Source organism: Macaca nemestrina, chromosome 7, assembly GCF_043159975.1.
Source record: "Macaca nemestrina isolate mMacNem1 chromosome 7, mMacNem.hap1, whole genome shotgun sequence".
Lineage (NCBI taxonomy): Eukaryota > Metazoa > Chordata > Mammalia > Primates > Cercopithecidae > Macaca > Macaca nemestrina.
In genome coordinates this window covers 106,549,308-106,776,356 of record NC_092131.1, presented here as the reverse complement: position 1 = coordinate 106,776,356, position 227,049 = coordinate 106,549,308, and the positions used below count along the sequence as shown (strand labels likewise).

The window sequence follows — 227,049 nt, the reverse complement described above, 5'->3', positions numbered from 1 at the left end:
CAGATGGCAAGTGTCCCTAAGCTGATAACCTGATGAAGAGCTTTTGTGTTCCTTGGTTTTCTATCAGCTTTGTGAGGAAAAAAATACCACATAAAGAAGAGCAACTGAAGCAGGCATGAGAAGGAAACATGGCTTAAGATTGGGGGACTTGGGTTTATTAGGCTTTCATCTTCTAAAAATTTCCTAAGCTCCGTCGATAAGAATATTTTTAATATCAATCTAGCTAAAAAGTACCAATAGACCCCACAAGATACTGAGTTAGACATAGAAATAGAAGGATAATAAATAACTGGGTACAGTGGCTCATACCTGTAATCCCAGCACTTTGGGAGGCTGGGAAGGGCAGATCACGAGGTCCGGAGTTCGAGACCAGCCTGGCCAACATGGTGAAACCCTGTCTCTACTAAAAATACAAAAATTAGCTGGGCATGCTGGCGCATGACTGTAATCCCAGCTACTCAGGAGGCTGAGGCAGGAGAATCACTTGAACCCAGGAGGTGGAGGTTGCAATGAGCCGAGATCATGCCACTGCACTCCAGCCTGGGCGACGGAGCGAGACTCCATCTCAAAAAAAAAAAAAAAAAGAAGGGTAATAAATAAAATATGGAAAACTACACAACCAGAAAAATAAACAACTACCAGTACCCAAAACATGGCTAAATCTCATAGGATTATGTTGAATGAAAGAAGCCAGCCACAAACGTGCACATACTGTATGATTCCATTTATATGAACTTCAAGAACAGGCAAAATTAATCCATGATGACAGAGGTCAGTATTGTGGTTAACTTTGAGGAGAATAGCAACTGAGAAGGGGCAAGAGGGAGTCCTCTGTGGTGATGGAAGCATTCTGTATCTTGAACTGAATGGTGGTCACATGAGTGTGCACATACGTAAATAGTATGAAGTTGTAACCTAAGATATATGCACCTCACTGTATGTAAGATACTGTCTCAGTCCATTTGTGCTGCTGTAACAAAATATCTGAGACTAGGTAATGTGTAAAAAACAAAAATGTATTTCTCACAGTTCTGGTGGCTGGGAAGTCCAAGATCAAGGTGCCAGCAGGTTTGTAGTCTAGTGAGGGCTGCTCTCTGCTTTGAAGATGCACGTTGAATGCTGAGTCCTCCAGGGATGAGGAACACTGTGTCCTAACATGGTGGAAAGGACAGAAAAGCAAAAGAACAAAACCGAGCTAGGTAGCTCCCTCAAGCCCTTTTATAAGGTCACTATCCCATTCATGAGGGGGCTCCTACTTCATGACTTAGTCATCTCCTAAAGACCCCACCTCTTAATATTATCACATTGGGTCTTAAGTTCCAGCATGAATTTTGGAGGAGACACAATCATTCCAACCGTAGCAAATATACTTTACTAAAAAAGAAAAAAAAAAAAAAAAAGGAAAATCTTGTCTCTAAATATAATATTTTAAGAGTTTATGCCAAGTGCAGTGGCTCACGCCTGTAATCCTAGCACTTTGGGAGGCCAAGGTGGGTGAACAACTTGAGGTCAGGAGTTCAAAACCAGCCTGGCCAACATGGTGAAACACCCTCTCTACTAAAAATACAAAAAAATTAGCCAGGTGTGGTGGCAGATGCCTGTAATCCCAGCTACTCAGGAGGCTGAGGCAGGAGAATTGCTTGAAGCTGGGAGGTGAAGGTTGCAGTGAGCCAAGATCGTGCCACTGCACTCCAGCCTGGGTGACAGAGTGAGACTCCATCTAAAAAAAAAAAGAAAAAAGAAAAAAGAAAGAAAAGAAAAAAAAAAAAGATTTTATATATTTACAACCCAATTTTCTGCTTGCTTACATACATATTTGTGACCATGAGTGTCATTCTTAGCTGAGAAAAGTGTCAGTAAATCAAATTTTTTTCTCACATTATCTATTAATATCCTATTCAGATAAAACCAAATTTCTAACCTAGATTTTAGGTTAAGACAGAAACCCATAGTCGTTTGTTGCAATGTGAGAACGACAGAGAGAGATTAACTAGCAGAATCCAACTATAAAAATACATTTAAGGGTACAATTCTCTACTAATGACTCTCCCAGACAAATCATTACTTGGATAGCAAAAAATCAACTGAAAACGGAAGTGAGAAAAGTTTGAGTCCGTTTTGCAATGGATGGATGTTTCCAAGACTATTAAGTGAAGAGTGTTCAGAAACAAGGGGATAAATGGCATGCTAATTTGGGGTTGAATGGAGTAACGAGATGATCTTGGAAATATAAGAATCCTGCTTGATGGGGCTTGTCTACTTGCAATTCAATAAATCAATATACGTAAATTCAAAGAAACAAAGGACATGAGCACTCAGAACAAAATAACAGGAATAGGGCGAAGCGCAGTGGCTCACACCTGTAATCCCAGAGCTTTTGGAGGCTGAGGCGGGCGGATCACCTGAGGTCAGGAGTTTCTGACCAGCCTGGCCAAAGTGGTGAAACCCGGTCTCTACTAAAACTACAAAAATTAGCTGCGCGTGGTGGTGGGCGCCTATAGTACCAGCTACTTGGGAGGCTGAGGGAGGAGAATCGAACCCAGGAGGCGGAGGTTACAGTGAGCGGAGATCGCGCCACTGCACTGGATCCTGGGCGACAGAGGGAGACTCCACCTCAGAAAAAAAAAAAAAAAAAAAAAAAACTAACAGGAATAAATTTAGCAAAGAGGCACCAAAGTTGAGATAAGGCCCACTGTTCCCCGTCTGACACCTTTAATTCCTGAGTCATGGGGATCGTAAGCCAGGAACAGAGTCTTCTGACTGGAAGCTAAAACCAGCCTTTGGGTTGGGTTCGGAGAAACTTTCAGACTCAGGATGCGAAAGCCTATGTTGCATGGTCGGAAATATCCTGATTGCAAGGGCATTTTCAAAGACAATGGTGCTCGGGGAAAGAGAATGCTGTGGGTTTAAAAACAAACAAACAAAAAATAAATAAAAGATGGAAATAAGGAAGAAAAAGTGACCCGAGGGTAGGGTGACCATATGTTCGTTTGGTTTGCAAGGTACAGCTAAGGTTATGTCTGCTATCCCGGTGCAATTATTATGGTGCCCCCTTTCCCTCTCTGAAGTGTCTGGATTTGGATGATAAAGCATATGATCACGCTATTAAAGAGAGGAAATTAGCCAGAAGACCTATGTTTCGATTTCAAACAGTGTGGATTGATCCGCAGCCGCGCTGGTGCTGCTGCCCAGCCAAGCGGTGTGCACCACCTCTGCCTCGCCCTACCTCGCCCTGCCCGGGTCTCCAGGAAGGCTGGAGCGGAACCCTTGGCTCCTGCGCTGCTCTGGTGCCACCTTCAGGTTATGTGTGGCAATTGCTTCTCCCCAACGCACTACCTACTACCCCGCCTTCCCGGCCCCCTCCCCAACGGCCTTGGACTTGGCCAAAAGACATTCAGAGCACGCGAAGCTCCGGCCCGGGAGTGGGCTGGACCCGACAGTGAAGTCCACTTTACAAAATCTGAGGGGCCCAGCTTAAACCAACAAAGCCCAGCTCCTCCTCTTCCTACCCACTCCTGTCCTGTCTCATTTTGTAGACAGGAAACTGAAGCCTACTTCAGATTTTTCATTGGTACTATTATGAAGCATACAGCTGGAGCCTCCCAGTGCTATTCCCCACATCTCTGTCTTTCCCCTAACACATTAGGATAGTGGGGAAGCAAGAGGACTTAAGCGTACTAAGCTCCTACTCTGTACTGGCCACAGAGTGGGCACTTTTCTCTCCAGCCTTGCAATTGATGGGAAATAGGTGGTTATACAACTGGGATCCAGGATCAGAGTGGGCTAGTGACGTGCTCACAGTCTCTCAGCTGAGGCTGGAACCCAGGGGTCTTTGACTCTAAAGCTAGTGCTCTTTTTGGGTCTCCAGCTTGAGCAATAGTTGCAAAATACAAAGAGCACCATGAAAATCTAATACTGATCCATACAAGACTGTATTGCAACAGAAACATGGAGTGTCTTCGTAGGGGTGACGGGGAGTGGGGAGATTATCTGAATTCTATGTAATCTGGGAGCTCTCCAAAGAAAATGAATGAAGCATGACTGAGTGCAATTTGTCTGATAAACAAAATCTGTCAGAAGGTGGGGCCTTGTGGGTTCTGAGTGAAGATAAGAAACCATGGTGCTGGACATTTCCTAAGGTGTTCTTTATAAAATTGCTCAGGACCTCAGTGCCTCCACATTCTTCATGACCCTAGGCAACTTCCCTATCTGTCTTCATTCTACTGCCTGGCATCCTATCCATCAAACTGTTTTAGAGTTATGTCTAAATAAAATAAAAATCATGATGGGAGTCATTTACACCCTCGTGAGAGTCATCTGAGATTCCCTTTTCTTCTCAGACCTTTTAGCTGAAGTTAGTTATGAGAGAGGATGGGGAGGGGGAAAATGGTCGAGGGGAACACTCTTGGAGATTGCATTGTTTCTTGCCGACGCCCTGGCACAGTGTGAATATGTTAATCTAAATGGAGAACGCTATGCATGTTCCTCTCTATTCCCTTTGTCACCAATACCAATTCCCCAAGCAGAGCCCCGGGAGGGCTGGACTGAAGGACCTGAAGGTATTAGAAAATACTTGGCTTTGGATTTCAGGTCATGTTCTGCAGGTGACTTGCTGTGTAAGATCAGACAAGTCAGTTCACCTCTCTGGACTTCAGTGACCTTATCTGTAAAAGGGCTGGTCTGAACTAGATTATTAATTTTCTTTAGGTTTTGCAATTGTTTTTGTTTTAACATTATATTCAATTCCTCCCCCACCTTTATTAAAGTATAACTGACAAATAAAAATTGTGTACATTTACAGTGTTCAATGTGATGTTTTGATATATGCGTACATTGTGAAATGATTAAATCAAGTTAATTAACATTTTAATCCACTCACATACTCTTATTATTATTTTTGTGGTAAGAACATTTAAGATCTCTTTGCTTAGAATAGTGTTTACTAGAGGTAAGGAAGGGTAAGGGGGAGGGGGTAACCAAGGGTTGGCTAACAGGTTAACAGATACAAGAGTGTATGGCTGAGTGCAGCGGCTCATGTCTGTAATCCTAGCACTTTGGGAGGCTCACTTGAGCCCAGGAGTTTGAGACCAGGCTGGGCAACATAAGGAGATCCAATCTCTACAAAAAATTTAAAAATTAGGCCGGGCGCGGTGGCTCAAGCCTGTAATCCCAGCACTTTGGGAGGCCGAGACGGGCGGATCACGAGGTCAGGAGATCGAGACCATCCTGGCTAACACGGTGAAACCCCGTCTCTACTAAAAAATACAAAAAACTAGCCGGGCGCGGTGGCGGGCGCCTGTAGTCCCAGCTACTCGGGAGGCGGAGGCAGGAGAATGGCGTGAACCCGGGAGGCGGAGCTTGCAGTGAGCTGAGATCCGGCCACTGCACTCCAGCCTGGGCGGCAGAGCGAGACTCCGTCTCAAAAAAAAAAAAAAAAAAATTTAAAAATTAGCCAGGCATGGTGGTGCACGCCTGTGGTCCCAGCTACTTGGGCAGCTGAGGTGGAAGGATCGCTTGGGCCTGGGAGGTTAAGGCTACAGTGAGTTGTGATTGCATCACTGCATTCCAGCCTTGGAGACAGAGTGAGACCCTGTCTGGAGGAAAAACAAAAACAAAGAGTACAGCTAGATAGGAGGAATAGTTCTAGTGTCTTTAGCACTGTAGAGTGACTATAATTAATGACAATTTATTATATAGTTTTAAATAGCTAGAAGAATTTTGAATGCTACCAGAACAAATAAATGATAAACGTTTGAGGTGGTAGAGATGCTAATTATGATTTGATCATTACACATTGCATACATGTATAAAAATATTATACTGTGCCCTGTAAATATATACAATTATGTGTTGATTAAAAATAATAAAAGCAAGCCAGGCACAGTGGCTCATTCCTGTAATCCCAGCACTTTGGGAGGCTGACATGGGTGGATCACCATGTCAGGAGATGGAGACCATCCCGGCTAACATGGTGAAACCCCATCTCTACTAAAAATACAAAAAATTAGCCAAGTGTGGTGGCACAGGTCTGTAGTCCCAGCTACTCAGGAGGCTGAGGCAGGAGAATCACTTGAACCCGGGAGGCAGATGTTGCAGTGAGCTGAGATCATGCCACTGCACTCTAGCCTGGGTGACAGAGTGAGATTCCATCTCAAAAAATAAAATAAATAAATAAATAAATTAATTAATTAATTAAATAAAAATAGCTGGGCGCGGTGGCTCACGCCTATAATCCCAGCACTTTGGCAGGCTGAGGCAGGTGGATCATGATGTCAGGAGTTCAGGACCAGCCTGGTCAACATGGTGAAACCCCGTCTCTACTAAAAATATAAAAATTAGTCAGGCCTCCTGGTAGGTGCCTGTAATCCCAGCTACTTGGGAGACTGAGGCAGAGAACTGCTTGAACCCTGGAGGCAGAGGTTGCAGTGAGCCAAAGTTGTACTACTGCACTATAGCCTGGGTGACAGAGTGAGACTCCGTCTCTAATAATAATAATAATAATAATAGCAGCAAAAAAATCTACTTTCTTAGCAATTTTCAAGCATACATTAACTATAGTCATCATGCTGTACAACAGGTCTCCAGAACTTATAACATTATATTTAATTCTGAACAAAGTACTAGATACACGGAGTTAAGAACAAAATGGTATCTGGATCAAGAAATCCTCAGTAAAACAAGAAAAGAAGAAAAAAAGAACAAAATGATAATAAAAGGCTTATATCAAAAAGCATTTACTCTTCTCTTTCCTTTCTTGCCTTTGAGTACTAATTCCCAGACACCATCACTTTAAACCAATTTTGCTACTTCCTCTGGTATTTATCTTTTTTTTTTTTTTTTTTTTTGAGATGGAGATTCGCTCTTGCTGCCCAGGAGTGCGATGGCATGATCTCTGCTCATCACAACGTCCACCTCTGGGGTTCAAGTGATTCTCCTGCCTCAGCCTCCCGAGTAGCTGGGATTACAGGCATGCACCACCACGCCTGGCTAATTTTATATTTTTAATAGAGATGGGTTTTCTCCATGTTGGTCAGGCTCGTCTTGAACTCCCAACCTCAGGTGATCCACCCACCTTGGCCTCCCAAAGTGCTGGGATTACAGGTGTGAGCCACGATGTCTGGACTATCATCGTATTTCTAAAGAATGTTTATGTTGCTACTTCTTGATCTGTTTTCTTCAGTATCTGTCAATTCCTGGCATAGCACAGTATAGGGCTTACCTTCCTTATGAGGTCTCAATTTCCTTCCCTCCATTTCACCAATTTGACTGGATCACAATCTTATGAAATCAAAAGCATTTACATTCTTGTAGCTATCTAAATATTGTTCCCTAACCCAAGTTCTGCACTGAAATTGTTTCATTTCTTTCCTTATTTCCCCCAGAGTTAACAATTGCTTTAGACTTTTTTCCCTCATTTGCTTACTTATTTATTTTTAACAATTACCTACCAATTTTTTCAGATGCTTCAACCATTCTATCAAATGCCTAGTGGTAATTATCCAAAAACTAAGATACATTGGATACTCTATCAGCCCCATTATTTTCCTGGAGACTTCTCTCTCTCCCTTGCCCTCCATCCTTCTGCTCCAAACTGGACCTGGCTGTCAACCTGTGGCACAGCTGGCATCCTGGCATGTCTGGCATCCTGGCATGTCTCTGCACCATTGTGTGAATTTCCAGCTGCCTCTTCTGTGTGCATCTCCTGTTCCTTGGCCCCAGATCTGTTGCAGCACATCTTCCAGTGGCTTCCTGAGAAAGAGTGAATGGAAGCCAAGCTTTCTGACCCCACATATTTTAAAATGTCATTGTTCTACTCCAACTCCTGATTAATAGTTTGGCTGGAAATAATGCTCTAATTTAAATGTAACTTCTCCTCACATTGGGAAATGTTGTTCTATTATTTTCTAGTTCCTAGTGTTGTTGGGAAGAAGTCGGTGTCGTGTGGAGTCCTGGCTCTTTATATATGACCTCTTTTCTCTCTATAAGATTTCAGGATTTTCTCTCTATCCTTGGTTTTCTGGAATTTCCCAGTGATGTGCCTTGTTGTAGGTCTTTCTTCATTCACTATGCTGGTCAATTGGTAGACTCTTTTGAACTAAAAAATTATGTCCTTCTATTGTGGGAAGCCACCAGCAGGTTCATGTGAGCTGGATAATCTCATTCTTTTCTTCCAAGGACAGAGGTGTCAAGGCCCTGGGAACCTTATAAGTGGATGTGGGGAAAACGTGCCCTAGGTGAATCCAACAAAGCTGCAGCACCCACTAAGCTCATGTCCCAGGGCTAGGCTCTGCCTGAGGAGAATAGACATGGGTGAGACCCACTTCCTGCCAGTCCCACGGTGGGGCTCAGGACACACATGGTCCAGGAGGCCCCCAGTTCCGGGCTACATTTACATGCCCCTACCTGCATGCAGCATTCAGTGAGCCACAGGACAACTTAGGGGAAGGGGCAGCTCCAGAGAGTAGGACAGGAGGGAGGTAAATAATCATGGAGTGGGGAGTGGCCTTGTGGGGAAGGGGCAAAAGCAGCGTTGTGTATGCATGTGTGTGTGTGTGTGTGTGTGTGTGTGTGTGTGTGTACTGTGTATTGGGGGAAGTGGGGAGACAGTTGTAGTTTTGTCTGCCCCTTTTCTAGCCACTGCACCCCTTTTTTCATGAATAGTTTTCATGGACTGAATGTCTCTGTCTCCTCCAAATTCATATGTTGAAGCCCTAACCCTCTGTGTGGCTGCATTTGGAGATAAGGCCTCCCAGGAAGTCATTAAAGTTAAATGAGGTCCTAAGGGTGGGGCCCTGATTCAGTAGGATTAGTCTAAGATGAGACACCAGAGAGTGCACTCACTGTCTGCACAAATACAAAGAAGCGGTCACATGAGCACACAATATGGCAGCCACCTATGGGACAAGAGAAGAGGCTTCAGAATGTAACCTACCTTGCTGGCACTTTGGTCTTGGATTTCCCAGCCTCCAGAACTGTGAGAAATAAATGTTTGTGGTTTAAGCCACCCAGTCTGTGGTATTTTGGCATGGCATCCTGAACTGACTAATACATCTCCCCACCCTATTTCAACCACATGACACTAGAGGGCTTGGAAGTTCTAGTGTCCCAGCTACCCAGCCAATCCAGACCAGACCAAGCAGAAACTTTCTTCTGGAATTCTCTGAAAAGGAACGAATGCAGAGAGCCCCATCCTTTCTTGGGGGCAAAGCCAGGAAGATGGAAGCCTCATGCTGCCAACAGCCTCATTCCAACCTTGTGAAGAAAGTTTCTCTGAGAGCACAAAACTGATCTGCAGACTGAGGTGGAGACAGAGACAAGGGAAGGAGCCTGCAAATCCTGACAGCGCTGGTGACTCTGAGTCCAGGTATTCCTGAGGCCCAGCTGTTCCCTGCCCTGTGCGTGACTAACTTACTGACCAATGAACTTCCCTTCTTGCCTAAGCCAACTCGAATGAATTTTCCGTCACTTATACCCAAAGAGTCCTGACTACAATGGCAGGGCATGGCAGGGTTGGGCTCACTGGGGCAGAGGACAGTGTGGGTGTAATCAGCTGTGACAGGCACACAGGAAATGCAGTTATCACCTGGACTCCATGAGGTCTTCCTCCAGCCCCGACTGTGAGCAAGGCTAGGCTCATATGCTCAGTAGGTCAGAGTGAGGTATTTGGTCAGAAGTGCCATGCTCAGGGCCATCGTTCTATGGGCCAGACTCTTCAGCATCAAAGGCTTTGCCATCAGAGATAGTTTTAGTCATATCTTGGGTTCACTTTATCAATTGCTGTTCTCCCACTTTAAGGATCTTTACACTAGGCTGCCCCACGTGGGTGTTAGGAAGCCATAGGCATCCTGACCAGAAGCCCAGACCACAAAAAGGACTTCCGCCAGCCTGCCCCGGGTTCCAGAGGGCAGGACCGGGGGGTGGTGGGAGGAGCACAGCCTGGGCAGTCATGGCATGCCCACCACTCTTGATCTGTCTCTTGGAACTTTTCACCCCTCAAGTTTGGGCCCTGGTGGGGCACACATGGGAAAGACAATGAATGCCCATGTCTCCGACTAGTTTCCCCATGAGAAGTGGTTATTGCACCAAGCACCCTCCTCCATTAGAACTGGACGGACCAAGGGCCACTTTCCTAATGGATGGGTCTTCTTCATCCATCTCATGCTCCCAACAGAGCTCCCTCCCTCGGATGGGAATGTGCCATGCCAGGAGAGCCCTCTGGACCCAGCCTCCAGCCAAAGCCAGTCCCCCTGTCAAGCAGGCCCTAGAGTTACACTGGAGGGTGACAGGCCTCACCTGGAAATTTCTTGCTGAAAAGTATCAGTTTCCCACACAAGTACACCCTGGCAGTTTAATTCTAATTAAACCCAGAAGGAGACTGCTGCTTCAGTCTTGACTGCTTGAAAATTAGGCTGTGTAGAGCTTTTGTTTGCTGGAAATTGTGGAGTCAGACATTGTGCAGATTGACCCAGTAGCTACAGAAAGTACACACATAGGGCACCAAATGACCAGTGTGCACACACACACCTGCACACAGCAGAAAATCAAGAAATAAACTATTTTAATGTCAGCTGTCATGGAAGTTTTGTATCATTTCCCCAAAAAACACAAATTTTATTTTATGATTTAGTCTTTTTTTATTTAGAATTACTTAAGGAAAAGGAGACCTGAGTGCAGTGGCTCATACCTGTAATCCCAGCACTTTGGGAGGCGGAGGCAGGAGGATCACTTGAGCCCGGGAGTTTGAGACCAGCCTGGGCAATATGGTGAAAACCCATCTCTGTAAAAAATACAAAAATTAGCCAGATGTGGTAGCACGTGCCTGTGGTCCCAGCTACCCAGGAGACTGAGGTGGGAGGATTGCCTGAGCCCAGGAGGCAGAGATTGCAGTGAACTGAGATCACTTCACTGCACTACAGCCTGGGCGACAGAGTAAGATCCCATCTCAAAAAGAGAGAAAGGCAGACAGAAAAAGAAAGAGAAAAGAAAAGAAAAGAAAGAGGAGGGGAGGGGAGGAGAGGAATGGGATCCTGATATCTGGTATGGGGAAACTTAAGTGGATACATCTGAGAACTTCGAACCTCCAGTTTCCACGGAATGCTCTGGGCTAAAAGAAGTAGCCCCCTTTCCTTGCTAAGAGAAGGGCAGCTGTCCCTTGCCTGGACACTAGGCAAAGAGCCCCCAACAAGGCCTTACAGCAGGATGAAGTGTGTCATCATTGCTGCCCCACATTGACACCAGGCTATGGCCGCATCATGGCCCAAGGTCACAAGCACAATCTGCTCTGGGAGAATGATGTTTTTTCCAAAAATGTTGCAGGGGCTCCCTGGTAATTAAAAAAAAAAAATCCATACTTAAAAGCAACACACCAATAGAGGCAAGCAAACCATGTTTTTCATAAAACAACTATCAATGGTGATGGCACATGGATCTCCCCTTTCAGAACCCTGAGATTCTCAGGGCCGTTACCCTAAGGGCTTTCTGCAGACGAGGTAACTATCAGAATCACATGGAGAAGATCAGAGCCTGGAAGGACATTTGAGATTTTTTTATTTCAACCTTCTTCATTTACACAGAGACAAAACTGAAATTCAGAGAGTTCTGGTTTCTCAAGGCACACCACTAGTCAATAAACACAGAGCCAGAAGCTAGATCCAGCTCAGTGTTCTTTTAAAGCTTTAAAAATTCCTCTCTGCTAGTAAAGCTTACAGCCTGGCAAGAAAATAATATATACACACAAATACAGTTATAATGGTGAAAACTTGGAAACAATGTAAATGTCCAACAATACAGGCTTTAATTCTCTATAAAGTGAATATCAAATAGCCATAGAAAAGACATTAAACACCCAGAAGTGTTGCTAACTGAGCAAAAATACGCCATTTCAGGTCAGATGCAGTGGCTCACGCCTGTAATCCCAGCACTTGGAGGCTGAGGCAGACAGATCACTTGAGTCCAGGAGTTGGAGACCAGCCTGGCCAACACAGCAAAACTACATTGCAAGGTACATGGATGTGCTTTGGTCAAGGAATAGGCCGAGGCAGATAGCCAGGCCTGCATGGCTCGAGTTTGGTGTGCAAGCACACAGCTCCACTTGTAATATAACCTGTTTGTGTAAGTTCATACCTGGCTTTATGCCACTATTGTCTGTAAAAGGCATAACTACCCTGTTGACGTTGAGGATAAGAGATATGGCTCTTTGGGGCTTGGCTCAGCTTGGCTCAACATGGCTTGACATGATGAGCGCACTGGCACCCAGAGAAAGAGAGAGCCAAAGCTGTCCACTTTGCAGACAGATGGGAGGGAGCCAGGACACAGCTGGGCTTGCTCGTGCCCAGAGAGAGAAGGAGTTAAGCTGCTGACCCTGAAGGCAAGAGAGAGCCGTCTATGCAGCTGTGTGTGGGGGCAGCTGGCTCAAGATGCTGAGACAGGTGAACAATGTAAGAGTAAGATGCTAATAAGAGAGCTAGTGTAAGGAAGCTGTTAATGAGAGCTGCCGCTGAATAAAACTATCTTTCACCTGCGTATGTCCCCCCGGAGTGTTCTTTCTGCTCACCCACCCAATCCCCTCAGACTTCAGCATAGGCTGGACCTGGACCCTGGGATCTGACACACATAAAAATACAAAAATTAGCCAGTGTGGTGGCACATGCCTGTAATTCCAGCTACTAGGGTGGCTGAGGCACGATGATAGCTTGAACCCAGGAGGTAGAGGTTGCAGTGAGCCAAGATCATGCCACTGCATTCCAGCCTGTGCAACAGAGCATGACCCTGTCTCAAAATAAATAAAGTGAAAGACCATTTGTCCAGTATAAACTCCTTGAAAATATATACTCAAGCATAGAAAAGTCTAGAAATGTCATCAACGGTAATTTCAGGAAAGAATTCTAAGGTGACTTTTTTTGGTTATCTCCCTTTTTTTTTTTTTTTTTTTTGAGATAGTTCTTACTCTGTCACCCAGGCTGGAGGGCAGTGACGTGATCAGGGCTCACTGCAGCCTCGACCCCCCAGGCTTAAGCGATCCTCCCACCTCTGTCTCCTGAGTAGCTGGGACTACAGGCACATGCCACCACCCCTGGCTAATTTTTGTATTCTTGTATTTTTTGCAAAGATAGGGTTTTGCCATGTTTCCCAAGCTGGTCTCAAGCAATCTGCCCACCTCGGCCTCCCAGAGTGCTGGGATTACAAGTGTGAGCCACGTGTGCCAGGCCTACATTTTCTTTTCTATAATAGCCATGACCATGGGTTTCATGTACCAACTTTTTTTTTTTTAACAATTATATATACAGAGTATACTATGAAAAATGTTCAGAGAAAAAGAAGAATACAAAATTGTAAAAATCATATATAACTAGATTTTTTTTTTTTTTTTTTTTTTTTTTTTTTTTTTTTTTAAAGCAAGAAAGAAACTAAGTAGACTGTCCAGGAAGATGGTTACTTCCACTTTGTGTTTTTCTGCTGAACTCATTAGGAACTCTAAAAAGTTCCAGGAGTAGAATCGCAGGGTCAAAATATCCTGGCTTTAACTTCTGATTCAGAGAATCCTAACAACTTACACTGTCACCAGCAAGGTCTTTGACTACATGAGCAACTCTCACCTTAAAGCACTTCTCATCTGACATTAGCTGCTCGGCTTTCTGCGGATACCTTGACTCCAGAAGGCTTCTTGAGTTCTGTGTGTTCGGCTGGCCTCCGGTGGCCCCATTATTGTTTTCTGCCAGGTAAAGGTCAGTGTATCTGTATACACTGATCTATATACATCAGTGTATACAGATCTCATCACTCATGATATGCTGCAGCTGGAATCAAGCAAAGGCAAGTTGTTAGTGAACACGGAAAACATTTCTCCATTACACAGTCAATGTTCCTTTGACAGATCCAGTCACTCAACTCAAAAAAGGTTTTGGGTTTTTTTGGCTGGCAATTTTAGAAAATTCATCACAAAAACCACTGTATCATTTTTGGAGAATAATCAAGCTAAGATTTTCAACCATATCAGTGATTCATTGTAAAACTTTCATATCTATTTAAAATAAAAACCATAGAGAACTCAGGTTAATGTACTGTTTATTTAAAATTCTAAGGATCTTTAAATAATTTTCCATAAGTAATATATATATATATATATTTTTTTTTTGAGGCGGAGTCTCGCTCTGTCGCCCAGGCTGGAGTGCAGTGGCCGGATCTCAGCTCACTGCAAGCTCCGCCTCCCGGGTTTACGCCATTCTCCTGCCTCAGCCTGCCCAGTAGCTGGGACTACAGGCGCCCGCCACCTCGCCCGGCTAGTTTTTTTTTTTTGTATTTTTTTAGTAGAGACGGGGTTTCACCATGTTAGCCAGGATGGTCTCCATCTCCTGACCTCGTGATCCACCCGCCTCAGCCTCCCAAAGTGCTGGGATTACAGGCTTGAGCCACTGCGCCCGGCATAGGTAATATTTTTATAGCATTTTAAAATCATTTCGAATTTGCTTTCATACATATTCTCTCTCATTTGATCCTCATAACTGCCCTGGGAAGCAGGTTGGAGAGAGTTGAGGCCTGTTAGGAGACAGATTTACACAATGCATAAGAAAGCTCACTGTGAGCCACGTGAGGAGGGGACACTTGGAGAATCATGAATGCAATATCTATGTCTATATTCCCAGCCCAACTACAAAGCCTGAAACTCATTAGATATTTAAGAAATAGCTGCTGAATTATTGCCCACGGGCGCTCAGCTGAAGAAGCAGGGTTGGGACTAACAGTCAAGCTTCCTGACTCCTAACCCAATACTTCTCCAAACACACCACTTATTTTTCTATATCTGATGGAAAGTACTGTGCTTAAGTTGTGCATAATGTTAACTCACTTTTAATACAGGGCAATCATGATTGACCATATGTAGTTTTCGTGACAATCTTAGGAAACTAATGACTAGAAAGTTGAACTTTTCAGAGTTCCCATTCTCATGTCATATGCTATTTCTATTTTGAAATAAAAATCCTTCCAAATGAAACTTTATCCATCAAAATGACAGAGAAGTGAAAAATAGATAAAAGAAGAAAGCAAAATGTTAATTTCAATATCAGCCAGGCATGGTGGCTTATGCCTGTAATCCCAGCACTTTGGGAGGCTGAGGTGGGCGGATCACGAGGTCAGGAGATCGAGACCTCCTGGCTAACACAGTGAAACCTCAACTCTACTAAAAATACAAAAAGTTAGCTGGGTGTGGTGGCAGGCACCTGTAGTCCCAGCTACTTGGGAGGCTGAGGCAGGAGAATGGCATGAACCCGGAAGGCGGAGCTTGCAGTGAGCTGAGATCGCACCACTGCACTCCAGCCTCAGCGACAGAGTGAGACTCCATCTCAAAAAAAGAAAAAAAAAATTCAATATCAATTTGTCTATTTTACTTTAAAATTATAACCACCAAGCCATTCTATTTTTAGGGAGCTACATTCTCTGTGAAGTGTTAGAAACTGTGATAACTATTTATTCTTAACTTTAAGTCCTAAATGACCAGTATGTGTATTAGTAGATAACTGGACACAGAGCAAGGTCAGAAGGGTGACTGAGTGTGGCAGAAAGGGCAGTATCTCCAGCAACCACAGATGGATAAATGACAATGAGTCCAGATAATGGATCTGATGCAATCATTCAAATAATGCTTATGAATACTCGATAACATAGGGAAAAGCTTCAGATACAGTGTTGCAGAGAGAAAAAGGCAAGGTGGAAAAAATATATGGAAAACATGACTTCAATCATGCATACAGATGCTTCCACTTTATACTTCTTTTTTTTTTTGAGACAGGGTCTCACTCTGTCACCCAGGCGGAGTGCAGTGGCATCATGATCTCGGCTCACTGCAGCCTTGTCTTCCTGGGCTTAAGCAAGCTTCCCCCTCAGCCTCCTGAGTAGCTAGGACTACAGGCATGTGCCACCACACCCAGCTAATTTTTTGTATTTTTAGTAGAGATGGGGTTTTGCCGTGTTGCTCAGCCTGGTCTCAAACTCCTGAGTTCAAGTAATCAGCCTTCCTCGGCCTCCTAAAGTGCTGGGATTACAGGCATGAGTCACCGCCTCTACTTCATACTTTCTTGTTGAAGTAGACTGTATTACTGATGCCCCCCCACCACACCCTGTTTTTGGATATCCGGCCCCTCCTCGAGTCTCTGGAAAGGGCAGCACTACACATCCAGGGACAACTATGGAACTCCCACCCCCACTGCTAGGCAGATCAGATTCTCTATCCTCTCATTGGAAATGACCCAGAGAGTGTTCGATAGATGTTTTGCAGAGGAACATCTGTATGGAAAGGTCCAGTAACACTGGGACCAGGGCTACTGCCAGGGCAAGCCAAAGCCTGAGAGGCTGGAGGAGCCTGGAGCACGTGCCAAATGTCCATCGGCAGAGCAAAGCACAAGCATGGAGCACAGGTCCAGAGAAAGGCATGCAGGAGAGAAAAATAACCTCCCAGCCCAGTCCTTCCATGGTGTGATCATATGTTGAGTTCTGTATTTAGACGTCTGTGAGATTGCCTATTGTATTCTTAATACAAATCCCTCTTAAGCCAGCCAGAATAGGCTAAGATAAATGTAATTTTACTTGGCTGGAGTGCAGTGGCGCAATCACGGCTCACTGTAGCTTCAACTTCTTGGGCTCAGGTAATCCTCCCACTTCAGCCTCCCAAGTAGTTGGGACTACAGTCATGAGCCACCACACCCAGCTAATTTTTTGTATTTACCTCATAAAAATATTATATTTTTCAGAAGAAATCTTACATATTATACATTGAAAATCACTGAATGCTTTTTCTTCATCTTTTTTTCTGTGAATGTATAGGTGTTTGAGTCTCTTGTATTTTTTCTTTTACACAGGATATGGGCTTTTTGAAAACTATTTCATTATCTTCATCATCATTATTCATTACAGCCACTTCAGATTTTCCTCTCTCCAAAAATGTTGATGTGCAAACTGGTGTGAGGCCCTGGGTATCCGCAGTCTTCTCAGGAGGGTCAGGAGTGCCTAAAACTTCTTCTTCTTCTTACATAAAACCTGGCCTTTTGTAGACATCCGAAGATTTGTTTTTGAAATACTTTCCATTTTCTGTAAAATCAAAGGAGGAAAATCATAATGAATTCCTTTTCAAGCTAGTTCTTCCTGAGTAATCTTTCTTTCTTTTAAATCGCCCCTCCATCTGCAGCTTTTGTGTAAGTGCCGATTCTGATTATATGCTTCACTGATGGATATGATGGCTGCTTAAATGGAATATCCCAGTCTTTAAAGAGTTCTTTCTGACTTCCTCAGGTGGCATAAAATGACACTCCGAGAGTCTTTCACCAAACAGGTAGTTGTTCAACATTTCAGCAACTATCTTGGCAATATCCTCAGACTCCACTCCACACTTGCATAGCCTTTGCTATTTCCAGTCCTTTTCTTTCTGGATAGTCTGAACCTTGTAACAGTGCCACACTGGGAGAAATAGAATAGGATCTGGGTTTCGTTCAGTAGGTTAGGTAGGTGGTGCACATACACTACTTCAGGAATAAGTTGTTCTTGTTTGTTTTCCCAGGTTATCTGCTTGTGAACCTGTGCCATGTCTTTTTGAAACTTGGCATCTTCCTGCAGGTTCAGTGACAGGATTGGCCCAGCCAGGTTGGAAAAGGCCACCATGCCAAAAGTAGTGACACCAACTCCATGTAGTGCTCCCAGAAACACTCATTTTCTTGTATTTTTAATACAAGCAGGGTTTCACCACATTGCCCAGGCTGGTCTTGAGCAATCTGCCTGACCTGACTCCCAAAGCACTGGGATTATAGGCATGAGCCACAGCACCCACCCTTGACTTTGAAATATATGTTGTACATCCAGTCAGCAGTGAACTCTGGGGAAACACCAAAGATGAGGACAATGAGAGAAGACATACCTCCAATTAAAGGAGTAAAGAAGAGATGCTTGAACTTATGTTTTAAAACGTTACTGCAGGCTAGACACAGTGGCTCATGCCTGAGTCACAGCACTGTGGAAGGCTAAAGTGGGTGAACCGCTTGAGCCTAGAAGTTTGAGACCACCCTGGGTGACATGGCAAAACCCCATCTGTACAAAAAATACAATAAATTAGCCAGGCGCAGTGGTGCCTGTGGTCCAAGCTACTCATGAGGTGGGAGGTTAAGGCTGCAGTGAGCTGAGATCCACCACTCCACTCCAGCCTGGGCGACAGAGTGACACCCTGTCTAAAAAAACAAAAATAATAATAATTCACTGTTTTGGGGTTTGGGGTTTTCTGGATGAAACCTCTGTTTCCACTTAAAAAAAAAAGGTGGAGACAGTATGTATTACTGATTCAAAATCATAACCAGATGCTTAGAGTAAATAATTGTACCTATTGTTTCAAAAACCAACCTCAGGATTATTAAAAGTTAGTTTTATTGGATTTTTTTTTAAAGCTGAATGATTCACTTAGGTTTGTCACTTCCAAGCCCATGTTTTACTACTTTGTAACCTATTTGGAAGGAAAACTGCAGCTAAGATTATGATCCAGCCTGAGATGAGAAGTTTCACACAAATACACCACAGTATACCCCCCACCACAGTATGACAACACAGCGACCCAACCTTAGGCAAATGGTACCACTGCCAGCAAATGCATTTTTTTCTTTATTTCTTCTAAAAGCAGCAAATGCATTTAATGTTTTATTGAGATTCTCAACAACTGCCATTTGGTTTGTATAGCAAATTGTTTACAAAGTAACATTTTTCCATTTTTGATATTTTCATGAACATTATGTTCTTCAGTTTTAAAGCCCTGTCTCTCTCCCAAAGAAAGATTAATAACTACCAAATAACAATTATTTAGGAAAATAACAACAACAACAACAACAAAACAGCTTTTAACCACTTCTGGAACATGGGTAAGGGTCCAAAGTCAAGACCTTCTGGGCCCAATGGAGGTGCTAGGCTGCCTCAGGACACCATCAGCACTTCCCCATCCACAGCATCCTCAACAACTGGGAGCCATGCATGGACCCTGGGGGGCTTTCTGTTCCACGAGCTCCCCTCTCTTTTTCCTCTCCACCCTTGCTGTTGGGCCTCCCCTCCAAATCTGCCTAACAAAGGCAGCAGGGTCTTTAATACTGTTCAGCTTTGTAAATGGAGATAGGATACTCTAGAAAACCGAGAGATTCCCTGGTCCAGTCTGGGGAGATTGCTTGCTCAATCTATCGCGACCCTCTCACACAGACCCCCTTAGAGTTGTAAGCCCTTAAAAGGGACAGGAATTGCTCACTCAGGGAACTTGGCTTTTCAGAGGCAAGTCTGCCGAAGCTCCCAGCTGAATAAAGCTCCTTCCTTCTTTAATCCAGTGTCTGAGGAGTTTTGTCTGCTGCTAGTCCTGCTACATTTCTTGGTTCCCTGACTGGGAAGCAAGGTGATTGGTGAACTGTCGAGGCAGCCCCTTAGGTGACTTAGGCCTGCCCTGTGGAGCACCTCTGTGGGGGACTTCAACCGGCCTGAATAAGGCAGATCCAAAGAGGGCTGCCAGGTAGGCAATTGACCCAGAAGGATGCCTCGCCAGAGCAGCATGTGACAGGCCCCTGCAGAGGATCAACATAGTGGCTGAACACTGGGAAGGAACTGGCACTTGGAGTCCAGACATCTGAAACTTGGTAAAACTTGCCCACTTCTTTTGAGTGGAAGTGTGACCTGATCACCCACAGCATGCCTGTACCGGCACTTTGGTTTTTGTTTTTGACTTGACTTGGATTGCTTGATACTTTGGTTTTGACCTGGCTTGGATTTGTTGATACTCTGATTTTGGTTTTAAGCCTGGTTTGGTGTAAACTGTAAAATTGTGTGTGTTCCCTTTTTGCCCATTCTTTATTTTGTGGTGTGCGTGTGGTGTGAGTGTGGTGTTTTGTCTCAAGGAAGCATGGGTCAGGCACAAAGTAAACCCACCCCACTAGGAACTATATTGAAAAATTTCAAGAAAGGATTTAAGGGAGATTATGGTGTTACTATGACACCAGGAAAATTTAGAACTTTGTATGAAATAGACTGGCCAGCATTAGACATGGGTTGGCCATCAGAAGGAAGCCTGGACAGGTCCCTTGTTTCAAAGGTATAGCACAGGTAACCTGTAAGCCAGGAAGCCAGACCAGTTCCCATACATAGACACTTGGTTACAGCTGCTTTTAGATGCCCCCAACAGTGGTTGAGAGATCAGCAGCAAAAGCAGCTGGAAGAGGCAAAGAAAGACCAGCAGAGAGAGAGAGAGAGAGAGAGAGAGAGAGAGGAAAAGAGGTAAAGAGAGAGAGTAAGAGACAGAGAGACAAAGAGGGAGTCAAGGAGAGAGAGAGGGAGAAAGAGAGAGAGGCATAGAGAGAGGAAGAGACAGAGGCAAAAGGAAAGTCAGAGACAGAGACAGAAAGTCAAAGAGAGAAAGAAAGAGAGAAAGAGAGAGATATACAAGTAGTTAAAAAAAAGTGTACCCTATTCCTTTAAAAGTCAAGGTAAATTTAAAACCTATAATTGATAATTAAAGGTATTCTCTGTTACCCTATAACACTCCAATACCACTTTGTTGTCAGTGTAAATAAGGGCATACCCTGAAAGCACTGAGGCCACTGATAACCCATAGCCTTCCTGTCAAAAAATCCTTAACCCAGTATCCTGCAGATGGCCCAAATGCATTCAATGTGTAGCAGCAACTGCTTTGCTAACAGAAGAAAATAGAAAAATAAGTTTTAGAGGAAACCTCATTGTGAGCACACCTCACAAGTTCAGAAGAAACCTAAGTTAAAAAAAAAAAAAAGGCAAAAATGTAGCTTACTAACTTAAAAATCTTAAGGTATAGGGCTATTCTGTTAAAAAAACAAAACAAACAAACAAAAAAACATGATTTAACATTAACCACTGAAAATTCCCTTAACCCCACAGGTTTCCTAACAGGGGATCTAAATCTTAATTACCATACAAAGGTCCAACCAGACCTAGGGGGAACTCCCTTCAACACAGGATGATAGATGGTTCCTCCTGGGTAATTGCAGGAAAAAAAAAAAAAAAAAAAAAAAAGCCATCTATACAAATTCTAAGTTAGTTTGGACTAAACAAAGTCTTATTAATAGTAAAGGAAAACTGAAATCCCAAACTTACAAGACTTTCAACAAAGGTAAAGTTTGCTAAAAGTTAACAGTGTAACATGTATTATAGTAACTTCTAATCTTGTGGCCTTAGACAGTCTAGTCCACAGACATAAAGGAAGTTCACTTTGGAAAAGAGTGGGTATCATCTTTGAAAAAAAAAAAAGGAAAAAAAAGGGTGCAGAATTTATGTAGAAAGAATATTATATGGTAAATTCTTGTCCTGAAATAAATTAACTGGTTTTTTAAAGAAAGAAATGTTTATAGTAAGTCAGAAAGTTCAGACATGTCAAAGAATTGTCTGCAAAAGTCATGAAAAAAGAATTTATGCAAGAAATGTTGTATAATTTAAAAGTAATTAGGCCTCCTGAATGTAAAACTATTGAAAAAACAGTTTATGTGCAAGATGTTTAAGGAAAGTAAAATATACTTCTGGTAAAAGGATTATAAGGAGGCATAAGAATGTGGATTTTACCTACATTAAAAGGTTAAAAATTTTTTTGTTTTGAAGGTCTAGGTATGTTTTAAAATGTTAGTGGTAAAGAAAATTCTGCGTGTAAACATATTAGCTAAAGTTAGGGGCATCATCCAGTTTTTCTGTGAACTGGACCTTAAAGTAAAAACACAACGGGTTTTTCTTAAGGCACTAACCTGTTCTTTAACAAAAATTATAAAAGGTTAAAAAGAGTCTATAAAAATCTTACCTTATGGTCAGACATTAAAAATTGAATAAATATGTCTACTAAGTTTTATTAAAATTAAGTTTAACATTAATAACACACTAATATAAAGGTGAAATTTAGCTCATCGGGTATAAAAATCATACAGAAAGCATTGCCAAATATAAAATGGTATTTGGCTTTCTCTGCTCTAAAAACTAACAAAAATAAGTACTAAACGAAATTCCTCAGTAAGAAGGCACCAAGGACTATAAAGTCCACTGCTGATGCCCCCACATTTAAAACAAAAGGTCAATTTCTTAAAAATTATATACTTGGTTTATCTTCCACTTTCCTTTCCCTCAAAACTAAAAGTCTTTTAGGACATATACCGCATCTAAAATTTCGGTAAACCAGCACCAGCCTGAAGATCATGTTCTCATCAAAGGGTGGAAAGAAGGACAACTCAAGCCAGCCTGAGAAGGACCCTACCTTGTGCTCCTAACCACCGAGACTGCTGTTCATACAGCAAAGGGATGGACTCATCACACCTGAGTCAAGAAAGCACCACCCCCTCTAGAGTCGTGGGCCATAGCCCCAGGGGAAAACCCTACCAAACTAAAGCTAAGAAAAATTTAACTCTTTTATTTATTCTATTACTGTTTCCTCTTTCCTCGCTCTATTGCTGACCATCTAGTTATTAACATAACCAAGTCAATTTCACCCCAAACTATTGCATTTAATGCTTGCCTTGTTATATAACCTGTAGGGACTGACCAAGTCAAAGACAGCTCTCTAATTCAGAAAAGTACTTCTGTCCCTCCTGACTCTCCTCAGACTAGGCATTAGTAAATTAGGACCATTTAATCTGAGGACATTTTGATAAAGACCCCAGTGTCAGCCAGGAGTCTTGCTCATCCTCAAAGTAGAGCTTTTATTCTGTAGTTGGTCCAATGTTCTGTGACCACTAAAGAGCAAGGATGGACTGCCCCAACTGGTTTTTGTAATTTCCTAAAACCATACGTTCATTTTACTAGAGTATCATAGTTGTTAAAGGCTTAAAACAAACCTTGACAATTAAGACAGGATATCAAGATGTAAATGCCTGGTTGGAATGGATCAAATATTCCTTCTGCATGTTAAATGAAAGCAATTGTTATGCTTGTGTGCACGGCAGCCCAGAGGCCCAGATTATCCCCTTTCCACTAAGGTGGTCCTTCAGTCGACCAGGCATGGACTGCATGGTAGCTCTTTTCCAGGATTCTACAGCCTGGAGTAATAAGTTGTGCTAATCTCCCTCTCTGCTATATCCCAAAGTACGACACCCTGCGGGTCAGCCCCTGAGGGCCATCCAGCTTCTGTCTCCCAACACTAAGTTTACTTCATGTCTGTCAAGACAGGAAGGAAATTTAGTGTTTCTTGGAGACCTGAAGGGATGCAGTGAGCTTAAGAATTTTCAAGAGCTTACCAATAAGTCAGCCCTTGTTCATCCCTGAGCGGATGTGTGGTGGTATTGTGGTGGACCTTTACTGGACACTGCCAAATAATTGGAATGGCACTTGTGCTTTAGTCCAATTGGCTATCCCTTTCACCCTGGCATTCCGTCAACCAGAGGGAGGGCAGGTATTAGAAGAAGGATGGATCTGGTTATTGGATGGAAGAATAGCTGTGTCACAACTGCTAGGAGCTGCAGTCATACTGGCTGTGCATGAGACCACCCACCTAGGCCAAGAGTTACTTGAAAAATTAAGCTGGTACTTCTACATCTTGTGTCTGTCAGCCCTTGCCAAAACAGTGGCACAGCAGTGTGTCATCTCCCAGCAGCACAATGCTAGGCAAGGTCCAACTGTCCTGCCTGGCATACAGGCTTATATAACAGCCCCCTTTGAAGATCTCCAAGTAGACTTCACCCAGATGCCCAAACGTGGAGATCTCATCCCTAGATTTGGACAGCTCTTATGAATTGGTTCAGACAATGGGCTGATGTTTGTGGCTGACTTGTTACAGAGGACAGCAAAGGTGATCAGGTGTAGATCAAGGATTAGAACATAGCCCCCTTGCAGCCACAATGAAAAGGACCCCAGACCATTGTCTTGACCACTCCCACAGCTGTAAAAGTAAAAGGAATCCCAGCCTGGATCCACCACAGCTGCATGAAACCCACAGCACCTGAGACCTAGGAGGTGAGACCAAGCCCAAACAATCCCTGCAAAGTGACTCTGAAGAAGATGATAAGCCCTGCTCCAGTCACACCCAGAAGCTGACTGGTCCATGCATGGCCAAAGCACGAGGATACTCACCATGGGACTTATTTTCCTTAAATTTTGGACTTGTACAGTAGGGACTTCAACTGACCTTCCTCAAACTAAGGACTGTTCCCAGTGTATACATCAGGTCACTAAGGTAGGGCAAAAAGTTAAAATTTTCTTTTTCTTCTACAGTTATTATAAATGTGCTGGAACTCTAAAAGGGACTTGTTTGTATAATGCCACCCAGTACAAGGTATGTAGCCCAGGAAGTGACCAGCCTGATGTGTGTTATAACCTATCTGAGCCCCCCATGGTCACAGTTTTTAACATAAAATTAAAAACAGTCATCTGGTGGGGTCTAGGCCATAGTAAAAAGAATCCATTTAGTAAATTCTCAAAGTTGCAAACTGTGTGGACCTACCCAGAGTCCCACCAGGACTGGACAGCCCCCACTGGATTATACTGAATATGCAGGCATAGAGTTTATGCCAAATTACCCTACCAGTAGGCAGGTAGTTGTGTTACTGGCACTATTAAACCATCCTTCTTCCTACTGCCCATAAAAACAGGTGAACTCCTGGGCTTCCCTATCTATGCTTCCTGCAAACAAACACAAACAAACAAACAAACAAAAAAAGCTATAGGTAATCGGAAAGACAATAGATGGTCCCCTAAAAAAATCATACAATACTATGGGCCTGCTACTTGGGCACAAGACAGCTCGAGGGGACACCAGACCCCCATTTACATGCTTAACCAAATCATACAGTTACAAGTTGTCTTAGAGGCTGGGTGCAGTGGCTCACACCTGTAATCCCAGCACTTTTGGGAGGCTGAGACAGGTGGATCACGAGGTCAGGAGATTGAGACCATTCTGGCTGACACCATGAAACCCTGTCTCTACTAAAAACACACAAAAAAAATAGCCAGGTGTGGTGGTGGGCACCTGTGGTACCAGCTCCTTAGGAGGCTGAGGCAGGAGAATGGCATGAACCCAGGAGGTGGAGGTTGCAGTGAACTGAGATGTGCCAGTGCACTCCAGCCTGGGTGACAGAGTGAGACTCCATCTCAAAAAAAAAAAAAAAAAAAAAAAAAGACAAAAGAAAAAAGAAAAAAAGGGAAATAATCACTAATAAAACCGGCAGAACCTTGACTATTCTGGCCTGCCAAGAAACTAAGATGAGAAATGCTATCTATCAAAACAGATTGGCTCTCAACTACTTGCTAGCACTGAGGGAGGGGTCTGTAGGAAATTCAACCTTACCAATTCCTGTCTACACATAGATGTTCAAGGGCAAGTAGTTGAAGACATAAAGATATGACAAAATTGGTACCTGTGCCCATGCAAGTGTGGCATGGATTTAATCCTGGGGCCATGTTTAGAAAATGATTTCTGGTGCTAGGAGGATTTAAAACTCTTATAATAGAAATTATAATAGTAATAGGAACCCGCTTACTACTCCCTTGTTTGCTACCTGTACTCCTTCAAATGATAAAAACCTTCATCACTACTTTAGTTCACCAAAATGCTTCAGCAAAAGTGTACTATACAAATCACTATCGATTTGTCCTACTAGAAGACATAGGTAGTGAGGATAAAAGTGAGAACTCTCACTAATGAGTGAAGTTCTCAAAGGGGGGAATAAGGGAGGAGACCACCTCTCATATTGTCTTATGCCCAATTTCTGCCTCCAAAGAAAGAAGTGAAAACTAAAAGGCAGAAATGAAATCCACAGGCAGATAGCCCAGCATGTGCCCTGGGCCTGATAGTTAAAAATCAACCCCTCACCAAACTGCTTGTGTTATCTATAGATTCCAGACATTGTATGGAAAAGCATTGTGAAAATCCCTGTCCTGTTCTGTTCCATTCCAATTACTGGTGCATGCAGTCCCTGGTCATGTACCCCTTGCTTGCTCAATCAATTATGACCCTCTCACACAGACGCCGTTAGAGTTGTAAACCCTTAAAACGGACAGGCAGTGCTCATTTGGGCAGCTCAGCTTTTGAGATGCAAGTCTGCCGAAGCTCCCAGCTGAATAAAGCTCCTTCCTTCTTTAACCCAGCGCCTGAGGAGTTTTGTCTGTGGCTCGTCCAGCTACAATATGTCATGAACCAACCTCAAAAACATTAGCTAAGTAAAAAAGCCAGACACAAGACCACATGCTGTATAATTCCATTGACTTGAAATGTCCAAAAAAGGCAAATTTATAGAGACAGAAATGGGCTGATTTACCTCAAGAGGCAGGGATTCAAGCTCTCTAGACTACATGTGATACATACATGAGAAAAAATAAGGAAAAGAAAAGAAATTTAAATATAAATAAATGAAAATAATATGTCTCCCTGATTATAAAGAAAATCACATTCTTTTTGTAATAATTTGGAAGACAAATATGAAGAAAAGTCTCTAATTTTGCCACTCAAAACATTCTGGTTTGTTGCTTTTTATACTTTTTCATGCATATAAACATTTTAAAAAGTAGAATTGTTATATAGTCTTTTGTCACTATGGCAGCAAATCTATCTTTGGCATCATTTTTAATAGATTGATGTATATTAACTTAATCATTGCCACCCCAGAAGTAAATTTTCTTACATATATTTTTTAATGGATTCGAGCAAGCATTTTTGGAATGAATTCAAAGAAGTAGAATTTCTGGAGGAAAATAACATAAAACAGTTTTAGGGTTTTTAATAGAAATTTAAAAATTATCCTGCAGAAAAATTGGTTCAGTTTATACTCCCAACAACAGTGGCAGAGCTGCAGTTTCCCCCTTCCATTTGTCCTCTTTGCTGGTCTGTAAGCAGAAAATATCACTGTTTTCATCACATTTATTTGGTTTCTAATGCTTTTGAATCTTTTTTTTTTTTTTTTTTTTTTTTTTTTTGAGATGGAGTCTTGCTCTGTCATCCAGGCTGGAGTGCAGTGACATGATCTCAGATCACTGCAACGTCTGCCTCCTGGGTTCAAGCTATTCTCCTGTCTCAGCCTCTCGAGCAGCTAGGATTACAGGTATCCACCACCATGCCTGGGTAATATTTGTATTTTTAGTGGAGACAGGGTTTCACCATGTTGGCCAGGCTGGTCTCACATTCCTGACCACAGGTGATCCTCCTGCCTTGGCCTCCCAAAGTTTTGGGATTATAGGCATGAGCCACTGTACCCAGCCTGCACAGCTAACTTGTAATGAGACCACCTTAGACAAGTTACTTACTGTCTCTGAGCCTCCATGTTCTCATCCATGAAATGGGTTTAATCACCCAGATTTGTTGAGATAATTAAAAGAGAGAATATCTGCAATGCAACAGCACCATGCTAACACAGTTGACTCATCAGTTTCAGTGCTGGTCTGTCCTCTCTCACCTCTGATTGCGAGGCCCCTTGCTGTCCTTTTGCCACCACCAGCAGTGTGTTCCCCCAGGAGACTGCCATCAGTTGCAGGTTTCTTTTCTCTGTTTGGTACGTCCCTTTCCCAGGCACCCAAGCAAGGGCCACTCATTATGATACAGAGCTCTGACTTTAAGCTTTGAGTCCCCAGGTGTGACTTATGGCCAGTTCTTGTCTGATCTGTGCCCCACTTTCTCATGTCCAAAATGAGAAGACAGCCAGTTCTCTCCAATGCCTTTCCTATGGCTTTAAGAGGAGGTATGTACTTCTCACTTGGAGGAGGGGCTGGCAAAACCACTTGAATTTTAATTTGAATCGAGGCATCTTGGCAGAGGTTGTAAAATGTCCTCTCATGGTTCAAAGAAGAGGATAATGCCCTGCCTGCTCCTGGTATCCCTTTCAGAGGTTAAAGGCCTTTCCATTATTTTGTGACACTAAAGATCCTGAGCTGCTGCCTGCCTTTTCCCAGCTTCGTAAAAGCATCTTAATTAAGGCCAATTTCAGAAGGCACTAGATGGTCTTCAGTTTTGTTTCCACAGCTATTTCACATGGATCACAGCCAATTACCTGCTTTTGTAATTTGGTCTCCATTTCATTTATCTAACAATTTGGAGTTTGTAGGTTTTCTTGGAGAAAGAAATCTTCAGTCATTTGTGTATGCAGGTGGAGTGGTGGTTTTGGAGGGGGAATCATTTCAGGCAATGAAGCAGAATCTGCTCCATGTCAACAATGCAACCATGGAGGGGAGCTCAGTGGCCAGCATAAAATGAGTTATGGCCACCCCAAAGCTGGCAGTGCTGTAGTTTGCTTGTGAAGCACTTTGGGGAGATGCAAGAGGAGGTTCACAGAAGATAAGGAGGATGCGTTCTCCTCCATGGAAGCCGTCACCACCAGTGTGAGTAGCAGCTGAAAGGACAGAGAGGAAGAGAGAGGCCTGCAATCCCAGAAAGAAAAACATCCATGAGTGGAGCTGCATATTGTGAGTTGGATTCAGCTCATTGAATCAGCAGATCCTGGGATTCCTGTGATGACAAGAGTGCCTGGTTTATATCAGAGACACAAAGGAAGGGATGCCTCAAAGGTAATGAGAAAGACACTGGACTAGAGCTCAGAAAATGTGAATAAATTTTGTCTCCTGTGTGACTTTGCATAATTCACCTCCTTACTGTGTTTCTCCATCTGTACAAGCAGACAGTTGGACTAGATTAAGGGATGCCAATAGGATTCAAATCATGGACTGGGACCAAGTGGCTGCTTGGAAATCTGTGTAGAAAGGATTCTGAGGTAGACCAGGCTTGTGAGGGAAACATCCTGCTATTGATTAGCAATGTCTGCCATGAGCATGGGTTTGGGGACTAGAGGCAAGTGTGCCAAGAATTTGCTATCTCTGGACAAGATAATCTCTATAGTTACTTTCAGCTCTAAAACATATATTGTGACCCCATGACATAAACAGACCTGAACAAAACCTTGTTAAATCAACATCTGATAACAAATCTGAACCAGAATAAGTCAATTATCACATTTATTATGGATCAATCATATTAAAAATTAGAAATTTTGAGCTGCCAACTTGCAACCAAATTGTCACTTGTATTATTTAATAAATTAGTATTTTGTTGAATTTTTTTTAAAAAAATCATAGCTTTCTGAAGGGACAAGCTTCTCTTTGTTTCTCTTGGGTGGAGAAATATGACTAAATGTGACTAAAATTGCCAGATGGGAATCTTCCTGGTTCAGTTTTCTATGTGTACCTTCTATCTGCAGTAATTTAAAGAAGGGTTCTTTAAGTCAGGACTTCATGAAAATGACAAAAGGAAAATGTCAGGAGAGATGTTTACATCCTTACTGTAAATTTTAAAACAGTTTATAATTTCCTACAGGTAATTTTGAGGTTGAATATCTTTCCCTTCAAGTGTAGATAATTGGATCGATCTTATCCCTGGTTCATGACACACTCTCCCATTGGTAAAATGCAGGAGCATTTTAATATGTCTGTTTATTTTAAAAATACAATAAGCACTATTTTTAAAGGAAACTCACTATGGAAAATTAGTTAGGACCTTGACAACTTGCAGCTGGTGACACACCACTGTCCCATGTTCCCAACTCCCTATTACTTCCCCCTACCACAGGGAATCACTTTCCTGAATCTCACATTCTTAGTTCCCTTAAGTTCCTTTTTTCTTTTCAAAATCGTGGTAAAATACACATGGCATGCAATTTCCCATCACTACCACTGTTAAGTGTGCAGTTCAGTACTAAGTGTATTCACACTTCTGTGATTTGTCTCCAAGAACTCTTTTCTTTTCTTTTCTTTTTTCTTTTTTTTTGAGGCAGAGTCTAGCTCTGTCACCCAGGCTGGAGTGCAGTGGCCAGATCTCAGCTCACTGCAAGCTCCGCCTCCCGGGTTTACGCCATTCTCCTGCCTCAGCCTCCCAAGTAGCTGGGACTACAGGTGCCCGCCACTTTGCCCGGCTAGTTTTTTGTATTTTTTAGTAGAGACGGGGTTTCACCGTGTTAGCCAGGATGGTCTCCATCTCCTGACCTCGTGATCCGCCCATCTCGGCCTCCCAAAGTGCTGGGATTACGGGCTTGAGCCACTGCTCCTGGCCTCCAAGAACTCTTTCCATCTTGCAAAACTCAAACTCTACACCCATTTATAACTCCCTGTTTTCCCCTCCTTCCAAGATGCTGGCAACCACCATTTTACTTTCTATTTCTGAGTTTGACTACTCTAAATATCTCCTACAAGCAGAATCATACAGTATTTGTCTTGTTGCGCTGGTTTATTTCACTTAGCATAATGTCTTCAAGGTTCACCCATGTTGTACCGTGTGTCTTTTGGCTATTGTGAATAATGCTGCCATGAAATGTGTGTACAGATGTCTCTCTTCCCCTAGAGATACAGTTTTTTATTTTATCTTTATACAATCTTCCCCTAGAGGTACAGTTTTTTATTTTATCTTTATATAATCTTAAAGTATATATACACATTATGTGTTTAAATTTTACTTATTTACTTTTTTTTTTTCTTTAGAGACAAGGTCTCATTCTGTTGCCCAGGTTGGAGTGCAGTGGTGCAGTCATGGCTCACTGTAACCTTGAGCACCTAGACTCAAGAGATCCTCCCACCTCAGCCTCATGAGTAGCTGGGACTAAATGCCTGCACCACCATACCCAGTTAATTTTTCTAGCTTTTGTAGAGACAGAGTTTTGCTGTGTCGCCTAGGCTGGTCTTGAATTCCTGGCCTCAAGCAATCCTCCTGCCTTGGCCTCCCAAAGTGCTGGGATTACAGGCATGAGCCAACATGCCCACATTTTCTTTTCCAAGTTATATAAAGTATGCTGTATGTATCCTTCTGGAACTTGCTTTTTTCACTTAATATTATATTGCTAAGATTCATCTTTATTGTTGTTTATAGCTGGCATTCATTCTTTTTGAATGCTTGTGACATCATCAGAAGATAGAGATCCTGGGATCTCTTAAGAACTGCTGCTGGGAGTATACACTGGTATGACCACTTTGGAAAACAGTTTGGCTCCATCTCATAAGGTTGAATATTCACACTCCTCCCAGCCCAGCAATTCTACTCTACATCCAAGAGAAATTCTTGCCTATATAAAACAGGGGATGTGGACAATGAATGTTCCTAACAGCTCTGTTCAAAATAGCAAAAACCTATTTCCCATGAACTGGAGAGTGAGTGACTAAATTGTGGTTTTTATTCCCTTTGATTTCCTGTAGTCTTATGATGCAAGTGGCTTTCCCATGGCTAGCTTGGGGAGGGAGATACTCTTGGCAATTGAGTCTGTGGTAGCAGTCCTGCTTAGCCCTAGGGCAACAGGTGCTGCCCAAAACAAGAGTAAATAGAATAAAGTGCCCCATTGAGGCAATGCGCTGGGTCCCTTGAGGTACAGGTTTTTACCTGTAGGAAATAGCCATCATACAAATCAGTCTTTTCAAATGCTTCTGTGACTGGGCTGAGTCCAAAGGACACTCTCTCCCAAAACATTACAAAGCTTATTGGGGCTACCATTTATCAAGCATTTATCATGTGCCTGATCATGTACTAGTGTACTAATTAAATGCATTATTTCATTTATTTATTTATTTATTTATTTATTTATTTTCTGACTCATTCATTTATTTGAGATAGGGTCTCTCTCTGTTGCCTGGGCTGGAATGCAGTGGTGCAATCATGGCTCACTGCAGCCTCAAACTCTTGGGCTGAAGTGGTCTCACCTCAGCCTCCCTAGTAGCTGGGACTACAGGCATAAACAATTAAGTCCAGCTAATTTTTTAAAATACATTTTTGGGCTGGGTGCGGTGGCTCATGCCTGTAATCCCAGCACTTTGGGAGGCTGAGGCGGGTGGATCATGAAGTCAGGATATCGAGATCATCCTGGCTAACATGGTGAAACCCTGTCTCTACTAAAAATGCAAAAAATTAGCCAGGTGTGGTGGCGGGCACCTGTAGTCCCAGTTATTCCAGAGGCTGAGGCAGGAGAATGGCATGAACCCGAAAGGCAGAGCTTGCAGTGAGCTGAGATCATGCCACTGTACTCCATCCTGGGCAACAGAGTGAGACTCTATCTCAAAAAAAAACCAAAAAAAATTTTCCTAGAAATGAGGTCTGGCTTTGTTGCTCAGGCTAGTCTCAAACTCCTGGCCTCAAGCGATCCTCCCCCTTCAGCCTCATTATTTCATTTAATCTTCACCATCACCCTATAGGAGTGCCTGGGGGAAGGTGCTCCACACAGTAGCAATGTAGCAACCTCCACTCATAGTGACAGTGAGACTCAGTGTAGTCAAGCAACTTCTCAAAGGCCACACAGCTGGAGGGTGGCTGAGCCAGGATGAAGACCTGGACTCTAAAGCTGGTGCGCCAGTAAATGAGAAAAATCTCTTGAGCGTTCAGGGTAGCTTCCTCCCAAGAAATCTTTCTCCAAAGGTTCTAAAAACAATGACAGACCCATCTTTCATAAAACAGACAAAACTAGCAGCCCCTTCATTTTAGAGTGGGGGGTAAAGGTCAGCTAAGCTCCAGGGCATCCCATTTTAATCCTACATATTTATAAGGCAACTGCCAGCACAGCACCCCAAACCTAAAGAACCCTGCATAGCTGTCTCTGTGGGGCAGGGCGTGTCCATGGATGTAAACAGTTTCCAGTGTGTCCTTATGGGCCAGTGGCATCACCCTCAGTCACATGTTAAAGGGCAGCTAGGCCTGGCCTGCTGGGCACCATCATGAGAATCTACTGAGCTTTCAACTAGTTTATCTGTTGTTTGCAGTGAAAGATGCCCTGACAAGAAGTAGTGTGGGTGGGAAAAGTTCTGATTTGAGGTCCCCTGATCCAGGCATGATCTCCTTCCCCAGTCGCAGGAATCAGGGGACTCCATCTGTAAACACAGGCTCAAGCCATGCCCCCCAGCTCCCTCTTTCAACCAGATGCCACCCTCTGCTTCTCTTCCATAGACAGCCTAGAGGTGCCAGCAGTCCCTTAGGATCTGTGCCCTCGGGCCTGGCTTAATTTTTTCCTTTCCAAAGAGCCATCTGTAGGGCCAGAGACGGGCAAAGCCTGACTCATCACTGGATGCCAGTTCCTTTGCCTGACTTTCAGTGATTCCTACCTTACCCTGGGTTTTTATGTTTCTTGTCTCAACACTATCATTTCTCATTCCTCCACAAGTTGAATTGCTCACTCCAGCCAATTGAAGTATGCTCTTCTTGACACAGTTAGCTCTAGGCACATGGTTGGTGCTAAAAAGAAAAAAAAAAGAGCATTATGTCAATTTCATTGATTAACAAAAGTGATGGCTCCACTGCAAAGTAAAGTTGATACTGCCTGGGCCTCTGAGTTCAACAGCCTTTTAGACAAATGGCTCTGAGCTAAAACATGAGCATACACACATATGTATCTGTCTCGATCTGATGAAATAATCTGGATACTTGGTTGTTATCCTTGAGCATTTTCCTGCCTCATTAATATATGTGTAGCCAGCACAATAATAATCATAGCTAATAAGGGCTAAAGCTGAGGACTTTCCTGAGCCAGATAGTAGCTTTTCACATAGACTCTCATTGAATAATTTGTTTTTCAGATCAAGAAACTGAGACTTACTATCACATTTGGGATTAAGTTAAAAAAAAAAAAAAAAAGAAAGAAACTGAGGCTTAAAGCTGTCAAGTATTTCAAAGCCAGCAAGTGGCTCAATCGGAACTTGAACCCAGGCAGTCTAGCCCTGGGATCCTGTGCCCTTACCCAATATCCAGTGTTGGCTACACAAAACTAATGAGTACATGTTTTCAACTATAGGTTAAGTGAGTGACATATTTTTCACTATATTTTATGTAGGTGACTTTCAGTTTGGGGGTATTCTACTTACACAATCTATTGAGCTGGATATTAACTGAGAACAAACAGAAACTAATGAACTCTGAAAAACATAAAACATGAGCCACATGATGTCACTGCAAACATGATGTCACTGCAAAAGACAAAACAGCACATAGCCTTCTTGTGAGTGTATTTTGCTTACAGTCCATGAGGACTGAACTCAGCCTGAACTCAGCAGTGCTGTTCCCTTGGGAGACAGACACATACATACATACACACACACACACACACACGTTAGTGGTTTTGTGCCCCCCACCCCGCACCCCCAACACACACACACGCACACACGAGTTGGTGGTTGTGCTGCCCGGAGCCTCCAGTCCGCCAGTGCCAGAAACGGACCAGATGGGTCCAGCAGTGCTGAGTCAAGGCTAGGAGGGGGCAGCCAGAAGCGCACTCATGCTCCAGACTCTTGCACCTGCGGAAATGGGTGGGCACTGGGAGCGCGGGGGTAAGGAGTGAGAGGGAAGGGGGTAAGGTGGGGGCAGCCCTTTCCCAGGCGGTAGAGGGGGCGGTGGTGCTGTTGCCCTTTTAAGCTGCGGCTTGACAGGAGCCGCGCCTCCTGTCGGTGGAGTCGGTTACAAGGGGAGCAGCCGCCCAGGCCTCCACACAGCTCCCCGCAGAGGCCTCGGTGCCCCTTACCATTTTCCAGCCGTGCTCCGACTACAGTGGAGGCAGTGGGGAGAGGCAGAGCGGCCAGAGCTCCGCCGGGCTGTCCTGCCGGGTGGTCGTGGCCATGACAGGGGCTCCGGATCGGCTCACCTTCCGCGCCCCTCCCGCCGGAAATGAGGGTAAGATGTCCCTGTCAGGGTTCAAGGCCAAGCTGAAGTTGCTACCCTCTATCTTCCACAAGAACCAGGAGCCGCGGCAGCTCACGCTCCACTGCAACGTCATGATGAGGCGCCCAGCCGCGGCCTCGCGGGTCAGGGCGAGGGCGGAGAGGAGGCTCCTGGAGTCCCGGGACAAAGGGGAGCCTGCCCCGGAGAGGCCCCGGTTCCCCGGGCTGGGCCTACACACCCCTTTCTCCTGCGACTGGCCTGGCCCAGATCGCGGGGACTGCGGGAGGCTTGGGTAGGAGGAGGCTGAGGGTGCGTCTCTCTGGCTCCTTGCGCGGGGCTGGCTTGGGGACTGCTGGCACCTCTCGCCCTGGTGGCCGCTTCCCGAGGTGGGAGCCCGCGTCTCCCGCAGCCCTTTCGGGGCCCGTGGTCGCCCTCAGTCAGCCGACCTGCTCCGGAACCGCGACGGGGCATGACAGGTTGGCTCCGGCTGTTGTTTGAGCCCAGGCGGGGAAGGGGAAAGGCCTTTAAGATTTTCGGTTTTTTGGCCCGGGCGCAGTGCTCATTCCTGTAATCCCAGCACTTTGGAAGGTTGAGGCGGGTGGATCACCTGAGGTCAGGAGTTCTAGACCAGCCAGGCCAACATGGTAAAACCCTGTCTCTACTAAAAATACAAAAATTAACCGGCATGATGGGAAGCACTTGTTGAGATGGAGTCTCACTCTGTCGCCCAGGCTGCAGTGCAGTGGGGCGATCTTGGCTTACTGCAGCCTCTGTCCCTTGACAGTCCATGGCTTCAAGCGATTCTGCTGCCTCAGCCTCCCGAGTAGCTGGGATTACAGGCGCCCGCCACCACGCCTGGCTAACTTTTGTGTTGTTTAGTAGAGACAGGGTTTCACCATGTTGGCCAGGCTGGTCTCGAACTCCTGACCTCAAATGACCCACCTCTGCCCCCCAAAGTTCTGGGATTACAGGCCTGAGCCACCGCGCCCGGACCCCAAAGGCCCTTAAGTTTAAAGGCCTCATTCCTCAGTCAGGTTTTCCTTGTTCTCTCGTGTTCAGCCAATCGTTTTTAAGTTTGTGTTTAAGGAGAAACTAACAATGAAAAGGGACTTGTTGAGGGAGAAAAAGTTGGAATGCAGCCTCTGGTGCTGTTTGAGCGATCCCTGTCCCCGGGCCGCCGCTATGTTCTGGAAAGGCGAATTGTACCGTGGATGCGGCAGGTTAACAGTCCTGTACAGGCGCTCTGCCCGCTTTTCCTTTCAGGCTTCTGTATCAGCTATTTTTCCCCTGTAGAATGTGCCCCTGACAGCCACCCACTAACCCTACCCAATTTGTCTTTACATGTCTGACCACCAAGGCTCTTCTGGGTCATATTTTGTTCATGCTGATATATCACCTTCCTCCCCTCTTTAGTCCTTACTATTTTTGCTTTGGTCATGTTATGCTGTATTCTGTAAGCCTTTTTACTTTTTTTTAAATGGTGGCAGGGGAGAATATTTTATAATTATACTTTGTGCTTTTCATCTTCCACTGAATAAATGCTTGGTAAATATTTGTTTTATTAAGTGTGTGATTCTATTGTCACTACATTGTGCTTGAACAAAAATCTTAACTGCCTTGTAAGTTAACTGCTAAGAATGTGTCAAAAGTGCAGAGATAACATCAAGAACTCGTCATGGATAGTACAAAAAGGTCTCTAAGGGCTTGATAGAAGTCTGTAAATTGACTTCATACGAAAGAGAGTGTAAGAAGTGAAAATGTAAAGCATGACTGGAGAGCCAGGGCATCAAGCCAGCTGGCTTTATCAAGCCAGCATCCCTCTCCCCAGATCCTTTGTAACAGTGTTATGTAATCTTTTCTAGAAGATCGTTCTGAAAGATAATGCCAACTTGGAACCTAGGAAACCATCTAGTGGGTTTCTGCAGGTTCGGTGGTTCAAATCCTCATCAGCACCTTTGTTTTCTCTGCCTTAGTTTGCTTACAATGATGTTCTCAGTAGCTATAATTGCTGTCTGTCTTTGAATACTTAAGCATTTTTTTTAGATGACAGGGATATATGTGCATTTTTATTTTATCAAGAGATAGAATTTTTACTCTGCTTTTGTGGGCTCTGGTTAGCTTATTGGTTGTTTAGTTGTAAAATGATTAGGGAAAACCGTGTGTGTGTGTGTGTGTGTGTGTGTGTGTGTGTGTGTGTGTGTGTATTTTAAGTTTCTTTTGTTGTCAGAGGACTTAGAATTTTATTTTATATGGTAATTCTGACAATTTACTTTATTCTCCACCCCACATTTATTGAACAACAAAGTATGAAAGTAATGTGTCCCATAACCAGCCTTCAGAAGAATTACAGCTGCTGTACATCTGAAATTCTTTTTTTTTTTTTTAATTTTGAGATGGAGTCTCACTCTATCACCCAGGCTGCAGTGCGGTGGCGCGATCTCGGCTCACTGGAACCTCTGCTGCCCAGGTTTAAGCAATTCTCCTGCCTCAGCCTCCCGAGTAGCTGGGATTACAGGCACCTGCCACCGCACCCAGCTAATTTTTGTAGTTTTAGTAGAGACCCCATGTTGGCCAGGCTGGTCTTGAACTCCTGACTTCGTGATCTGCCTGCCTTGGCCTCCTAAAGTGCTGGGATTACAGGCGTGAGCTACCGAGCCCGACTGAACTTTCAAGAAGAAGTTTGTGCTTCAGTTTTCAAAACATTATGATATCAAAAGATAGCTGTGCCGCACATTTGGAAAGATACAGAAACTGAACATACTGGCAGGCAGTTTTGCCTACTGGTGCTTGAGATAGAGCCACACCTTGGTCTCAGTGGATTTGTGGAGAAAAATAGATACAGAAAGTTATTTCTAAATAAGACCAAAAAATTCTTTTCTTAAGCAGTGACAGGTAAAGAGGTTGTCTTGGCTAACCTTGAATTGTGTTGCCCTTGATTGAGACAGTTGTATGGTGGGGATGGTAGTGGTGATAACCTGTTTAAAATTTGTCTGCTTATAGTAACCTTTGTGGTAACTGTCACAGACAACTTCATCCTCACAGGCCTTAAAATTACTCTAAAACTAATAGAATGGAGGAGAAACAAAGTACCTGAATAATTAGATGTGTAGATAATTGTTCTGTGTTTTCATAACCGGTGAAAAAGAACAGTGTTAGAAACCCTTAAACATTCCATGTAAGGAACACTGCCTGAATTTATATTGCGATTTTTGAGCATCATTCACTGTTTAAAAACAGGCATATTGTAGGTCATATTTTAAAGACAAATAGAAAACTTATCTTTTCAAGATGGATATAAAGTTTAACTTTATCAAAATTACAAAATGTAAAGCATATTATTGAAAAATATTAATGCATAGGTTTAAATATTAGTCATCATTTTAGATGTCTTTCTTAAATATTAAACTGAACAAACATTGAACATGTTTGTGCTCAAGGTTAAATTTGCTGGGGTGATGGATATTTTATAATATGGATAACAAAAACTTCTTATTTTAAGAAGTTTAGAAAATTTTTAGGCAAAACTAGAAAATCATACCTATAATTCTACCACTCAGAATGTGCCACCATAAGAATTTTGTATTTTTCCAGTCCTCTGCTCATCTCTTTTCTCCTGTGCTTGTATGTGTTCCCTCTCCCTTACAAAATCAGATTTTTTTTTTGTAATCTGCTTTTTCACTCAATAATATTGTAGATCCATGTCAGAAGTTACTCCTCTACAGTGCCTTCAGTTATTGTGTGCTTTGTGTTGGATGACTGTACCGTCTAGTCATTGTGTTTCCTGGTACTGAATACATAGGGGTGAGTGTGTGTGTGTGTGTGTGTGTGTGTGTGTGTATTTTTTTTTCTACCTTAACTAATGTTTGGACATCCATAGGTAGAGCTAAATCCTTGAAACCTTCCAAGTGAGGCTTTCAGTTCTCATTGCTGAATTAGTTTCTAGACATGGAGCAAATTATATTGTATGGAAAATTTGTTTTTTGAGATAAAGTCTCGCTCTTGTCACCCAGGCTGGAGTGCAGTGGCATGATCTTGGCTCACTACAACCACTGCCTCCCAGATTCAAGTGATTCTCCTGCCTCAGCCTCCCGAGTAGCAGGGATTACAGGAACCTGCCACCATGCCTGGCTAATTTTTGTATTTTTAGTAGAGATGGGGTTTCATTATGTTGGCCGGGCTGGTCTGGAGCTCCTGACCTTGGGTGATCCACTCACCTTGGCCTCCCAAAGTGCTGGGATTACAGGCATGAGCCACCACACCCGGCCTTTTTTTCTTCTAGGTACCAGCTTTTACTTATCAGATTGGTAAAAATACTAGAAAGTGTGCAATGAAATGGGCATTCTCACAGTCGTGGCAGAAAGTATAATTATCTTTGACTTTCCAGAAAGCAGTTTGGCTTTCTAGAAACTTGCCTAACCTCTTCCCATTTAGGCAAGATGAATTCTGACTACCCCAAGGTGGCCCATCTTGTCCCTGTGGTTCCATATCTCCCAGAAAGAGAGGTCTAGTCTCAGGGAAAACTCAGATTTGCTTGGCTTAGCCCACCTGACAGCTAATCACTGGAAATGGGGTGGGCTGGTAGACTCCTTTGGTCAGGTTTTGTGTCAAGAGAAGGATGTGGAAAGACGGGAGAGAGGTAGCAAAACTGGCCTCAATTGAACTAAATAAGTTAACGTAGAATGGCAAAGGAATGTTTTTCCAAGGAAGAAATTCAAGGGAAGGAAGAAAGTGGAGGGGAAGACAGCAGTTCTCAAAGTTTTGGGGTCAGGATACCTTTACACTCTTAAAAATATATTGAGGGCCCAAGGAGCTTTTGTGTATGTAGGTGATATCTACTGGTATTTATCACTAGAAATTAAATCAGAAATATTCAAAATATTCTTTAAAGGTTCACCAAATATTGTTATAAATGCTTTTATGAAAAGAAAATTTCTAAACCCAAAGTAGTACAATCTTAATCTTTTGCAAATTTCTTTGGTGTTTGGTATGTCATTTGTGTCTGCATTCAATTTATTGTGTGATATTTGCTTGAAAAAAATTTGAACAAAGGCCAATGTCATACAGATAGCCATTTTAGATCATTGTGGATATTTCTTTTTCTTTTTCTTTTTTTTGAGATGGGGTTTTGCTCTGTTGCCCAGGCTGGAATGCAGTGGTATGGTCATGGATCACTGGAGCCTCAGTCTCTGGGGACTCAGGTGATCCTCCCACCTTAGCCTCCACAGTAGTTGGGACTACAGGTGTGTGCTACCACACCTAGCTACTTTTTTGTATTTTTCATAGAGACAGGGTTTTGCCATGTTGCCTTGACTTCTTTTTTGATACTCCATCAAAACTTGATTTTTCTTGAACTTTGGATTTTTTACCCTTGCATGATATTATAACATCATGCATTGGTCACTTCAAAAATAATCATTCACTGAGATCTTCTATATGTTGATATACTTGATTATATGGTATCAAAATTCATTCATCAATATCACCATCAGTCTCATCAGAATACTTTTGGAAAGCGATGGTAGACATCAGTTTTCTAAAATTCTAATTTTTTGTTCAAAAGCTTGAGTTTTATTATTAGCAATTTTATTGTTGAATTTTATTATGGCCTGTCTGTTGTTTTCCTTGAAATAACAGAATCTCCTTTTTTGAGAAAATGTCTCCAAAACCCAAGCTGAAATAACATTTTTTGTCAGTCATCCTTTGAAGTAAAAATGATATTCCATTTAAGTGGTTAATTCACTTCATGACTTGATCACCCAAGGGTTTTTTCTCAGGTAGTCTGTACGAATGCTCATGTGTACTTCCCATTTCATCACATAAAATATTAAAAAGATATATTCAAGGATTAAGATGTAAAATTTTCACTGCTTCATCATAGACATTCTTTTTATTTTTGAGACAGGGTCTTGTTCTGTCACCCAGGCTGAAGTGCAGTAGCATGATCACAGCTCACTGTAGCCTCAATCTTTTGGGCTTAATCAATCCTCCTGCCTCAGCCTGCCAAGTAGCTGGGACTAGAAGCATGCAACCACAATGTCCACCTAATTTTTGTATTTTTAGTAGAGATGGGGTTTCACCATGTTGGTCAGGCTGGTCTCAAACTCTTGACCTCAGGTGATCTGCCCGTCTTGGCCTCCCAAAGTGCTGGGATTACAGGCGTGAGTCACTGTGCCTGGCCCACCGTTCCTTTTTAAACCTTTAAACATTTCCTGTGCATAGTAGTCATACCATGACTACTAGTAGTTTGGTGTTACTTCCTTTATTTGTGCTAAAGTACCAGCATTTTAACCCACCATTGTATCTGTCCCCTTACAGCAAATGTCACCATGTTAGTATTCCTGTCAAAATAGTTTGGACCTGGGGGTCTGAGGGCCACACTTTGGGAACTATTGAAATAGGTACTTAAACCTACGATATGTCATATCTTTTAATCTACAAGATTTTTAAAAACTTGATTTCAGTTAATGTTTTTGTAGTTTCTAAAATATGATTTTGACGGGTTTCAGTCCAGAGCAACAACATGTATTTTGTTTTGCTTATGCTCAAGTTTACCAGACAAATACTAACCTAATAGAATGAGGTCCTAAATCTAGTTGCAGTTTCTTTAGCCAAAAAAACAAAAACAAAAAACAAAAAAAACACAAAACTAAAAATGTAGAAATGGTTCATGTGGTGTATTCCCAATGTATGCTGAAGAATTTGAAGAAGAAAATGCAATAGTCCAAAAGTGGTGTTCTTTAAGAATAGGATTGGGCCAGGCATGGTGGTTCACACCTGTAATCCCAGCACTTTGGGAGGCCAAGGCAGGCAGATCACGAGATCAGGAGATCAAGACCACCTTGGCTAACATGGTGAAACCCCATCTCTACTAAAAACACAAAAAATTAGCCAGGCGTGGTGGCGGGCACCTATAGTCCCAGCTACTCCAGAGGCTGATGCAGGAGAATGGTGCAAAGCCGGGAGGCAGAGCTTGCAGTGAGCCAAGATCATGCCACTGCATCCAGCCTGGGTGACAGAGCAAGACTCCATCTAAAAAAAAAAAAAAAAAAAAAAAAAAGGGATTAATTCTAAGAGTTTATTTTAGCCTGCAAAGATATTTGGGACACTGTAAGAGAGGAATGAGAAGAATGAAAATAGTTGAAGAGATATGCTGTTAATGATGTCCTCTTTCAATACAACTTGTTTTTCTTTTCTTTTCTTTATTTTTCTTTCTTTCTTTTTTTTTTGAGATGAAGTCTTGCTCTGTCACTAGGCTGGAGTGCAGTGGCACATCTCAGCTCACTGAAACCTCTGCCTCCCAGGTGGAAGTGACTCACCTGTCTCAGCCTCCTGAGTAGCTGGGACTACAGGCACATGCCACCATGCCTGGCTAATTGATTTTATTTTAGTGGAGACGGGGTTTCACCATGTTGGCCAGGATGGTCTCTATCTCCTGACCTTGTGATCCACCTACCTCGGCCTCCCAAAGTGCCAGGATTACAGGCATGAGCCTCCGTGACCAGCCAACTTGTTTTTCTGGTTTTCCATGGTTTTCATCGTTTTCTGGTTTTCATGGTTTTCCATGACCTGAAACTAGTTCTTCTGAAGCTAATATATAATAATAATGGCTTTTCCCCAATTTGTAATAGAAAGCAGGACAACATAACAGAATAAATGTCTATTAGTGGGTGAAAGCACATAATACTTAGTTCATGTTTAGTTCATTAGCTTTTTAAAAAAATCACATGTAATTGTGTTCTGAAAATATATGTATAGTAATGGCATTTATTGGTATTACTTGGTTCGTGTGATAGAATAAAATGTTAGAATTTTATGGTGTTTGAATTAGTTATCTATTGTTCTGTAACAAATTTAGTGGCTTAAAACAACAAACCTTATCTCACAGTTTCTGTGGGTCAGGATTCTGTGCAGTTTACCTTGGGTTCACTGGCTTGGCCTCTCACCAGGCAGTGAATGTGTTGGTGGCAGCTGTGATCATCCCAAGGCAGGATAGGGAGAAAATCCGTCTCCAAGCTTGCATTGGCAGGATTCATCTCAGGCTGTTGGACTGTGCCTCCGTTTCTAGATGGCTATCAGTCAGAGGCCTTTTACAATACCTTGCCATGTGGGCCTCTCCATAGGGCACCTCATCACATGGCAACTGGCTTCCATCAGAGGGAGCAATGGAGAGAGCAGGAGAAGGGTGGCCAAGGCAGGCATCATAGTCTCCATGTAGCCTCACCTCAGAAGTGATGTTATTACTTTTGCTGTATTCTCTTTGTTAGAAGTGAGTCACTAGGTCCAGGGGTGGGAATTTTACAAGGGTGTGAATGGCAGGAGGTGACAGTGATCAGGGCCATTTAGAGGCTGCCTACCAGTGTTGAAGAAAATTGTTGACTTCTATGAGCTGTAGCAGCAGACAGTGCTATGCAAGGAGAATGGCTGTCTTAGAAGTCCAGCTCCTCACATGGGTTTTAATGTGTTGCCTCTTCCCCCACACATTTTGTTTAAATCCATGGTCATCTTGCCATTTAGTGGTGTGGTTTAATTTTATATTTGGGTTAGTCTGTAAATGTTAACAGGAATCCTGTTCATTTTCTTCACCGATATGGTTTGTGGACTCTGATGAGCCAAATCTGACATCAGTTCTGGAATGTCTAGAAGATACTAAGAACAACAATTCTGTGAGGAAAGAAGCCAAGCTATTTTCTCTTTTCCTCATGAATATTATATTTAGAAATTAAATGTTAAGAGATAATACGATTAAAAAAACCATGATTAAAGACTATAATCTTAGAGGAATTGAAGTCTGGGTATTTTAAGCCCTCCAAATCTTACTTACTATCTGGATTCTCTTTATTATTTCCCACATGTATAACCTCAGTTTAGATTAGGAATTCAGGATCTCTTTTTCCCTGAATTCGAAACATTAAGCCAAGCAAACATTTTGAGTAGAGGCCACTAGCCAAGGTGGGAAGTAGAAAAAAGACCAAGGTGGAAGTGAAGGAGAGATGGGGAGAATGACACCAGAACTAGTGGGAGGGAATTGCCTTTTCTTTCAAGGGTCTGTAAGTCTGCAGTAAAAGTCAAAGATATTCAAATAGAAAGTTTTGTTTTTGTTTTTAGTATATAAAGAAATATAACTTTCCATGTTGGAAAAATTTTAAAAACCTTTTTTTAAAATCTAAAACTCATAAGCAACTTCATAATTCTCATAATTACTAAGAAAATTAGTAAAGTACAGAAAAGAAAAAAGAAAAAATTCAAGTCTCCCATAATTTCTCTACCTAATATAACCACTATTGACAGTTGACATCATGGCCATTTTCTACCAGTATATATTTTTTCTTTGCTAGTAAAATACATAACCCTTACACATATGTTTCCATAGTTGAGGTCATATTCTCTAAAGTTTTTTTAATATATATATATATATATTTTTTCAAGATGGAGTCTTGCTCTGTTGCCAAGGCTGGAGTGCAGTGGTGCAATCTGGACTCACTGCAAGCTCCACCTCCTGGGTTCACACCATTCTCCTGCCTCAGCCTCCCCAGTAGCTGGGACTGCAGGTGCCCACCACCATACCCGGCTAATTTTTTGTATTTTTTAATAGAGATGGGGTTTCACCATGTTAGCCAGGATGGTCTCGACCTCCTGACCTCGTGATCTGCCCGCCTCGGCCTCCCAAAGTGCTGGGATCATAGGCTGAGCCACTGCACCCGGCCCTTTTATATTCTTTTAAGAAGTATTTACTGTATTTTCCCATGATGTCATAGTCTTTATAGAAAAATAACAATCATTATTTTCAGTTGAAGTGATTGTTTACCTAAAAATATCCAAAGGAACTAACTGAAAAAAACAATATTTAAGATTACTGGTTAAAAGCTCTTTTATATAAAAATCATTAGCCTTCCCCAATGTTGGCTATAATCACTTAGAAGATATAGTGATGAAGTATTTTTTCATGTATTTCAGCAAAAATTAAATATCTAGGAATAAACTTAGATGTGCAGGACTTTTATCAAGGACATGACAAAATTTTGCTGAGTGGAATGAAAGATTTGCATTCTATGTTCCTGGATGAGCAGATTTCATGTTATAAATATGTTAGTTATCAACATGTCTTCATATTAATTTATAAATGTAATTTCTGCTGGGCACAGTGGCTCATACCTGTAATCCCGAAAGTTTGGGAAGCTGAGGTGAGTAGATGACAATTAGCTGGGTGTCCGTGGCACACACCTGTAGTTCCAACTACTCCTGAGGTTGAGGCAGGAGGATCACTTGAGCCTGGAAGGCAGAGGTTGCAGTGAGCCGAGATCATGCCTCTGAACTCCAGCCTACATGACAGAGTGAGATCCTGTCTCAAAAAAAAAAAAAAAAAGTGTGTGTGTATATATATTTTTTATATTTTATATCTATTCATATATATATATTGTGTGTGTGTATATATATACACACACACAATTTACAAATTCCAGCAGATTTATTTTTGGCACTTGACAAAATGACTCTAAAGTTTGTTTAGAAGAGTAAATAATAAAAAATAATAAAGTATAGACTCTTTCAATCAGATATTAAATAAAATATTGTAGACTAGCCCTGGGCCAGACAGATAAAGGCAATGGAAGTTTAGAACCAGAGTCATGCAAATGAGAATTTAGTGTAAGGAAAAGGTGGTATTTTAACTTAACAGTGAAAGGATAGATTATTCTGTAAATAGTTTTATGAGAACTGACCATCTGAGGAAGTTTGAGTCTTAACTCCAATTTTTGTCAAAATAAGTTATAGTTGGTTTAAACACATCTATACTTAAAAATTAGAACAGAAGAACATCAGTTTGAAGATATTTTAAGAGTTAAGCCTGAGGCTGGGCACAGTGGTTCATGCCTGTAATCCCAGCACTTTGCAAGGCCAAGGTGGAAGGATTGCTTGAGTCCAGGAGTTTGAGATCAGCCTGAGCAATATAGCAAGACTCTCTCTCTCTCTCTCTCTATATATATATATCTATATATAGAGAGAGATAGATAGATAGATATACATATAAATATACATATACAAAACAAAAAAAAGGTTAAGTTTTGTATGGAGAGCCATAAAGATGAGATGTAAAAATTAAAGGCTTGATGGACACATGTTTACATTTCCAGCAAGGGGGTTGATGGGAAAGAATGATAGACATAGCTCCATTACTGCTACCTAGTTTTAGGGAGTTGCTTCTGAACATCTAAAGATAACAGTTTTATAATAGCAGAAATGAGTTATTTTTCAGTGTCTAAAACATTACATAACATACATATATACATACTTACATAAACATGTTCGTAAAATTAATGAAGTTGGGTATAAAATTGGGCCTAGTGTTTAAAAAAGTAAATATATTTACATGAAGGAGAAAACAACTCACTGCCCACTCTTACAGCCTCTGCCAGTTTACCGTAGCATAGTTTCTTAAGAGAATAAGCTATATGTCTTCACCTTTTTTCACTGAGCTCATTATAATGTGGATTCTGCCTTCATCATTGTGCTAAAATTTATCTCCTAGTTGCCAAATCCAGTGGCTCCCCTCTTAGTCCCCAAATTGACCCCTCTGCAGTATTTTGATACTGTTGATTGTTCCCTTGTTGAAACATTCCTCCATTCTTAATATCCGCCAATAAAGAGCTGGTTAAATAAAAATTATAGTGTACAGTTTTATAATAGAATATTCTGTTGTAGAACAAAAAAATGCAGCCAGTCTTTCCATAAGAACATGTACAAACTTCTAATATATATTAGGTAAAAAAAGTGAGGCATAAAATATTGTGTATAATCTGACACCTTTAGTATACAGTGTAAAAAAATCTATGTCTGTGCTTGTTTATACTTACTTTTTTCTCCCCTGGTGGATACGGGAAACTGAATAGTAGAACACAATTAAAAAAAACTGTGTGGCTTCTGTGCCAGGACCTGTGATAATTGGGTATAAAAGATAAAAAAAAAAAAAAAAAAAAGCATGTCCATGTCCTCTGGGAAGGGACATGATAATCGAATGGGACTTCTATCGGATTCTTTTCTCCTGTTTTGATCTTATCACCCTGCCTTGGTCTCCTCCGATCTCTTCTTCATTGGCCTACTTCTTTCTTCTCTTTCCATCCTGTGTTTTCTCTGAGTAATCTTTGACTCCCATTACTTAAGTCATGACCTGTGTTCCAGGGATTCCTAAATCTGTATTCATCTCCAGAGTTTCAAGCCCATATATCTGTCTGTATATCATATATGTTAGGGAATCTCACTTGGAGTAACATTGGTGTTCAAAATGATGATATTTAAATTTTCGTGTATCCGCTTCCTAGCACTCTATCAGCCCTATCATGTGTTCCATCAATAATTCTCCTTGTAACTGCGAGTGGGACAAAATGAAATAATCAAACTAGTCACCCATGCCTAAACCTGGGAACTGTCGTAGCATTCTTTTATATACTACTGCTCTCTGACTGCCCCCCTCCCCCCGAAACTAGTAAATTTCTAAGACCTGTCCTTCTGAATATCTCTTACTATTTTCCCTGTGATCTCACTTTCTTCCTCCCATCCCTCAAATGCTTTTGTGTTTGTGTGGTGGGGGAAGAGAGTAAAATTGAAATTCATGGAAAATGTACTACCCTGTCTGTCTTTTTCTTCTTTTCTTCCTTCCTTCCTTCCTTTCCCTTCCTCCCTCCCTCCCTCCCTCCCTCCCTCCCTCCCTCCCTCCCTCCCTCCCTCCCTTCCTTCCTTCCTTCCTTCCTTCCTTCCTTCCTTCCTTCCTTCCTTCCTTCCTTCCTTCCTTCCTTCCTTCCTTCCTTCTTCTTTCTTTCGATGAACTCTCACTCTTGTCCCCCAGGCTGCAGTGCAATGGTGCAATTTTGCCTTACTGCAACCTCCACCTCCCAGGTTCAAGCAATTCTCCTGGCTCAGCCTCCTGAGTAGCTGGGATTACAGGCACCTGTCACCATACCCAGCTAATTTTTGTATTTTTAGTAGAGATGGGATTTCACCATGTTGGTCAGGCTGGTCTCAGCTCCTGACCTCAGATGATGTGCCTGCCTCGGCCTCCCAAATTGCTGGGATTACAGGTGTGAGTCACCGTGCCCAGCCACTACCCTGTCTTTCTTGTTGCTTGGTATGACTCCACTACCCTGCTGCCTCTCTCCCCCTGCAGCGGGATAATTTAGGAATCAGAGAGACTGAGGGGTTGAGGAGGATATATATTATTATTTAGGTGCCCTGGCCCAGTCAGATTAACATCTAAAGGACTGAGCCCTGAACAAAGAGTCAGGTTACCTTTTAAGCATTTTGTGGGGTGGGGGAGATCTATGCAGGGGGAAGCATATTACAGAAGCAAGCAACAAAGATAGTTTTTCAATTGAGACATACATTACATTATTTCTTACTTTTCAAGGAAAAACATGTTTTACAACTTGAGTTTATCTGTCTAGTGACCTTGCAGCTGCACAGCTAGAGAAACAGGGTCTTCACAATGCCTGGGAAAGGAGGAGAGATAAGGCTCACTAGCCTCAGAAAAACAGGCAGTTAATTTTTAAAGTACTCCACCTCTTTTTCTTTCTTAGGGGGAATTCAGTTTTGCCTTTTTTTTTTTTTTTTTTTAATTTTTTTTTTTTTTTACATTCAACTGAGTTTTTGCTTACACATTCTTTAATTTCTTTTAATTCTTGTTTCACCCCAGCCCTCCTGTAGCCCCTTCTGTGCTAGAGGTCAGAGTGTCCAGGTCTGTGTCCAGATCGCCCTGCCTCATCTTCATTATGCACAAAGCAGAGCACATTGGGTGCATAACAAATCCACACTGGGGCTTGGCTTCCTTTTAAGCATGAGGATTTTTGGTGGATCCTAATTTATGGTTCAACCTTCCTGTTTCCACCTTCTTCATTGTTCACTTTGGGAAGGCTTATTCTTTGCTTCGTTAACCCATTCTAATCCTGTGTCTTCTTTCTTTGTCCTGTGTGAACCTGCTTCTTTCTCTTTATCTCTCTTCTTGGTCAGAGATACCCAGAAAATTGTTCCTGACCAAGTGAAGTGAATTGCCTTATTAGATCCCATTTGAGTCACCTTATACATTGAAAAACATTTTAAACAATGAAAACCATACTTGTGCACATAGTTTACCTTGCTTACTTCCTTAAAGTAAATGTGCTTACAATACAATTTGGACTTAAACATGGAAATTTAGTTATTCTTTGCAGTTTCCTAGTGAATTATTATTTTTTAGACAGACACTTAAGAGCCTACTAAATATCAAATGTTTTACAGTTTTCATTTAATCTTTATCATTCTGGGAAAGTTTTCATTTCTTTGTTTTACAGATCAGTAGACTCAAACTCAGGGAATTAGATGTGATATCCAAGGTCATCTAGATTTCCAGGCTCTGTCTGTTGGATTACATTTGCTTTTGTACTTTTAACTGACTATCACTGGAATATATAATTTTATAATCCATGTGTAACAACACTGCCTGTGTGTGGTTTTTTTTCTTTTTCTTTTTGGTAGCCTCATTAATGTATTAAGGTTCTCTTGTTTGAAGTTGTAAGTTTCTAGGAAAACAAGGTAGCAATGAGAAATTGGACAATATCTGGAACTTCCTAGGATCCTCTGCCTTTATTGTTGTCATTCTGCCAGGTATCAATAGTAGTGATTATATCCCAAGCCATAGTAACTTTCTTAAACTAGAGCCTCCTGAAAATATTTTAAAGAGGTTTTTTGTTTTTTTTTTTTAAATCTGTAAGTGGTAGGTGAGTAATAACAAACTTTTTTATTTCCTACTGGGTTGATTACAGTAGTCATAACATTATTGATGTCTTCTAAGGGCTCTTTAACATAACGCTTATTTGCTGAAATGTGTTTTGTAGCTTCATCAGCAATTGAAGTGCTGGATATGCGGACTCCGCAGATTAGATAACCTTCCTAAGCACCTGGATGTTGAGATGCCAGATCAACCACTACCCATAGGTCAGGTAAAGTAAAAATTCTGTAGTGTTCAAGAGTGAAAATAAATTGTCTAAAAAAAAGTCAAAGTAGGATGATTTTTTAAAATTATTCAACTTATTTAGAAGTTTGTTTTTCTGTTCCTATTGAATTGTTTTGTTTGTTCTGTTTTAGATACTAAAAACAACCTTTTCATTCTTTGGAGCTGCTAGCATTTAGTATGACAGGTAAAAAATTGCCCTTTTCCCTAACACCAGCTTTTTGTTGTTAATATTCCTGGTGTCCATAAATGTTCTTGCTTCTTTCATTGTTTGTCTTTGTTCATTGAATTACCTTCACCTAGAAATGCCATCTCCTTAAGTCTGTCTATGCTTCTTAAGGACTCGCCCAAATGTTATCTCCTGCAAGCAACAGAAATCTCCACTAGCTCACCACTACCCCTAACTTCTTCCTGGATTTATCTATTTAGGTATCAGTTATTGACTTTTTAGTATAATACATGAGAATTTGGTTCTTATACCACTCACTTTCCCTTCCTCAAATATTATCTTTAGTCATATAAGTTATCACTAATTATGATTAGGACTTTATAAAGCCAAGTTTTCTAGAATATTTAGGATAGGATATTTGTTTTCTTGGTGCTGCTTTTTGTTTTGCTGTGTCTTCCTCATAATAGTAATTTTTAAATAAAAAAATTCTGTTGTAGCCTTTTCTGTGAGATCTCCTTCTCTTCCAAAGCCTTTGGCTCCTCTGTGCCCATTTTGGCAGATTGTTCTTTGGGTTGGCTGTGCAGATGTCACCTTGAGGTTTTTCTCATCTGCTCCCCTAGAGTAGATCCATAGTTTCCTGGATCCCATGTCATCTTTCTTGGCTTTCCCTTTGTCATTTTACCTGACTATGTCCTCAAGTAAAACCCAAAGGAAGCATGGGGTGGTATATTTTCTGATCTCTAGCTTCTGAAAAAATACAATCCAGTGTTTGGGTTTTGGAGCCAGTCTGAGACAGGTTTGAATCTTGGTTCTACTGCTTATTAGCTGTATGCCCTTGGGCTGATTCCCTAATTGCTCTATGCATCAATTTTCCATTTGCAAAATGGGGGAACCAGTGATAGTATTAGTACCTATGTTTCTAGGGAGCTATGATGATTAAATGAGTTGGTACATGTAAACCATTTAGAATAGTGCCTGGTGCATAGCACATCCCCATCACTATTCTCTTTTGTCATAGTCTACCCTCACACTTGATGTATAGTTTGGTTGATTATGTATTTCTAGGTTGAGGATAATTTTACCTTAGAATTTCAAAGTCTGTGCTGTTGTCTTCTAAGCAGTCGTGGTGGTGGAACCTCATGTCATCCTGAGTTTCACTCATTTATGCATGACTTTCTGGAAGCTTTTAGGAGTTTGTCTTTTTCTTGGTGAGCTGAAATAGCACAACATTGTACTTAATGTGGGTCTTTTTTCATTCATTGTACTGGGTACACTGAATGGACAGGCCTATGGATAGACTCTTTCAAAGTTGGAATCTTGAATCTTGTCATATTTTTGTTAACTTTCTCCTTTCCATTTTGTTTGTTCATTTTGAAGTGTCTGTTAATTGGATTTTAGTCCTTTTGTCTTGAGTCATGTATCTCACGTTATTTCTAATTTTTTTTAAATTTTAAGTTCTGGAATATTTTTATCTTTTGACTTTTAGGAAATTTTATTTGGACAGTCATAACTTTAAGTTTTGTTTTGGTTATTTATTGTTGGTTAACCAATTTTCCCAAAACTTAATGGCATAAAACTACACATTTGTCTGTCACTACCGTATGGGTTAACTTGGGCTAACTGGACAGTTTTTCTGCTGGTCTCATTTGGCATCTCTCACTGTGCAGTTAGATGGTGTCAGGGACTGGTCATCTGGATGCTCAGCTGCAGTGGAGTGTCTGAGATGGCTTCTTCACCCACAGGTCTGCTGTCTTGGTGTTTCTTCATGTGGCCTTCCTCTCTGCATAGTATCTCATCCTCTCGGGCCTCTTCTTGTGGCTTCTGTTTCTCCAAGAGGATAGTCAGTACTTGTTTTGGCTTCCAGAAGCACAGAAGCGGAGCTGCCAGGTGTTCTTAAGACTTAGACCTGGAACAGGTCCAGTGTCATTTCTACCAAATTCTCTAGGTTAAAGTGAGTCTTGGGGCCAACCCAGATTCACTGTGGGATGGGCCTGTTCAAAGATATGATGACAGGAGGTGTGGCTCATTGGGGACCAACTCCCAAGGTGAACCCTGAGTTCTAAGAACTTTTTCTTCTCTGATTATTCCTTATTCATATTCTATTTTTGTTTTATTCATATAATACATTCACAAGTGTCTTTATGAAGTGATTTTGATACTCTTTTGTTTTCTCTCTAGCATCTCTTTGTTCTTTAATACTTTTTTTTCTTAGTTTATTTTGGTCTTATTTTTCTTTTTAAAGCCTTTCCTTAAATATCTATTCTATGTTGCTTATCATTTGTAGTCTTTTTTTTTTTTTTTTTTTTTGAGACAGAGTGTCACTCTTGTTGCCCAGGATGGAGTGCAATGGCGTGATCTTGGCTCACTGCAAACTTTGCCTCATGGGTTCAAGCAATTCTCCTGCCTCAGCCTCCTGATTAGCTGGGATTACAGGCATGTGCCACTACGCCCAGCTAATTTTTGTATTTTTAGTGGAGAAGGGGTTTCTCCATGTTAGTCAGGCTGGTTTTGAATTCCTGATCTCAGGTGATCTGCCCACCTTGGCCTCCCAAAGTGCTGGGATTAAAGGCACGAGCCACCATGCCCAGCCTGTATTCCTTTTTGTAATTCCATTCTTGTTCATTCATATTTGGGAGAGGTACTAAAAGACTGAGAGGCTGGGTGTGGTGGCTCACACCTACAATCTCAGTGCTTTGGGAGACTGATGTGGAGGATCACTTGAGCCCAGGAGCTCAAGACTAGTTTGGGCAACATAGTGAGACCCTATCTTTACAAAAAATAAATAAATAAAATAGCCAGGTGTGGTGACACCCACCTGTAGTCCCAGCTATTTGGGAGGCTGAGGCAGAAGGATCGCTTGAGCCTGGGATGTTGAGGCTGAAGTGAGGTGTGATCATCCCACTGCATTCCTGCATTCCAGCCTGGGTGAAAGAGCAAGGCCCTGCCTCAATAAATAAATAAATAAAATAAATACAAATAAAAAATAAAAATAAAAATCGATTAGGAGTTCTTCATGGCCAATACTTGGCAACTGATGGCTTTTAGGGGGAATATATGCTGATTCCTGATTGTTATCCTCTACCCCTCTATCTTATCTCCCAGTGCAATCATAAATGATGGCTGGAACTACTCCATTCTTCTGGAGGTGAAATCTACATTCTCTTGTCTGAGGTAGATAAGTTTGCTTGGGTTCTGCTTAAGCAGATGGGGGAGAGCAGTGTGTTTCAGGGCCTGGAAAATGTGTTCTCTATATAGGCTTTTTGTTAATCTCTGTTTTCAGTCTTGCCTATCAGTCCCACCCTTGGGGATACCTGGTGTCTGAGTCTAGAACTTTTCCAGGTTGCTGTGGGACAAATTAGCCTACTTGTAATTGGTATCCCTCTGACCTCCACTTTTGTTTGCTTTGCTCTATTAATTAACCATTTTCCATTTACTGTCATTGTCTAATGGAGGTGAATTATCTTCTGTTGGTAACCCCATTCCTTTTTTTTGTAATTGTGTGTTTATATAATGTTTCTTCACTGTATTTCTAGTGGAGCCTCAGGGCAAAGAGCAGATGGTAAAAATATGTGTTCAGTGTTCAGTTTTTTTCTATAAGACATATGCAACTTGTGTTTTCCACTGAATATCACATGAACTTAATGCATATAGAGCTACCTTGTTTTTCATGATTGTGCCTACAATTCCATGGAGAAATATAATTTGTGAATTACCTGATGAAATTTTCCCAATTTTGAATCATCCTTGCATTCCTATAATAAACACTGTTAGAACGGCTATGGTAATATTCTATTTTTTACTTCTGTATTAAATAAGATTAAAGTTTTGTTTGTTTCCTTTAAGGCTCTTATTGCATTCCAGTATCAAGGGTATGCAGGGCTAACTTGGGAAGCTTTACATCTTTTTTTCTAACACCTAGGATGTAAATCTAGTTTACACAGTAATTTTCAACTGCAGGAATATTTTGCCTCCCATGGGACGTTTGGAAATATCTGGAGACATTTTTGTGGTCACAACTGGCCATGGTCGGGAGGTCTTATTGGCATTCTGTGGGTAGAGGGGATGTTACTAAATGTCCCACAACACACCAGGAGAACCCTCCACAAAGAATTGTCTGGCCCAATATATCAATATTGCTGAGGCTGACAAACCCTGGTTTAAATAAATGTCCAATTTGGAGGATGAGTCTGTCTTTTTCCTTCTTGTGTATTGGTCTCCTGATTTTCCATTTCTTCAGTTAGTTTTCATAACTGTAGATTCTTAAAAGAAATGAGCACTTCTTCCACACTTCAAAGGTGTTGTAAAGATGTGTAAAGTTTTCACTTTTTACATCATACTAACATGTGGCTATATGCCCTTTTCCCTTCAAAGTTTTCTTTATCTTGATCACTTATCAGAGGCATGATTGTTTTATTATCTTAGTCTTTTGAAAGAATCCTCCTTTAGTTTTATTTTTTAAATTTAGTGGGTTTCTTTTCACATTTTCCTTATGTCTTAATTATTTCCCCTTTTTCTTTATTTTACTTTTTCTAGTTTAGTGGATCAATGTAATTTAAATTGCTTTTTAAACAAACATGTAAGAGTATACATTTTCTTTGGGTGCTGTTTGACTTTATTACACAAGTTTTAAAATCTATTTTCTAAACAGTTTGTATTTTCTAAGTCATTTTATTGTGTCCTATGTTCTCATTGCTCTTACTATTAAAACTTTTTATTAGCCGGGCACGGTGACTCATGCTTGTAATCCCAGCACTTTGGGAGGCCAAGGCAGGCAGATCACCTGAGGTCAGGAGTTCGAGACCAGTCTGACCAACAGGGAGAGAGCCCATCTCTGCTAAAGATACAAAAATTAGCTGGGTGTGGTGGCACATGCCTACAAATCCAGCTACTCAGGAGGCTGGGGCAGGAGAACTGCTTGAATCCGGGAGACAGGTTGCAGTGAGCTGAGATCGTGCCACTGCACTCAAGCCTGGGCAGTAAGAGCAAAACTCTGCCCCCACCCCCCCAAAAAAAAACCTTTTTATTGTGAGATATGACATGTATTGAAACTATGTAAAACATAAGCTTATTGTAACATATAGTTAGAGTGAGTACTTGGGAACCAACACCTAGCCAACACTGAGGTGAAGAAGAAAAGGCACACTGCCTGCACTACAGAAAACTTAAGTTTCTCTAGTGTTATCGCTCACATATGCATCCTTGAACAATACAGTGTAGTGTTGCCTATTGTTTAAACTTTTGAAAATCATGCTATATGTATTTTTTCATACCTTTGTTGTTCTCAATATTGTGTGTGAAATTTGTTCCTATTGTGCGTAGCTATCGTTCTTTTGCTTTGCTGTATTTACTCCATTGTTTGAATACACCATACCATTTATCCCCTTGGCTAGATAGACATGTGGGTTGTTTCCAGTGTTATTAGGAACAGCGAATGCTGCTGTGATCATTGTTGTCTATATTTCATGGTACCCCTGTGCCAGCATTTTTCTGGGGCACATACTTAGGAGTTGGATGATTGAGGCATGAGGATCAATTTCTTCTTTTACCCAAGAGTTATCTAGAAAAAAAAATTTAAAAAGCATTTTCAGGTGGCTTTTGAGTTATTTTTAGTGCATCAGTATGGTCAGAGAATATGGCAAGTGACCTTTCAGCTATATAGCAATCATTTACACTTCACTATTGGTGTTACTGTTGTCTTTGCTTATTGCTACTTCTTGTATTATGTCTCCTGCTCCCTGCCCCTCAAGTATATCCCTGAATAATATCCTGGGTTTTTTTCCCCCTAGAAAGGGTTTGTGGGGATGTGTATGGAGTGTGTTCCATGAACTTACTGTCTGCTATCATTTGTTCAACAAATATCTGACTCTGTATAAAGTACTCCATCCATATCAGTGTGGAGAATCTGGAGGCAAACATACACAGATAGGCTTCCTGTCTTGAGGGAGTTAGATATAGAATTCTGAGGTCATGATTGAGTTTCTTTCCAGGTCTTTACACTTTTATGTTCTGATATTTATTGTTATAGATGAAAACTCTGATGCCTATCTGATTCGCAGTTCTTTCTGATAGTTAGTATGATTTTCTGTGTAACTGTAAAGTGTGTGGGTTTTCCTTTTTTTTTTTTTTTTGAGATGGAGTCTCCTTCTGTCACCCAGGCTGGAGTGCAGTGGTGCGATCTTGGCTCACAGCAACCTCTACCTCTCACATTCAAGTGATACTCCTGCCTCAGCCTCCTGAGTAGCTGGGGCTACAGGCATGTGCCACCATGCCTGGCTAATTTTTTGTACTTTTAGTAGAGACAGGGTTTTACCACATTAACCAGGATGGTCTCGATCTCCTGACCTCATGATCCACCCACCTCAACCTCTCAAAGTGCTGGGATTACAGACATGAGTCACCTTAAATGCTTTGCTGAGTCAAGTCCATTGTGCTCTGGCCCTTCTACAAGTGTTTTTTTTTTTTTCATTTTTTGATTTGGGGGTCTTATTTTTACCTCCTAGAATTGTCTTTTACATAGTAATCTGTTTTGTATTTTGTGGATACAGTATCTTCTCAATTACTGCTAAAGATTCCAATTAGATTTTAAAATTCTGTTTATTTCCTGCATTAGCAGTGCTTCAGGTCATTTGTGCTTCTTTGACTTGGCACTTTCCTTGCAGGTTGATAATTTTCTTCAACTCTCTGATGATACATGGTTATCTGTTCATTTATACATGAGGTATACCTTTGATCAGTATGAGTAGTTATGAGTGTCTTCAGAATTGTCACTCTTTTCTGCTGTTACCTCCCCCTCCTGGTTTGCAGACCTGTGCTCTTCCTGTGGCATGAGGATGGGGAGGTGCTGGCTGGTGAGCTTTCCAGATTTTGAGCAAAAATGAAGAGGCAGAGTCTGTTATAAGATTTTGCTGCTGCATTGAGTTATATTAAAAAACATTCTGTCTTTTCTCTCTGGTTTTGACAGTCATAGTAAGAGACCTTCAAGATAGGCTTCCTATTAGCGGAGTGATCCTTACCAACTATAGTTGGGACAAGTATGATGAAGAATGTTTGATTCTTCAAACAAAAGTGGTCCCTCCATTATTTGGATTGGGTTTATGGCTTTCTCGAGCTCAGCAGTCTGATTCCATCTGCTTTGTATCTTCCAGCATGTCCTTACAGTTTTGGTTCACTAAGGGTATTCTTTTTGTATTCTTGTTTTGCTGCTGCTACAGCGAACTTACTCTCTTTTATAAAATTCTGTCATTTCAGCGGGGTTTTAGAAATAGGACCAGGTCACATCTCGAAATGAAATAAATCTTAGGATTTCACAGCCCTAACTCACTTTTTGTTTTGATTAAATTACTTCCCCTTTTTGAGGGGGTGGGGACTCAGCTTTCTCATGTGTAGAATGAAGGCTAGTAACTGGGCTAGTGGTGACAGACCCAGATGCATGTGAGAATCACCTCAGAGAGTTTTGCAAAACAGATTCTTTGGATAGGCTTTGAAATTAGCATTTCAAAAATGCTCTTTCAACCATTGATGCAACCAAACTCTTTGGGATTTTGAGGCTACGTATATATTCTTTAGATACCCAGAATAATTGAATTTGTAATATAATAATTTAGGGAAGTGAAAAGGGGGTGGATTACATTTTGGAAGCTGCTGCTTAGATACTGCTGACAGTTTTGTTGGTCTTGATTTCTGGATCCTAGTTTCTTGATCTTTTACATATTCTGGGTTCTAACCTGAACTGGCCTTTATGGTTGAAGATGCATTTATATACTGTGTCCTGACCAGGAAGCTTGTCTTTTGAACTTTGCCCTAACTGGCTATGAAGGCCCTTCCTAAAAATTCATTACATTCATTTCTGAACTTGATAATTGTAATTTGTGTTAATTGGTAAATTGTGTCTTGTAGAGAGATATTTGATAGTAAATTACATGTTTTTTAAAAGAAAATTTCCTTTATAGTGAGGTGGTAATCATTTCATAATTCTTAGTTTTGGGAAGTGTCTATTATAAGTAACATGTCTGACCTCTTAAAATGTAAGGAAATTGAATTTATGTAATGATTCAGGCTTTTCAAAGTTAAAAAGGTAGCTGTTTTGAGGAATTGATAGTTTGGGACATTTGTTTTAAACAAAATAAGCCTTTGATCTTATGCACATAGCCATACAAGTAAAATGTTTTCTTATTTTAAATTAGATTATGTTTTAAAATTTTTTTCAGTTTTGCTTTATGTTTGATTGATTGCTTTCCTTTATTCCTAAGACATCCATTAAGTTGAATTGTTCAAAATTGTTTCATTTTTAAAAGCTGAGAACTGTTGTTTGTCAAATCAAAGTTGGATTTTAAAATGCACATTTTAATTTTAATAAGCTCTCTGGTAGTGGAACTGCAGTGACAGATGGTTGGGAGTTTGTTCCTAAAGCTATTACACCAGTCTTCTAATGTGCATACTTGTTCTGTGTAACCCTGGCAGATTTTTTCTCTATTTCAGAATGGGACAACAGAAGAAGTGACTTCAAAAGAAGAGGAAGAAGAAGAGATGGCTGAAGTAGGCATTTTATGTAAGAATAATATTTTGGCCAGGTGAGGTGGCTCATGCCCGTAACCCCAGCATTATGGGAGGCCAAGGTGGTTGGATCACCTGAGGTCAGGAGTTTGAGACCAGCCTGGCCAACATGGCGAAACTCTGCCTCTACTAAAAGTACAAAAAATAGCTGGGCATGGTGGTAGGCACCTGTAATTTCAGCTACTCAGGAGGCTGAGGCAGGAGAATTGCTTGAACCCAGGAGGTGGAGGTTACAGTTAGCCAAGATCATGCCATTGCACTCCTGTCTGGGTGACAAGAGTGAGACTCTGTCTCAAAAAAAAAAAAAAAATCATAAATATCTTCAGTTTTGAACATTTGAGTCATTCTCTAATCTTCTTTATAAATAAATATTAATGTAGAATAATTGAAAGCACATCGTATTTGGAATGGAATGTAACTTATAAATTTTAGCTTTACCTCTAACTCATGATATGCCTTTGAGCAAATTGTTTTATCTGAATTCTTGGATTTGATTTTCTGGTAAACAAAAGCTCTTAACTTTTAGCACTAAAATTATATTTAATACTAATCAGTACTTAACCTGTATTTGGTTATTTTTTGGAAGAGAAACTACTGAGTTTAAAAAATTTTATGTTTGCATAAAAGGAGAATTTGAGAATATTTAAGGGACCACTTGCCAGAAGTAGTGAAACTGTCTCTTGTTGAAAAATCATTCAAAGAAATTTGTCTTAATCTGTTTTATAGTGTTGTAGCAGAATAACAGAGAGTGAGTAATTTATAAAGAACAGTCATTTATTTTCTGACAGTTCTGGTCTGGGAAATCCAAGATGAAAATATCAACATTTGGTGTCTCAGGGCCTTTTCATTGCATCCTCACATGGTAGCAGGAAGAAGGGCAAGAGAGCAATCTAGTCCAACGTGTGAGGCCTCATTCATAAGGGCCTTAATCCCATGAAGGAGGAAGGAGCCCTCTTGGCCTAATCATTCTTAAAAGACCTACCTCTTAATATCATCACATTGGCAACACTTGAATTTTGGAGGGAATACGTTCATACAGTAGCAAATTTAGTAGAGCAAATTCCAAAGACATTGAGCCTAGGCCAGTTGTCAGTCATGGGTATAATTTTAGATGTTTTTAGGCTCTGAAGCTTTTCATTTAAACTTAAACTTTGGAACAAAGATCTTCTATGTCTCTGCATTGACCAAATAGAATGTATGTGAATTCCATGGTCTTGATTGTTTTAAAAGATTTTTTTCTGTTTGGGATCTTATAATTAATTTAGGCTTTCATTTTCTTGGTTTGGAAATTTTTAATGTAAAATATACATTAGAGGGATTCAGAACTAAAAAAGTAGTGTTGTAGCCTTGTTTTTGTTTGTTTTTTGATACAGGGTTTACTGTCACCCAGGCTGGAGTGCAGTAGCATGGTCACGGTTCACTGTAACCTTGAACTCCTGGGTTCAAGCAATCCTCCTGAGTAACTGGGACTACAGGCCTGTGCCCCATGTCCAGCTAATTTTTTTTATTTTTATTTTTTGTAGCATTTGAGTCTCGCTCTGTTGCCCAGGCTGGTCTTGAACTCCTGGCCTCAGGTGATCCACCACCTCAACTTCCCAAAGTGCTGGGATTACAGGTGTGTGCCACTGTGACTGGCTGTAGGCTTGTTTTATGAGTCTGGGAGTAAAATACTTCTTAAAATTGTCCAATTAGAATGAGAGTCTGTATAATGTTTTTATGCAGTTTAGCTTAGGTGGAATAAGCTGCATGTAAACATTAAATATTTTCCATGGGTCAGGCAGCCATTGTACTAAAGTTCATGAACCCTTTCATTTTCCCTTCACAACATGAAAAACAAGGGACTGCAACTTTGAGGGAAATCTAGAAAGGCAGGAGACTGGACTTTGGAGGTGTCAGATTAGGACAGGTGAAAAGCAGATATTCTAGGCTCCTAAAATAACATGGGAACAAGCCCAGAATGACTTTGGACATGGTGTGTTTTGGTGCATTGGATGCTTTTGTTTTGAGAAAGAAGTTTGATGTGTTGAAGTCATGGAATGCAAGATTTTCCAGAAAAGGCAGATGGATAGAATCTTGAATTTGAGATAGGCATGTTTCTATTTGGTGTGTGTGTTGATAAGAAGGCCTTAAGCGGGGAATCGTGTGCTGAGAATATTGTTTTAGAAAGATACGTTGTTGGGATGTGCTGATTAATACTGAGGTAGAGAAGTTTTGTGGATGGGAACATGACCGAAGTTGAAGGTACAGGAGGAAATATAGGCCAAAGGCATTTGTGAGCATTGTGGGGAAAAACAAGTGTAGGATGGAAGATCAGGGCTGAAAGGTGTATACAGGCAGAAGGGAGCTCCATGAAGTACAGAGTCATGGGCAGAGGTTGAGTGAAGGTAGTCAGTAATCTGATCTAGAAATCAGTTAGTTAGCTGGCTTGGAAAAAAAAATCGAGATAAATATAAACTACTCCTTTAGAGATTTTGGCAGTTGAAGTGGAAAAATAAGGTAATTGAAAAAAGTTAGGATTTAAACAATTCTGCATATATTTGTATATGTGTAAGAACAGATAGTATGGGAAGGGAGGGAGCAGAATAATGTGAATTAAGATGTTGTTCTGTGGGGTGTTATTCAAATTCCTTTAAAATTATTATTAGTTTTTGAGATAGGGTTGCTGTCACCCAGGCTGGAGTGCAGTTGGCATGATCATAGCTTACTGCAGCCTCAAACTCCTGGGCCCAGATGATCCTTCTTTTTCAGCCTCCTGAGCACCTGAGATCAAATTCTTTTTCTAATTTATTTTTAAGTTATTAACATCAATAGATGCTTACTACATAAAACCATAAACTTGGAAATTAGGGGAAAGCACCAAATGTCTCCAGAGATAACAACTAAAATTAATTGAAATTAACCTTTCAATATAAGTTCTTCTGGTCTTTTTCTGTGCTTATTTCAGCATAATTGAAATTCTTTCTATTCCTATGTGTATTCCATTTTTCATTTCAAAGTTTTTCAAAACAGGAGAAATTATGCTGTGTTGGTATTTCAGTGGCCTTTTAATAGTTAAAGGAATTGAGTTAACTGTTTTACTATTATTGCACATGCAGATTTTGTTTGTTTTTGTGGTTGCAAGGTTGAAATAGTTATCCTTATGCCTAAATTTGTGTTTACATCTTAGACTGGTTTCTTGGAATACAACTCTAGAAGTCAAGTTTCTGGAACAAACTATGAACAGTTAAGGTTCTTGACATCTGCTGCTAAACTGTTTCAAAGGTTCCTCTTAAGAGGAGATTTAAAAGATGGCTTGGCCAGGCGTGGTGTCTCACGTTGGTAATTCCAGCACTTTGGGAGGCTGAGGTGGACAGATCACTTGACATCAGAAGTTTGAGACCAGCCTGGCCAACATGGTGAAGCCCTGTCTCTACTAAAAATACAAAGAAATTAGCTGGGCTTGGTGGTGTACATCTGTAATCCCAGCTACTCAGGAGACTGAGACATGAGAATCACCTGAACCTGGGAGGCAGAGGTTGCAGTGAGCAGAGATTGCCCCACTATACTCCCACCTGGGTGACAGAATGAGCCTCTATCTTAAAAAAAATAAAATAAAATAAATAAAGAAGTCAATAAATAAATGATGGCTTATTTCATAATAGTTGTGACTTTGTAAAGATTTAAATCTGCTTTACCCAGAGTCTAGCTATTAAATAAAATACAGGATATAAAAGGTGAGAGCCTCTTGAATGGAATGTGGGGCTTTTTCTCTCTCCCCATAGGATAGATATATTCTGTTTATTGTCCACCCTTGAGTCAAGAATAATTTAACTTTTGCATAAGAAACTGCTGAAGAAAAATAGGTTGAATAAGCTAACATTTTTCTTTTTTTTGCAGGATATAGAAGAACTTAGATCACTATGAGATGAAAGAAGAGCCTATTAGTGGGAAAAAGTTGGAGGATGAAGGAATTGAAAAAGAAAATTGGGCAATATTAGAGAAAATTAGGAAGACTGAAAGGCAAGACCATTTAAATGTGTAAGTGTGTATCAATATCTGGCGCCTGGACTTTTTGGTCAAGTAATTATAGTTAACACCAGGCAATTCATGAACATGCTGATCTCAGCTGCTCTCCTTCTCCATTCCTGCTTTAGTGGTGGATTCAGTCATTTGTTTACTGGTTTTGAGACAGGATCTTGCTCTGTCATCTGGGCTAGAATGCGGTGGCACAATCATAGTTCACTGTAGCCTTGGTCTCCCAGGCTCCAGTGGTGCTCCTGCCTCCAGTGGTCCTCCTGCCTCAGCCTCCCAAGTGCCTCAGACTATAGACATGTGGCACCGCACCAGGCTAAACTTTTTGATTTTTAGTAGAGATGAGGTCTCACTATGTTGACCATGCTGGTCTTGAACACCTGAGTTCAACCATTCCTGCTACCTTGGCCTGACTAAGTGCTGGGATTACAGACATGAGCCACCATGCCCAGCCACACTCATATGCTTTGCTGCCCAAAGTTATCTTTCTCGTCTATGAATACCCACTTTTTACCCTGTTCATCTGCTCTTCACATCCTGAACCACCTGCTGATCCCTGTATATGCTCCTTTCCACCTGTCTATGCTGTTTTCTCTGCTGAGAAAACCTTCTGTGGCATCTGTATATTCAAATTCATTCTCTCCTACAAAACACAACTCAAATTATTTCTCCTTCATGAAGCTGACTTTGGTCCATCCTGCTCGGACTGAACCAAAAGTAATGTTTCTCTTTTGACTTAAAATCTCTTTTAGGTGAAGCAGCAGGATGGGAAAGGAACACTGAGTTTGGAGACAGACACACATATGGTTTCACTTTGCTCAACTCTAAAATATGATAGACAATACGTATCTTTTGGATGATTGCTATGAAAAATAAATTAAAATGATGCATGTATATACATAAAATGCTTAGACAGAGTAGGGAAGCATCAAATGATTGTCTGAACACTTACTGCTTCCTGCCTTGTACTAGAGCTATTTACCAACTCCACAATATCCAAGGACCAGTTACTTTGTCTTGGGCACAGGTTCTCCACAACAGGGAATGAATTGTTAGCCAAATAGATGCCAAATGTTGAAATCAGATAGATAACTCTCCCTCCTTAAATCTTATTTATATATTAATTTAATTGGTAATTTTTCATACAGCAAAGAAATTTAGCCAATCCCCCATATCTTGATTATTTAAAAAACTAAGATTGTAGCATTTGAATTAATGTTACTGTGCTTTCTGTGTCTTGTGATCAATTCCAGTTTGAGTTATTTAAAAACAAGTATAAATTATTGAACACTTTTGTATGACCGATACTATGCTAAATACTTTATACTTTATAGATCTTTTCATTTATTCATCATAGCCACTGTGTGAAATAGGTGCTCTTTATATTTTAGAGATAGGAAAAAGTTCTCATGTTTTATAGATATGAAATGAGTTCATGATTACATAGCTAGGAGTAATATTTTTATAAATTTGATTTTTTTCTCCTTCAAAGTCTAGTGTAGTCTTTAAAACCTTTAGTTTCACATGACCAAAAAGTAGTTCCATTTCTATTTAGTCTTAAGATAAGATATTGATATGTTTTCATCTTTAAAGAAGTCTCTGCACTGAAAAACTGAAACCAGTTGCATGTAGGCACACATGGTTCTCAGTGTCTTAATATGTGAACTAGACCATCTGTGTAATATTCTTGCTTGTAGTCTTATGAATGAAGCCTATTTTAGTTAATAATGTGTCACCTTGAGTGTCTTCTAGTATTTTCAAAAATTTCTGGGGTTTGGAATAGACTCATACTGAATTCTATGCTATCGTGGAGTCCATGGTGGTCTGAATATGTTGGCTAGACTTTTTTAGGTGATAAGTAAAGGAAATGAACCAGACTTGTGTCTGGTTTTATATTCTCTTGAAACTTCATAATGCTTCATTTAATTGGACTTTTTTTTTTTAACTTCTAAAATTGTTGAGTGGTGATCCATTTTTATTGTAATCTTTTTCTTTTTTCTTTTTCTTTTGAGATGGAGTCTCACTCTGTGACCCAGACCAGAGTGCAGTGGCACCATCTCAGCTCACTATGACCACCACCTCCCATTTTCAAGTGATTATCTTGCCTCAGCTTCCTGAGTAGCTGGGACTACAGGCACATGCAACTATGCCTGGCCAACTTTTGTATTTTTTTAGTAGAGATGAGGTTTCATCCTGACAGCCAAGCTGGTTTCAAACTCTTGGCCTCACTTTATCCACGCTCCTCAGCCTCCCAAAGTGCTGTGATTACAGGTGTGAGCCCCCTGCCTGGCTACTGTAATCTTTTAGAGCAGGTTGAAATACCTTAAATCTTCAAATTAGTTGGTTCAGTAGACCCTGATAAACAGTGGCTTTTGTGTTTCAGGCTGCAGTGTCTGGGTCAGTGCAAGCTTCAGATAGACTTATGGAAGAGCTCAGGGACATATACAGATCACAGAGTTATAAGACAGGTAAGGATCTCTAAATCCCTGCTCTTCTGATTGTTCTTTTGTTCTTTTCCATTGTCAGATTATAAATGTCATTTCTTAAAACTGGACAGAAATGGAAATGTTTACTAATTTTATTTTCTGAAACTCAAACACAATCAAGTTCCAAAAGATGTAGGGGGTAAGATAGGATGAGTTTGCTTGTTTTTGGATTTAAAGAAATTGTTTTTATAGGTCCATTGGAATATTTTGTCATCTTCCTGATAGAGTGAACATTTACATGATTTTTATCTTCTGGCAAAAAGCTTGAGCAATATTGCTTGATAAGTAAATAAGTTTAATACATTTCATTATACAGGGAATGATTGCCAAGTTGATTTTTATTTTTTCCCCCAGTTTTGAAAGCAACATAATCAACTCTTATTGTGGAGGTAGTTATGTTATTACTTTAAAAATATGCAGGTGGAGTACACCTGTAGTCCCAGCTACCAGGGGTGGTGGGAGGCTGAGGCAGGAAGATCTTTTGAGCTTGGAGAAGTCAAGGCTGCAATGAGCTGTGATTGCACCATTATATTCCAGCCTGGGTGACAGAGTGAGACACCATGTCTCATAAAACAAACAAAAAAAGAGGGAGTGGGGGGTGGGATACATATTGGATGTGTATATATAGGACAGTTGTAGAAAAATACTGATTTTTTAGTGATTTAACTTTTGACAGTTCTGTCCATGGCAAATTTTTCTACTTGAACACCTTGGCTAATAATACAAGTTTAAGAAAGCATATTAAACTTTTTTTTGAATTCTTGAGAAAATTATATACATGTGATTATTTTCCTTTAGAATGACTACAAACTCTGAACCCTCTTATTAGATTAGATTTAGGCTATTATGATCTCTTTGGGACATTTATTCTAAAGGAGCTGGAAGCTATAGTGGCCTCTATTTTTCCCAGGGATATAGAGAAGCTTAAGATCTCCTCTTTCTGGAACTTACCCTGGGTGCTCAATTTTAACTTTCTGATTGGTTCATTTTTGAGTTAGTAAAAATAATAATAATAATATTTTTGTTTGAATTGCAAACAAATTTTCTTTGCACAGTGATCTTCAGATCTTTTTATTTATTTATTTATTTATTTATTTATTTATTTATTTATTTTGAGACGGAGTCTCGCTCTGTCGCCCAGCCCAGGCTGGAGTGCAGTGGCGCGATCTCGGCTCACTGCAAGCTCCGCCTCCCGGGTTCACGCCATTCTCCTGCCTCAGCCTCCCGAGTAGCTGGGACTACAGGCGCCCACAGCCGCGCCGGCTAATTTTTTGTATTTTTAGTAGAGACGGGGTTTCACCGTGGTCTCGATCTCCTGACCTTGTGATCCGCCCGCCTCGGCCTCCCAAAGTGCTGGGATTACAGGCGTGAGCCACCGCGCCCGGCCGATCTTCAGATCTTAAAAGAAAAACAAGGGATAGGAGACATTTTGCTTATCTTTTAAGGTAAGAAAATTGTTGTGAGACTCTATATCCTTCTAATGGGTGTATATTTGTACAAGTGTTTGGAAAACAGTTTGGTAAAGTGGAAGATACTCATACCCTATGGTTCAGGAATGTCGTGGATATATACTCCACAAGAACGAGTACGTAGGTGCCGGGAGACACAGGAATGTTCAGAGCAGCATTGTTTGTAATAGCCACAAACAGAAAATAACCCAAATGTTCATTCCAGTAAAATGGAGAATTGTGGTATTCATAAAATGGCTTACAGCTATGTGGGACAAGATGGGCGAATCTTGAACACTATGTTAAGCAAAAGAGACCAGACCCCCAAAACCTAATTTGTACAATTCCCTCTATATAGAGTTCAAAAATAGGCAAAACTCATGTTGGTTAGGGCATACATTCTTAGTGGAGGCAATATCGCCTGTAGTGGAGTAAAAACTGGTTCCTTCGAGTGAAAGAAAATCTTACCTATTATCATGGTCTGCTGCCCTCCAAAGGGCCATAGAACGTAAATGAAAAGAAAACTGAGAAACACTTATTTATGGATTCATACTTGGGCAGTAAAACTATCAAGAAAAAAGAGGTGATTACACACAGGGTAGGTTAAGGAGTCCATCTAGGTGGGAGGTAGGGAGGTGTGAACTGAAAGATACATCTATGGGCTTCTTGGATCCTGGCTCTAATATCTTTCTGGAGCAGGCTGGTGGTTACATGGGCACATAATTTAGAGTAACTTGTTAAGGTCTACCTTAAGGTATATTTTGTGTACTTTTCTGAATGTGTTATATTTAATAAAGTATTTTTAAGATACCTAAAATAAAGATTACAAAAGAATAACAATGGAATCTAGAAAAAATGTTAATGATCTAATATGGAATCTAGATAAAATGTAATGGTTTAAAATCTATGGCTGTATGAGGTATTTTGATGAAAAAAACAAAGACCTAAAAGAATACTTTGTTGTACTTACTCTAAGGATGGTAGTAGTTTTCTAAAAGCTTCTTACTTAGCTTTTCTGTGTGTATATTTTTGCTTGGGGATATATCTTATGATTGAACTTTCTAGAAATGATCCTAATGTCAGTATTTTCTCTGACTTTTGTTATCGTAGAAACTGTTGTGGTTGTCAACTGGATTGTCTTCCTAAAGTATAAATCTAGTATATATTGACTGAAGTTGCTAATGGTTACTTCTTTACGGATTCATATGGGTGAACAAATGAAGCATGCAGGCCTACAACAAAAACCAAAACACCACAAAAAACAGGAAGATACCATTTTTTAAAAAAACCCATTAAATCATATGAACATGTGCCCAATGCCAAACTTAAGAAATAGAACCTTTGGTTGGGCATGGTGGCTCATCCCTGTAATCCCAGCATTTTGTGACACTGAGGCAGGTGGATCACCTGAGGATAAGAGTTTGAGACCAGTCTGGCCAACATGGTGAAACCCTGTCTCTACTAAAAATACAAAAATTAGCTGGGCGTGGTGGCAGGTGCCTGTAGTCCCAGCTACTTGGGAGGCTGAGGTGGGAGAATCACTTGAACCCAGGAGGCAGAGGTTACAGTCAGCCAAGATCATGCCATTGCACTCCAGCCTGGGTGACAAGAGTGAAACTTCATCTCAAAAACAAAATAAAACAGAAATAGAACCTTATCAGTACCTGTAGCACCCTGTGTTCCCCTCCCTTGTCATGTCCTCTTTGGGAGGTATCTTGAAGGGAATATGAAATCTTGGTCAGGAAACTGGAGGATTCATGACTGCAGGTGGTGTTTTCATTATTTTTTCCTGCTCTAGTTAGAACTTTAGGGAGGGGATGATCTGGGGGGTAAATGACTGAAATGCTATTGGATTTGTGTTTGTGGCCCATGGCTGATACCAGAAAGAAGGGCCTTTTCTAGGGTTGGAGTATTTTTTAAAAGGCCTGGGAAGAATGTGATTGCCTTGAGCTAACTGACCTTCTGAAGAGGACCTTAAACTGAATTGCCAAGTTATTAGTAACAGGATTCACAGACTTTGGAGAATAGCAGGTATGACTCAGAAAGATTTACAGGAAAGAGCCAGAACAATATATATTTATGGCCTCTGATGTCCACAGTGACAACTTGAGAGTCATGAATAATAAGCAAAATGGAACTTGAGATAAAGCATAACACAAAGATGGGAGTGAGGGCAGGAGGGAATGCAACCTGGTCAGCAACTTGACAAATCCAACTTGCTGTACTTTTAAGGAAGTCATTTTCTGATGTTACAGGCAACATCAGAGTTACTGAATTGAATTCTGAGGTGGTACTTTAAGAAGGATCTACTTAGACAAGGATAGGTTCATTTAGAGAATAATAGCCAGGATTGGGAAGAGATTCTTTTCCATGTCCTAGGATAGCTGATGAAATTGTGGATTTGGAGAGGAAAGGATGGGGGTTCAGGTTCATGATAGCTTGTCTTTAGCTATTTGAAAAAGTATGTATATGGAAGCATTAGTTTTTATTTTTATTTGTTTTTGGTAAAGACAGGGCATAAAACTAGAACTAATAAGTCAAATTACAAAGGGGTGATTTTCAACTCAATATAAGGAAGTGACTTGTAACTATTTAGACCCATCTGGTGATGTAGTCTTTGAAAAATAGAATGTTCTTCATCCTTAAGAATAACTTAGAAGGCTGAGATGTTAAATGGGAAATCAGATAACTTCATGAGATCCTTGTAGAGCCTGAGAGTCTGGTTCAGAGTTAACATATACTAAGGTAACTCAAACTTCATTTTACCAGTCACCCTCAACCTTTATTTTCCCCTCCCTGAAGAACGCTTTTGATTTCTGTAAAATCTTGATTCCTGAGTTCCAGGGTACAGAGTTTGTGGAATAGAGTCCCCATGGTTTGATGTAGAGGATCCTCTTTCTCCTGTCTGAAAATATCCTTTAGTATTTCCTTTAGTGTGAGTCTGTAGATGGAGAAAATCCTTACTTTTTATTTCATTATTGAAGAATATATTCATTGAGTTTAAGTTTCTAGATTGGCAGTTTCCTTCTTTCAGCACCTTGAAGATATCATTCTTTTATGCTAGCTTCCATTGTTTGTCTTTAACTGTTTATGGTGGTTAAATCTTGTGAAGTCTTTGATCGGTTTTGGCAAATTCTCCACAACCATATCTTCAGCTCTTGCTTCTGTCTCATTCTTTTTTTTTCTTCCAGGGCTCTAGGTATGTGATACACTTTTCAATATATTGTCTTTTATTTTTTTCAATTTTCTACCTTTTTGTCTTTCTGCCTTTTTTGAATTTACTGAATCTGTCTTCTGCTAAGTTACTGCTGTGGTTAAACTTATCCATTAAGTTATTACTTTCAGTTTTGGTAGTTCTAAATTGCAGAATTTCATATGGTTGATTTTCATAATTTGCATTTCTCTGCCAGGTTTTCAGTCTTGTCCTGTCTTTCCTTGCTCATGTTCAGCAGAGTTATTTTGAAGTGTGTCTGGTAACTCTGTTATCTCGATCCCTTGTGGTTTTGTGTCTGTTGTTTGCTTCTCTTATTTTCTGTTAGCTTGTCTTTAAGTCTCATGTGGCTTTTTATTTTTAGTGATAGACATTATATATTAAAAATTGTAGAGCTAATTTGAAGCCTTGGATGATATTCTTCTCCAGAGAGGATTTACATTTGCCCCTGCCAGGGGCTTGGAAATTAGCGACCCAGGATTGTCTCATCCAATCAGGGATTGAGATGATTAAAGCTGGCCATCATTCCCTGTCAGGGCAATTTGCAGTTTGTTCTTCAGGTCCCAACCTGAGGAGTGGGAGAGTTAGCAGGGCCTCTCCTCGGTGGACGCTGAGCTCCAATGTTTATCTCCCTGTGAGCTCTGTGAGGCTGTGAGTTCTAGCTCAGCTTATTAACCTCTTCTTCTCTGCTGTCATTGGAAGAAAACCCAAGGGGGAAAAAAGAAGACTCTGTTCTCTGGTATTCCCTTTTCTCAGCCCCTGTAATCATTACATTTTGTCCACTTTTCTATTCTCAGTGGGAAGACTGATCTAAGTTACCTAGACTGTCATCGTTGGAATGGTTCCTTTATATAGTTCTATTGAAGTGGAACCCCTTCATATGTTCCATAAGTTTACCATAACACTGTTCTGTTTGGGCCTGATTTTCACTTCATTTTTATTTGCTTTGGTTTTCATTTCTGTTCCTACTAATTTTACCTTTATGACTTTCACCCATTATCTGATAATAAATGTACATATTCTTTTATAGATTCTTTGAAAATCTTCCAAAGAGTATATAGCATTAAGGATGTTCTTCAAATTAATTAAACTTGCTAATTTGCTTTTTAGGCTAACTTTCCATTTGATCCTCCATTTGTTTGAGTGGTGTTAACTGTTCTTTCAGGAGCATACATTTAAGTGATTACTTTAATTTTTTTTTTTTTTTTTTTTAGTTAAAAAAATTTTTTTATAGGATTAAGTCTCACTATGTTGCTCTGGCTGTTCTTGAACTCCTGGGTTCAAGTGATCCTCCCACCTTGCCCTCCCAAAGTGCTGGGATGACAGGCATGAGCAGCTGTGCCTGGCCTACATTTTTTTTTAATACAGTGTGCACCAGAATCATTTGGAGAGCTAGTCCCAGGGTTTCTGATTCAGTAGGTCTGTGGTGTTGCCTGAGCATTTACATTTTTAAGAAGTTCCCAGGTGAAGCTGATACTGTTGTTCTGGGGCCCATATCCGAAACCATTGGTTATAAATCATTATGTTGTTGATAGGTAGAGATTTTAGTGATATATGTGTATACACACACACACATATATATTTACACATACACACACACACATATATACACATTTTAATCATAAAAACCAAAGGTTTTTCAAACGTAAATTGTGACTGAAGGTTTAGAGAATGTTACGATTACAGAGTGGTCCCCACATGCCTGTGATCCTAATTAGTACTTCTAGGAATAATCATGGGAAGTCTCATGGACCTGTGGAGCTGGCTAATTACTTCTAGAGGTGATAGTTGCAGTGTAGTAGAATCAAATGGTAATTGTCATGCAGTTTTACTGAAATTTGTATTGCTTCTTTTTTGTGATTGAAAGTCTTACAGAAGTGGGGAAAAGATCACGGTTTGCTAGGTTAGTTGTGAAATGTTCTGTAGACCCTGAAAGTATGAGCAATTTAAAATAATGAGGATTTTCAAACACTCAGCTGACTAATTCCATTATGTGACATAATCCACATTATGGTGATTAAAATCTAAATATCTCCAGCCCTTACTTTGATCATTTCTATGGTTGAGATAGTAATAGTTGCATTTAGGGTAAAAATATGAGTGACTACTTCTGACTTCAGAACTTTCTCCAGAAGAGCTTTGTTGCTACAGTTATTTTTACTTGTATTTGATGTACATGCTTATGTATGTGTTTTGGGGGCTAAGATCCTGTTAAGAATCATTATTCTGTATAATCAAAATACATATTAACTGTGGTGTTGGTACTATAGAATACTTATCTGGACATGATATCCACCGGTAAAAGAGAAAAAAAACTGTGGGTTTAAAAAAAAAAACCTTAGTATTACGTATGGATGTGCCAAGCTCATTTTGAGTTTCCCCACACAGTAAATGAATATTGGTTTTATTATTTAATTAATTAATTTTATTGAGACAGGGTCTTGCTGTGTTGCCCCAGGCTGGAGTGAGTGGTGCAATCACAGCTCACTGCAACCTCTGCCTTCCGGGCTCAAATCATCCTCCCACCTCAGCCTCCTGAGTAGCTGGAACCACAGGTGTATGCCACCAGGCCAAGCTAATTTTTGTATTTTTGATAGAGACAGGGTTTCACCATGTTGCTTGTGTTGGTCTCGAACTCCTAGACTGAAGCGATCCACCCCACTCAGACTCAAAAAGTATTAAGACTATGGGTCTGAGCCACTTTGCCCAGCCCAATATTGTTTGTTAAAATTTTTTATTTATTTACTTATCTTTTGCTTTTGTTTTTCTGTTTTAATTTTTAGATTTCTATTTTTTTCAATATTGTGTTTTAAGGGTTTACTTACCTGAGGCCTGCAGCCTAATCTTTGCCATATCTCCCCAAGTGTTCTGTGAGTGCTAATATAGTGGTATGTTCATAGATATTTGTTTTGTGGGGATTGCAAGGATTTGGGGAAGCCAGGTTCAAAGTGTCTTTTACCAAAGGACTTCTTGGAAGCCTTAATGCCATTTTCTGTTTTTCTCAAATTTGTTAATTAGTGTTCCTGACAGCATCTCAGAGGACGATGCCCTCTGGCTTACTCTCTAGGAAATGCTGCTCTGTTGGAAATCTGGAGTTCTGAGTGATTCCCATGTGTTTTCTGCTGCAGAGCAGGACATGCTGAAGTGATTCCTTCATGAGCAGATGTTAGAGGCCTCCTTTTGACAGCTTGTTACAAAATTGATCACAAATATACTATTAGGTGAGTGTAAGTCCCCGGTTGGGTGTGAAGCAGAGTTGTTTAGAATTGTGTACTGTTTTATTTTGTTACCTTTAAATCTTCTCTGGGCTGTTTTGGTTTCAGCAGTAAAATTGCTATAAAAAGTACTTCTCTTGGCATAAAACCTCATGGTCAGTTTTGGAAGTTCAGTGTTAGGTAACCCAGCCAAATACTTACATATACAAAATAAACACAAGACTGAAAAATAGCAAATGTTTACCCTTTGTGTCTCTTACTCACCATACCAGCCTTTTACTAGCCACCAAGCCATAGTTCTTTTGTTTTTCATAGTTGAATGTTAAAATGTAAGGGCTTTTTAATGAAGCCCTTACTGATTGGGGAGAAAAGACATTAGCATTGTGCTTTAGTTTTATGCACTGGTTTATAAAATTGTGTATGTTGCCTCAATATTCCCATAAGCACAGGAAAGGAAAATGGGTCATTTTTTTGTTCAGAATCTTACTTGAGGAAAAAAAAAAATGATCAAGGAAAAGATTTGGATAAAAATCTGCAAATTCAGGATGTATGAAAAATTCAAATGTATGAAAACATTTGAAAATGTGATTATACAATGGACCAGTATAGCTTTTCAACATTTTGTTGTAAGAATCCCAAGAATGTAAGTGTATGATCTTAGTATACCACCTAGAATCGAGACAAATACATGAAGTTATGAGTCATGCCATTTTCAGTTTTAAAATCTCTCACATAGTTTCTTCAGTGATTCTTTTTTGCAACAGTGTGTTATGATCCTCATTATTTGGATAAATAATTTGAATAATAAGTCAGCTTGTGACCTACCCAAATAAATCTTGATTCCTAATAAAGTGTTTTTCATTATACCAAATGCCAGCTATATAAGAGGAGATTAAAAGTACTAAGAACTCTAAGTACCCTATTGATTATCATATGCTACCCATAGGTCAGGCACGGTGGCACACACCTGTAATCTCAGCACTTTGGGAGGCCGAGGGGGATGGATCACTTGAGGTCAGGAGTTCCAGACCAGGCTTACCAAGATGGTGAAACCTCATCTCTACCAAAAATACAAAAAAATTGCCAGATATGGTGGTGCGTACTGGTAGTCTCAGCTACTCAGGAGGTTGAGGCAGGAGAATCGCTTGAACTTGGGGGGCAGAGGTTGCAGTAAGCTGAGATTGCACCACTGCACTCCAGCCTTGGTGGCAAAGATAAACTCCATCTGAACAAAAAAGAAAAAGAAAAGCTAAGCATGGACTTAATTTCTCTGAGGTTTAAAGCTGCAAAGAGTTGCTCTTCATGAAGTAGGTGGGATCTCAGTTGGGCAGTGAAATGTGAGTGGGGTTTGGTCAGTTGGTGGAGGTTGCAGGAAGATTATTTACATAGGTGAAAAGTAAACACAATCAGGTATCTAGGAAAGAGAATGAGAGATTCAGAGTACACGAGACCAGTTTGAGCTATAACACAAGGAGGGTAGGATTCATGTAGAAGAGTTGTAGGAAATATTGCCGATGTAATATTTTGTACTGAAACATTTCTGTGAATTGGTGACAGATTTTTTTTTTCTAGTAAGTAAACTATTACCCCTGGATATTCATCTTGCTATGTAACTGGCTGAGAAACAGGGGAGTAACAGTAAAGAAACTGTTTTAGAATAAATCTGGTGACAGCGGAAGAGAATATGAGACACACTGTGCTCACAGAGCCTAGAAGAGTGTGACAGTAGTTGAGGGCCATGCCGTCATCTTAGAGTGAAGTGAGGAGAACCTACGTTGGTTTGGTAGTCCTGGGAGTGGAAGGAGGAATGACATGTGAAAGCTCATTGGAGGCAGAATCAAAATGGCTCGGTCTTCATAGTCAACTATTAAGTGAGGAGGAGGAGTTATTGGCTGACTTAGGAAGAAGTAAAAAATGTGAAATACCAACAAAACACCAAGCTTGCAATTTTAGTCAGGGTAAAGCTTAACCGTTGTGTGATTCTAGATAGATTATTGAGCAGTTTTGTTCCATTTATTTTATATCCCGTATCTTTGAGCTATGATCCTATTTGTTTATTTCTTGACATACCCAAACATTTTTGAAATGATTGTGATACAGTTTTTATATGATAAGTCTCACCCTTTGAAGTGTACATTTCAGTAGTTTTTTAGCATATTCAGTTTATGCAGCCATTACCACTACCTAATTTCAGAACCTTTTCTTCTCTCCAGAAAGAAACCCTGTACCCATTAGCAGTCACTCCCTATACACATTTCCCCCACCATTGATCCTGGCAATGTCTGATCTAAATAGAATCATACAAAATGTGACATTTTGTGACTGACTTTTCTTTAAAGTGATTATAAAGCAAATGCCTGAAGAGGCTAAGCTTAGGAGAGTGTTTGCTGTGCAACTTTGACAACCAATTTTTTTTTAAGTTGAAAATATTACTGTGTCTGTATATGTGACATATTATCCTTAGATGACCCTTGCTTCAATTATTCAAATTTTTTTCCCTAGTATTCTTGAACTGTCTCAATATTCAGTAGGATCCCTTTGGAGACAAAGAGCAGTAAGAATTTGGAACACATATTGACAAAATGAATGTAATTTAATACAATAGTAGAGTCAACCACTTTTAGGTGTTGATGCTGCTGAAAGTATGTATTAAGGAAAAGTTTACTTATCTTACTTTTTGTGAAGGTACTAGAACTACTTCTGTCTTCTGTTTAGATTTCAACAAACACTTGCATACCTATTATGTGGTTGTACAAATGTACTTTCTTTTGACCTGAAAATGCAAAAACTTCTTTTCTTCCCACTATCTGAGACTCTGCAACTTTAAAGCAAGAGTGGGGTACTTTAAAGGAAAGGTGGTGATGGTTGGATAATGGGTAACAATGTCTACCATATGCTTCCTTTTGCCAAAACAAGTTCCTGTCTACCATCAGCATTTCCAAAATTTGAAGATTAAGTGTTGTGTTAACTCATTAACTAATGAATAGACTTTGAGCAGTTGTGGAATCAAAATCTCAGTGAGTACCTGGATGTTCTAATTCTGTTAAATCAATGAGTACACATTATGTGCAATATCCTCTTAGTCCAGTGGCAGATTTAAGGAGTGAGAGATCAATTTCTATGTTTCAGAAATCAAATACACAAAGAATAAAAATTTTTAATCCCATGATTCTTTACCTGAGTTTAGTTTTTTGGAGAGTTTTTCTTTTAGATTTTCTTTCCTTTCCATTAAACTTTCACTTTGAAAGGTCCCAGGGTTTGGTCAAAGCAAGTGGGAAAGCCACTTGCTTGGATTCTCCAGGGCAAAGGAGTTAAAGAGGACTTCTTTCCCTCATTTTGTTATTGAATAATGTCATGATAACAATTATTAAGCTGAATGGTCTACAGTAGAAGTTTTTAGATGCCTTCTCTGCAAAACAATTTGGTTTAGTCAATGCAAGGATGCCTTTGGTTAGCTGAAATGGAAGATATGCAGGCTAGAGTGGTCTTGACAAGTCTTCTGGGGGGAAATACAGCATTTGGAAGGGTAGGAAGCAAAAGGAATCTTAGGCAAGGGAAAGGTGTGGCCAGAGCCCCAGAGGAGAGAACAGTTTGTGGTGGACTTGGTGTCCACGTAGATCCAATCAGTGTCTTAGCTTTTGTGTTTTCAAAATTACCACAGTTTTTGTTCTAAAACTATCATTCCTTTGATTTTATTTTAGGCATGCTATCTGTGTATTTTGAAATTTAAAATAACATTAAGGGAGAAATGAAATGATTTTGTTTGAGAAAGAGTTAAAAGGTTAAAACATCTTGATCTAAATAATTTTCTTTTCTTTTCTTTCTTTTTTTTTTTTTGAGACAGAGTCTCGCTTTGTCGCCCAGGCTACAGTGCAGTGGCACAATCTCAGCTCACTGCAAGCTCCGCCTCCCGGGTTCACGCCATTCTTCTGCCTCAGCCTCCCAAGTAGCTGGGACTACAGGCGCCTGCCACCTCACCTGGCTAGTTTTTTGTACTTTTTAGTAGAAACGGGGTTTCACCATGTTAGCCAGGATGGTCTTGATCTCCTGACCTTGTGATCCACCCGTCTCGGCCTCCCAAAGTGCTGGGATTACAGGCTTGAGCCACTGCGCCTGGCCAATAATTTTCTAATGGGAGATTTGGTACATCCCCAGAAGTTGTCTTTGGTTCAGAGAACAGTCTTCAGGCTTAGAAAGGACTTGAGGAGTCCCACAGAGGAGCCACATGCTGTGAACCATTTGATTCTCACAACAGAATGGATAAAAATAATTTGAACCATGAAACCATGCAGATGTTCATATTTTGGATAGGGTAAGGTCAGTGCCATTGTCAGAGGAAAAACCCTTGGCCATCACAGGATGGGAGAGAAAGTTTCCGTCGTAAAGAATACTCATTGAAGGAAACGGGTTCTTCTGCCCTTATTCTTTGGATTATTTAGGGCCAAGTTCTTAGTTTTTGACATCATCAAAATTTCAAAGTATTCTGTTCTAGGAGCCATTTCAAACAATTAACTAGAATTTCAGAGGAATTACATGAGAGTAATACCATTAGAATTTTTAAATTATCCATAGTCCTATATCCTTAACAAGTATGTTCATGCTTGCATATTCTCTTCTTATCTTTACTTTGTGCGTACTTTCTTAATAATGGCACATAGAAATTGTTTAAGCATGAATAACTCTCAAGATAATTTTATATGTTTCCTTTTTTCTTTTTAAGGTATATATTGGGTGAAGGAGCATTATGTATGGAACCTCTCACAAAACAGGTGATTATTTTCTTATAATACTCAATTTTCACACGCAATAGAGTGTTTTGATTATGTAAGTTAGATGGTAAGTAGAAGGTTCTCTTAAAGACATTTTAGTGGGTTTTTTGTTGTTGCTGTTGTTTTTTCTTCATAGCTCCTACTTTCAAGAATGAAAAAGGTATCCCAGCACTTTGGGAGGCCAAGGTGGATGGATCACGAGGTCAGGAGATCGAGACCATCCTGGCTAACACGGTGAAACCGCGTCTCTACTAAAAAAATAGAAAAAAAATTAGCTGGGCGTGATGGCAGACTCCTGTAGTCCCAGTAGTAGAGTCAACCACTTTTAGGCAGCCCCCCGTACTTGGGAGGCTGAGGCAGGAGAGTGGCATGAACCTGGGAGACAGAGCTTGCAGTGAGCTGAGATGGTACCACTGCACTCCAGCCTGGGCAACTGAGTGAGACTCCATCTCAAAATAAATAAATAAATAAATAAATAAAATAAAAAACATAAACCAGTAAAATGACATTGTACTTGGTGCTGAATCTATGCTAGGATAGGCATTAAGAGTGACCTTTATTTAAGGTTCTAATTTGCTCATGTTGGGCACTTAGAACATCGGTTTGTTGTTTTTTGTGAGATTCTGGAAATGTTCCAATTTTACTGTTTCCCCTTGACTCCAGACTTTGTAACACTGGTCTGCTGCTGTTAAGTTATATGCCATTTTATTAGGGCTTCTCAAGTGGGAATCAGGAATGCTGCTGTGTTCTAGAGATGTTTTGTTCTTCCTGTAGGGCTGAAGCAGTGCCTACTCCATAGAATCAGTCATCATGCAAATAAATGCCACCTGAGTCAAAGGCAAAGCCAACGTGCAGCTTGGAGCAAAGAAGGTACTTCTATTAAGAATTTTACATAAACCGTAAGATACATTTTATATTACTTTGTGAGCCTACTTCCTGTCTTAATTCTTTCTGAGAGAATTCATTTCATTTTCATTTGGTTTGTTTTCTTTTTGTTACAAAGATGATCTATAGAAAATATAGAAGTATAAGAAAATTAAAGATACTGACTAATAATCACTTAATGATTTAGTATCTGATTGTTTAGTCTTTGTTATATTTACTGTAGACAAACATGTCTACAGTTGTAAATTTATTATTGGTATGTATACCCTAGTAAAAGTTATATGTACTTTGAAGTTTTGCAAAGTTCATGTTATAGAATTAATTCCTGATGAACTTTTATGTGCTAGACACTAGTCTTTTTATTTATTTATTTTTACTTTTTTTCCCCTCTGTGCCTATGCTTACCAAGTCTTTTTATTTTTTACTTCTCACTAGCTCTTTCAATCCTCTTAATAACTTAAAAAGAGGGTATTATTAATATCTGCATTTTATGGATGAGGCAACTGAAGGCAGGTAACTTGTCCAAGGTCACAGGTGGCAGAGCAAGGATTGGAATGAGACAGCCTGACTGCCCTAGGCCCTACCAAAAGGAGCTGAGAGCAAGCCATGGGGCAGAAGGATGTTGGTCAGGCTGGTTTTCTGTTTAGTTAACATGAAATGCAGGCTGTAACCTTAATTCTAGGACATTACAGAGAAAGCCTTCCAAAGCCAGAGGTTTTCTTTTTACCATGACCATGACTTTTTAGCAAAAATATGATTTTGTTTAAAGGCAACATGGTGTTCTAAGAAGCTTCCACTCACACTCTTGTGGAGGGAATGGTAGTTGAACTAAATAGTGAAATGCTGCAGCACATGGCCTTTAGGCAGCTTCTGACCTATTTCTATGGTCAGGAAAGACACCTATCTTTCCCTGCTGCCCACAGCCTCCAGCTATTCACCTTCAGAATTTCCTAGTCTGTGATCACATTCCAATGAGGGATCTGTTTTGTTTTTTCCAGGGTAGCAGAAAGTGAGTCACCACCTGTACTAAACAGTCTAGTCTTCTGTGTATAAATGAGCAAGGTTGGGGAGCCAAATTTGAGAACCTTGTGTAATCCTGAGATTCTCCAAGAGAATCCAAGAGAATGTCAGGATTATGCATGGTGGTAAAGTGGTCTCATGTTAGTTGTATCCACAGCTCTCATCAGAAGCAGACACAGATATTTTTTGTAGGAAAGCATCTCTAACTTAAGCCTGTAGGATTCCCGAAGATTAAAAGCAGGCAATTATGAATTCAGTCAAATCATAGCATTCAAGTAGTCTCAACCCAACATATTTGAGAATTGTCAGAAACAATGAATAATATGTTTCCCAAAGACTGTAGGTTTTGGAATTATCAGATACAGAACACAGACTTCAAATATTAGAATGGTGAGAAAATAGTTACATGTGAAACCTAATATAGAAGAAAGATGGACTCATAAAATTGAGCAACCAGTAAGACCACCAGGAATGATGAGGAGGACCTGAAAAGAAAATGGATGAAATAGAACTTACAGAAATAAAATATATAGCTGAGTATGGTGGCTCACACCTGTAATCCCAGCACTCTTTGGGAGGCTGAGGTGGGAGGATGGTGTGAGCCCAGGAGTTGGAGACAAGCCTGGGCAACATGGTGAGAACTCATTTCTATAAAAAATACCCCACCACCACCAAAAAAAAAAAAAAAAAAAAAAAAAAGCTGGGTATGGGGCATGTGCCTATAGTTCTAGCTAGTCAGGAGGCTGAGGTGGGAGGATCATTTGAGCGCAGGAGGCCAAGGCTACAGGTACATGCCACTGCAGTCCAGCCTGGGTGACAGACTGAGACTCCATCTCAGAATGAAATGACATAAAGAAATAAAAAATGTAATTGTTGAAATAAACTCAGTGGATGGATTAGACATCAGAAGAAAGAATTAATTGGTTAGACAATTACCTCCCAAAAGTAAGTCAGTATGTTACACAGAGAGACATGAGGATAGATGACAGGGCAGAAGTTGGTGGGGTTGTGCAGGGAGGGAGATCAGAATGAGGTCTAAAATATGTCTTAGTGGAATCCCAGGAGGAGATACTAAAATTATATTAGAAAGTGAGAGAAATAGAAGTTCTAAAGGTGATAGAAGGAAGTCCACATCAATCAGTCACAACAAATGTAAATGGACTAAAGTTACCAGTTAGACAGATAGAACTAATAAAACACTATCCAGCTGTTTTAATCCATCATATTTAAAATATGAGGATATGGGAAGATTGAAAGATTTTATAAAGGAGAGTGATAAAGATATGCCAGTATATATTAATCAAAAACAAGTGATGGAGCTTCAGTATCAAACAAAAAAGGATTTTAGAACAGAAAGTGTTAGTAAGGACTTGATGCTAAAAGACTGTTAATTAGGAGGATGTAGCAATTTTCATATTTTATGTACCTGTCAAAATAGCCTCAAAATACAGAAGAAAAACTGATAAAACCACAGGGAGAAACTGACAAGTCTGCCATTGTATTTGGAGATTTCACCATACCCTGCTTACCATAAGTAAGTTACACAGAATGCCCACATGTAGATTTGAATAACCACTGAATAAACATGGTGTAATGGGCAAATATAGACCTTTGTACCCAATAATTAGATGTTCTATATTATTATCAAGCATATGTGGACTGTGGGAGAAATATTAATTGTATATTTATAAAGCAAATCAGAAGATTTAAAAACTATTGGTACCATCCACACCATATAATTTATAATTTAAATATGAAGCAATTAATGTTAGAAGGCAATAATAAAGAGATTAACAAAAAGCTACATGAATTTGGAAATTAAACACCCTTGTAATTCATGGTTTAAAAAACTCAGTGTAGTTTTAGAATGCTTAGAATTGAACCATAGTTAAAATACAAAACTTCTATCTATTCCTCTCTCTCTCTCCCTCCCACTTCCTTTCTGGAACATTCAAGAAGCTAATCTTTTTCAATGAAGAACACCCCAAATACTGAAAAGTAGAAAAAGTACAGATGGCATTCTTTGATCTTAGTTAAATCTATAAGTTAGTAACAAAACCAGAAAACAAATGCTGATTTGTGGAATTTTTAAATTCATGCAAGTAACCCTTGGATCAAGAAGGATTTGAAATTAAAACTGCCAAATATGCAGAGAATAGCAATAATGCGATCGTTACTGATTAGAGACTAGAGGAGAGCTCAGATGAATGTTCATTGCCTTAAAATCCTTATGTCATTAAGAAAATAATGAAAATGAATGAAGCCTCTAACTCATTCTTAGAAAGGACAATCAAAAAACCTGATGGAAAGCACAATGGGGAAATTATTAAAGACATAAAGTAGAAATCAGTGAGTTAGAAGAATAGAAAGGGCTAAATCCCCAGTACAGTAAAGCCTCTGCAGAAACATTTCTTTAAACTGGGCTTTGAGTACTTTGCTACTGATAATTAGAATAGAAAAAGCCAACATTCTTATTTTCTCCTCATGTTTTGGGTGGCGGGCAGTAGGGTTTGGAAGTGACTCCTTCACAATCACTTGGAAGCTTCGGGGTATATGTACTTTCTCTATACAGTTTTTTCTAAATCTTTTGGTTTTGTCCTTTGTGTGAAAATATGGACTGATTAAAAAACACTTTTTCATTAATGTTAAGAAAGCATGTTACTACACATTTTATATCTTAGGTTTTTAACAGCATTATGGCAGATGTTTACTATTTTAAAGAGTTCTTAGAAGTTCAAAAAACTACCCCGTAAAAAATGGTAGAAGTGGCCAGGCATAGTGGCTCATGCTTGTAATCCCAGCACTTTGGGAGGCTGAGTTCAGTGGATCACCTGAGGTCAGTAGTTTGAGACCAGCCTAGGCAACATGGTGAAACCCCATCTCTACTAAAAATAGAAAAAATTAGCTGGGCGTGGTAGCAGGCACCTGTAATCCCAGCTTCTGAGGAGGCTGAGGCATGAAAATCATTTGAACCAGGGAGGTGGAAGTCACGGTGAGCCAGGATCATGTCATCGCACTCCAGCCTGGGCAACAGAGTGAGACTCGGTCTCAAAAAGGAAAAAACCTCAATAAGCTTGTTAAGCAAATGGAAAACAACACTTACCTGTAATTAGAAGTTAACCAGAAGCTTTCAAAAATGTATTAGTTGACAAGGAAATCAAGAAAAAGAGGAAAATTATATATGTGATCCTTAATAGTAAAATATATCAAAACTAAGGTACAATTAGAAATAGAGGCATTTTCTAAATTAAATTCAAGGCTGCCAGATTAGAAGGACAACATCAATATGATACAATCTCTTTTCCATTAATGTTAAAAACTTCTACTATACTGACCTATAAATTTGTCCCACTGATGAAATAGAATCTGAAAATTGGGATATAGATACTGTGGGAAGAATGATAACATTGAACTTAATTATAGCAACAGTCTAGTCTCTGGACCAGGTCCAAGAAAACAAAACAGAAGCATACTCAACTAGGATTAACAAGTCATTTAGCAAGGGGTGAGAAGGCCTATTGTAATTGAGTAGTTCGGAAACTTATCCACACCCAAATTTTTCAGATATTCTGATTTGTTAGGCCTGAGCCAAGGCCCCATTCTTATATTTTTGCTTGTTAACTTGCTATAGGTAATTCTGATATATACAAAGACTAAGAACAGTTCCTTGAACATAGTGACAATTTCTATCTGGAATAGTCCAAATCCCAATTACCCTGATTCCTACACCAACAGTTCCCAAACTGGTGTACTACAAAGCCTTGTGAAAGCTCCTTGAAAAAAAAAATACACAATCATGGCCATATAAATTCACTGTTCTGAGAAGTCCTGTTGAATTTACCAAGCATTTCCCAAATTTATTTATTAATTTGTTACCTCTATTACATATATTTACTACATTTTTAACTTAGTAACTATTAATAACCCCAAACATAGAAACAATGCCCCAAGGATGTTCTGTGATGTTACTATTATTCTGTTGGAAATGTGCAGAAGAGTTATAAAATATACTCCATTTATTTATTTATTTATTTATTTATTTATTTAATGTTATTTATTTATTTATTTATTTATTTGAGATGGAGTCTTGTTCTGTCACCCAGGCTGGAATGCAGTGGGATAATCTTGGCTCCCTGCAACCTCCACATCCCAGGTTCAGGTGATTCTCCTGCCTCAGCCTCCTGAGGAGCTGGGACTACAGGTATGTGCCACCATGACTGGCTAATTTTTTGTAGTTTTAGTAGAGACAAAGTTTTACCATGTAGGCTGGTCTCGAACTCTTGACCTGAAGTGATCCAGCCACCTCAGGCCCCCAAAGTGCTAGGATTACAGGCATGAGCTGCCATGCCCAGCCTTCCATAAGCATTTAAAGTCACTTCCAAAGGCACAATCAACAGACTTGCCAAAATTCAGAGGCAATATCTCTAGAGTCAGACCTGCCTTCAAATTCCAACTCCCCTCAACCCAAAGCCAATCAATTGTCCTACCAGAATAACATCAAATAGCAATTAGCATGTGGTCCTTGACTTCTTCAGATCAGCTCTACAAAGACATATACTATTAACAGTGGAAATATTGTGAACTCAAATCTTTAACAGATAACATTAATCAAAAGCATTCTCATGGGAAAATTATAATATATAAAATATGTTCCTCACCAACCAAAGCCTCTATAAAATTTCAGACTGATCTAATGACAATTTAACTTATTTTTTAAATGCATAATTATGTCAAATAAATGCCACTACAAAGGCCTGAATATAGTCTCTGAGTCTAAGGTCCTCCCCATCTCCTCCATTTCACATTTAATTGTACACATATTTGAGAGAACATCACTCATTATTTGTTTGCGGAGTATTATCAGATATTATCTGATATTTTGGATATTATCAAAAGTAATTGATTGGAAGTCAATGGCACTATTTATACTAAAGAGTAGGATCCTCATTAGTAGATAGAGGCACATAGAAGTATAGTCATATTACATCTACGAAGTGTCAATATCAGGCAGCGGCTTCAAAGCCAAGGTGGTGGTTGGATGCAAAGCCAAAGTAGTGGTTGGAATTTTAATTGGCAAGGGAGGCAGATAGAGAGAAATGTAGATTCAATAATAATGTGAAGTCCGTGAAAGCCTGTGGCTATAAATAATGTTGAGCCATAGAGTCCATCAGAGATAGTAAAGGGGGCCTGGAAATATTCAGAGACTTGTAGAAGGGTAAAGTAAATACCTAAGGTAGTTGTGATGGATAGTGCTTGAAGTATTTGCTGTTGACTACCTTCTGTCAGGCTGTGTACAACCTAGAAAGTTTCTTGAGGGCAAGAATCAAGTCTTTTACAGCTTCTAGCATGCCTCTGTGTACCCAACAGGTCATCAATAAATAATTTGTTACCCTACTTTGTCATAAAATATAGGACATACTTAGCTGTACAGCATGATGTGATTTGATCACACCCAGTCTATGAGTGGAGAATAATAGCACTGAATCCATTTAAAAACAACACTCCCTATTCTCTTTTCACCTTCATAGTATATTCGTTTGGTTTCTAGTAATGTTGGCTCTATCCATATGTTTTTAGATAATAGTACAACTTTTGTTGTGTCTAAGTAAAATTATACCAGGAATTTCATCGGGGAAAAGTTAATGCACTGCTCTTAGTTTTGATTAAGATTTTAGATGTTTGAAAATATAAATTCAGATATTGGACAATAAGAGTTTTATTTTGGAGGCTGGAGGAGATTGAAGTGTTGAGGTAAGACTGATAGGCTCCTTTGGCTACTTGTGTATGGGGTTGGGGAGAATATACAAGTTTACCAAAACTTGTAAATTCTCACAGTGCTTAGTTTTGTGACTGTACAAAAACTAGAATTGTTTTTCCTAGGTCTCAGTGGAGAAATGTAAGCTGTGAGTTTAGCATCCTGTTTACTGTGTTTTGGCCAGGGTTTTGCAGGCTTTTGTGGAGAAAATTATATTGCTTTCCTTATCCTGTTTGTAACATATTTGTATATCAATATGCTTCCTTGATTTTTACTATGGTAAAATTCTATCTTGCATATGGAGAAATAAGTCTATTAGAGTGAATTAAAAGAAATCTTTACTGTGAGGTGGCAGCCTTGTCTAATGGGCCGTATGTTTAAGCCTAACGTTAATACATCACACTAGAGCCCAGCGTAGTGGCGTGTGCCTGTAATTCCAGCCACTTGGGAGGCTGGGGCAGGAGGATTGCTTGAACCTAGGAGTTTCAGACCAGCCTGGGCTATATAATGAGACCCCATCTCAGTCAATCAACCCATCAATCATTTACACTAAAAAGACCAAGATCTTTCTTCCTCTTTTAGAATGTTTTTTCCCAGACATTCTAACAAATGTCTGGGTGACATTTCATTGTCTAAAACAATGAAAAGGGTTTACGACAGAGTTACAGCAGTTATCAGAGAAAAATCCTGGACAAATTGCAAGTCTATACCAGTTGTAAATTGTTCTGACTGCAGTTAAAATCCAATGTTATTTTTGTACAGTCTTTTTGGGTGTATCTGTGTTTAATAATAACTTGTTTGCAAATTTAGAGGACTGTAGCTATGATTTCTTCTTAGAGACCTTGACCCTGGGGACTTACAGTTTAATGGAAGAGAGAACTAGAAACCAAGAATTCAACGCAGAGAATGAGGTTCTGCAGTACAAGGTGTATACAAGGTGCAGAGAAGTGCTGGGGCACCATGTTCTGACCTCATCTTCTACTGCTCTAGACTTCCCAAGTTCCAGTTCCTGAACTTACCTGTTTTTTTCCACCATCTGGACCTCTCTCTGTAGGCACCATTCTCTCTCTTTGCAAACCTTTCCCACACCTTATGTGTCTGGTGAAGTTCTGTTTCTTCAAATGCTTCTTAAAGGCTGCCTGTAGCTCATCCAAATAATTGTCTTGTCTACATCCCTGTTCTTTCTTTATAAATAATTACAGTCAATTCTTATTATTTGCAGTAGTGATATTCTATAAAGTTACCTGGAACACTGAATTAGTCAAATACTGAGCCCTTGTTTCCAGGGTAAATATGTACATACATAAATATCTCACATAGGTTATAATCTTAATTCCTAAAAACAACTCAGCCTGGTAGATTGAATTTTTTCTTTCCAAAAGAATAAGGGAAGTACAGAAGTGTTAAGTGATTTGCCTGAGGCTGCTCCACTAACAGGTGCCAGAGACAAGATTCAGACCCCATCCAGTTGGCCCCAGAGCCACAGCTTCTTGCACCACACTGCACTGCCCTCTACTGTCTCTGTCCTCGGGTCATCTTTGTATGAGAGCTGAAACAAGAAGACCGAGGGTCACCTTATTTGACCTTAGCTTGGGACATGTGCAAGGAGTGACAGAGTTTTCACTACATCCATGAATCACCTTGAAAGCTCCACAGGTATTAATTTGGGGATTACAAAGACATTTTAGCAAGTAAGCAAATTTGCAAATGTGGGATCCACAAATAGTGAGGGTCAACTGTATTTGTAAGCGACTGCTAGGGTCTGTTTCATGGTAATCCCTTCCCGCAAGAGTGTGGAATGTTTCTTTAGCTTCTTTGATAGTTTATTTATTTATTAAGTACTTACTATATACCAGACTCTGCTTTAATTTGTGGTGAACAAGCTAGAGATTAAGTCCTGCCCTGTGTATTTTATATTAGAGTAAGAAAGACAGATAGCTAAGTCTGGAGCTCAGGGGTGAGGCTCAGGTTGGAATTAGAGATTCACTTGACCGAGGTGAAATCTGGTGTGCCCCCTCCTACTTCACATCCACAGACATACTTCCAGAACATTTCTGTTCTGTTGTTGTGTATAAAGTCATCCTTTTGAGCCTCTCTCCATTGATGCATGTCAACCTCTACTTGTCTTTTGTTGATTTTGAGGCCACTTACCTATGTAACTGACAGGATATTGAAGAAGAATCATACCAACCTGGTTCTGCTACCTAACAGCTGAGTTACATTGGTCAAGCTCTTGGACTTCTGAGCCTGTTTCCTAATTTCAAAAGTAGTGATGTGATGTGTTAGGCCCTGGTGGGTTGCAAGGAAGATAGTGTGGTTATTTGTTCTTATGGCTGTTTTCCATATTGGACCATGAGCTCTGTGAGGGCAGGGTCTACAGTTTCATATTTCTATGCTAGGCACTCAGTTCAGTGACTGATACACAGTAATAGAGGCACAAATGTTTCAAGAGTTGAGGAATTGTTAACTCTTACTGAAAGAATAGGAAGATATAAAGGCTTCTCAGAGAAGGTATTATTTAAGCATTTTTTTTTCTTTTTGAGATAAAGTCTCACTCTGTCACCCAAGATGGAGTGCAATGGTGTGATCTCAGCTCCCTGCAACTTCTGCCTCTGAGGTTCAAGCGATTCTTCTGCCTCAGTCTACTGAGTAGCTGGGATTACAGGCATCAGCCACCATACCCAGCTATTTTTTGTATTTTTAGTAAAGACGAGGTTTCACCATGTTGGCCAGGCTAGTCTCAAACTATTGACCTCAGTGTTGTGCCCACCTTGGCCTCCCAAAGTGCTGGGATTACAGGCATGAGCCACCACGCCCAGCCTATTTAAGATGACTCTTTAAGGGTGAGTAGAAATTTTTCCAGGTGAATAAAACCTTGAGATATTATTCCAAGCAGAGACCAGTAGGTGCAAAGACACAGGGATATAGAAATGCTGAAGTTTACCAGACACTGCTAGATTAAAAAACAAAAAGGAAACTTTCAAAATCAAAAATTAAAATTAAAAATCATCTAAAATAGACCGAGAGTGGTGGCTCATGCCTGTAATTCCAGCACTTTGGCAAGCTGAGGCAGGCGGATCATGAGGTCAGGATATCAAGACCATCCTGGCTAACAAGGTGAAACCCTGTCTCTACTAAAAATACCAAAAAAAAAAAAAAAAAAAATTAGCTGACTGTGGTGGTGGATGCCTGTAGTCCCAGCTACTGGAGAGGCTGAGGCAGAAGAATGGCATAAACCTGGGAGGCGGAGCTTGCAGTGAGCCGACATCATGCCACTGAACTCCAACCTGGGCAACAGAGCAAGACTCCATCTCAAAACAAACAAAAAATATCACCTAAAATAAAACCTATGAATGGGCTTGACCAGAGGTCACATCGCAATTGAGTTAACTATGACTGTAGACACTCAGTAATAGATGGAAATTTTAGGGAAAAAACATAACATTCTCAGGTTGTTGGCAGATTATCTGGAACAATTTACAAATATGGACATTGAATTCTGGGAATAATTACACTGTAGTGATATTTCCTTCTCTGTGTATGAAGCATGTACGTGTTGCACACTTTTCAAGGTGCTGAAAATCAGACTCTTCTCGAGGAGCTCATGAGCAATCAAGGGAGATGGATGGGTGAGCAACTGATTATCATGTGACAAGTGAGGTAACAGAGATATGACTAAGATGCTATCTAAACAAGAAGAAAGGAATTATTCGTAATATATGGAGTGCTGGGGAAAGATTTCTCAAATGAAGCCAGCCGAGTGTGATGGCTCCCACTTGTAATACTGGCACTTTAGGAGGTGGAAGTGGGAGGATCCAGGAGGATCTAGGAGGTCAAGGCCAGCCTGGTCAACAGAGGAAGACCCTGCCTGTCTCTCTACTTGAAAAAAAAAATAAATTTTTTAAAATGAAGTGATATTTGAGCACTCTGGAGCACCATACAAATATCGGACAGACTGAAGGAATGTATCCGGCTTAATTTAACATTTTTTGAAATTTTATATTGCAAAAATAGTACATATTCACTGTTTTGAAACTAGAAAGATTGATAGGCAAGGAAGGCTGTCTACGAAGCACTCCATAGATCCACCATACTGAGACAATGCTTAATGCTTTGATGGATTTATTGTACGCTTTCTATGCATAAGTATGTATTATATACATACACGTGCATGGTTAAATAGAAATGTTTCTTCTTGGTGTGCTGTTTATCCATTTATTGTTATGAAGTAAATCCCCAAAGAGCACATTTGCTTTGCCCAAGGGAGTCTTTGGCTACATACTGCTGTATATAGTGAAAACTAAAAAAGGGGCTAACTTTTCAGCCATATGACCTTATGGTGATTCAAATAGAGGCTTCATCAAAGGCAGATTCAGAAATGAACTTGGTGTGTGTGGGTGGTTATGCTTGGCATTGTTTGTAATAGTATGATATGGATGACTTCAGTGTCCACCAACAGGAAACTGGTTAAGTAAACTGTGGTACATCCAAACAATGAATACTGTGCAGTTGTAAAGAAGAATGAGAAAGACCTATGTACTCATGCAAAAGAACACATATATTGTGTGTGTTTTTAAAAAGGAACAAAGAATGGTATAGTATGTATTGTATGCTACTGTTTGTGTTGCTAGAAAAGAGTAGAATAAGAATATAAATGTGCATTTGCAAAGATAAATTCTGAAATGACATATAAGAAACCAATTAAAAGTGTTTGGCTGTGGAAGGAGAATAAGACTGTGAATGGGATTTTGCCACATACTTTTATAGATATATTAAAATTTTCTGAACTATGTATTTGTACACATGACCCTTTTAGAAATAAGTGAATGAAGGAATAAGGAATGAAGTAGGATTATGACAAAGAGATAAGAACAAAGGATCTAAGGGGCTGCCCATCTTTTTGGTACCCAGTGAATATTAATACATAACAATAGCAGCAAAAATTGGAAGAGTGGCCCTAGGAGGGTAGGGAGTCAGCCTTTCCTTTGTCTTTTCCTCAATTTCATACATAAAAAAACACCTGAGAACAATAAAACAATTTGAAACAAAAATGTCTCCAGATCTCTCTTTTTTTTTTTTTTTTTTTTTTTTTTTTTTTTGAGACGGAGTCTCGCTCTGTCGCCCAGACTGGAGTGCAGTGGCCGGATCTCAGCTCACTGCAAGCTCCGCCTCCCGGGTTTACGCTATTCTCCTGCCTCAGCCTCCCGAGTAGCTGGGACTACAGGCGCCAGCCACCTCGCCCGGCTAGTTTTTTGTATTTTTTAGTAGAGACGGGGTTTCACCGTGTTAGCCAGGATGGTCTCGATCTCCTGACCTCGTGATCCGCCCGTCTCGGCCTCCCAAAGTGCTGGGATTACAGGCTTGAGCCAGAGGATGGGGCAGCTTTATATAGTGCACTTCCCAACAATGGGCTGATTTACCTCAAGAGGCAGGGATTCCAGCCTACATGGGATACGTACAGGAGAAAAAATAAGAAAAAGAAAAGAGATTTAAATACAAATACATGCAAATAACAATTCTCCCTGATTATAAAGGAAATCATTCTTTTTGTAATAATTTGGATGACAAATATTAGGAAAAATCTTTAATTTGTCACTCAGAGCATTCTGGTTTGTTGCTTTTTATATGTTTTTATGCATATAAACCTTTTAAAAAGTAGAATCGTAATATATAGTCTTTTGTCACTTAGTATATTTTGAGTATATTTCTGTGGCAGTAAATATATCCTGGCATCATCATTTTTAATAGCTGGGTGTATATTAAGTTAACCATTGCCACCCCAGAGGTGAATTTTTTTTTTTTTTTTTTTTTGACACGGAGTCTCACTCTGTCGCCCAGGCTGGAGTGCACTGGTCGGATCTCAGCTCACTGCAAGCTCCGCCTCTCAGGTTTATGCCATTCTCCTGCCTCAGCCTCCCGAGTAGCTGGGATTACAGACGCCCGCCACCTCACCCGGCGAGCTTTTTGTATTTTTTAGTAGAGACGGGGTTTCACCGTGTTAGCCAGGATGGTCTCAATCTCCTGACCTTGTGATCCGCCCCTTTCGGCCTCCCAAAGTGCTGGGATTACAGGCTTGAGCCACCGCGCCTGGTCGAATTTTCTTATATATACATTTTAATGGACTCGAGCAAGCATTTTTGGACTGAATTCACAGAAATAGAATTTCTGGAGGAAAATAATTTTTAGGGTTTTTCATTGAAATTTTCAAATTATCCTCCAGGAAAAGTGACCCAGGTTATACTCCCACTAACAAGGACAGAGCTCCAGGTTCCCCCTTCCATTTATCATCTTTCCTGCCTTTATACAGAAAATCTCACTGTTTTCATGACAATTTTTTGATTTCTAGTGCTTTTGAATCTTTCTGTATGCCATTGGCCATTTTTATTCTTGTGAGAAGTGCCAGTTTCTCCATTGCCCATTATTAGTTGAAATTCATTTGTTTTTCTTTTCTTAATAATTTTAAAGATTTCTTTATAGACTAAGGATACAAACCTTTTATCTGTCATTGAGGTTACAAAAACTTTCTCCCATTAAGTAATTTGTCATTTCATTTTTTCTTCCTTTATTTCCCTTCCCTTTTGTTTCCTCTCCTTTCTTTTCCTTCTCTCTCTTTCTTTTTTCTTTCTTTCTTTCTTTCTTTCTTTCTTTCTTTCTTTCTTTCTTTCTTTCTTCCTTCCTTCCTTCCTTCCTTCCTTCCTTCCTTCCTTCCTTTCTTCCTTCCTTCCTTCCTTCCTTCCTTCCTTTCTTTCTTTCTTTCTTTCTTTCTTTCTTTCTTTCTTTCTTTCTTTCTTTCTTTCTTTCTTTCTTTCTTTCTTTCTTTCTTTCCTTTCCTCTGTCTTTCTCTTTCTTTCTTTCCCTGTCTCTCTCTTTCATCCTTTCCTTTCTTTCTCTTTCTTTGTTCCCTCTCTCCCTCCCTCCCTTCCTCCTTCCTTCCTCCCTTCTTTTCTTCTATCTTTCATTTCTTTCTTTCTTTCACTAGCCAAGCTCCAAAGCCACTTTTCACTTAATTTTTATCCTGCCAAATTTGAAAGCCTTTTAACTGAGGGATTTCAGTGTAAACAGGAGCAGGAGAAAATGTAATTATCTTTTTTTTTTTTTTTTTTTTTTTTGAGACGGAGTCTCGCTCTGTCGCCCAGGCTGGAGTGCAGTGGCGCGATCTCGGCTCACTGCAAGCTCCGCCTCCCGGGTTCACGCCATTCTCCTGCCTCAGCCTCCCGAGTAGCTGGGACTACAGGTACCCACAACCGCGCCCGGCTAATTTTTTGTATTTTTAGTAGAGACGGGGTTTCACCGTGGTCTTGATCTCCTGACCTTGTGATCCGCCCGCCTCGGCCTCCCAAAGTGCTGGGATTACAGGCGTGAGCCACCGCGCCCGGCCGAAAATGTAATTATCTAAGTTTCGCTCTGTCACCCAGGCTGGAGTGCAGTGCCATAATCATAGCTACTGCAGCCTCGAACTCCTGCGCTCAAGCAATTTTCCCACCTCAGCCTGCAAAGTAGCTAGGACTACAGCTGTGTGCCACCACGCCCAGCTAATTTTTAAAATTTTTTGTGGAGACGTGAATTCGCTATGCTGCCCAGGTTAATCTTGAACTCCTGACTTCAAGTAATCCTCCCACCTTAGTTTGCCAAAGTGCTGGGATTACAGGCATGAACTACTGCTCCTAGTCGAGAGTTTAGTTTTGATTGCTAGTGGCGTTCTTGGTATCTTTTCATATTTGAGGCTTTGGGGCTAAAGCTGAAGTATTGCGCTCACCATCCGAGGTTTACAGGACTTTTGTTTCAATGTTGAACAGGTGGAACTGTTTAGTCCTGCATCTTTGCAGGTATACAAAATGTGCCTACCAGGAATCTGCTTTATATCCATGGAAAGCAAGAAATAATACAGTAAAACTTTGCCTGGCTACAGGCTTTGAAAGAATGGCGTATTCTGGTTTAATTCTATTAAATTGGAAGTATGAAGGTGAAAAAAACTCAAATTTCCTGTTGAATGCAATTTGGAAATATAGCCAGTGATTCCACTTTTCTTCTCTAGTAAGGTTGGACATTCCAATCTACTTGGTGTTTTAAGATAGAACTGCTAGTGTGCCTGAGTCTCACATTGTGAAGATACATTTTTCAAACTTGAGGTGTAAGAGGACGTAAATGGTTTTGTATGAGATCAGGCTGGATGAGAACTGACACTTGTAAATATATATTTTAGACTAAATCTCTGATTGCCACTTGTTTTCTAATTGAACTCATAAAAATAAAACACGTTGGATAGAGGGTGGGAGTAGGAAGGAGATTTATGTCTTTTAATTGCATGTCATTTTTGTATAACAAGGCAGAACATATAGTATCCCTGGCTTGGACCTACAGAAGGAAACATATTTTTCTGCCTGCCGTATGCCAGAGGTTCTTGAACACCTGGAGGGACTACTGCAGCACAGACTGCTGAGCCCTACTCCAGAGTTTCCGATTCACCAGGCTCAGGGTGGGACCTGAGAATGTGCACTTATAAAAAGATCTCAGGTGCTGCTGGTGCTGCTAGTCCATAGACTACATTTTGAAAACCACTCTTGTCTATTAATTGTAAACTGTAGAATTCTAGAAAAAAACTTAGTTTGGTCTGGGATAAGAAGCACACAGGTTATGGAGAAAATCATGAAAGATTCAACCCTTGATCTCAGCCTAGTGTGGAATTCAGGTAACAAGCAGTACACAGTGACATAATTCTCGGTTTTCATGATTGCAAATCATAGCCAAGTATCAAGGGAGAAATTCAGTTTCATTTGCAAGGCTTAGAGAGGTCAGGTGATCTAGAATACTGGGACTTGTATTTCTCTTAAACAAGTAGAGAGTTTTAAGTGCTTATTAAATTGAAAGCTTTGTGTTCTTCCTTATTTTGTGTTTTATTTTATTTCTTTTGAGATGGAGTCTTGCTCTGTTGCCCAGGCTGAAGTGCAGGGGCATGAGCTTGGCTCACTGCAACCTCCGTCTCCTGGGTTCAGGTAATTCTCCTGCCTCAGCCGACCAAATAGCTGGGATTACAGGCACCCACCACCACGCCTGGCTAGTTTTTGTATTTTTAGTACAGACAGGGTTTCATCATGTTGGCCATGTTGGTCTTGAACTCCTGACCTCAGGCGATCCACCCACCTCAGCCTCCCAAAGTGATGGCATTACAGGTGTGAACCACCGCACCTGGCCCAAAAGCTTTGTGTTTTTAAAGATATTAGACATGTTTATCATTAAAAAAAAAAATCTTCATAATGTAGGAGAATAAGAGAAATGTTCTTCCAAAAAAGAGAGATCATTGTGATTATTTTGTCTTATTGGAATGTTGGATACTATAGTCTACTTCCTTAATCATCAAGCATGCTATGAATTTCCCATTTTTATAGGATCTGTATCTCAGTTAAGGTGATACTGGTAATTCTTATACTCCATTTGAAGATGAAAAATATAGTCCAAAATCATAGACTTTGCATAGAAGCTGGATAATGAAGACAGCTCTGAAGGAACGCATAGATGCACACACACAGACACACATATATATAAAGTATACACATGTATACATTTTTAAGTTTATTTTTTACAGTTTTAAAGCTTTTAAAGCTAAAGCCAGACCCTTGCCTCTCCCAGAGTGGGTGGCCCCTCCCCTCCTTCTGAGTAGAGCGGAGAGAGCAGTTGAATGGGCAGCTTTCCTTGTGATGCCACAGGTCCCTCTGGACACCCTGCCGCCTGGCCATGCTTCCTTTCCCTTTCATCTTTCTCACTGACCAATGGGCTTGGAGCATTAAGGCCACGCCCCTCTTCTGAGTTCTAGTGGGGCCCTGGTTACGCCTCCTCTGGCTCAGTTGCACAGCGGCCTGGTAGGTGACTGGAGGCATTCAGCCGTGCTCACTGGGATTTCGCTGATGTGACCCCAACCCCGCCTCCCTCCGCACCCCAGGATGTCAGAAAAAACACGACAGGGAAAATTCACCACAGCCAAGAAAAAGGTAAAATGCACCAGGTCATAGCCCCCAACCCAACCACAGATCCTCTCCGATGACAAGACCATTGCCAGAGCCCATACTATTCCTCAGGCATACTGGAATGGGACCCCCAACACCAGCGACTCTGGGCTCCCCCCCACCAAATTCTTGTCAGTCAGCCCCACCCCTTCAGCAAGCAGCCCAATCCCTGCCCTTGCCGATCTTTACCCCAGGGTGACTTTGGGCGGGTGACTCCTGGGGCTCCCCACTCCACACTTGGCCCTCACCTCCTGCTGCCCCAAGCCTGACCTTCCTGGGCTCTTCGGGCTTGCGTCTCCCAGGAACTGGGTACTCCATCCCCAGACCCCACCGTTGCCAGTCGTCCTTGGGTGACTTTAGGCTGGTGATTCCTGGGGCTCCCTACTGCGGACTCTGCCCTCCCCTCCTGCTGCCCCAAGCTCCACCTCCCTGGGCTCCTTGGGCTGGTGTCTCCAAGGACCTGGGTTGATCCCTGTGTTTCCCTCCCGCATCATGGAGTGGTGACTCAGGCATCATGCTGATGTGGTCCCCTCCCCTGGGTGGAATGGAATGTAGTGATGTCACAGTCCCCCTAGGAACTGCCATTGCTGCTACAAGACCAGCCATTGATCTTACAACCCAGTCCCATAAATTTTCTCACCCCATTTCTGGATCCTCTGGTCACAGCACAAATTTCCAGTTGGAAGGGGAATGGGGACTATGGGACCCAGGAGCAGGAGGTTTCAGGCCGCCTTACTCCCTTCACAGAGACATTGACAGTGGGAAAAGCCTGCACTTCCCCTGTGTGCTCAAAACCTTGACAGTATCTCTGGGTGGCCATGGGAGAACGGGTTTGGTTTGGTTTTCTCCCAGGCTTCTACTTTGCAGAGAGACTTTAACATTCTTTTCTGAGTTCTCCACGGTTCTGGGACCAGACCGCCCTTCAGTCAGTGGTCTCTGAAGTGAGATTTGCTCATCTTCAGTGGAATAGATCTTGGGAAGCTGAACTAGATAGCTTGACTCTTCCTCATATCATCTCAACCTGGGGTACTTTGAGTGCCACAGGATGAATGTGGGACATCTTTCTGAAGCATCAGTTTCCCTTGATTCTCTTCAGATCAAACATTAATGTCCTTAGGGATGACAGTCACATAGGTTTCTAAGCATATACCAGACTTCTCTCTGAAATCAGGCTTGGGTTGTCCTCTTTCTGAAAAATTCCCAGATTTAACAGAAAAGCTGCCTTCTGCCATGAGGACACATTGACATGAAAGTGTGAGAGGTACTGGTGCACTTCTTCACACTAACGGACATGTGAGGATGTATGACTCTAAACCACATGGCATACAGTTCCTGCCTGCTTCATGTTTACTGTTCTAACTCCGCCCCTGGTTTTGGTCCCTGGCAGCTGCTGATTCATGGCAAAACCCCAGAGCTTGGAGTCAGAAGACGGAGCTTAAGTTCCAGTATTAACTATTTCTTTTGTTTTTTTGGTTTTTTTCTAGCCATGATATCAATCCCTCTCAGTCACTAAAGGATTGTGACAACACCTTGTACAGTTGGTGGTGGCATTAAATCAGATAGTGTAGAAGAGTATTTGGTCAAAACTGTGAAGGAGGGTGTGGCTGTAGGGGCTGATAGTTCTCATGAGTGTCACTGCTCTTCTTTCCCACAGTTAAAAGAATATTGGCAGAGGAAGAGCCCTGGCGTTCCAGCAGGAGCTAACAGGAAAAAGAAAATCAATGGCAGTAGCCCTGACACCGCCGCTTCTGGTGGTTACCGCTCACCTGGGGATGTGAGTCTTGGCTGGCCAGGCTCCTGGGGACAGGGGACCCAAGGGGCAGTAGAGGAGAATTGTTAAGATTGTGGATGGACTGTTGGGTACTGGTTAAGAATTCTGGGTTTGAATCCTGCCTCTCCATCTGCTAATGATTGATTAGGGATTCATTAAGATATGATTTAGGGCAAGTTGCTTGAGATCTTCGGGTCTCTCTTTTCAAATCTGTATAATAGAGATGAGATTTTTAAACATCTATTTGTGAGGTTTAAATGAGATTTGTTATTGCTGTTTTTCTGAGACTCCTTAGTACATGGCCTGCTGTAAACACCCAGGACACCCACGAAATGGTCATTGCTGTTTGATTTTTCTCATTCCCAGTCTCAAGGGGAAGCCAGGCCAATAAGAAGAGTTACTTGCCATCAGGCTGTCTCTTTAGGAGTCACTGAAAGGGCCCCAGGGTGGGATGGTGGGGAGATAAAAACCATGAGAGAAGTTGGCACAAAGGAGTTATGGGACAACTGGTCCAAGATAGGCAGAAAAGAAATGTTTGTCAGTTGATGGGGAAGAAAGGAAGTCAGAGGGCTTAGACACTGAGGGGGACAGAACATCTCCATGTGCACTCTCATCTCTTGTAGTCAGCAACAGGTGTCTACGGGGAGGGCCCTGTGTCATCTACTAACCTGAAAGATCTGCAGGTAAGAGGCCCTGGGCCGAGGTTCAGTGACCCTGCAGGCCAGCCCTCCAACCTCCTCCCACAGCAGGGGCTGTTTGCCCCTCTCCCAGCTGAGACAGCCCAGACACACCCCTCCCCAGCCCTAATGACTGTTCTCTCTACCCCTCCCCGCAAACCTCCTCCAACTCCTCCTCTCTGCATGCACCTCAGAGCCAGTACCAAGAACTAGCAGGAACCCCGGACTCAAAGCTCCGCAATAATCAGTCAACCCAGTGAAAACATCCATTCACTGGGAAGAGTCCAGTGGCGTCCTCTGATTCCACGCTGCCAAACCTGGACTCGTTTCCCCTTGAGGCCCTGAAGAAAGGGTCTAGGGGCCCCTGGTGCCAAGGGTAAATGGGGAGCTGGGGCACCCAGGCCTCACCTGGATGGACCCCAGAGCACAGACCGTGCAGCATGGCTCTTCTGCACTGCCCTCTTTGCTGACTCTCTCTTCTCCAGACACCCCTGCTCGACTCCTTGCCACACATGCCCTGGGGTTGTTGCCTCTCAGGGAAGCACTAGCCTGGCTGTTTGTCAGGGGCCTGTATTTCTGCCCTGACTCAGTCCCTAATTTGCTTTTTGAGTCTGGACAAGCCTTCTCTCCTCCTTGGGCTCCTGTTTCTGGACGAGGTAGAGAGTGTCAAAGGTCTCTGTTCGCTCTGGGAGTCCGAGATTTAAAGGCCCCTAGAATGGAAACCTCAGGGCCAAGGGCTCCTGTCTGTCCTTTTCTGTCTTCTATCTCTGCTGTGAAGAACCATACCTGGCCTGTAGGTGCTCAGCAGATGTTTGTTGAATGAACGCACCTTTCTAAATCACAAGCTGGCAGAACGGGGGGGCCTTTCTCAAACTCTGTCTCTAGAGGTTAAGCCCCTATCACCAGGGCCCTTTCGCCCTGTGCTTTGGGCAGGTTCACACATTGAAGGAGGAGAAGAAGCGTGAGATACATCGGGTACAGAAGCTTGGGAGGAGCTTGTTCAAACTCAAACACCAGAGGGGTAAGATGGGTCTGGCATGACCTGGGAGCAGGACCGGCATCAGAGGGCTGTGGGGGTGGCTTAGAATGCCCCAGGGAGGTGGGTGGATCGAAGGGCTTTGAGGCAGAGGGAGAGAGGTCTGTGCCAGGAGACTGCAAGCCTTGTCATCTGCTTGAGCCTTGGTGTCCCCATCAGCAAAGAGGGAGGAGTGCCCATTGTCAGCCACCCACAGTGCTCTCCATTGAAAGTGGCTTGGAAGATTAGCTACCATCTGGGTGCGAGGAATCCTTAGCAGTGAGGCCAAGTTTGGGAAGCCTGACAGGAGGAGCTCTGCACCAATGGGAGGATTTTTTTTTTTTTTTTTTTTTTGAGAATCCAGAGACCCTTATTGTCTGCTTCCTTTCTCAGCTGAACCCCAGGCCCCAGATTCCCCAGGAGGGCCCTCTGAGGTGGAGCAGCTACAAGATGAGACCAAACACCTAAGGAAGGAGCTGGAGAGTCTGGGAAGACAGCTCCAGGCCGAGGTGGAAAACAATCAGATGTTGAGTCTCCTGAACAGGAGACAGGAGGAGAGGCTACGTGAGCAGGAGGAGAGGATACATGAGCAGGAGGAGAGGCTATCTGGGCAGAAGGAGAGGATACGTGAGCACGAGGAGAGGATACGGGAGCAGGCGTGGCTGCCAGAGCAGGAGAGGCTGTTGGAGCAGGTGGAGAAGCTATTGGAACAGGAGAGGTGGCAGGAGGAACAGGAGAGGCTGCTGGACCAGGGGAGGCTGCTGGACCAGGTGGAGGAACTGTTGGAACAGGAGAGGTTGCGGGAGCGGGATGAGAGACTGCGGGAGCAGGAGAGGCTGCTGGAGCAGGTGGAGAAGCTTTTGGAACGGGACAGGCAACAGGAGGAGCAGAAGAGGCTGCTGGAGGAGGAGCAGCTGCTGGACCAAGTGGAGGAGCTGCTGGAACAGGAGAGGCTGAGGGAGCAGGATCAGAGGCTGTGGGAGCAGGAGACACTGCGGGAGCTGGAGAGGCTGCGGGAGCTGGAGAGGATGCTGGAGCTGGGGTGGGAAGCCCTCTACGAGCAGCAGGCGGAGCCACACAGTAGCTTCGAGGAGCCGGTGGGTTGCCCCACCTGGGGAGCCTGCCCTCTTCCCTAGCCCTCCAGGCCTTTGTTTCCCCACCTGTAAAATGGGGCATTGTAGCCCTCACATGAAATGGTACTTCTAAAGGCACCTGTGAGCCAGAGCCCTGCTCTGATGGCTGTGGGAGAGAGGGGATGATTTTTCTAACCTGCCTCCACCCTTCCCGGTGCCATGGCAGGCAGACACCAAGTTCTGCGGTCTTCAGCTATAGCGGGTGGCCAATGATTGCTTCTCTCTGTCCAGAACAATGAGAACAAGAGCGCACTGCAGTTGGAGCCTCAAGTAAAGGAGCTGAAGACGCTGGGCGAGCTGAAAGACACGGTAACCTCTGACCCATCCAAGAAGGGCTGGGAGGCGGGCACCAGCCTCTGGGGAAGGGAGGCGCCAGGCCAGAGGCAGCTGCAACCTGGGGGCAGGTGACCCCAGCACTCTCCAGGGCAGTGCTATTACTGTTTCTTGCATCTTTCCCTCTGACTTTTAGAGGTGGGGAGCCCTGGGCTCCCCCCAGGTCTGGATATCATCATCCCAGCTAGAGGCATGGAGCCCCCCAGTCACAGGGGAAGAGACAGTGGTATAAGAGGCTCCTTATGTCGGGTGTGGTGGCTGACGCCTGTAGTCCCACCACTTTGGGAGGCTGAGGCAGGAGAATCACTTGAGGTCAGGAGTTTGAGACCAGCCTGGCTGACACGGCAAAACCTCATCTCTACTAAAATTTCAAAAAAAATAATTACCTAGGCCTGGTGGTGCATGCCTGTCATCCCAGCTACTCAGGAGGCTGAGGCACGAGAATCATTTGAGCCTGGGAGGTAGAGGTTGCAGTGAGCTCAGATCGCACTACTGGACTCCAGCCTGGGACACAGAGTGACACTGTCTCAAAACAAAACAAAATGCAAAAACCAAAAAGACTCCTTAGACTCAAACTGGTTTCCAGACTCGGTTCTACTGGTTATCATTCAACTACTTTGTATTTCTAAGTCTCTGTTTCTTTAACTTCAAAAGGAAGTTAGCGTTTTCCTTGCAGAGGTGCTGAGGATTAAATGAGATAATACGTGGAAACATTAGGCATGTAGTACACTTAGCAGATGCTGGTTGGCTCCCCCTGTTTTCCACTAGTCTGTGGTCTACAGTTTAAATGATAGGGAAAAGCGTGTGAGATTTGACGCTGGGGAAGGATGCATTGGGTTCCAGGCAAGGGAGGCAGGCTCTGAGGCCTGGAGCAAGGGACCAGGGGCCTGGGCAGGCCACAGAGCACCACAGTGCCCTTGCTGCCCTATTCATGGGCCAGGAATCTGGAAGCCAGCTAGTAAACGCCCTCATGCCCAGGATCATCCTGCAGGTGGAGCTGAAGAGCCAAGAGGCTCAGAGTCTGCAGCAGCAGGGAGACCAGTACCTGTGTCAGCTGCAGCAGTATGTGGTCGCTTAGCAGCAGCTGACCTCTGAGGAGGAGGTGCTGCACAGGCAGTTACTGTTGCAGACCCAGCTCCTGGACCAGCTGCAGCAGCAGGAAGCTCAAGGCAAAGTGGTAGCTAAGATGGCCCACCAAAAGTTGCAGGAGACCCCGGGGAGGGAGCTGCTGAGGACAGGGCCCCGAGAGGGAAAACCTGGCAACCTCCGTGCCTTCTCACCCTCTTTCCTGGCCTCTTAGGAGCACCTGGAAGCTACCAGCCAGCAGAAACAGCAGCTAAAGCCAGGTTGAGCCTCATGGCTCTCCCTGGGAAGGTACGGGAGACCACTCGGAGGAAGAGGCGAGAGCCCCAAGAGGAAAGGGGGACTGTTAGCAGCATAGGATTGAGGAGTTGGAAGACACCTTTAACACAGCTGGTCATTATGCCGACCGGGTGTCCGCGCTAAGTTCGGTATCAATATGGTGACCTCCTGGGAGCAGGAGGCCATCAGGTTGCCTAAGGACAGGAGAATTGGCCCAGGTCAGAAAGGGACCAGGTCAGGACTCCGGCACCAATCGGTAGTGGGACTGTTCCTGGCAATATAGCAAGATCTTGGTTCTTAAAAGTAATAATACAGAATAGCTCATTCCCCTCTGGGAATGGGCTGGCTCAGGGCTACACAGTGAAGGTGGGGGCAGAGGTGGGCCCCCACTTCCCTTGTTGGGTTGTCTGAGGACCCCTCTGGCCACCCCCTAGAGGAGATGGAGGAGGACATCTGGACAGTGAGGAGGAGGAGGCACCTCAGCCCATGCAGGACATCCCAGAGGACCGGGAGAGCCAGGAGGTCAGGTGAGCCTGACCTTCCCTGCCCCTACTTTGTCACCTTCCTTGCTGGTCCCTCCCAGATCCCCTTATGTTCTTGGTTTCCCTGCCTTCTGATTTCTGTGGACTTTCACTCCTTCTGGGAGCCAGTGGTCAAACACCATTTCACTGTGACCAACAGGTGCACACTCTGAGCCCCAAGGGAAGGGGCTGTGCTCCACCTCCCTGCCCCGGTTGTTCTGTGTATGTCCCTACAAGAATACTCACCTCTTGCCTTCAGGTGGCATTTTTCAACGACGCTGGAGCCAATGCCCAGGAATAGCAAAGGGTGTGCTGCCAGCCCCTGGCTCACTCAGTGGCTTTATCCCAGAGGACCCCAGGGACTGGGGGTGAGTCTGTGTGTGGGGAGACCCACCGAGCCCTGCAGGGGGCCATGAATGGTGTGGGTGGGGCAAAGCAGGTGGTTCTTGAGATGTGACCCCATTATTTTGGCTTCACAGCGACTTTATGGAGGAGAAGGTGGACCTGAAGGAGCATGTGGAGAAACTAGAGCTTCGATTCATCCACCTCTTGGGACAGACACCATAAGTGAGCGGGAGGCCAGGGTATGGCAGGGGGAGCTGCAGGGCCGTCAGAGGGGCCCCAGCCTCTGAGTTGTGTCCTCCCACAGGAAAGTACACCAGCCAGGGGGCCGTGCCAAAGATGTGGCACTTGGAGAGGAGGACATCATCAGGCTGGCCCAGGACCAGGAGATGCAAGTAGGGTGTGGAACATCTCTGCGGGGGTGGGGGTGGGGGTGAACTTGGGCGCCAACACCAGCATGACAGCTAAGCACCCCTCCCTCCAGGTGAACCTGCTGGAGCTGCAGGGACAGGTGTTGTGGCTTGTGGGCGACCACAATGAGGGGCACGACAAATTCCTGACCACTGTCCAGAGCCCTGCTGATCAGGCCGCTCTAGGAGCCCCAATCCCCCAGGAGCTTGGGTGTGCTGACAAGCAGGGTGGTGGGTAGAGCGCTCAGGCGGGGTGGGCGGGCAGGAGCAGGGGAGGCTCGCACTGACCTCAGATCCCCTCCTCCCTCTGTCTGAAGATCTTCGTGGCTGAGCCTCACTGACAGCGTGGAGCCTGCACCAGGAGAGGCCAGAGAGGGTTCTCCCCACCACAACCCCACGGCACAGCAGATCGTGCAGCTGCTTCCTCTAACGCAGGACTCTCCAGGAGCACCGAGGCTTGGGCAGCAACCCCTGCATGCCATTCTTTTCACCGTGCCGAGATCAGGCAGATAAACATCACCATCATCTAAGAGCTGGTCAAGAAATTTAAAAACAAACAAACAAAAAAAGTTTAGGGGTTAATCTCCTACACAATTCATTTACTTCATTTGAATGTTAGAGCCACTCATGTTTATTTGTGTTTCTAACTTAAATTTATTTGTAGAAAGTTAAAGGAGAGTGGGTCTTTCCCTCATGTTCACTCTGTATTTTGACAGTTCAAATCACTTCACTTTTATCTGACACATATAAATGACTAGGAATGACCTTCAGATAGTGTTTAGCATCTGTAACCTATCTGACAATAATGTGTTCATCAGGGACCTCTGGATTAAATCACATACCGGCATATTTAAGCTGAATGTCAGTCTGAATAATAAAAGTGCTATATTAACTGAAATACCACTCTTTGTGTAGGAATTTTGTCATATGTTTAAGAAAAAGCTAAAAAGAATGGAAATTCTATGACAATAACTGTAGTCTTTCTTCAAAATGCATGCAGTTGTTTGCAATACCTCATTCAGCCAAGTACTTGTTCTCTTCCTCATTCAGTATAAGGCAGCTTTCAATTTGCTTAGAAGGTGACATTAGAAGGTTAGAGTTCAGCAGAAACAGAATTTTAAAATGTGAGTTCAAACTGAATAAATGTGAATTTCTGTAGGAAGTAAAGAATCAAAATATCAATTTAAAGACTGCAATATATCATAATTATTTTTAAACTATTTGATTAAACCTGATAGGTTTCCCTGAAATGAAAAAAATCAGTTCTAAAACCAAAGCTGAGTTTTATACAACATGAAAATGTAAATCAGCCCTATCCATAATACTTTCTCTAAAACTTTATCTTACAGTCACTCTCAAATAACTATTCAAAAACATAACTGCTATAATAATATCTTGAAATAAGTTAAAACATTTCAAAATATGAACACTGTAGTGTAAAACCAAGAATCTAGGGGAAGGAAAAGTAGAGAAAGAAATGCCAATTCCAGTCCAAAGCTTTATTTGCCAAGTTTTCTTAGAATGACTTTTACCAACTTATGATTTCTTGTAAACAGAATGTATAATGGAAATAATGACTTTTGTCTAAAGTGGCATTATTGACTTCTGTGATGCTACTATAATGTAATAAATTATGAAATTGTTGCAAGGTGCTGTTTTTGCCTTAAAATTTTGTGTGTCTTGAAAACTATAGTATTAAAGGTATTGAGACTGTGCAAATGTTGGGCACGCTTGTCATGAGATAATCGGTTTTTATTCTCACAAAATTGTAACTATGTAAGTGTGTTTATTAAAAGAACATAAACTAAAAAAGTTACAGGAATTAAAAGTTGTGGGATGGAAAAGTTATGGGATAAAAAATATGGTGGAAAAATTGTGGTAAAAAGTCCAAAAAAAGTAAAAAAAAAAAGTTGCCTGAAAAGTTTTTTAAAAAAGTTATGAGGAAGAAGTTACGGGAAAAAGTCATGGGATAAAAATAAATAAAAGCAGGCCCCTGTCAGCATGAGCCTGGAGAAGTGAGTCTGGAGTCTTCACCCCCACCATGTCCCTACAACGCCTTCCCAGTCACCTTTTTACCATTAGGTAGCAACACAAGACCCCTGTCTAATGAAGAGAGAAAAACAGACCCTTTACCACCTTGACCACGGCTGAGTCCTTACATTTCTGGATGATGATGTTTGTTATTTAAGAGCCAGAGGTTGATGGAGTTGGTTTGTTTGGAGGAGGTGTGATGGCCTCCTTACTCTCACCGAGGCAACTTTTCTCACGGGGTGCTCCCATCATCTAACTCAGAGAGGCATCTGAGGCGGGACAGTGGAGCTAACTGTAGACCAGGCGAGGGCACGGGCTGCTAGGGGTGACCCGCCCTTCCCCCTTGTACATACTGTATCTGTGTAACATTCTGTATGTATCGTACCTAGTGGAGGTTGCAGCTGTCATATGAGGAAGAGGTTCTGATAGTTATTTGCAGCTGGGAAACTTATTTATTGCTAGCATAGGAGCGAGGAAGGAGGTGGGGATGGAGTCATGGCTCTCTGGTGATGGGACTCCTGTTTTCTTTGCTTTTTATTTGGGAATAAATGGATTTAGCCATACTGCTCAGCCTGGTATGTTCCCGTTTCCCTCAGTGGGTCCTGCAGTTTGTCCCGTTGAAAGAGAAGCCCCAGAGCGTCTGAGCATGCCCAGTTGGGCTGTTGGGAATCTTCCAGGCCTGTTGCCTGTATGCTGCCCTGTAACACCTGGTGGATTTCACGGGGACTGCCATGGTGCCTAATGGGCACAGTGCAGCCCTGACGGCCAACAGGTTCAGAAGACTGATCTAGCTGTGGCCGGGAAGACAACAACAGCACCCGAGGGCACTGACTTTCACCCACCCCAGGTGTCTTCCATTCTGTCCCCCTGCCTCCCTCTCCTGTCTGCACCCGGTGGCCTGTCTGTCCCTCCAGAGTGCAGGCTGCCCCGCAGGCTCCCTCCAGGTTGAGTTCACGGCCCTGCCTCCTAGTGGCCAGAGCTGGCATCACAGGATAAGAACCAGCTACGCTCCAGGGACTTTCTAGGAAAAGTGTCCCTTGGAAGGGGTGTGACCTTTTCACCGCTCCCAAAAGCACCCTAAAAATGGCTTGGACTTTTCCCTCCCCTGAGCTCCACAGAAAACAGAGCCAGCAGAGGACACATTCTCTGTCATCCAGAAATGGGTTGGATTCTCAGCCGAGGGACAGCAGGACTGGTAGAGACTGTCAGTCCACAGAGCTGCCTGCACAGCACCCCCATGCTTGCCCAGAAGGTGAGAAGGATGGCGGGGACTGGTTGTCCACAGGCCGGGCATGACAGGGAGGCTCCCTGGAGGTGGTGCCCTTTCGAGGGGCAATGTCAGGAGACAGCTTCCTCTTGCTGGGCCACAAGTCTCCGCAAGGACAGCACGAGGACTGATTCCCAGTGCTAGAGGTGAGGCAGTCGGCCACGTGTGTGTGTGTGTGTGTGTGTGTGTGTGTGTGTGTGTGTGTGTGTGTGTGTATTTATAGCTATTTATAGAACAGGGCAGGGGCATACCACAGAGGGGGCACAAGTTTTCAGCAACGGTCACAGCTGGATGTGGCAGCTCACCACTACAACAGACTAAGTCACAGATGAAGGGGGCTGGCTTTGGGGCTGCGGGAGCCACTGTCAAGTCACAGGACACCCACCCAGGCAGGCTTGGAAAGGGAAATCTCTGAGAAGAGGAGGGATCTGTTCAGAGGTCGAAGGGGGACCTGGGGCTCTCAGGACGGGATGGACTTGCCTGACCCAATCAGCTGGCATTGGAGAGAGCACAGAGAGAAAACAGGTTAGAGAAAAGCCAGAGCTGGTGAGGCAAGTACAGAGCATGGGTGCACCGTAGCAGCTGCGAGAGGGCCGGGAAGGGGAGAGTGTAAGTGTGGGCATGGCAAGGTTCCTGGAAAAGAGAGGCTGGAAGGGAAAGGGGAGGAAGATGGAGGGAGAAGCCAGAGCTTCATAGGTAGTGCCCGGGGGCTGCGGCGGCCCTCCCCACCCCACAAACGCTGACCTCTCTCATAGCACCCAGGCAGTCCACCCACAGTTCAGACCAATGCCAGCCCCCAGGACTTCCCTCTTCCCTGGTCACCGTCTTCCAACCCACTGGCCCAGGGCCACCTCTTGCTTGGGGAGCGCCACCCTACAGCCACCACTCCTCATAGAGAAGGAATACTGCTTGAAACAAAATAGTGAAGCTATAAGGGGATGGCTGGCTGGAGTGAGCACCAGAGGCCCCTCTGGGTGGGCAGAAAGCTCAGGGTTCTCTGAAGGACCCTGGGGAAGGCTGGGAGGGCAGGTAGCCGGATGCCACTGGCCGTACAGTTATAAGCCCAAAAGGGGAGCCTCAACTGGTAGGCAGGGGGCTGCAGGTTGCATAGGTGAGGCTGGGCCCTTTATGATGGGAAAAGCAGAAGAGGGAGAGTCCATGGCAGGACAGGCAGGTGGGCTCGCTAGGCAGGATTTGGCTGGGCCAGCAGGCACTGTGGTCTCCTTGGCTGAATAGCACAGGAGACCCCTAGGAGCAACAGGCCAAGGTGAGTGAGCCTGCTGGTCGGCGGTAGTGCTTCAGCGGGGGCCAGGGACCCTGTCTTCAGTCCACATGAGCAGCTATGATGGTACCTGGGAGGGAGGGAAGGGGGCTGTGTGTCCTTGCCCGGTCTGTGAAGTGTGTTGTGGGATGACCGTGTGTATGGGACTCTCAAGCTTTTATCCTCGATCACCACTGGATTGCTGACAGTTGGAGGATGTGGGACCCTAACTATCACCCTTAATCTGCAGTGGATTTGGCTCTCAGCACTCCCAGGCTGGGAGCTGGATACCTGCCCTGGCAGCATGACCCAGACTGCATGACAGGGACAGCGTGCCCAGGATGATGTGCCTAGACCTCTGACCGCCTCAGATTCCAGCCCCACACACAACCCCCTCCAAGCTCCCAGCCCCTACACCATAAACCACGAGCTCTGTGTCCTCTCTGATGGCTCCACATCTGCCAGCTTGGGCATGGAGCCTGTTCTAAGAGCCCCCAGGCTCAGCCATGGAGGCCTTGAGCAGTGGCACTGTACCTACCAAGGCTGACGCTCCTCAGGGAACACCGATAGTGATTCTGAAAGACAGCATCAAATCACATGGCAGGTCACATGCATGGTGGGGCAGCCTGAGGGTGGGGGACACACACGCACACGCCGGAGTGTGCACACACATGCTGTGAGGCCCCACTGCCTGCATGCACACACTAACACGTATGCCCACAAAAAACACGCATACGCTGCCTTCCCCGCCCAGCACCCTGATTGGCCGGCATGTGCCACAAGGATCTGGGACATGCAGCCACTCGGCACACTGAAGCACATGCGCGGGCAGAGTCACAACACAGATGCTCACCCGCACACAGAGGCATTTCCACCAGCTCCCTGCACACTCGTGCCTGGTGTGCTCAGAGGACCACCCACGCTGCTCATGGAGACAGGGCTTGCTCACCAATGTCCAGCTGTCATTTCTCCACCTAAGAGCCTTCCATGGCTCCCTACTGCCTACAGCATTGAACCCCAACAAGTCACACTCTTCAGACTTTGAAGGTTCTCCACCCTATGCCCCACCTTCCCCACAGAGCTCTTCCTCATTCTGTCTCTGTTCCCTGCTTTGGCCAGGGGCTATCCTCGATACGACCCACACTACACCTCTGCCCATGGCAGCTTTTTACCCAGTTATCCTCCAATTCCTCACCACATAAGCCTATCTCAGTCATGCCCCGGACTGCACTGAAGCCAGCCTGCCTTGAAGAAGCTCTCCCAGACTGCCCTTTTCCCCAAGGTAAGGTCATGATTTGTCAAATGCTTAGCGGGTGTTAGCAAGACTGGAGTCGGAGCAGGCATCAAACCTTACATCCCACATGTCACACCTCACCACAGACCTGGGTGCCAAATAGCCTGAAGAATCTGAACTCACGATGGCAGTTAGCAAAGTGCTCCTACGGCTGCATCTGCAGTTAACATAGCATCCCTATGGCCACTGCCTCCCTGGATCTCCACAGCCATCCTAGGAGAAAGGCAGAACATCATCATTTGATAGAAGGGATACTGGAGCTCTGGGAGGAAAAGAGACTTGCCTAAAGCCCCAGGATGATGCAGCAAATCTGGACTCTCACAGACAGCCCAGAGCTGCCAGCATTCCCTTAGGATCTGTGCCCTCGGGTCTGACTTAATTTTTTCCTCTCCAAAGAGCCATCTGTAGGGCCAGAGGCTGGCAAAGCCTGACTCATCACTGGATGCCAGTTCCTTTGCCTGACTTTCAGTGATTCCTACCTTACCCTGGGTTTTGTGTTTCTTGTCTCAACACTATCATTTCTCATTCCTCCACAGGTTGAACTGCTCGCTGCAGCCACCTGAAGCATGCTCTTCTTGACACAGTTAGCTCTAGGCACATGGTTGGTGCTTAAAAGAAAAAAAGAAAAGAAAGAGCGTTATGTCAATTTCACTGATTAACAAAACTGATGGCTCCACTGCAAAGCAAAGTTGATACTGCCTGGGCCTCTGAGTTCAAGAGGGTTTTAGACAAATGGCTCTGAGCTAAAACATGAGCATGCACGCATACGCATCTGTCTCGGTCTGATGAGATAATCTGGGTTGTTATCCTTAAGCATTTTCCTGCCTCATTAATGCATGTGTAGCCAGCACAACAATAATGTGCTAATAATGGCTAAAGCTGAGGGCTTTCCTGGGCCAGGCAGTGGCTTTAAAAACTTTAAAGTGGCCTTTAAAACTTTAACCCCTAAAGCTGAGGACTTTCCTGAGCCAGATAGTGGCTGTAAAAACTATAAAGTTTTCACATAGACTCTCATTGAATAATTTCTGTTTTTCAGATCAAGAAACTGAGACTTACTATCACATTTGGGATTAAGTTTAAAAAAAAATTAACAAATTGAGGCTTAAAGTTGTCAAGCATTTCAAAGCCAGCAAGTGGCTAAATCAGAACTTGAACCCAGGAAGTCTAGCGCTGGGATCCTGTGCCCTTACCCAGTATCCAGTGTTGGCTACACAAAACTAATGAGTACATGTTTTCAACTATACTTTAAGTGGGTGACATATTTTTCACTATATTTTATGTAGGTGACTTTCAGTTTGGGAGTATTCTACTTACACAACCTATTGAGCTGGATATTAACTGAGAACAAACAGAAACTAATGAACTCTGAAAAACATAAAAGGTGAGCAACATGACGTCACTGCAAAAGACAAAACAGCCCATAGTCTTTTGGTGACTATTTTGCTTACAGTCCATGAGTTAATACTCAAGCTGAACTCAACAGTGCTGTTCCCTTGGGAGACAGACAGACAGACAGACACACACACACACACACACACACACACACACACACTTGGTGGTTTTGTGCCCCGCCCCCCCTCAACACACACCTGAGTTTCTGGTTGTGCTGCCCAGCGCCTCCAGTCCGTGAGTGTGAGGAACGGACCACATGGGTCCAGCAGTGCTGGGTCAAGGCGAGGAGGGGGCAGCCGGAAGTGCGCACATGCTCTGGGCTTGTTGCACCAGCCGAAATGGGTGCGCACGGGGCGGATGGGGATGAGGGGATGAAGGATGAGGGGTGAGAGGGACAGGGTGGGATGGGGACAGACTTTCCCAGGCGGCAACATCATTTGATAGAAGGGATACTGAGGCTCTGGGAGGGAAAGGGACTTGCCTAAAGCCCCAGGGTGAAGAAGCATCTCTGGACTCCCAGTCCAGTGCTCTTGCCCAATACTCTGCTGCTTGCCTTTACCCATGTAACTTGGTCATCAGCACGTCATAGGGCAAGCCTCAATCCCTACTTCATTTTTGTATATGGGCGTTGGACCCACAGCCCCACTCTCCAGCCATTTGGACACAAAAACAGATGCTATTGTTCTTCCTTAGAGAACGTGGCCAGTGGAAACAGGGCACACTGGAAATCAGAGTGAATGTCCTTGAAAGAGGGTCATGGGTCAACAAGGCCAAGCCAAAGGTTGCAGTAGAACGCTCTTCCTTAGAAATCTTCGGGAGTGAAGTAGGATTCGGTCACTCTCATCCCTGCCCCTGCAGCTGCCACTACCCCATTAGTTTAGACAGGGTCCAGGGCAGAGTGGGGGGCAGGGTGTGGAGAAAATATCAGATTGCCTGTGGCCCCCAGGCTCCTTCCCCAGCTGCTTCTGTCCTAGCCCAGGCCTGGGTGCCATTCTCACACTCTCACACTCGTGTGCTCACCCATATACACATCACACACCTTGTTGGTCACACAGTCACAGCCTGGTCTCTGCTCCTGTGGCGCAGTGGTCAGACACCCCCTGGGATGGCTCAAAGGTGTCAGGACTTGGAAGTGGGGACATCAGGGTAGATGAAGGAAATCCACACACCCAGAGCATCTCCGGGTTCAGACTCTCAGACCTGAGGTAGGCTCCCCAGGGGCTGGGAGAGGAGTTGGACGGAATGGAGGATGGAGGACAAGGAGAAGATAGGAAGAGGAATGCAACGTGTGGGCGGCTGCCCAGAGTGAAAATAGAGGGAAGTGCTACGCAAGTGCTGGAAAGAAGGCAGCAGGTGGGACGAGCCCCTCAGCCCCCTCCTCAAAAACGACCAACTCCGGGACTCAGCGCTCCCTGGGGGGCAGGCTCCGCCAGCCCTCGGCCACATGTGGCTCAGGCGTCCACGGTCCCACTGCCTTGGATGGAAACGGCCAGTTCTGGCGGCCAGGTCTAATGCTCTGGATTCCAGTCCCAATCCGCATTCAGCCCTTACTCACCTGGCGATCCCGGGTGGGGCACGAGAGCACTTGGCGGGTAGGGCTGAAGGGATCAGGGGAAGCCTCTGGCCTGGAGGGTACGGAGGATGCTTCCCCAAGGGCGGACCCAGTAGGAGGAAGCCCAGGAGCCAGGCCCCACGACCCAGGCCAGGCTGGGGACATAGCCAGGGATGGGCATCCTGGGACTGGACTTGGGCGACCTGCTGGCCACAGGGAGCAAGGCAGAGAGGAGAAATGGGCGGCTCCCTGAGGCCCCGCCCCAGCCCGGTGCCGGCCACGCCCATGCAGGGAAGCTCCTCCCTGCCGCGCCCCGAGGCGGTCCCCGGAGCTTAAGCCCCGCCCTCAGCGGGACAACATTCCAGCTCCACCCTGCCCCGCAGCCAGTTCTCCTTGGCAAGCTCCGCAACTCACTCCAGGTGGGAGCCACCCCTGTGAGGGGGTACGCCACTGCCCCCGGGCACTCCTCCCAGCAGCCCGGGCTGGGGGACTTTTGGGGACCGTGGGCGCTGGCCCTGGTACCTGCGTTCGTCCGGGATGCTCTACACCTGCAGCCAGGAGTCGTCCACAGGCAGGGGCTTGGACATGCTGACGGTGGTTGTGTTGATGTCCCGGATGATGCTGAGCCCCTCCTTCAGCACGTGGTGCATGCGCAGCATCTCCTCGCGCCGCGACTGTGCCTGCTCTGCCAACTCCTCCATCAGTGTGTTCTGGTCCTCACACGAGCACACACTGGCCAGTGGCTCCGAGATGAGAACTCCGTGGTCTGAGAGTGGGCAAACAGGTAAGAAGGTTGGGACCTGATGCCTGTGCCGCCCTGACTGCCTTCCTGGGCCCTGCTGGGACTGTGCGCTGGACTTGGAGCCCCTTGGCGTATGGCTTTTCAGACGGGCTTCTACACCGCTTCGACTGAAAGATCCACCGCCCCACCGCCTTTTCTCACTCAGGTGGTGACACCGAGGTCCAGAAGCAAGGACACCTGTCCAATGTCACAGATCTGAGAATGGACTCAGGACCTATCATGCCAACAGGACACCTATCTACTGTTTTGTTTGTTTGCTTTTTGGCGCGGGGAATGGGGCAGTGATAGGGTCTCGCACTGTCACCAGGCTGGAGTACAGTGATCACTGCTCACTGCAGCCTCAACCTCCTGGGCTCTAAGTGATCCTCCAAAGTCAGCCTCTCAAGTAGCTAGGAATACAGTCACGTGCCAACACCAAGCCCAGCTATTTTTAAAAGTTTTGTGTACAGACAAGGTCTCACTATGCTGCCGAGGCTGGTCTTGAACTCCTGGGCTCAAGTGATCCTCCCACCTCCACCTCCAGGAGTGGGAGTTGGAGCTGATGCCTGGATACGGGAGTTCTGTGGGTGGGAGTGAAACAAAACACAGGGTCCTGAGCTCTGGGGAACAAGCAGTGTCCTCTGGTGAAGGAAATCCTGGACTGGCAGGCAGAAGTTGTGCCTCTTACAGGCCGTGTGCTCTGAATACAGTTACCTGCCCTCCACGAGCTTCAGTTTCCTTATCTGAAAAATGGGGACACCTGACCCCTTCCCTGACCAGTTCAGTGTTGTGGGACACGGCTTCTGTCAAGACAATACCGAGTCCTGCCCTCCTCCCTGAGTGGGCCAGGTAGCCCTTGTAGCCTCTTCCTGGCTTTCCTGGGTGGCACTGCCACCCTGGTCCCTTGGTGCCTATTCAATCTAGTCCTTCCTATTGCTGGGGCACGGGGAAGCTCTGAGTAACATGGGACTATAGGGTGTGAGAGGGTTGCTGATGGTCTGGGCCCCGTCCCTTCCTCATTCCTGGGCATTCTTGACAAAAGCTTCCAGCACTGAGGGTACAGCAGCAGCTGTAGACAACAGCCTGATGAGTATCTCATTGTGGGGAGGGGGCCACAGCAGAAGTGCAGATCCAGGGAAATACAGAACCCAGGCCTGAGAGGTGCTGATGTGACAGACCCAAGAAACCTCAGCTTTGCACTTGCTGAATGCCATCTGCACCTCTCAGGAGGGAGAGTGCCAGGCTCAGGAGGTCCTTGCCCAAACAAGGGAACTTGGAAAGGGGCACAGGGGTGGGCTATGCCATTTTCAAGGGCTGACAGGGGACCCCTCTGGAGGTACTTGGGGCAGTACCACATGCCGTGGCTCCTGATAGTCAGCTCTGCGCCCCACAAGACCGCTCCCTACCCAGAACTCACTGTGATCAAGTGCTAGCTCCAGATGCCCACGCAGCCTCCTGGTGGGGGCATCAGGTGTGCTGCCTGCCCAGGACGGCCCACAAGAGTCTGGCCCGCTCTGCCCTGCTATGGAACAACTCCTGCTCTGCCTTTGGGGAGATGTTTTCATTTAAGCGATGACTGGGCTGGCCCCGATGGCAGAGTTACCACAGAGTCTGCCGCTACCCATGGCTGACAGCTCTAGTTCTTCTCTGAAGCCGCCAGGACAGATGAACAGCGGCTTCACCCTCTTGGCCAACTCAGCTGCCTTTCATCAGCTCATCTGCTCCTAGGATTGACTCTGCCTCTGGCTGGCACCTAATCTGAGCCCCAGGCTCACACCTCTGCCCACAGGCCCAGCAGCTGGATCCTCCACCAAGCACTGCCCCTCACCAGCTACTGGGGTGCCACTAGTGCCCCCACATGGTGCCCTCTCACCAGACCCTCAGGTCCAGCTGTAGCTTCTTTGTGGAAGCCACACCTCAAGACTCCAGCCCTGCTCTAGGGCCCTGTATCCCCAACTTCCTGCATCCTTCTCCCTCCTTCTGGAAACAAGAACTTGCCCTGCCAGCCTGGTGGCTCCTGGAGGGCAGGACACCAGGGCCTGGACCATGGCAGGCCAGGGAGTGTCTGCTGCCAGCGATGCTGGAGCTGGTGCCCATGTCCACATGATGTCCACAGCACAGCGGCCACCTGAGACTGGGGGCATCTGAGTGGTGGCTGCAGAGTGGGGCCCCTACTTCTGCCTGAGCGTAGTTCACCAGGTCTTCCCCTGTGCTGTCATGCTGGGCATGGAAGAACCCACCCAGTTGGGGGCCCAGTACCACACCATAGAGCAGGAGCTGGGGATCGGTGCCTGACTGGAGCTGCCTCTGAGGCTCTGGCTGCTAAGTGGCTGGACAGACCCTTCCAGAAAGGGGTCGGCCTTTGAGATCCAGGCCCGGGCCTGTGGCTGCAGAGAGACAGCGTGACCCTGGCATGCCACCCTCAGCTCTGCCCTGGCTCCCGGCACCCAAGAACGCCCACAATCAGCACACCCACCAGGGCAGACAGTCAGTGTCCGGCTGCCCTGCAGCAAGAGGAGCACTTGCTTCTGGGCTGTCACTCAGAATAAGTGTCTGGAGGAAGTGTGCTCGCCATCAGAGAGGCCAAAGTGGATGCCTCCGTCCAGGACTCCTGGGGACAGGGGCATTGGGTCCAGCTGGCCTGAGCTGGCTCCTCACCTCAGGGCACCCCTGTGGGCAGCAGGAGCCTGGGGCCCGGCCTTCGGCACCCACCTCTATGTGGGAACAGCATGAGCCTGCCGTCCAGCTGGGCCAGCGTGAAGCTGTGCAGCTCTGTGCCCGGCACTGCCCACGGGACTACCTGCCCGTTGCTGGGCTGCTCAATGGTGTAGACCATGTCCTTGGGCCCAGAGTAACTGTCTGTGCTCCTCAGAGCCTCTGTAGGGATGGGCACAGTGGCACCCTCGCACATCTGGGGACACAGGCCTGTGAAGGTTCTGTCCTGCCACACTCACCCACCCCTTCCTCCCCAGCCCTGGGCTGCCACCAGAGCTCCAACACCGCTGCAGCTCAGGTCCTCAGGTGGCATCAAGGCTGGTGCTGCTCTGACTCCCCTACACAAAGGGCCCTCCCCACATTCACCTTCCCTATCACCCCAGGGAAGGCCACCCTCCAGGCCCAGCCTCCCTGCTGTCCATCTGCCCTAGTCCTGAGTGTCCCTCAAGACCATTGTGTCTCCCCTATCCAGGAAGGCCCCAGTTCTTACCCTCACCAAGTTCTCACCCCCAGAAACGCCGAACGCTGACCAACGGTGCTCCTTAATCAGTCTCGCTGGTGGGGCAGGGGTCTCCCTTCAGACCCTCCATGTATGCCTGGCAGGGGCTGGGCACAGGTGGGAATGGTGATTTAGAAATGGGCCCTCCTTCCAGCTGAGGGAGGGGTGGGAGGTGCAGAGAGTTGGGGGCTGATGGTTGACGCTGTCCCGTAGCACAGAAGCAGTGCTGGGATGGGCTTCCAGAGCAGTTACGGGCCCTCCTCGTGTTGGGCAAGGGGACCCCTTTCCAGGCCTCCCACTTGCAAGCAGAGCAGGCGCCTGTTCCTGAGGTCCTGGTACCAGTCTTGCTGGGTCAATTACTTGTGGGCAGTGCTACAGGGGGACTCACATGCCCGGAAAACAGCCCTCTGGCATTCCTGGGCTTCCTCCCCCAGCCCCAGGGAGTCCTCAGGCCAAACCTTGGCAGGAGGGGCCATAGTGTGGGAAGCAGGGCCCCATCTCTGGGCTCCCAGAGCAAACACGGGTGGATGCCACCTGGTGGCCACGCTGCCACACAGTCGTCCCGCCCTGTGGTTCCAGGGCGCTGTGTCCCACTCTTCTGTGGCCTCCACACCACGAGGCCACCCCCTACAGGCACATCCTAGACCACCAAGTCCCCCCAGTGCCCCATGTCAGAGACAGCCCAAGTCAGCCCTCTTGTGGAACCTTCAATGGCTCTTGCTGACTGGGGAAGACGCCCTCCAGAAGTTGGCATTCAAGGCCCTGCCATGTGGGCTTAGCAAAGCCATGCCCTTTCTGTTCCACCAGAACTACTTCTGCAACCATGGAGAAGTTCCATCCCATCTCTGGGCCTCAACTTCCACCTCTGTCAAATGGGGGTCCTGCTCCGCTATGGCACAAGGGCAGGAGTTTGGGGAGTCAAGCTGTGGCTTTCACTTGCTGGGGTGAAGGTGGGAAGCTTAACGGTCCCGCCCTGATGCCTGCCCTTAAGAGCTGGTAAGTGATTCTATCAGGTGTTCTGGTCCTAAGCCACAGGAGAAGGAACAGCAGAGCCACCCATGGCTGCTCAGAAGTCCGCCTACCATATTGCAAACGTCCAATAACAAAACCTCCCACCGGTGTTCTATTTCAGCACAATCTCACATCTCTCCCTCCAACAACTGCGTGAGGCACACGGTAGTGGCCCCATTTTGCAGAGGAGGAAACTGAGGCTCAGAGAGGGGGAGATCTGTGCCGGGAAGTAGGGGATGCTGGCCTCTTTCTCAAAGCAGACATGGGGGATGATCCCAGCAATACGCTCACCTGCAGGCCTGAGTTTGTGGTGAGGTCGGAGGGTTGGTCATTGACAGGCAGGATGGTGACAGTGAAGGCCACAGGATGGCTCTCGCGGTCCATCTCAGAGGCACTAGCCATCAGGACAAAACTATTTGCCGGTCTCTCACTCCTGTCATGCACGTACTGGATCAGCTGCTCTTCCTCCTAGGGGCAGGCCTAGGGCTAGCAAGCCCCAGCAGCACCCTTCATGCCCTGCCTTTGGGTGCAGGAGGAGACTGACTCTTTTAGGGCTTCAGGTTCCATTGGTGGAAAATGGGGATCATAAGTTCTGGCTCCCAGAGGAGTTGTGAGGAATAAAGGAGATATAGTATTTATTTTATTTTGTTTTATTTTATTTTTGAGACAGAGTCTCACTGTGTTGCCTAGGCTGGAGTGCAGTGGTGTGATCTCGGCTCACTGCAACCTCTGCCTCCCACATTCAAGCAATTCTCCTGCCTCAGCCTCCTGAGTAGCTGGAACTACAGGTACCTGCCACCACACCCAGCTAATTTTTTGTATTTTTAGTAGAGAGAGGGTTTCACCCTGTTAGCCAGGATGGTCTTGATCTCCCAACCTCGTGATCCACCCGCCTCGGCCTCCCAAAGTGCTGGGATTACAGGCATGAGCCACCATGCCCAGTCCGAGATGCAGTATTTAAAGCATAGGTGCTTCTGAAATGTGATTCCCCATCTCCTCTCTGTGTATAACCCCCCCACTGGGAGTCCCCGGGGCTCCCTCAACTTTGCCCCCAGAGCTGGGCTGCAGCCCCTGGGCCTCTCTCAAAGCCGTACCTCTCTCCAGCAGAAGGTGCTGAGGGTCCTGGCTTGAGGCCCGTTCTCTTTCTGCAGGGCCCTATGCCAGGGTGGCCCCAGCACCTGCAGGCCAAGGCCCGGCAGAGTGAGGAAGTAGGGCCTGGCAACGTGGAGCAGTGGAGGGGCCAGGGTACGGCTGCTACCCTCAGCGATGCTGAAGTTTTGTGACCCAGTGCAGATGACAGCAGGCAGCACCTCCAGCTCCACATGACGTCCTTGAGGGAAGCACCCAGGCCAAGGCCACATCCAGCAAGAAGGCATTGCTTCAGGCGTCAGGGCGGGAGTCCAGGTACAGGATCCTGTCTGTGTCCACCACCTCTTGGGAGAAGCTCTGCATGGGGTCCAGGCTGGGTGGCTCATCTGCCAAGACACCACGCAAAACCATCACCAGGTGCCAGCACTCAGCGGGCTCTTCGCTGAGAAAACCATGTCTGCCGGCGGCACTGCCTCCTGGGCTGCCTGGTTAACAGAGGTCACGAGGACTCACAAGGGAACACAGATGGGTCTCAGAGGGGTCTCAGGGGGCCCACTGTGGCCCTAAGCAGCCAGAACAGCTTGATCTTGCTCCACTTATTTCCCCAGATACCACTGCTCATTTAGTCACACAAACACACACGTGGGTTCACACACACAGCAGCCAGACATGCAGCTGTTCACATTTTTTGTTTTTTGAGACAGGGTCTCACTGTCACCCAGGCTGGAGTGCAGTGATGTGATCACAGCTCCCTGCAGCCTCAACCTCCTAGGCTCAAGGGCTCCCACCTCAGCCTCCCAGGTAGCTGGGACCACAGGCATGAGCCACCATGTCCGGCTAATTTTTAAATTTTTTGTGTCAAGACGGGGTTTCACTGGGTTGCCCCGGCTGCTGGACACATGTTATACCCACCCCACACACGGTTACACGGGGTTGGTCACACAGCTTGAGATGCACTCCCTCGGGGAGGTGCATAATCACATGTCCCCAGACTCAGTGACACAGACACACGAGTTCATCAGACACTGACGCAGTCGCACATGTCCACATGCGCGTGTGCACACGCACACACACAGGCCCCCCTGCTCAGGATCTGTTCAGGCCTGTGGCTGGTTTACCAGCAGCATCCTCCCCAACTCCCTGCAATTACCACCCAGGACCATCAGAGGGCGCCCCGCCCCACCCTACCCCTCCTAGAAGCACAGGTGCCTCCAACACAGGCCCTACAGAGCTCATGCCCCAAAGGCCACATGGGCTCCCTCACCTGATGGGCCATCCACAAGAGGCTAAACCACCCAAACTCACATTCCTGTTCTGTGCCTTTGCCCGGAATGTTCCTTTTGCCTGGAATACCACTCCCCATTCTCTGCTCCCAATGGCCTGTGCTCTTCAGAGCCCGGCCCAAACATGGCCTCCTCCCATGAGGCCTTCCTGATGCCAGATCTGCTGGCTTGCCATGGGCCCCAAGCTCCAGACATGCAGACCAGAAGGGTCCCCGAAATGAGCAGTGTAGGAGAATAAGGCTGAGAGCAGGCAAGAACTGGCCTGAGGTTACAGGGCATGTCAGTGAGCTCGCTGGAGGGCCCGTGGCTGCTCTGTGGGGTTCCTGGGTGGGCAGAAGCCCTTGACAGACCCTCCTAGTCCTGGGCTCCGAGAAGAGAGCGGGATACATGGGGGTCTGAGGTGCAGCGGCCTGTCTCCACAGCCAGCCATCCCCAAAGTTCAGGACCCGTGATGCCCTCCCAGGGAACTGACTGCAATGCAGATTCTCGGGCTCCACTTCAGAGATTCTGCAGGCCTGGGTGGGGTGCAGGAATCTGCATGCTCAGCCACGCCATGGACACGAGTGGACACAACCTCTAGAGGCACACACAACTCCCAGGAGGATGGGTGTACAGCAGGCTTTTCAGAAACTCTTGGGAACACAACATACACGGGAGCACATCTGAGGCACGTGCACACATGCAACCTGGGACCACCACAGCCACAGCCCAAGTCACGTGTACCTGGCATGAAGGCTGGGAGGAAGGCCCTCTACCTGGTCCACACCCCTGCTCACCACCTCCAGCTCCTCACCTCCAGCTGGTCCCTTCTGATCTCAGCTGCCTCTCTCCGGAAGATGTACATCTTCTTGCACCAGGCCAGCTTCAGTGGGGCCAGTGGGCCCTCTAGGGCAACGGTCACTTGCAAGGTGGCATCCGTGTGCACTGGCCCCACAATCATTGAGATGGCCAGGGTGTTGCGGAGCCTGAGGCTGCCATTGTGGCCGTTGAGAACGGCCTGAACCAGCAGGCCCTGCTGGGAGAGGGCTGTGGCTGGCTGAGTGGCCCAGAGCAACTGTCTTCAGCGAGGGACATCTGTGACATGGTAGTGGACCTCATCCCCGCTGTGGATGTCAAGGTTGGCGTCCAGGTGGAGCTTGGCCATGTTGATGGTACCCTGGCCTCCTTGAGGGATCATGAGGCCGGAACCACTGGCCACAGAGGTAGGGCTCCGAGGCCTGCACTTCCAGCAGAGTGATGGTTTGGTGCTGCCCATCAGACACCTGCAGCTGGATCCAGCTGTGGTCAGCCCGGGTGCACGAACAGGACTCACCTCTTCCTGAGGTCCCTCCTGGATGAAGCAGTAGATGGGCTGCATGGGCTCATCCACAGCCATGATACTGCCAAAGAGGAGGTCCTTGCAGGTCAGCACCAGCTGGGCATCAGCAAAGCCTGAATCAGCACTGCTAAAGGCCACATCGTCTGTAGTGAGTAGCCACCACCTACCCCGGGCCATATGGAAGATGCGGCTGATGGTCTGCATAGGGTCGTGGTCATTCTAGATGGCTAGATGGCCACTAGGAAGACACCCCGTACCTCCTCCCAGGCCATGTTACCACTGCCTTCATCCTGGCGGGTACCAACAAATGGGATATCATCTTCTGTGATCTTGGAGTCATCATGCTCGTAGACCAGCCAATCATGCAACAGGTCTCCATTGGTGAAGGATGTCACCACAGTGGTCTTGTCCTGTGTCCCACGCCAAGTCAACCTCCCATGGCTGGGCCGCTCCATGACCTCACAGAGGTACCTGGCACTGTTGAGACTCTTAACAAAGAGCTGGTCAGCAGAGAGGACACCCTCAGGCACCATGAGGACACTGGTGAGGACAGGCACGTCTGCGTCACCACCAATATGGATGGAAAAGGTACAGAGCAGAGAGAAATATGGTGGAGCTGTGACACAGAAACAGAAGGTGTCCTAGACTGCCCCCGAGGCACATGCCGTGGCCCCGCAGGTCACCCGGCCAGCCTGGGTGAAGCCCTGACTGCCTGACAGCCTCGTGCCCTGTATTGAAGGCTGCCGTTCCTGGGAGCCTGAACCACCTCATAGTGGAAGGTTGGGAGGCTTGGGCCTGCCTCCTCAAGGGTGGCCTCCAGGAGGTCAGTACGCATGAGGGCATGGGCACCCGAGCCGTCACTGACACCTCTAGCATCAGCTGGTCAGAGGTGTCCTCAGGGCCATCGTGGATGAAGTAGGCCTTGCGGTTCACCACGTCCAGGAGGGCAAACATTTTTCATACCTGGGCACCCAGGATGTCCAGCTTGAGCTTACCGTAATGTGCTCCTCAGGTCATGCTGAACAACACCTGGGATTTGTGCCCCTCAGCCTCCATCAGGGCCAGTGTGGGCTCCACGTGCTGCCACTCAAGCCAGGCTGTGCCACCCTCAGCCACCACCAGTGGGCTGATAGCAGCTGGGTGAAATTGGCAAAGACAGGAGGCAGCCCTGGTCCGGGCACACATGGCTCAGCTAGCCCCATGGCCAGCCAAGCCTCAGGGGCCAAGGTGGAGAAAGATTCATAATGGCTATAAGCATCGTCCTCATACTCCTCCACCTCCTCCATCCTGCAGCCAGCCGCCATGCTGCGCGTCAACAAGGCTTCCTGCAGCCCCCGCCTCTGGCCATTGACACTGAAGTCTTCCATGCAGCCAGCCCAGCAGGGAGGCCTTGGTGGCCCCTCGGGTCAGGCCTGGGCAGTGTTCCTGGAGGTGACAAGAGGCCTCTGCAACCAGCCCCCCAAGAAGGAGACTGCCACGTGGCTCCAGGTAGCCGGGGGCTCCTCAGTTCAAAGTACACGTGGGGGTACTGGTCCATGGAGATTTCCAGTTGGTGAGTGTAGATGTGGACACTGACCTTGTGGGGCTGCCCATCAGCCACAGGCACACTGCTGAGGAGCAATGCAGTACCCTGGCCCTTCTCGACCGTGGCCCACAGGTGGCCCTCAAATATGTCCACATGGATGAAGTCCCCATGCCGGTCCTCTGCCTGGAAGGCCAAAGGTGCCTGCCGGCTCTGTGTGGTGAGTGTCAACTCCAGGGTTCCTTCATCCTGAGTGCCCCAGACAGGGAAGGCAGCCAGAGAGTGGGACACAGAGAAGCCCAGGGCCACGCTGTCACTGGCGGAAAACTCTTCAGCACAGCCCTCATGCACGTTGGGGGTCAGAGGCCGGAGGAGGCTGCAGCCATTGAGGGTGGCTGTATGGAAGCAACTCCTCAGGGGATGGCTGGTTCCCCTCAGGTAGGTCAGGCCAAGGCTCCCAGTGCTCCCAACAGAGTCCACAGGGGACCTCTAGGGGGCTCCCAGGACTGCAGAGGAGGCATTCAGAAACACATTGACTGAAGATGTGGACCGGCCCTCTGAGACAGTCAGCACCGTAGTGTGGGTCACGAAGTCACTCAGCAGCATTTCTGCTGGGGTCTGCAGCCTCAGCTCCTCCTGGCCCAGGACAAGTCTGACCTGAGGAGAGATGGGGAATGGGAGATGGGGGGCAGTACTTTGAATCATCATTTCTCTTATAAAACACACAGTGGGTTCCCCACAGTTGGGGCCCCAGAGTGGAAAACCTAGGACAAGGGTCTCTGGTGCCACTCCTCTTGCCTTCCTGCCATCTCTTTATTCATCCTCCAAACACTCACCAAAAGAAACTCTGGGCCAGGCCTGGATGGGCTCTGGGGACCCTGATGTGAATCAGATGTAGTCGTTGCCCACAAGGAACTGACATATAGCAAGATGCTCTTCTAGAAATCCAACCTGTATTTTTAAATTCTCCTCCTCTTTCCTTGAGTGAGAGCTGACAGAAATGTTGTCTTGGAATCTAGATTTCACCCCTGGAAAAATGGGTAACTGAGAATCCCTTGAACAGTTCCCCTAAGTTTGGCAAAGTTTCTTGAGGTCACTGAAGGAAGCCAGGCTAACTGTTCAGGGATAGGAAGCCCAGGCAGATGCTCTGTATTCTGAAAAAAAAAGCTCCCTGACCTGTGGTGGAGGGAGATCTTGGGGAGGGATCAAGGACATAGTTCTGTCACCATGACATTGACACCAGAAATGGCTCTGATGTGGTACTCCCAGATGCTAGAATAGGTGGCAGCAGAGTATGGGAACTGCAGAACCACAGCACTAAGAACCATGATGTCAGAGTCCTGGTATGGTACATCTCTGTAGGGGTTTGGCATCATTGTACCCACAGAGCTCAACCGCCATCAGTGCCAGACTGCATCACATCAGTGTTCAACAGTGACAACTTGTGGCAGTGAGCAGCAATGACAGCAGCAGACTGACCAAGCCCTAGTCCTCTTCCCACTGGGGTGTGGAAGGAGATGGCTGCCCCAATTTTTTTTTCTTTCTGAAATAGAGATGGGGTCTCATTGTGTGGCTCAAGCCAGTCTGGAACTCCTAGGCTCAAGTGATCTACCTACCCTGGCCTGCCAAAGTGGTGGGATTATAGGCATGAGCCACTGCACCCAGCCTGCCCCAAATTTGGACTAAGACCCTGGGTTCTTAAACTCTTCATGGTATGGGGGAAGACTCAAGGAGGAGCCACAAGACTCCTTGATAATAAAGCTTGTGGTGTCTTGAAGGATGAAATGGAAAAATGAAGCTGAGGCAGTACTGGTGCTGTTACTGCCGTGGACAGTAGTGCTGCAGAGAAATTGGTGCAGTGCCACAGGGATGCACAGGGGTCATGGGGGCTCAGGAGGGGGCCTCGCCCAGGAGGAAGAGATGCTCACACTGAAACTTCAAGGAAAGGCTAGAGTTGGGCAGGTGCAGGGAATGTGTGAGGCACACACCTGGCAGAAGGAGTGTGGTGACCAAAGGCCTGGCAGCAAGTGACCATAAGATGGCCAGGAACTGAAAGCAGTTCAGTGCAGTCAGAGCACAAATGGCCAGGGAGTGCTTGTGGTGGGAAACATGGTTGGAGGGAGCTGGTGAGCAGAGCCAGTTCATGAAGGATTTACCATTTCTGGGCTGCTCCCCATTCCACAGTGAATAACTTGAGACCCCAAGATAAAAGTGACTTATACAAGGTCACATAGCCAGCTGGGGTTCAAAGCTAGAGAAGGAATCTTGCCCCCATCCCAGGGGGACATCACTCACCTGCAGGCATCCAGAGTAGAGCTGCAGCAGGAGGTGGTCAGCTGGGCCTGCTGCCAGGAGAAGGGAGGGCTTCAGGTTGGGACGTGCAGAACTGCAGCTGTAGGTCTGTGTCAGTCAGAGCCATGGCCACAGGCGATTCTCACCAAACAAGGAAGCTGTGTGAGAGAGGGAGCTGTGGTTAAGGTTCAGACTCTTGCCTGGAGGAGGCGAGGTGCCGCAGAGAAGGACGGGTGGGTTGCAGAAAGGGGTCCATGCTGTTGCACCCTCATGGTTCTGCTTTTAGCACTGCCCAGATCCCAGCATTTCCTTGGTCCTGACACCAGAAGGCACAGCCTCACTTTGTGTTCAGCCCAGACCTTGACTTTGCAGGAGGTCAGACCTCGAAATTTCCAGAAACTCAGGTGTCCTCCTTGGAGGATCCTGGAGCCAGAGGCCTCTGCCAGCTCTGACTCACCTCCCCTGGGCCCCAGAGGAGTCTCCCTCCCAGGTCTGGCTCCCTGACCCAGCCCAAAGGGAAACATCACTGGCCTGATCACCTGGCTTGGTGGCTCAGCCCCAAGGAATGGAGTTTCTGGAGAATCACCCCCAGTCCAGACTGATTCCTGCTGATATTCCTTCTCCTAAGTGCCCTTGTGCTTGGGCTCCTGTGCAGCACCTGCTGTGCCATGCCCCACCTCCATGGGTTGGCTGGGGCCATGGTTGGGATCTGGGGGTGATACCAGTGTGGCCCACCTATCCCCGCTTCTCTCTCAGGCCATTCTTCCAGCTGCCATTGAGGGTCGGGGATGGGAGCTTATTGGCCTGAGTTTGCCAAGAAGTAAAGGCTCTGAGGCCAGATGGGAACCATATGTATTGTCAAACCAAAGTGGGTCCACACTTCCTCCATTACCCCTGCTATTTCTCTCTGCTTGAGAGCTATTCATAGTCGTCCCACTTATGACCTTTGAGGAGGAATGAGGGGTTAGGGGTTCTGTCTCTTTTACCTTGAATCCCACCAAGAGCCCTTGATAAATTCAGAGGTGGGACCCAAATCTGAGCTTATGACCTATTTAGTAGACTCAGCAGCAGCCTGCTCCTCTGTTTGTTACTTTCCCCCACAATATAACCTGGTCCTCAAAGCAACTTGTAGTCTCAGGGGAAAAAGGAGAGGGAATCACAGTAAAAATTTTAGAAGAAACAGAAATTAGATGTAAAAACTGCTCAGCTAAAGTTGAATTTCTGTTAATTCCAGAGGGAGGAACTAATCTATTAGGAAGTGACTTAATATTAAAATTAGGTATAGGATTATGTGTTGGCTCAGAAGGATTCTACACTTCATTAAACCTGCTCATCACTGCAGACGAAACATACATTCATCCTGATGTTTGGGCAAGGGAAGGGAATTGGGGAAAACTCTGAATTCCCCCTATACATACGAAGTTTAAAACCCCTGGAGAAACAGTAAGAAGAAAGCAATATCCTATTCCTTTAGAAGGCAGAACAGGCCCAAAACCTGTCATTGAAAAGCCTCATCAAGGATGGGCTCCTTGAACCCTGTATGTTCCCTTATAACACCCCAATACTGCCTGTGAAGAAACCAGGTAGGTCATATCGACTAGCACAAGACCTCTGGGCCATCAACCAGACAGTCCAGACTACCCACTCTGTTGTTCCTAATCCTTAAACCATTCTCAGTAAAATTCCACATGAACATCAATGGTTCACAGTAATAGATTTAAAAGATGCCTTTTGAGCATGCTCCTTGGCTGAGGACAGCTGAGACATTTTTGCTTTCGAATAGGAAGATCCCCATTCTGGATGAGAGCAACAGAATCAATAGACAGTTCTACCCCAAGGCTCCACAGATCCCCCTAATCTCTTTGGTCAAATTCTAGAACAAGTGTTAGAACAAGTTTATATCCCAAAATGTATATGTCTGCTCCAGTACGTAGATGACCTATTAATATCTGGTTAGGCTGTAGAAAAGGTATCTGCTTTCTCCATCCATATCCTTAACCATTTGCAAGGAGAGGGGCTATGGGTTTCAAAGGGAAAGCTTCAATTTGTAGACCCTAAAGTTAAATACCTAGGATACTTAATAAATAAGGGCAAATGAAGGATAGGGCCTGCTGAGAGTTGAAGGGATTGTATCCATACCTTTGTCTAAGACTAAACAAGAACTCAGAAAATTCCTAGGGATAGTTGGATATTGCTGTTTATGGTTTGACTCATATGCCCTAGTTACAAAGCCTCTCTACCTAAAACCTACCCAAGAAAAACCTGACCCTCGCCTGTGGACTTCTGAAGAAATCCACCAGGTTGAGGAACTAAAACATCTGCTTGTAACTCACCCTGTTTTAGCTTTGCCTTCCCTAGATAAGTCATTTCACCTTTCTGTTAACAAAAATAAGGGCATAGCTTTAGGGGTCCTTACGCAAGAACACGGAGGTCACCAGCATGGCTTTCCTATTAAAAGTTTTAGATCCAGTAACCTGTGGATGGCCTGAATGTTTCAATCCATTGCAGCTACCACCTTGTGAACTGAAGAAAGCAGAAAACTAACCTTTGGGGGAAAGTTAGTTGTAAGCACACCCCATCAGGTTAGAACGATCTTAAATCAAAAGGCAAGAAGCTGGCTTATTGACTTAAGAATTTTAAACTATGAAACTACCCTGTTAGAAAGAGATGATTTAACACTAACACTGATAATTGACTTAACCCAGTGGTTTCCTGACTGGAGATCCAAATCTAAAGAGACTTGAGCAGGTTCGTTTAGATTTAATTGATTATCATACAAAAGTTAGGCCTGATTTAAGAGAAACCCCTTACAAAACGGGGCAGCACCTATTTATAGATGGCTCTTCCCAAGTAATTGAAGGAAAAAGGCATAATACATACTCAGTAGTCGATGGGGAGGCACTTGAAGAAGTAGAGTCAGGAAGACTGCCCAATAATTGGTCTGCCCAAACATGAATTGTTTGCATTAAATCAAGCCTTAAAGCACTTGCAAAACCAAGAAGGGACTATTTATACTGATTCCAAGTACACCTTTGGGGTAGCTCACACCTTCGGAAAAATTTGGACTGAACGAGGTCTTATTAATAGCAAAGGTGAAGACCTGGTCCACAAAGAATTAATCACCCAAGTATTAGATAACCTCCAGCTGCCAGAAGAAATAGCTATTGTCCATGCTCCAGGACATCAGAAATGTGTTTCTTTTCAAAGCGGAAGGAATAACCTAGCAGATCAAATAGCCAAACAAGCTGCCGTTTCCTCTGAAAACACGTTTTTCACTTAGCCCCTTGCCTTCCTCCCCCAACTGCAGTCCCCATCTTTTCTCCTTTTGAAAAGGAAAAATTAATAAAAAGAGGAGGCAAAGAAAATTCAGAAGGGAAATGGGTGTCACCAGACCAAAGAGAAATGTTATCCAAACCCCTCATGAGGGAAATTCTCTCTCATCTGCATCAACGGACTCATTAGGGACCTCAAGCTACATGTGATGCAGTCCTCGGGGTCTACAGATGTATAGGAATTTATACTCTGGAAAGGCAAGTTACAGATAGTTGCCTAGTATGTAAGAAGACTAATAAGCAGACCCTCAGAAAACCATCTGTTGGAGGGAGAAATCCAGGATTAAGGCTGTTCCAAAGTGTCCAGATTGATTACACCGAAATGCCCCCAATAGGTCACTTAAAATATTTACTAGTGATAGATCACCTTACTCATTGGGTAGAAGCTTGAGTGCAACTGCTAATAATGTAGTCAAGACATTCGCTGAAAATATTATACCAAGGTTTGGATTAATAGAATATGATAATTCAGACAATGGGACTCACTTCACTGCACATGTTGTTAAGAAACTAGCCCAAGTTCTAGATATAACATGGGACTACCATAACCCCTGGCACCGACCTTCATCAGCAAGAGTAGAAAGAATGAATCAGACTCTGAAAAACCACCTAACCAAATTAGTCCTAGACTCGGTTGCCATGGACTAAATGCCTCCCCATGGCCTTGTGAAGATTCTGAACTTCCCCTTGGAAAGATGTCAGCTTATCTTCTTATGAAATGCTGTCTGGGTTACCTTATCTACACTCCACTGCTGACATACCTTGTTCAAAACAAAAGATCTGTTTCTCAAGAACGATATACTTGGTCTATCCTCCACTTTCTCATTCCTTAGGACTAAAGGCCTCTTGGCGCAGATACCACGTCGTGAATTTCCAGTTCACCACCACCAGCCTAGAGAGAGAACACATTTTCATCCAAGGTTAGAAATAAGGGAAGCTCAAGCCCACCTGGGAGGGACCTTCTCTAGTGCTTCTAATGACCGAGACAGCCATCTGCACTACTGAAAAAGAATGGACTCATCATACCTGAGTCAAGAGCACCACCCACTCCAGAATCATGGACAGCTATTTCAGGGCCAACTCCAACCAAGTTAAAGCTAAAACAGGTTTGATCCTCTTATGCTGTATTTCTTTTCCCCTTCTATTGCTAGTATTCTCATTATTAATGTAACTAGGTCGAGCTCACCCCAAACTATCACCTTTGATGCTTGCCTTGTTATAACCTGTGGAGATCTCCAAAGTTAAAAGCAACTCTCGGCCTCAGAGAAGTACCTCTGTCCCTTTCAGACAAAAGGCTCCCCCTTCATGACTCTTGTTCCTTAAGAAATGCAGGAAAACAGGCCTGCCACAGCTAGAATGATATTACGTGGACAACTGAACATCGGGACTGGACCTTGTCAACAGGCATGTCCCTAAAACCATACATTTACTTTGTTAAAGGAAACATCCTCCGTCCCCCGACTGCCAGTATAACCAATCTAATCCAGTGCAGATTTCTATGCTTATCCCCACTTCTGCTGACCCTAAACCTACTTTAAGTCACGTATACAGCATGGGAGCCAAAATAGCAGGGACACATCTTATAGAACCCTTTGAAATGTATTTCATTACTTCCTCACCTCCTCCGCCTTCTTCTACACTCTCTCCCAACGAAATTGCTGTTCTTCCTTCAACCAAGGATAAAACCAACATAGCCACTGTAGAAGTTAAAGATTTAAAACAAACCATAGCAATTGAGACAGGGTACCAAGATGCGACTGCTTGGTTAGAATGGATTAAATATTCCATCAGCACTCTAAACAGAAGTGATTGTTATGCTTGTGAGCCCGGTATGGATGGTCTTCCAGCTGACCAGGCATGAGCTGTATGGTAGCTCTTTTCCAAGATGCCACAGCCTGGGGTAATGAATCCTGCTGCGCTCTCTCTCTGCTATTGCCTAAAGTCCAACACCCTGCGGGTCAGCCCCTGAGGGCCATCCAGCTTCCATCTCCTAATGCCAATTTTACCTCATGTCTCTCACGACAAGGGGAAAACTTGACATTTCATGGAAACCTAAAGGGATGCAGTGAACTTAAACCCTTCCAAGAGCTTACCAGTCAGTCTGCCCTTGTTCATATTCGAGCAGATGTATGGTGGTATTGCGGTGGACCCTTACTGGACACTCTGCCAAGAAACTGGGGCAGTACTTGTGCTCTAGCCCAACTGGCCATCCCTTTCACCCTAGCATTCCATCAACACAATAGAAGAGAAAATCAGAAGAAGTGTCCCTCATGGGTCCTTGGACCCCCACATTTATATAGATGCTTCTGGAGTTCCACAAAGGGTACCACATAAATTTAAGGCCTGAAATCAAATAGCTGCTATTTTGGTGGTCAACTGTAAACAAAAATGTAGAGCAGATAAACTACATTTATTACAACCAACAAAAGTTTGTTAACTACACAAGAGATGCCATTAAGGGAATAGCCGACCAATTAGGTCCCACTAGCCAAATAGTCTGGGAAAATAGGATAGCCCTAAATATGATGCTAGCAGAAAAAGTGGGGTCTGTGTCATGTTTGGAGTTCAATGTTGTACTTTTATTCCTAATAACACAGCCCCTGACGGAACAGTAACAAAAGCTTTGCAGGGCCTAACCTCCTTATCCAATGAGTTAGCAAGGAATTCTGGAATAAATGATCCCTTTACAAGTTTAAAGGAGAAATGATTTGGAAAATGGAAAGGATTAATGTCCTCAATATTTACTTCTCTTCCAATCATTATAGGTGTGCTTATTCTTGTTGGATGCTGTATCATACCATACATTCACGGACTACTGCAAAGGGTCATAGAGACACAACTTACCAAAACCTCTCTTAGCTCTCCTCCACCCTATTCAGATAAGCTTTTCCTTCTAGAAACCCAAGCAGAACAGCAAAGCAAAGGCATGCTAAAAAGGCTGAGATGGAAGAATTATACAAATTAAGACAGGGGAATCGTTAGGTATAGTGAGTTCCTCTTCCAAGGTTTAACTTGTTCAACTTCCTTGTTCTTTGTTCCTAAGAATAATTTCCCTGTACCTTCTCACCCCTACTTACCAGCTTAGTTACCTGCCTTGTAAACTACTCCTCCTGCCAGTCCCAACCTGTAACTCACATTCCCCCTCCCTTCCTTATTAGGGAAAATATTCGCAACAGTCAGTCGGGTCAGCATAGACTGTGCGGTCCGACCCCAGCCCATGGGGGAAAGACACAGAGGTAGGGACTGCGTTAGGGATAAAAACCCCTGCTCTGCCCTGTTTGGTGTGCTCTGTGATCATGACTAACGCAAGCAGCACTCTTTTGCAGAAGCAAATTGTCTTGCTGAGAAAACTTTTTGGCCTGAGTGCTGGTTCTTCCTCACAGCACCCATCATTTGTTTCTAACAATCTCACGAAAAGCAGCCTAGAAAGCAGCCATTTATGCAGAAAGAGTAATAATTTATGCTCAAAAAGTCGTATAAAAGATGAAGTTTCATTTGTTTACCAGCTAATTTACTTTCTAGGAGACATTTTTCATTCCCTACCAGTGATTCCCTACAAAGAGTTCCCAGATGCCAAGAAGTCCATAAAAGGGGTAATGGAATTGCCAAATTATGTTAAATACTTCAAAAGGACTCAAAGCCGTGTACTGGCTCCCAATAAGCCTGCACAGATTATTAGAACACGCTGCTTTGCATTTTGGTGTGATTGGAACCGGTAACTAGATGGCAATCAGGTCTGTTACTGAAGATAGAAAAACTATACTTAAGTTTGTATAACAATCTTTCATAACATGGCTTCACAGAAAAGAAGTATAAAAAGGATTCCTTGAGGTTGAAAAATAGTGCTCTTTTCCCTTCATTAACTAAGATTAGGACAAATTTATAAAACAGGAAAAAGAAAACAGCACAAATCCCTTGGCAAACAGAGTAAAACATCTACTCTGTTTTGCTTTTTTTCCCTCTTTACACTCTCTTTCATAGGAAGTCAATTTACAGATTTCCATCAAGCCCTTAGAGACCTTTTGGTACTATCTATGACACGTTCTTGATGTTATCTCTGCACTTTTGACAAATTCTTAGCAGTTAACTTACAAGGCAGTTAAGATTTTTGTTCAAGCACAATATAACTAGAATAGGGTCATATACTCAATAAAACAAATATTTACCAAGCATTTATTGAGTGGAAGATAAAAAGCACAAAGCATAATTATAAAAGATTCTCCCCTGACACCATAAAAAAATTAAACAGGCTTACAGAATACAGAAAACATGACCAAAGCAAAAACAGTAAGGACTAAAGAGGGGAGGAAGGGGAAATATCAACATGAACTGAATATGACCCAGAAGAGCCTTCATGGATGATCAGACATGTAAAGACAAACTGGGTAGGGTTAATGGGTGGAGGTCAGGGGCACATTCTATAGGGGAACAGCAGCTAATACAGAAGCCTGAAAGGAAAAACGGGCAGAGCACCTGTACAGGACTCTTCAGGAACTAGCACGCAAATGTGTGAAAAACAACTTAGTGAGGTACCGTTCACTCAAACATTAGAGAAACTGCATAAAAATGCTTCTTGGTAAGCATGAAGAAGGCAGGGCCTGGCTTGTAGAAGAACTCAATAAACATCTGAACTGTCTAAAGAGGAAAAATTAATGAATAGGCCAAACTCACTCCTTTCTTTTTTTTAACAGCTACAACTTTAGAGAATTACAAATCACAAACCCACTAGACAGGTCCTGGCATTTGAAATCCAACCCCATTTTTCCCTTGATCTTTCCCTTCTGAGCCAATGGTATCAACATGAACAAAACATCTTGATTTGATCAAACACTCATGCATGGTTAAAAGAGTCTTTACCTTCAAGATAAACAAACAGAAATATTTACAGATGAAGTGATCTGTACGGAATCTGCTTCAAAATAATCCCAAGTGAAGTATAAATGAAATAAGATTTGCCAAAAGTTTATCATTGTTGAGGCTGGCTACAGTACATAGTCAACTTTTGTTGAGGCCAGGCATGGTGGCTCACACCTGTAATCCCAACACTTTGTGAAGTGGAGGCTGAAAGATCACTTAGCCCGGGAGTTTGAGACCAGCCTGGGAAACATAGGGAGACAATGTCTCTTAAAGAAAAAGAAAAAAAAAAAAATTAGCTACTCATGATGGTGAATGCTACTTCGGAGGCTGAAGTAAAAGGATCACTTGAGTCTGGGAGGTCAAGGCTGCACTAAGCTGTGATTGTGCCACCGCACTTCAGCCTGGACAAAACAAAAACAAAAACAAACAAACAAAACAGATGTAACATACTATAACTGTCAGACCATTTGCTGCAACTTGGGCTGCAGTTTTCTTCTCTAAACCCAAAAGAACTTCTGACCAGGTAAATCTAGTCCTTTTTTCTTTTTTAATGAAAAATCTACTTTATAAAGTACCTTCCCTTATCAGTGAGAAAGAAAAGGAAAATATAAAAGAGCTGAGTCACATTTGGAGTTAATAAAGGTTTGTAGTTCTTCAAACAAGAACCCTTGCTGTGAATTCTAAAAGTAAATAATAGACATGCTGAAAAAAGATTTCATTTTAAGAAAGATTCTGCATCAAACCCTTTTACAAAAATAGTATACACAACCCACTAAAAATCCTGTTCCAAAACACTGCTTGGTCTAAATTCACAGTTTCATTAATAAAAATGAGCACAATAAAACAGTACTCTATGCCCCCATCTCACCCCAACAATTATCTTCAAATGATGTCCAGATTTCTGTACATGATTTGCCAATCCTACCTAGGTCTTAAAAAAAATCTCAGCTTTAGAGGAAAATCACTGGTTAATTAAAATGTCATTTAGGGTTGTATTTGTTTTCTATGAAGGGATAATAATGGGATATTTTATTTTCATTTATTACTAAAACAACACCTTTCATTATTAGAAATATACTCCCATTTCAAGATATGTTTCAAAGCAAATTATATTCTTCAACTAGCCACTTTCATAGGTGTTTTGAATGCAATATTTTATTATAAAGCCTTGGCTGGCCTCCAGAAAATAAACACCAAGATGGGTTTATTTTCAAAAGACAGGACATTCTTTTCAGCCTTCAAAATGTTTTCATCAAAAATTACTATGTATCATACAAATAATATGCTCACTGTAAACATTTAAACGATTCAAAGATAAAGTAGAAAGTCAGTCTCCACCTACCTGCCCTCTAAGATGTCACTACTTATGCTTAACATATTTTATTTTTAAAAAGGAGGGGAAACCACATCATAACTACTTTAAAAGGCCTTTACAACTTCTTTGTAATTACACATACACACACATACACACAGACACACACACACACAGTGGGGAAGGATGGGGGGGTGGGGGAAGGAGGGACAGACAGACACATACACTTCAATGTAAGACTTATTATAAAACATACAAAAAAGGTGAGAAAACAGAGATGGGTGGGAGATGGTCCTGCAATTTCAATATCCAAAGTCAAAACAACTTATTAGGAGATAATTTAGAATGTCTTCTTGTCAACCCTATTTGAGGAAAATACTGATTTGATGAAAGGTTACAGACTGACATCAAAAAGGAGCTGCCTTTTGAAGGTCAATCAATCCTTTGGTTTTAGGAAAAACTAAAATGTTACAAAACACTGACAGTAAAACATATAGAGAACTCAAACTGATCTACTGCACTTATCCTCTCCTTCCCAATTATCCTTTATCACTAATTTTCCCAAACTACTATTCTATGAGTTTCCCATTGCTGTTACAACAAATTATCACAAACTCAGTGTCTTAAGACAACACAAACTTACTATCATATTATCATTTCTGGAAGTCAGAAGTCCGAAATGACTTTCACTTGTTTAAAAATCAAGGTGCCAGCAGGGCTGTGTTCCTCCTAGAGTCTCTGTGTGGAGAAAGTGTTCTTTTGCCATTTCCAGCTTCTAGAGCTGCATTCCGTGGCTCATGGGCTCCTTCCTCCATGTTCTAAGCCAGCAGTGTAGCATCTTCGAATCTCTGACTCTGACCACTGACTCTCCTGATACTCCCTCTCACTCATGAGAACCCCTGTAATTACACTGGGACACTCAGATATTTCAGAATAACCTCCCATCTTAAGATCTTTAATTTAATCAAGTATGAAAAGTTCCTTTTGCCATGTAAGGTAAATAGTCACAGGTTCTAGGGACTAAGAAGTGAATAAATTTGGGGGAACCATCCTTCCGCATAACACAACTACTTATTTACAACAGTTCCCTAATTAAAAACCTTTAATAACCAAAACCAGACAAAGACATCACAGGAAAACTATAGAACACATCTCTATGTATAGACACAAAAGTCCTCAAAATACTTTCAAAACAAATCCAACAACATATAAAAAAGATTGTGCAGCAGAATCAAATGATACTTATCTCAGGAATGCCAGGTTGGCTTAACATTAAAAATTCAACCAAGGTAGCCTGGCAACACAGCAAGAACTTATCTCTAAAAAGAAAACTAGGCCAGGCACGATGGCTCATACTGTAATCCCAGCACTTTGGGAGGCCAAGGAGGAAGGATCACTTGAGCCCAGCCTGGGCAGCATAGTGAGATCTCATCTCTACAAAAAAGGAAAGGAAATAGCTGGGCATGGGTGCACATGCCTGTGGTTCCAGCTACCCAGGAAGCTGAGGTAGGAAGATCACTTGAGCCTAGGAGATCGCAGCTACAGGGAATCATGGAATACTCTGTCTCAATAAATACATAAATAAATAGCCAGGCATGGTGGTGCACACCTGTAGTCCTGGCTGCTCAGGAGGCTGAGGTGGGATGATCCCTTAAGCCCAGGAGTTCCACGATGCTGTGAGCTATGATCATGTCACTGCACTCCAGCCTGGGTGACAGATCAAGGCCCCAATCTCTTTAAATAAATAAAAACTATTTAATTCAGTCAATGTAATATATCACACTAATGAAACAAACAAACAAAAAAACCCACATGGCCATCTCAACACAGAAAGATCACCTGACAAAATCCAACATGTTTTCATCATAAAAACATTCAAAGTAGGAATAGAAGGGAATGTCCTCATCTAACAAAAGGTACCTGTGAAAAACCCACACCTAACAACATCACACTTAATGGTGAAAACTTGGATGCTTTCTCTTTAAGATCAGTAACAAGACAAGGATGTTTGCGCTCACCACTGCTATTCAATGTTGTACCAGAGATTATTCCCAGGGCAATTAGGCAAGAAAAAGAAATAAAAGGCATCCAGATTGGAAGGGAAGAAAACGATCTCCGATTACTTCATCCTGTACATAGAAAATCCTAAGGCATCCACTTAAGAGCCGTTGCCAAACAAACAAGCCAGATTGTAGTTTATAATTGACCTGTGAAACAAGGCTATAATTTCAGATATCAGTATGCAAAAATCAATAGTATTTCTATATATAATCAATGAACAATCAAAAACTGAACAATATAACAAAACTAACAATCGTATCAAAATGAATAAAATCACAAGCAACAAATTTCAAGAAAGTACTAAGTTTATACAGTGAAAACTACAAAACACTGTTGAAAGAAATCAAAGACAACCTAAATGAAAGGAATTGAATTCAGAGTCCAGAAAAATTTCCTCACATTTATGATCAATTTCAACAAGGATGCCCAAGACAATTCAATGGGGGAAAGAATAGTCTTTTCAACAAACAGTGCTGGAACAACTACAGATCCACATGCAAAAGAAAAAAGTTGGACTCTTCCCTTACAAAATACACAAAACTGAACTCTCACATTACATACCTCAATGTAAGAGCTAAACCTATAAAATTCCTAGATGAAAACCTAGGAGTAAATCTCTGTGACTTTGGGTTAGGCAAAGAATTCTTCTTAAGATATGCAAAAAAAAAAAAAAAAAAAAAAAAAAAAAACCAAGCAACAACAGAACATTATCAAAACTGAAAATTTTTGCTTGAAATGATACCATCAAGAAAGTGAAACGACAACCCACAGAATGAGAGATAATTTTTGCAAATCATGTATCTATCTGATAAGGGACCTGTAGTCAGAATATACAAAGAACCCTTACAATTCAATAAGGCAACCCAATTTAAAAATGGGCAAAGGATCTGAATAGGCATTTCTCCAAAGATACAGAAAAATGGCCAATAAGCACATAAAAAGATGCTCAAAATCATTCACCATTGGGAAATGCAATCAAAACCACAGTGAGGTATCACCTCATGCCCATTAGGGTGCCTATACATCAGAAAGTCAGAAAACTTGTGTTGGCAAGCACATGGAAACACTGAAGTCCTTATACACTGCTGGTAGGAATGTAAAATGGTGCAGCCACTGTGGAAAACAGTTTTCCAATTTCTCAAAATGTTAAACACGGTTATCATACACCCAAGCAATTCCACTCTTAGGTATATGCCCAAGAGAAATGAAAACATGTGTCTTCACCAGAACTTGCTGTTCACAGCAGCATTATGTATAATAGACCAAAAGTGGAAACAACTCAATTGCCCATCAACTGGTAAATGGATAAGTAAAATGTGATATATCCAGGCATTGAACTGTCATTCATTAATAAAAAGAACAAGGTACTGATCCATGCTCTAACATGGGTGAATCTTGAAAACATTATGCTAAATTAAAGAAGCCAGTCACAAAAGGCCATGTATTGCATGATTTTATATATACATGAACTTTATATATATATATATAAACTTTCCAGAATAGGTATGTCAATAAAGACAGGAAATATATAAGTGGTTGCCACAGGCTGAGAGGAGCAAGGAATGGTGAGTGACTGTTAATGGGTATGGCACTTTTTTCGGGGGGTGATGAAAATGTTCTGGTCAGACAATGGCGACTGCAAAACTGTATACACACAAAAAATCAAAGAATCACACACTTTTAAAGGGAGAATTTAGCTCGTTGTGGTGGCATGCACCTGTACTCCCAGTTACTCGGGAGGCTAAAGCAGGACTGCTTGAGCCCAGGACTTCAAGGCTGCAGCGAGCTATGATCACTGCAGCGAGCTGTGATTGCTCCACTGCACTCCAATGAGGATGACAGCGCGAGACCCATTTCCTCAAAATAATAATAATAATAATAATCATCCAAGGTACTCAGTTCACATGCAGACCCACTGGTAAACATAAATTATCTCTAAGTAGTCTAGAAAGAAAATGAGCACATAAGACATCTTCTAAAAACACATATATTTCTTTACATGTTACATTTAACATAAAAATCAGCCATGCAGAAGTTATATGAACATTTTATGTTGGAAAGGTAAATGACTATTATTAATATAGCATGGTTAAGTATATTTATGTATTTATGTATAAATGCATAAAAGGAAAAGCATCCTTAAACACCATCAATGGCTCCTAGGTGGTCACAAAACAAAACCCTCACACCTTTGTCTTCCTTCACAATTGAGCTTTATCCATCTTTTCAGGCATATCTCCCATCATTACCTGACACAAACTTGGGTGGGCCAGAGTTTCCACTGACCATCCCCCCACTATTCATCCAACACTATGTTCACTGCCTCCCATTCCTGACCATTTACCTTTTATCTTCAACTAATTCTGGGGACGTTGTGTCCAACTAAATGATCCATATTCTTCAAGGCCAGTATCAAGTCCTATTACAAATATATTTACTCACCCTCTCCAGAGCATAGCAACCCAGCAACTACTGGCCTCTCATAGCCCTAACCATCCACAACCCGAAGCTGGCTTCTCATCAAACGGGCACTTTTCATCACCCAAATTCAACTAATTCACTCTTACCATAATAAAGAATAGTCACCTACAGCCTACCTTTTCCAGCCTTGATTCAATCATTCATCAATTTTATCTTTAAAGTCCCTCACTTTAGGGAGATGATATATCAGCTTTCACCCAGAGTCTAAAGAAAACAGTACTCTTGCCAATGACATAGTGCCATCTAGTTGCAACAAAAGGTAAATCACAGTGGCAATAGGAGGATCTCTACATTACTTTTACAGGAATGCACTGCAGGTAAAAAATAAGAAGCTACAGTATTGTTTTGCAGGACAATTTGTTTCATATGTGTATACTATCGCCCTGACTAAATTAACTCTCAAGTCTTACAGGTATTATTTGTTTTCAGTTCCATGCACAGATTAGCCATTTAGTATTTACTAAATCAAACTCAATTTCTGAAGTCTTACACAAATATATTCATGCATATATGGTTAAAATTTTCCTTGAGAATCTATCACGTGAGAGTGTGGCTTATTATAACAAGTAAACAGAACAGATAAATACAAAATGAAAAGAAATCTCATGATTTACTCACATATAAGGGAGCTTGTTGTGGATTAAGTTTCATGACCCAGGACACTGAAACAGAAATGGAATAAATGAGAATAAAATGAAAAGTTGTCATCAAAAATATATAAGCCACTGAAAGTCCTAGGTGTCAAGCATAGCTCTATGAGTACAATCCCATCCCTGAGATTACCCTATGCCCAGCTGTATATTTATACACTAAAAGATTTAGGAAGGAAGCAGGGTCAGGGATTGATCCCAGACTCAATCTTTTCAAGTGAGGAAGAAAGATTTTCCGATTGAAAAATAAAGACAAAAGGCTTCACTGTCACAGAAGTTTCAACAACCAATAGGATATTTAAAACAGTTATCAAAGCAAAACCATTGTATGTTCATGTATGTTTTTACCTAGTCCCTCAAACTCACAAAATGCTGTTTACTCAGGGACTCCTTCCAGTCTTACTAGGGAGCCTGGAAAGTGAGGCGAGGATTGCAAGGGCCACCAGAAATCTCTTCCTCAATTCCCTTCTCTGAGAAGGGAGGCTACAGCTTGCCTCTCTAACCACTAAGAGGCATGACCCTCCTCAAACTTAATAGCTGGATTCCCTGATTGTTATTTTCACCAAATGAATTCTCATAAAAATCTCATTAAGATTTAGAGAAGGCTTCCAGGGTTGAATTCCTGAACATTGAGAATAGCATATTCTTAAAAGTTTAACTTGGAGATTGGACCAGGACTTCATCTAGGCTATAAATGCTCAGCATGGTAGGCCCTTTACCAAACACTGAATTTGAGTATAAAGTGATCTCATCCTCTTAAGAGTCAGAGAAACAGAACCAAGTGACTTCACTATAATTTGATCTGAGGAAGTTTCTTACTCACAACAGGTAAACAAAGGCACTACTAACCAGCAATATAAACAACAGTATAAACTTTCATACATGCAAAAAAAAGACAAAATCCCAAACTTCATGTTCTAACATATCACAAAAGCCTCACTAACAATAAATTGAAATGACCAAATGTTTGGACTGAAAAGCAATGCCTTGGTAGCCTAGCTATGCCTAACTCAAATAACAGAATCCTCTCGATATTAAAATCCTCACAGATCTGCCACAGATCAAGCTGTGTATGTCTCAGATCAAGACTTTGCCAAAAAGCAGTTAGCACACGCTTAAGAGGGAAAAAATCTACATCAGCCTCCTAAATGCAATCACCTCCACACCAGTTGCAGGCCCCAAGCTTCAATGTGTTCTGCTGGACAACGCAGTAGAAAGCTGACAAGCAGGTGGCTTTCCCACACTGACTGAACCACCTCCATGCTCATGCCCATTCATTCTCTGGTCCACCCCATGCGCTATAGCAGACCTCCTGCTCAGGGTACTCTTTCCTTCCTGACTGCCTTCACTTAATGACTTTGTAACTTTAGGTGTAAAAATTATCTGCAGAAATCCACACTGAAAACCAATCTTGCGAAAGGCAGCAATAACCAACCAACATTTTTACAAGAAGAACAGTCAATTTCAAGCCCATCAGATTCAAATAGCAAGCATGGATGAAAATGAAAGATTGAAAGGCTTGAGGACCTTCTCAATGTATTAAATATCCATTTAATTTACAATTAAGCTCACTGTGCTCACTGGGCTTTTAACCAGCTTTCCAGGTCCTGCTCAGACTTGCCTAGGACATGGGAATGAAAGAACCTATAAATGTATGGACCGATCTACCTTAACTAACTTATCAAGTGTTCCTGCATCAAGCAGGAGAAATATCAGCAAAATTGATACAGGAATTAATACCTTGTTAATCCATAAAAATTAAATGAGCAGTATCCAAACTTGTGGCTTCCCTGGGCCTCACTGAAAGAAGAACTGTCTTGCATCACACATAAAATACACTAACACTAATAATAGCTGCTAAGCTTTAAAAAAATTACAAAAAAAGAAAATCTCATAATTTTTTATTTGTTTGTTTTGAGATGGAGTCTCACTCTGTCACCTAGGCTAGAGCGCAGTGGCATGATCTTGGCTCACTGCAACCTCTGCCTGCTGGGTTCAAGTGATTCTCCTGCCTCAGCCTCCCGAGTAGCTGGGATTATAGGCCCGTGCCACCACGCCCAGTTAATTTTTGTATTTTTAGTAAAGACAGGGTTTCACCATGTTGGCCAGGCTGGTCTCAAACTCCTGACCTCAGGTGATCCATCCGCCTCAACCTCCTAAAGTGCTGGGATCACAGGCGTGAGCCACCATGCAAGAAAGGACTGATGTCATCTGAACTGTTTGGAATTATAAACTCCTCTAAACATTTTTCAAAGCCAGAACTCATCAGAATTGTTCTGATACATGGATTAAAGGAGGGATGACAAAGTATCTGTCCCCCACACTGGTCAAAGGGACAGGTCATTGTTATGCTGGCAACACAGGCTGCTGAAAAGAATGTATCTGTCAAAAGGAATCAAAGTAATGACCCCAGAAAGCTCCAGAAACAGACTGGTAAATTCAGGTTGCTTTTAGACTTCCACAATGCTGACACACAAGGGGAAAGACAAAACTAACATTTACAGAGAATTATATTTTATATTACATTTAATCCCCATTAAAAAGATACTATTTCCGCTACTTCACCACTGAAAAAACTGATCTTTCAAAGGTTAAATTATTTAACACCAAGGTCAAAGGGTAAGTTGGAGAGATGAGATTCAAACCCAGTCTAACGTTAAAACATGTTTCCCGCCCCCATCATAAGAGGCTCTCTTGCTAATGACCTCGAATCTAAAAACTGACTTGCCCTACACCTCCAGCCCCATCCTACAAACTCTCCCTGATGTTGTTAATTCAGCTGCCATTGTGCACCCACAATGTGCCAGACACCATGCTCCTCAAAATTCTGTAGGTACAGAAGGAATAGACAAAAATCACTACCTTCATAGATATTATTCTAGGGGTAACACAGGTAAATAAAACATTAAAATAAATAGTTTTCACATAGTAACAAATTCTATAGAGAAAAATAAAACAGAAGAAGGAATAGCAAATGAGGGAGATGCCATTCTAAACATGGTGCTGAGGGAAGGCCTCCCTGAGAAAGATATCATTTACCCCAAAAATACAAAAGCAAGTAACAGAAAAAACAGGTAAAAGGTGTTCTAGACACTTAAACCTGCCACAACATTGAGAACTCAGGGTTCTGATGCAAAACCTCACTGCATATAATGCATTAACTTATTTTATACATTTAAAGAAACTCTACTTAAGAACCATTTTCTAAAGGAAGGAGCATATTACAGGAAGGAAGTTTTCAGTCAGAGTAAACACACTTAAAAACTAAATCTATTGAAAGACCAAGACCCACTGAAAGTCTTTGCTTTGTCAGATTTTTGACTAAAAGGAAAATTAAAGAAACACACCATGCCCATCCAACGATTTCACCAAGGAATTTTAAGAGAGAAAATCCTACTTCTTTCTCACCCAGTAGCCCCGTCTCTACTAAAAAATACAAAAAACTAGCCGGGCGAGGTGGCGGGCGCCTGTGGTCCCAGCTACTCCGGAGGCTGAGGCAGGAGAATGGCGTAAACCCGGGAGGCAGAGCTTGCAGTGAGCTGAGATCCGGCCACTGCACTCCAGCCTGGGCGACAGAGCCAGACTCAGTCTCAAAAAAAAAAAAAAAAAAGAAATGACTGAGAAAGTTCACAAGTTCACTGGGGCTGCTTTCATGTAACACAGGGACAACACACGACAGAGACAGTGGAACCCTACAGGTTGCCTAGTATTTGAAAGACTGTGAAGAGGAGGAAATGTCAAAATTCAAAGTCTTAAATGATGTGGTTTTAAGTATGTTCATCAATTTCACCACTCAGGAGTAAAGCCAGCTATAGTTGTAAGGAATCAGAAATATGAGGGGTGTGAAATAAGCAGAAGCACACTAGTTAAGGACTTGTATTCTTCCCACATTTTCCACTTTATTTTATAATGCTGAGAAAAAAACACATTTAATAGTTTTCTGCTGTATAAAAGAGACACATTCACTTTATGTCAAAATAAGAGTCACTCGATTTTAATACAACTATCTCAATTTATAAATTAACATTCTCCCCCACTGCCCACACATAGTAAGTCTTTTACAGTGTTGATTAGAAAAGCAAAAGTTGCTGCTACAATTCTCTTCCTGCATTTTAATATAAACAATCATCAGTCTTTTCTTCATAGAGTGCAGTGTGGACACCATCAGAATGTACCAGCGCTGGGTATGCAAAGTTCACAAAGATTAGCAATAGCAAAAGTTTGGAGATTTTTGAAATGTATGCTGCCTGCAAAGAACTATGTAAAAACTCAATCTCTATAGGGGACCACACAGAAACTCAAGCATGAAGTTACATGGCTGTGTGATTGGTTGGGAAAAAACAGAAAGCACTTCCACCAACCCATATGTCTGAGCAAATGACTGCAAAACCTTGGAAGCTACAAAACAGTTTATATACCTAAAATTGGTGTCCACAGCAGTGGTCAGCAAAGTGCCTGTGAAGCACAAATGGGTAAATATTTTAGGCTCTGCAGGTCATATGGTTTCTGTCAAACAATATGTAAATGAATGGGTATGGCTGTGTTTCAATAAAACTTTATTTATAAAAAGAGGCAGCAAGTTACACCCAGTCAGCAAGCTATAATGTATCAACCCCTGGTCTAACACTAACCAAATACCTCTTAATAAGCCAAAGAAACAGTGTGTCCTCTTAGGCCAGAAGCATTGGCTCACACCTATAATCCCAGCATTTTGGGAGGCCGAGGCGGGGAGATCACCTGAGATCAGGAGTTTGAGACCATCCTGGCCAACATGGTGAAACCCTGTTTCTCCTAAAAACACAAAAATTAGCCGAGCTTGGTGGCGGGCACCTGTAATCCCAGCTGCTGGGGAGGCTGAAGCGTGAGAATCGCTTAAACCCAGGAGGCAGAGGTTGCAGTGAGCCGAGATTACGCCATTGCACTCCAGCCTGGGCAATGAGAGAAACTCCGTCTCCAAAAAAAAAAAAAAAAAAAAAAGGAAATAAAAGTATACAAAGTGAAAATGAAGAAATTAAACTGCCCTTATTTGCCAGTGACATTACTGTCTATGCACAAAATTCCAAAAATTTACAAAAAAGCTTCTAGCACTAAAAATGAGTTTAGCAAGGTTGTAGAATCCAAGGTCAGCATATAACATAAAATGATCTTCCTATAGCCTAGCAACGACCAACTGGAAATTGAGAAGTATCATTCACAACAGCACCACAACACATGAAATACATGTATGAGATTACAAAACACATGCAAGATCCAATTGCTAAAAACTACAAAACACTGATGAAAAATCTAAGAAGGTCTAAATAAATAGATACACCATGTTCATGGCTCATTATTAAAATGTCAATTGCCTCCTAACTGATTTCCAGCTTCAATGCAACACCAATCAAAAACCCCAGCAGGCTGGGCATGGTGGCTCATGCCTGTAATCCCTACACTTTGCGAGGCCATGGTGGGAGGATCGCTTCATCCTGGGAGTTTTGAGACCAGCCTGGGCAACATAGAGAGATCCTGTCTCTACAAAAACAAAAAAATTAGCCAGGCATGGTGGTATATGCATATGATCCCAGCTACTTGGGAGGCTGAGGTGGGATAATTGCTTGGGTCAAGGCTGCAGTGAGCAGTGATCCTGCCACTGCGTTTCAGCCTGGGCAACTGAGTGGGACCCTATCTTTTTTTTTGAGATGAGGTCTTGCTCTGTCGACCAGGCTGGAGTGAAGTGGTACAATCTCAGCTCACTGCAACCTCCATCTCCCAGGTTCAAGCGATCCTCCTGCCTCAGCCTCCCAAGTAGCTCGGATTACAGGTGCCCGCCACCATGCCCAGCTAATTTTTCTATTTTTAGTAGAGACAGGGTTTTGCCATGTTGGCCAGGCTGGTCTTGAACTCCTGAACTCAAGTGACCCACCCACCTCGGCCTCCCAAAGTGCTGGGATTACAGGCATGAGCCACCATGCCAGGCTATGAAACAAACTTTCTTCCACCCATGGCTTTCTCCTCTCTCCCCATTTACAGCAGTAAGACAGCCTAACCTGGGAAAGACAGAGAGAGAGGAAAGCTACTTCCAAATGGATGCCCGTCCCCATCAGTAAAAACCAAGTCTATTCAAGTGCTAGATGTCAACTTTAAAAGAAGGAAACATCAAAAGTCCAAGTTTCGGCTGGGCGCAGTGGCTCACACCTGTAATCCCTGCACATTGGGAGGCCGAGGCGGGTAGATTACGAGGTCAGGAGTTCGAGGCCAGCCTGGCCAATATGGTGAAACCCCGTTTCTACTAAAAATACAAAAATTAGCCAGGCATGGTGGCGCATGCCTGTAGTCCCAACTACTCGGGAGAGGCAGAAGATTCGCTTGAACAAGGGAGGCGGAGGTTGCAGTGAGCCAAGATCGCACCACTGCACTCCAGCCTGAGTGACAGAGCAAGACTCCATCTCAAAAAAAAAAAAAAAAAAAAAACCAAGTGTCTTCGCCTAGCTTTGTCAGGAATGTTTTTACCCTCAATCTGTGTGACCAAATACAATTTGCAAAGGTTTACCTTCTATCTATAAGTTTGATCAAATATAATTTTTAAAGGTTTATTATAATCTCTTCATAAGAAAACTACTGGAAAAATGGAATAAAATATACAGAAATGTCCTTAACAGGTAAATATTTATTTTTCTTTTTTTTATTATCATACTTTAAGTTCTGGGGTTCATGTGCAGAACGTGCAGGTTTGTTGCATAGGTACACACACGCCATGGTGGCTTGCTGCACCCATTAACTAATCATCTACATTAGATATTTCTCCTAATGCTATCCCTCCCCTAGCCCCACACCCCGCAACAGGCCCCAGTGTGTGATGCTTCGCCGCCTATGTCCATGTGTTCTCATTGCTCAACTCCCACTACAGGTAAATATTTCTAGAATGTATCTACTCCATAGGGTACTGTAAGTATTCTAAACTGTGCTGGTATAGCTGCTTTAAATCACTGTTTTCTTCTGTAAATGGTGGCAGGTTTAAAGTGTTATCTTGAAGGGGAAGTGAGTGATTTGCTCTTGTCTCTAAACTGAACTAACACTGTTAACACCCAGTCCAGTTCTACCTTAAACAAGTCTGAGAAATACAGACATAAACTGTACTTGCTATTTGTCAAGACTAAGGTAAAATAAGGAAAGCTGGAACTAACTCATATCCTCTTACGACTGATGTACTGAAAACAATCCATCTCTCACCATTTCCTAAATACCATAGTCACAGAGAGCTCTACCCCACCAAGCACTCTGCGAGTCCCACTCTCAAAGGAAGACTCACAGGTGACTGAGAAGATAAACTCGCTATTGTTTCCATTATCCTTCAGTTTATCTGGCACCTTTGAAGAAATGCATTTGGATAAGACTCAGGAGTCTCAGGGCCCTTTCTTTATGAAAGAATTAGCTAAGCCCGTATACTCAGAAGCAATAGACTTAAGAATGCTTAAGTCACATAAAAACGTATCAAAATTATTATCATGACAGCTACCAGGAAATAGCTACCTATCCCATGTTAGATACTGCAGTTAAGTACCTCACATAGTTTCACTGATTTCTAAGAACACTGCAAAGCATGTTACTAACCCTTACAGAGTAGGAAACTGAAGCTCTGAGAGGCTATGCAACTGGTCAATGGAAATGTGGGGATATGAACTCTACCTAGCTCCAAAGGGTGTACTTTTTTCTAAAATTTCTAATTTTTTTCCAATTTCACAATGGAGGGAGAGTTGTCACTACAATTTGAATAATTTCACCAGTTGGGTGGGGTGGCTCACGCCTGTAATTCCAACACTGTGGGAGACTGAGGTGGGAGGATGGCTTGGGTCCCAGGTAGACAACTGGGAAACAGTGAGATTCCGACTCTAAAAAAATAATAATTTCACCAAAAGTGGGTGGGGGGTGGTGGATTTCTAAATCTGAATCTCTTGTTGAAATCCTTAGAGCACTAGTTAAGCCCCACTTCTTTTCAAAAAATAACTGACAGATTTAATAAAAGGTTAGAAATCCTTTTAAAGTAAATTTCATCACAGATCTGCAAGTGAATTGTCATTTTGGACAAGTGCCCAGAGTTAGTGGCTCTCTCCTGTGCACACTAGCTACCACTAGGCAGTAAAAATAATTTACCCAATTCAAACACATACTGTGCCTGCGCTATGTTAAGACTACTGGCAAAGAGGGTACAAAGCTAAGTAAGGTCTATCACAGCACTCAAGGAGTTAAGGACTAGAGGAGGAGTCCATTTATAGTACAGTATGTGTGCAGTTACCATTTAGTCAAGGCAAACGAAGTGTGAGAAATCCTAAAACAATAGTACCTACAGGGTAACATGCCATCACAGCCCAGAGAAGGAAAGCAACTGGTGCACTCATCACATTATGTTGTCAGCAGTACTTGCTTACATTGTGTCCCTCCCTGACAATCCTTTCCAACCTCTGTCAACCAACCTCCTTCCCCACAATCACACACACACAACCACACAACCAGGAAGGGAAGCCATCGAGCTAGTATTGTGAATCCTAAAAGTGGCTCTGTAGTTTAAAAGTGCAACGCCTGTGCCTGAAGAAAATTTGTCTTTAGCTTCATCAGGTGAAGAAAATTGGTTTTATAACACAAGGCCCACCAAACCAGAAAAGCCCAGGAACACTTCTCCAAATGACCCACTTAGCATGAGAAATCACTCGGAGCAAACTGACACACAGTATTTCTCAAATTTTTCTTTTTCACTTAGCAGAAGGTAAAGGAATACAACTGAAGTTAACAGTAAATGACACTCTGGCCATTTTGTTCCACTATGAATGACAGACATTTAAGCTAGTTCCATCTGGGGAACTGAAACAGAATCATGTTCATATCATAAGCCACACGAACCAAATTCAGTGGAATATGTGCCCCCTCAACTGGACCAAACTTGTACTTAATGCAGCCTGCAAATCCCCAAGAGTCCACGACGGAATACAAGAACAGTAACGATGATTTATCTCAACTGATCTTAGCTCCTTCACAAACTTGCCAATAACCACCTTTCAAGAACTTCACCGTTTGTCCTCATCTGGGCAATCCAATGGTTTAGAAAAACTGAATCAATTGCTTCTTCGAAAAATAAAACAATGCACGGGGTGGCGGGGAGTAGTAACAAAAAAAAAGGCACACTGGTTTTTACTCTACTGAAGCAATAAACTCTCCAACTAACTTCATTAATGAGTGTCAGGAAAGAATGAACACCAAAATACCGCTCAATTCAACTTTCATCGTGAATTCCTGAGTTCACAGTAGGATAATTAAATGTGACCGTATTACTCTGCTACAATAACTATTTCCAAAACAAAACAAACCTATCTACCCCCTTTCTTGTAGAAAGGGTGGGGGGGTGGGGGAGAAAGAAAGGAAGGAAGGAAGGAAAAGAAAAGAAAGGAAAAGAAAAGAAAAGGTCTTTCCTTTTTTTCAACTTCACATACTTCTTGGCTTTGCAAAAAAAAAAAAAAAAAAAAATTAGTTTCAAAGTACAGCTGCAAGTTGGACCGGCTGCACGGGTCCCAGAGCGCTTGGGGATCGCACAGGTCTCCTGGGCCGCTCAACTTGGAGCGGGGCGGTTTCACCCGGACCGCGCCCCCGAGAAGCGGCGAAGAGGTCACAGCAGGCGGGCTCCGCCGGACAGGTTTACCGTCCGCATCGGCCCCGGGGAGCCGCTCCCTCGCGCCCGCAGCACATGTTCGTGGCGCCGACTCCACACCACGGCCGCCCGCCCCAGTGGAGGAGTAAGTCTGCCCCAGCGGCGCCAACCTGGGTATCCCAGGCAGGGGTTCGGGGCCATCCGTGGCCAGGCGCGCCCCCCACCCAGAAAGCGACGTTTTCTCTTTTCTCTCTTCTAAATTTTGTTATTTAGAGTCTAAATTTTATTATTTTTATTACTTAGTCTTCTAAACAAATTTTAGAGTTGTTTTGTCAAGTGCCAAAAATAAATCTGCTGGAATTTGTACTGAAATTTGTAAATATATATATATACAAATTGTATATAAATTTGTATATAAATTGTGTGTGTGTGTGTATGTGTGCATATATATATATATACACACACACACACAGATACACTTTTTTTCTTTTTTTTTTTGAGACAGAGTCTCACTCTGTCATGTAGGCTGGTGTTCAGAGGCATGATCTCAGCTCCCTGCAACCTCTGCCTCCCAGGCTGAAGTGATCCTCAGCCTCATGAGTAGTTGGAACTACAGGTGTGTGCCACAGACACGCAGCTAATTGTCATCTACCTGCCTCAGCTTCCCAAACTTTTGGGATGACAGGTATGAGCCACTGTGCCCAGCAGAAATTATATTTATAAATTAATATGAAGACAAGCTGATAACATATTTATAACATGAGATCTGCTCATCCAGGAACATAGAATGCAAATCTTTCATTCCACTCAGCAAAATTTTGTCATGTCCTTGATAAAAGTCCTGCACATCTAAGTTTATTCCTAGATATTTAATTTTTGCTGAAATACCTGAAAAACTACTTCATCACTATATCTCCTATTTGGGACAGACATTTGGGAAGGCTATTGATTTTTATATAGAAGAGCTTTTAACCAGTAATCTTAATTGTCTTTTTCGGTTGTTTCCTTTGGATATTCTTAAACAATCATGTCAAATGAAAATAATGATTGTTATTTTTATATAAAGACTATGACATCATGGGAAAATACAGTAAATACTTTTTAAAAGAATATAAAAGGTGGGGCGTGGTGGCTCAAGCCTGTAATCCCAGCACTTTGGGAGGCCGAGACGGGCGGATCGCGAGGTCAGGAGATCGAGACCATCCTGGCTAACACGGTGAAACCCCGTCTCTACTAGAAAATACAAAAAACTAGCCGGGAGAGGTGGCGGGCGCCTGTAGTCCCAGCTACTCAGGAGGCTGAGGCAAGAGAATGGCGTAAACCCGGGAGCCGGAGCTTGCAGTGAGCTGAGATCCGGCCAGTGCACTCCAGCCTGGGCGACAGAGAGAGACTCCCTCTCAAAACAAAGAAACAAACAAACAAACAAAAAGAATATAAAAGGGCCAGGTGCAGTGGCTCACGCCTGTAATCCCAGCACTTTGGGAGGCTGAGGTGGGCAGATCACGAGGCCAGGAGATTGAGACCATCCTGGCTAACACGGTGAAATGCCGTCTCTACTAAAAAATACAAAAAAATAGCTGGGTATGGTGGCAGATGCCTGTAGTCCCAGATATTGGGGAGGCTGAGGCAGGAGAATGGTGTGAATCCATGAGGGAGAGCTTGTAGTGAGCCGAGATCATGCCACTGCACTCCAGCCTGGGCTACAGATTGAGACTTCATCTCAAAAAAAAAAAAAATATATATATATATATGTAAATATATATATATGAATATATATATATAAAACATAAAACTATAGAGAATATGACCTCAACTATAGAGAATATGATCTCAACTATTTAAATATATGTATCACGGTTGTATATTTTACTAGCAAAGAAAAATACATACTGGTAGAAAGTGGCCATCATGTCAACTGTCAATAGTGGTTATATTAGGTAGAGAAATTATGGGAGACTTTAATTTGTTTCTTTTTTCTTTTCTGAACTTTACGAATTTTCTCAACAATGGTTGCTTATGAGTTTTATAATAAAAAAAGTTTAAAAATTTTTCCAACATGGAAAGTTATATTTCTTTATGTACTAAAAACGAAAACAAAACTTCCTATTTGAATACCTTTGACTTTTACTGCAGACTTACAGACCCTTGAAAGAAAAGGCAATTCCCTCCCACTAGTTCTGGTGTCATTCTCCCATCTCTGCCTTCACTTCCACCTTGGTCTTTTTTCTACTTCCCACCTTGGCTAGTGGTCACTACCCAAAATGCTTGCTTGGCTTAATGGTTAGAATTCAGGGAAAAAGAGATCCTGAATTCCTAATCTAAACTAAGGTTATACATGTGGGAAATAATAAAGAGAATCCAGGTAGTAAGTAAAATTTGAAGGACTTAAAATACCCAGACTTTAATTCCTCTAAGACTATAGTCATTACCCATGTTTTTTTTTTTTTATCATATTATCTCTTAACATTTAATTTCTAAATATGATGTTTATGAGGAAAAGAGAAAATAACTTGGCTTCTTTCCTCACCGAATTGTTGTTCTTAGTATCTTCTAGACATTCCAGAACTGATGTCAGATTTGGCTCAACAGAGTCCACAAATCATATTGGTGAAGAAGATGAATAGGATTCCTGTTTAGCACAGAGACACCTGTGTTAAACGTTTACATACAGACTAACCCAAATATGCAATTAAGCCACACCACTAAGTGGCAAGATGACCATGGATTTAAACAAAATGTATCAGGGGGAAAAGGCAACACATTAAAACCCATATGAGGCACCGGACTTCTAAGACAGCCATTCTCCTTGCATAGCACTCTCTGCTGCTACAGATCATAGAAGTCAACAATTTTCTTCAACACTGGTAGGCAGCCTCTAAATGGGCCCGATCACGCTCACCTCCTGCCATTCACACCTTTGTAAAATTCCCACCCCTGGACCTTGTGACTCACTTCTACCAAGGAGTATAAAGCAAAAGTAATAACATCACTTCTGAGGTGAGGCTACAAGGAGACTATGATGCCTGCCTTGGTCACGCTTCTCCTGCTCTCTCCATTGCTCCCTCTGATGGAAGCCAGTTGCCATGTGATGAGGTCCCTATGGAGAGGCCCACATGGCAAGGTATTGTAAAAGGCCTCTGACCGATAGCCATCTAGATATGGAGGCCCAGTCCAACAGCCTCTGAGATGAATCCTGCCAATGTGAGCTTGGAGATGGATTCTCTCCCTATCCTGCCTTGGGATGATCACAGCCGCCACCAACACCACTGCCTGGTGAGAGGCCAAACCAGTGAACCCAAGGTAAACAGGACAGAATCCTGACCCACAGAAACAGATAATGTGTGTTGTTTTAAGCTGCTAAATTCATTACACAGCAATAGATAACTAATTCAAACACCATAAAATTCTAACATTTTATTCTATCACACGAACCAAGTAATACCAATAAATGCCATTACTATACATATATTTTTGGGACATAATTACATGTGTTTTTTTGGATTTATTTTTATTGACAAGGTTTATAAGAACAAATTAAATATTTAAAATCAAAGGCCAATTATTAGGTCTCATTTAGTTGCTTATTTTGTTCACTTCTATTTACCTTTCCCTAGTGTATGAGTAACTATCAAGAAACAAGTCAAATCTGTGAAAATACCTGTTAACATTCAACATATATTTTTATATATTTCTGTTCTATGATGCAAACATAGTTTTCAACACTTAATTGGTACATCAAATGTGTCATTCTGTCATAAGCAGCATGTTTTAAAATTCAGATTTAATAAACTGATTTAAGACAGTAAATTTGAAAGACAAAATCAGTCTCATTTGGGAGTGGTCTATTATGTTGATCATCTAGAATCAACACTGATTAGCCAAACTTTAAAAGCCAAGAGCCCCAATTCCAGAGAAACATTAAATTTCTTTAATGTAAAAGTATATTATTTTTGAGACACACCTTGTCAGAGATATCCACAATTGCCTGCACATTATATTCTGGCATTATAATCTGGTACTTTAATCATAATCATGAAGGTGGCTAGGTTTCCAGTAAATATCAGCATTTTATATAGGCAAGTCCTTAATAGAAAATGTACCTACAGACACTTTTACAGAGTTAATACTAAAATTACAAATTGATGACACTATCGAAGCAAAGCAGGATAACTGTCTGTTCCTTCAGTGTGCTATCACTGAATTGACTTTCACTGCTCCATCATACTGTCTGGCTGAACACTGACATTCCATAGTCTACAACTGTAAAGATACCTACCTATGTGAGTTTAAAAAGTGATCTGCACAAAAGAAATAAAAAAAACTTTATATACAACAAATTGTTTTTTAAAAATACAAAAATAACAACTGTCACTCTTGTCATGCTGAGAATCTGACATATATACACAAGCAGGAGAAAAGTTCCAATTCAGTCAACTGGACAACTGTAGCTTGTATATTTTTAATATGATGGAAACTCTGCTGCTGAATTTTCATACTGCCAGAGATGTGTATTCAAAATATTTCATATACTAAATACTGCAATCTCTGTGTGTATAAATCCCAGTCATAATAGTTTTTGTTCTACTTGATTAAAAGTATGCCTTAAGCTAGCTAATATTAAGTGCACTAAAAACCACAACAGTTCAAGAATCTATGACGTTATATAAAGAAACCCAAAATGTACAAAATACAACTATAAAAGCAAGGAACAATTAATACCATGCAAGATTTTAAACTAAAAGTGGCATAGAAATGCAATTTAAAATAGCAAACTCAAATTCACATAACACTCAAGATAAAAAGGTCAGCAGTAAGTTCTAACGTTGCCTAACAAGGATTTAGAAAAGGAAATACATTCTCTTTGCTGGTATAATGGTATAAATCAGATCTTCAAATCTATGGGAATGAGTCATCTTCTCTGACCTCTATCTCAAGAAATTAGCTCTTTTACAGTTGTTTTTATGAAATCTTTTCTTTCAGTTTAATCATAAGTAGGATAATTTTCATAGACCTTTTTGCAAACCTGTTTCATTGTGACTTGGCTTCCAAGTTAGCACTGGCCAGTAATTTCTTTATTGTTTCCTTTAATTCTTCATCTGTAGGGGGTTTCTTCAACTTTTCAATTAAAGGTTCATCATCTGAACTCTCCTCAGACTCACTTTCTTTTTTGCAACTGTTTTGATTCTTCTTGGTGGTGCTGCTATCTGCTTTATTAACATTGGCACTTTTCACAGATTTTTTACTTTTAGAAGTAGTTTTCTGTTTAGGTTTTTCTCTTTTGGCTGTCTTTTTTTGGTGGCTCCCCTTCACTTTTCTTATCTTCATCATCTGAAGACACTTCTTTGTTTTTCTTTTCATCTTCATCACTACTAGATTCATCTGACAGAATTCCATGACATTTGGTTAGCTTAGCCTTCCTTGCCATTCCAGAACTGTTCCATTCCTTTTTATTGCCTTTGCTAGAAGTTGTTTAAGATTTTGGCAATGGTTTGCCAGAAGGCTTTGGATGCATTAAGAAATTCAAGATCCTCTTCACTAGTTCACTATTTACATCTGATCTTTCCAAATCAAGAACCTCACAGATGCTCTGTAACACGGCATTTCTAAATTTTTTCAACATTTCTTCCTTCGTTTTATATTGGACACTTCCTTTTTCAAACGGAAAGCCACAGAACTGACCCACATTCTTGTTTAATGAGGACACAGTGCCTGGCCTGTTGTAAAGCAGTTTGTGTAGATTTCTAAGTTCATCGGTTTTCTTCTTACTTAGAAAAAAATGTATCCTCTCAATTTCACAAAGTTTCTGCCCCTTTCCTTGTGCAATTGTAAATGGCTCTCTCTGTAAGGAAGGGACTTGTATTGTCAACCTCTCTACTGTTTTCTTCTCCCTCTTGCCTTCCACGATGCGAGTCTTTTCTTTTTCCTCCTCCCCGTCGTCGTCGTCGTCGTCGTCCTCGTCCTCTTCCTTCTCACTCTCCTCTCTGGGACTGGGCATTTGGGGTTCTTTCTCAGTCGTGGGCTGGGCGGGGCTTCCCTCTCCCTCCGCAGCAGGGGCCGAGGCGGACATGATGTGAACCGCGGATCCCGGTTGATACTGTATAATCAAATGTTTCAACATATAGAAGATCTCGGTGAACCATTATTTTCAAAGTGACCAAGGCATGATGTTATCATATCATGCAAGGGTAAAAGATCCAAAGTTCAAGAAAAAATCAAGTTTTGATGGAGTATCAAAAAAGAAGCCAAGGCAACATGGCAAAACCCTGTCTCTACAAAAAATACAAAAAATTAGCTAGGTGTGGTAGTACATACCTGTAGTCTCAACTACTCTGGAGGCTGAGGTGGGAGGTTCACCCGAGTCCCTAGAGACTGAGGCTCCAGTAAGCTGTGATCATACCACTGCATTCCAGCCTAGGCAATGGAGCAAGACCCCATCTCATAAAAAAGAAAAAAAGAAAGAAATATCCACAATGATCTAAAATGGCCATCTGTATGAGATTGGCCTTTCTTCACATTTTTTCAAGCAAATATCACACAATAAATGGAATGCAGATGCAAATGACAAATCAAACATCAAAGAAATTTGCAAAAGATTTTAGATTGTACTACTTTGGGTTTAGAAATTTTCTTTTCATAAAAGCATTTATAACAATATTTGGTGAGCTGTTAAAGAATATTTTAAATATTTCTGATTTAATTTCTAGTGATAAATACCAATAGATATAACCTACATGCACAAAAGCTCCTTGGGCCATCAATACATTTTTACGAGTGTGAAGGAATCCTGACCCCAAAACTTTGAGAACTGCTACCTTCCCCTCCACTTTCTTCCTTCCCTAGAATTTCTTCCTTGGAAGAAACATTCCTTTGCCATTCTACATTAATTTACTTAGTTCCACTGAGGCCAGTTTTGCTACCTCTCTCCCATCTTTCCACATCCCTCTCTTGACACAAAACCTGACCAAAGGAGTCTACCAGCCCACCCCATTTCCAGTGATTAGCTGTCAGGTGGGCTAAGCCAAGCAAATCTGGGTTTTCTCTGAGACTAGTCCTCTCTTTCTGGGAGATATGGAACCACAGGGACAAGATAGGCAACTGAGGGGTGGTCAGAATTCATCTTGCCTAAATGAGAAGAGGTTAGGCAAGTTTCTAGAATGCCAGACTGCTTTCTAGAAAGTCAAAGATAACTATACTTTCTGCCATGACTGTGAGAATGCCCATTTCAATGCACACTTTCTAACATTTTTACCAATCTGATATATAACAGCTGGTACCTAGAAGAAAAAAAGGCCGGGTGGGGTGGTTCATTCCTGAATCCCAGCACTTTGGGAGGCCAAGGTGAGTGGATCACCTGAGGTCAGGAGTTCCAGACCAGCCTGGCCAACATGGTGAAACCTCATCTATACTAAAATTACAACAATTATCTGGGCATGGTGGCAGGCACCTGTAATCCCAGTTACTCAGGAGGCTGAGGCAGGAGAATCACTTGAACCTGGGAGGTGCAGGTTGTAGTGAGTCAAGATCATGCCTTTGCACTCCAGCCTGGGTGACAAGAGTGAGACTTCATCTCAAAAAAAATTTTTTCCATACAATATAATTTGTTCCATCTCTAGAAAATGAATCAGCAATGAGAAATGAAAGCCACCTCTTGGAAGGTTTCAAGGATTTAGCTCTACCTATTGATGTCCAAAGCATTAGTTAAGGTAGAAAACACACACACACACACACACACACACTCACTCACTTACTTACCCCTATGTATTCAGTACCAGGAAACATGAATGACTAGATGGTATAGTCATCCAACACAACCACAGAATAACTGAAGGCACTATGTAGAGGAGTAACTTATGACATGGATCTACAATATTGTGGAGTGAAAAAGCAGATTACAAAAACAAAATCTGATTTTGTAAGGGAGAGGGAACACATACGAGCACAGGAGAAAAGAGATGAGCAGAGGACTGGAAAGATACAAAATTCTCATGGTGGTACCTTCTGAGTGGTAGAATTATCGGTATGATTTTCTAGTTTTGCCTAAAATTTTTCTAAACTTCTTAAAATAAGTTTTTGTTATGCATATTATAAAACATCCATCACCCCAGGAAACTTCACCTTGAGCACAAACTCTACAATATGTTCAATGTTTGTTCAGTTTAATATTTAAGAGATGATCTTTTTGGAAAGACATCTAAAATGATGACCTATATTTGAACCTATGCATTAATATTTTTCAAGAATATGCTTTACATTTTGTAATTTTGATAAGGTTAAGCTTTATAACCATCTTGAAAAGATAAGTGTTCTATTTGTCTTTAAAATATGACCTACAATATGCCAGTTTTTAAACAGTAAATGATGCTCAAAAATCGCAATATAAATTCAGGCAGTGTTCCTTACATGGAGTGTTTAAGTGATTCTAACACTGTTCTTTTTCACCGGTTATGAAAACACAGAACAATTACTTAAGCATCTAAGTATTCAGGTCTTTTGTTTCTCCTCCATTCTATTAGTTTTATAGTAATTGTAAGGCCTGTGAGGATGAAGTTGTCTGTGACAGCTACCACAAAGCTTACTATAAGCAGACAAATTTCAAACAGGTTTATCACCACTACCATCCCCACCATACAACTGTCTCAATCAAGGGCAACACAATTCAAGGTTAGCAAGGCAAACTCTTTACTTGTCACTGCTTAAGAAAGGATTTTTTGGTCTTATTTAGAAATAACTTTCTGTATCTATTTTTCTCCACAAATCCACTGAGACCAACGTGTGGCTCTATCTCAAGCACCAACAAGCAAAACTGCCTGCCAGTATGTTCATTTTCTGTATCTTTCTAAATGTAGGGCATGGCTATCTTTTGATATCATAATTTTTTGAAAATGGATGCAGAAACTTCTTCTTGAAAGTTCAGCCGGGTGCAGTAGCTCATGTCTGTAATCCCAGCACTTTGGGAGGCTGAGGCAGGCAGATCACGAAGTCAGGAGTTCAAGACCAGCCTGGCCAACATGGTGAAACCTGTCTCTACTAATACTACAAAAATTAGCCAGGTGCGGTAGGAGGTGCCTGTAATCCCAGCTATTCAGGAGGCTGAGGCAGGAAAATCACTTGAGCCTGGCTGGCAGAGGTTCCAGTGAGTGAAGGATCGTACCACTGCACTCCAGCCTGGCTGATAGAGTGACACTCTGTCCCCACTAAAAAAAAAAAAAATTCAGATATACAGCTGTTGTAATTCTTCTGAAGGCTGGTTATGGGACACATTACTTTCATACTTTGCCGTTCAATAAATATGGGGTGGAGAATAAAGTAAATTGACAGAATTATCATATAAAATAAAATTCTAAGTCCTCTGAAAACAAAAGAAACTTAAAACACACACACACACACACACACACACACAAACGGTTTTCCCTGCTAATCATTTTACAACCATGTAGATAACCCAGAGCCCACAAAAGCAGAATAAAAATTCTAACACTTGGTAAAATGAAAATGCACATATATCCCTGTCATCTAAAAAAATGCTTAAGGATTCAAAGACAGAGAGCAATTACAGCTACTGAGAACATCATTGTAAGCAAACTGAGGCAGAGAAAGGAAAGGTACTGATGAGGATTTGAACCATATAAGCTGCAGAAACCCACTGGGGGTTTCCTAGGTTCCGAGCTGGCATTATCTTTCAGAACGATCTTCTAGAAGAGATCACATAACACTGTTACAAAGGATCTGGAGAAAGGGACCCTGGCTTCATGACTCCGACTCTCCAGTCATGCTTTACATTTTCACTTCTTACACTCTCTTTCATATGAAGTCAATTTACAGACTTTCATCAAGCCCTTAGAGACTTTTTGTACTATCCACGACAAGTTCTTGATGTTATGTCTGCACTTTTGACAAATTCTTAGCAGTTAACTTACAAGGCAGTTAAGATTTTTGTTCCAGCACAACATAGCTAGGATAGGGTCAGACATTCAACAAAACAAATATTTCCCAAGCATTTATTGAGTGGGAGATAAAAAGCACAAAGCATAATTATAAAACATTCTCCCCTGCCACCATAAACATTTTTTTAAAGCCTTACAGAACACAGCATAACATGACCAAAGCAAAAATAGTAAGGACGAAAGAGGGGAGGAAGGGGAAATATCAGCATGAACTAAATATGACCCAGAAGAGCCTTGATGGTCAGACATGCAAAGCCAAATTGGGTAGCGTTAGTGGGTGGCTGTCAGGGACACATTCTACAGGGGAAAAATAGCTGATACAGAAGCCTGAAAGGAAAAGCAGGCAGAGCGCCTGTACAGGACTCTTACCTGCAGCATCCACGGTACAATGCGCCTTTCCAGAACACAGCAGCGGCCAGCCCGGCCCTGGGGAGAGGGATCGCTCAAACAGCACCAGAGGCTGCATTCCAACTTTTCCTCCCTCAACGAGTCCGTTTTCATTGTTAGTTTCTCCTTAAACACAAACTTAAAAACGATTGGCTGAACATGCAGGAACAAGGAAAACCTGACTGAAGAATGAGGCCTTTACACTTAAGGGCCTTGGGTCCGCGTGAGGTTGCTCAGGTCTGTAATCACACAACTTTGGGAGGCAGAGGTGGGTCATTTGAGGTCAGGAGTTCGAGACCAGCCTGGCCAACATGGTGAAACCCCATCTCTACTAAACAACACAAAAGTTAGCCACGCATGGCGGCGGGCGCCTGTAATCCCAGCTACTCGGGAGGCTGAGGCAGGAGAATCACTTGAACCCACGGATTGTCAAGAGAAGGAGGCTGCAGTAAGCCGAGATCGCCCCACTGCACTGCAGCCTGGGCGACAGAGTGAGACTCCATCTCAACAAGCGCCTGCCATCATGCCCAGCTAACTTTTGTATTTTTAGTAGAGACAGAGGTTTTACCATGTTGGCCAGGCTGGTCTAGAACTCCTGACCTCAGGTGATCCACCCCCCTCAGCCTCCCAAAGTGCTAGGATTACAGGAAAGAGCCACTGCGCCCTGTCAAAAACAGAAAATCTTAAAGGCCTTTCCCTTTTCCCCGCCTGGGCTCAAACATCAGCTGGAGCCGCCCTGCCACGCCCCCTCGCGGTTCTGGAGAGCAGGCCGGCTGACTGAGGGCGATCATGGTCCCCGAAAGGGCTGCGGGCGACGCGGGCGACGCGGGCTCCCAGCTCGGGGCTCGGGGACGAGGGCGAGAGGTGCCAGCAGCCCCCAAGCCAGCCCCCCGCAAGGAGAAAGAGAGACGCGCCCTCCGCCTCCTCCCACCCAAGCCTCCGGCAGTCCTGGCTATCGGGGCGGGCTAGTCACAGGAGTAAGGGGCACGTTGGCCCCGCCCGGGGAACCGGGGCCTCTCCGGGGCAGGCTCCCCTTTGTCCAGGTACTTCCGGAGCCTCCTCTCCACCCTCGCCCTGCCCCTTGGGGCCGCCGCTGGGCGCTGACACGGACACGGACACACAGATGCGGACATCTTACCCTCATCTCCGGCAGCAGGGGCGCGGAAAGTGAGCCGGTGAGGAGCCGCTGTTATGGCCGCGACCACCTGGTGGGGCCGCTCCGCTGCGCTCTGGCGGCTCCGCCTCTTCCCGCTGCCTTGACTCTAGTCGGAGCACGGCAGGGAAACCGCAAGGGACACCGAGGCCTCTGCAGGGAGCTGTGGGGCGGCCCCTGGGCGGCTGCTCCCCTGGTAACCGACTCCACCGACCGGAGGCGCGGCTCCTGTGAAGAGGCAGCTTAAAAGGGCAACAGCACCACCGCCCCCGCTGCGGCCTGGGAAGGGGCTGCCTCCACCCCGTCCCCCTCCCTCTCACCCCTCACCCCTCACCCCTCACCCCCCACCCGTCACTCCCGCGCGCCCAGTGAGCACCCATTTCGGCGGGTGCAGGAGTCCAGAGCATGGGCGCGCTTCCGGCTGCCCTCTCCTTGCCTTGACCCAACACTACTGGACCCATCTTGTCCGTTCCTCACACTGGCAGACTGGAGGCTCCGGGCGGCACAACCGCCAATGTGTGTGTGTTTTGGCGGGGAGGCACAAAACCACCAACTCGTGTGTGTGTGTGTGTGTGTGTGTGTGTGTGTGTGTCCGTGTGTGTGTGTGTCCGTGTGTTTGTGTGTGTGTCTCCCAAGGGAACAGCACTGCTGAGTTCAGGCTGAGTATTAGCTCGTAGACTGTCAGCAAAATACAGTCACAAGAAGGCTATGTGCTGTTTTGTCTTTTGCAGTGACATCATGTTTGCAGTGACATCATGTGGCTCATGTTTTATGTTTTTCAGAGTTCATTAGTTTCTGTTTGTTCTCAGTTAATATCCAGCTCAATAGATTGTGTAAGTAGAATACCCCCTGAAAGTCACCTACATAAAATATAGTGAAAAATTTGTCACCCACTTAAACTATAGTTGAAAACATGTACTCATTAGTTTTGTGTAGCCGACACTGGATACTGGGTAAGGGCACAGGATCCCAGGGCTAGACTGCCTGGGTTCAAGTTCCGATTGAGCCACTTGCTGGCTTTGAAATGCTTGACAGCTTTAAGCCTCAGTTTCTTTTCCTTTTTTTTTTTAACTTAATCCCAAATGTGATAGTAAGTCTCAGTTTCTTGATCTGAAAAACAGAAATTATTCAATGAGAGTCTGTATGAAAATTTAAAGGTTTTAAAGCCCCTATCTGGCTCAGGAAAGTCCTCAGCTTTAGCTGTTAAAGTTTTAAAAGCCACTTTAAAGTTTTTAAAGCCACTGCCTGGCTCAGGAAAGCCCTCAGCTTTAGCCATTGATAGCTATGATTATTATTGTGCTGGGTACACATGCATTAATGAGGCAGGAAAATGCTCAAGGATAACAACCGATACCCAGGTTATCTCATCCGACTGAGACAGATACATATACATGCATGCTCATGTTTTAGCTCAGAGCCATTTGTCTAAAAGGCTGTTGAATTCAGAGGCCCAGGAAGTATCAACTTTACTTTGTACTGGAGCCATCAGTTTTGTTAATCAATGAAATTGACATAATGCTCTTTTTTTCTTTTTAGCACCAGCCATGTGCCTAGAGTTAACTGTGTCAAGAAAAGCATGCTTCAAGTGGCTGGAGTGAGCAGTTCAACCTGTGGAGGAATGAGAAATGATAGTGTTGAGACAAGAAACACAAAACCCAGGGTAAGGTAGGAATCACTGAAAGTCAGGCAAAGGAACTGGCATCCAGTGATGCGTCAGGCTTTGCCAGCCTCTGGCCCTACAGATGGCTCTTTGGAGAGGAAAAAATTAAATCAGACCTGAGGGCACAGATCCTGAGGGAATGCCGGCAGCTCTGGGCTATCTGTGAGAGTCCAGATTTGCTGCTTCATCCTGGGGCTTTAGGCAAGTCCCTTTTCCTCCCAGAGCTCCAGTATCTCTTCTATCAAATGATGATGTTCTGCCTTTCTCCTAGGATGGCTGTGGAGATCCAGGGAGGCAGTGGCCATAGGGATGCTATGTTAACTGCAGATGCAGCCGTAGGAGCACTTTGCTAACTGCCAACGTGAGTTCAGACTCTTCAGGCTATTTGGCACCCAGGTCTATGGTGAGGTGTGACATGTGGGATGTAAGGTTTGATGCCTGCTCCGACTCCAGTCTTGCTAACACACGCTAAACATTTGACAAATCATGATCTTACCTTGGGGAAAAGGGCAGTCTGGGAGAGCTTCTTCAAGGCAGGCTGGCTTCAATGCAGTCCGGGGCATGACTGAGATAGGCTTATGTGGTGAGGAATTGGAGGATAACTGGGTAAAAAGCTGCCATGGGCAGAGGTGTAGTGTGGGTCGCATCGAGGATAGCCCCTGGCCAAAGCAGGGAACAGAGACAGAATGAGGAAGAGCTCTGTGGGGAAGGTGGGGCATAGGGTGGAGAACCTTCAAAGTCTGAAGAGTGTGACTTGTTGGGGTTCAATGCTGTAGGCAGTAGGGAGCCATGGAAGGCTCTTAGGTGGAGAAATGACAGCTGGACATTGGTGAGCAAGCCCTGTCTCCATGAGCAGCGTGGGTGGTCCTCTGAGCACACCAGGCACGAGTGTGCAGGGAGCTGGTGGAAATGCCTCTGTGTGCGGGCGAGCATCTGTGTTGTGACTCTGCCCACGCATGTGCTTCAGTGTGCCGAGTGGCTGCATGTCCCAGATCCATGCGGCACCTGCCAGCCGGTGAGGGTGCTGGGCACCTGCAGGTGGCAGAGAAGGCAGCGTATGCGTGTTTTTTGTGGGCATGTGTGTTAGTGTGTGCATGCAGGCCGTGGGGCCTCGCAGCATGTGTGTGCACACTCCGGCGTGTGTGTGTGTGTCCCCCACCCTCAGGCCTGCCCCACCATGCATGTGACCTGCCATGTGATTTGATGCTGTCTTTCAGAATCACTATCGGTGTTCCCTGAGGAGCGTCAGCCTTGGTAGGTACATGCTTTGCTGCCTGCTGCATGAAAGGTCTGCCTGCCCCGCTGCCCCAGCTCCACACAGGGGGCACACCTGGGGACTCAGAGCCAGGCTCCCTGCCCCTCCCTTCTGGAGCTGCAGACTTGCTCTTTGCTCTTTCTGTCTTTGTGCTGCTGGCTGTCTCACTTCTCTCCCTGCGAGCCATGGGACTCAGTGTCACTGCTCCAGGTCTCCATGGCTGAGCCTGGGGTCTCTTAGAACAGGCTCCTTGCCCAAACTGGCAGATGTGGAGCCATCAGAGAGGACACAGAGCTCGTGGTTTATGGTGTAGGGGCTGGGAGCTTGGAGGGGGTTGTGTGTGGGGCTGGAATCTGAGGCGGTCAGAGGCCAAGGCACATCATCCTGGGCACGCTGTCCCTGTCATGCAGTCTGGGTCATGCTGCCATGGCAGGTATCCAGCTCCCAGGCTGGGAGTGCTGAGAGCCAAATCCACTGCAGATTAAGGGTGATAGTTAGGGTCCCACATCCTCCAACTGTCAGCAATCCAGTGGTGATCGAGGATAAAAGCCTGAGAGTCCCATACACACGGTCATCCCACAACACACTTCACAGACCGGGCAAGGACACACAGCCCCCTTTCCTCCCTCCCAGGTACCATCATAGCTACTCGTGTGGACTGAAGGCAGGGTCCCTGGCCCCCGCTGAAGCACTACCGCCGACCAGCAGGCTCACTCACCTTGGCCTGTTGCTCCTAGGGGTCTCCTGTGCTATTCAGCCAAGGAGACCACAGTGCCTCCTGGCCCAGCCAAATCCTGCCTAGCGAGCCCACCTGCCTGTCCTGCCATGGACTCTCCCTCTTCTGCTTTTCCCATCATAAAGGGCCCAGCCTCACCTATGCAACCTGCAGCCCCCTGCCTACCAGTTGAGGCTCCCCTTTTGGGCTTATAACTGTATGGCCAGTGGCATCGGGCTACCTGTCCTCCTTGCCTTCCCCAGGGTCCCTCAGAGGACCCTGAGCTTTCTGCCCACCCAGAGGGGCCTCTGGTGCTCACTCCAGCCAGCCATCCCCTTATAGCTTCACTATTTTGTTTCAAGCAGTGTTCCTTCTCTATCAGGCCTGGTGGCTGTTGGGTGGGGCTCCCCAAGCAAGAGGTGGCCCTGGGCCAGTGGGTTGGAAGACGGTGACCAGAGAAGAGGGAAGTCCTAGGGGGCTGGCATTGGTCTGAACTGTGGGTGGACTGCCTGGGTGCTATGAGAGAGGTCAGCGTGTGTGGGGTGGGGAGGGCCGCCGCAGCCCCCGGGCACTTCCTATGAAGCTCTGGCTTCTCCCTCCATCTTCCTCCCCTTTCCCTTCCAGCCTCTCTTTTCCAGGAACCTTGCCATGCCCACACTTACACTCTCCCCTTCCCGGCCCTCTCGCAGCTGCTACGGTGCACCCATGCTCTGTACTTGACTCACCAGCTCTGGCTTTTCTCTAACCTGTTTTCTCTCTGCGTTCTCTCCAATGCCAGCTGATTGGGTCAGGCAAGTCCATCCCGTCCTGAGAGCTCCAGGTCCCACTTTGACCTCTGAAGTGATGAACAGATCCTCCTCTTCTCAGAGACCTCCTCTCCAAGCCTGCCTGGGTGGGTGTCCTGTGACTTGACAGTGGCTCCCGCAGCCCCAGAGCCAGCCCCCTTCATCTGTGACTTAGTCTGTTGTAGTGGTGAGCTGCCACATCCAGCTGTGACCGTTGCTGAAAACTTGTGCCCCCTCTGTGGTATGTCCCTGCCCTGTTCTATAAATAGCTATAAATACACACACACACACACACACACACGCACACACACACACACACACACACACGTGGCCGACTGCCTCACCTCTAGCACTGGGAATCAGTCCTCGTGCTGTCCTTGCGGAGACTTGTGGCCCAACAAGAGGAAGCTGTCTCCTGACATTGCTCCTCGAAAGGGCACCACCTCCAGGGAGCCTCCCTGTCATGCCCGGCCTGTGGACAACCAGTCCCCGCCATCCTTCCCGCCTTCTGGGCAAGCATGGGGGTGCTGTGCGGGCAGCTGTGTGGACTGACAGTCTTCCAGTCCTACTGTCCCTCAGCTGAGACTCCAACTCATTTCTGGATGACAGAGAATGTGTCCTCTGCTGGCTGTGTTTTCTGTGGAGCTCAGGGGAGGGAAAAGTCCAAGCCATTTTTAGGATGCTTTTGGGAGCGGTGAAAAGGTCACACCCTTTCCAAGGGACTCTTTTCCTGGAAAGTCCCTGGAGCTTAGCTGGCTCTTATCCTGTGACGCCGGCTCTGGCCACTAGGGGGCAGGGCCGTGAACTCAGCCTGGAGGGAGCCTGCCAGGCAGCAGGCACTCTGGACAGACAGCCCACCTGGTGCAGACAGGAGAAGGAGGCAGGAGGACGGAATGGAAGACACTTGGGATGGGTGAAAGTCAGTGCTGGTATCTGTCTTCCTGGCCACAGCTAGATCAGTCTTCTGAACCTGTTGGCCGTCAGGGCTGCACTGTGCCCATTAGGCGCCATGGCAGTCCCCGTGAAATCTACCAGGTGTCACCAGGCAGCATACATGCAACAGGCCTGGAAGATCCCCAGCAGCCCAACTGGACATGCTCAGACGCTCTGGGGCTCCTCTTTCAATGGTACAAACTGCAGGACCCACTGAGGGAAACGGGAACATACCAGGCTGAGCAGTATGGCTAAATCCATTTATTCCCAAATAAAAAACAAGAAAACGGGAGTCCCGTCACTAGGGAGCCATGACTCCATCCCCTCCTCCTTCCTCGCTCCTATGCTAGCAATAAATAAGTTTCCCAGCTGCAAATAACTATCAGAACCTCTTCTTCATATGCCAGCTGCAACCTCCGCTAGGTACGATACATACAGAATGTTACACAGATACAGTATGTACATGGGGGAAGGGCGGGTCACCCCTAGCAGCCCGTGCCCTCGCCTGGTCTAACAGTTAGCTCCACTGTCCCGCCTCAGATGCCTCTCTGAGTAAGAAGATGGGAGCACCCCTGAGGAAAAAGTAAGGAGGCCATCACACCTCCTCCAAACAAACCAACTCCATCAACCTCTGGCTCTTAAATAACAAACATCATCATCCAGAAATGTAAGGACTTAGCCTTGGTCAAGGTGGTAAAGGGTCTGTTTTTCTCCCTCCCTTAGACAGGGGTCTTGTGTTGCTACCTAATGGTAAAGGGGTGACTGGGAAGGGGTTGTAGGGACATAGTGTGGGCGAAGACTGCAGACCCACTTCTCCAGGCTTATGCTGACAGGGGCCTGCTTTTATTTATTTTTATTCCATGATTTTTTTTAAATCCAGTAACTTCTTTTTCATAACTTTTAAAAAAAACTTTGCATAAAACTTTTTTTTTACTTTTTTTCACAACTTTTTTGCCACAACTTTTCCACTGTATTTTTTATCCCGTAACTTTTTCATTCCACAACTTTTAATTCCTGTAACCTTTTTAGTTTATGTTCTTTTAATAAACACACTTACATAGTTACAATTTTGTGAGAATAAAAACTGATTATCTCATGCCAATGTTCCCGGCATTTGCACAGTCTCAATACCTTTAATACTAGAATTTTCAAGACACACAAAATTTTAAGGCAAAAACAGCACCTTGCAAGAATTTCATAATTTATTACATTATAGTAACATCACAGAAGCAGTCAAGAATGCCACGTTAGACAAAAGTCAGTATTTCTATTATACATTCTGTTTACAAGAAATCATAAGTTGGTAAAAGTAAGTCTAAGAAAACTTGGCAAATAAAGCTTTGGACTGGAACTGGCATTTCTTTCTCTACTTTTCCTTCCCCTAGATTCTTTCTTTTAAACTATGGTGTTCATATTTTAAAATGTTTTAACTTATTTCAAGACATTAATACAGCAGTTACGTTTTTGAATAGTTATTTGAAAGTGACTGTAAGATAAAGTTTTAGAGAAGCTATTATGGATGGGGTGATTTACATTTTCATGTTTTGTAGAAAGCAGCTTTGGTTTTAGAACTGAGTTTTTTCATTTTGGGAAAACCTATCAGGTTTAATCAAACACTTTAAAAATAATTTTCATATATTGCAGTCTTTCAATAGGCATTTTGATTCTTTACTTCCTACAGAAATTCAAATTTATTCAGTTGAACTCACACTTTAAAATTCTATGTTTCTGCTGAACTCTAACCTTCTAATGTCGCCTTCTAAGCAAATTGAAAGCTGCCTTATACTGAATGAGGAAGAGAACAAATACTTGGCTGAATGAGGTATTGCAAATGACTGCATGCACTTAGAAGAAAGACTTAAGTTATTGTCATAGGATTTCCATCTTTTTAGCTTTTTCTTAAACTTATGACAGAATACCTACACAAAGAGTAGTATTTCAGGTAATATAGCACATTTATTTTTCAAACTGACATTCAGCTTAAATATGCCGGTATGTGATTTAATCCAGAGGTCCCTGATGAACACATTATTGTCAGATAGGTCACAGATGCTAAACGCTATCTGAAGGTCATTCCTAGACATTTATATGTGTCAGGGTAAAAGTGAAGTGATTTGAACTATCAAAATACCTTTGAAATAATTTATCAATGTATTAGAAAAACCCAGTTTCAGAATGATAAAGAAAAACTGTTAGACCAAATAATTTGGCTAATTAACAGTGGTACAATCCCTTTTTAGGTCATAATCCCTTTTTAGGTTATCAAAAAGGAGTAATATCTTCATGAGTCCAGAGCATATACAAATCCTAAGGGGAGTACCATAGTAATGCACTCATTCTTGGCTCCAAAACAAATGAAACGTATTCTATCCTGCACACATCTGCCAGAGCAGGCCACTTTCCTCTTTTGGGAGATTTAAAAATCTCCCCAAAATGTTATTACGCCCATCGCCAATACACAGAAAAAGGGAGAAAGGCTCTCTCCAGTGTTCCATCTTTAAACAACTGTAAATGTCACTACTCACAGTGGCACATTACAAACTAATAAACAGCGCACTTGAGGGCAAACCACATATTGAGCTAATGAAGAGCTCACTGTGATTAGGAGTCGATCAAGCATACTAGCAGAACATAGGCAAATTTTATCTGAATTCCGTAATGAATATACATGCTGCAATAACATTAAAAAATCATGGCAGCCTATTCCAAACCAGCAAGAACAGTTTTGTGCATATAGTGGGTCTTTGCGTGTTTGAACTCCCAACACATAGGGCAAACTCGATATGCGTGCTAATGACCTACAGTTATCAAATAAAAAGAAAAATGCTAAAGGATGCCATAGTGAACATGAGGGAAAGACCCACTCTTCTGTAATTTTTACAAATAAATTTAAACTAAGTTAGAAACACAAATAAACATGAGGGGCTCTAACATTCAAATGAAGTAAATGAATTGTGTAGGAGATTAACCCCTAAACTTTTTTTGTTTGTTTGTTTTTAAATTTCTTGACCAGCTCTTAGATGATGATGTTTATCTCCCTGATCTCGGCACGGTGAAAAGAATGGCATGCAGGGGTTGCTGCCCAAGCCTCGGTGCTCCTGGAGAGTCCTGCGTTAGAGGAAGCAGCTGCACGATCTGCTGTGCCGTGGGGTTGTGGTGGGGAGAACCCTCTCTGGCCTCTCCTGGTGCAGACTCCACGCTGTCAGTGAGGCTCAGCCACGAAGATCTTCAGACAGAGGGAGGAGGGGATCTGAGGTCAGTGCGAGCCTCCCCTGCTCCTGCCCGCCCACCCCGCCTGAGCGCTCTACCCACCACCCTGCTTGTCAGCACACCCAAGCTCCTGGGGGATTGGGGCTCCTAGAGCGGCCTGATCAGCAGGGCTCTGGACAGTGGTCAAGAATTTGTCGTGCCCCTCATTGTGGTCGCCCACAAGCCACAACACCTGTCCCTGCAGCTCCAGCAGGTTCACCTGGAGGTAGGGGTGCTTAGCTGTCATGCTGGTGTTGGCGCCCAAGTTCACCCCCACCCCCACCCCCGCAGAGATGTTCCACACCCTACTTGCATCTCCTGGTCCTGGGCCAGCCTGATGATGTCCTCCTCTCCAAGTGCCACATCTTTGGCACGGCCCCCTGGCTGGTGTACTTTCCTGCGGGAGGACACAACTCAGAGGCTGGGGCCCCTCTGACGGCCCTGCAGCTCCCCCTGCCGTACCCTGGCCTCCCGCTCACTTATGGTGTCTGTCCCAAGAGGTGGATGAATCGAAGCTCTAGTTTCTCCCCATGCTCCTTCAGGTCCACCTTGTCCTCCATAAAGTTGCTCTGGAGCCAAAATAATGGGGTCACATCTCAAGAACCACCTGCCTTGCCCCACCCACACCGTTCTTGGCCCCCTTCAGGGCTCGGTGGGTCTCCCCACACACAGACTCACCCCCAGTCCCTGGGGTCCTCTGGGATGAAGCCACTGGGTGAGCCAGGGGCTGGCAGCACACCCTTTGCTCTTCCTGGGCACTGGCTCCAGCATCGTTGAAAAATGCCACCTGAAGGCAAGAGATGAGTATTCTTGTAGGGACATACACAGAACAACCGGGGCAGGGAGGTGGAGCACAGCCCCTTCCCTTGGGGCTCAGAGTGTGCACCTGTTGGTCACAGGTGAAATGGTGTTTGACCACTGGCTCCCAGAAGGAGTGAAAGTCCACAGAAATCAGAAGGCAGGGAAACCAAGAACATAAGGGGATCTGGGAGGGACCAGCGAGGAAGGTGACAAAGTAGGGGCAGGGAAAGTCAGGCTCACCTGACCTCCAGGCTCTCCCGGTCCTCAGGGATGTCCTGCATGGGCCGAGGTGCCTCCTCCTCCTCACTGTCCAGATGCCCTCCTCCATCTCTTCTAGGGAGTGGCCAGAGGGGTCCTCAGACAACCCAACAAGGGAAGTGGGGGCCCACCTCTGCCCCCACCCTCACTGTGTAGCCCTGAGCCAGCCCATTCCCAGAGGGGAATGAGCTGTTCTGTATTATTACTTTTAAGAACCAAGATCTTGCTATATTGCCAGGAACAGTCCCACTACCGATTGGTGCCGGAGTCCTGACCTGGTCCCTTTCTGACCTGGGCCAGTTCTCCCGTCTTTAGGCAACCTGATGGCCTCCTGCTCCCAGGAGGTCACCATATTGATACCGAACTTAGCGCGGACACCCGGTCGGCATAATGACCAGCTGTGTTAAAGGTGTCTTCCAACTCCTCAATCCTATGCTGCTAACGGTCCCCCTTTCCTCCTGGGGCTCTCGCCTCTTCCTCCGAGTGGTCTCCCGTACCTTCCCCAGGGAGAGCCATGAGGCTCAACCTGGTTTTAGCTGCTGTTTCTGCTGGCTGGTAGCTTCCAGGTGCTCCTAAGAGGCCAGGAAAGAGGGTGAGAAGGCACGGAGGTTGCCAGGTTGTCCCTCTTGGGGCCCTGTCCTCAGCAACTCCCTCCCCGGGGTCGCCTGCAACTTTTGGCAGGCCAGCTTAGCCACTGCTTTGCCCTGAGCTTTCTGCTGCTGCAGCTGGTCCAGGAGCTGGGTCTGCAGCAGTAACTGCCTGTGCAGCACCTCCTCCTCAGAGGTCAGCTGCTGCTAAGCGACCGCATACTGCTGCAGGTGACACAGGTACTGGTCTCCCTGCTGCTGCAGACTCTGAGCCTCTTGGCTCTTCAGCTCCACCTGCAGGATGATCCTGGGCATGAGGGCGTTTACTAGCTGGCTTCCAGATTCCTGGCCCATGAATAGGGTAGCAAGGGCACTGTGGGGCTCTGTGGCCTCCCCAGGTCCCGGTCCCTTGCTCCAGGCCTCAGAGACTGCCTTCCTTGCCTAGAACCCCATGCATCCTTCCCCAGCCTCAAATCTCACATCCTTTTCCCCACCATTTAAACTGTAGGCCACAGACTGGTGGAATAGCAAGGAGAGCCAACCACCATCTGCTAAGTGTACTACATGACTACTGTTTCCATGTGTTATCTCATTTAATCCTCAGCACCTCTGCAAGGAAAATGCTAACTACCTTTTGAACTTAAAGAAACAGAGACATAGAGATGCAAGGTAGTTGAATGATAACCAGTGGAACTGAGGCCAGAATCCAGTTTGAATCTAAGGAGTCTTTTTGGTTTTTCCGTTTGGTTTTGTTTTGAGACAGTGTCACTCTGTGTCCCAGGCTGGAGTGCAGTGGTGCAGTCTCAGCTCACTGCAAACTCCACCTCCTGGGCTCAAATGATTCTCATGTCTCAGCCTCCTGAGTAGCTGGGATTACAGGCATGCACCACCAGGCCTGGCTAATTATTATTATTATTTTTTGAAATTGTAGTAGAGATGAGGTTTTGCCATGTTGGCCAGGCTGGTCTCAAACTACTGATCTCAAGTGATTCTCCTGCCTCAGCCTCCCGAATTGCTGGGATTACAGGCATGAGCCACCATACCCGACATTAGGAGCCTCTTTTTTTTTTTTTTTTTTTTGAGACAGAGTCTCACTCTGTTGCCCAGGCTGGAGTGCAGTGGCCAGATCTCAGCTCACTGCAAACTCTGCCTCCCGGGTTTATGCCATTCTCCTGCCTCAGTTTCCCCAATAGCTGGGACTACAGGCACCTGCCACCTCACCTGGCTAGTTTTTTGTATTTTTTAGCAGAGACGGGGATTCACTGTGTTAGCCAGGATGGTCTCAATCTCCTGACCTCGTGATCCGCCCATCTCGGCCTCCCAAAGTGCTGGGATTACAGGCTTGAGCCACCGCACCCGGCCAACTTCTTATACCACTGTCTCTTCCCCTGTGACTGGGGGACTCCATGCCTCTAGCTGGGACGATGATATCCAGACCTGGGGGGAGCCTAGGGCTCCCCACCTCTAAAAGTCAGAGGGAAAGATGCAAGAAACAGTAATAGGACTGCCCTGGAGAGTGCTGGGATCACCTGCCCCCAGGTTGCAGCTGCCTCTGGCCTGGCGCCTCCCTTCCCCAGAGGCTGGTGCCCGCCTCCCAGCCCTTCTTGGATGGGTCAGAGGTTACCGTGTCTCTCAGCTCGCCCAGCGTCTTCAGCTCCTTTACTTGAGGCTCCAACTGCAGTGCGCTCTTGTTCTCATTGTTCTGGACAGAGAGAAGCAATCATTGGCCACCCGCTATAGCTGAAGACCGCAGAACTTGGTGTCTGCCTGCCATGGCACCGGGAAGGGTGGAGGCAGGTTAGAAAAATCATCCCCTCTCTCCCACAGCCATCAGAGCAGGGCTCTGGCTCACAGGTGCCTTTAGAAGTACCATTTCATGTGAGGGCTACAATGCCCCATTTTACAGGTGGGGAAACAAAGGCCTGGAGGGCTAGGGAAGAGGGCAGGCTCCCCAGGTGGGGCAACCCACCGGCTCCTCGAAGCTACTGTGTGGCTCCGCCTGCTGCTCGTAGAGGGCTTCCCACCCCAGCTCCAGCATCCTCTCCAGCTCCCGCAGCCTCTCCAGCTCCCGCAGTGTCTCCTGCTCCCACAGCCTCTGATCCTGCTCCCGCAGCCTCTCCTGTTCCAGCAGCTCCTCCACTTGGTCCAGCAGCTGCTCCTCCTCCAGCAGCCTCTTCTGCTCCTCCTGTTGCCTGTCCCGTTCCAAAAGCTTCTCCACCTGCTCCAGCAGCCTCTCCTGCTCCCGCAGTCTCTCATCCTGCTCCCGCAACCTCTCCTGTTCCAACAGTTCCTCCACCTGGTCCAGCAGCCTCCCCTGGTCCAGCAGCCTCTCCTGTTCCTCCTGCCACCTCTCCTGTTCCAATAGCTTCTCCACCTGCTCCAACAGCCTCTCCTGCTCTGGAAGCCTCTCCTCCTCCCGCAGCTTCTCATCATGCTCCCGCAGCCTCTCCTCTTCCAGGAGCTTCTCTACCTGGTTCAGCAGCCTCTCATGCTCTAGCAGCTTCTCCTCCTCCTCCTCCCATCTCTCCTGTTCCAACAGCTTTTTCACCTCCTCCAGCAGCCTCTCCTGCTCTGGCAGCCACTCCTGCTCCCGTATCCTCTCATCCTGCTCATGTATCCTCTCCTCCTGCTCATGTATCCTCTCCTCCTGCCTAGATAGCCTCTCCTCCTGCTCATGTAGCTTCTCCTCCTGCTCATGTATCCTCTCCTCCTGCCCAGATAGCCTCTCCTCCTGCTCATGTATCCTCTCCTCCTGCTCACGTATCCTCTCCTCCTGTCTCCTGTTCAGGAGACTCAACATCTGATTGTTTTCCACCTCGGCCTGGAGCTGTCTTCCCAGACTCTCCAGCTCCTTCCTTAGGTGTTTGGTCTCATCTTGTAGCTGCTCCACCTCAGAGGGCCCTCCTGGGGAATCTGGGGCCCTGGGTTCAGCTGAGAAAGGAAACAGACAATAAGGGTCTCTGGATTCTCAAAAAAAAAAAAAAAAAATCCTCCCATTGGTGCAGAGCTCCTCCTCTCAGGCTTCCCAAACTTGGCCTCACTGCTAAGGATTCCTCGCACCCAGATGGTAGCTAATCTTCCAAGCCACTTTCAATGGAGAGCACTGTGGGTGGCTGACAATGGGCACTCCTCCCTCTTTGCTGATGGGGACACCAAGGCTCAAGCAGATGACAAGGCTTGCAGTCTCCTGGCACAGACCTCTCTCCCTCTGCCTCAAAGCCCTTCCATCCACCCACCTCCCTGGGGCATTCTAAGCCACCCCCACAGCCCTCTGATGCCGGTCCTGCTCCCAGGTCACGCCAGCCCCATCTTACCCCTCTGGTGTTTGAGTTTGAACAAGCTCCTCCCAAGCTTCTGTACCCGATGTATCTCATGCTTCTTCTCCTCCTTCAATGTGTGAACCTGCCCAAAGCACAGGGCGAAAGGCCCTGGTGATAGGGGCTGAACCTCTAGAGACAGAGTTTGAGAAAGGCCCCCCCGTTCTGCCAGCTTGTGATTTAGAAAGGTGCGTTCATTCAACAAACATCTGCTGAGCACCTACAGGCCAGGTATGGTTCTTCACAGCAGAGATAGAAGACAGAAAAGGACAGACAGGAGCCCTTGGCCCTGAGGTTTCCATTCTAGGGGCCTTTAAATCTCGGACTCCCAGAGCGAACAGAGACCTTTGACACTCTCTACCTCGTCCAGAAACAGGAGCCCAAGGAGGAGAGAAGGCTTGTCCAGACTCAAAAAGCAAATTAGGGACTGAGTCAGGGCAGAAATACAGGCCCCTGACAAACAGCCAGGCTAGTGCTTCCCTGAGAGGCAACAACCCCAGGGCATGTGTGGCAAGGAGTCGAGCAGGGGTGTCTGGAGAAGAGAGAGTCAGCAAAGAGGGCAGTGCAGAAGAGCCATGCTGCACGGTCTGTGCTCTGGGGTCCATCCAGGTGAGGCCTGGGTGCCCCAGCTCCCCATTTACCCTTGGCACCAGGGGCCCCTAGACCCTTTCTTCAGGGCCTCAAGGGGAAACGAGTCCAGGTTTGGCAGCGTGGAATCAGAGGACGCCACTGGACTCTTCCCAGTGAATGGATGTTTTCACTGGGTTGACTGATTATTGCGGAGCTTTGAGTCCGGGGCTTCTGCTAGTTCTTGGTACTGGCTCTGAGGTGCATGCAGGGAGGAGGAGTTGGAGGAGGATTGTGGGGAGGGGTAGAGAGAACAGTCATTAGGGCTGGGGAGGGGGAGTGTGTGGGCTGTCTCAGCTGGCAGAGGGGCAACCAGCCCCTGCTGTGGGAGGAGGTTGGAGGGCTGACCTGCAGGGTCACTGAACCTCGGCCCAGGGCCTCTTACCTGCAGATCTTTCAGGTTAGTAGATGACACAGGGCCCTCCCCGTAGACACCTGTTGCTGACTACAAGAGATGAAAGTGCACATGGAGATGTTCTGTCCCCGTCAGTGTCTAAGCCCTCTGACTTCCTTTCTTCCCCATCAACTGACAAAAGTTTCTTTTCTGCCTGTCTTGGACCTTTTGTCCCATAACTCCTTTGTGCCAACTTCTCTCATGGTTTTTATCACCCCACCATCTCACCCTGGGGCCCTTTCAGTGACTCCTAAAGGGACAGCCTGATGGCAAGTGACTCTTCTCATTGGCCTGGCTTCCCCTTGAGACTGGGAATGAGAAAACTCAAGCAGCAATGACCATTTTGTGGGTGTCCTGGGTGTTTACAGCAGGCCATGTACTAAGGATTCACATAAAAGCAACAATAACAAATCTCATTTAAACTTCACAAATGGAAGTCAAAAAATACCACCTCTATTATACAGATGTGAAAAGAGAGGCCTGAAAGACCTCAAGCAACTTGCCCTATATCATATCTTAATTAATCCCTAATCAATCATTAGCAGATGGAAAGGCAGGATTCAAACCCAGAATTCTTAACCAGTACCCAACAGTCCATCCACAATCTTAACAATTCTCCTCTACTGCCCCTTGGGTCCCCTGTCCCCAGGAGCCTGGCCAGCCAAGACTCACATCCCCAGGTGAGCGGTAACCACCAGAAGCGGCGGTGTCAGGGCTACTGCCATTGATTTTCTTTTTCCTGTTAGCTCCTGCTGGAACGCCAGGGCTCTTCCTCTGCCAATATTCTTTTAACTGTGGGAAAGAGGAGCAGTGACACTCATGAGAACTATCAGCCCCTACAGCCACACCCTCCTTCACAGTTTTGACCAAATACTCTTCTACACCATCTGATTTAATGCCACCACCAACTGTACAAGGTGTTGTCACAATCCTTTAGTGACTGAGAGGGATATCATGGTTAGAAAAAAAAGAAAAAGAAAAAAAGAAAAAGGCAATACTGGAACTTAAACTCAGTTTTCTGACTCCAAGCTCTGGGGTTTTGCCATGAATCAGCATCTGCCAGGGACCAAAACCAGGGGCGGAGTTAGAACAGTAAACATGAAGGAGGCAGGAACTGTATGCCATGTGGTTTAGAGTCATACATCCTCACATGTCCGTTAGTGTGAAGAAGTGCACCAGTACCTCTCACACTTTCATATAAATGTGTCCTCATGACAGAAGGCAGCTTTTTTGTTAAATCTGGGAATTTTTCAGAAAGAGGACAACCCAAGCCTGATTTCAGAGAGAAGTCTGTATATACTTCGAAACCTATGTGACTGTCATCCCTAAGGACATTAATGTTTGATCTGAAGAGAATCAAGGGAAACTGATGCTTCAGAAAGATGTCCCGCATTCATCCTGTAGCACTCAAAGTACCCCAGGTTTGAGATGATATGAGCAAGATTCAAGCTGTCAGTTTAGTTTTCCAAGATCTACTCTACTGAAGATGAACTAATCTCACTTCAGAGACCACTGACTGAAGGGCCATCTGGTCCCAGAACTGTGGAGAACTCAGAAAAGAATGTTAAAGTCTCTCTGCAAAGTAGAAGCCTGGGAGAAAACCAAACCAAACCCGTTCTCCCATGGCCACCCAGAGATACTGTCAAGGTTTTGAGCACACAGGGGAAGTGCAGGCTTTTCCCACTGTCAATGTCTCTGTGAAGGGAGTAAGGCAGCCTGAAACCTCCTGCTCCTGGGTCCCATAGTCCCCATTCCCCTTCCAACTGGAAATTTGTGCTGTGACCAGAGGAACAGGAAATGGGGTGAGAAAACTTAGGGAATGGGGTTGTAAGATGAAAGGCTGGTCTTGCAGCAGTAATGACAGTTCCTAGGGGGACTGTGACATCACCACATTCCACTCCTCCCAGGGGAGGGGATCACATCAGCGCGATGCGATGCCCGAGTCACCCACCACTCCATGATGGGGGAGGGAAACACAGGGTTCAGACCCAGGTCCTTGGAGACACCAGCCCAAGGAGCCCAGGGAGGTGGAGCTCGGGACAGCAGGAAGGGAGGGCAGAGTCTGCAGTAGGGAGTCCCGGGAGTCACCAGCCTAAAGTCACCCAGGGACGATTGGCGAGGGTGGGGCCTGGGGCTAGGGGACCCAGGTCCTGGGAGATGGAGGCCTAAAGAGCCCAGGGAGGTCGGGCTTGGGGCAGCAGGAGGTGAGGGCTGAGTATGGAGCGGGGAGCCCCAGAAGCCGCCCGCCAAAAGTCACCCTGGGGTAGAGATTGGCAAGGGAGGGACTGGGCTGCTTGCTGAAGGGGTGGAGCTGACTGACAAGAATTTGGTGGGGGGAGCCCAGAGTCGCTGGTGTTGGGGGTCCCATTCCGGTATGCCTCAGGAGTAGTTTGGACTCTGGCAATGGTCTTGTCGTCGGAGGGGATCTGTGACTGGGTTGGGGGCTATGACCTGGTGTGTTTTACCTTTTTCTTGGCTGCGGTGAATTTTCCCTGTCGTGTTTTTTCTGACATCATGGGGTGCGGAGGGAGGCGGGGTTGGGGTCACATCAGCGAAATCCCAGTGAGCACGGCTGAATGCCTCCAGTCACCTACCAGGCCGCTGTGCAACTGAGCCAGAGGAGGCGTAACCAGGGCCCCACTAGAATTCAGAAGAGGGGTGTGGCCTTAATGCTCCAAGCCCATTGGTCAGTGAGAAAAATGAAAGGGAAAGGAGGTGTGGCCAGGCGGCAGGTGTCCAGAGGGACCTGTGCCATCACAAGGAAAGCTGCCCATGCAGCTGCTGTTCCCGCCCACTCAGAGAGACTGGAGGGGCTGCCCACTCGGAGAGGGGAGGGGCTGGCTTTTGCTTTAAAAGCTTTCAAACTGTAAAAAATAAACTTAAAAAACTATACATGTGTATACTTTATATATATGTTTGTCTATGTGTGTGTATCTATGTTTTCCTCCAGAGCTGTCTTCATTATCCAGCTTCTATGCAAAGTCTATGATTTTGGCCTATATTTTTCATCTTCAAATGGAGTACAAGAATTACCAGTATCACCTTCACTGCGATACAGACCCTAGAAAAATGGAAAATCCATAGCATGCTTGATGATTAATGAAGCAGACTATAGTACCAACATTCCAATAAGACAAAATAATCACAATGATTTCTCTTTTTTGGAAGAACATTTCTCTTATTCTCCTACATTATTAAGATTTTTTGTTTTTTAAATGGGAAACCTGTCTGATATCTTAAAAAACACAAAGCTTTTGGGCCGGGTGCGGTAGCTCACGCCTGTAATGCCATCACTTTGGGAGGCCGAGGTGGGTGGATCGTCTGCGGCAGGAGTTCAAGACCAACCTGGCCAACATGATGAAACCCTGTCTGTACTAAAAATACAAAAACTAGCCAGATGTGGTGGTGGGTGCCTGTAGTTCCAGCTATTTGGGAGGCTGAGGCAGGAGAATTACTTGAACCCAGGAGACGGAGGTTGCAGTGAGCCAAGCTCATGCCACTGCACTTCAGCCTGGGCGACAGAGCAAGACTCCATCTCAAAAGATGTAAAATAAAATAAAATAAAATAAAATAGAAAATAAGGAAGAACACAGAGCTTTCAATTTAATAAGCACTTAAAGCTCTCTACTGGTTTAAGAGAAACACAAGTCCCGTTATTCTAGAATCACCTGGCCTCTCTAAGCCTTGCAAATGAAACTGAATTTCTCACTTGACACTGTGCTTTGCAATCATGAAAACCAATAATTATGTTATGTCACTGTGTACTGCTTGTTACCTGAATTCCACACTAGGCTGGGATCATGGGTTGAATCTTTCATGATTTTCTCCGTAACCTGTGTGCTTCTTATCCCAGAGCAAATTAAACTTTTTTCTAGAGTTCTACCATTTACAGTTAATAGACAAGAGTGATTCTCAAAATGTAGTCTATGCACTAGCAGCACCAGCAGCACCTGAGATCTTTTCATAAGTGCAAATCCTCAGGCCCCATCCTGGACCTGGTGAATCAGAAACTCTGGAGTAGGGCTCAGCAATCTGTGCTGCAGTAGTCCCTCCAGGTGTTCAAGAACCTCTGGCATACAGCAGGCAGAAAAATATGTTTCCTTCTGTAGGTCCAAAGCCAGATATACCATATGTTCTGCCTTGTTATGCAACAATGACATGCAATTAAAAGATATAAATCTCCTTCCTACTCCCACCCTCTATCCAATGTCTTTTATTTTTGTGAGTTCAATAAGAAAACAAGTGGCACTCAGAGATTTAGTCTAAAATATATATTTACAAGTGTCAGTTCTCATCCAGGCTGATCTCATACAAAACCATTGACATCCTTTTACATCTCAAGTTTTAAAAAAGTATCTTCACAATGTGAGACTCAGGCACACTAGCAGTTCTATCATAAAACACCAAGTAGATTGGAATGTCCAACCTTACTAGAGAAGAAAAGTGGAATCATTGGCTATATTTTCAAATTGCATTCAACAGGAAATTTAAGTTTTGAATTTTTTTTCACCTTCATACTTACAAGTTATTAGAATTAAACCAGAATACGCCATTTTTTCAAAGCCTGTAGCCAGGCAAAGTTTTACTGTATTATTTCTTGCTTTCAATGGATATAAAGCAGATTCCTGCTAGGCACATTTTGTATACCTGCAAGGATGCAGAACCAAAAAGTTCCATCTGTTCAACATTAAAACAAAAGTCCTGTATACCTTGGATGGTGAGTGCAATACTTCAGCATTAGCCCCAAAGCCTCAATTATGAAAAGATACCAAGAACACCACTAGCAATCAAAACTAAACTCTCGACCATGAGCAGTAGTTCACACCCGTAATCCCAGCACTTTAGCAAGCCAAGGTGGGAGGATTGCTTGAAGTCAGGAGTTCAAGACTAGCCTGGGCAGCATAGCGAATTCATGTCTCCACAAAAAGTTTTAAAAATTAGCTGGGTGTGGTGGCACAGAGCTGTAGTCCTAGCTACTTGGCAGGCTGAGTTGGGAAAATTGCTTGAGCCCAGGAGTTTGAGGCTGCAGTAGCTATGATTATGGCACTGCACTCCAGCCTGGGTGACAGAATGAAACTTAGATCATTATATTTTCTCCCGCTCCTGTTTACACTAAAATCACTCAGTTAAAAGGCTTTCAAATTTGGCAGGATAAAAATTAAGTGAAATGTGACTTTGGAGCTTGGCTAGTGAAAGAAAGAAAAGAGAGAAAGAACAGAGAAAAGAAACATGTTTTATGACTTGAGTTTATCTGTCCAGTGACCTTGCAGCTGCACAGCTAGAGAAGCAGCGTCTTCACAATGCCTGGGAAAGGAGGAGAGGTAAGGCTCACTAGCCTCAGAAAAACAGTTAATTTTTGAAGTACTCCACCTCTTTTTCTTTCTTAGGGGAAATTGGGTTTTGTTTTTTTTTTTTTTTTTTACATACAACTGAGTCTTTGCTTACACATTCTTTAATTTCTTTTAATTCCTGTTTCACCCCAGCCCTCCTGTAGTCCCTTCTGTGCTAGAGGTCAGAGTGTCCAGGTCTGTGTCTAGATCACCCTGCCTCATCTTCATTATGTATTTAGCACAAAACAGAGCACATTGGGTGCATAACAAATCCACACTGGGGCTTGGCTTCCTTTTAAGCATGAGGATTTTTGGTGGATCCTAATTTATGGTTCAACCTTCCTGTTTCCACTTGCTTCATTGTTCGTTTTGGGAAGGCTTAGTCTATGCTTCATTAGCCCATTCTAATCCTGTGTCTTCTTTCTTTGTCCTTTCTAAACCTAATTCTTTCTCTTCAACTCTTTTCTTGGTCAGAGACACCCAGAAAATTGTTCCTGACCATGTGAAGTGAGTTGCCTTATTAGATCCCATTTGAGTCACCTTATACATTGAAAAACATTTTAAACAATGAAAACCACGTTTGTGCATGTAGTTTACCTTGCTTACTTCCTTAAAGTAAATATGCTTACAACACAATTTGGACTTGAACATGGAAATTTACAGTTATTCATTGTAGTTTCCTAGTGAATTATTAGTTTTTAGACAGACACTTAAGAGCCTATTAAGTATCAAGTGTTTTACAGGTTTCATTTAATCTTTACCATTCTGGGAAAGTTTTCATTTCTTTGTTTTACAGATGAGTAGACTCAAACTCAGGGAATTAGATATGATATCCAAGCTCATCTAGATTTCCAGGCTCTGTCTGCTGGATCACATTTGCTTCTGTACTTTTAACTGACTGTGATTGAAATATATAATTTTATAATCCATGTGTAACAAAGCTACCTGTGTGTGTGTTTTTTTCTTTTTCTTTCTTTTTTTATTGGTAGCCTCATTAATGCATCAATGTTCTCTTGTTTGAAGTCGTAAGTTTCTAAGGAAACAAGGTAGCAATGAGAAATTGGGCAAAATCTGGAACTTCCTTCCTCCATCTTTATTGTTGTCATTCTGCTAGGTGTCAGTTGTAGTGATTATACCCCAAGCCATAGTAACTGTCTTAAACTAGATGCTCCCAAAAATATTTTAAAGAGTTTTTTAAAATCTGTAAGCTGCAGTTGAGCAGTAAGAAACTTTTTTATTTCCTCCTGGATTGATTGCCATACACATAACATTATTGATGTCTTCTAAGGGCTCTTTATCATAATGCTTATTTACTGAAATGTGTTTTGTAGCTTCATCAGCAATTGAAGTGGTTGATATGTGGACTCTGCAGATTAGATAACCTTCCTAAGCACCTGGGTGTTGAGATGCCAGATCAACCACTACCCATGGGTCAGGTAAAGTAAAAATTCTCTAGTGTTCAAGAGATAAAATAAACTGTCTCAAACAAAAGTCAAACTAGGATTTTTTTTTTTTTTTTTTTTTTTTTTTTTTGAGACGGAGTCTCGCTCTGTCGCCCAGGCTGGAGTGCAGTGGTGCCATCTCGGCTCACTGCAAGCTCCGCCTCCCGGGTTCACGCCATTCTCCTGCCTCAGCCTCCCGAGTAGCTGGGACTACAGGCGCCCACAACCGCGCCCGGCTAATTTTTTGTATTTTTAGTAGAGACGGGGTTTCACCGTGGTCTCGATCTCCTGACCTTGTGATCCGCCCGCCTCGGCCTCCCAAAGTGCTGGGATTACAGGCGTGAGCCACCGCGCCCGGCAGGATTTTTTTTTATTACTCAACTTATTTAGAAGTTAGTTTTTCTGTTCCTATTGAAGTGTTTTGTTTGTTCTGTTTTAGATACTAAAAATAACCTTTTCATTCTTTGGAGTTGCTGGTATTTAGTATGATAGGCAAACAATTGCCCTTTTCCCTAACACCAGCTTTTTGTTGTGAATATTCCTGGTGTCCATAAATGTTCTCGAGTCTTTCATTGTTTGTCTTTGCTCAATGAATTACCTTCGCCTAGAAATGCCATCTCCTTAAGTCTGTCTGTGCTGCTTAAGGACTCACCCAAATGTTATCTCCTGCAAGCAACAAAAATCTCCACTAGGTCACCACTACACCTAACTTCTTCCTGAATTTACCTATTTAGGCATCAGTTATTGACATTTTAGTATAATACATGAGAATTTAGCTCTTATACCACCCACTTTCCCTTCCTCAAATATTATCTTTAGTCATACAAGTAATCACTATTTATCATTAGGACTTCATAAAGCCAAGTTTTCTAGAATATTTAGGATAGGATATTTCTTTTCATGGTCCTGCCTTTTGTTTTGCAGTGTCTTCCTCATAATAGTAACTTTTAATTTAAAAAACTGTCGTAGCCCTTTCTCTGAGATCTCCTTCTCTTCCAAAGCCTTTGGCTCCTCTGTGCCCATTTTGGCAGGTCGTTCTTTGGGTTGGCTGTGCAGATGTCATCTTGAGGTTTTTCTCATCTGCTCTCCTAGAGTAGATCCACTGTTTCCTGGATCCCATGTCATCTTTCTTGGCTTTCCCTTTGTCATTTTACATGACTGTATCTTCCAGCAAAACCGAAAAGAAGCACGGAGTGACACATTTTCTGATCTCTAGCTTCTGAAAAAATGCAATGCAGTGTTTGGGTTTTGGAGCCAGTCTGAGATAGGTTTGAATCTTGGTTCTACTGCTTATTAGCTGTATGCCCTTGGGCTGATTCCCTAAGTGCTGTGTGCATCAATTTTCCATTTGCAAAATGGGGGAGCCAGCAATAGTATTAGTACCTATGTTTCTAGGGCGCTATGAGGATTAAATGAGTTGGTATATGTAAACCATTTAGAACAGTGCCTGGTGCATAGCACATCTCCATCACTATTCACTTTTGTCATAGTCTACCCTCACACTTGATGGATAGTTTGGTTGACTATGTATTTCTAGGTTGAGGATAATTTTACCTTAGAATTTCAAAGTCTGCGCTGTTTTCTTCTAACCAGTCATGGTGGTGAAGCCTCATGTCATCCTGAGTGTCACTCATTTAGGCATGACTTTCTCTCTGGAAGCTTTTAGGATTTTGTCTTTTTCTTGGTGAGCTGAAATAGCACAACATTGTACTTAGGTCTTTTTTCATTCATTGTGCTGGGTACACCAAATGGATAGGCCTATGGATAGGCTTTTCCAAAGTTGGAATCTTGAATCTTGTCATATTTTTGTTAACTTTCTCCTTTCCATTTTATTTGATCATTTTGAGGCATCTGTTAATTGGATTTTAGTGCTCTTGTCTTGACTCTTGTATCTCATGTTATTTCTAATTTTTTTTAAATTTTAAATTCTGGAATATTTTTCTTATCTTATGAGTTGTAGGAAATGTTATTTGGACAGCCAAAACTTTAAGTTTTGTTTTGGTTATTTATTGTTGCTTAACCAATTTTCCCAAAACTTAATGGCATAAAACTACACATTTATCTCTCTGTCACTACTGTATGGGTTAACTGGGGATAGCGGGACAGTTTTTCTGCTGGTCTCATTTTGGCATCTCTCACTGTGTGGTTAGATGGTGTCAGGGACTGGTCATCTGGATACTCAGGCGCAGTGAAATGTCTGAGACAGCTTCTTCACCCACAGGTCTGCCTGTGGGATGTTTCTTCATGTGGCCTTGGTGTTTCTTCATGTGGCCTTCCTCTCTGCCTAGCATCTCATGCTCTAAGGCCTCTTCATGTGGCTTCTCTTTCTCCAAGAAGAGAGTCAGTACTTATTTTGGCTTCCAGAAGCACAGAAGTGGAGCTGCCAGGTGTTCTTAAGGCTTAGACCTGGAACAGGTCCAGTGTCATTTCTACCAAATTCTCTAGGTTAAAGTGAGTCTTGGGGCCAACCCAGATTCACTGCGGGATGGGCCTGTCCAAGGACATGACGACAGGAGGTGTGGCTCATTGGGGACCAACTCCCAAGGTGAACCCTGAGTTCTAAGAACTTTTTCTTTTCTGATTATTCCTTATTCATATTCTGTTTTTGTTTTATTCATGTAATATATTCACAAGTGTCTTTATGAAGTGATTTTGACACTCTTTTGTCTTCTCCCTAGCATCTGTTTGTTCTTTAATAAATTTTTTCTTAGTTTATTTTTGTCTTATTTTTCTTTTTAAAGCCTTTCCTTAAATTTTATCTATTCTATGTTGCTTATCATTTGTAGTCTTCTTTTTTTTTTTTTTTTTTTTTTTTTGAGACAGAGTTTCGCTCTTGTTGCCCAGGATGGAGTACAAAGGCGTGATCTCGGCACACCGCAACCTTTGCCTCCTGGGTTCAAGTGATTCTCCTGCCTCAGCCTCCTGAGTAGCTGTGATTATAGGCATGTGCCACCATGCCTGGCTAATTTGTATACTTTTATTAGAGACAGGATTGCTCCGTGTTGGTCAGGCTGGTTTTCAATTCCCAACCTCAGGTGATCTGCCCACCTAGGCCTCCCAAAGTGCTAGGATTAAAGGCCTGAGCCACAGTGCCCAGTCGGTATTCTTTTTTTTTTAATTCCTTTTTTTGTTCATTCATATTTGAGAGAGATACTAAAAGACTGGGAGGCTCGGTGTGTCAGCTCACACCTACAATCTCATTGCTTTGGGAGACTGATATTGGAGGATCACTTGAGCCCAGGAGCTCAAGACTAGTTTGGACAATGTTGTGAGACCCCATCTTTACAAAAAACAAGTGAAAATAATAGCCAGATGTGGTGACACCCACCTGTAGCCCCAGCTACTTGGGAGGCTGAGGCAGGAGGATCGCTTGAGCCTGGGATGTTGAGGCTGAAGTGAGCTGTGATCATCCTGCTGCATTCCTGCATTCCAGCGTGGGTAAAAGAGCAAGACCCTGTCTCAAAAATAAATAAATATATAAATTAATTAATTAATTAAATAAGTACTGATAAAAGAATTAAAAAATTGATTGGGAGTTCTTCATGGCCAAGATTTGGCAACTGATAGCTTTTAGGGGGAATATATGCTGATTCCTGATTGTTATCCTCTACCCCTCTTTCTTATCTCCCGGTGCAGTCATAAATGATGACTGGAACTACTCCATTCCTCTGGAGGTGAAGTCTACATTCTCTTGTCTGAGGTAGATAAGTTTGCCTGGGTTCTGCTTAAGGAGATGGGGGAGAGCAGTGTGTTTCAGGGCCTGGAAAATGTGTTCTCTATATAGACTTCTGGTTAATGTTTGTTTTCAGTCTTGCCTATCAGTCCCACCCTCGGGGATACCTGGTGTCTGAGTCTAGAACCTTTCCAGGTTGCTGTGGGACAAATTAGCTTACTTGTTATCGGTATCCCCCTGACCTCCACTTTTGTTTGCTTTGCTCGACTAATTAACCATTTTCCATTTACTGTCATTGTCTAACGGAGGTGAATTCTCTTCTGTTGGTAATCCCATTTCTTTTTTTGTAATTGTGTGTTTATATAATGTTTCTTCTTCACTGTATTTCTAGAGGAGCCTCAGGACAAAGAGCTGATGGTGGAAATATGTGTTCAGTGTTCAGTTTTTTTCTGTAAGACATTTGCAAATTCTGTTTTTCACTGAATATCACATGGACGTAATGCATATAGAGCTACGTTGTTTGTGATATTGTGCCTACAATTCTATGGAGAAATATAATTTGTGAATTACCTGATGAAATTTTCCTAATTTTGAATCATCCTTGCACTCCTATAATAAACACTGTAAGAATGGCTATGGTAATATTTCATTTTTGCATTTTTACTTCTGTATTAAATAAAATTATGTTTTGTTTGTTTCCTTTAAGACTCTTATTTCATTTCAGTATCAAGGGTATGCAGGGATAGCTTGGGAAGCTTTACATCTTTTTACTAAGACCTAGGATGTAGATCTAGTCTACACAGTAATTTTCAATTACAGGAATATTATGCCTCCCATGGGACATTTGGAAATATCAGGAGACATTTTTGTGGTCACAACTGGTCATGCTTGGGAGGTCTTATTGGCATTCCGTGGGCAGAAGGGATGTTACTAAATGTCCCACAACACAGCAGGAGAACCCTCTGCAAAGAATTGTCTGGCCCAATATATCAATATTGCTGAGGCTGACAAACCCTGGTTTAAATAAATGTCCAATTTGGAAGATGAGTCTTTGTCTTTTTCCTTCTTCTGCGTATTGGTCTCCAGATTTTCCATTTCTTCAGTTAGTTTTCATAACTGTAGATTCTTAAAAGAAATGAACACTTCATCCATACTTCTAAGGTGTTTTAAAGATGTGTAAAGTTTTCACTTTTTGCATCATATTCACATGTGGCTATATGCCCTTTTCTCTTTAAAGTTTTCTTTATCTTGATCACTTATCAGAGGCGTGACTGTTTTATTATCTTAGTCTTTTGAAAGAATCCTCCTTTAGTGTTATTTTTTAAATTTGGTGGGGTGTTTTTCACATTTTCCTTAAGTCTTCATTATTTCCCCTTTTTGTTTATTTTGCTTTTTCTAGTGTAGTGGATCAATGTAATTTAAATTGCTTTTTAAACATATAAGGGTATACACTTCCTTTGGGTGCTGTTTGACTTTATTACACAAGTTTTAAAATCTATTTTCTAAATAGTTTGTATTTTCTAAGTCATTTTATTGCATCCTCTGTTCACATTGCTCTTACTACTGTCACAGAAGCTGGAGTGCAGTAGCACAGTCATGGCTCACTGTAACCTTGAACTCCCGGATTCAAGCGATCCTGCTGAGTAGCTGGGACTACAGGCCTTTGCCCCATGTCCAGCTAATTACTTTTTTACTTTTTGTAGAGTTTGAGTCTCACTCTGTTGCCCAGGCTGGTCTTGAACTCCTGGCCTCAAGTGATCCACCACCTCGACCTCCCAAAGTGCTGGAATTACAGGTGTGTGCCACTGTGACTGGCTGTAGGCTTGTTTTATGAGTCTGGGAGTAAAATACTTCTTAAAATTGTCCAATTACAAGGAGAGTTTGTTTTAATGTTTTTATGCAGTTTAGCTTAGGTGGAATAAACTTCATGGAAACATTAAACCTTTTCCATGGGTCAGGCAGCCATTGTACTAAGGTTCATGAGCCCTTTCATTTCCCCTTCACAAGTTAATAAACAAGGGACTGCCCCTTTGAGGGAAATCTACAAAGGTAGGAGACTGAACTTTGGAGATGTCAGATTAGGCCAGGTGAAAAGCAGATATTCTAGGCTCCTAAAATAACGTGGGAACAGGCCCAGAGCAATTTTGGACATGATGTGTTTGGATGTATTGGATGCTTTTCTTTTGAGAAGGAAGGTTGATGTGTTGAAGTCATGGAAAGCAAGATTGTCCAGAAAAGGAAGATGGTTAAAAGTCTTGAATTTGAGAACGGAATGTTTCTATTTGTTGTGTTTGTTGATAAGAAGGCCTTAAGCAGGGAATCGTGTGCTGATAATATTGTTTTAGAAAGATATGTTGAATTCTGTTTGGGATGTGCTGACTAATACTTAGGTGGAGAAGTTTTGTGGATGGGAACATGACTGAGGTTAAAGACACAGGAGGAAATACAGGCCAAAAGCATTTGTGAGCACTGTGGGGAAAACAAGCGTAGGATGGAAGATCAGGGCTGAAAGGTGCACACAGGGAGAAGGGAGCTCCATGAAGTACAGAGTCATGGGCAGAGTTTGAGTGGAGGTAGTCAGTAATCTGGTCTAGAAATCGGGTAATTAGCCAGCCTGGGGGGAAAAAATCGAGATAAATATAAACTATTCCTTTAGAGATTTTGGCAATTGAAGTAGAAAAATAACATAATTGAAAAAAGTTCGGATTTAAACAATTCTGCATATATTTGTATATATGTAAGAACAGATAGTATGGGAAAGGAGGGAGCAGAATGATGTGAATAAAGATTTTGTTCTGCAGGGTGTTATTCAAATTCTTTTAAAAGTATTCTTAGCTTTTGAGATAGGGTCGCTGTCACCCAGGCTGGAGTGCAGTGGCGTGATCATAGCTTACTGCAGCCTCAAACTCCTGGGCCCAAACGATCCTCCTATTTCAGCCTCCTGAGCACCTGAGATCAAATGCTTTTTTTAACTTACTTCTAAGTTGTTAACATCAATAGATGCTTCCTACATAAAACCATAAACCTGGAAATTAGGGGAAGCACCAAATCTCTCCAGAGATAATAACTAAAATTAATTGAAATTAACATTTCAATATGAGTTCTTCTGGTCTTTTTCTGTGCTTATTTCAGCATAATTGAAATTCTTTCTATTCCTTTGTGTATTCCATTTTCCATTTCAAAGTTTTTCAATACAGGAGAAATTATGCTGTATTGGTATTTCAGTGGCCTCTTAATATTTCATGGACTTAAGTTAACTGTTTTGCTATTTTTGCACATGCAGATTTTGTGTTTGTTTTTGTGGTTGTAAGGTTGGAATAGGTATCCTCATGCCTAAATTTGTGCTTACATCTTAGACTAGTTTCTTCTAATACAATTCTAGAAGTCGAGTTTCTGGAACAAACCATGAACAGTTCAGGTTCTTGACACCTGCTGCCAAACCGTTCCAAAGGTTCCTCTTAAGAGGAGATTTAAACGATGGCTAGGCCGGGCGTGGTGTCTCATGCTGGTAATCCCAGCACTTTGGGAGGCTGAGGTGGGCAGATCACTTGATGTCAGAAGTTTGAGACCATCCTGGCCAACAGGTGAAAACCCTGTCTCTCCTAAAAATACAAAGAAATTAGCTGGGCATGGTGGTGTACATCTGTAATCCCAGCTACCCAGGAGACTGAGGCATGAGAATCACTTGAACCTGGGAGGCAGAGGTTACAGTGAGCAGAGATTGCCCCACTATACTCCTGCCTGAGTGACAGAGTGAGACTCTATCTTCAAAAAAATAAGAGAAGATAAGTTAAATAAAGAAGTAAATAAATTAATAATGGTCTATTTCATACCATTTCATAATGGTCTATTTCAAAGTTGTGACTTTGTAAATCTTTTAAATCTGCTTTACCCAGAGTCTAGCTTTTAAAGAAAATATAGGATATAAAAGGTGGGAGCCTCTTGAATGGAATGTGGGGCTTTTTCTCTTTCCCCATAGGATAGATATATTCTGTTTCTTGTTCCCCATTGAGTCAAGAATAATTGAACGTTTGGCATAAGAAACTGCTGAAGAACTATCGGTTGAATAACCTAATATTTCTCTTCTTTTTGCAGGATATAGAAGACTTAGATCACTATGAGATGAAAGAAGAGCCTATGAGTGGGAAACAGTTGGAGGATGAAGGAACTGAAAAAGAAAATTGGGCAATATTAGAGAAAATTAGGAAGACTGAAAGGTATGACAATTTAAATGTGGAAGCGTGTATAAATATCTGGAGCCTGGACTTTTTGGTTAAGTAATTATAGTTAATACCAGGCAATTCATGAACATGCCAATCTCAGCTGCTCTCCTCCTCCATTCTTGAGTTAGTGGTGGATTCAATCATATGGTTATTGGTTTTGAGACAGGGTCTTGCTCTGTCACCTGGGCTAGAGTGCAGTGACACAATCATAGTTCACTGTAACTAGCCTTTATCTCCCAGGCTACAGCAGTCTTCCTGCCTCAGCCTCCCAAGTGTCTCAGATTATAGGCATGTGCCACCACACCAAGCTAATTTTTTTGATTTTTAGTAGAGATGGAGTCTCACTGTGTTGACCATGCTGGTCTTGAACACCTGAGTTCAAGCAGTCCTGCTACCTTACCCTGCCCAAGTGCTGGGATTTCAGACATGAGATACCATGCCCAGCTACGCTCATATGTCTTATTGCCCAAGGTTATCTTTCTCATCTATCAATGGCCACTTTTTACCCTGTTCATCTGCTCTTCACATCCTGGAACCACCTGCTGATCCCTGTATATGCCCCTTTCCAGCTTGTCTATGCTTTTTTTCTCTGCTGACCTTCCTTCTGTGGCATCTGTACATTCAAATTCATTCTCTCCTACAAAACACAGCTCAAATTATTTCTCCTTCATGAAGCTGACTTTGAAGTGGGGTAAAGGTCACAGTGTGCTAGGTTAGTTATGAAATGTTCTGTAGACCCTCAAAATATGAGCAATTTAAAGTAACTTGAGGATTTTCAAACATTCAGCTGACTAATTCCATTATGTGACATAATCCACATTATGGTGATTAAAATCTAAATATCTCCAGCCCTTACTTTGATCATTTCTATGGTTGAATAGTAATAGTTGCATTTAGGGTAAAAATATGAGTGACTACTTCAGACTTCAGAACTCTCTCCAGAAGAGCTTTGTTGCCATAGTTATTTTTGCAGTTGTATTTCCTTTACATGCTTATGTATGTGTTTTGGGGGCTAACATCCTGTTAAGAATCATTCTGTATAATCAGAATACATATTAACTGTGGTGTTGATACTACAGAATCGTTATCTGGACATAATATCCATCTGTAAAAGCTCAGAGAAACAAAAGCATGGGGGAAAAAACAAACAAAAAAACTTTAGTATTGCATATGGATGTGCTGAGCTCATTTTGAGTTTCCCCACACAGTAAAGAAATATTGGTTTTATTATTTACTTAATTAATTTTATTGAGACAGGATCTTGCTCTGTTGTCCCAGGATGGAGTGGGTGGTGCAATCACTGCTCACTGCAACCTCTGCCTCCCGGGCTCAAGCCATCCTCCCACCTCAGCCTCTTGAGTAGCTGGGGCCGCAGGCATATGCCACCACACCCAGCAAATGTTTGCATTTTTGATAGAGACAGGGTTTCATCATGTTGCTCATGTTGGTCTCGAACTCCCTGGCTAAAGCGATCCACCCTGCTCAGATTCACAAAGTATTAGGATTATGGGTCTGAGCCACCTTGCCCAGCCCAATATTGTTTGCTAAAATTTTGTATTTATTTACCTATCTTTTAATTTTGCTTTTCTGTTTTAATTTTTAAATTTCTATTTTTTTCAATATTGTGTTTTAAGAGTTTACTTACCTGACGCCTGCAGCCTAATCTTTGCCATATCTCCCCAAGTGTTCTGTGAGTGCTAATATAGTGGAATGTTAATAGATATTTGTTTTGTGGGGATTGCAAGGTTTGGGGGAAACCAGGTTCAAAATGTCTTGTACCAAAGGACTTCCTGGAGCCTTATTGTCATTTTCTATTTTTCCCAAATTCATTTACTAGTGCTTCTGACAGCATCTCAGAGGACGGTGCCCTCTGGCTTACTCTCTGGGAAATGCTGCTCTGTTGGAAATCCGGAGTTCTGAGTGATTCCCTTGTGTCTTCTGCTGCACAGCAGGACATGCTGAAGTGATTCCTTCATGAGCAGATGTTAGCGGTCTCCTTTTGACAGCTCATTACTAAGTTGATCACAAGTATACTATTACAGTGAGTGGAAGTCCCAGGTTGGGTGTGAAGCAGAATTGTTTAGAATTGTGTACCGTTTTATTTTGTTACCTGTAAAGCTTCTCTAGGCTGTTTTGGTTTCGGCAGGAAAATTGCTATAAAAAATACTTCTCTTGGCATAAAACCACATGGTCAGTTTTGGAAGTTCAGAGTTAGGTAACCCAGCCAAAGACTTATCTATGCAAAATAAACACAAGACTGAAAAATAGTAAATATTTAACCTTTGTGTGTCTTACTCACTACACCAGCCTTGTACTAGCCTCCAAGACATAGTTCTCTTGTTTTTCATGGTTGAATGTTAAAACGCCTTTTTAATGAAGCCCTTACTGAATGGGGAGAAAAGACATAAGTATTCTGCTGTAGTTTTATGCGCTGGTTTATAAAATTGTATATGTTGACTCAATATTCCCATAAGTATAGGAAAGGAAAACAGGTCATTTTTTGTTCAGAATCTTATTTGAGAAAAAAAAAAATGATCAAGGAAAGGATTTGGATAAAAATCTGCAAATTCAGGACAAATGTATGAGAACATTTTAAATTTGATTATAAAATGGACCAGTATAGCTTTTCAACATTTTGTTGTAAGAATTCCAAAAATGTAAGTGTATGATCTTAGTATGTCACCTAGAATTGAGACCAACACATGAAGTTATGAGTCATGCCATTTTCAGTTTTAAAATCTCTCACATAGTTTCTTCATTGATTCTTTTTTGCCACAGTATGTTAAGGTTCTCATTATTTGGATGAATAATTTGAATAATAAGTCAGCTTGTGAGCTGCCCAAATAAATCTTCTGATTCCTAGTAAAGTGTTTTTCATTACACCAAATACCAGCTATATAAGAGGAAATTAAAAGTACTAAGAACTCTAAGTACCTTATTGATTATCATGTGATAATCATGGGCCAGACGCAGTGGCACATGCCTATAAGCCCAGCACTTTGGGAGGCCGAGGCAAGCAGATCACTTGAGGTCAGGAGTTTGAGACCGGCCTGGCCAAGATGGCAAAACCTCATCTCTACGAAAAATACAAAAAAAATGGCCAGATGTGGTGGTGCATATCGGTAATCCCAGGTACTCAGGAGGCTGAGGCAGGAGAATCGCTGAACTAGGGAGGCAGAGGGTGCAGTGAGCGGGGGGAAATACAGCATTTGGAAGGGTGGGAAGCAGAAGGAATCTCAGGCAAGGGAAAGATGTGGGCAGAGACCCGGAGGACAGAACAGTTTGTGGTGGACTTGGTGTCCACATAGATCTAATCAGTGGTCTTAGATTTGTGTTTTCAAAATTACCACAGTTTTTGTTCTAAAACTATCATTCCCTTGATTTTATTTTAGGCATCCTATCTGTGTATTTTGAAATTTAAAATAACATTAAAGGAGAAATGAAATTATTTTGTCTGAGAAAGAGTTAAAAGGTTAAAATATCTTGATCTAAATAATTTTCTAATGGGAGATTTGGTACATTCCCAGAAGTTGTCTTTGATTCAGAGAACAGTCTTCAGACCTAGAAAGGACTTGAGGAGTCCCACAGAGGAGCCACATGCTGTGAACCATTTGATTCTCTCAGCAGAATGGATAAAAAAAAAATGTGAACCATGAAACCATGCAGATGTTCATATTTTGGATAGGGTAAAGTCAGTGCCATTGTCAGAGGAACAACTCTTGGCCATCACAGGATGGGAGAGAAATTTTCCATTGTAAAGAATACTCAAACGCGATTTAAGGAAACAGGTTCTTCTGCCCCTATTCTTTGGAATATTTAGGGCCAAGTTCTTCGTTTTTGACATCATCAAAATTTCAAAGTATTCTGTTCTAAGAGCCATTTCAAACAATTGACTAGAATTTCAGAGCAATTACATGAGAGTAATGCCATTAGAATTTTTAAATTACTCATAGTCCTATATCCCTAACAAGTATGTTCATACTTGCATGTTCTCTTCTGGTCTTTACTGTGTGCGTACTTTCTTAATAATGGCACATAGAAATTGCATAAGCAGGAATAATTCTCAAGATAATGTTGTAACTTTCCTTTTTTCTTTTTAAGGTATGTATTGGATGGAGGAGCATTATGTATGGAACCTCTCACAAAACAGTTGATTATTTTCTTATAATACTCAATTTTCACTCTCAAGAGAGTGTTTTGATTATGTAAGTTAGATCATGAGTAGAAGGTTATTTTAAAGATTTTTTAGTTTTTTATTTTTTATTTTTTATTTTTCGTAGCTCCTACTTTCAAGAATGAAAAAGGTATCCCAGCACTTTGGGAGGCCCGGGCCGGCAGATCACAAGGTCAGGAGATCGAGACCATCCTGGCTAACATGGCGAAACCCCATCTCTACTAAAAAAATAGAAAATTTAGCTGGGCATGGTGGCGGGCACCTGTAGTCCCAGCATCTCGGGAGGCTTAGGCAGGAGAATGGCATGAACCCGGGAGGCGGAGCTTGCAGAGAGCCAAGATGGCGCCACTGCACTCCCATCTGGGAGACAGAGCTACCTGCTAGGATACACATTAACAGTAACCTTTATGTAAGGTTCTAATTTGCTCATGTTGGGCACTTAGAACATCGGTTTGTTGTTTTTTGTGAGATTCTGGAAATGTTCCAATTTTACTTTTTCCCCTGGACTCCAGACTTCTTAACAGTGATCTGCTGCTGTTAAGTTACATGCTATTTTGTTAGGGCTTCTCAAGTGGGAATCAGGAATGCTGCGGTATTCTAGAGATGTTTTGTTTTTCCTGTAGGGCTGAAGCAGTGCCTACTCAATAGAATCAGTCATCATGCAAATAAATGCCACCTGAGTCAAAGGCAAAGCCAATGTGCAGCTTGGAGCAAAGAAGGTACTTTTATTAAGAATTTGACAGAAACCCTAAGACATATTTTATATTACTTTGTGAACCTTCTTCCTGTCTTAATTATTTTTATTCATTTCATTTTCATTCGCTTTGTTTTCTTTCTGTTACAAAGGTGATCTATAGAAAATATAGAAGTATAAGAAAATTAAACATACTGACTGATAATCACTTAATGATTTAGTATCTGATTGATCTTTGTTATATTTAGTGTAGACAAACATGTCTTCAGTTGTAAATTTATTATTGGTATGTATACCATAGTAAAAGTTGTGTGTACTTTGAAGTTTTGCAAAATTGTGTTCATGTTATAGAATTAATTCCTGATGAACTTTTATGTGCTAGGCACTAGCCTTTTCAATTACTTATTTTTACTTTTTTTCCCCTCTGTGCCTATGCTTACCAAGTCTTTTTATTTTTTACATTTTATTAGCTCTTATTTTTTACTCTTTATTAGCTCTACCAATCCTCTTAACAACTTAAAAAGAGAGAATTATTAATATCTGCATCATATGAATGAGGCAACTAAAGGTAGGTAATTTGTCCAAGGTCACAGAGCGAGGATTGGAACCAGACAGCCTGGCTGCCCTAGGCCCAACCAAGAGGAGCTGAGAGCAAGCCATAGGGCAGAGGATGTTGGTCAGGCTGGTTTTCTGTTTAGTTAACATGAAATGCAGCCTGTAACCTGAATTCTAGGACATTACTGAGAAAGCCTTCCAAAGCCAGAGGTGTTTTGTTTTGTTTTGTTTTGTTTTAACCATGACCATGGCTCTTAGCAAAAATTTGATTTTATTTAAAGACAACATGGTGCTCTAAGAAGCTTCCACTCACACTCTTGTGGAGGGAATGGTAGTTGAGCTAAAGAGTGAAATGCTGCAGCACATGGCCTTTAGGCAGCTTCTGACCTATTTCTATGGTCAGGAAAGACACCCATCTTTCCCTGTAGCCCACAGCCTCCAGCTATTCACCTTCAGAATTTCCTAGTCTGTGATCACATTCAGATGAAAGATCTGTTTTATTTTTTCCAGGGTAGGAGGAAGGGAGTCACCACTTATACTAAGCAGTCTAGTCTTCTGTGTATAATGAGCAAGGTTGGGGAGCCAAATTTGAGAACCTTGTGTAATCCTGAGATTCTCCAAGAGAATCCAAGAGAATGTCAGGATTATGCATGGTGGTAAAGTGGTATCATGTTAGTTGTGCCGACAGCTCTCATCAGAAGCAGACACAGATACTTTTTGTAAGAAAGCATCTCTACCTTAAGCCTGTAGGATTCCCAAAGATTAAAAGCAGGCAACTATGAATTCAGTCAAATCATAGCATTCAAGTAGTCTCAACCCAAAATATTTGAGAATTGTTAGAAATAATTAATAATGTTTCCCAAAGACTATAGGTTTTGGAATTATCAGATACAGAACACAGACTTCAAATATTAGAATGGTGAGAAAATAGTTACATGTGAAACGTAATTAAAAAAAAAAGATGGACCCATAAAATTGAGCAACCAGTAAGACTGTCAGGAATGATGAGGAGGATCTGAAAAGAAAATGGATGATATAGAACTTACAGAAACAAAATATATAGCTCGATATGGTGGCTCACACCTGTAATCCCAGCACTCTTTGGGAGGCTGAGGTGGGAGGATGGTATGAGACCAGAAGCTGGAGACAAGCCTGGGCAACATGGTGAGAACTCATTTCTATAAAAAATAGCCCAACACCACCAAAAAAAAAAAAAAAAAAAGAATAGCTGGGTGTGGAGCATGTGCCTATAGTCCTAGCTAGTCAGGAGGCTGAGGCGGGAGGATCGCTTGAGCCTATGAGGCCAAGGCTCCAGGTGCGTGCCACTGCAGTCCAGCATGGTTGACAGAGTGAGACTCTGTCTCAGAATAAAATGAAATAAAGAAATAGAAAATGTAATTGTTGAAATAAGAAACTCAGAGGATAGATGAGACATCAGAAGAAAGAATCAATTGGTTAGACAGTTATCTCCCAAAAGTAAGTCAGTATGTTGCACAGAGAGACATGAGGATAGATGACAGGGTAGAAGTTGGTGGGGTTGTGGGAGGAGGAAGTCCAGAATGAGGTCTAAAATATGTCTTAGTGGAATCCCAGGAGGAGATATTAAAATTATATTAGAAAGTGAGAGAAATAGAAGTTCTAAAGGTGAGAGAAGGAAGTCCACATAAATCAGTCACAACAAATGTAAATGGCCAAAAGTTACTAGTTAGCCAGATGGAAAAAAAAAATCCAGTTGTTTTAATCCATCATATTTAAACTATGAAGATATGAAAAGATTGAAAGTTTTTATAAAGGAGAGAGAGTGATAAAGATATGCCAGTATACATTAACCAAAAGCAAGTGATGGAGCTTCAGTATCAAACAAAAAGGGATTTTGGAACAGAAAGCTTTAGTAAGAACTTGATGCTAAATGACTGTTAATTAGGAGGATGTAGCAATTTTCATATTTTAGGTACCTGTAAAAATAACCTCAAAAATACAGAAGAAAAACTGATTAAACTACAGGGAGAAACTGACAAGTCTGCCATCATATTTGGAGATCTCAGCATACCCTGCTTACCATTAGTAAGTTACACAGAATGCCTATATGTAGATTTGAATAACCAGTGAAAGAACATGGCATAATGGACAAATATAGACCTTTGTACCCAATAATTAGATACTCTAGTTTCTTCTCAAACATATGTGGACTGTGGGAGAAATATTAATTATATATTAATTCATAAAACAAGTCAGAAGATTTAACAACAATTGGTACCACCCACACCATATAATTTATAATTTAAATATGAAGCAGTTAAGGTTAGAAGGCAATAATGAAGAGATTAACAAAAAGCTATGTGAATTTGGAAATCAAACACCCTTGTAATTTGTGGTTTAAGAAACAATGCAATTTCAGAATGCTTAGAATTGAACCATAGTTAAAATACAAAACTTCTCTCTATTCCTCTCCCTTCCTCTCCCTCTGTCTTCCTATCTGGAACATTCAAGAAGCTAGTCTTTTTCAATGACGATCACCCCAAATACTGAAAGGTAGAAAAAGGACAGATGTCATTCTCTGATCTTAGTTGAATCTATAAGTTAGTAACAAAACCAGAAAACAAATGTTGATTTGTGGAATTTTAAAATGAATGCCAACAGCCCTTAGGTCAAAATGGGACTTGAAATTAAAACTGTCAGATATGTAGAGAATAGCAATAATGCAATCATTACTGATTAGAGACTAGAGGAGAGCTCAGAGAAATATTCATTGCCTTAAAATCCTTATGTCATTAAGAAAAGAATGAAAATGAATGAAGCCTCTAACTCATTCTTAGAAAGAACAATCAGAAAACCTGATGGAAAGCAGAATGGGGAAATTATTAAAGATATATCAGTAGAGGCTGGGTGCGGTGGCTCACGCCTGTAATCCCAGCACTTTGGGAGACCGAGGTGGGCAGATCATGAGGTCAGGAGATCGAGACCATCCTGGCTAACACAGTGAAACCCCATCTCTATTAAAAATACAAAAAATTGGCCAGGCGTGGTGGCAGGCACCTGTAGTCCCAGCTACTCGGGACGCTGAGGCAGGAGAATGGCATGAACCCAGGAAGGCGGAGCTTGCAGCAAGCTGAAATTGCACCACTGCACTCCAGACTGGAGACAGTGAGACTAGTTCTCAAAAAAAATGACAAATTAAAAATTAACAAAAAAAGATATACAAGTAGGAATCAGTGAGTTAGAAGAATAGAAAGGGCTAAATCTCCAGTACAGTAAAGAATCTGTAGAAACATTCCTTTAAACTGGACTTTGAGTACCTTGCTACTGATGATTGAGTATGGGAGAGGATAACATTCTTATTTTCTCCTTGTGTTTTGGGTGGTGGGCAGTAGGTTTTGAAAGTGACTCCTTCACACTCACTTGGGAGTTTCAGAAAATATGTACTTTCTATGTACAGTTTGTTTCTAAATCTTTTATTTTTGTCCTTTTTGTGAAAATATGGACTGATTAGAAAACACTTTTTTATTAGTGTTAAGAAAAACATGTTACTACACATTTTATATCTTAGGCTTTTAACAGCATTATGGCAGGGCTTTACTATTTTAAAGAGCTCTTAGAAGTTCAAAAAGACTACCCTGTGAAAAATGGGAGAAGTGGCCAGGCATGGTGGCTCACGCCTAAAATCCCAGCACTTTGGGAGGCTGAGTTGGGTGGATCATCTGAGGTCAGGTGTTTGAGACCAGCTTGGGCAACATGGTGAAGCCCCATCTCTACTAAAAATATAAAAAAATAGCTGGGTGTGGTGGCAGGCACCTGTAATCCCAGCTTCTGGGGAGGCTGAGGCATGGGAATTGCTTGAACCAGGGAAGTGGAGGTGGCAGTGAGCCGAGATCACGCCATCCCACTCCAACCTGGGTAACAGAGTGAGACTCCGTCTCAAAGAAATAAAACCTCAATGAGCTTGTTAAGCAAACAGAAACCAACACTTACCTGCAATTAGAAGTTAACCAGAAGCTTTCAAAAACATATTACCTGACAAGGAAGTCAAGAAAAAGAGGAAAATTATGTATGTGATCCCTAATAGTAAAATCTATCAAAACTAAGGTACAATTAGAAATAGAGACATTTTCTAAATTAAATTCAAGGCTGCCAGATTAAAAGGACAATATCAATATAATACAATCTCTTTTCCATTAATGTTTAAAACTTGTCCTACACTGACCTATAAATTTGTCCCACTGATGAAATGGAATCTGAAAATCGGGATACAGATACTGTGGGAAGAATGATAAAATTGAACTTAATTGTAGCAACAGTCTAGTCTCTGGACCAGGCCCAAGAAAACAAAACAGAAGCATACTCAAGTAGGATTAACAATTCATTTAGCAAGGGATGAGAAGGCCTATTGTAATTGAGTGGTTTTCAGTCTCTGGAGTACATGGAATCACCCAGAAGCTTATGCACACCCATCCTTTTCAGATATTCTGATTTGTTAGACCTGAGCCAAGGCCCAATTCTGATATTTTTGCTTGTTAATTTGCTGATATATGCAAAGACCAAAGACTAAGAACAATTGCTTGAACATAGTGACAACCTCTACCTGGAATAGGCCAAATCCTAATTACCCTGATTCCTACCCCAACAGTTCCCAGACTGGTGTACTACAAAGCCTTGTGAAAGCTCCTTGAAAAAAAAAACAACAAAAAAAACACAATCATAGCCATATAAATTCATTGTTCTGAGAAGTCCTGTTGAATTTACCAAGCATTTCTCAAACTTATTTATTAATTTGTTACCTCTATTACATGTATTTATTACATTTTTAACCTAGTAACTGTTAATAACCCCAAACTTATAGAAACAATGCCCCAAGGATGTCCTGTGATGCTACTGTTATCCTGTTGGAAATGTACAGAACAGTCAAAACATGTACTTTATTTATTTATTTATTTATTTATTTATTTATTTATTTATTTTTCAGAGGGTGTCTTGTTCTGTCACCCAGGCTGGAATGCAGCGGCACAATCTCAGCTCATGCAACCTCCAACTCCTAGGTTCAGGTGATTCTCCTGCCTTAGCCTCCTGAGGAGCTGGGACTACAGGTATGTGCCACCACACCTGGCTAACTTTTTGTATTTTTAGGAGAGACAAAGTTTTACCATGTAGGCTGGTCTCAAACTCTTGACCTCAAATGATCCAGCCACCTCGGTTCCCAAAGTGCCGGTATTACAGGCATGCGCCATCATGCCCAGCCTTCTAGAAGGCATTTAAAGGCACTTCCTAAGGCACAATCAACAGACTTGCCAAAAGTCAGTGGCAAGATCTGTAGACTCAGACCCGCCTTCAAATTCCAACTCCCTGCAACCCAAAGCCGATCAATTGTCCTACCAAAATAACATCAAATAGCAATTAGCACGTGGTCCTCGAATTCTCCAGATCAGCTCCAAAAAGATATATACTATTAACAGTGGAAATATTGAGAACTGAAATCTTTAACAGATAACATTGATCAAAAGCATTCCCATGGGTAAATGATTATATATAAAATATGTTTCACACCAACGAAAGTCTATAATTTCAGACTGATCTGATGACAAATTTACTTATTTTTAAATGCATAATTATGTCAAATAAATGCCATTACAAAGACCTGAATACAGTCTCTGAGTGTAAGGTCCTCCCCATCTTCTCCTCCATTTCACATTTGATTATACACATATTTGAGAGAACATCACTCATTATTTGTTTTAGGAGTATTATCAGATATTATCCAATACTTTGAATATTATCAAAAGTAATTGATTGGAAGTCAATGGCACTATTTATACTAAAAGAGTAGGATCCTCATCAGTAGATAGAGGCATATAAGCATAGTCATATTATATCTATGAAGTGTCAATATCAGGCGGCAGCTCCAAAGCCAAAGCGGTGGTTGGATGGAAAGTAGAATTTTAATTGGCAAAGGAGGCAGATAGAGAGAAATGCAGATTCAATAATAATGTGAAGACCATGAAGGCCTGTGGCTATAAAGAATGTTGAGCCATAGAGTCCATCAGAGATAGTAAAGGGGGCCTGGAAATATTCGGAGACTTGTAGAAGGGTAAAGTAAATACCTAAGGTAGTTGAGATGGATAGTCCTTGAAGTATTTGTTTTTTGACTACCTTCTATCAGGATGTGTACAACCTTGAAAGTTTCTTGAGGGCAAGAATCAAGACTTTTACAGCTTCTAGCATGCCTCTGTGTACCCAACAGGTCCTCAATAAATAATTTGTTACCCTACTTTGTCATAAAATATAGGACATACTTAGCTGTACAGCACGATGTCATTTGATCACACCCAATCTATGAGTGGAGAATAATAGCACCGAATCTGTTTAAAAACAACACTCCCCTTCCCCTTTTCACCTTCACAGTATTTTCGTTTGGTTTCTAGTAATGTTGGTTCTATCCATGTTTTTAGATAATAGCACAAACTGTGTCACGCCTAAGCAAAATTATACCAAGAATTTTATGGGGGAAAAGCTAATGCACTGCTCTTCATTTTCATTAAGATTTTAGATGTTTGGAAATATAAATTCAGATATTGGACAGTGAGGGTTTCATTTTGGAGGTTGGAGATTGAACCTCCTTTGTTGGGGTAAGACTGATAGACTCCTTTGGCTACTTGTGTATCAGGGTGGGAAGAATATACAAGTTTACCAAATCTTACAAATTCTCACAGTGCTTAGTTTTGTGACTGTACAAAAACTGGCATTGTTTTTCCTAGGTCTCAGTGGAGAAATGTAAGCTGTGAGTTTAGCATCCTGTTTACTGTGTTTTGGCCAGCGTTTTGCAAGCTTTTGTGGAGACAATTATATTACTTTCCTTATCCTGTTTGTAACATATATGTACATCAATATGCTTCCTTGTGTTTTACTATGGTAAAATTCTATCTTGCATATAGAGAAATAAGTCTATTAGAGTGAATTAAAGGAAATCTTTAGTCTGAGGTGGCAGCCTTGTCTAATGGGCCGTATGTTTAAGCCTTGTAAATACATCACACTAGAGCCCAGCGTAGTGGCGTGTGCCTGTAATTGCAGCCACTTGGGAGGCTGGGGCAGGAGGATTGCTTGAACCTAGGAGTTTCAGACCAGCCTGGGCTACATAATGAGACCCCATCTCAGTCAATCAACCCATCAATCATTTACACTAAAAAGACCAACATCTTTCTGGCTCTTTTAGAATGTTTTTCCCAGACATTCTAACAAATGTCTGGATGTCTAAAACAATGAAAAGGGTTTATGACATGGTTACAGCAGTTGTCAGGGGAAAATCATGGACAAATTGCAAATCTATACCAGTTGTGAACTATGACTGCAGTTGAAATCCGACATTATTTTTGTAGTCTTTTTGGGTGTATCTGTGTTTAATAATAACTTGTTTGCAAATTTAGAGGGCTGTACCTATGATTTCTTAGAGACGTTGACCTTGAGGGGCTCACAGTTTAATGGAAGAGAGAACTAGAAACCAAGAATTCAATGCAAAGAGTGAGGTTCTGCAGTACAGGGTGTATACAGGGTGCAGAGAAGTGCTGGGGCACCATGTTCTGACCTCATCTTCTACTGCTCTAGACTTCCCAAGTTCCATTTCCTGAACCTACCTGTTTTTTTCTACCATCTAGACCTCTCTCTGTAGGCACCATTCTCTCTCTTTGCAAACCTTTTCCACACCTTATGTTTCTGGTGAAGTTGTTTCTTCAAAAGCTTCTTGAAGCCTGTCTCTAGCTCATCCAAGTAATTGTTTTGTCTACATCTCTGCTCTTTCTTTATAAATGATTACAGTCAATTCTTATTATTTGCAGTAGTAATATTCTATAAAGTTGCCTGGAACACTGAATTAATCAAATACTAAGCCCTTGTTTCCAAGGTAAATATGTACATATGTACATATCTCACTTAGGTTATAATCTTAATCCTAAAAACCACTCATCCTGATAGATTGAATTTTTTCTTTCCAAAGAGTAAGGGAGGTACAGAAGTGTTAAGTGATTTGCCTGAGGTCTCTCCACTAACAGGTGCCAGTGTTAAGATTCAGACCCCGTCCAACTGGCCCCAGAGCCACATCATCTTGCACCACACTACACTACCTGCTACAGTCTCTGTCCTCGGGTCATCTTTGAATGAGAGCTGAAACAAGAAGACCGAGGGTCACCTTATTTGACCTTAGCTTGGGACGTGTGCAAGGAGTGACACAATTTTCACTACTATGTGTATATCCATGAATCACCTTGAAAGCTCCACAGGGATTAATTTGGGGACTACAAAGACATTTCAGCAAGTAAGCAAATTTGCAAATGTGGGATCCACAAATAATGAGGGTCAACTGTATTTGTAAGTGATTGCTAGGGTCTGTTTCATGGTAATCCCTTCCCGCAAGAGTGTGGAACATTTCGTTAGCTTCTTTGATAGTTCATGTGTTTATTAAGTACCTACTATAAACCAGATTTTGCTTTAATTTGTGGTGAACGACCTAGAGATTACGTTCTGCCCTGCGGATTTTATATTAGAGTAAGAAAAACAGATAACTAAGTCTGGAGCTCAGGGGTGAGGCCCAGGTTGCAATTATAAATTCACTTGACCAAGGTGAAATCTGGTGTGCCCCCTCCTACTTCACATCCCCAGAGATACTTCTCAAACATTTCTGTTCTATTCTTGTGTATAAACTCTTCCTTTTGAGCCTCTCTCCGTTGAAGCATGTCAATCTATACTTGTCCTTTGTTGATTTTGAGGCCACTTGCCCAGGTAACTGGCAGGATATTGAAGAAGAATCATACTGACCTGGTTCTGCTACCTAACAGCTGAGTTACTTTGGTCAAGCTCTTGGACTTCTAGGCCTGTTTCCCAATTTCAACAGTGGTGATATGATGTGTTAGGCCCTGGTGGGTTGCAAGGAAGAGGCACACACATATCACCTTGGATGATGAGGGCCCAATGTTCACTTGGATGTAAATTCATCTCAACAGTGATATTGTCTCTGGCCCTAGTACTTTCAAAACCTCACAGAATATTAATTTAGCAGTATTTAGGATAGGGTTTGAACTCTGAGGACCTGTAGTGTGGTTATTTTTTCATATGGCTGTTTTCCATGCTAGACCATGAGTTCCATAAAGGCAGGGTCTACATTTCGTTCTTTCTATCCTAAGCACTCAGTTCAGTGACTGACACATAGTAATAGAGGCACAAATGTTTCAAAAGTTGAGGAATTTTCAACTCTTACTGAAAGAATAGGAAGATATAAAGGCTTCTCAGAGAAGGTATTATTTAATACCTTCCCTTTTTTTTTTTTTTTTTTTTTTTTTTTGAGATGAAGTCTCGCTCTGTTGCCAAAGATGGAGTGCAATGGTGTGATCTCAGCTCACTGCAGCCTCTGCTTCCCAGGTTTGAACAATTCTTCTGCCTCACTCTACTGAGTAGCTGGGATTACAGACATCTGCCACCATGACCAGCTATTTCTTGTAATTTTATTAAAGACGAGATTTCACCAAGTTGGCAAAGCTAGTCTCAAACTACTGACCTCAGGTGATCTGCCCGCCTTGGCCTCCCAAAGTGCTGGGATTACAGGCATGAGCCACCATGCATGGCCTAATTAAGCTGACACTTTAAGGATGAATAGAAATTTTTTCCAGGTGAATAAAACCTTGAGATATTATTCCAAGCAGAGACCAGTAGGTGCAAAGACACAGGGATATAGTGATGTTGAAGTTACCAAAAACTGCTAGATTAAAAAAACAAAAAGGAAACTATCAAACTCAAAAATTAAAATTAAAAATCAACTAAAATAAAAAGTATGAATGGGCTTGGCCAGAGGTCACATCGCAATTGAGTTAGCTATGACTGTAGACACTCAGTAATGGATGGAAATTTAGGGAAAAAGCATAACATTCTCAGGTTATTGGCAGAGTATCTAGAACAATTTACAAATACAGGCATTGAATTCTGGGAATGATTACATTGTGGTGATATCATTTCCTTCTCTGCGTATGAAGCATATATGTATTGCACGTTTTTCAAGGTGCTGAAAATCAGACTCTTCTCGAGGAGCTCATGAGCAATCAAGGGAGATGGATGGGTGAGCAACTGATTATCATGTGACAAGCGAGGTAATAGAGACATGACTAAGATGCTACCTAAACAAGAAGAAAGGAATTATTCATAATATATTGAATACCGGGGAAAGATTTCTCAAATGAAGTCGACTGGGTATGATGGCTCCCACTTGTAATGTCGACACTTTGGGAGGCGGAAGTGGGAGGATCCAGGAGGATCTAGGAGTTCAAGACAAGCCTGGTCAACAGAGCAAGACTCTGCCTGTCTCTAGATTTGAAGAAGAAAAAAAAAATTAAACGAAGTGATATTTGAGCAGTCTGGAGCACCATACAAATATAGGACAGACTGAAGAAATGTATCCAGCTTAATTTGAGTCAATATTTTTTGAAATTTTATGTTGCAAAAATAGTACATATTCACTCTTTTGAAACTAGAAAGAATTGATAGGCAAGGAGGGCTGTCTACAAAGCACTCCACAGATCCACCATACTGAGACAATGCTTAATGCTTTGATGGATTTATTGTATACTTTCTATGCATATACGTGTATTATACACATCCATGTGCATGGTTAAATAGAAAGATTTCTCCTTGGTGTTCTGTTTATCCATTTATTGTTTAGAAGTAAATCCCCAAAGAGCACATTTGCTTTGCCCAGGGGAGTCTTTTGCTACATACTGCTGTACATAATGGAAACTAAAAATGGGGCTAACTATTCAGCCTTGTGACCTTGTGGTGATTCAAATAGAGGCTTCATCAAAGGCAGATCCAGAAATGAACTTGGCATGTGTAGGTGGTTTTCCTTGGCATTATTGTTTGTAAGAGTATGATAGTGATAACTTCAGTGTCCACCAACAGGGAATTGGTCAAGTTAACGGTGAATACTGTGCAGTTGTAAAGAAGAATGAGAAAGACCTCTGTACTCATGTAGAAAAACTCACATATATAGTGTGGGTGTTATAAAAGGAACAAGGAATGGCATCATATGAATGGTATGCTACTTTTTGTGCTGAGAGAGAAGAGTAGAATAAGAATATACATGTGTATTTGCAAAGATAAAATCTGAAATGATATATAAGAAACAAATTAAAATTGTTTGGCTGTGGAAGGAGAATAAGACTGTGAATGGGATTTTGCCACATACATTCATAGATAGTTATATTTAAAAATTTTCTGAACGATGTATTTGTACAGATGACCCTTTTAAAAATAAGTGAATGAGGAAATGAAGTAGGATTATGAGAAAGAGATAGGAACAAAGGATCTAAGGGGCTGCCCATCTTTTTGGTACCCAGTGAATATTAATACATAACAATAGCAGCAAAAATTGGAAGAGTAGCCCCAGGAGGGTAGGGAGTCAGCCTTTCCTTTGTCTTTTCCTCAATTTCATATGTTAAAAAAAAACTGAGAACAAGAAAACAATTTGAAATAAAAATGTCTCCAGATCTCTTAAAAGGAAGATGGGGCAGTGTTATGTAGCGCACTTCCCAAAAATGGGCTGATTTACATCACGAGGCAGGGATTCTAACCTACACGGGAAACATATAGGAGAAAAAATAAGAAAAAGAAAAGAGATTTAAATACAAACACATGAAAATAGCAATTCTCCCTCATTAGATAGGAAATGATCCCTTTTGTAATTGTTTGGATGACAAATATTAAGAAAAATCTTTCATTTGCCACTCAAAACATTCTAGTTTGTTGCTTTTTATATGTTTTTATGCATATAAACCTTTTTAAAAGTAGAATCATAATACTTTTGTCACATACTATATTTTGGGCATATTTCTGTGGCAGTCAATATATTCTGGCATCATCATTTTTAACAGCTGGATGTATATTAAGTTAATCATTGCCAGCCCAGAGGTGAATTTTCTTATATATACATTTTAATGGACTTGAGCAAACATTTTTGGACTGAATTCATAGGAGAATTTCTGGAGGAAAATAATTTTTAGGGTTTTTCATTGAAATTTTCAAATTATCCTCCAGGAAAATTGACTCAGATTATACTCCCACTAACAAGGACAGAGCTCCAGGTTCCCCCTTCCGTTTGTCATCTTTCCTGCCTTTATACAGAAAATCTCACGGTTTTCATGATATTTTTTTGATTTCTAGTGCTTTTGAATCTTTCTATATGCCATTGGCCATTTTTATTCTTGTGAGAAGTGCCAGTTTCGCCATTGCCCATTATTAGTTGAAATTCACTTGTTTTTCTTTTAATAATTTTAAAGATTTCTTTATAGACTAAGGATACAAACCTTTTACCTGTCATTGAGGTTACAAAAACTTTCTCCCATTAAGTAATTTGTCATTTCATTTTTTCTTCCTTTATTTCCCTTCCCTTTTGTTTCCTCTCCTTTCTTTTCTTTTCCTTCTTTCTTTCTTTCTGCATTCTTTCTCCTTCTTCCTTCCTTGCCATTCTTACTTTGCTTTTTCCTCCCTTTTTCCCTCTTTCTCTCCCTTTCTTTCTTTCCTTATCTTTCCTCTGTCTTTCTCTTTCTTTCTCTTTCTTTCCCTCTCTCTTTCATCCTTTCCTTTCTCTTTCTTTGTTCCCTTTCTCCCTTCCTCCTTCCTTCCTTCCTCCCTTTTCTTCTATCTTTCATTTCTTTCTTTCTTTCACTAGCCAAACTCCAAAGTCACTTTTCACTTAATTTTTATCCTGCCAAATTTGAAAGCCTTTTAACTGAGGGATTTCAGGGTAAACAGGAGCAGGAGAAAATGTAATTATCTGAGTTTCGCTCTGTCACCCAGGCTGGAGTGCAGTGCCATAATCATAGCTACTGCAGCCTCGAACTCCTGCGATCAAGCAATTTTCCCACCTCAGCCTGCAAAGTAGCTAGGACTACAGCTGTGTGCCACCAGGCCCAGCTAATTTTTAAAATTTTTTGTGGAGACGTGAATTCGCTATGCTGCCCAGGTTAATCTTGAACTCCTGACTTCAAGTAATCCTCCCACCTTAGTTTGCCAAAGTGCTGGGATTACAGGCATGAACTTCTGCTCCTGGTCGAGAGTTTAGTTTTGATTGCTAGTGGTGTTCTTGGTATCTTTTCATATTTGAGGCTTTGGGGCTAAAGCTGAAGTATTGCGCTCACCATCCAAGGTTTACAGGACTTTTGTTCAATGTTGAACAGATGGAACTGTTTAGTCCTGCATCTTTGCAGGTATACAAAATGTGCCTACCAGGAATCTGCTTTATATCCATGGAAAGCAAGAAATAATACAGTAAAACTTTGCCTGGCTACAGGCTTTGAAAGAATGGCGTATTCTGGGTTAATTCTATTAAATTGGAAGTATGAAGGTGAAAAAAACTCAAATTTCCTGTTGAATGCAATTTGGAAATATAGCCAGTGATTCCACTTTTCTTCTCTAGTAAGGTTGGACATTCCAATCTACTTGGTGTTTTATGATAGAACTGCTAGTGTGCCTGAGTCTCACATTGTGAAGATACATTTTTCAAACTTGAGGTGTAAGAGGACGTAAATGGTTTTGCATGAGATCAGGCTGGATGAGAACTGACACTTGTAAATATATATTTTAGACTAAATCTCTGATTGCCACTTGTTTTCTAATTGAACTCATAAAAATAAAACACGTTGGATGGAGGGTGGGAGTAGGAAGGAGATTTATGTCTTTTAATTGCATGTCATTGTTGTATAACAAGGCAGAACATATGGTATCCCTGGCTTGGACCTACAGAAGGAAACATATTTTTCTGCCTGCCGTATGCCAGAGGTTCTTGAACACCTGGAGGGACTACTGCAGCACAGACTGCTGAGCCCTACTCCAGAGTTTCCGATTCACCAGGCCCAGGGTGGGACCTGAAAATGTGCACTTATAAAAAGATCTCAGGTGCTGCTGGTGCTGCTAGTGCATAGACTACATTTTGAGAATCACTCTTGTCTATTAACTGTAAACTGTAGAATTCTAGAAAAAAACTTAGTTTGGTCTGGGATAAGAAGCACACAGGTTATGGAGAAAATCATGAAAGATTCAACCCTTGATCCCAGCCTAGTGTGGAATTCAGGCAACAAGCAGTACACAGTGACATAATTCTCGGTTTTCATGATTGCAAATCATAGCCAAGTATCAAGTGAGAAATTCAGTTTCATTCGCAAGGCTTAGAGAGGTCAGGTGATCTAGAATACTGGGACTTGTATTTCTCTTAAACAAGTAGAGAGTTTTAACTGCTTATTAAATTGAAAGCTTTGTGTTCTTACTTATTTTGTGTTTTATTTTATTTTATTTCTTTTGAGATGGAGTCTTGCTCTGTTGCCCAGGCTGAAGTGCAGGGGCATGAGCTTGGCTCACTGCAACCTCCGTCTCCTGGGTTCAGGTAATTCTTCTGCCTCAGCCGACCAAATAGCTGGGATTACAGGCACCCACCACCACGCCTGGCTAGTTTTTGTATTTTTAGTACAGACAGGGTTTCATCATGTTGGCCATGTTGGTCTTGAACTCCTGACCTCAGGCGATCCACCCACCTCGGCCTCCCAAAGTGATGGCATTACAGGCGTGAACCACCGCACCTGGCCAAAAAGCTTTGTGTTTTTAAAGATATTAGGCATGCTTATCATTTAAAAAAAAAAAAAACTCTTCGTAATGTAGAATAAGAGAAACGTTCTTCCAAAAAAGAGAAATCATTGTGATTATTTTGTCTTATTGGAATGTTGGATACTATAGTCTACTTCCTTAATCATCAAGCATGCTATGAATTTTCCATTTTTATAGGATCTGTATCTCAGTTAAGGTGATACTGGTAATTCTTGTACTCCATTTGAAGATGAAAAATATAGTCCAAAATCATAGACTTTGCATAGAAGCTGGATAATGAAGACAGCTCTGGAGGAACGCATAGATACACACACAGACACACATATATATAAAGTATACACATGTATACATTTTTAAGTTTATTTTTTACAGTTTTAAAGCTTTTAAAGCAAAACCCAGACCCTTGCCTCTCCCAGAGTGGGCGGCCCCTCCCCTCCTTCTGAGTAGAGCGGGGAAAGCGGTTGATTGGGCAGCTTTCCTTGTGATGCCACAGGTCCCTCTGGACACCCTGCTGCCTGGCCATGCTTCCTTTCCCTTTCATCTTTCTCACTGACCAATGGGCTTGGAGCATTAAGGCCACGCCCCTCTTCTGAGTTCTAGTGGGGCCCTGGTTACGCCTCCTCTGGCTCAGTTGCACAGCGGCCTGGTAGGTGACTGGAAGCATTCAGCCGTGCTCACTGGGATTTCGCTGATGTGACCCCAACCCCGCCTCCCTCCGCACCCCAGGATGTCAGAAAAAACACGACAGGGAAAATTCACCACAGCCAAGAAAAAGGTAAAATGCACCAGGTCATAGCCCCCAACCCAACCACAGATCCTCTCCGATGACAAGACCATTGCCAGAGCCCATACTATTCCTCAGGCATACCGGAATGGGACCCCCAACACCAGTGACTCTGGGCTCCCCCCACCAAATTCTTGTCAGTCAGCCCCACCCCTTCAGCAAGCAGCCCAATCCCTGCCCTTGCCGATCTTTACCCCAGGGTGACTTTGGGCGGGTGACACCGGGGGCACCTCGCTCCATACTCGGCCCTCACCTCCTGCTGCCCCAAGCCTGACCTTCCTGGGCTCATTGGGCTTGCGTCTCCCAGGACCTGGGTACCCCAGCCCCAGGCCCCACCGTTGCCAGTCATCCTTGGGTGACTTTTGGCTGGTGATTCCCGGGGCTCCCTACTGCGGACTCTGCCCTCCCCTCCTGCTGCCCCAACCTCCACCTCCCTGGGCTCCTTCGGCTGGTGTCTCCAAGGACCTGGGTCCAAACCCTGTGTTTCCCTCCCCCATCATGGAGTGGCGACTCAGGCATCGCGCTGCTGTGATCCCCTCCCCTGGGAGGAATGGAATGTAGTGATGTCACAGTCCTCCTAGGAACTGCCATTACTGCTGCAAGACCAGCCGTTGATCTTACAACCCAGTCCCCTAAGTTTTCTTACCCCATTTCCGGATCCTCTGGTCACAGCACAAATTTCCAGTTGGAAGGGGAATGGGGACTATGGGACCCAGGAACAAGAGGTTTCAGGCTGCCTTACTCCCTTCACAGAAACACTGACAGTGGGAAAAGCCTGCACTTCCCCTGTGTGCTCAAAACCTTGACAGTATCCCTGGGTGGCCATGGGAGAACGGGTTTGGTTTGGTTTTCTCCCAGGCTTCTACTTTGCAGAGAGACTTTAACATTCTTTTCTGAGTTCTCCACGGTTCTGGGACCAGACCGCCCTTCAGTCACTGGTCTCTGAAGTGAGATTTGCTCATCTTCAGTGGAATAGATCTTGGGAAGCTGAACTAGATAGCTTGACTCTTCCTCATATCATCTCAACCTGGGGTACTTTGAGTGCCACAGGATGAATGCGGGACATCTTTCTGAAGCATCAGTTTCCCTTGATTCTCTTCAGATCAAACATTAATGTCCTTAGGGATGACAGTCACATAGGTTTCTAAGCATATACCAGACTTCTCTCTGAAATCAGGCTTGGGTTGTCCTCTTTCTGAAAAATTCCCAGATTTAACAGAAAAGCTGCCTTCTGTCATGAGGACACATTGATATGAAAGTGTGAGAGGTACTGGTGCACTTCTTCACACTAACGGACATGTGAGGATGTATGACTCTAAACCCCATGGCATACAGTTCCTGCCTCCTTCATGTTTACTGTTCTAACTCCGCCCCTGGTTTTGGTCCCTGGCAGATGCTGATTCATGGCAAAACCCCAGAGCTTGGAGTCAGAAGACGGAGCTTAAGTTCCAGTATTAACTATTTCGTTTCTTTTTTCTAGCCATGATATCAATCCCTCTCAGTCACTAAAGGATTGTGACAACACCTTGTACAGTTGGTGGTGGCATTAAATCAGATGGTGTAGAAAAGTATTTTGTCAAAACTGTGAAGGAGGGTGTGGCTGTAGGGGCTGATAGTTCTCATGAGTGTCACTGCTCTTCTTTCCCACAGTTAAAAGAATATTGGCAGAGGAAGAGCCCTGGCGTTCCAGCAGGAGCTAACAGGAAAAAGAAAATCAATGGCAGTAGCCCTGACACCGCCACTTCTGGTGGTTACCGCTCACCTGGGGATGTGAGTCTTGGCTGGCCAGGCTCCTGGGGACAGAGGGCCTAAGGGGCAGTAGAGGAAAACTGTTAAGATTGTGGATGGACTGTTGGGCACTGGTTAAGAATTCTGGGTTTGAATCCTGCCTCTCCATCTGCTAATGATTGATTAGGGATTCATTAAGATATGATTTAGGGCAAGTTGCTTGAGGTCTTCGGGTCTCTCTTTTCACATCTGTATAATAGAGGTGGGATTTTTAAACATCTATTTGTGAAGTTTAAATGAGATTTGTTATTGTTGTTTTTCTGAGACTCCTTAGTACATGGCCTGCTGTAAACACCCAGGACACCCACGAAATGGTCATTGCTGCTTGAGTTTTCTCACTCCCAGTCTCAAGGGGAAGCCAGGCCAATGAGAAGAGTCACTTGCCATCAGGCTGTCCCTTTAGGAGTCACTGAAAGTGCCCCAGGTTGGGATGGTGGGGAGATAAAAACCATGAGAGAAGTTGGCACAAAGGAGTTATGGGATAACTGGTCCAAGATAGGCAGAAAAGAAATGTTTGTCAGTTGATGGGGAAGAAAGGAAGTCAGAGGGCTTAGACACTGAGGGGGACAGAACATCTCCATGTGCACTCTCATCTCTTGTAGTCAGCAACAGGTGTCTACGGGGAGGGCCCTGTGTCATCTACTAACCTGAAAGATCTGCAGGTAAGAGGCCCTGGGCCGAGATTCAGTGACCCTGCAGGCCAGCCCTCCAACCTCCTCCCACAGCAGGGGCTGGTTGCCCCTCTCCCAGCTGAGACAGCCCAGACACACCCCTCCCCAGCCCTAATGAGTGTTCTCTCTACCCCTCCCCGCAATCCTCCAACTCCTCCTCTCTGCATGCACCTCAGAGCCAGTACCAAGAACTAGCAGGAGCCCCGGACTCAAAGCTCCGCAATAATCAGTCAACCCAGTGAAAACATCCATTCACTGGGAAGAGTCCAGTGGCGTCCTCTGATTCCACGCTGCCAAACCTGGACTCGTTTCCCCTTGAGGCCCTGAAGAAAGGGTCTAGGGGCCCCTGGTGCCAAGGGTAAATGGGGAGCTGGGGCACCCAGGCCTCACCTGGATGGACCCCAGAGCACAGACCGTGCAGCATGGCTCTTCTGCACTGCCCTCTTTGCTGACTCTCTCTTCTCCAGACACCCCTGCTCGACTCCTTGCCACACATGCCCTGGGGTTGTTGCCTCTCAGGGAAGCACTAGCCTGGCTGTTTGTCAGGGGCCTGTATTTCTGCCCTGACTCAGTCCCTAATTTGCTTTTTGAGTCTGGACAAGCCTTCTCTCCTCCTTGGGCTCCTGTTTCTGGACGAGGTAGAGAGTGTCAAAGGTCTCTGTTCGCTCTGGGAGTCCGAGATTTAAAGGCCCCTAGAATGGAAACCTCAGGGCCAAGGGCTCCTGTCTGTCCTTTTCTGTCTTCTATCTCTGCTGTGAAGAACCATACCTGGCCTGTAGGTGCTCAGCAGATGTTTGTTGAATGAACGCACCTTTCTAAATCACAAGCTGGCAGAACGGGGGGGCCTTTCTCAAACTCTGTCTCTAGAGGTTCAGCCCCTATCACCAGGGCCCTTTTACCCTGTACTTTGGGCAGGTTCACACATTGAAGGAGGAGAAGAAGCGTGAGATACATCGGGTACAGAAGCTTGGGAGGAGCTTGTTCAAACTCAAACACCAGAGGGGTAAGATGGGGCTGGTGTGACCTGGGAGCAGGACCGGCATCAGAGGGCTATGGGGGTGGCTTAGAATGCCCCAGGGAGGTGGGTGGATGGAAGGGCTTTGAGGCAGAGGGAGAGAGGTGTGCCAGGAGACTGCAAGCCTTGTCATCTGCTTGAGCCTGGGTGTCCCCATCAGCAAAGAGGGAGGAGTGCCCATTGTCAGCCACCCACAGTGCTCTCCATTGAAAGTGGCTTGGAAGATTGGCTACCATCTGGGTGCGAGGAATCCTTAGCAGTGAGGCCAAGTTTGGGAAGCCTGAGAGGAGGAGCTCTGCACCAATGGGAGGATTTTTTTTTTTTTTTTTTTTTTGAGAATCCAGAGACCCTTATTGTCTGCTTCCTTTCTCAGCTGAACCCCAGGCCCCAGATTCCCCGGGAGGGCCCTCTGAGGTGGAGCAGCTACAAGATGAGACCAAACACCTAAGGAAGGAGCTGGAGAGTCTGGGAAGACAGCTCCAGGCCGAGGTGGAAAACAATCAGATGTTGAGTCTCCTGAACAGGAGACAGGAGGAGAGGATACGTGAGCAGGAGGAGAGGATACATGAGCAGGAGGAGAGGATACATGAGCAGGAGGAGAGGATACGTGAGCAGGAGGAGAGGCTATCTGGGCAGGAGGAGAGGATACATGAGCAGGAGGAGAAGCTACATGAGCAGGAGGAGAGGCTATCTGGGCAGGAGGAGAGGATACATGAGCAGGAGGAGAGGATACGGGAGCAGGAGTGGCTGCCAGAGCAGGAGAGGCTGCTGGAGGAGGTGAAAAAGCTGTTGGAACAGGAGAGACGGGAGGAGGAGGAGGAGAAGCTGCTAGAGCATGAGAGGCTGCTGAACCAGGTAGAGAAGCTGCTGGAAGAGGAGAGGCTGCGGGAGCAGGATGAGAGGCTGCGGGAGGAGGAGAGGCTTCCAGAGCAGGAGAGGCTGTTGGAGCAGGTGGAGAAGCTATTGGAACAGGAGAGGTGGCAGGAGGAACAGGAGAGGCTGCTGGACCAGGGGAGGCTGCTGGACCAGGTGGAGGAACTGTTGGAACAGGAGAGGTTGCGGGAGCAGGATGAGAGACTGTGGGAGCAGGAGAGGCTGCTGGAGCAGGTGGAGAAGCTTTTGGAACGGGACAGGCAACAGGAGGAGCAGAAGAGGCTGCTGGAGGAGGAGCAGCTGCTGGACCAAGTGGAGGAGCTGCTGGAACAGGAGAGGCTGCGGGAGCAGGATCAGAGGCTGTGGGAGCAGGAGACACTGCGGGAGCTGGAGAGGCTGCGGGAGCTGGAGAGGATGCTGGAGCTGGGGTGGGAAGCCCTCTACGAGCAGCAGGCGGAGCCACACAGTAGCTTCGAGGAGCCGGTGGGTTGCCCCACCTGGGGAGCCTGCCCTCTTCCCTAGCCCTCCAGGCCTTTGTTTCCCCACCTGTAAAATGGGGCATTGTAGCCCTCACATGAAATGGTACTTCTAAAGGCACCTGTGAGCCAGAGCCCTGCTCTGATGGCTGTGGGAGAGAGGGGATGATTTTTCTAACCTGCCTCCACCCTTCCTGGTGCCATGGCAGGCAGACACCAAGTTCTGGGGTCTCCAGCTATAGCGGGTGGCCAATGATTGCTTCTCTCTGTCCAGAACAATGAGAACAAGAGCGCACTGCAGTTGGAGCCTCAAGTAAAGGAGCTGAAGACGCTGGGCGAGCTGAAAGACACGGTAACCTCTGACCCATCCAAGAAGGGCTGGGAGGCGGGCACCAGCCTCTGGGGAAGGGAGGCGCCAGGCCAGAGGCAGCTGCAACCTGGGGGCAGGTGACCCCAGCACTCTCCAGGGCAGTGCTATTGCTGTTTCTTGCATCTTTCCCTCTGACTTTTAGAGGTGGGGAGCCCTGGGCTCCCCCCAGGTCTGGATATCATCGTCCCAGGTAGAGCCATGGAGCCCCCCAGTCACAGGGGAAGAGACAGTGGTATAAGAGGCTCCTTATGTCGGGTGTGGTGGCTGACGCCTGTAGTCCCACCACTTTGGGAGGCTGAGGCAGGAGAATCACTGGAGGTCAGGAGTTTGAGACCAGCCTGGTTGACATGGCAAAACCTCATCTCTACTAAAATTTCAAAAAAAAAACCAATTACCTAGGCCTGGTGGTGCATGCCTGTCATCCCAGCTACTCAGGAGGCTGAGATACGAGAATCATTTGAGCCTGGGAGGTAGAGGTTGCAGTGAGCTGAGATTGCACCACTGGACTCCAGCCTGGGACACAGAGTGACACTGTCTCAAAACAAAACAAAACGCAAAAACCAAAAAGACTCCTTAGACTCAAACTGGTTTCCGGACTCGGTTCTACTGGTTATCATTCAACTACTTTGTATTTCTAAGTTTTTCTTTTTTTTTTTTTTTGAGACGCAGTCTCGCTCTGTCGCCCAGACTGGAGTGCAGTGGCTGGATCTCAGCTCACTGCAAGCTCCGCCTCCCGGGTTCACGCCATTCTCCTACCTCAGCCTCCCGAGTAGCTGGGACTACAGGCGCCCGCCAACTCGCCCGGCTAGTTTTTTGTATTTTTCAATAGAGACGGGTTTTCAATAGAGACGTATTAGCCAGGATGGTCTCGATCTCCTGACCTTGTGACCCGCCCATCTCGGCCTCCCAAAGTGCTGGGATTACAGGCTTGAGCCACCGCGCCTGGCAAAGTCTCTGTTTCTTTAACTTCAAAAGGAAGTTAGCGTTTTCCTTGCAGAGGTGCTGAGGATTAAATGAGATAATACGTGGAAACATTAGGCATGTAGTACACTTAGCAGATGCTGGTTGGCTCCCCCTGTTTTCCACTAGTCTGTGGTCTACAGTTTAAATGACAGGGAAAAGTGTGTGAGATTTGAGGCTGGGGAAGGATGCATTGGGTTCCAGGCAAGGGAGGCAGGCTCTGAGGCCTGGAGCAAGGGACCAGGGGCCTGGGCAGGCCACAGAGCCCCACAGTGCCGTTGCTACCCTATTCATGGGCCAGGAATCTGGAAGCCACCTAGTAAACGCCCTCATGCCCAGGATCTTCCTGCAGGTGGAGCTGAAGAGCCAAGAGGCTCAGAGTCTGCAGCAGCAGGGAGACCAGTACCTGTGTCACCTGCAGCAGTATGTGGTCGCTTAGCAGCAGCTGACCTCTGAGGAGGAGGTGCTGCACAGGCAGTTACTGCTGCAGACCCAGCTCCTGGACCAGCTGCAGCAGCAGAAAGCTCAAGGCAAAGTGGTAGCTAAGATGGCCCACCAAAAGTTGCAGGAGACCCCGGGGAGGGAGCTGCTGAGGACAGGGCCCCGAGAGGGACAACCTGGCAACCTCCGTGCCTTCTCACCCTCTTTCCTGGCCTCTTAGGAGCACCTGGAAGCTACCAGCCAGCAGAAACAGCAGCTAAAGCCAGGTTGAGCCTCATGGCTCTCCCTGGGGAAGGTACGGGAGACCACTCGGAGGAAGAGGCGAGAGCCCCAGGAGGAAAGGGGGACTGTTAGCAGCATAGGATTGAGGAGTTGGAAGACACCTTTAACACAGCTGGTCATTATGCCGACCGGGTGTCCGCGCTAAGTTCGGTATCAATATGGTGACCTCCTGGGAGCAGGAGGCCATCAGGTTGCCTAAAGACGGGAGAACTGGCCCAGGTCAGAAAGGGACCAGGTCAGGACTCCGGCACCAATCGGTAGTGGGACTGTGCCTGGGCAGTATAGCAAGATCTTGGTTCTTAAAAGTAATAATACAGAACAGCTCATTCCCCTCTGGGAAGGGGCTGGCTCAGGGCTACACAGTGAGGGTGGGGGCAGAGGTGGACCCCCACTTCCCTTGTTGGGTTGTCTGAGGACCCCTCTGGCCACCCCCTAGAGGAGATGGAGGAGGGCATCTGGACAGAGGGGGAAGAGGCACCTCGGCCCATGCAGGACATCCCAGAGGACCGGGAGAGCCGGGAGGTCAGGTGAGCCTGACTTTCCCTGCCCCTACTTTGTCACCTTCGTCGCTGGTCCCTCCCAGATCCCCTTATGTTCTTGGTTTCCCTGCCTTCTGATTTCTGTGGACTTTCACTCCTTCCGGGAGCCAGTGGTCAAACACCATTTCACTGTGACCAACAGGTGCACACTCTGAGCCCCAAGGGAAGGGGCTGTGCTCCACCTCCCTGCCCCGGTTGTTCTGCGTATGTCCCTACAAGAATACTCATCTCTTGCCTTCAGGTGGCATTTTTCAACGATGCTGGAGCCAATGCCCAGGAATAGCAAAGGGTGTGCTGCCAGCCCCTGGCTCACCCAATGGCTTCATCTCAGAGGACCCCAGGGACTGGGGGTGAGTCTATGTGTGGGGAGACCCACCGAGCCCTGCATGGGGCCATCTCTGCGGGGGTGGGGGTGGGGGTGAACTTGGGCGCCAACACCAGCATGGCAGCTAAGCACCCCTCCCTCCAGGTGAACCTGCTGGAGCTGCAGGGACAGGTGTTGTGGCTTGTGGGCGACCACAATGAGGGGCATGACAAATTCCTGACCACTGCCCAGAGCCCTGCTGATCAGCCCGCTCTAGGAGCCCCAATCCCCCAGGAGCTTGGGTGTGCTGACAAGCAGGGTGGTGGGTAGAGCGCTCAGGCGGGGTGGGCGGGCAGGAGCAGGGGAGGCTCGCACTGACCTCAGATCCCCTCCTCCCTCTGTCTGAAGATCTTCGTGGCTGAGCCTCACTGACAGCGTGGAGCCTGCACCAGGAGAGGCCAGAGAGGGTTCTCCCCACCACAACCCCACGGCACAGCAGATCGTGCAGCTGCTTCCTCTAACGCAGGACTCTCCAGGAGCACCGAGGCTTGGGCAGCAACCCCTGCATGCCATTCTTTACACCGTGCCGAGATCAGGGAGATAAACATCACCATCATCTAAGAGCTGGTCAAGAAATTTAAAAACAAACGAAAAAAGTTTAGGGGTTAATCTCCTACACAATTCATTTACTTCATTTGAATGTTAGAGCCCCTCATGTTTATTTGTGTTTCTAACTTAAATTTATTTGTAGAAAGTTAAAGGAGAGTGGGTCTTTCCCTCATGTTCACTCTGTATTTTGACAGTTCAAATCACTTCACTTTTACCTGACACATATAAATGACTAGGAATGACCTTCAGATAGTGTTTAGCATCTGTAACCTATCTGACAATAATGTGTTCATAAGGGACCTCTGGATTAAATCACATACCGGCATATTTAAGCTGAATGTCAGTCTGAAAAATAAAAGTGCTATATTAACTGAAATACCACTCTTTGTGTAGGAATTTTGTCATATGTTTAAGAAAAAGCTAAAAAGAATGGAAATTCTATGACAATAACTGTAGTCTTTCTTCAAAATGCATGCAGTTGTTTGCAATACCTCATTCAGCCAAGTATTTGTTCTCTTCCTCATTCAGTATAAGGCAGCTTTCAATTTGCTTAGAAGGCGACATTAGAAGGTTAGAGTTCAGCAGAAGCAGCATTTTAAAATGTGAGTTCAAACTGAATAAATGTGAATTTCTGTAGGAAGTAAAGAATCAAAATATCAATTTAAAGACTGCAATATATCATAATTATTTTTAAACGATTTGATTAAACCTGATAGGTTTCCCTGAAATGAAAAAAATCAGTTCTAAAACCAAAGCTGAGTTTTATAAAACATGAAAATGTAAATCAGCCCTATCCATAATACTTTCTCTAAAACTTTATCTTACACTTTCAAATAACTATTCAAAAACATAACTGCTATAATATCTTGAAATAAGTTAAAACATTTTAAAATATGAACACTGTAATGTAAAACCAAGAATCTAGGGGAAGGAAAAGTAGAGACAGAAATGCCAATTCCAGTCCAAAGCTTTATTTGCCAAGTTTTCTTAGAATGACTTTTACCAACTTACGACTTCTTGTAAACAGAATGTATAATGGAAATACTGACTTTTGTCTAAAGTGGCATTATTGACTTCTGTGATGCTACTATAGTGTAATAAATTATGAAATTGTTGCAAGGTGCTGTTTTTGCCTTAAATTTTTGTGTGTCTTGAAAACTATAGTATTAAAGGTATTGAGACTGTGCAAATGTTGGGCATGCTTGTCATGAGATAATCGGTTTTTATTCTCACAAAATTGTAACTATGTAAGTGTGTTTATTAAAAGAACATAAACTAAAAAAGTTATAGGAATTAAAAGTTGTCGGATGGAAAAGTTATGGGATAAAAAATATGGTGGAAAAATTGTGGCAAAAAGTCCAAAAAAAGTAAAAAAAAAAGTTGCCTGAAAAGTTTTTTTAAAAAGTTATGAGAAAGAAGTTATGGGAAAAAGTCATGGGATAAAAATAAATAAAAGCAGGCCCCTGTCAGCATAAGCCTGGAGAAGTGGGTCTGGAGTCTCCACCCCCACCATGTCCCTACAACGCCTTCCCAGTCACTTTTTACCATTAGGTAGCAACACCAGACCCCTGTCTAATGAAGAGAGAAAAACAGACCCTTTACCACCTTGACCAAGGCTGAGTCCTTACATTTCTGGATGATGATGTTATTTAAGAGCCAGAGGTTGATGGAGTTGGTTTGTTTGGAGGAGGTGCGATGGCCTCCTTACTCTCACCGAGGCAACTTTTCTCTCGGGGTGCTCCCATCTTCTTACTCAGAGAGGCATCTGAGGTGGGACAGTGGAGCTAACTGTAGACCAGGCAAGGGCACAGGCTGTGAGGGGTGACCCGCCCTTCCCCCATGTACATTCTGTATCTAACATTCTGTATGTATCGTACCTAGCGGAGGTTGCAGCTGGCATATGAAGAAGAGGTTCTGATAGTTATTTGCAGCTGGGAAACTTATTTATTGCTAGCATAGGAGCGAGGAAGGAGGCGGGGATGGAGTCATGGCTCCCTGGTGATGGGACTCCTGTTTTCTTTGCTTTTTATTTGGGAATAAATGGATTTAGCTACACTGCTCAGCCTGGTATGTTCCCGATTCCCTCAGTGGGTCCTGCAGTTTGTCCCATTGAAAGAGGAGCCCCAGAGGGTCTGAGCATGCCCAGTTGGGCTGTTGGGAATCTTCCAGGCCTGTTGTCTGGATGCTGCCTGGTGACACCTGGTGGATTTCACGGGGACTGCCATGGTGCCTAATGGGCACAGTGCAGCCCTGTCGGCCAACAGGTTCAGAAGACTGATCTAGCTGTGGCCGGGAAGACAACACCAGCACCCGAGGGCACTGACTTTCACCCACCCCAGGTGTCTTCCATTCCGTCCCCCTGCCTCCCTCTCCTGTCTGCACCCGGTGGCCTGTCTGTCCCTCCAGAGTGCAGGCTGCCCCGCAGGCTCCCTCCAGGCTGAGTTCACAGCCCTGCCCCCTAGTGACCAGATCCGGCGTCACAGGATAAGAACCAGCTAAGCTCCAGGGACTTTCCAGGAAAAGTGTCCCTTGGAAGGGGTGTGACCTTTTCACCGCTCCCAAAAGCACCCTAAAAATGGCTTGGACTTTTCCCTCCCCTGAGCTCCACAGAGAACAGAGCCAGCAGAGGACACATTCTCTGTCATCCAGAAATGAGTTGGAGTCTCAGCCGAGGGACAGCAGGACTGGAAGACTGTCAGTCCACACAGCTGCCCGCACAGCACCCCCATGCTTGCCCAGAAGGGCGGGAAGGATGGCGGGGACTGGTTGTCCACAGGCCGGGCATGACAGGGAGGCTCCCTGGAGGTGGTGCCCTTTCAAGGGGCAATGTCAGGAGACAGCTTCCTCTTGTTGGGCCACAAGTCTCCACAAGGACAGCACGAGGACAGATTCCCAGTGCTAGAGGCCAGGCAGTTGGCCACCTGTGTGTGTGTGTGTGTGTGTGTGTGTGTGTGTGTGTGTGTGTGTGTGTATTTATAGCTATTTATAGAACAGGGCAGGGACATACCACAGAGGGGGCACAAGTTTTCAGCAACGGTCACAGCTGGATGTGGCAGCTCACCACTACAACAGACTAAGTCACAGATGAAGGGGGCTGGCTCTGGGGCTGCGGGAGCCACTGTCAAGTCACAGGACACCCGCCCAGGCAGGCTTGGAAAGGGAGGTCTCTGAGAAGAGGAGGGATCTGTTCAGAGGTCGAAGGGGGGCCTGGGGCTCTCAGGACGGGATGGACTTGCCTGACCCAATCAGCTGGCATTGGAGAGAACGCAGAGAGAAAACAGGTTAGAGAAAAGCCAGAGCTGGTGAGGCAAGTGCAGAGCATGGGTGCACCGTAGCAGCTGCGAGAGGGCCGGGAAGGGGAGAGTGTAAGTGTGGGCATGGCAAGGTTCCTGAAAAAGAGAGGCTGGAAGGGAAAGGGGAGGAAGATGGAGGGAGAAGCCAGAGCTTCATAGGAAGTGCCCGGGGGCTGCGGCGGCCCTCCCCACCCCACACACGCTGACCTCTCTCATGGCACCCAGGCAGTCCACCCACAGTTCAGACCAATGCCAGCCCCCAGGACTTCCCTCTTCCCTGGTCACCGTCTTCCAACCCACTGGCCCAGGGCCACCTCTTGCTTGGGGAGCGCCACCCAACAGCCACCACTCCTCATAGAGAAGGAACACTGCTTGAAACAAAATAGTGAAGCTATAAGGGGATGGCTGGCTGAAGTGAGCACCAGAGGCCCCTCTGGGTGGGCAGAAAGCTCAGGGTCCTCTGAAGGACCCTGGGGAAGGCTGGGAGGGCAGGTAGCTGGATGCCACCAGCCATACAGTTATAATTCCAAAAGGGGAGCCTCAACTGGTAGGCAGGGGGCTGCAGGTTGCATAGGTGACGCTGGGCCCTTTATGATGGGAAAAGCAGAAGAGGGAGAGTCCGTGGCAGGACAGGCAGGTGGGCTCGCTAGGCAGGATTTGGCTGGGCCAGGAGGCACTGTGGTCTCCTTGGATGAATAGCACAGGAGACCCCTAGGAGCAACAGGCCAAGGTGAGTGAGCCTGCTGGTCAGCGGTAGTGCTTCAGCGGGGGCCAGGGACCCTGCCTTCAGTCCACATGAGCAGCTATGATGGTACCTGGGAGGGAGGGAACGGGGCTGTGTGTCCTTGACTGGTCTGTGAAGTGTGTTGTGGGATGACTGTGTGTATGGGACTCTCAGGCTTTTATCCTCGATCACCACTGGATTGCTGACAGTTGGAGGATGTGGGACCCTAACTATCATCCTTAATCTGCAGTGGATTTGGCTCTCAGCACTCCCAGCCTGGGAGCTGGATACCCTGCCCTGGCAGCATGACCCAGACTGCATGACAGGTACAGCGTGCCCAGGATGATGTGCCTAGACCTCTGACCGCCTCAGATTCCAGCCCCACACACAACCCCCTCCAAGCTCCCAGCCCCTACACCATAAACCATGAGCTCTGTGTCCTCTCTGATGGCTCCACATCTGCCAGTTTGGGCATGGAGCCTGTTCTAAGAGCCCCCAGGCTCAGCCATGGAGGCCTTGAGCAGTGACACTGAGTCCCATGGCTCGCAGGGAGAGAAGTGAGACAGCCAGCAGCACAAAGACAGAAAGAGCAAAGAGCAAGTCTGAAGCTCCAGAAGGGAGGGGCAGGGAGCCTGGCTCTGAGGTCCCAGGTGTGCCCCCTGTGTGGAGCTGGGGCAGCGGGGCAGGCAGACCTTTCATGCAGCAGGCAGCAAAGCATGTACCTACCAAGGCTGACACTCCTCAGGGAACACCGATAGTGATTCTGAAAGACAGCATCAAATCACATGGCAGGTCACATGCATGGTGGGGCAGCCTGAGGGTGGGGGACACACACGCACACGCCGGAGTGTGCACACACATGCTGTGAGGCCCCACGGCCTGCATGCACACACTAACACACATGCCCACAAAAAACACGCATACGCTGCCTTCCCCGCCCAGCACCCTCATTGGCCGGCCTGTGCCACAAGGATCTGGGACATGCAGCCACTCGGCACACTGAAGCACATGCGTGGGCAGAGTCACAACACAGATGCTCGCCCGCACACAGAGGCATTTCCACCAGCTCCCTGCACACTCGTGCCTGGTGTGCTCAGAGGACCACCCACGCTGCTCAAGGAGACAGGGCTTGCTCACCAATGTCCAGCTGTCATTTCTCCACCTAAGAGCCTTCCATGGCTCCCTACTGCCTACAGCATTGAACCCCAACAAGTCACACTCTTCAGACTTTGAAGGTTCTCCACCCTATGCTCCACCTTCCCCACAGAGCTCTTCCTCATTCTGTCTCTGTTCCCTGCTTTGGCCAGGGGCTATCCTCGATGTGACCCACACTACACCTCCGCCCATGGCAGCTTTTTACCCAGTTATCCTCCAATTCCTCACCACATAAGCCTATCTCAGTCATGCCCCGGACTGCATTGAAGCCAGCCTGCCTTGAAGAAGCTCTCCCAGACTGCCCTTTTCCCCAAGGCAGGGTCATGATTTGTCAAATGCTTAGCGGGTGTTAGCAAGACTGGAGTCGGAGCAGGCATCAAACCTTACATCCCACATATCACACCTCACCATAGACCTGGGTGCCAAATAGCCTGAAGAGTCTGAACTCACGTTGGCAGTTAGCAAAGTCTCCTACGGCTGCATCTGCAGTTAACATAGCATCCCTATGGCCACTGCCTCCCTGGATCTCCACAGCCATCCTAGGAGAAAGGCAGAACATCATCATTTGATAGAAGGGATACTGGAGCTCTGGGAGGAAAAGGGACTTGCCTAAAGCCCCAGGATGAAGCAGCAAATCTGGACTCTCACAGACAGCCCAGGGCTGCCGGCATTCCCTTAGGATCTGTGCCCTCGGGTCTGACTTAATTTTTTCCTCTCCAAAGAGCCATCTGTAGGGCCAGAGGCTGGCAAAGCCTGACTCATCACTGGATGCCAGTTCCTTTGCCTGACTTTCAGTGATTCCTACCTTACCCTGGGTTTTGTGTTTCTTGTCTCAACACTATCATTTCTCATTCCTCCACAGGTTGAACTGCTCGCTGCAGCCACCTGAAGCATGCTCTTCTTGACACAGTTAGCTCTAGGCACATGGTTGGTGCTTAAAAGAAAAAAAGAGCTTTATGTCAATTGCACTGATTAACAAAACTGATGGCTCCACTACAAAGCACAGTTGATACTGCCTGGGCCTCTGAGTTCAAGAGGCTTTTAGACAAGTGGTTCTGAGCTAAAACATGAGCATGCACGCATACGCATCTGTCTCTGTCTGATGAGATAATCTGGGTTGTTATCTTTAAGCATTTTCCTGCCTCATTAATGCATGTGTAGCCAGCACAACAATAATGTGCTAATAATGGCTAAAGCTGAGGGCTTTCCTGGGCCAGGCAGTGGCTTTAAAAACTTTAAAGTGGCCTTTAAAACTTTAACCCCTAAAGCTGAGGACTTTCCTGAGCCAGATAGTGGCTGTAAAAACTATAAAGTTTTCACATAGACTCTCTTGAATAATTTCTGTTTTTCAGATCAAGAAACTGAGACTTACTATCACATTTGGGATTAAGTTAAAAAAAAAAATTAACAAATTGAGGCTTAAAGTTGTCAAGCATTTCAAAGCCACCAAGTGGCTAAATCGGAACTTGAACCCACGAAGTCTAGCCCTGGGATCCTGTGCCCTTACCCAGTATCCAGTGTTGGCTACACAAAACTAATGAATACATGTTTTCAACTATACTTTAAGTGGGGCATGAGAGCACCTGGCGAGTAGGGCCAAAGGGATCAGGGGAAGCCTCTGGTCTGGAGGATATGGGGTGGCACTTCCCCAAGGGCGGACCCAGCAGGAGGAAGCCCAGAAGCCGGCCCGCAACCCAGGCTGGGCTGGGGACGTGGCGGGGGCTGGGCATCCCGGGGCTGGACTTGGGCAACCTGCAAGGCGACAGGTATCAAGGCACAGGGACAGGAGAAATGGGCGGCTCCACCCCGCCCCCTGAGGCCCCGTCCCAGCCCAGTGCCGGCCACGACCATGCACGGAAGCTCCTCCCTGCCAGGCCCCGATGTGGTCGCCAGAGTTTAAGCCCCGCCCCAGCAGCACCAACAGCCCAGCTCCACCCCGCCCCGCAGCCACTGCTCCTCGGCAAGCTCCGCCCCTCACTCCAGGTAGCAGCCACCCTGGTGAGGGACCACGCCGCTGCCCCCTTGGCACTCCTCTCGGAGGCCCAGGCTGGGGGACTTTGGGGCCGTGGGGGCCGGCCCCGGTATCTGCGTTCGTCCGGGACGCTCTGCACCTGCAGCCATGAGTCGTCCACATGCAGGCTTAGGGGCAGGCTGACGGTGGTCTTGTTGATGTCCCCGATGATGGTGAGTACCTCCTTCAGCATGTGGTGTATGCGCAGCATCTCGTCGCGCCGCTGTGCCTCTTCTGCCAACTGCTCCACCAGTGTGTTCTGGTCCCCACATGAGTACAGACTGGCCAGCAGCTCCAAGATGATGAACTCCGTGGTCTGAGAGTGGGCAATCGGGGAAGAAGGTCGGGACCTGATGCCTGTGCCGCACTGGCTGCCGTGCTGGGCCCTGTTGGGACGGTGCGCTGGACTTGGAGCCCCTTGTAGTATGGCTTTTCACACCGGCTTCTACACCGCTTCAACTGGAAGATCCACCTCCCCACTGCCTTTTCTCACTCAGATGGCAACACCGAGGTCCAGAGGAAAAGACACCTGTCCCATGTGACTGATCTGCGACGGGACTCAGGACCTATCATGCCAATAGGATACTTGTCTATTCAGTTGTTGTTTTGTTTGGCGGGGGTGGGGGTGGTGATAGGGTCTCGCTCTGTCACCAGGCTGGAGTACAGTGATCACTGCTCACTGCGGCCTCAACCTCCTGGGCTCAAAGTGATCCTCCAATGTCAGCCTCTCAAGTAGCTCGGACTACAGTCACGTGCCACCATCAAGCCCAGCTATTTTTAAAATTTTTGTGTAGAGACAAGTTCTCACTATGTTGCCAAGGCTGGTCTTGAACTCCTGGGCTCAAGTGATCCTCCCACCTCCGCCTCCAGGAGTGGGAGTTGGAGCTGATGCCTGGATACGGGAGCTCTGTGGGTGGGAGTGAAACAAAACACAGGGTCCTGAGCTCTGGGGAGCAAGCAGTGTCCTCTGGTGAAGGAAATCCTAGACTTGCAGGCAGAAGTTGTGCCTCTTACTCACCATGTGCTCTGAATACAGTTACCTGCCCTCCATGAGCTTCAGTTTCCTTATCTGAAAAGTGGGGACACCTGACCCCTTTCCTGCCCAGTTCAGTGTTGTGGCACAGGGCTGCTGTCAAGACAAGACTCAGTCCTGGCCTCCTCCCCGAGTGGGCCAGGTAGCCCATGTAGCCTCTTCCAGGCTTTCCTGGGTGACACTGCCAGCCTGGCCCCCTGGTGCCCATTCAATCTGGTCCTTCATATTGCTGGAAAACGGGGAAGCTCTGAGTAACATGAGACTATAGAGTGCGAGACGGTTGCTGATGGCCTGGTCCCGTCCCTTCCTCATTCCTGGGCATTCCTGACAAAGGCTCCCAACAACTGCTAAGCAGCAGCTGTAGACAGCAGCCCGATGAATATCTCATTGTGGGGAGGGGGCCATAGCAGGAGTGGGGCTCCAGGGAAATACAGAACCCAGGCCTGAGAGGTGCTGATGTGACAGACCCAAGAAACCTCAGCTTTGCACTTGCTGAATGCCATCTGCACCTCTCACGAGGGAGAGTGCCAGGCCCAGGAGGTCCTTGCCCAAGCAAGGGAGCTTAGAAAGGGGGCTAGGGGTGGGCTCTGCCATTTTCAAGGGCTGGCAGGGGGACCCCTCTGGAGGTACTTGGAGCACTACCGCATGCCATGGCTTCTGAGTGACAGTCAGCTC

General features: G+C 43.9%; 8 protein-coding genes, 2 long non-coding RNA genes and 4 pseudogenes across 47 annotated transcripts; 7 read left to right on the top strand and 7 right to left on the bottom strand.

Moving 5' to 3' along the window:
- Positions 1 to 13,368: 13,368 nt before the first annotated feature.
- Positions 13,369 to 34,583, bottom strand: LOC112423645 (uncharacterized). Its single transcript, XR_011626216.1, has 3 exons — positions 34,455 to 34,583; positions 33,051 to 33,175; positions 13,369 to 13,796 (listed from the first exon to the last, which is right to left on the bottom strand). It is a non-coding gene; the product is annotated as an uncharacterized lncRNA (long non-coding RNA).
- On the bottom strand, positions 15,347 to 20,278 carry LOC139364390 (MKI67 FHA domain-interacting nucleolar phosphoprotein pseudogene; annotated as a pseudogene).
- On the top strand, positions 34,085 to 101,311 carry LOC105464719 (golgin subfamily A member 6-like protein 4). Of its 26 annotated transcripts, none has more exons than XR_011626190.1 (12): positions 34,086 to 34,263; positions 34,465 to 34,603; positions 49,450 to 49,554; positions 49,700 to 49,752; positions 58,213 to 58,304; positions 62,164 to 62,304; positions 64,682 to 64,766; positions 72,462 to 72,664; positions 77,379 to 77,427; positions 78,202 to 78,297; positions 83,412 to 83,533; positions 96,743 to 98,410. XR_011626190.1 is itself a non-coding variant. In XM_071100756.1 (6 exons), exons 1-6 carry the CDS (start codon positions 95,026 to 95,028, stop codon positions 100,090 to 100,092), a joined length of 1,197 nt encoding a protein of 398 aa, XP_070956857.1. In that variant the 5' UTR covers positions 93,639 to 95,025; the 3' UTR covers positions 100,093 to 101,311. The 26 variants fall into 26 exon arrangements, 1 of the variants encoding a protein (XP_070956857.1); XR_011626203.1 differs by lacking the exon at positions 34,086 to 34,263 and adding an exon at positions 98,470 to 98,597 and having other exon boundaries at positions 34,469 to 34,603; positions 96,743 to 97,542; XR_011626207.1 differs by lacking the exon at positions 34,086 to 34,263 and having other exon boundaries at positions 34,469 to 34,603; positions 96,743 to 96,862; positions 97,483 to 98,410.
- On the top strand, positions 99,875 to 103,674 carry LOC139364393 (golgin subfamily A member 6D-like). 5 transcript variants are annotated; one of them, XR_011626213.1, is made up of 8 exons: positions 99,875 to 99,993; positions 101,318 to 101,391; positions 101,814 to 101,906; positions 102,160 to 102,268; positions 102,380 to 102,467; positions 102,550 to 102,637; positions 102,727 to 102,863; positions 102,970 to 103,105. XR_011626213.1 is itself a non-coding variant. In XM_071100765.1 (7 exons), the coding sequence occupies exons 3-7, from the start codon at positions 101,866 to 101,868 to the stop codon at positions 103,163 to 103,165; spliced, it is 522 nt and encodes a 173-aa protein (XP_070956866.1). In that variant the 5' UTR covers positions 99,875 to 99,993; positions 101,318 to 101,391; positions 101,814 to 101,865; the 3' UTR covers positions 103,166 to 103,674. The 5 variants fall into 5 exon arrangements, 4 of the variants coding, with proteins under 4 accessions (XP_070956866.1, XP_070956868.1, XP_070956869.1 ...); XM_071100765.1 differs by lacking the exon at positions 102,727 to 102,863 and having other exon boundaries at positions 102,970 to 103,674; XM_071100767.1 differs by having other exon boundaries at positions 102,380 to 102,637; positions 102,970 to 103,674.
- LOC105464703 (uncharacterized) lies at positions 102,941 to 113,855 on the bottom strand. Its single transcript, XM_071099241.1, has 8 exons — positions 113,852 to 113,855; positions 113,648 to 113,710; positions 111,972 to 112,165; positions 111,453 to 111,655; positions 108,990 to 109,113; positions 107,750 to 107,786; positions 103,666 to 106,443; positions 102,941 to 103,185 (listed from the first exon to the last, which is right to left on the bottom strand). Exons 1-7 carry the CDS (start codon positions 113,853 to 113,855, stop codon positions 106,316 to 106,318), a joined length of 753 nt encoding a protein of 250 aa, XP_070955342.1. The 3' UTR covers positions 102,941 to 103,185; positions 103,666 to 106,315.
- A 1,702-nt stretch (positions 113,856 to 115,557) lies between these two features.
- On the bottom strand, positions 115,558 to 150,178 carry LOC139364021 (chondroitin sulfate proteoglycan 4-like; annotated as a pseudogene).
- Positions 150,179 to 152,176: 1,998 nt separating this feature from the next.
- LOC105466133 (protein DEK-like) lies at positions 152,177 to 160,008 on the bottom strand (annotated as a pseudogene).
- Positions 160,009 to 160,046: 38 nt separating this feature from the next.
- On the top strand, positions 160,047 to 162,568 carry LOC139364395 (uncharacterized). 2 transcript variants are annotated; one of them, XR_011626214.1, is made up of 3 exons: positions 160,047 to 160,273; positions 161,292 to 161,415; positions 161,687 to 162,568. It is a non-coding gene; the product is annotated as an uncharacterized lncRNA (long non-coding RNA). The 2 variants fall into 2 exon arrangements; XR_011626215.1 differs by lacking the exon at positions 160,047 to 160,273 and adding an exon at positions 160,317 to 160,588.
- A 5,565-nt stretch (positions 162,569 to 168,133) lies between these two features.
- On the bottom strand, positions 168,134 to 171,759 carry LOC139364391 (golgin subfamily A member 6D-like). Of its 7 annotated transcripts, XM_071100762.1 has the most exons (7): positions 171,623 to 171,759; positions 169,909 to 169,983; positions 169,031 to 169,486; positions 168,832 to 168,921; positions 168,662 to 168,749; positions 168,436 to 168,572; positions 168,134 to 168,329 (listed from the first exon to the last, which is right to left on the bottom strand). In XM_071100762.1, exons 5-7 carry the CDS (start codon positions 168,665 to 168,667, stop codon positions 168,134 to 168,136), a joined length of 339 nt encoding a protein of 112 aa, XP_070956863.1. In that variant the 5' UTR covers positions 168,668 to 168,749; positions 168,832 to 168,921; positions 169,031 to 169,486; positions 169,909 to 169,983; positions 171,623 to 171,759. The 7 variants fall into 7 exon arrangements, with proteins under 7 accessions (XP_070956863.1, XP_070956862.1, XP_070956859.1 ...); XM_071100761.1 differs by having other exon boundaries at positions 168,662 to 168,921; XM_071100758.1 differs by lacking the exon at positions 168,436 to 168,572.
- On the bottom strand, positions 171,418 to 176,938 carry LOC139364388 (golgin subfamily A member 6-like protein 4). Its single transcript, XM_071100755.1, has 6 exons — positions 176,802 to 176,938; positions 175,009 to 175,128; positions 174,328 to 174,387; positions 173,313 to 173,400; positions 171,968 to 172,929; positions 171,418 to 171,700 (listed from the first exon to the last, which is right to left on the bottom strand). Exons 1-6 carry the CDS (start codon positions 176,850 to 176,852, stop codon positions 171,524 to 171,526), a joined length of 1,458 nt encoding a protein of 485 aa, XP_070956856.1. The 5' UTR covers positions 176,853 to 176,938; the 3' UTR covers positions 171,418 to 171,523.
- A 46-nt stretch (positions 176,939 to 176,984) lies between these two features.
- Positions 176,985 to 193,270, top strand: LOC139355361 (ubiquitin-conjugating enzyme E2 Q2-like). Its single transcript, XM_071099240.1, has 5 exons — positions 176,985 to 179,657; positions 180,998 to 181,102; positions 183,554 to 183,624; positions 188,813 to 188,998; positions 193,106 to 193,270. The coding sequence occupies exons 1-5, from the start codon at positions 179,637 to 179,639 to the stop codon at positions 193,170 to 193,172; spliced, it is 450 nt and encodes a 149-aa protein (XP_070955341.1). The 5' UTR covers positions 176,985 to 179,636; the 3' UTR covers positions 193,173 to 193,270.
- A 16,124-nt stretch (positions 193,271 to 209,394) lies between these two features.
- LOC139364387 (golgin subfamily A member 6-like protein 4) lies at positions 209,395 to 215,116 on the top strand. 2 transcript variants are annotated; one of them, XM_071100752.1, is made up of 6 exons: positions 209,395 to 209,821; positions 211,481 to 211,600; positions 212,221 to 212,280; positions 213,205 to 213,292; positions 213,678 to 214,660; positions 214,928 to 215,116. In XM_071100752.1, the coding sequence occupies exons 1-6, from the start codon at positions 209,774 to 209,776 to the stop codon at positions 215,102 to 215,104; spliced, it is 1,476 nt and encodes a 491-aa protein (XP_070956853.1). In that variant the 5' UTR covers positions 209,395 to 209,773; the 3' UTR covers positions 215,105 to 215,116. The 2 variants fall into 2 exon arrangements, with proteins under 2 accessions (XP_070956853.1, XP_070956854.1); XM_071100753.1 differs by lacking the exon at positions 212,221 to 212,280.
- On the top strand, positions 209,816 to 210,577 carry LOC139364392 (uncharacterized; annotated as a pseudogene).
- Positions 215,117 to 215,137: 21 nt separating the features above from the next.
- On the top strand, positions 215,138 to 219,670 carry LOC139364394 (putative golgin subfamily A member 8D). Its single transcript, XM_071100769.1, has 4 exons — positions 215,138 to 216,719; positions 217,143 to 217,233; positions 217,487 to 217,595; positions 217,958 to 219,670. The coding sequence occupies exons 1-4, from the start codon at positions 216,701 to 216,703 to the stop codon at positions 217,979 to 217,981; spliced, it is 243 nt and encodes an 80-aa protein (XP_070956870.1). The 5' UTR covers positions 215,138 to 216,700; the 3' UTR covers positions 217,982 to 219,670.
- Positions 219,671 to 227,049: the final 7,379 nt, after the last annotated feature.

What these genes read in the sequence shown, in the direction of transcription:
- LOC105464719 (XM_071100756.1), top strand. Translation starts at nt 95,026, where the DNA reads ATGTCAGAAAAAACACGACAGGGAAAATTCACCACAGCCAAGAAAAAG. An exon ending in TCACCACAGCCAAGAAAAAG is followed by an intron (nt 95,074 to 96,742) that starts GTAAAATGCACC and finishes TCTTTCCCACAG; the next exon opens with TTAAAAGAATATTGGCAGAG. An exon ending in GTTACCGCTCACCTGGGGAT is followed by an intron (nt 96,863 to 97,482) that starts GTGAGTCTTGGC and finishes CATCTCTTGTAG; the next exon opens with TCAGCAACAGGTGTCTACGG.
- LOC139364393 (XM_071100765.1), top strand. Translation starts at nt 101,866, where the DNA reads ATGCAGGACATCCCAGAGGACCGGGAGAGCCAGGAGGTCAG. An exon ending in CGGGAGAGCCAGGAGGTCAG is followed by an intron (nt 101,907 to 102,159) that starts GTGAGCCTGACC and finishes TCTTGCCTTCAG; the next exon opens with GTGGCATTTTTCAACGACGC. An exon ending in TCTTGGGACAGACACCATAA is followed by an intron (nt 102,468 to 102,549) that starts GTGAGCGGGAGG and finishes GTCCTCCCACAG; the next exon opens with GAAAGTACACCAGCCAGGGG.
- LOC105464703 (XM_071099241.1), bottom strand. An exon ending in AGCATCCCGGACGAACGCAG is followed by an intron (nt 111,656 to 111,971) that starts GTACCAGGGCCA and finishes CCCTGTGGCCAG; the next exon opens with CAGGTCGCCCAAGTCCAGTC. An exon ending in CAAGAAACACAAAACCCAGG is followed by an intron (nt 107,787 to 108,989) that starts GTAAGGTAGGAA and finishes GCTGTCTTTCAG; the next exon opens with AATCACTATCGGTGTTCCCT.
- LOC139364391 (XM_071100758.1), bottom strand. An exon ending in TCTTGGGACAGACACCATAA is followed by an intron (nt 168,750 to 168,831) that starts GTGAGCGGGAGG and finishes GTCCTCCCGCAG; the next exon opens with GAAAGTACACCAGCCAGGGG. An exon ending in CCCAGGACCAGGAGATGCAA is followed by an intron (nt 168,330 to 168,661) that starts GTAGGGTGTGGA and finishes CTCTGTCTGAAG; the next exon opens with ATCTTCGTGGCTGAGCCTCA.
- LOC139364388 (XM_071100755.1), bottom strand. Translation starts at nt 176,852, where the DNA reads ATGATGTCAGAAAAAACACGACAGGGAAAATTCACCGCAGCCAAGAAA. An exon ending in CTAACCTGAAAGATCTGCAG is followed by an intron (nt 173,401 to 174,327) that starts GTAAGAGGCCCT and finishes TGCTTTGGGCAG; the next exon opens with GTTCACACATTGAAGGAGGA. An exon ending in ACAGTAGCTTCGAGGAGCCG is followed by an intron (nt 171,701 to 171,967) that starts GTGGGTTGCCCC and finishes CTCTCTGTCCAG; the next exon opens with AACAATGAGAACAAGAGCGC.
- LOC139355361 (XM_071099240.1), top strand. Translation starts at nt 179,637, where the DNA reads ATGCCTGGGAAAGGAGGAGAG. An exon ending in AACCACTACCCATGGGTCAG is followed by an intron (nt 181,103 to 183,553) that starts GTAAAGTAAAAA and finishes CAAATTCTCTAG; the next exon opens with GTTAAAGTGAGTCTTGGGGC. An exon ending in CAAGGACATGACGACAGGAG is followed by an intron (nt 183,625 to 188,812) that starts GTGTGGCTCATT and finishes ATAATTGAACGT; the next exon opens with TTGGCATAAGAAACTGCTGA.
- LOC139364387 (XM_071100752.1), top strand. Translation starts at nt 209,774, where the DNA reads ATGTCAGAAAAAACACGACAGGGAAAATTCACCACAGCCAAGAAAAAG. An exon ending in TCACCACAGCCAAGAAAAAG is followed by an intron (nt 209,822 to 211,480) that starts GTAAAATGCACC and finishes TCTTTCCCACAG; the next exon opens with TTAAAAGAATATTGGCAGAG. An exon ending in GTTACCGCTCACCTGGGGAT is followed by an intron (nt 211,601 to 212,220) that starts GTGAGTCTTGGC and finishes CATCTCTTGTAG; the next exon opens with TCAGCAACAGGTGTCTACGG.
- LOC139364394 (XM_071100769.1), top strand. An exon ending in CGGGAGAGCCGGGAGGTCAG is followed by an intron (nt 217,234 to 217,486) that starts GTGAGCCTGACT and finishes TCTTGCCTTCAG; the next exon opens with GTGGCATTTTTCAACGATGC. An exon ending in GAGGACCCCAGGGACTGGGG is followed by an intron (nt 217,596 to 217,957) that starts GTGAGTCTATGT and finishes CTCTGTCTGAAG; the next exon opens with ATCTTCGTGGCTGAGCCTCA.